The sequence below is a fragment of the Chrysemys picta genome, chromosome 16, assembly GCF_011386835.1.
Source record: "Chrysemys picta bellii isolate R12L10 chromosome 16, ASM1138683v2, whole genome shotgun sequence".
Lineage (NCBI taxonomy): Eukaryota > Metazoa > Chordata > Testudines > Emydidae > Chrysemys > Chrysemys picta.
In genome coordinates, this window is record NC_088806.1 from 28,824,517 (window position 1) to 29,099,950 (window position 275,434).

The window sequence follows — 275,434 nt, forward strand, 5'->3', positions numbered from 1 at the left end:
CCTGAAGCCAAGCTGAACCACTACGGCTGCGAGAACCTCCGCGAGTACGAGAGGGTGGCGGGCGCAAGGCCATTGCCGGCACCCCCGGCACAAGGAGACAGCTCCCCGGTGGTGGCCAGCATCCTGCAGGAGATCTCTGCCATCCGCCAGTTCCTGGAGAAGCGTGACGAGTTCCGCGACATCGCCCGCGAGTGGCTCCAGGTGGGCTACGTGCTGGACGTACTGCTCTTCCGGGTGTACCTGGTGGCTGTGTTGGCCTATAGCATCACGCTAGGCACCCTCTGGTCCGTCTGGCAGTACGCATGAGCCGTGCCGGCCTGTGCAGGCAGGGTGCTCCGCTGCCATGCTTTAAAGGGGTCATTCCCAGGTCCACAGACTCCCTTGTATATTCTAACCACAGAGATCCAGGGCCTAACAGTTCTTCAGCGGCACTGGTGTACCATAGGTTGGGCTCCAAACACCATGGCCGGGAGATGGTTAGAGAGGGATGAACAAGCTTTAATTAAATCTGAGTCAACACTAAGCTTAGCCTAACCCCCTTTCCGGCCTCCAATTAACTCCCTTCCCACTCGCGCGCCGCACACCTGCTCCCCCAGTCCCGTTCCAGCTCCTCTCTCATTTCCATCAGGACACAGAGAGCAACCTCCCACCATACAGGCTGGCCTCCCTGTGCATCCCGCCACAGCAGAAACGGGAGATGGTGGGAAAATATCAAGGGAGCCTGAATATGCACAGTTCCCAGGCTCACACACCGCCGAGCTGACCAGAGCCCTTGGAGGGTGTCTCAATCCCAGTCCAGACCCAAACGGGGGTGAGGGGGAAGGTTCACATCCATCCATTTGTTTATGGGGGGAAGCTGTCAGCCACCAAACCCCAGCCTCTCCATGCCACTTCAGTGCCTTGCTGGCTCTGAGGAGTGCTTTCCTGACATCTATGGCAATCCACGTGCTTTTTCAGCCCCTTACATCTCTTATCCTCGCTCTTACCATACACTTTACCCAGCAGGATTTTCTTGTTCGAGTATTTCTTTCAGGTTACTGTGCAGTCTCTGTGAAGGTTCAATAGCCACATGCTGCCAGGAACAGCTGGTAATTTGATGGCATGGCTCTTTTGTGAATAGCATCCCACGTCGTCTACGTGCTGTGTAGGGGGTGTTGTTACCAGTTTCGATGGTCTTACCCAAGAGATCTCGGAAAACTAAATAATAAACTGGATGTTTCATTCGCTAAACTGAAGAGGACAGCGTGTGACTTCATGTGCTGGCACGTGGGCGTTGGATAAATCCACTCGGCAAGGCGACCCCAGGAAAGCATGGTAGGGTATTTGGAAAATGTCTCCAGCAAGGGCACGCAGTACTGGTCTAACCCTGCCCCCCTGGGAGCAGAGAAAGTCCAACGCTGAACACGTTCGCACATCCCGCCCTACGTGACCGGCACTGGAGTAAAGATTGCGCCAGGGACACAGCCTACAGGAGAAGAGCACGGATTGAAGGCTGTGTGTGGCGGGGAGGAAGGAAGGGCTGTTTAAATGCTTCTCAACTTTGCTGAGGACTCTCTTGCTCCTTCCCTTTAAGCCAAATGAAGGCAGAGGCCCATTCCCGTGGTGCTTACTGTGTCAGGCTCACACACTGCTGGGCACAGGGGCGAAGAGCAGGGACCAATTTTTCATGCACCTAGTACAGTGGCCTCCTGGTCCAGGACTGGGGTGCCTCAGTGTGACCACAATCTGAATAAGCCCTTGGGGTGGCTGTGGAGGTGCTGGCCATGGGGAGACCACTTTAACGTCACTACTTCCATCTGCTCTGTGCTCCTTATCCCATCAGCTCTCTTTGCCCGTGGATTCTGTTGTAGGGCATGAAATCCGCATAGCGATGTTCACATGTGGACTCTGAAAGCCAGGAGCTCAAAGCCACATGGACTGGGGTCAATACTGTAGTGTCACTTCCACCATTCCTGCCCCTCTGCCACCTGGCACGTTGCCCCAGTGCTGCCTAATAGCATTGGCACAGCAGAGCCCCAAGTGCACACTTCACACACGTAACCCATGCCACCACAGTGTCTCCCCCTCTCCCATTCTGACTAGGAGGATCCTTGGGCTTTATACTAAAGCCTGCATGCCACATGGCCCTGGCGCTCCTACCCCACAAGCATAGACAGTGAAATGACCTGCTTTGGCCATCCAGGAGAAAAGAGCGGAGGTTGGGTGAAATCAGGACCAAGCTGGAGGACACAATACTTAATTCTCACGGATCCAGAAACACTGAGCCCTCCTGCAGCCACAGGTCACTTCCGTAATCCCTGGAGGCAGGGCTCTCTATCTATGTGTTGTCTCACAAGGCTGGTTCAGAGAGAGCTGCCTTTTGCCGCCGTAAGGGGTGAGGCTGTGTGGTGGGATGGGGAGTGAGGTGGAGGGGACTAGAAATTCCAGAGGTGACCAAATGGAGGCAAAGCTGGGGACAATGCAGGAAGAAACGGAGCAAGGTGGGAACGGGGAGCATAGGATCTGCCTCCCATTGTCACATCCTAGTGCTCTTCATTGTTCACCGACTCCACCTAGTATCTGTTATTGCCTGCACAGCTAGCCCAGTTCCTTCCTGAACGTCCCTTCCTTCCCCTCACTCCATTCGCTTCCGCTGCAGCCCTGATACTGTCTCCATCGCACGCAGTGGTTGCTCTCACTAACTCCATCAGCACAGAATAAAGCACCCGGGCCTGTTTCTGACCCTCTCTTGCCCGCCATTTCATCAGAACCAGCTGCTCACCAGGCTTTGCATGTTTCTTTCCCCTGCCTGCCTGTATTGCATGCTTGGCTGACAAACCCCCCTTCAGATTCCCACTCTGCTGTACGGTAACTGGAAAGCACTAATAGAGTGATGACAGGCTCAGCTTAACAAATTGGTGGGCTGACAGGGTCACTCTCCATCTCCTCCAGGGCCAAGGTGCGATGCTGCCCTGGGTTGAGGAGGTAAAAAGCACCAAGGGAGGGAGCTGTGCCAAGACTCCAAAGGGCATGAGTCACTAGGGTCCACTCAGATCCATGCACACACTTCTGGGCGGTAGAAGGAACAAGAATGAATGAGATCGGGGCCTTTCAGGATCTGTCAAACTTCCCAGAGTTTCAGGAAGATTATTGCCATCTGCCCTCGACACAGGGATGTATCAGCTAGACCCTGTGAAACCTCATACATGGCTCACTCCGCTGGCCACATACCTGGGCCCCCAGAACCATGGCTATCCCCAAAAAGGCTGGAGATGAAAGGAAATGCCTCCTCTTGTTTCCAGAAGCACACTCTAGTTTGTCCTAGTGTTCTAGGCTGAGGAGAATGTAACAAGCATGGCAATTTCCTGCAATATCCTTGGGAGACCTTATTGAAATCCATGTAAGTATCTTTGGGGTCCATTGTATTAGATGAATGGTTTACATATTCATGTGGGCCGGGATCCTATGTAACCTCTTAAAGGGGCAGATGTGATAGATGCAAGACCTGGCAGCTCAAAAGGACTATACTGAACAATGGTCCAGACAAGAACAGAACAGTGTGAAGCAGTTTTCCTGGGGCATCTCTAGGGGGAGGTGAATGCAAATTCCCTACCTCGGGTTATGCCAAAACCCCAGCCTTTTGAAGCTATGCCTTGAGGAGTGGACCATTGTCTGCTGATCACCTGGTACATGAGTAGCCCCATATGCCTCCGACATTCCTCACCTTGGGCGCAAAGCAGAAATCAGAAAGGCAAAAAGAGTCCTCAAGCAATTGAGCGCCCAGGGCTGCCCCCCAGGGGCCTGATGCGGTCAGTGCTTCAGGGTCATAGCCACCGAACACTGCTTGTGGAGAAAGCGCAGTGCTCCTGAAGACACACACAGCACAACTCTGAGCCATTGTCCACCACCCCAGGGGGACCCCTTGTCTAACTAAGACAAGGCCATGTGCAAGATCCTCCCGCTCCCAATCTGTTCCCTTTCTTCCTCACCACAGCCTGACACCTGATCCCCGATCCAGTCCCCAGGTCCTCCTGGGTCTCCCCCACGTGCTCATGTAGTTCACTCTCAAGCATCGTGGTCCGTAGGAAGCAGCTGTTCCAGGGGAGCCATGAGAAGCGGCACTGAGCTGGTCTCAGCTGGGTGTCATCTCCGTTTGTGGGATGGCTGCCGGCCTGGCTCCAGCGTAGGTCACTGAGCACATGGCCTCCTGAAGCCTTCACCTGCAAGAAAACTCAGCCCTGAGTGACAGCTGGGGACCGGGGCAGAGTGGGTTCTTGGCAGCACGACCTGTGTTAATGTGCTGATGGTCGGTAAGTGGCTGGCTATTGATGAGGTGTCCAGCTAAAGAGTTAGTAAGACACTAAATCAGCCCATTGATCCTGGTGAGATCGATGGTGCTACAGACCTGATCACTGCAATGGGCAATTAACATCCTCTGGAATGAGCTGCCTTCATGTAACATCAAACGCTTCAATGGACAAATCCAATCAGCCCACTGAACTGGGCCCTCCCACCGCGGGGACTACATATCTGCACGGTCCACGCGGATACCTGGAGAGGGCATGCAGACCCTGCTCTAGCTCCTTGATGTACAAGGAGGCCCCAATCTCCCCCCATGGACTCCCATGGCACTGGGTTGAGTTGGGGCTCCAGGGGCCGCATTTGCTTCCCTGGGAGAGGAATTCTTATAGATGAACTAGAACAATAGAAATTTTAATCCCCTTTCCCAGCCCCCATTAATTCCTGTTTACTTGGGCACTCACCTCTCCCACTAGCCTCCCCCAAACCATGTAAAATGGGAACAGGGACAGGTTCCACCCTTCTGGCTCCAACCTCCTCCCCCTGCGCAGCAGAGAATTGCCCTCTGAGTGAGTGCTTTGGGACTGGGCAGGAGTCGCCTGGGACTCACCTCACTGGAACAGGCCCAGGTGCTGCCTGTCCAGCAGGCCCAGGGCTGTGGGGGATCCTGGAAAGAACCATCCCTCTAGCCAGTCCCACAATGCTCAGGCCAGATCTTGGGGGGCAGGAATGGTTGGGAGGAGGAGGGAAAGCATGTTTCCCCTGCTGCCTTCAAATGCTAAGGCCAGCTCTGTGCCAAGCCCCTTGATTGCTCTACGAGAGTAACCCCAAATAATCTTTACTGCGCTTATGCAGCGAGCACGTATCCCACATCGGGGCATCTGGGGCAAGGGATGGAGGGAGTCCGAACCGCCCCTTATAGGTGCATGTCCATGCAACCAGACAATATAGCTGCAGCACAGAAAGCCAACGACCCCGCTGAAGTCAGATGGTGGATGAGCAGATGTCTCCTGGACAGGCTTTAGGCCCCATCCCCACCGCCATCCGAGGCAGCTTACAAGTCTTGGAGGAGCTGCCCCTGTCATGTGGGCTTGGGCTGGGAGGAGAACGCTCACCCACCTTTTAGTAGACACTGGGGTTAAAAAAAAAAGAAAATGGTGGGAATCATGGCAGTTCTGCTTGGCCTCAGGGCCCCTGGAAGGTGCTAATCCCACCGCAGAGGGCTGACAATTCAGATCCACGCCATGCACCTCTCACCCACACTAAGGCCTCTGCTGCTGTCCATGCTCAGCTCAAAGCTCTCAAAGAACCAAGGCTCAGCCAGAATCCATCCCTGCCCCTCGTGCATCACACGGGAGGGCCAAGCCACGAGTCCGTAGCCATGTGCTCTACCACCACTCCTGCGTGGGACAAGAGGGCCGAACAAACAGAGGGGCAGGAATCCACCCTTCTTTAGGCTGGAGCCAAGGAGCAATGATATCACTAGCAGGATTACAGCTGCAAAATGTAATCCACCTTGGTAATCGCTTACTTAGGGAAGGATCCGCTTAGCAGTATGGTGTGGCCAGGTTCACAATCCAAGTGTCTCCGTGCTGGCCTGTGCTCGGAGCGCCTCATCTCCAGACCCAGCAGGCAGGTGTCCATCGTCCCGACTGGCACCAGCTGCCCCCTCGCTGGTAGCCTCAGCAGACAGGGCAATGGCTGAGTGAGCCACGGCGACTGGACTCCCCTCTGAAGCTAGCACAGGCAGGTGCCCTTGTTCCAGAGGGGCTCAACCTAGCAGTTCGTTGCTACACCTGGTCTGAGCTTGGTGCCTGGTACGAGTCTCCACTGGAGCAGCAACGGCCACGCTGCTATCTTGAGTCTGCGTCGACCCGGCCGGGTGCCTCGTTCCCAGCTGCAGTGTAGACAAACCCACTGAGGCCAGGGAACAAGGACAGGCAGCACCTCTAGTTTGGGCTGGACCCCGCTGCCCAACTGCCTCATTCTCACGCTGGTCTCTGAGCCGAGCAGCCTGCCTCCCCTGCTCGTGGACACCCACGCCAAACCCCAGCCTGTGCTCTCCACCCCCGGGGGATTCCCGCTCATCCCAACCACCGGGCTGGGAACCGGCAGGGGGCAGAGGAAGGAGGCAGGCAGAGCAAGTGAGGGCACTTGGCAGGGCAAAGGGTGCTGCAAGAGGAGGGGTAAGGAGTTGGGATGGGGCCCAAGAGAGATTCGGTGGGCTCCTGGGGCCCACAGCCCATGCTAGGAGTCCCAGGCTTTCAAGATGGGTCAACAGTGGTGATAGTACCAAGGTGTTTGGAGCTGATCCCAACCATGGCAATCCCTGAGCACAGCTGCTCGGGGCCCGGGGAAGTGATATTAGCCTGTGCCTTGCTGCTTAAGGCAGCAAATCCTGTGTGTTTGTTCCCAAGTAGCACTCATTCAGGCCTGTGTTCTGTAATGGTCCAATAAATGCTGGCCCAGGGACACTCACCAACGAGCCCCGTGTGGCCAAGGGAGCCCACTCCTCACCCCAGAATCCCCAGCAGCGCTAGGGATGTCAAGTCAGACTGGCCCAGTGACCCCAGCCCGTGGTCCCATGACCACTAGAGTCCCCATCAGTGGGGATGGGAGCTGGTTCCTCCAGTGCAAGGAGCTACGTACACACTACAGCTATGAGTCAAGGCCCTGGCCCTCTCCACGCAAGATCTCAGGGACTTCCTCAAAGGAAAGGTCAACAAGATCCGACATGAGCTCTGTCCTCCCTCCCAATGCCAAGCTCAATCTACTTGATTTCTAACCTGCCCCTTGGTGCTCACCCCTCCCAGCTACTCACCTTCCTTCCCCACAACCTCACCCCCTCCTGTTCCTTCACTTGGGGCTCTTGTTCTGTATGGGTCTGTCCCGTACATGCTATGAGCATGCCCTGATCTTCTCCATCCGCTTCTCAAACTACCGTCCCTTCCCCCATAAACTCATGCAACACCCCCTCCCCCAGCTACAACCATTGCCTCCAGTTCCCTGCTGTCACTGGAAACATGCTGTTTTACTAAGGGCATCAGCATGGGCTGGTGGATCGTCTCTGCTATTGACCACCAGGTGACGTTAAACAAGTCACCTCTCCACTCTTGTTTCTCCATCTGTATAGGGAGACCACTAATGAACTTTCTTCATTAGGTTACTCATTTTTATGACAACCACCACATTAGTGGCAGTGCGGACATTAGACCTAACTCTCCTGAGTTCCACTTCAGTGCCTGAGCCATTAGACCATGGTGTCTCCCTCAATACAAGAGTTAAATATTATTGAAACACTGCCAGACGGTTCCGGTATTAACACATATCTGCTCCAAGGCCAGGCCCCACATGGAAAATCGGGCATCAAGGTTGCACAAGGGGCTCTAGTGTCTTTCTTCAAGGTTAAGCTTTTCCCTTCTAGACAATTTGGAAAAGTTCAGAGTGCAGGGAAAGTTGGAGACGTCTCCTTGAAATCGCGAGCCTGGATTTTCCTCTTAAAAAAAAAATCAATAAATCTGAATCTAATCTACTAATAAAGGTTTAATGAGGACATAATGTTGATGGAACAGAACATTGTCGCAGAATAATCGCTCCCAGCTGCTCCGTGAATGCGCAGACAAAGCCTTGATCCTACGACAATGTCCCTATTATAATAACTTCCTTTCTGTTAGGCCAAATGCTTGGAAGGATTTCATCTCCACTCTCCGAGGGGGGTTGGTGCAGCAGAGAGCCAGTCGCTCGTTGAGCCTAATTTAATTTAGCCACTGCCCCATTCCAGGGAACAATTTTCTAACTTTCTAACCAAAACGGCTATAGGAAAACGCTTCATGGTAAAGCAGCTCCCAGAGGCTGTTGATCAAGGTCTGATCTTAGACCATCCTCACATAACCTGCCATGGCAAGATCTTAGCCTCGAGTTTGCTGACATTGCGTGTTCCAGTTGGCACACCTGCTTTTGCTTCAGCCAATCCGAGACAGCCATCAAAGAGCCTTTGGGAAAGTTAAACTGGTTTCTGAATGGCTGGGATTTGAATGGTCCCTGATTAAGGCTCATTCACCCAGAAGTCTGACTGGCTGTTCCAGCTTCCACTGGGGCTAAAGCAATGCGCTATCTAGGTCACCCCTTCTGTCCAGGTCTGCTTCACTCTCACCAGAATGCAAAGTCAGTGTCAGGTCTGGCCCTCGAGTGGGACATCATCTTGTGGACAACTTCAGCACCCGATGGCTCTAGCGTATTGATACGGTGGGACAAGCCCCAGCCCAAACGTGGGCTTGGCAAGGCGGGCTTTCAATGTCTCTGCTGCAAAGCAGAGAAGCGGAAAATCCACTGGCCTTTTAAAAGCCAGACTCTTCCCGCAGCCAAACTCACCAGCAAAAGTCTAGCGTGGTTCACTGCAGCCAAGGCCCAGTGGAAAAGGGAGTGCGTCCTAATTCTCCTCTTCCGCTCCACAGTAATCCTGCCGCCCTGATGCTCACTGCCAGACTCAACCCCCTACAGCACCCTTCCTTAGGGGCAGTGAGGGGCGATTAATTAATTGCCCACAGCTGGCCCAGCCCTGCTACCCAGCAAAGCTCTGTATTCAAGGCAAGCAGCTGTCCTCCTTCCTCTAGCTAGGAGAGCGTTAACCCCTTGTTTACCAGCCTCTGCTTGGGTCTGTGCTCCTCAGCCGTGCTTGGGGGTCTCATGGCTTCCACGTCAACAGTGGGATTATCTGCAGCAATGCTAATGTTGTCCGATTATCATTTACTGGGGGTAGGAGGGGGGTTTCCATCATACCTGTCCCCCATACCTGTCCCCCACCTATCCCCCATCAATCATACCTGTCCCCCATCCATTTTTATCCAGAGACTGATAGGCCCAGAAAGATCCCAGGATGCTGAGTAATTGGGCACCCATCCAGATACATGGGGTTTCCTGGATCCCTCTCCATCTGGTTTCTGACCTGGGTGGGGACCTGAGGCCAGGTTAGTATCCATGACGGCTGCCCACCTCCTGGCTGTGGCCCAGAGTAAGGTGCAGATGCTGGTTTCGACCATCAACCTTTGCAGCTGTTGGACACAGGGAACCAGTTGACTTGTGTGTGGGATGGGGAGTGGTCCATGCAGCGAGCCTGTATATGCCCCTCAGACGTCCAATTCGCACGGATCCCTGTGTCACACCAGCCAGCAGCTCCTCCTCTAGGCAATGAGGCCGTGGCCCCCTGAATGCCAAAGTTGCCATTGAAACAAACACCTGTACCCGGAGCAGAGGCACCAGCCTCCCTAGCTCTCACCCACCCCACCCGCCCATAGCTTCCTTTCTGCTCCCACAGCCCTGCCAGCACAGACTTCGACCTCTACCCCAACGGAGCCCAGAGCATTTTACAGCCCTGCACTCTGCATCCTGGGTCGCAGGGCTGCCTCCGGCCCCCCCACGACTCTGCAATCTGCAGGAGCCCAGGGGAGGTGGGAAACAAATTCATTTCTCTGGATGCTGCAGTCAGAGCTTAACGGCTCAGCCTCCGGGGCAGCTGGCTCTAAACCGTACAGCAGAACAGCAGCCGACTGGGAATGTGAATGGAGCATTGGGTCAGTTAATGCTAATAAACACCAACAACCCCCGCCCCCCCGCCCGCCCGGGCCTGCTCCTCTCCCACCGGGCCTTCGCCAGCAGGCCAGAGCGTTTCCACACCATTGCTCCCCTTCCCCACACGGTGGCAGTGGAGCCCAGTGTTTCTCTGGAGCGGGACGGGAGAGTGGCAGGGAGAAGAATCTCAAAAGAGCAGCCGGGCCAGTGTGACTGACCAGAGGAAAGAAAACACTCTGGACTGTGGCAGTGCCTGTGGGCACTGGGGCCGGCCAGGGGCTCTGGCCAGAGCTGGGCGATATGACCCAGTGGCAAAACCCAGAACTAGCCTCTGCAGCTCGGGTAGCCCACAGGGCCACCCCACAATAAACAAACCAGCTCGCGTAGCCCACAGGGGCGCCCCTACAATAACAAAACAAACCAGCTCGCGTAGCCCACAGGGGTGCCCCTACAATAACAAAACAAACCAGCTCGCGGAGCCCACAGGGGCGCCCCTACAATAACCAGCCCCATAGAGGCCTCAGCAATACAATCTCCCCTCAAACGGGCTCAGCGTGGCAAGCGCCATGGAGCTGCTTGGAGGCCTGACCTGTCAGCCCAGCATGTGTTCACAAGGACCTGGGTGTTTAACCCAGCCCAAGCCCCCTCCCTCAGCGCCCCTGCCTGTGCGGAGAGCTGGGTGGTCTCCGGGAGGAATGTGGGTCACTCTGGCAGGAGTATAAATAGTCTGCATTCCTTCCAGCACAAGGCAGCCGCGCTTCTGTCCCAAGGACCTTTGCTAATAGGCAAACTAGCCCAAAGGAGTTTATAGCCATTGTGTGGGGGATCCTGGTGGATTATGGTGCTGCGGTGTGTGTATGGAATTAAGGGGACATGAGAGGGAAGGCTGCAGCCTGGATTTAATACAGCATAAACTGGGGGCCAAAGCCCAAGGAGTGAGGCCTGTTGGAAACAAGCCTGCCCAGCCATTTGCTTGGGCTGGAATCGTGCCACCCCGCGTGGGCTTTTGCCTGGCCCCGCGAGGAAGGTGGAAGCTTTCTCCGAGGAGCCACGGTGAAACTTGAGTCCAGTGGAAAGACTCCTTGGGATGCTGGGCTGCAGGGGCCAGGCTGGGGCTCCCCCTCACTGTCCAGCAAGATGGGGGGGGCGCTAAGAATGGCACTAACGTGCTAGATGACGGTTCTCCTTTGCAAGACCCAAAGCCAGAGTGCTGGGGGAGAGCTTGTCTCACTGGCCATTCCCAGCAAGGTACCGGTCTCTTTTCCTGGCTATCGGCACCTACAGGGAAGCTATGGACTGGTAGGTAGAGCACAGGCCTGAGAGACAGGACTCATGGGTTCTTTGCCACTGACTCTTGTGTGATTTGATATTTAGCAACCTCCAAAGCTTGGGCTCAAGCCCTGAGGCCAAGATTTTGCAAAAATGACTCATGATTCTGGGCACGCGACTTGGGGACCTGGTTTTGCAAGTGGGCTGAGCACCTGCCCTTTTCGGGTGTCCCATTGCTCAGCCCCCAAAAGCACTAGGCACTCTGGAAATTCTGGCCTTCCCTCCGAGGGCCTGCTTGTGAAAGGTGCTGAGCATAGACCTCCGACACAGAGACAAAGCGGTCACGCTTCACCCAGCGCCTTGCACGGGCGGTATCCCCACACGCTTCAGCCTGAAACACGGCAACAAGCAGAGGCAGGGAGATGTTAAGAGGGGAGACCAAGTCCCCAGAGGGCGCTTTGGGCGGTCTGGGCATTGAGTTTGGGGCAGGATGCGCCTTGCCTTGTTTACAGCAACGCAGGGCCCTGGAACGCAGTGTGCTTTGCTGGAGCGCAGGATAATGACTACGTATTTCATCAGTCATTTAAAATATAAATAGCACTTTACATTAAGTGACACTAATTGCCCTGGAGCTTCCCCGCAATTAACATTTAACCGTATTTTAATTTCCCATAACTCCCTGGATTGGCTCGGCAGCCCTGGCGAGGGTACCGCACGTGGGCTTGTGCGTCGCACCGGGCCATGCAAAGGCAGCGGCAGCCCGGCAGGTGCTCGGGCAGCTGCTCCCTCTGCTGGGAGAGCTTGGCGCTAATTACCCAAGAGGCAGCTTGCTCCTTCGCGACACTCTCGCCAGTGTTAAGCTGGGATTTCGCACTCCAGACCAGAGATGGGGCCGGGGGTGGGGGGAGTTATTTGCACATGGGGACACTGAGTCCCATAGGTGGAGCCTGTAGAGAGCAGTACAGAGGGGCTACAGGGGCATCACCTCCCCCCACAAACCCACATGAGCAGGGGGCTTTTTAACCAAGTGCCCCGAGGAGCCTTCCCACACTGCTCTTGCTTGTGCTGGAAGGGAGGGAGCGAGAGGGAAGAAAAAGCAGAGAGAAAATATATTAATTATAGCCCCTGCCTCACCCCATGATGGGATTGTATCGAGCAGCTAAATAAGAGCATGAGTGCAGCATGCCATGGAGTTTGCAACTAGATAAAAGGAGCGCAGGCTTTGCTGTTAATGTAGTCAGTAAATAAATAAAGGAGGGTTTAAGCTTAGTGTACAGCAATCAGTTTAGAACTACAGGATAATTAACACAGCAGGGGGCCGGAGTACTCTATAGTCAGGTTTAAATGAACGAGTTCACTTTCATTGAAGCAAACTTGCTCAGCTCCCTGGTGAGCCCAGAACACATTTAGACGAGCCAGCGAAGGCGGCTGAGATCCGAGGCGCGTGCAGGCCTCCAGGCACGCGCACACAGACTTCCACACACGAAGAACAGCCCGCAGGCGTGCAGGCACACACAGAGGAGAGGTACGGGTGCATGCTTCCCCCCCACCCCCAGGACGGACACTTAGAGGACAGGTGCAGGCGTGTGTACACACACACACACTCACGACAAAAACCACAGACCCTTCCTTCCCTTCACCCCGGTGCCTTCACCATGTTTCCTTCCTGTAACAGTCTCCCCAAGATTTTATTCCCTTTACCTCCAACTCGTTTCTCACTGCCATCTCCCTCAGGGCCTACCTGGGGGAGGTCCTGTTCCTCCTTGTGCTGGCCATTTCCTCGCTGCTCTATTCACTCATTTAGTGCCAGGAATCAGTTTATTCTGATACCGGATTAACCAGATCCTGATAATCCTGTTGGATGGGAACCAGGCGGGCGCTGTTTCCTCCCTCTTTGCGCAGAGGGGGCCAAACTGGGGGATTGAGACTTTCTAAAAAAAAAAAAAAAAAAAATGGACCTGGCCCAATTGTGATTCCCCATGGACTCCCCCTCTTCAGCCTCTTTTTGTGTTGGCTTAACTCGTCTGCCTAGTTGAGGGCAGACTGTTCCCTGCTCCTGGGGGAGGGGGGGGTCATGCTGATGGGAAGAGCGTGGTAAAGTGGTCTGAGCTTCTGAAGAAGCTAAGGGGTCTGTTCCCAGCTCTGCCAGGAAGCCTTGGGCAAGGCAACGAGATGGTGATGTTCCAGAGTCTGATTGCAGGAGGTTCCCAGTTCTGGAGCTTTGTCTCAGCTCCCTGAAATCAAGAGCTTCGGAGCACCCCCCAGGCCAATCAAAGCTGATGGCAGCTCTGGGTGCTTGACCAAGCTGAAAACTCAACCCTAAGGTGCATTGTGTTGGGCAGCCCAAAAACGGAAACACCTGAAATATTGGCCGCTTCTTGCCTCGGTTTCCCCGATGGCAGCAAACAGTTTTTATAAAGCACTTTAGATTGCTGGCTGAGATGCTGTCTAGAGGTGCAGAGCCCCAGTGTGTCTAATCTAAAAAGGGGAAAAAGTGTCCAAGCAGCAGAGTATTTGGGGCCTGATGTTCGTTCACTCCAAAGCCCCTTTATGGCACACTGGCAGTGTAAAGGGGTCTTCTGGGGGCAGTACTGTAATTTCCCACAGGTTAAGGCCCCTTTACTGGGCTGGGGTGCCGCAAAGGGATTTCAGAGTAAAGCAGCATCAGGCCCTTTCTGTTTATTTGTATCTTGCGCTGTTTATTGTTTTTCTTAAAGTCTCAACTCTTGGAGTCTCATGATTACGCAAGGAACAGCTTTCATTGGAAAACATACATTTCTAGCCTTCATGGTGCAGAGACAAGTGTGAAAATGTGACCACAGGAGACTCCAAAGAGTCAAACCCCAGAAGGAAAATAGTGCACAACTTTTGTTCCTTAGGTTAAAAAGGTCATGATTTTTAACCATCTCATGATTTCTGGGGCCCCAACTCATGATTTTTGAAGGCGTAGGGTTGCGAACACTGCGAGATAACTGGAGTACAGGAACCAAAATATTCAAGTGTTTATTCCCACCCTCAAGTGTTTATTCTTGGGTCCACAGACTCATCCTTTCCAATATAAAAGAAAGGATCTATTACAGCCCATGGGATGTGCAGCTTTCATTTGGCTCCTCGTCCACTCCTCATGCTAGAGAGCAGCGCCTTGCTCTTCCCCAGAGCTGTAGCATGGGAAGCTGGGTTAAAAAAAAAAATCTGCTGCCAACTTTCAGTGAAACAGGCCAGCTTTGCGGTGTACATGGGGGACTCTTGCACATTCTACAGCAAGCAAAAGTAAACTGAAAGAGAGTCTCGCTCACTCTTTTCTGCTAGGTCGTCCCATCGAACGTGGCATGAGCTGTTATTGCAAAGCAGAGGTCACTTGACTTAGTGTCCCCTGGCAAAGTGGACAGGAATCTCTCCTTGCGCACCCCGTGAAGCGTCACTCAGACATTTGGGGAGCAGATTCCTGAGGCTGGTCAAGCGCTCTTTGTATGTTCCAGTGCATTCCCTTCCCCAGCCCCCGAGCTGTGCACAGCCGCTGAGGCTGTATAAATATGGTTTGAGGGATTTAATGAAGGGCACAAAGCTTTTTCATGCTCGCGCTGTCAGGGCCCCTTTTTATCCATTAGATCATATCTGGGTCAAAGAGCACATAAGGATGGGAAGCCCTCACTGTCACACAAAGCCTATTCAGCAGGGTCGCTATTCACTCACCTCTTCTCACCCATATCCATGGGGCACATGACCCACCCGGAGCACCTAAGCCTCTGCTTTGATGTCATTTAGCAGAAAACTGCTATTAAATGTTGTTTTAAAGATGGAAATCGTGCTGCCCTCCCATCTGTCAAGAGAAGGCTTAGACGAGGCCTGCTCCGGCCGGGTGCGTGCATTGGAGATATGCACTCAGCATGTTGTGAGGGGCAGCAGAGAAAGCTGAGCAAGGACTGGGGGGTTTGCGAAAGAAACACATTCCCATCCCTCCCCCTATATAAGCAGGTGCTTGCCCTTTCAGAGAGACCAACGAGTTTACTTTGCCCAAACTTCCAGCACTAGAGAGACCACGAAGGGGCCACGATATCCGAGGCGACGAGGTGTCAGCAGTGACAGCTCCCAGGGATGCAACCACTCAAACAAGCAGCAGCAATTCCAGCGCGTGGAACCAGGACGCAAGCTGTGTTAGGAGGGGAGGAGCCTCGTTTGTGATGAAACTCGCTGGCTTCCCCCGCACGACCCTGGCCTACAAAGCTGAGCTCCCAGGAGCCACGTAAAGAAAGTATAGATATTTTGTAATGGTTCTTCACCTTCATTTGCAAGGGAGGAGGAGTGGTGAGTACTTCATGAGCTGCAAAAGTTTAGCAGGTTCTTTTTCTCCTCCTCACCAACATTTCCCGCAATGCAGCCGGGCTTCCGCCGAGGAGACAGGTTAGCACCCACCCCACCGCCCTTGAGCCCTGTGGAAGGCTGATATGGAGCCAAAGGAGAGGGAAATCGAGTCAGACTGTGAGCTGGTTGGGGCAGGAGGCATCAATTATCTGTTCCGGCAGTGCCTGGCCCAATGGAAGCTGGAGCTGGTTGAAGCCTCTAGCTGCACGATACGTAAGTGATGATCGAGAACATTAGAGCAGAAGGCCTCTATTGTTTCTGTGCATTGTCAAGGACCAGTGCACTGTGCAATAAGCACGGCAGTGCTCCAATTTTAATTGCCATTATAATGTAACCGTCTAGTTAGAGGGAAGGCATTTGATCAGAGAATAACCCGCCAACTCGGTTTTACTTTAAGTTAAAACCATAGTGATTTCAATCACAATTTGATTCTCGTTATCTGACCTGGCTGAATGGCCAAGGTATCCCAGTTCCCTATGGTTTGAACAGTATCCCCCTCTGTGGTAAGCAATCTTATCTCCAACTGCAGGGCCGGCTTCCATAGCAATGGGGACAAAACTTTCAACAGTGACCAGCGCTTTATGGTACCCATCTTGAAACACAACAGCGAGTGCTCAGAACATTGGGAAAAATCAGGCCCTTTTAAAAGGTGTCTCATATTGGGCAGTCAAAAAATAAAAAATAAAAAATGGAGCCTCCCAAAATCATTAGCAGCTCTGGAAAATCTATGGCCTTATGCTGTGTGAGAGACTCAGTTTCTCCACCCATGAAATGGGAGGAAGAAATATGAAGTGGCCATGCGCATGGCAGTGCAGAGAGCATATTGGTGATGAGATCTAAGTATTATTTCTCTAATTGAGCTGTCTTGAAATGATTCATGGTGATTATTATGTCGGAAACACTTGTGTCAGGGAAGAGCGGTTGAGGTCAGTCACATTATCTCACAGCTATTTCAAGGCAGTCCCTCACCCCCAAACCACCAGAGACAAGAAGGGGAACTGCAAACCATCCTTGTTTATTTTAGAAGCCACAGAGCCTGTTAAAATGGGAGCCAGCAGTAGTCCAGCTGCCAACTTCAGCTCTGTTTGAGGCTGACATCTGCTGGTATAAAAAAAAAAGCAAAAATCTCTCCAGTGCTCTCTGAAAGGTGAAGGCCATTAGTATGGAAATAGCATCAGCCTTCCAATCCAGTCCCCTTATTTCAGTCCTGTTCAACGGGGATCAGGTAAGGTTTTAGCTCACTCGATGGATTTCTCCTTTTCCTGGCGAGAGAAACATCTGAGCAAAGAATAGAAGGAGGAGGCGGCAGGCAGAGACGACTGAATTAACTTTATTATTTTTTTTCTAACTGCAGATTCAAGGTATACAACTGAACATTGCTATTTTTCTTATGAGACTTATAAATAAAAATACAAAAAATGTTCACTACAAAAAAATCTACTGTTAGTAGGATGTAAAAAATATTCTCTTTGCTATAGAAGGCACGAACTTCACTTAGTGACACATGGAGAGAAAAAAAACCTGCAGCAGTAAATTCTTTTTTTTTCTTTTTTTTCTTTTCCTCTGTCAGAAACACTGAAGTTTTACAAAGAAATGCATCTGAATCTACACAGAACGAAGGCAGATGCGGAGAGCTGCAACTAGGAGACATCACAATTTGGGAAATTTTTTTTTTCCTTTTTAAATTTTTAGCTAACTGCATCTGTGGCTAGAGAACGGACTCGCAAGCAGTGCTGCAAAAGAAATGAACAGAACGAGAAAACAAACAGAAGATTTGTACAAAAAATAGTAACCAATAATCTGAAAAAAACAAACAAACAAAAATTGGGCACCTTCTAAAATTAGGCTAACAGGAGGTGCTGAGGTAGACAGAACTATAACATCAATTAATTAAAAACACTATTTTTAATACAGAGCGATCAGACTGGCACTTGTGCTGTCACGACATAAAAGACAAGCAATGAAAACAAGCCTTCGTTTGCTTGGTCCAGCAGGGCAGTTGGTCCTCAGTGCTATAATATACATATATATAATTATATATATATATGGATAGATGTCATGGAGCTTTACCATGGCTTCTTAGCCTTAAAAGATCATGCATACATAACACTATGTGAAACAAATACTATGATGCACACCAAAAGGTTGGTACTCAGTGCGGAAGGATGTCATGGGACCAGAGACTTCTCATCAGCCACATTCATTGGAATGATATTTCAAAGCTGTGTGTTGGAGGTGAATTTGCTGCCTTTTTTTGGTCAACCCTCTTTTCTGTCCTATGGGTTAAAGCAGTCTTGGAATGACACCCACAGAAGCAGATGTCCCAATGAGGAGGATGGGGCGGGGACGGACAAGGGGAGACCAATGAGATGTAAGTGGAGTGAAAAGTAATCAAGTGTTCTCATTTTGTCTGATGAGTTTTTACTCAACAAAAGTTCTGGTCTTTAAATTTAAAACATCCCTGATTTTGAAATTTTGGGGTCTGGTAGGAAACAAACTTCAGTTTGCACAGTGCCAGGTGGTGCAGCCAAAATGTGCCAACACCTGGGGGGGGGGGGGGAGAGTGGGGGCGAGGAGGAAGAGAGGGTCTTCCAATGGAAAATAAATTGTGTTGGAAAATTAGTTGTTTGCTCCATTGTACCATGACATCCCCCCAGCCAGCAGTACCAATTTACTGCAAAAAGGTACCATATACTTGTGAGAAATCGCAGCAATTTTTTTTTCTTTTAAATGTGAAAAACTGTTTTCAGGCACAAAGATTAAACAAGCCATTCTCCAGAGTTACAACCTGGATTGTACTAAATCAGCATCTGTTCTGCTTCCCATTCCCAACACAAAACAGCAAAGATATTATCAATCCTATGTGTGTGTGTGTGTGTGCTCGCACGCACGCACCTACCTGCGTGTATGCTTTAATATATATGTATTGTATATGTAATGCATAAAAAGGATCTTCATGGTGTAAATTGAGAGACAACACTAATTTTATTCCCAAAACATCACCAGACACAGCCAGGTATAAGTTCAAAATGGATGATATGAACAGAGTAAGGTGTGCGCATATAGCCAGTTTTCTGCTTTGCATTTGGAGAAGTTTTGAAAGAACTGTTTAAGGCAGTTGCAATTCTAATTCACAAAGAGTACTATATACTGTGATAAGCGGTGTTCAAAATGGTAACTGACTATCTAAAACGGAAATTACTGACCTGGCCAACGGAGCAAAGAAGTGATGCTGCTCTGAAGATAAAACTCCACACAATATTTTCCCCTGTTCCCCCTGCCCGCCCCGTAAGATTGTGCTCTCTAATGGAAGGAGGGAGAACGTAGCTAGATTCACCCTAAATTCCAGACCTGTTCATGTTTGCCTGAGCTCCATGTGAAGTCTGTCACCCTGTCTACTTCTGTATGTGTTTGTGCTCTGCCCCTGACGCATCTGAACTGCCTTCACATATACTCTAACATTCAACAGCAAATAATATTTTTTAGATTGGCGGGTTGAGGAAGAATTTGCTTCTCTGCAGTTAACAGTAAATACAACTGATGATTGCCAAGGAGTAATGTAACTCCAAACTATAAACAGAAATTATTGTTAAATCATCAATACCTACAGTACTACCTGTTCCCCACTCTACCTCAAGCCTCTGTTAGCAGATGTAGGAAATCTGCATTTGACATGCATGTTTGCATACATTTCCTGCATGTGATTTTGAAGTTGCAATATTTTGATTTAGTACCATCCAAAGCTGCAACACTGGATTACAACAATACTGCATGATTTAATACACAACCACACGCACAAAAAGCATACACACACGCATACGCACGCACACACAATTCCTGTTCACATTACAAAAGGAAGGGCAAGGTCCTGTGGAAACTGACACAGGGACTAACAAATATTACAAAAATATTACACTTTGTAAATATCAGTTCAACCCTTTCAGCTTGGTGAATGGGGGACGGGGTGGATGTGAAGAATGGGTTCATTTTGTGGAATACCTTAAACATTTTTGACATCAGGTTTAGTTTTGAGACGGAGATTATCTCATGGCCATCGCTGGCTAACGCAAAATTGATGCGTTAGTGCATATTTATTTATCCAAGTTCTGCCCTAAGTGATTTTATACTCACATTTTTCACATTATAAACAAGACTCTACTGTTCTAGTCACATATTCAAGTTTAACTCTTTCCTTTTCAAAGCACTAAATCTTCACTAAACGGTAAGTTACCCTGCTCCACTGTCACATGAAGTTATTTCCCCCAGTTTTAAGGCCTTCAAATTTTTCCTGACAGTTGAGACAAGGTTGGGGGTAGGGTGGGCACAGCAGTATAACACCCCTCATTTTTTTCCCTTTACTTCCATCTACAAAACGCTTCCCTAACTTTTTTTTGTTTAATATAAATGCAGCTAAGTTACAAAATAATATACAATTGCAAGTAAAGCATGAGATGAAAATTGAAATGACATCACAAAGCGAACACAAATATTGCAAAATGTGCTTTCATAACTGCAAAATAAAAACAAAAACCAAACATAAGAGGTAGCTTTCAGAATCAACGACCCCAGCTCTGTCAAGGCAGGCCGTTAAAAAAATACCAATTTTGGTAATGATAATGCACAAAAACCACCGTAAAATTACTTTTGCGGCTGTTGTGGCACTTTTGCACTCACCGAGCATGCGATTCTTACACCGCATGTCACCGATCTGCGGCATGGCCTTTTAAACAACCCATCCATTTAACAAAACAAAAACCTCCAACCCAGCAATAAAAGCTCATGAGGTCACAAAAAACCGAGGTAATTTCAAGTAAAATGTGCTAAACAGAAATATTCAAAATTAAAACAAAAACGAAACCCCCCAAAGCCAAACACAAAGAAAAGCCGTCTTTTACCATTCACTCCTTCATAGCTTCCTGGACAGAGGGCTGAGCAAAAAAATTAATTGGTATGTTTCTGTTATGAAACATGGAAAACAAACCCAAAACCAAACGCATCTCCCCATTCAGAGCAAAGCTCTTGCAGCCAGATGGGATGGTTTCTAAAGGACTCTTACTTTAAAAAAGAAGAGCACTGTTGAATTGCAAGGCGTAGCATAAGCGGAGACACAAAAGTGAGCTACTGAGCAGCAGGATACATACAAAATCCGTCACCTGAACTTGTGAATTACTCCCCAATCCTCAAATCTCTGACAAATTTAGGCCAAACGGACAGGTTAGCATTTAACCAGCCTGAGTCACTGTAACGCATTGCAAGCCAGGGGGATATATTGCATGTGTCTGCAGGAGGAGGGAATACGAGCTCACCCATCATTCCTTCAGACCCCTGGCAATACCCAGGCACCAGGGGGCAGTTTAAGAGCATCTTGAACTGTGACTCCCTCATCTGAAGACACACTTGTCCAACCACTGGGATTTGACAAACAGGCTGGAAGTTTTTGCCCTTTTGATCTGGTTCTAATTCCCTCCCCTCAAAAAAAAAAATGCATAGAAAGGTCTTTGGTCAGGAGAGAGGGTTACAGCCTAGAGGCAATTTTTGCAGCCAAGTTCTAAGCTCTTGAACAGACTGGCTTTGGCCCAAAATACCCAAGTAGCTTTTATTATAGCGGGACAACCACCAGCACCAACGGACTTGGCCATAAGAGGAGCAGTGACATTGATCAAAACATCCAGGGCAACTTTCTGTGCACGAACGAGAGGTTCAACAGCGGTCAGTTTCTGATCGTTCCAAGTGGTAACGTAACAAGAACTTTGCTAACTGAGGAGTCTGATTGAGGGGGGCACTCGGAAGGCATGCTCCATACTAGGTTGAGAAGTCACCCTACCTGTCCTGTGCAGCAGGAGAATTACTATCCTAGTCTAAGTCGCCAGCATGCTCCTGACACCCTGCACTAAGAGGCATGCAAGCAATCTGAAGCTCACTTAGTTTCCATCGTCAAATTTATTTTAATCGTTTCCTTCAAATTGAATTTTTATTCAAATTCATTTTCTCCAAAACCGTTTGTTTTCACATTTTATTAATAAAATCTGAAAACGTTTTCAGGAAACTATCTGCCATCTGAAACACAGCAGCCCAGGGGCAGTGGGGCGGGGGGGAAACTGAAGCAAAGTTCAGGTTAATTTTACTTATGCCCAAGCAGGTGCAACATGGGCCGGGGGACAGCCTTCCCTTGGTCAGATCTGAGGAGAGACCCAGCTACGGCCACCCATGCTCCAGACAGCAGTTCAGGGTGGCCCAGCGGCCAGGGACTTGCCACGCACCCAGGAGGTAATGGGTGGGGTGCCCAACGGGAGAACCCCGGCCAGAGTCCTGGTGCTGCTGGCTGGGAGGGGAGGCCCCGGCATTTCCCGAGCAGGGAGGGAAGAAGGGGGCTGCAGCCTTGATGCCAGGGCTTTTCACGGGGAATGGGGGCACTGGATGCCCACGGGGCTGCATGGTACCTTCCCGCCCTGTGCTGCCTGTGATGTGCCCTGCCCTGGCATTGGTGCCCAGGCGTGGCACATCCCACAACTTCCTCCCCTGGCTGCAGCCCCACAAACTTGCCTGTTGCTGGCTCTGTTCTCTGAGAGCCACACACCAAGCTGAGCCATGCTGCGCCCACGGGCACCTACAGCCCACCGTCTTCTCCACCTGGGGCCGATGCCGGCTCCGAAGGGGTCGTCTCCCTGGGCCCCCTCCTGAGGAAAATTCCGGTTGTGCCTTTACTTACGCCAAGCTCTGCCAGACTGACTAGTGATTCCGGCTGCCCGGTTGGAGTCACCGACGAGGGTGATCAGCATGTTCTGAAATTCAGGGCGTCTCAAGTCGGGCAGGCAAAAAAATGCCAGGCTCCCCAACTCACTAGTTACTTGGGGAAATCTTGACTGCAATGTGACCTGCCACATTATTAGCACGACCAACAAACCTCCAGAGCATACAGCCTGTCATGCTGCGCATCATCTGCCCTGGTATTTCTGGGTACCCCAAAAACAGGGATGTTCGATCTAATTTTGGGGGAAAACCTCTGAAGGGGATTTTAACAATAGGCGTTACACTGCCACCTACTGGTGAGGTTGCACGAGAGGGCAGCTGAATAAAGCGGATGACTGAGGGTAGGTAGGCTGCCCTCATTTTTAAATGTAGATGAGGCCTGAGTAAATTAAGCAAATGTGGCAAAAACGGGACAAAAAAATTCAAACCCAAAAATCTCAGACCCCAAAGCTTGCGCTGGGACTGCCCCTTCCCCTCCCACCCAGCGACATTTCACCTGCTCTTTCCAAAGCCCTTGACGTGCGTCGTCACAAAACATGAGCAGATATTTGGCTATGGCTCGATTCGGATGAGTTTTCTCATCGACTGCACAGAGAACCCGCCAAATTAAAAAGGGAATTATTCCCCCTCCCCCACACAAACACCTCACGAGCCAGAAACAAAAACCGAGAATCCCTTTAGTAAACAATAACAGAATAAAAGGCCATGGATGATGCATTTTTTTGCCCAGTCCTTCATGACTTAAAATCTTCCCCCTCCATGTCCCTTAAACATAGCAAAGGTAGAGATAGGTCTTCTCTATCCTCCAGTCAGTGGGGATCTCCTCTGGCTTGTGGCCCTTCATGTGTTTCTGCATGGCAGACAGGCTGGGGCAGTATTCCAGGCAGATAGTGCACTGGTAGGGGGAAGCGCCGTTGTGGGTCCTGAGATGTTTGATCATGGCAGAGTAATCTCGGGACCTCTGGTGACACAGCTTGCATTCAAAAGGCTTTTCACCTGCAGGGGCAACAGGGGGAGAGAGACAAAAGAAGGGTGAGGCGGCAACCACGCTGACATGTCTGTGGCACTTACGCAGCTGTCCAGCCCTGCAGTATCTGGGTGCCTCGCGGTCTTCAAGGGGTTTATCCTCACCGTGCCCCTGTGAGGTGGCGACCCATTGTGCAGCCAGAGAGCTGAAGCACAAAGAGGTTAAATAACTTGCCCCAGGTCACATAGGGAGTCTGCTGTAAAGCAGAGAATCAAACCTGGGTCTCCCACATTTCAGGCCAGTGCCCTAAATGCTGGGCCATCCTTCCTCATTATGGCCTAGGGATGTGGGGAAGGAAGGAAAGGTAAGATGATTTTCAGGCATAACAGGGCATTAGAGGCTGTTGCCTAGAGGACAGGACACTGGATTCGAGACTCAAGAGAGCAGGGTTTTAGTCCCAGCTCTTCCACTGGTTTGCTACATGACTTTCCCTTCTCCATGCCTCAGTCCCCCTTCTGTGTAGTGGGGATAATGATGCCCATCTCCTTTGCGAAGCACTTTGAGATCTATGGGTGAAAAATTCTATATAACCTCAAGTTGTTATATATTTTGTAGCGGTCTCCACTGAATATTTTTAAACCAACCTGAGTGTGGTGGGCATTATGACCCAGGGCACTATTAGCCTGGGGAATCCATTGCCACAAGATATCATGTTTAGCAGGATCAAAAAAAGATTGGGCCTTTACATGAAAAAAAATTGAGACTATGCAGAGTTACAACAGTGAAAGGTTAAAAAAAAAAAAAAACGACAGCAAAAGTTTTGGGAGAGCTAAACCCCCCTGCCTGCTTCAGGGCATGAGCCCAACTCTGACTAACAGGGGTCAGGCGAAAACTTCCCCCAGGGGCACGTTATCCCATCACTGCAGTATTTCTTGCACCTTCCTCTCAAGTAGCTGGAGCCGGACACTGTTGGGGACAGGATGCTGGTTAGATGGACTTGGGTCTGATTGAGTCTGGTAACTGCTATGTTTCCCATACTACCCAGAAGCTGGGTCCCTGATCTCTGCTCCAGTTGAGTTGCCCATAGTTTTGGGTTATCGAATCTCAGCAGAAGCCTTTGAATCATTTTGATAACATATGAGGCTGGAGCTGAGATTTCAGGGACTTGTTTCAATGCAGTAATTAACTGCCTGGCCTTTCTGATATTGATACTTGCTCTGTGCACAGACACAGCGAATAACGAAGTAATGAACAGCAAAAGTGATCTAAATATTGATCCACTATTTACAATAGTTACATGCTGACGCATGCAGTGATTCATTATCCCCAGCAACAAGCCTGGATTCCTAAGGAATTGCAGCACTAGCCTTTCTACAGCAAGCGCCCAGGACTCAGGCAGCTTTGGATGTGGGAAATAGCGAAGTATTTAACGGACGAATATGACCATAATGCGGGATGAAAACACAAAGGAGAAAACTCTCTAGTGCCTCCCAGACTTGCAGCTGCCCCGAAACGACAAGGTAGCAATGAGTTACACAGGGAACCTGAACACTGGGATTAGGTGTGACATGCATCAAAGAATGGCTGGGTACTTCGGCCCCACTTGCAGCTATCATTAGATCTCGTAATAGGGACCTTGGTTTAGCCACTCCTAACACCTATCACTGCCCTATGTGGCAGGAGAGCCACATCCCCGTGTAGGAATGGAAGTGAGGCTGGGCTCTGCTGAAGATGGGGGTCTCTCCTTTATTGCGATAAACGACCCCAAACGTCCTGCCAGGATCCTTCAGGCAAGAGCTGGCGAAAGCAGGAAGAGTTGTGAGTGGAGTAGCTGTCCAGCCACAGTCACCACACACTGCAATGATGGAGGAAAGGTCCGCGCTCCCTCTTCAACTCTTTCTGAGCCTGCCGCGCAGAAGGCAGATGGTAGGTGGGCACCATTTGACGGCACCATTTGACCAGGTCAGCTCCTGCATCTAGTAAAAGCAGGAAGAGGGAGCAGCACTGCTTAGCTCTCTTTATTATCTCTCCAGAGAGAGAGGAGGGTAATTGTTACTAATCGGCCCTAATCGTTTCAGTATGACAAGGACTCTGGCCTATTCCTTCCCAGCCTGCCCATGACGCCTGCAGGCGCCTTGCAGAGCTTTCGTTTGGCTGGCAAAGGGGCAGGATTCATTTTGAAAAGGGGCAGTGGCTCAGGGCGCGGGGGGATGGAGATGGGAGAGGCAGCCATGAAGTAAAAGTAAAGTGGAAAGTCTCAAGCGTATTTTCATTTTTCCCAACTTTATACTGCTGTCACACCCCGCAGCTGTCAAATGCCCAAGCAAGATGTAGTTCTTTCCACATCACCTTTTATCTCAAAGGATCCTGAATTGATACTTAAAACTAGATCCAGGCATCACATCATCCTGTCCTGGGCTGGGGCCCAGCAGCTGTTTAACAACGCACATGGCACGGCAGGAAGTAAAGATACTGTATTCGACAGAAACTGCAGGAGGAGCTTAGGGAAACAGTGCAATTACCAGCATAGAACTTGCTGAGGACACAGGAATTAATGCCCCGAATCTTGGGCAGAAAACCGTGGTTAAATAACTGGTTTGAAAGCTGGGTGCTTTCAGCAGCGTGACATCCCATCCCACCACATGTGGGCAGCAGTTCGATACCAGCTCAAGGGAAGAATGCTCCCTTGCGAACCCCTCACTCTGACACTGAACCAGCCCAGCCCTGTTTAGCTTGTGAAGTCTAAGGGGATCACAGTCCACGGTGGCGCGGCTGCAGGAGCGGCTCACTCACGTGCTGCTAAGGCAGCTGCAGACGCGGGGCAGCGGGACGGTACCTGTGTGCACCCTGTAGTGGGTCTCCAGCTGGTGCTTGAGGCTGAATTTCTTGCCGCAGCCGTTGCACTCGTACGGTTTCTCTCCAGTGTGGATACGCTTGTGGCCCTTCAATGTGCTCTCATCCCGGAAGCAGCTGCCACAGAATTCACACTCGTAGGGGTGGTCACCTGGAACGACACGAGCACGGGATTAGATGCAGTGGGGAACATGGTACAGCACTACGCAGACCCCGCAGCCTGTACCAGCACAACCCTCTCTGTGCTGCCCCCACCTCTCGAAAAGCCATCTGCGAGGTCTTAATTCCCCCCCGCCATCACCAAAGAAGGTCAAGGGGGAGGAATAGACAGTGGTCACTTCACACCCCCATGACATGCAGCTGGCTCTGGGGTGCAACGCAATAGATGCCTAGCAATGTACAGCAATGCTGCACAGCACCTTCGGACTAGAAGTGAAGAAGAATCCTCCATCCAGCTGGAAATGCAGGGAGAGTAAGCATCCAAGCTGCAATTTATCCGGAGCAGTGGGGTTACACACATTCTTTTCTAAGCTCAACACCCAGATGGAGATACTCAGGATAAGAGGCCACCTAATGAAACTTCAACGCCATCTCCTGCTGTACGTTATTGTTATTTGGCATTCATTTAGACTCTCTTTTTGTTCTGTTTGTCTAGCGCCTAGCTCCTGGAGTCCTGGTCCATGACGATGGCTCCTAAACCCTACAATAATAGAAATAATACCACCACCACCACCCTAAGGTCCCAGGACCCCACAGTGCCGGGCGCTGCACAAACACAGCAGGGAGAGACCGTTCTTGCCAAGGGGGGGGAGGGGAGGAGGAGAGTAATGATAAGATCTGGCTGTTACTTAGGCTAACAATGGGAAGGATATGACGACTCCCACTTGTTTGTAATGATTTACTAGTTATTTACTGCCCCTGCTCTGGCTGACTGATTCTTTACAGGTACTGTGGATTTAGGGGGCAGAGGAGGACCAGTTCAGGGAGCAGACCAAAGGACTGTCCAGTACAGCAGTCTTCCTCTAATCAAACCATGCCCTAACTCTTCCCCTCCCGTCCCCATGTCGGTTCCTCTCATCCCTGGCCCCCCAGAAATGGCCTGTCAAACGGGAATGACAGAATGACGGCCATCCTTCCCGCAGTTCAGCAGGGTGGGAAGGACCTGCTGCCCCGCTGCACACAGGAGACCCTCGACCTCGCTGATTGGGTTGGAGAGGTGCTAACGAGGCAACCTGCTTCACCATCTCAGTGCAGCAGGGGGGGAAAAGCTTCACAGAGCGAGCGGCTTCTGACTGGCTGCGGGGAATAGCGCCATGGCAGAGAAGGTAAAGGCTCTCAGTCACACGGCTGCTTCCTCAGGCATTGTGCCCCATTAGCAGAGAGGGGAAGCAAATTGGGGAGACAGCCCGCCTCACCTCAACAAGCCTCACTGAGGCATGAGAATTCCAGCAACGGAGAGGTGTGACTGAAGTCCCACCGCTCCCCTGCAGCGGAGGGGTTTGTGGGCTCATTTGTCTGCCAAAGAGAGGATCATACCCATACTTACATTGGGGAGCAATCACAAGCCATTTCCGTCTCGCTCGCCAGACAAATGCGATGCCACCCCGGGCCAAAAACTTTGGGAGCCAGAGAGGTGTTTAAATATTCCAGATTGGGTGGCTGATAAATGTACTTCAGTGTAGCACCAAACTCGGAATTATTTGAATGAAAGGTGAGGGCTCTAGCTACTTATTTATTACAGAAGTGAAGGCAAGGACAATAAAGATAGATTGATTGCCCAAGACTTTGTTCATGAATATTTAAATATCACTGATTTGTCTTGTCACTGTAATTACAATTTCTCTGTGCTGCATATCCTACAACCACAGTTTATGGTAAAGAATGGCCAACTGTATTTCACTTGTCCTACTGCAGATGTGCAGAGCTGCCAAGCGTGTAATGTTCCTCGCATTTCATACATTTTCTTCAGCTGCTGAAGGCTTAAGTCATCCACAATGACCTACGTTTTTTCATTATCCCCATGTCAAACTGCACTCGTGCTTGGGCATAAATTGTCCTTCTAGTTATATACTCAGATGCCTGTGCTTTCACTTCCTCTTTAAAATGATATTTCACTCTCTTTTCTCTTTAGACCCTCCAACAAAATCCACCCCTCCCAAATGAAGACCTTCCTCACATAAATTCTGATTTTACATTAGCGTTTCCAAATCTTTCAGGCAGCACTAAATGGTTTTTTAAAGCATTGTGTATAATAACTCTGATATTTCACATTATTTTCCCATTGCAGGAGACGAGCAGAGAGCTCACAAGGTTTAAATGCATTTGATCCTTAAAAACCACTACGTACACACAGCTCACGAGAGTGGTTTGAGGCGTGAATGGCGGTTTGAAAGAAGGGAGAGGGTTTCCCTCTTTGGATGCTTTTTAAACGTTCATTTGTACACAAAAGCTGAGCCCAATCTGGTATAAATCGGGGTAGCTCCACTGACGTCAAGCTGCATTTATTCTTTGTTCTATGCAGGGCCAGAGCCCTCACTGGTGTCAATGAACCTGGTTCTATCAAAGTCAGTCCATCAACTGAAGCTCTGACAATTCCTGAATTTCGAACACAGAATCAATATGTTTAACTATGATCACCATCTCTAGATGTGCTGGTACTATGGCGATAGGTTCCATGTATGAATCTATCTAGTAATATAGATTCTTTTTGAAGGGGGGAGAATGGTGAAACAATGGTGAATTTTGAGGTTTAAAAAAATCCATGTATAAAGATGGGGCTCAGCTCTGAAAACATGCAGCCAGAACCTCAGTTGGTGGAAAACAGACATCATTTGCAGATTTACACCAGCTGAGCATCTGACCCACAAGTTTTCTGTGACGGAAGTGGGCAGTATGGGGGCTATTTACATTTCAGAATTACTGTTTCAGTATTCCATTCAGCACCTTGCTCAAAAACAAAAGATGCCGGCGTGCTGGCCAGGCCCCTGTAGGAGGACTTCCAGAATGTGCATTTGTTAAATTAATTTTTTAGAAAAATGTATGAATGGAAACCAGGTGAATAATTCACATTAAGACCCAGCCACTGGCCTGAGTAGAGTTTTTCCCCTCCCCCAGCTGTTTCTTTAGAGCGCCCTGGTACTTTAAATGAAGTGTTAAACTCAGGAGCGAGTTTGACAGGATCTTAGTGAATTTCATTATCAACTCGATCACATGTTAAAGGAGTTTAAATATGGAATCTTGAGAATCAGACCAAATAAAAGGAAAAGGGAAATGCACAGCACCTGGCCTGTAATCCTGACACAGGGAGTTGATCAGACCCACGGCCTTGCAGCGTGCGCAGAACTGGCAGCAGAACTCAAAAAATCCAATTTGTGGCATGTTGATTAACTTTGTAGGGCCCCTTAATGAGCTTGACATTAAGTGCAGGACAAACGGGACTAATTAGAGCCCCCACTGGCCAGCCTTCTGCACCTGTGACCCTGGTTTTATATCGTTACCTGGTGTATTTGTTAGTCTACTGAACAACCAATCGCAGGGCCATAAAATGCCTTTTCTACACAGCTGAGAGTTTATTATATGATCAGCCGTGTAAATCAGGGATCCATCAATGCCAAGGACTCTGCTGGCCTGCACTACCAAACACAGCTGCTGATACTAAACATGCAGCAATGGTGGCAAACGGGCTAGGAACAACGGAATATTAATGAGGCGAGGCACTGTGTGTGTGTGTGTGTGTGTGTGTGTATGTGTGTGTGTGTGTATATATACATACGAGAGAGAGAGAGAGAGAGAGAGAGAGAAAAAGAGAACACATACACAAGAGTGTGCACCAGGCTTATGGCAATTCAAGCATTAAATAATTTATTTTTTGCTCATCTTTAGTAAATAAGAGGTCTGATTCAAAGACAAAAAACCTCCGGGCCAGACACTCAGCTGGCGAAATTGGCATTGTGCTGTTGAAGTTGATGGAATTATGCTGATCGGCACCAGCTAAGGATCTTGCCTTCACCTTTTCTAGCTGGAGTGATGAAGGGAGATTATAGGGACATTTTTAAAAGGGAAAGAAGTTGGGCTTCCTGATGTTCAAAAGAGATGAGGAAAAGGAAGGAAAACAGCAAAAGACACCAATGGCAAAAGACACTGACATAATTCACACTGTATCTGGAAAATATTGTAAAAAGAGTTCCTAATAAGAGATGTAACAGAGGCTACAGGTAAAAGACCTCCTGCATCATTATTACACAAGCATTCAACACCAAGATTGCAACCCATTGAGTAGGTGCTGTACATACGCATTGTAAGAGTTCCTGCGCCCAAAGAATTGACATTCTAAGTACCTTAGACAAAGGATAGGAGAGAGAGTGTGTTAATTATCTCCATTTTACAGGTAGGGAACTGAGGCACCCAGGGATTAGATCACTTGCATATAATCACATGGGGAGCCTGCAGAGGAACTGGTAACAGAATGCAGATCTCCCAAGTCCCAATCCTGAGTGTTAACCAAAAAACCCACCACTCCTCCTCCATCATCTAGCCCTATTTTCCCATCTCAATACAGGATTATGCACTGAAAAAGTAGGTCTCCCTGAATGGGACACCGCAGAGATGCTGCTAGATATAGTAAGGGTTGTCTCTATTTGGTTTTCTTTAATTTAGAGTCGGAACCCCACATTCCTAATATTCACTGTGGCACAGCCGTCTATGCATCTCATGGAGGTTCCAAACCAATGCATGGATTTTCCCCAGCACTCAATGTTTTGGGTGCTAGGGATAAAGTAAGATTGGAATGCTGTTGCTTGATCTTTTTTAACCTTTAAAAACGTGCGTGAACACACTCATATTTAGAAAAAGTGGCCACATTTTACATTAGAAGTACAATTTAAGCATATAAGAGGTTAACGCATGATTAATAGATGTTTTAATCAATGGATAATCAATTATAGATAGTGAAAGTCCAGCAAGTCAGCAGATTGTTTGCTATACCCACGTCTTATAACCATCTAAACCCATTCTACTAATATGCTTATAACATCTCTAGGCTATACTAATGTCTAACATGCTTATATCATCGATTCACCATCCTTTATTAACATACTCAATTTAAAATGTGACCAAAAACCTTATGCCAAGCTTTCCTACTGGTAAAAGAGATCATCTTCAGAGAGGTCTTTACAGCTAGTGTCTCTTTCCCAAAGTGAATGTGCATCCCTGGGCACTATAAAAATCAGGAAGAACCAAATGAGATTTCCTTGCATCCTTAATTTGTCCTAAACAAAAGCCAAAAGGTCACCAAGGAGACTCTGCGAGGGCGGGGGAGGGTCTGGCTGGAGCCCGAACACCTATACTGCAATTTTATAGCCCCACAGCCCAAGTCAGCGGACACAGGCCAGCCGCGGTGTTTTATTGTAGCATAGGCATATCCAGAGGATCGATGGAGTAGTCAGGGAGCCGTTGCTGCCGCACAGCGTTTCTCCTCCTCCTCGGGCCCATAACGGTGTTGACTTTGCTATGAGCAAGGCCTGGAATTTTGCAGGGGCCAACAGTTTTCAGGCTGACTGTGGGGCTGGGTTCTGCTAGACTTGCCATGGGGAGAGCTCTTTCCTTCCACCTGGTGGAGAGTGGGTTGTGACAAGGATTTGGGGTACAGGTAGTTCTTGTTTTTCTCATATTCACATCATCAAGCCTGACGGGCCAACCCAGGGTTCGGCCAGGCTCATCTGTGGGTCTGGGAATCAGCTATGAGCAAAGTGAAGGTGGAGAATTTGGATAGGATATTGTCCATGTGGATATTTGAGTCTCCCCAAGGCAATGGGTCTCATGAACTTTATCCCCAACTCAGGTAGGGTCTCTGTCTGCTGCTCTGGGAAGCTCTGGTGCCAGGAGGGTTACACATTAACAGGATGCCCAAGTTAATGGCCCAGATTAAATGAACAGGCTCAAAGGACTGTGATTTGAGTAAGCTTTTCCCGAATGAGAGCCCAAAGGGAACAGACTAGCTACTCCACCTTCGGGTCAGCCTCTCTGGGCTGTGGGAAACGGTATATTCTGAGGCGAGCCCTCATCACCCCATACACCAGCAGCACCCGTCTGCCAGGATTTGGTGTCACAGCCTAGTTCAGATGACGGACCCATTGCACTGGCGGCAGGAGGCGGAGGTCCTGAGACGTGCTTGCAAGGTAGCTGCCTGCACTGGATTGGACATAGCTGCCTAGAGACGCTTTCCTAGGCACTGACTGGCATTTCCTCTGTTAGTTTCTTCCTGTCAGGAGGGTGACAATTAAAATAGGTGGAAATGGAAACTTCCCTGTTTGTGGGCAGCCTCATTGTGAACGGCGTATCACGCACCACTCCCACCAACCTGCTCGCTCTTGTGGCTCCAAACCCCACAGGCATCTCACTGCTGGAAGGGAAACATGAGCCCTTCAGGGAACTATCCTGAGCAGGGGACCATCGTGCAATTACCCTGGTTAAATTAATCCCAAGAGGGGCTGACCAGCCACATCTCCCACTGATCTCAAGGGAGTGGTCGGTGCCCAGCACCTCGCAGGATTCGTCCCTGCATTTGCACACCCAGATTTTGTATTTTCTGATTTCTGAACATACTTTGCTGACCTTCCCCAACTCTAAAACTTAGCTAAGCAGAAGGGTTGTGTCCGGAGCCTCTCCATCCTGAGCTGCCCCGAGTGCTCTCCACTCCCAATGGCACAGTTTCCACTGTGAAAACACACCCGGCTGGGCACATTAAGGAGACCATCCTCTCTCTCAACAGTGCCTGAATGAAAACGCTGAACCACAATTCGCACTGGCCTGAGGCTGGCCACCCTGGGGAGAGGTGTGTGAAATCCCACTAAAACTCACCCCCTGCTGGCACCAGGAAATTTCATTTTCCAGTGGAGAGAGGAACACCCCCTGGCTAAAGCAACAAATGCATCTGACCCTAGATCAGTAGCGAGGAGGGAAAGGGAAATCTAGACGCCAAACTCACCTGCCACCACACCCAGAAATTAAACTGCAAACAGATCAAGCAAGGAAGAAAATTATTTTACCTGGAAAATGATGGGAAGAAAACATTTCCCCCACATATCTGCAAACAATGCCCCTGTTCCCAGACAATGTCATTTCAATCCCTATGATTCGTAACAAGCCTGCAAACTACACATCAGCCACTATACCATATAGAGCAGTAAAGTCCAGATAATTAGTGAGCCCAAACATAAGTCACTGTTCTCCTGTGATTCATGACCGTATTTTTTACACATTCATAGGGCGGGTGAGGGTTAGTACTTTGATCCTCACTGGGGCACGAGTGACAGGAAAGATCATAGCTTAGAGAAAACCCTCTTCCCTTTTACACCATGTAGTTAATCTCTTGCAAGAGAACAAGCCAAGCCATGAGCAATAATCAACCACCACCTGTTCCATATTTGCACACAAATGGTTTATGGTACAGCAAACTACTCCAATAAATTGGAGGCAGTGTTGTCCATGAGGGACTGGGAGTCAGGACGCTTTGGATTTATACCAGACTATGTTAATAACTTGCTCTGTGGCCTGGGGTAAAGTGAATTCATTTCTCTGTGCCCCAGTTTCCCTAGATGTAAAATGGGTGTAGTAACACTTGACCCAGATCTGGGAAGTGCTTCGAGGTGTTCCGAGGAAAGGTCTTACGCAAGCGCTAAGAACTTATTTGAAAAGGAGCTTTTGATGTACACCTTGGGGAATGCTGCGCTGTTTAAAGAGACATCTATGACATTGTGTTCAGTTTTTCCACAAGGGGACAACAACCGCCACAGTGGGCAGGTGTCATCTTTAAATGTGTTCTTGTCAAAAGTCTGGTGCAAACTACCTGGTGTATATATGCTGCTTGCTTGGAAGGGGTGAGGCGCTTCTGCAGCAGACTTTTACTGTTGGGAAAAGTCGCAGTAATCAAATCTCAAGTGAACTCTTAACCACAGCGATGGCTACTAATGGGAACGGAGGGGCAGTTTAGAGGCACCTATGCTAAATTAAGATGAGAAGGATAAAAGAATTACAACAGCAGCTTTCCATCACCTTAGCCCGTCTCATCCACGGGTCTCGAAAAAATGTATGAGAGTTAATTCTCACACTCCGCCTCCCTTAAATTAAGGTTGATAAACAGGGCTGGATTAAGGCACAGGCCCGATAGGCCCATGCGATTCCAGTTGAGCACAGCAGGCCCAGCCCACCCAACCAAGCAGATGGCCCTGTATTTGCCCAACAGCCAGAGTGTGTCATCCTGGAAAAGGCTAAGGACTAAAGAGGAAACTGAACAATATCCTCAAATTGCCCATACGCAGAAGAACTTCCATGGAAGACCCTATATGTTTGGGCCAAAGGTTTTCCAGAGTGATTAGTGATTTTGGATGCTTGATTGGACACACCATAAAGAGGCCTGATTTTCAGAGGCTGGGTGGCTCAACACGGTCTGAAAAACAGCCCCCTTTACAGTGTCTCAAGCTGGGATTTGAGAATCTCAGCCTTTTCACTCTACTTTGAAGGCTATGGATAAGTATGTATCCCCTCCTTAAAGAAAGGTCACTTTTCATTTGTAGAATTGTAGGCTTTAAAAATTACTTTCCTCGACATTACAAGTCTCGCATCCAAGCAGCGAGTTTTCAAATTTAGGGTGCACATGTTGGGATTCAGGGGCCCAAACACCTGTTCTAGGTGCTCAAGGGCCTTTAGGTAGGCTTAGCGGGAACAGTGGATGCTCGGATGTGAGCACTCTGATTTGAAACCTGGAAGTATCTATAGAGGGTTCAAAGACAGGGGCTGCTGCTCACCTGTTTTATATCCCATTTTTACTAGCTGTAGGTAGAAGGATTTGCCTAGTGGAGTTCAGCAAGCTGCTTCAAGTGCCTTATAAAAGGTAGAAACAGAAGCAATGGCATTATCTTCTAGAGTTCGAACAGGCATCCGTTTCCCACGTTTGGGTCTCAAAGACTCTGTCTGAATCCACCACACAGCCCACCCATGTCAGTGGTTTGACTGCCCCACTGCTCTTCTAAGCAAACAGAACTTGACTGGAACATTTCCCGGTGCAGTTTAAATACCACGTACACATAGCAGAGGTCACTATAATCCCATTAAGGCAGGGTACCAGGCCGATTATGTGCATCTAGTGCTTTAAGCCGATGAGGTACATTCACACCCCCACTAATAAGGTCACATGCCATGTTACACAGGATAACAAACTTACTGCACACCACTTAAAAAGCCCAGATGAGTTCTACTGAGGAATGACATTGCCTTTAATTTATATTTAAAGAAGATCAAAAAGAAAACCCAACCCCAGAACCCTCCCCCACTTCTCTTTATCACTAAATCTCCACTAGGAATCCTTCATTAGAGTTTCCTTTTCCCAGTCATGAGCCGAACCCATCAAGTCTTGGAAGGGTCGTATCCACTACTAGGAGACTGTACTTAGGGTGAGAGCCATGCCCCACGCATGGTGTATGCAGTTAGGATTGTTTTGCTGGTGTCTCGCCCTACCACTCCTTCCTCCTCCCCCAATTTGTTTCTTGCATCCTCTCCAGCAGTGCAGGTAGGCCGGTAGGCTCCGGTACGTCATACCAGCAAGCTATAGCCGGTACAGTGTACTGGAATGACACAGCAGCAGCCCCACCGGAGAAGAGGGCTGTGGGGCAGGGCTGGGAGTTTTGTTCCTTTCCCCACTGGGAGGGGCAGCAGCGGGGAAAAGAAGCAGAACACTGGCTGCTCCTCCGGCGGCTGTACCCCCGCCCCTAGCCTCGGCCCCCCAGTCCTGACCCTGGCATAGCCCTCCTGCCCCAGGTAACATGGGATGGATGTGGGGAGGGGAAAGGGAGAGCATGGGGGCCCTGGGCTGGGGCGGTGAGGAGTCACATGTGCCCCTTTAGCTGGTGCCCGCCTGCCTCTGGTAAGACATGGATTTTATTTGCACCACTGACTGTAACTTTCAGTATGTCCAGGCTACAGTGGTTCAGCGACAGTGCTGTGGTTGTGCCGCTGTAGCCTAGACGCATCCTACGCTGACAGGAGGAGGTTTCCCATCGGTGTAGTTAATCCATCGCTCAGAGGCGGTAGCTAGGTTGACAGAAGAATTATTCCATTGCCCTAGCTGCATCTAACTAGGTCAAACGAGGACGCAACATTTTTCACAGCCCTGAGCAACGTAGCTTGATCAATCTAATCTTTAAGTGTAGACCCGGTCCACAGATCTTTGGGGCAGGGATTGTCATTTAATAAATATTTGCACAGGGTCTAGCATGACAGGATCCTAATTCCTAACTGAGATCCTCAGGCACCATCCTAGAATAATGACTGCCCAGCCATTACACTAATTTACCTCAGGGAGGAAACTGGGAAAGTTGATGCTAAAGAGAGTTATTAGGCCCACCAAGGGAAGTGACAGAAGCCTCCCCGCTGGACACACGTAGGTCTACACTAGACAACGAACTGGGGATGCAGTGTAGGGAACAATCCTGTAGTGTCCGAGGTGATGCACTAGATGGGTCCTACTGGGGCTGTTCCACAGATCCCTATGCAATGGCTCATGAACGCAGGGCTCCCTGTCTTGAGGCCCAGGGCTTGCATTAAGCCCCGCTCCCTATTCCCTCGCAAGGGCAGGCAGCCAGCTCATGGAGCGTCCCAGTGGCAGCTAATCATGGTCAGAGTTTACCTGTATGTGAGCGCAGGTGCCGCTTGAGGGCGGTATGGCTGGGGAAGGTGCGGTTGCACTCGCTGCAGATGTAGCTACGCACTCCCGCATGCACTTCCATGTGCTGCTGCAGGGCAGTCTGCGTCTGGAACCGCTTCCCGCACAGCAGGCAGAAGACAGCCATGTCAGTACCTGGGGAGAAAGGGAGACATTCTCGTCAGCAACCTTTGCAGCAGATCCTCTGACACGTTGCCATTTCTGCGGACAGGATGCCGGGCTAGATGGCCCACTGCTCTGAAGAATCTGGGCCACTCTTTCTTACTTGCGATTGTCCTGTCAAGGCAACATGCTCTCGAACGCAGCACCATTCAACCCAAGGAAACGGTCAAAGGAACGGACAGACCTGAGCGAGCTACTGAAACAGACTAGCGAGAGCATCAACTCACAAGCACTTCGGCACAACCAAAGAGGAGTCACTGGCACTGATCGCGTCAGGTCAATGCTTCCTGAAGTGCTTGCCAGTCATATTGCACGTTGGCGCGTAACCCCTCGACAGCCAAAGCCGTCTCCGTTTATTTCCCTATAACAACTCTCCGATTCAGGAGGAGCAGATGAAACGGCTCGAGTGGATTAACAGAAAACTGGGGTGTCGGTTTAGTACTCTCAAATGGAAACCCCATCGCTACCAATCCCCAATAAAAATGTAGAACAAATAAAAGGTCGATTTGAAACTCACTCTATTTTTATTTCCCCGACACATACTCAGTGGAAACTTGACATCTACAGTTGTACTGGGTACGGGAAACTTGTAACACATAGTAAAGCAAATGGCAAGAATTTTCCTTTGCTGGGTTGCAGAACAATACATGGCAACATTTCCATTCTATTCCTAGAGCAGTATGGCCAAAAACAAAGGGCGACGCCAACCCCTTCATATCTAAGCAGATACCAACCTGCACAGCGTAGCAACTATAAGATAGCTATCAAATGCAGTATCAAGAATGTATTATCACAGTACCCCCGACCTGATTAAACTGGCTGAGAAGCAAATTAAAAAATAAAGGTTATGAATGTATATATGATGGCTTTCAAATTGAATCAGTTTAAATTGGAAGAAAATAACTTTGTAATGTGCATATAGAATATAGAGCACAAAAAGTAATTTTGGGGGAAAAAAATAAAAAGCACTTAACTATTCTGAAAGTACCTCATTGGTGATCATGGACCAAGACAGAAAAGTGCTTTTGGTTCATCTTTATCTGACACTAATAACAATAAAATCTTTACATGATGACAAAATCCTTCATCCTAAAGAATTCGACAAGAGCTTCATGTGCTACGGAGGAATAGTGGCCTGATGAAACGCAGCTACCTATAAGGCAGTTGGGGCAGTACAGTTAAGTGGAGGGGAAATTTTGACCAAATCAGGACACCACGGCAAGCTCGGATTCTTTCCTCCTAAGCCGATGTAACAAGTCTTGGAAAGTTCACCAGAAACCTTTTATGGAAACATATCCTCAGGATGATAAATGAAAACAGTGTTGTATATAGCACTTTTTACATTGCAAAGTGATTTTCACAGGGTGGGCCAGTGTAATTGTCCACATTTTATAGATGGAGGAGAGCAGGCAAGTGACATGCCCATGGTCACATGTCAGCAGGAGAGTCAGAAGTAGAACCGAGGACTCCTGTTCCATCCACTGGGCCACACATCATGTAGAACAAATGCAGGCTTGCGGAATGGTGCAACTAGTTCAAGTGTTTTATGGTGCACCGGATACAGCTAGAAAGAGTTCCATCTAAAGCCCAGTCCTGTAACTACAGGCTCTGCAATCTGCCATGTCAGACGCCTCCTTTCCCCCTAACTACAAAGTCGCTGTTTTTAATAGTTTTCTGCATTCCCTCTCAAACGACGATCATGCTTTAAACACTAGACCTATACATCTATGTGAGATTTAAGCAGAAAGTTCTCCCAATACACTATCTCTGCCCCCTTAAACCCTGATGTAAGTGGGACCTAGAGACATTGCTAATGGGAGTAGCTCGGAACTCTGCCCTAGACACTAGAGGGTTGAATGTAATAGAATAACATCCCCGTTATTGCTTGGGATGCTTAAGAGAAATACAAACAGAAACTTAATCCTATGAACCACACACAATTATAAAGTTGGCTGCAACAACAGAAGAAAAAACCCCCAGATATTTACACACCGCCAATAAAAATAAGACTTTTGTGTTATTAAACATTTTTTTTAGTTTATGCATAGCTGATTGTTCAGAACCCATGAGTCAGTGCAAATTGTATTATGCTGGGAGATTAAGCCAATAAATGCTACCTTTTTGGAGACACATTAAAATGTGGGGACTATGGAGATAATTTTATCTAGAAAATTGTATTAGCAATTCATTAGCAGCAGCAAGATGTGCAAGGTAACCACTGAATGTGCATTGCCCTTAAAAAATAAAAAAGCCCATTTTGCTTATTGTACGTGCCAGAAATTAACTCTGCAGGAATATTGTGGCAAGGCAAGAAATGCCAGGCAAGCCTTCTCGGGCAAAAAAGCCACCACGGCTGCCTGTTAAAAAGTTAACCTGCGGGGTGGGTCAATATACTAGAGCATGCCTAGGCCAAAGCAGCAAATCTGTTCCGATTGCTGGTACAGATGGCTGGGTAGAGGCAATCGAGACGGTAACAAAGCAGCAGGTTTCCGTGCCAGGCATCAGACAGGGCTGGCTCTGCATGCTGAGGGAGGCTGCTGGCAGGGGAGGTCCGAGAAAGCAGGGTGTCTGAAAAGACTAAGCAGGATGCGCCATTACGAGGACAGGAGCGGTTGTCCTTGACAGACTGTTCAGAGAGCAGCCTGCCCGAGTGCTAAGGGTTGTCTGTGGGTGTCAGAGTCAGGTCCCCAATCTCTCTTAGGAAACCAGGGTAGGTAGTAACTCTAACTGCTGGCCAAGGAATGAGGGCAGCAGTGATTAACGCATTGTGAAACAGATACCAGACAGCTGTCCTGGTTTGTAACACTGGGATAATATTAACGATAAATCAGACTGCGCCATGCATATTTCTAGCACCTTTCAATCGCAAAGTACTTTGCTAACATTAAATAGGCCACACCTCTGTGAGGGTGGCAGGAACACTTCTTTTGCAAATGGGGAAACCTGAGGCCCAGATGTTCCCGTATGACCACAGTTAAGATATGAGTAACTGGCCATGCTGGAAACAAATAGCGAGTTCTGAATCCCAATCCTTTGCTCCAATCACTAGGGAACACTCCCCCTCCCACAGCCAGGAACAGAATCCAGGAACCCTATCTCCTGTTCCTTGCTCTAACCAGACACTGCGTTCAGTTAGTTATTTAAAAAAAATATATCTGAAGTAAGTGAAAACTTACAAGTTCTATCACTAACAACAATATACACGTTTATCAATGGCCCTGGCAACAGGAGAAGGAGCGCACTGTACAGGTCTCTAAGCTCCACTTGAATGGCAGTGAAGGCAACAGAAATGCTAATTACTGGTGGAAAGTTGTGATTTCATTAAAGTGAAGTCATCCTGTGCTCACTTAAGGAAATTATGCTTAAATCAAATGGATTTTAAAAAAATCAAACTACAGGATGACAGGTGGAAGGAACGGTAGGGACACAAATCTAGCTGTTAACATTTTGGTGCTTGTTTATCCTCAGTTTCCCCCTTGAGCACCCAGCAAATACATGGAATTAAAGGATGCCCAGGTTAAAGCTGTACTTTTTACCTTGCACTGTACTATCAACTCCCTTGGTTGTACTCAGAAATTTCAGGGGTCTCCCACTAGTGGTTGTTTTTCAGCACCCTGGGAGAAATCCTGGCTGCACTGAAGTCAATGGCAAAGTTTCTATTGAAAATAATAGGGTCAGGATTTCACCCCTTATATTTAAATCCTAAGTATTTTTCGGTCTATAATTTTTGTTACGTCATCTGGCGTCCCCCTTGGTTGCAAAAGCATTGTTCCCTAGAGTACGTGTGATAACTTTCTTAATGCTTTTCCTATTGCATTATACAAGGAAACCTTAACTCAGAAATCCTTTACTGTTGTGGGTTAAATTTAGGCAATTACTCCCCAACATGAAACGTAATTTTGCACAGGGGAAGGGGAATGTGTGCACACTGAATTGCCAGGCCTCAGGACATGGGGACCTCTCTTTCTGGAACATGCCTCCCGCCTCTGATCTCCAGGGGGAGAAATTTGAAGGGTTTCCTACTTGTTATCCATTGAGCTTGTCACAATGCCCACCCCCCCGTATCCCACTGCCCCAAGAGAGACCTGGGACTCTAACAGTGCCTGCCTGTGCTCTGTGTGATGCTAGCCTCAGATTCTCAGAGGAAGGCACTAAATTCACCCTCAGAAAATACTTAACATCAAAAAAGAAAGATGTTTAGTTTGAGGTGAAGCCAGGGGGCCGTCAAAAAGGCAGAGGAGATTTCAGTGCACCCAGGTGACTTTCTGGATCATGAATCACAACAAAATCACTATGTTTATACCTGTGCTGTTTCCATACCAATTCGATCTTTAAGGGAAATAACAGAGAGCACGAGAGAGCTGAACACAGCTGGAGAAGATTTCAGGTGCAGCACCTTTCCCAACAGAAGGCTCTTATTATCTTGAGCTATAAGCGTTTCCCTAATCAAAGGAGCAGAGCCTCTAAATATACAGTGTCTTTTTTGGTAACAGTACAGCAGTTAGCACGGGCATTAGAGAGCCACAGAAGGTGTCGGCAGACCACTAAATAATCGTAAGATCGTGGTTACATGACTCTGACCTTCCGATCATAGCTGGTGTCCTATCCAAACTCTCTACCGTAGGGCTGGTTCCCCTATTAGTCAGCGAAATGGTCCCCTCTGAGAGCCTGCATTCATGCTCATAGGATACAGTCCTCATAAATAACAGGTCATCACCACATTCATCAATAACAGTCACCACTTTCATTCAAGGATGGGCTGGATATGATATACAGGTGCACGCTGACGCGCAGGGAGACAGGTTTCTGTCTGCATCTTAAGAGGATGTAAAAGCAGTCGAGGGAGGATTGTGGACATGCAGTTCCCCTTCCTACCATCTGTATGTGGCAATATTGCCCTTAACTTCTGATTTAGAACCTTGATGAATTCTGCCCTTTCCCCCTTTTCAGCCATTCCGAAAGAATTGCAGCAGGACCCTAACAGATTCCAGTAATTTTCTGCCATGCATTAATACCAAATAGTCTCTCTCTAACACACACTATGTTAATGTGGAGAGCTTACCAAATGTGTATAAAGTTCCTTTCTTAATGCAGGGTTGTTAGAGATGGCCTTTTCTTTCTAAGATTAAAAGTTTTCAAAGAACCTTATAGCTGTATAATCTTTAATGTAAGCTTGGGCAAGGAGAAGGTATGATATGCTCTCATATTCATCAGTCAGGAGACCAGTGAATCCTCAAGAAAAAGGCTCCCTGTATTATGGATTAAACGAAGTGCAAACAGAATGATTACATTTTAAAACTCTAAATGCAAATGAATATGCCAAACTTCCGTCAGCACGTTCCAAGGAAGACAAGCTCACCACTGCTGCCTCCTGTATTTGTTCTGCAGTGAGCAGACACAAGTGCATTTCATTATATAGCACCTCCAGCTACAGTAAACAAATTTGTCAGCTCACTAGCTCATTAAGGTGTGTGCCCCAGTACATGTGGGATTTATTGGTACTCGTACAATAAAAGTAACATGAATAGATTTACTAATTTTGTCAATCACTTCAAGGGAGGAGGGGGGGAAAAACGTTCCAGAGAAAGGACTTTGGAAGCAGAGACAAAAACAAACAAAAGCATGAATGAAACGTTCTTGGAACATTTGGACATTGTAAGTATTTTCAGCACAAAGGACTGATATGACAGTGTGCCTTTTTGGATCTCTGCCACAAGCTCAAGTTACAAGGTGGCTCGTGTGTTTGTGTGTATTAAAGTCTCAGTTATTCTGCCTTTGATGGAGTGTAGGCAAGGCAGGCAAAGGCTACGTTTTGAATCCGATGAGGGAAGAATTTACGAAGCGAAGAATTAACACGCACAAAGCGACGCAACCGTTCTACCACCCAACAGTAAGCAAAGCCCGTTTCACCCTCTCCGTTGCTTTTTTCCCCGGGGGGGCTGGAGGGGATGCCAATCGGGCTGCTGACAAAACTCTCCGAAGTGTCCAAAAAAACCCCAAAACAAAATGGGTCGCACAAAGTAAATCCCGAGAGGTATGCAGCCTTCTGGTCTGTAACTTTCAAAATGACAGCAGGATTGGGTCAGAGGTCACTGGGTCTGAGGCCTTAAGTACCACAGCCAGCTGTGGAGTGGAGGCCCTGAGCCGGCAGGACGCCTGCCCATATAAATCTGCAATAAGCAGCACCCGCTGAGGGAGAGAACAATGGTATCCAGCAGGGGTGGAAGGGAGGACAAAGCAGCCAGGCCAGTGCGCAGGCCCGTAACAAATCCTCGATGGCACCACAGGACCCTCATTTGTGAAACTAATTGGCCCCCGATTGAAAAATTGGACTAACTTCAACAGCAAGAGTGTTAGAGATGAGCTGCCTTTTGGAAGCAGGGGGAAAAAAAACCCACTCAGAACTGCGTACGCTCAAGGACGCACCCACAAAATCAGGGAGGTTGTTTACCCGTAAAGGGTACATTGGCTCACAACATATGGCTTGTTAAAGGGGAAACGCACCCACATTCCAAGTGTACCTAATGTCCGTAATTAAGCCTGTGAATTAAAATTAATTTATATCTGGGGGAAAAGGAGACCCACACACACACACACACACACACACACACACACACACGGCACAGCACTCCCAGTGAGTGGGACTGTGTGGACATGATGATCAAAGGAGGTTCCTTACATGCTGGTGGAGGGGTGACTTTCTGCAAAGAGATAGCGCCTGCAAAATATAGTTTGAAATTACACCCCCTTCCACCTCTAAACTCCTCCACCTCTGTGTTGCGATGCTTAAAAGTTAACAGTAACTTCCCAGCTGCCTTTTAAGAATACTGAAGTTGGGGGAGGCATTAATGAAAACCGTGAAAGGAGACTATAAATTAGAAGCAGAGCAGCCTGAAAACAGAAGTAGGGAGAATTTTAAGTTAAGCATTAGGAAAGAAGAAATGTTTCTAACTAGGAGGTCACTTAGGCAATGGAATAGTTTGCAGAGAGAGGTCAAGGAGGCTCCTCATCGCTTGAGGTCTTCAAAGAGGCGGCTAGATATGACACATCCAAAGCGTTTAAGTTCAGAAGACAATCCAGCACTAAAGCAGAGGGACACAAGAGAAGACCCAGGAGGTCCTGTCCAGACCCTACTGAATTTAATGCTAACAGGCAGGATGCAGTCCATGTGTGGAGCAGGGGGAAAAAAACAACTTGTTTTCAGTCCTGAGGCAGAATTGAAACACATTTTCAAATGGCTAAGGACAGTGCAATACACAAGAGGGCTCACATGGCTCTGTGGGGCACTTTCCGCTGTCCTCGGCAAAAGTTTTTAAAATGAAGGGGGTTTAAATATGAAAGAAAGTTTGTTGAACGATCAGTAGACCAGGAGGATGCTTACGCAGGATTGGTGAACGAGGAGCTGGCAAAAATACAGTCTCCTGTAAATACATTGCTGCATTGTCTCAAACTCACCTGACTTTTGGATCAGTGTCTGAGCTTCAATGCTTGGGCCATCTGATTTGATCATTTACTTATGATGCAAAAGCCTTCACTTTAGGGGTGATTAGCATTATACTTTTGTATTACAGCAGGGCTGGAAGCCTCAGCAGAGAAGAGGGCCCCACTGTGCTTGGAGCTGTACATACACATATTGAGAGAGAGTCCTTGCCCCGAGTAGTTTACAGCATACTAAACACATAAGACAAAGGGTGGGAGAAAGGAAGTATTGTTATTCCCATTGTACAGGTGAAGCATGGAGAGGCAACCTGACTGGGCCAAGGTGTCTCTCAGTCTGTGGCAGAGCAGAAATTGCACCCAGATCTCCTGAGTTCCATTCTTCCTCCCTGGTTCACCTTAACGAGCCTAGATACACCAAGCTCCACATGTCTTCCTCGGTATTATTTCCATAGCATCAGCAGTGCGCGAAGGGTTTTAGACAAGGCTGATGAGGCCTCTGATGCAAGGAATTTACAATCCACAAAAGACGAGGGATGGGATAGAACAAAAGCAAGTGACAATGCAGTAATCGTTTGCCCATCTCCCAACCCAGGGTTCTTCCCCCACTTGGAATGATTTTTACACTCATTCAATCCTCTGACCTCCCCACTCCCCTGCCCGCCATTCTCCCTGTGGCCTGTTGGGTTGACTATTATTTGAAGGGAGAGAACCACATTTTACAGGCCTCATGAAGTAAGTGTGTTTTCAGGAGAAGTGGGTGGAGGCCTGGTAGATTGGAGAAAGGGCTTCAGCCGAAGGGGTTAGGTGGTGGAAGGAGCAGAGATCATAGTGACACAAAAGATAGAAATAAATAGCTTCCTCTCCCTCCATCCCTGCCCAACAGTGGCAGATGCTCGGGGGCGGGGGGGGGGGGGGGGAAGAGAGAGAGAGAGAGAGTGTTTGTGTGTGTGGGGGGGGCAGGCTAGCTGGCATCTCTCCAAGGGATAACAAGCTTTCTGTAAGTAAAGCTGTGCAGAGGTGACACAGGGACTCGACCCAACTGATGGCAATTGCCAAGGGGATATGTCTAGACTCCCAAGCCACCCGAGACTGCCAGCTCTAGTCCCTTCACCAGGCATCCAGCAAGGTTGGCGTAATTTTATCCATGAGGCCGAGACCAATCTTAGCAATAAGCCGCCGTCCCCTTGTGAACAAGGCGTGAAGATGGCACAGAGCGCTGGAACCCTGCCAGCACTCTGACAGGTCACACCAAAACAGCTCAGATACCTAAATAAGGGCCAGATTTTCAGGAGTGCTGATCACTCAGTAGCTCCCACCTTGGCGCTTATGACCAGATTTCGGGAAGAGCACAGGATGCAACGTGCTGTGCTCTTTGGAAAAATCAGGCCACTTGCTTTGCTGCTTACCTGAGAGCTGAGTTCATTTGAAAATTTGGTCCCAATGACTGGAACATCTGGCAACAGACAGTGAACTTGCTGAAGAAGGAGGAAAGGCTGAAGGAGGAAAACAAACCACCCACAAACAGAGCCAAGTTATTTGAAAAGCACCTATGCCCATAAAGTACTCTGAAGTCTCTGCCTGTCACTGTTAGGAAGCTAGAGGACAACAGGAGTTAGGAACCAAAATGCAACTGATGCACGTAAGTTGCCAGTGCTAATACGCAGAGGATAAAGACTGGCTCAGCAGTACTCCCTGAACTGTAAAACAAGAACCATTGGGGACTGAGCCAGTGCACCAGGACAGAGAATGTTGGAATTCCAAATTGAATTTTATACTTGCTTTTCAGACCCCAAACGTATTGCTGGTGGTGTTCTCCCCGAGCCCCTCGTCCGGGACGACTTCAAACACACATAAAACCAAAATCTCAAACAAAATGCAGCGCTATTGTTTCCAAGCCACATTTGAACGCTCCAGCGTTGAAAGAAAAATCACCCCCAGATAAATAAACCACCACCACACAGACACATACAAAAAAAAGAGGGAGACGAATTTATTCATTTCACTGACATTAATGGTGTTTCTCTCCTTTTTTTCCAGGAAGATGATTACAAATTAAGCAGCATTTAAATGCTTTTTACTGTCAACAATTAAAAAGAGAGAATATGGAACAGAAAGTATAGTGGCCATTCATTTCCACGGTAACCGTGCTATCAGAGAACACCAAGGGGCCTTTCCTGTACTGTACACTGCACAATGGCAAAAAGTATACCATTAATTTTGTAGAACATTCAAAAGCAAATTAAAATATAAAAAGCTCTAGGCACAAAGATAGATACCAAGAGAGAGGGCAGAATAGGTCAAGCTTGTGGAATTAAAGTCTTAGCAACAGTAGAGATTTAAGCATAGCCCTATTACACTACATTCAATAGCCATCTTCTCTTTTTTTTGAGAGAGAGAGAGACTATGTGCTGTTTTCTCAAAGCTTGCCGTAGTAAACAATTAATACAGTGTGTGTAAGTGATGAAGACTTCAAAGACAAGCTATATCTGCCATTTAGATTAGATTTTGGCTGCAACAAACTGTTTGGAAGAGAGAGGTATCCGATACGTGCAAGACGCTTAAACAACAGATTATTTGAAAGCTGATTTTTACTGGATTGATACATACTCAAGGGAGGAAAAAACTCTAAACTAGTGGCTGTAAGTGGAGAGATTTGTGGGGTGTAGGGTTAAACTATTGTTTACTCTCCCAAAAGCAGCATTTTTCCACTTACCTATCACCAGAGATTTAACGACAAACTAGGTATTTTTCAAATACACTTACGAATATTTCTCCCTTTCCAGACTCCTGGTGAAGAATGTTCAATTTTTTACAAGGTTAGTGAAAACTAGTAATCCTCCCCCTCTCCCTCGGAGTCTGCAGAGAATGGAATAAAAATAAGATTTGTTTGGATACAAGCATATGGGAGGATGCAGGATTAAAGAACAACAACAACAACAACAAAACAAAAAAACAGGAGCTGTGCACATTTCTGTACCGTAAAGTTTAATATGCAGGAGGTACGTCAAAGAAATAAGAGAGACACGTCCCCTTTAAAAGGAAATATAATTTACAGTGTGCAGCCAGGCGGTCCATAGTTTCAATCTCGTTTACTATAGAGAAAACTCTGCTAGCTGTTCTCTATCCCACAAATCCGATTTAATCAGACAAGCCAGCCAGCGTGGCATGAAGTAAAAACGGATAATTAGTAAACAGAGAGCTACTTCAGTGCTTCATTGGCATTCGAGCCGGGCTAGTGTGTCGCATTTAAAATGCAGTCTGATGAAGTTTACAAAATCAAACCATTTGTTACTCCTATTGAAGAGGCTTCAGGCCACTTGCAATTAAATTGGAATTAGTGCTCAGAATGAGATACAGCAAATTCATACTAAAAAGGGATCTGACTTTGAGACATTTGACTTCAAGTCCCCTCCACCCCGTACGTGTGTTTTACAGAAGCACTTCTTCCTCACCCCTATCTATCGTAGCTCCCTTACCCCAATTCTCACCCTCCTTCTCCATTCACCTGATGTGGGGTTTTAAATTGATACGGGGAACACAGCTGATACCAAACGCACGGCCAGATGAAGCATGTATCATTACCATGGCGGAATGGCTGGATCGACCACAGTACTTTGGACCCTCATTGGGTTTTCTTAACTGCATAGTTTAAAGTGATCCAAACAGCCAACTACAGCTATTCCAATTGCGAAAGGAATTGAATGTGAGAGGAGGGGTGGGAATAAGCAATGGTTCTGAGCGGGTTATGGTTTTGGGAAGCGATGATCCCTCTTTAGGATCTCTACCAAGCTCCCATCAACACCACAGTTGCGTTGCCATTCTCTTCTGCAATCCGGTTGTCTCAGGACAACCAGTGACTATGCCTCGTGCTTCACCCAGCAGACCATGCAAGAAATGGGCACACGAGAGGGAAGGGTGTGAAATTTACACACCTGCCTAAGAGCAGAGAAGTGAAATGGTGGCATGAACCCTACTGGGAAAAATGAGCATTTTATGGGCGGGGAGGCATATTGGATTTTGAGGCCACATGGAGTCTCCTTGATGATCAGGCACCAATCTTTAGGGGAGGGATGTAGGAAGAAAACATTACTATGAATACAGCAAAGAATGTTGTCTCCCAGGCTCAGCCGAAGTCAGGAATAAACAAGAAGGTGCTCCCTACATTAGACCACTCTGAGATCAAGTATACCCTATAGCAAGAGAAAACCTGATGCATGCTGAGCCGGCCCCTTGAAGAGCAGGGTAAACGTCTGTAGCTATACAACGCGTGGGGCTTTAATCATTGAGCGGCTTTTATCTCCTTATCAAATATTCATTCTTACATTTTTAAGCAGGTTTCACTCCACAGCCCTGGCACTACTGTAGGGGCCAGAGGACAGCACACGTATTCTCTCCCTCTTCTCCTCCGTTCCCCAGAAAAAACAGGCTCAGGCTCTCTTTGAAGGGGCCTCCTTGCTTTCAGGTTCACAAATCGCCTTAACTCCCCGGGTCTCCCAAGCAGCAGGAAGCTCCCAAGCGTGTGGAGTGAAGGGTGCGAACAACCCAGGGATATCGTGCTGTGCTTTGGATATCCTGACGCAAGTTTCCTAGGGCAAATTACAGGCCATTTAACTCTGAATTGTCCTCTGCATGCAAGTCTAAATTAATATTAGCAGTTTTTGTCTACACTAGTTGCCAATGTTTCCTTTTATTTTTTTTAAAAAAACACTCTGTTCATCTTTTTAATAACCCTGCCTGTCCCAAACTCCAGCAAATCACTACATAGCATCAGAGATCCTCAAATCAGCAATTTACTAGGATGAAAAACCAGAAAGATTCTACGGTATCAACATTTAAAAACAAAGGACACTAATCCCAATAATACACAGTAAGCACGAGTGGCACTGAAATCCATACAAAGCCCTGGGTGGGAATGCTACTCAGCTACTAGACTGTACACCTTTAAACACTTCTTTGGCTGTAAAACACGTTCTAAGGGTTCTACACAAAGAAAAGGAGATTCTGGCCTACACTAGGGGCATGCTGTTTGAAGAGTGACATTTTAAAAAAGCTCAAAGCAGTTTGAGACACTGTTATCAATATGCTACGTACACGGCACGCACCAAAAAAACCTCAAAGCATTTTACCCATCTTCTGTAATTATCATTTGCCCCATTTTACAGATGGGGAAATTGAGGCACAAAGAGGCCAGGTGACTTGTCCAAGGTCACACAGCAACTCTGTTGGTAGAATTTGGAATAGACACCACAACTCCTGGGTCCTAGTCCTGTTTTCTACCACCACATTATGCCACCTCTTGTACACAGAGATTAACTTTTTCCTGCCACGCTAATAACCTGAACATAGTGAAACTGATTAAACTATAACTACATACACACACACACACACCCCTCTCTGGGTCAGGAGCCTTGTACAACAAGTTTCAGTGTTCGTTCAATTTGTATGTCTAAACAAATTTCACAAAACACGTGATTTCATAACAGAAATGCCAAATATGTACTCACTATAGTAGGCACAGAAGAAAATAGACAAGATGCCTGGTTCTTGCAATGCTAGATTTCAGAGCGGTTTAATTAATTTATTTTCATGTGGACTACTACTTTATAGAAAGCATCTCATGGACAACTCTGCTACTATTTGCAATTGCACGACATCCCAGTGGTTGCTTACCCAGAAAAGAGATATTAGGAAAGTAAATGTATTTTTAGCAGTCTTAATGCAATGCAACAGCTGGAAACAAGTAGCAAGAGGCAGCACCATGCGTTCAGCCAGATGTCCATGGACTACCAGTGGTCCACGGACCACAGTCTGGGAACCACTGAGCTACAAAATAGCCCTTGTTTCACACTGAACCCGCAGCAGCTTATAGATGGTGAGAATGCTTATTGAGGGACAGATGTTTTGCTTGAGGAGTCTACATAACAGGTTTTCTTAGGTCTTAAATGACCTAAGTTTAGGTTTCTCCTGGTCTTATGCTACCTCCAAGCTTATCCACTGACTTTGGTTCTTGCCCCCATCCACATTTTTATGATCACTTTTCAATGTTGTAATAGTTGTGGTGCTTAGGCGGCTACTGGTAGTGGGCTTTTTATTTCTAGGTTGTCCATCTGATGCTGGCCTACAATGGCCTGATCCAAAGCCTGCTGAAGCCAGGAGAAGTTATTCCTGTTGACTTCAATGGACCCTGGACCGGGCCTAAGTCATTACCATTTGACTGCAATCCAGTGTCCTAGATGAAATGATTTGCTGTGTCACAGCCCAGTTACTAAGGGGCAGATGTCTGTAGCCCATATTTAGCAAAGCACTTACACACGTCTTAAATCCCATCAAAATAAAGGGGACCTCAGCACTTGCTGAAGTGCATTGCTGAATCAGGGCCTTGATCAGTAAAATCTATATGCATTGGATGTCCCACTTGTTGGCAGTTTCAGAGGAAGGTGCCAAGGACTATCTGAGCACTGGAGACAACTCCCACTCTTAGAGGTTACCCTCCAAGAGACGCCTGAAGCAGCAGGGAGAGAGGTGAACTTCCACCGCCTATGCGCCAATTGTTCCATGGAAAAAATGTCTGTACTCAGACCCTCAATCTGCATCTTTCCCCAGCATGGAGTTAAAGCACTAAAAAAAAAGGGCCTTGGTGCATTTTCTACCATGTTGCTATTACAGGAGAAATACGCATATATCCAACAAAGAGTAGCAATATAGCAAAAGATGGCAAAACCAGTAGTAGCCATGTAGTGTATGTTTTTTGAAACAGTACCTGGGCTGTCTAATGGGATGTTCGTTCCCTGTCAGTGGCCCTTTAAAGCTGCTCCCAGGCATCATATGAAAGATTGTACTTTGCCCCAGAACTTCGCTAGATGTGCATTGCTAAGGCGAAGAAGATTAACCTGATTTCAGTGTCTGTTTCTGCGATTCTGTGAGCTCCGATGAAGACAAGAATAACATCTATTAGTTGGCAACATCAAAGCGAGCCCGTATGGAATGTGTGAAAGAGACCTATGCTAATTGCAGTTTTTCTGAACCCCCCCCCCCCTTTTTTTTTTTAATAAAAGTGTCATCCCAGCACTCAGCAAACCCATCCTTTTACAATTCTCCCCTCTCATGTCACTCCCGTGCAACACTTCTGCCTGAAACAATGACCCTATTGAGAGATGATTGCTGTTTTCGGTTAATACTATAGCAGTGCTGGAATGCTAAAAACACATTTTTAAAAAAAGGATACTGTATTTGAAGAATCTTTCAAAGGCAACACAACAGCACGGTTTTGGAGCAGCTGAAAAACACAGGATTGTGCTGCTCACGGAGTAAGAGAACGACGCAGGGCACCCAGACACAAGAGGACTGATAAATACTATTTTAGCTGAGCACAGGATTGAGAGTCAGGAAGTCCTGAGTTCTAATCCTGACTCAGCCACTGACTTGCGGGGGGATCATGGACACACCACTTAGCCTTTCTGTCTCAGCTTCCCACCCGTAAAAGGAGGATAAATAATACGTATCTATGATGTTGCGAGGATGTCTGTACAATGCTTTGAACATTACAAAGCATGACCTAAATGCTAAGTAGTAGTACATGTTAACATTTGGACAAACCATCCAAATGCATTTCTTGTCATGTCTTACTTTACTGCAATCTAACAGACGCAGAATCGAACTACGGACTTCTAAAAGTAATTGTAATGCAATGTTGCCGGTCTCAGTCACCTAGACCCCAAGGATTGCAAAATGCTTTACAAACGGTGAGTCCAGTCTTCCAACGCAATTGACTCAGTTGGGCACTATCGCCATTCGCAGAATAGGAAACTGAAGCAGAGAGCTCAAAGTTACTGGATGAAGGCCAGAGTACGAGCCACCCGCAGCGCCAGAGCTGGAATCCACATTTCAGTGGAGTGTGCCTGGACTAGAAAAACCATCCTTCAGTTTTCTCTTTGCAGACATAGTTTGGTCTTGGTCATCAGTGAAAATGGAATTTTGCCCAGAGAAATGTATGTAATATGTGACTAAGCAGGGACACATTAATTTCCCCAGAGGGGGAAACCCAACCAAACAAAAAAACATGCTCAAAAGAGATGGGAAACGAATACACAATAAACCACCAAAGATACAATTCCTTATATGCTAGAATCACCATTCATCCAAAACCAGTTTCAAAGCCTGCCTCTGGATACAAGGACTGAGCTTTCGTACTAATTAACATCTTTATATAAGGGAAATTCTCTCAAGGGGGCATTTGCTCTATTATTTACTCAGAGATACCACAACTTTCTTCTTAAGTTTAACGGACTACAGAAAATTAATTCTTAAAAAGCAGCACAAGCCACCTCCTATTCGGCTGCTGATTTTCCTTCCTTTTGTGCCGGTTTAATGCTGTAGCTACTGGGGGAAGAGAGACCTTCACTGTAATGGAAACTTCCAGAGTGGAAACCTCTCTCTCTTTAAAGCAGTAGGTGCCTCGATGTCTTTTTTCACCCAAATTATGTGCAACTTCCCACACAAATATTATGAGCAGAGCTGGCTGGAAAAGAGTCAAAATTTTGATAATGAAAAATGGGGAAGGGAGAATTCCTAATGATTTCTTTTTAGGGTGAAATTCTTTCCCCCCCCCCCCACCCATGTTTTGACTAGTTCTTGTTAGAAGCAACCTCCACTAGAAACCAGTGAAGATGCTATTTGGGAGACTTGTATTCAAGAACAATATCAGGGTTCTTGTGTCTTTGGCTGGCCAGCACTGTGAATACCGCAGCCATGGTGCATGCGCGTAACAGAGTCTCCAATTTATTTTTAATCTCGATTGTCTCTTTCTACAGCACTGACTGAAGGAGAGAGCAGGATAAGGAGACATCCAAGTCTTCCTCCTTCCCCTCCCCATGGTTGCACAGCTGTGAAGCTATACCAGATGCCCTAGCTGCAGGCAGGGTACGGCCCCCATTCGAAGGCTGAAATGGGTGGGTCAGACAGAGATACAGCCAGGATAAAACAGGACAGTTGGTAAACATGAGCACCTTAGAATCCAAGTGGGGGACAAAATCCATTCTCAAATCTCAAGACTCCCAGCACAGAAAGTGTGTGTGTGGGGGAAATGATGTCTTTGTTAGAAGACTTTACAGCATATATTTTGGAATCTGAATGGCTATTATTCAAGGGTGGGTACTTGGTTATGTCATTATGTTATACTAGGCAAGCAGTTGAACAAACATTCTTGTACTGGAAGTTTGCTTATGCCTGAGCTGATTAATTCCAAGGACCATCTGGACATTGGGAACAATGTGGTCCCATATCTGAATGACCGGGCACATTAGTCACACCCTCTTCACTCGACCTCTCAGTCCCTAATCTTCACACTTTCTCTCATTCTCTTTTAGTGAGGCAAAATGACCGGATCCGTTTCTCACCTCTCCTTTGGCTGGCGAAGTTCACAGGAGACAAAAGGCCCTGAGCCTCAGTGCATGTTGGTGCAGTAGTCAAAAACGACAGGCTGCATAAAAATGACATATGTGGCTTCCCTCCCACCTCCCATCCTCCACCTCAAAGTCTGGCTTCAAGATTCCCAGCAAAATATTCCTTCTCACACAACCTGTGTATGGAGCCCAAGCAGCTGCTGTCCGTCCTTCCGCCTTCTTATACTGTAGGGAAGAGAAACCCTCCCCAGAGAAGACATTTTCCCCCCTACTCGCAGTTGCATCATACTGCTGAACTTGGGTGTTAAAAAATGCCTTGCTTCCTTTATTACTGGGGAGGGGGGGTGTCTTGTGTTGGTAATCGCTGCTCTGCTTGCTTTTAAACAGGACAAATGGAGTCACAAGTGCTTGCAAAAATAGCCAGATCCACATAGGAGGCTGCATATAGTTTTATGGTTTCAGAAAACTTGATTGGCCCTTCCGGACAGAGAGTCTCCAATTTTAAATCCTTTGTTCGTCTGACACGCATTAGAAAGTCACTATTCCAAGTAGCTCTGTGCCCCTCTGCTGCCCTTCATCATCATCATCATCATCAGTTTACTTCTACTTTATTACACTTTTCGGTAATTGCTCAGGGAAGAATTATTACGAGGGAGCGGGAGAAAAATCAAGTGACTATTAGCAGCGGTAGCTTTATTGCAACAGGCACAGAACTCATTCATTTCATGTTTTGCAGAATATAAAAGCACTGAAACATTTTAATTTTAAATTCTTATCATTGAATTTACTGCTTTTCTCTCACAATGATTTGTGTTGCTTTTTAATTTTTACAGTCTCTACAGAAGCCAGATGCTACCGCCTAGGGCCAAAATAATAAAAACCCACTGCAGTCATGAGTTACAGAACAAAAAAGAAACACGCAGTTGACAGAAGTTAATATCTCAATTTAACAGTGCTGCTTTGCTAATGATCCTTTGATATGTGTTTATTTAGAAAGGTCTGATCTTGACCTTGAAGGCAAACTAAACCACAAAGTCTTTATGAGAAAAGAAAAAGACTTTATTTATAGAATGGCTTTGTGTCAATCACTGAAGCAGCTGGATTTGAGGTGAAAAAACATCACTAAGGAGGGTGCGGGTTCATACACAAAGTGTTAATTTACGGATATGATTTTTGGAGAAAAATTAAATTCTAAATAAGGATAGGATGCGTGTGTTTAGCAGCCTTATGAGCTAGGCTAGGACACAAGACCTTAGGTTAGAAATGAGCTGCAATTTCTATTTGCAAACGAAAATAGAGATTTGGTTCAAAAACATTATTCCAGACAAGCATTAAACCGCTTCTGTTGTTACCGCACATAGTGCTGCCTGCTTTTGAAGACAATAGCCTGTAAAAGATGGCCCAAGGGATACAAATGTTACAGTGACTGATTTCGATGCCCAAAGCTGAAGGCTGCAAAGGATGGTCACTCTTCAAGCCCAAAGGGGTTGTTTGTAAGAACTCCTTCCACTCAATAGAATAGCCGCTGCAGGCCAGACTTTGCCCTCAGAAATGCTAGTAGCGCTAAAGCCAACCACATTTGGGAGCTGTACACATGTCCAACAGCACAAAAGCCTGCAAATCTTCTGTGCATGCATGCACCTGCAGTATCGGCCATCTTGGCATTTTCTGAAAGCACGGTACATCTAGGCAGAAGATAACCCACTGCTCTACCATCTATGTAAGAACAAGAGTCTACCCTCCAATCAACCTATTTGTTCTCCGTGGTAATTGTACAATCTCTCAGGTTTTTGAACTGGTGCCCATCTCTGTATCTGAGCACCAGATTGCAAGAGGTCTTCATTAATGGGAAGTCATTTATATAGTGCCCAAAACACCCACCCAAAATATGCTAGGCATGTTTATTGGTGATAATATCAAAGGATGCCTTTTGGAAGAGGATGCAGAGCTAAGAGAACTATGCTGGACTGAAAAACCACGGAGCTTCCTAGCATTGCAATAAAGGCTGGGAAACTGTTCTACAGTGTGGTTTTCCCTGATCAGATACTCAGAGAAACACGTGTGCCCAGTATACGAAAGGGGACTGGGGAAGGAGTTCACCCACTTGTATCATACTGCGCTCTTCCACCACCAAAGTGAGTACTCAACCCCCCCTTGCGGAAATCCTCTCTTTAGATTATATTGTGCACACGCGAACAGGCCCAATCCTCAGCGTGAGTGGAACCCAAGCATCAGAGGACAGAACTGGACCCACTGGGATAAAATGGGGACAGGGAGATGTACGCTGTCCTCTCTTGAGCCACCTAAGACCTTTGTGCCAGATGCGAGGTTCAGCCCTGCAGAAGGCTGGCAGCGTTTTCACTGCTGCCTTTGCTTCCGTCACAGCTCCACCGGTAGGAGCTGCTCAAGGGTAGGTGCTGGATAAAAGCCCTCCTAGCACACCTCTATCTCTGCTAGTGACCCCTGCTTTCCTTGCTAAGCTGCCCCTCACTGCTACACCGAACAAAATAAGAGGGACTGCTCTCCACTACCTCAACCCCAGCAGATCAGCTGATAGGGTTTAATCCTAGGTAAATCTAGGTCTGTAATTTGGAGACAAGGAATGTATTTAATATGTATTTTCAATAGTATGCACATCTACACAAACCGTAAGAACAAGTTTCTCTTTCCAAGGAAACCAACAATCACACAAACCTTATGATTTGAAATGAAAATAAGATTAACTCTTATGGACCAGTTACATTTTACTGCGTCTTCACCATTCGGTCGGGAAATCAGAGTTTCCCAAATTCCAAGTCTAAAAACCACACATTGCACCAAAGAGATTTACACATTTAAGGAGGTTTGAGTGTTCAAATTCCATTTATAGGTTAGGTCAATGCACTTATTTCAATAAATAACATTATAAAAAAATTCAACTGGAGCCAGTCCCTCTCCCCCTCCCTTTGATATTTTGTTTTAGGAAGCTAGCAAAGGCTCATACCTACTCACGTTTTTACCAAGCAAAGGTCAAACAGTGAAAATGCTCAGAAGCCCAGCAATGCAGAAGCAGGGTTAAGGGAAAAAAACCTTCACATTTTAGCATTGGTCCCAATTAAAAAAAAAAATCTTGTCCCATTTAGTTTAGAAGCACCAAAAGAATTGTAGCAACAGAAATACAATCTGCCTGCAGAGATTGGATTATTCTTTTCTGGGCAATGATAAATGTCAGAAAGAGGTTTGCTCCCTGGCACTGCTAACCAATGCAAACTCTAAACTGAGTCAGTTACAAAAGACCTCTTTATAAGTTGACTAGAGAGTTTTCAATGGAAATAAATGTGACTGAAGAGTCCCATCTGGTCAAGCAACCTAATAGGAAAAGCTTAGTGATATTACACAATACACTCAAACTCATCTAAATGTAGATACATGTAAGACAGCAATGATATTTCAACTTAAAACAGGTATGAAAGATTGATTGATCGATCATAGGTTTAAGATGAAAGTTTTTATCTCAGATGAAGGACAATTCTATGTACATAGTTCACTGAAACACACAATGGTGGTGCAGAATTATTCCTGTTATTCAAGCACGGCAATTCTTTGTCCAATATTAATGCAGGAGCAATGGTCACATTATGCCTATCAGGGTCTGTGTGTCCACAACTTAACAGGATAGTGATGAATCTGCCCTCTAAAATCCTGTTCCCAGTCTAGATAAAACAAAATGTGAGGTGGGAACTAATGTAAACCAAAGCCATTATCACCTCTTATCAGATTCCAGGTCTAGACTCTGGCTCAGTAAAGTGTGACTTGGTGCATACCCCACAGTTTAGTTACAGGCCCATTCATAAATTCAGCCTTCGCACTGTCAGGATGTGAAACTTCGCTAGTGATCCATACTGGTCTGGAATTACAAGTTGTTTATTCAATAATCAGCAATCTCCTCAATGGAATTTCTAGTTTTAAAACAAAATGTGCTCATATTTAAAGCATTAATATAAACACAAACTCTGCATGAAACTACTCGGGAAATAATTTTTACTACTGACAAGTGGAAGAGAGAATAATTTGTTTGTTTTATTTCTCAGGATCACCTACCCATAATTTCAGTTAAGGCAAGGAAGCAGGTTGTGGGAAAGCAATGTTGGCCTCACTTGGAATTTGCAGGTTTCTTAAACTCCTTTCGATGTGGTGTTTCTCCTAGGCAATGTGTGGACATGGCTCCAGTTTCGTTGTTTTTAATTTCCTGGCGGCGGAGATTGGACAGGTGACCATCTGTTAGCACCCTTTGGTACTATTGCCCTCTCAGAATGGGGAGAATGGTGCAGCATTTTAACAGCTATGCAACTTCTGGTGAGGTTCCCAAAGATGCTGATGGGCAATTGCTCATCAGAATATAGTGTCTCCGCTTCACATATGGTCTCACAGAGTTCTATTCTCTCATTCCTCCTACTCAAAGCATTTGAGACATGAGTGTTGAGAGCAGGTTGGCTTGGGCTGCAGTGCCATCAATATGATGGAGATCTAGGCCCCTTTTTTTTTTAATTAACAAGTGACTGGAGAATTTGGGTTCACAAGTTTTTGGATTCTCCGCTAAGGACATATCGATGGGGTTTGGTTTACAGGAGGGGTGTGTGTGTGTGTGTGTGTGTGTGTGTGTGTGTGTGTGGGGTGGGGAATAGGGGATGCACAAAATCACTTTTGATAATCAAGGCTGTAGTCTCTAATGGAAAAATATGAAGATGGACAAGTGCTTTTATCGAAGTGGCTTGAGAGTGGGTAAAATGGAAGGAAAAGTCCATCCTGGGTCATCTAGGGCACCAGATCCACTCATTTTTAATTTAAAGCAAGAGTCCTTTGATTTAAAACAAAATATCACAGCTGAAGGCTTGGAATTTATTTGGGTCTTGTGCATGACAATGCTGGCAATCAGGTGCAGTCAAAGTATTATTCATAAAATTAAAATTACCACTTGTTTTTATAGCACTCAAACAGCATAAAAGGTTATACTTTCAAGAATGTCTGTGCTGAAATATAAGTGATGGATCAGCATTCACATTGCATTCCCCGTCAGTACCTGGCTCAAGCCGGAGAAAAGTCAATGATCCAACCAGTGGATCAAATTCGGCAATGAATCCTGGTCACGTATCACCTGAGCCACGTTGCACATATGCTAAACAGTAGTAGTGATGCTAACTGGACTGCACTTCCAAATTCTCCAAAAAATCCCATATGTTTTATAATTTTAAGGCCTACAGAGCAACAAGAAATGGTTCAAGAAATGTAATGCATGCCAACTGTATTATTAAAAAACAACAACAAAACCCAACTAATTATTGTAGGCAAGAACAGGATTTGATTCCCTAGACTACTTTGAGTTGACTAAGAGGAGAACCAGAAAAAAGTACACACAGGAAAAGGACTATCAAGACATCTAATCCATCCCTCTGCCAATGCACCATTATTCCAGATGGTATCGTTTTCAAAGATTACCTTAGTCTGCTTCTGAATGACTCAAACAATGGAGTTCCATACCTTCCCTCGGGAGATTATTCTTTGATAGAATGGGCATTTCTGCCAGGAAGTTTTCCTGGTACTGAGCTACGGAAGCTTGGTTACATATAGTCAAACTTGAAGGAGAGAGCAAGTATATAGAGACAATAACCATGAATGTCTCGACTAGCCTCTACCTCCTGGCAAAAGTTATTTGGTCAAGTTACATATGTTTACATCTTTCAATATCTCACCACAAATTGGTTCTTCCAGCTTCCATTTCTGTTACGCTTCTCAGAGCTCCACCCGGTAGGTCATCTTTCTGGTATAGAGATGCCCTGAACTGAACATCACTAGTATGTTAGGTTATATCAGAGTTTCATAAAGAGGAAACATCACTTCCCCTTCCACGGAACATGTATTCTTCCCTGCTCAACCAAAAGCAAACTGCTGTGTCATTTTGGGCCACCATGTCACACTGGATGCACCCATCTAGTTAATTGCACACATTATGGCTTCTCAGATATCTTCTTCCAGTTCAGTATTTCAAGTAGAACAGGCTGGGGGGAAAACATTTTCTGTGAAAAATTTCAAAGAACAACTTTTTAAAAACATTTTATTGGACTGAAATTTTCAGATTTTTGATGATTGAAAGTTTTTTCAGTTTTCAGGTTGTCAATTTTTTCAAAAAAATGGGTTTTCAATATTTCAATGAAAAAAACCATCAACAAAATACAGTCTCAACGATTTCTGTTTAGTCAGAAATTATCAACCAGCTCTAATGTCTAGTTATACTTTCCTCAGAGAACTTTGAAAAAAATCAGTCTGTTCTTCCTTGCCCATTTCTAAGTTGTCTAGATTTCCTTGTATTCACTCCCTTTTAATGGGGTTTGGAACATCACCTTGATTTAATACTTTCAGCCAATTGCACGTGGTGTTAACCCTCCTATTTGAAGTTACATAAAATTAGGGTCAATTTCCAGGCCTTCGGTGCCTCACCGCACACTCAGCACAGTTTAATTCATTGCCATTTGTTTGCAGTTCAGCAGCAGTCAGCGTTCAGCACACATGACAATAGTCATATCAGCGCTAGCTTGAATTTTTCCTTTCAAGAATGATTTTCTGAGACACCGTATTAAAGGCTTTACTCTCGTCAAGCTGCATTACATCGGCTGCATTCCTGACACATCGAGGGAAGAGAGGAAGAGCCCTCACAGGGATGGTTTTGAAGCTGTGCCAAAACAATCCATTTCACTTATTAGCACCTACTTTTAGCTTGTATGTTTGAGTTTCCCATTGAAAGTCCATGCTAATGAAACACCGAAGTTTAACTAAGGTTGGTAATGCACGTTAAGGTCTTCAAATGAAAGGCGTTTATAATTGCAAAGCCTCACACAGTGCCTCTCTCACTGTGCCTCCACGTTAGTCCCATTCCAGTTTGAGATGCCACCAACAGTCTCATTTTCCCCCTTGTTCGCATGTCCCTATTGCAGCCACTTGAGCTGACCAAGTGGGTAGACAAGTCATGTAGCCAGGTGCATTCAATGCAACAACTTCCCTGTTCCCACCAGACAGAGGAGCTGCCAGCACAAGACATCCACCATTACTGATTGGCAGAATCACAATATTTTCCTCATGTTCCAGTTGGGGGGGGGTGTGTGTCTTAATTTTCCTTCTAAGTAGTCCAGTGTACTAGGTTTAAGCAGGGCTGGCGCAACGCATTAGGCTACCTAGGCAGTCGCCTAGGGCGCTAACATTTGGGGGGCGGCGACCGGATCTTCGGCCACCCCGGTTGTCGGTATTTCGGGGGCGGGACCTTCCGCCGCCTCTGTTGGGGGCGGGATCTTCCGCCGCCTAGGGCCACAAGAAAGCTGGTGGCGCTCCTGGGTTTAGGACACCATGAGAGCAAATTACACATGGTCAGCCACATTAAATGAGATATTCTGACACATTTTCTTCCACAACTTGCACATAATGAAACTGACAGCAAGAAATGAAAATTAAAAAAACAACAACCCCCAAACCCAATATTGCCACACTTTTTTGTGGTTTCAAAAACCCAACAACCCCTGCCCTCAACATCCATTCAACAGAAATTGATTAACATAGACAACAGGTATAGTTGGTTTTCCTTTTGTGCTGTTGGAAAATAACTGAAGACATCAGGACAGACAAGAGGAATACTGACAACGTGGCAAAGCTGATTTTTTAAAAACAGGTTATTCAAAACCTTTCACCCTCAATTGCTAAATCTTCTCCACTGTACCAAGCCACAAAGCTACTATCAAGTGAAGTGAAGTTACTAGAGAGTTACCTGCAGTCCCATCACCGTATGCAAGGACCTTTTCAGCACTCAAGTTAAGAAGAAACTGGTACAGTATGTTCAGGGTTTGGCTGAGAGACCTCCAAAGGGCTGGTGATTTGTTAGGTGGTACTCTTCTCTCTGTGTCTGTAGGGAGTGAGTGCCCAAACATGGGTTTAGGAAAGCTGCGTGGTTGACATTTGGCTAAGCTCCTGACCTCCAATGGGCATTCGTATTCCAAGCTCTGTCTCTTTGTATGCATGTACAGTGCCTAGCACAGGGGTCGGCAATGTTTGGCACGCGGCTCGCCAGGGTAAGCACCTTAGCGGGCCGGGCCAGTTTATTTACCTGCCGACGCGGCAGGTTCAGCCGATCGTGGCCCCCACTGGCCGCGGTTCGCCGTTCCGGTACAATGGGGGCGGTGGGAAGTGGCACGGGCGAGGGATGTGCTGGCTGCGGCTTCCTGCCGCACCCATTGGCTTGGGACGGCGAACCGCGGCCAGTGGGGGCCGCGATCAGCCGAACCTGCCACGTCAGCAGGTAAATAAACTGGCCCGGCCCGCTAGGGTACTTACCCTGGCGAGCCGTGTGCATTAGTGCCCACAATGTGCCGACCCCTGGCCTAGCACATTGTGGGCACTAATGCAATACAAATGAAACAAAACAAAACAAAAAAAACATGGATGGGGGGGGGGGGGGAAGAGAAGAGTAGTGTGTAAACCTGGTAATCTGAACAAACTCCAATCTGTGTAATCTCGTTCACCCCATCTTAAATTTCGTCTTGGTTTTCATAGGGTATAGAAGTTATTTCCTGCCCTAAACTTTGTCAGTATGTGCTGTTAAACAACTGCTGCATTCTACCCTAGAGATGACAGCATATCAACATTGAGTGAAGCAATCCTTGTATATAGTTCATCAACTTAATAAAGCACTTTGGGAGCCTTTGGGGAGAGAGAGTCATAATAACTTTTGTTTAAATCTATTGTCATCTAGCTGCAATGAAGAAACACTGGGGGTGTCTACTTTACACATCAGTAAATAAGATTCTGCTTTGAAAATGTAAAGCACATTAAATTTGTTAGTGCGAAAGTACTGAGCAGACTAATAGTATCAGAATTACCAATAACTTTTAGACAAATTATTAATTCTTTCTTCCACTCCAACCCCTGTATTTTTTAAAGGGATTAAAAAAGACCTTTCAGAAAAATCATAAAGACATTAATTAGTAATGGAGGGGAAAATCTCTCTCTCTGTTTTTTTTTATTTAAAGTAGAGAGGCAAGAATCCGAGGACACAAAAGTAACTGTTAAGGTAAGTTAAACCTTGTCAAGATGAACTTTCCTGCTACTTTTAATTAAAAGTTCTTTAGAATTAAAAAGGACACTATTCAGAAAAAGCTGAAAAAAAATTTCATTGACACCAACCCGTCCCCCTCCCCTTTTTCCCAAGGAAAAGAAAAAAGCTGGTTTTGTGTGTCTGCTCACCCAGCCCTCACTGTACAAAAGGAAGCGGATTTGCAGCAAGACACATGAGATGACCCTTTGACCCTAAACTGCTGAAAAGTCCTCAATGGCATAAATACCAGATAATCAATCACATACCAGGAGGGCTGGTCTCACTGCCCTTACCCCAGTGGCCGAGTTTATGAGAGATGCACTGTAAATGGACACCAGCTTCTTAAGGGAGGCCCCTTTCGGCATTCCAAGATCAAGCTGGAATATTTTACTGTGGACTGAGAGACCCTTGACCATCTAGTTTTACACATTTCATCGCTAATTTATAAAGGGCTTGCTTGGAACAGCTGTGTTTCAGGCACACTAGACAGTGTCTACCACCTAGTGACCACTGTGGCTTGCAGGGGAAATGTAAAGATGTAGTGAACAGCCAACGGAGATTGTTAAAAATGAGTTGTTAAAGTCATTGAGGGCTTGGTTATCTGAAGGTGGATGGCGTAACAATCATGCACCCAAAATAAAATGCATACTTAGATGCTCACTAATATTTCAGGCTGCTAGTGCTCTGACTCCATGCCTTGGAAAGCTGAAATCAAGAGATCAATGAGCACTTTTTATCATCAGAGTAAAATGCAGTGTAATTACCGCTGGCAAACAAAATCAAGACATGGGCACTTGTTCTCTTTGCTAGAGCAAATGCTATGGAATTATAACAAACTATTTAAATCCTCCAAGCAGACTGGTACATGAAGAAAAATATAATAAAAAGGAGGGTAAAAAAACCAACTAGTCTAATCTTTCCAGACCACCAAAAGTTTTGTTTGTTTGGAGTGTTTTTGTTTGTTTTTTGAACCCTAGGCAAGTTCCAACACCAACTGTACAGAAGTTGGTTCTCTTATCTGTGCTCTGACAGCCATCTCAAATCTAAATAGAAGAGAGTACTGCTAAATCTCTGAATGTTTCTAAGGTAACAATAGATTTTAAAGCTTTGCTTTGCAAAAAAAAAGTTTGCTGAGATACTAAACTAGTTCAGCTAAATGGGGAACCACTTGGCAACTAAATTTGATAATGCTTTTGTTTGAAGGTCAGAGGTTAAATATGTTCACACTAATCCCCTTCATCTAGAATTAAAGGACAAGAAAGATTTTTCTGTAGCTTAGCAAGAGGGGTTTTCTCATCAGAGTTTAAATAGTATTTGCACAGGAAAATTAAATGTAGACCGTTGGCCATTTAAGTACTGGTTCATAGATCTTGTACATTTTTATTTATTTGCTTATTTTTAGGTAAGCATGTCTGATCAGGTGAGCCTCATTCTTGTTACAGTTCCTGACAACTTGATCTTTACAAACAAACTTGCTTTGAAGTTTATTAGCTTTTTTTAATTAAAATGTTTTTTTAAAAATGGTTTAAAAGCCAGAGAGATTCCCAGTTTTAGGAATGTGTGTTCAGACTCAAATTTCAAGCACAGCCACAGAACATTACTGTCAGACAAAGAGGCTCTGTGTTAGATACTGAAGAACCAAAAAACTCGCAAAACCCAAGAAATTCTGAGTTAAAGGAAGAATAAAACTGTAACCTTACCTCACCCTGATGTGAGTGCAGCATGTGATACTCAATAAAAGTGTGCTGCGCACTCAGACACCTGCAATACCTAAGACTAATGACAAATGGCTGAAATTCCCAGTTCTCCCCTGCTGTTCAACAGGAGACCCAAAGATTTCCACCCCACAGCACCCTGCTAACATTGCCACAGTCACCGCTGGGTGGAGAAGATCAAGTCAAACAGCCAGGTGAAGTGGAGGAGTAAATATTTCAAGTGTGGGGATATTATAGCCCTGTGACTCCTGATGATCTTAATAGGATATGACAGAGTGCAATTCTTTGAAAGTTTAACCCTTCATTCCTGGTTTGGGCAGTCTCTATGTACCATAAGTTTTAGTATAGTTACATATTACAGGCAACTTCAGCAACCATCTGAGTGGATGTAATCCGCCTGCCTAATGGGGAAACACTGAAGGCCATTACAAAAGGTAATTTACCATATTTAATATGTTAAGTTACATACTTTTCCCAAATTGGGTCCATTGCATTCAGCACAAGAGTCAGGTTTCAGAAGTTAGGGGAATGACAAAGTGCGACTCTAATACAGGCAAGTTGTTAACATTATATCATCAGCTGTTGGTGTGTAGCTTAAACCCCACTAGAAACCCAAGTTCAGGTGAGATAATCACTGCCTGTAAAATCACATGTTGCGAAAGAGATATACTTTGGATTACAGAAAATATGTTCCAAACCAATTCGAGGTGGGTTGTTGGGAGGGTTTTTTAAAAACACACTTTTTTGGCGTCTTTCCCAAAGTTAAAAATGCCTGAAGCATCTTTCAGAAATGTGTATTAAACAGCAAAAATGCATCTGAATCAAGAACATGCACTCATTCTCAGCCCGTTGAAAGCTTTAAGGGCTGAATTTCATAGAGAGCGAAGGGGAGAAAGAGAGAGAGGCTAACAACAGAAATGCTGATAGCATTTGCTATGACACTGTTGGCCAGTGCCGGGCATCACTCGAACATTTCTCTTTTACTTATTCATTTTGATCACTTAAAGGCATGGGGGTGCGATAGGGCAGAAATGCTGGCCCCTCACAATTACAAGCTTCAAATTCTCTCCTTGGGAGTGTCATATCACTAGCTAGATTGGGTCTTTGTTTTGCTTTTTTGGGTGTGTGTGGAGCGGATTAAAGGCTGACCGAGCTTTAATTTAGGATTTTTTGGTAGCTCAGTTTGTATGACTGATTAACAGGTGAATCTACACAAAACATATACGGTAACCGAGCCTGGGAAATTGGCTTTTCCCGTCAGATGCATCACATGATAGGCCTATGTTTGGTAGGAAGACATGTAGCATACAGCAGTCACAGAAAGCATGGCGGAGCTGAGACAACATGATGTTACTCCACAGTAAACCTGTTTAAATTGTAAGCTTTGCAGGGAAGGGACTCAGTATATGTTTGCACAGAGCCTACCACAACTGGGCCCCACTCTCAGATGGAGCTTTTAAGTACTACTGTAATTAATATAATTCAGGACAGAATTAAATTGAATGCATCCCTATGGAAACAAGTCATTAAAATTAATAATTAGTGCTTCTACTCCTGCAAGTCCTTCACAAGCATCCTTCACTATAAACACATATGAATCCTTCAGCGCTACAGCATTAAGACAACACATACTATATTTAAAGCTAAGATTTTGCTTGGTGGGACAGCTTCAGGAGGTGTAGATCTTGTTTTAGGCATTTCATTTTTAAAACAAAGCCAAAATACACACCAAAACATTTCGGTTGTACATCACAAGGCTCTGATTATGTACTGATCCTTTCAAGAGACACTAGCTTGGGTACTTTCTGTTCTTCTGTCAACACATGAATGGCATAGTTCCAAGTACATTATGAAGATTCTGTTACATTAAGCAACACTTAGACCTCACTTGTTTAAACGTAACGCTGAATACAGCAAGTCTATGATTTAAAGGTAGCTCCTGCGTCCGTACTTAGGCACTTAAGTAGGTGGCATGATTTTCATAAGTGCTGAACACTCACTGTCCTCAATATGAGATGCTGGGTGCTCAGCCTTCAACAACAACACCACCACCGAGGCCACATATTTAGGTGCCTAAATATGGATTTAGGCTCCTGCTTTTTAAAACCTCAGGCCAGTTGCTTACGAAACAGGCTGGGTTTCTGAAACAAAATGTTCTAACAAAAAAAGGGTCCCTTTAGTTCTGTTGCAGCCCCTCTCCCTGTAAATGTTCACATAAAGTGAACCAAGATCACAGGCTCACAAAGATACATTTCAGTCAGGGAGTTGGAAAATGTCATGAAAAGAACTGCCACCCCGTGCTCATTTTTATCTTTAAAGGCTGCCCATTTGTTAAACTGTCATCGTGAATTATGCTCCCAAATTAAGAAGGCTTCCGATGGGAAGTTTAGCTGTCACAGGCATTGTTTTTATAGAAATAAATGTTTACCCCCAAAAAAGCATCCCTTTGAAGAAGTCAGCTTACATATAAAGAGTGCTCGGGTGAAGGGAGGGGCAAAGGAGAAGAAATTCTCTAGTAAAATAAGTATGCTGTTATTTCTCTCATTTGTGCTCCTTTCAGTCCCTTCGACTGATAAACTTTGTTCAAAAGTCTTTTGCTACCTCCTTCTGCAACTTTATGTTGCTAGTGACCAGATCAGTGCATAACTGTTGGAAACTGAGATTGCAGTGTGCAGGTCAGACCTGTGCAAAGCATTTTCACATGGAAAGTAATACCGGTGAACTTAGAGGGTGTGTGCAAACAGACCATACATTTTCACAAGAACAACTCTGCAAAACTCAAAAGAGGAATGGAAAGTTGGGGAAGGGGGGAAAATCACCCTGTAGGGGACAAGTCTGCACAGCCAAGGGGTTGCCAAAGTGCGATCTGTGTGTCACCAATGGTTTGCAGAACACTGCTTGATCACATTGTTTGGTCTCCTCTTTGCTCTCAGCTGTAGAATCCACTTATTGAATGCAAGATTTGTGGTTAATAAAATATCACCCAGCCATGATCAGGTTGAGGCCTCTTGCTTTCTGCATGTACATAGAGCTGGCTTTTGTCTGGAAGGTTTTTTTGGAGGAAGAATTACCTGTTAAAAACTTAATGGAAATTATTTTATTTTTTTGAAAATCTTCAATTTTTTAAAAATGAAAAATATCAGTTTTAAATCTCCGGTTTTTCTTTCCTTCTCCTTTCCTCCTCTCTTTTCCATTGGGTTCCCAATAAACGTTCGGTTTTAGGATATTTTTTCCACCCTTCTGAAAATTTCAGAAAAAAAAAATCAACCTTTTGTAAATTTTTTTTTTAACATGCTTACTATGATTCAACCAGCTCTGTCCACAAGAGACTGGCTGTAGGGCATAGTGGGACCAGTACAATTGGCTCCAGATGGCTGCTTGAGGCAGAGGGTAAATTTTGGGTCATATTGTTTGCCATTTGAACTGAAGTGCTGGTGGAGGTCTCCTGCACAAACTCAGTTTGAAAGAGTCTCTCTATTCGGTGAGCAAGAAGAAACTTGGGTAGAGATCACGTCTGCTGTGCTATGAAATCCCTGCATGAGCTGATAAAGCTCCTCTGCTGCGGTGATGGAGGCATTGAAGCAGATAGACATGAAAGTTACTGAGCACTATATCCCCAGTGGTTCTTCTGAGATGGCTCAGGATTTGATGGCCACCATAAGATCCAAGGTAACCCAGGCCACACTGTGGATCTGGCATTTACATTTGATATTACAGTCATGTCACAGTCATTGCAGTTGGGCTGCCTTCGGATGGTCTGACTTCCGATGTTGGTGGAACTGAATTGCGGATCTGTCCAGTATTGTTCACAGAACAGACCATTCTATCATGGCTAGGTTTGCAAACTAACGGTCTTATCCTGTGAGATAGCATCTGACTTTTGATGCTACATAATATATTTTAATGCACTTCAGGGGAAATTAGGATAGCAAATTTTATTTTTAAGTCAATAAAGTCACACTAAAGAAAGCTAAAATGCATTAATATTGCTTCCCTAAAAGGACTTTTCTGTGTGAGAAACTGTGGGCATTGCCAGAGGGATATTATCTGATTGCTAATAGTAGATGGCCCAATACACATAAGCAAGCTGGGAAGTAGTGGAGAACTCCTAGACTAGCTGATTTAGGAAGGTCCTTCCCACCTCTAATTTCTAGGATTCTGTACGTTTTTGCCATGAGCAAATGGCAGTTTTCACCAGTAAAAAAATACTGTAAGCAACATTTCACCAAAGTAACTAAGTTATTTCACAATAGAGACTGGCCAGTTTAAGATAAATTAAGTGAAAGACTGATGACTTCTGCACTGTAATACTTTACAAACATTCAGAAATCCAACCGTCAGTTTGGCAGCAAAAATTTCAGACACTGGATGTTCTGTTGATTCTGCTCAGCTCATCAGAAGTTATTTTCTGCCGTTTTCTAGTATATGTTTTGTAGGAGGGAGTGTGGAAGTAGAAATCAAGATTACACACACACACACACACACACACACACACACACACACACACAGAGCCACCTATTTATTCCCTCCCCCCCTCAAGAAACCGCAAAAGCAACTTCACAATTGCCTGTTCTTATTTTTAGTGATCCCTGTTTTACTGAAATAGAACAAACCCCAGTAGGAATCTTCTGTGCCAAATTCAAAATGTTTCTCTTTTCTTTTCTCTAACCTGATAAACAACTCCTGGGCAATATGAATGATTCAAGGCATCAGGAAAGACGTCCTTTGAACCTTCACAAGAGGTGCTTAAAATTTCCTTATCGATGGTGGCATCCCACCGGATACCAGATGTGTGGTTCATCTGCTAGAGATTACCAATTCTTTCTAACCCCAGGCTCCCACAATGGGAAGTCAGTTTTTTCCTCACTCTAATTCATTGTAATCCACACACAACTTCTACTTAGAAACCAACACCAGGATCAAATCATTTAGGCCCTGGATGTGGCAAAACTAGGCTGGGATGATTTAGTGGGTGTTGGTCCTGCTTTGAGCAGGGGGTTGGACTAGATGACCTCCTGAGGTCTCTTCCAACCCTGATCTTCTATGATTCTACGAAACTCTTCACTCTCGTGTGGAAGGGCTGGAGGGATCAGGATCTTGGTGTATTAAACTAGGATAGCAGCAATATTTTCAGTATTGTCAACCCCCAAGTGTTTAAAAATGATGAGTCAGGCCCCAAATCATCATGAGATTGGCTTACAAATCATTAGACTTCAAAAATAACAACATTGGGGTTTTTATTTGACTGATTGCTTTTTCATGGTTAGTCTTCATGCTTTCCAGATTTTCTTTTGCAGCCCCATGGGCTGAACATATACTTTGTTGCTTTCCCCCCTTCTTTTTAATGATAACTGGGATTCTGGTGTATCCACAGGACTCCAGTTTTTTGGGCTTTTAGAAAAATTCCCAGATTTTCAAGAGTTGCAGTAGAATTGCGAGAGTTGGCAACACTATTTTAAACTTTCTTCATTGGCATACAAAAACCAGAAGAACAAGTTTGTTACCTTTGTACAAAAACCTGCAACTTTTTTTTTTAATTATCCAATTGATCTAGTCAGGCCACAATGTCATCTTTCTCATTATTAATTATTATTATTATTTCAATTGTCAAGTCCCAACAATGATACTTACAAAATCAGTAATAATAATAAATTAGAGCTAGTTAAAACAGTAGAGGATTTTCACGAAAAATTTAATGGGAAAAATTGGCATTTTGTCAACATTTCTATCAGCTCCAGTAGTTATTATTTAACAGGTGCACATAAGACAAAATATCAACTCTTTCATTCCGGCTTTGCAGGGCTTCCCTACTGCCTGCAGCTGGCTCAGAACGCAGCAGCACTTTCATAGAATCATGGAAGTGTAGGACTGGAGGGGACCTCGAGAGGCCTTCTAGTCCAGTCCCCTGCACTCATGGCAGGACTAAGTATTATCTAGACCATCCCTCACAGGTGTTTGTCTAACCTGCTCTTAAAAATCTCCAATGATGAAGATTCCACAATCTCCCTGGGCAATTTATTCCAGTGCTTAACCACCCTGACAGTTAGGAAGTTTTCTTAATGTCCAACCTAAACCTCCTTTGCTGCAATTTAAGCCCATTGCTTCTTGTCCCATCCTCAGAGGTTAAGAAGAACAATTCTTCTCCCGCCTCCTTGTAACAACCTTTTATGTACTTGAAAACTGTTATGTCCCCTTTCAGACTTCTCTTCTCCAGACTAAACAAACCCAATTTTTTCCAATCTTCCCTCATAGGTCATGTTTTCTAGACCTTTAATTATTTTTGTTGCACTTCTCTGGACTTTCTGCAATTTGTCCACATCTTTCCCGAAATGTGTTGCCCAGAACAGGACGCAATACTCCAATTGAGGCCTAATCAGCACGGAATTACTTCTTGTGTCTTGCTTAAACACTCCTACTAATACAATCCAGAATGTTTGCTTTTTTTTGCAACAGTGTTACACTGTTGACTCATATTTAGCTTGTGGTCCACTATGACCCCCAGATCCGTTTCCGCAGTACTCCTTCCTAGGCAGTCATTTCCTAGTTTGTATGCATGCAACTGATTGTTCCTTCCTAAGTGCAGTATTTTGCATTTGTCCTTATTGAATTTAATCCTATTTACTTTGGACCATTTCTCCAGTTTGTCCAGATCATTTCGAATTTTAATCCTATCCTCCAAAGCACGTGCGACCCCCCCCCTCCCTGCTTGGTATCGTCCGCAAACTTTATAAGTGTACTCTTTATACCATTATCTAAATCATTGATGAAGATATCGAACAGAACCAGACCCAGAGCTATTCCCTGTGGGACCCCACTCGATATGTCCTTACACCTTGACTGTGAACCACTGGTAACTGGTTGGAAAGCTATTCCCAGATTAGTTAAGCACCCACCTTATAGTAGCTCCATGTAGGTTATATTTCTCTAGTCTGTTTATGAGAAGGTCATGTGAGACAGTATCAAAAGCCTCACTAAAAAGTCAAGATATACCACATCTACTGCTTCCCCATATCCACAAGGCTTGCTCTTTCTGGGTACAGAAGTTAAGCTGACTGGTCTGTAATTCCCCAGGTTGTCCTTATTCCCCTTTTTATAGATGGGCACTATATTTGCCCTTTTCCAGTCCTCTGGAATCTATCCCATCTTCCATGACTTTTTGAAGATAATCCCTAATGGCTCAGATATCTCCTCAGTCAGTGCCTTGAGTATTCCAGGACGTATTTCATCAGGCCCTGGTGACTGGAAGACATCTAACTTGTTTAAAGTAACTTTTAACTTGTTCTTACCTCATATTAGCCTCTGACCTTACCTCATTTTCACTGACATTCATTAAGTTAGATGTCCAATTGCTAGTAAACTTTTTGGTGAAAACCAAAACACAAAAAAGTTACTTAACTCTTCTGCCATTTCCACTTTGCTCACCAGCACGAGCAACTTGGAAAAATCAAATAAGTAAAGAATGCCCTGTCTGGAAAAGCCAAAAAGAAATGGAGTAAGGCTTTTCTCAACCAAAGCCAAAAGAAAATCTAGAGTGTGGCTCATTGCAGCCTCGGGGAAGAGGGAGGCGCTTCCCCGATTCTCCTCTTAGCTCTTTGGAAATCCTGTTTTCATTGCAGAACCCAGGTTCTATCTTCCCCAAGCATCACTATCCCTCTTCTGAGGAGTGAGGTGAATTAATTGATTCTCCATAGCTGGCTCAATTCTGCTACCAGCATTCACTCAAGATCGGCATCAGTGCTCCTTCCTCCAGCCACAAAAAGATGGCTAACCCTTTTGTCTGTTGACCTCTGGGCTGGTCCTATACATCATCACACCCCTATGCCTGATGGAAGAACGATTCAGGAACATTGGTGTTTAACTCCGGGGTTCACATGGAATAGAACAGATGTCTGATCGAGGAAAGAATTCTGTCCAGTGGTTTGAATTGCTCCTACATTCATGGAAATTTTTCTGTTCTTACTGAAAAGCAAAAAAGTGTTTATTGTTCCCTTGACCATATTTCCATCTGAAATTGGAGCGACTACAGGGCAGACACGCCAATTCCTCACGCAGCCAGGCAATGTGCACCAAAGCCTTCAAGTATAATCTCAAATTTAACTGTTTCTGCCGTAACTAGCACAGTTCTAATGATGATTGAAACAGTGAAACAGGAAAGTCCAATCCTAATTCGATCAGCCTGTGGTTAACAGGGGAGAAACTGACATGCAACATATTTAAATATCAGAAAAGTTGCTACCAGAACAACCTGGTGACAAAAGAGTTTGGTCTATAGACTCGAAGGGCTGGATATTTGCCTCCCATACCAACATAAATCAAAAGGAACTCCACTTAAGTCTATGAAGTTCACACCACTGTTAGGGAGCCAGAATGAGGCCCCAAAAGCCTACCTCTGTTACTGCTCAAAGTCAACTAATATATGCCTGTCTACCATATCCACCCACCTTCTATTCTGCACCTGCTGAGCCTTCCCTCCTTCTCTTTTTGTTCATGTAACTAAAATGACTACAGGAAAGATAATTACCCTGAAACATACTTAATACTACAGTACATTATCTCTATCTGTGGAGAAGAATGGTTTCTGATAGTATTTTTCCTCATACGCTTAATCAAGCTATTATCTTAAAACTCTCCAGAGTACTGTGAAACAGTAATAGGAAGTCATAGGCAGTCTGGGAAGATTTTATATTTGTTTTGTTGAGGAAAACATGCTGACTGTTTGCAGGCACTTTGAGAGGCTTTACATGTGTAATGGTGCCATTTTAGAGAGTTTTACTACCAGTGGGCCAACTGATGCTCAGAACATATGGATCAGCCCAAACCATAAAGTGATCTTTGAAGTTCCGGATATAGTTTATAATATGAAGTCTCTCTTTTCATTTTTGCACACACTTGCATTTTCAGGGGGACTGATCCAAAACCTACTGAAGTCAATGGGGAGATGGAATGACTCCCACTGGGTTCAGTAGGCTTTGGATCAAGCCTTGAAAGAGGAAAAACCAAGATGAGTCAAGAAAGGTAATTCATGCTTCCAACTGGTGTGGACTAAAGCTAGGAAATGGAAGGTGGCTTTTGGTAATATCACAAGACCCACCCCAGAAACTTAGGAAAAGTAGACATAAAGAAAATGTATCATGAGCTTTCCAGCCGCACATTGCAGATCTCACAGAGCTTCAGATAAGCATTCAAAGTGTTGGGTGCTTAATTGAATATCTCAAGGTTTCTCACTTCCCTTCCACTCCATCCCCATGCCTTCTTCCATAGGTGCCAGAGACGGGGGGTTAAGGGCCTTTCATTGCCCCTCTACTTTTTAGATGAGGGACCATGCATCCAACTTTTAAGAACCTGAACTCATAGGGGGCCCAAAAATGATGGGCAGAGGACCCCCTTTGGCCCCTGACCAGAGCTGGGTGGCGTAAGGGAGAGCCCTTTCCCTGCTGCCATGATTGGGCCAAATGTGAGTGAGCGTTGTGATCTGGCACAGAGGGTCACAATGTCGGTTGCCTCCCCACACAATGTAGCTGTCCTTCCATGCTTACTTTACGTCTTCCTTTAAAATAACCAGACAAATCTGCCACTGAACAGCCCTTGAGAGGGGTCAGCTGTCAAACAGGTTTTAAACAGAAGCTACCATAGTCTTGCTCCTGTATAAGAATGGAATGAATAACTTCAGAGAAAAACTGCCCAACAGAACCAGTTCATCTCATTGACAGAAGATATCTGATAATGTGCCATGCAACAACAAGCATAAATATCTCTGCACAAAATACACTGATAGTATAGTTGATTTGGACAGGTGTTAAGATGAAGACCCGCAGGAAGGACCGTAACATCCCATTCACCCCCAATAGCTTGTCTGTTTGGGTTTTTTTTTTTAAGTTTTTTAAAAATTGAGATGCTTAGCTTTATGATTTGTAATCCTAACTCATTTAGACAGCTTCCATCTATCAAGATGTCGACTGAATAGACCATGAATGGGTATACTTGAAGGAAGGTGAAAGGGGTTTCTCTTATGTCACAGGAGAACTCAGCTTTATATTACCTTGCAGTAATTACCCTCCTAACCCCTCAATAGCTAGATGTAGAGGTGGTTGGGAATTTTCTGGCAAAATGGGGGTTTTTTTGGGTCAGAAAGTGGAGATTTGATTAAACTGAACTTGCTTGCGGAAAAGCATCAGTTTTGATGAATCTCCTAATTTGAACTTAAAAAAAAAAAAATTGTTAAACTGTCAGAAGGTCCTGTTTAGATATTTCTAAACCAAAAAGGATTTGGTTCGAAATAACTTTGTTTTTAAATTTTATGTAAAAAAAAATTATCTAAATCAAAATGCACCGCCTCGGATTTTTGGTTCTTGCAAATTTGAGATCTCAATTTTTTGTCCTGATTCAGGATAGGAAAAATTGCATAATCTCAGAAGCTCCTGTTGGACCAAACAAGCAAACCATTTCCGGCCCAGCTCTTGTTTGAGGTCAGTTTATGGCATCAGCACAAATTGTTCATGCAAACGCATACACGCTTCCTCCCTAGAATTCTGCCAGCGCTTTTCAGGGCTGATGTGCAGCTCCCGCTCATATTCCAAACAGAGACCGGGCTTTGTCCTGGCACTGATGGGTATAGGAAATTTCAAGCAACACAGCAATTTTTTAAAAGACTAATTTTCTCTTAAGATTTTTAAAATAATGTATCATTAGGTCTAAAAAACTTGTATGTTAGGTTTCAATTGTTCTCACCCAACCGATTTATTTTGATTTCTGCAAAATAGCTTAACAAATGTTTAAAACAAACCAACCAACCAACAACCCCGATTTTCAGACTAACCTTTTAGGGAAAAAAGAAAAACTCCACAAATATCAAGATTAAGTTCAAATTTCCTGGGCTCATGGATCAAAACGGTACGTGACACCGAGAAAACAAGGGTTTTAAATAAATAAGGGTTAAATAAATGGGAGCCTATTTACCATTTGACCCCCAAATCCATATTTAGACCCCTAAATAGCATCCTGATTTGTCAGGAACATCGAGCACCCAGCAGCTTCTATTGACTTCAGGGGGAACTGGCTGGTGCTCGTCACTTTTGGAGGGGGGGAAAAAACAGGCCACTTACATAGGCACCTAAAAACGGACTTAGAAGCCTAGCTTTAGGACCCCATCTCCAAACAGGCTTGGGCAAAATCCACATGCATACCAAGAAGATGGGCGGCCATTCCCACACCTTGTGCTATTCCATCCTGTATAAAATGGACACTGTGAAACACCGGAGTCTTCTGCAGCTTATCAGCAACTAGCTACAACACATATACCTTTCCCGAATACATTGTAAGGATCTCCAGAGTGAAAGCCATATGCATTGTCAACTTCTCCTTTCCCCATTTGTGCACATGTAGAATCTACCCCCCCTCTACCTCCACTTACCTCACTACTGTTTTGAATTTCTAAAATAATGTGACAAGTTAATGATGGCACAATTATCTAAATGTTTAACAGACATGTTATCTAAGTGAATCAGATTGAGATTCCATCCCGCTGACAATAAACATCAATGGCAGAGCAGAAAGTGATAGGCAAATTATCGCAAACCCTGCAATTTCAATGCTATTAAATTTGGAGGAATAACAGCCCTGAGGCCTGTAAACTCTGAATAAAATAGACCCTTGTGTTTGTCCAACTATTAAATCAAAATGCTACCAACATCCCCTGGACAACACCAAAGTGATTTATAGCTTTTCTAGTTTCACTTACACATTGGTTTTATTAAATCCATTCTATTATGTGTGCACCGATGTTTGGATGTCATAAAGGAGTTTTTTTCTGGCTAAAGGATGCAATGGGGCAGCAATCAACGATCAGTAGTCAGGTTTATATAAAGAGAGGGCAGGTTTAAAGCAGACAACAACTTCCTCTTAGAAGGGATGGAATAAGTGCATTCACTGTTAGGACCAGTGACATTTAATGTATTTATCAGTGATCTGGCTTGGGCCGGGTGAACAGCGAGGTTGCAAAATTTATAGGTAAAATCATTTTGGTAAAATTACAAAGGTAAAATATCAAAAGAACCTAAGTGATTTTGACGCTTCAGAGTCATTTTCAAGCGTGATTTTAGCACCCACAAGGCTATCTCCCATTGATTTTCAATGGGACTTAAGCTCTTGAGTGTCTCTTTCACTTTTCACAATGAGACTTGGGCTTTAAGGCTGGGTGTTGTTGAAAATTTCACCCTTCACCTAAAGCACAGAAGACTGTGGGTCCATCTACATCTGAACTGCGAGGTATGATTCCCAGCTTGCATGCACATACTTGTGCTAGTTCCGCTCAAGGTAGCACCTAAAAATAGCTCTGTTGGGCTAGCTGCCTGAGCACATACCCAGGGGGTCAGGTGGGATTGTATGTGGGGTGGCCACCATGGACACAGTGCTATCTTTAGCCACTAGCTCCAAGCGCCCAGCTCAGAGATAGATATATTCTGTGAGGAAGTTCAGAGAGTCCTAACCAGTCTAGGGCCATGAGAAGCATAATAGCCGATGAAACTCAGTGTTGACAAATGCAAGGTAATGCATTCTGGAAAGAATCATTTGAATTACTCATACACATTACCAGGTTTTAAATTAAATGCAACTACTCTGGGAAAAGAGATCTGGTTGTCATTGTGGACAGCTCCATGAAAATCACGCCTCCTTTCAAGCGGCAGTCAAGAAAGCATGCAAAATCTTAGGATGCATGAGGAATACATGAAAAGTATTATAACACCATTGTAGAAATCAAGTGGCTGTCCTCACCTGGAATGCTGTGTTCAGGTCTCTGCATCCTATCTGAAAAAGGATATAGCAAAAATAGAAGGGGTACAGAGGATGAAAGTGATTAGAGTCATGGAAAGACTTCTGTATGAGTAATTGAAAAGACTGGGATTTAGTTTAGAGGAAATGAATGACCGGGGACATGGCAGAACTATACACAATAAAGAAAGCAGATCAGATCAGGTGCAGTCATTCAACTGTTCTGTTCATCTCCCACCTGCAAGCAACCATTCCACTGAATGGAACTGAGCTGAAGTATGAAGTTGTGCCTGGGAACGGTGGGGGGGTGAAGGGACCCTTGCCATGCAGGAAGAGGACAGATAGAACTCCCACACATTGTGCCTGTTTTCTTGGCAGTTCTTCACTGAACCGACATTTGTTGCAGCATTGTTGCAGCCATGTAGAAAGACAAGGTGGTTGAGATAATACTTGAAGAGCTCTGTGTAGCTCAAAAGTTTGTCTTTCACCCACAAAGTTGGTCCAATAAAAGATATTACCTCATCCACCTTGTGTCTCAAACTGTTCATTTCATTTTTCTAAGTGAATTTCTCCCATCCCATCCTCCCCCTTTCACTGGAACAATACGATAGTTCATCATTGTGAAAGGGTTCTCATTAGAAGTCCAAATGCAGGTTTCCTCTTAGTTCAGTTCTTGCCACTATGGGCAGAATACACTCCGGGCGGCCAGTAACCAGGAGCAGCCCTGGCCCATACCAAATATGCCACAAGAATGAAGTGCTTTGCTGAGGCTTCTTACACCTGACAGGGAACAGTAGCATTGACCCCACAAATCAAAAAGTGGGCTGCTTGCCATGATGGAGGCGAGGGCATATGCTACGAAAATAAATTCTATATTAGGCATAAAACATGCCTCTGTAATATCAGTGTGAAATTAGGTCAAAAGTAAATCTATGCTAGCATACTGACAGTCCAAACATATGCACATGACGCTGGTTACGCAGCACTTCTGTATCTGTAGCTTTCTCATGTTAAACATCTTGGCACATTCATGGAAATACTATACAATTCACCTCTGATATTTATAAAAGTCAACAGCTATTATATTTTAGAGTCAGCAGCTCACATGAACCCAGAGAATGAGTTCCCATACCCCTATGCATGGGAATATGGGTGCAGTTTTTAAAGTTATTTTATTTTTGTTTTAAATTTTAGAAAAAAGAATGCCTAATTTTCCACACTTTCCCAGAGGCATGGCAGTATGCTTCCATTGCTCTGAAGATAAGCCAAAACAGTTGCTGCTTTTTCTGTTACTGTAGGATTCAGGCCAAGTAAAGTGAACACCCAGGAAGAACTTTTCAGTCCTGAACCAACGGAGCTACGCTACACTTATAGGGGGGAAAAAACATTAAAGAAAGAAAAAATTTTCACCCTGTATCCAAAACTGAAGCTTCATTTTTCTATCATAAAATTGAGAGGGTCAGTTTGATAGTAGTCAACATAGTCTTAAATTTAAGACAAGTTAGGATGGAGCCTGATAACCTTTCTCTAGGAAGCAGTGAACAATGTGAATGTGCTTCCCATATTTTTAAATTATTCCATCCCAGAGCTGTCTACACACTTAAGTGGGAATTTATGAGCTTCCTTTATCTTATCCATACCCTTTGTAAAATCATCATCTTCTGATCTAGGAAAAAAGCTATGCATCATCATCAACATTTTGTACACTTCCTTAAAAGATTTTTACTAACTGATGTATAGTTGGCTCAGAGTCTGTGGCCCTTCTGAAAAAATTGCATTCGGGAACAAGTCAGGTCAGCCCACCCTGGACACTGCCTCTCTCTCATTTCTCTCTAGAAAGAATCATAGTAGCATGCTTGCGATGATCTGCCAGAGCAGGTTCAAGTAGTAATACAAACTTGCTGCACCTCTGCAAAAGGAAGGTCTTTCACCACGCTTGTCAAACAACCAGCCGACGAGGACAAAGGAGGGACATAAGAAATCTTTTCTGCAAGAGAGAGTTATTTGCAAATCAAGTTTATTTAATACAGCCTCTATAACTAATGTTTTTGTACCAGAGGCAGCACTATTTGAGAGCTCCTCAACAACAGGAAGCTATCAATTTCTTGGTGAGTGTGGGTTCCTTTTGCCATAAAGCCCATTTCTGATGTGTAACTGAGAAGCACATGTTTACATCTTGAGGAGGTGATGATAAACCTGTTTAATTTGGGTCCCTGTGACCCAGGAGTCCTATTTTTGTTCCGCCAAGCTAAGTTTTCATGTCACCATTTGATGCTTTGGCATGAGCGTAGCTCTCTTTGGCAGTCTCGAACATTCCAGTCCCAAGGCTTAAATCAAATACACTTAATCGGCTCACATTTTTCAAGGTTATTAGTGAAACCTAGCAGCTGCCCTGTTTTAACTTTATTTTCGTGGGACATGTTGAGCTTCAGTCATCATTGAATGCCTTCTTAAGAACACACATTCCTAATGCTGCACCTTCTCGTCAGATGTCATAAATGACCTGATTTTCAAAAGGTGCTGACCAGCCATAAAGTCCCATTTATTTCACTGGGAGTGCAGAGAGCTCAACAGTTCTAAAAACAAAACAAAAAATATTAAGCCATGAACTGGTTGCTTCAAGACATTTAATCAAGTACTAGCGTAAGTTTATTTCTTTGACTCCATAATCTCCTTTCTATCTGAGAAAGTCTTTGGATCCATCCAAGCTATCCTAGGCAGAGTGAGAGGAGACACTCTCATATTTCAGCCCAACAGAACTGTCGTTGCAAGCCACAACTCTGTCCCCATCAGTTAGCTGAGCAGGTTAAGGACACAGACAAAAATGTGACATGTTCGGCAAGGATTCCAGTACATCTCCTTATACATGGCACAATTCTAGCACAGAAACACAGGAATCATCAGATCAGATCAAAGGCATGGTCTGTCTAGTCCAGCATCCTGTCTGACAGTGGTCAGTATCAGCTGCTTCAAAGGAAGGTGCAAGAAATCTCGCAAACCACACTAAATTTCCTTCCATTCCCCATCTGTTAGAACCTAGCTTATGCCCGGATCCCATGGAACTGGCAAACTATGTTTGTATGTGAAAACTGGTTAAATCAAATTCTACCTACAATTACAATATGATGTCTGGGGTTTGGGGATTGCGTCAGGTGCTGTACAAACATGTAGTAATAGCATTGAATATAAAAGTACTGTCAGTATTTAATCCCTTCTGTTTTGGTAGCCTGTACATTCCAAATCCTTTCCCCCCCCCCCTTTCTCTCTCTTACTAATCCGGTATAGACAGTTGTTTAAACAACATTATTATTTGTAAAAACCAATCCTAATTAGTTTGACTTTGAATAAGGAGGGTAATTATTTGAAAATTTATTAACTGCTACTTGGCCAGTGAAGTTTCCAGATCAAATGACATGGTGAACCTACTCCTGTTCAGTGATGCAGCAATTTATATTACTGATCGGTCATTAAAACCTCTGGCACAAAACCGGTTGTGTTTTCCAAGCCAACATAGTGTCCGGGTGTCAAATTTCAACCTCTGAGTATAAATTAAGACATTAATGGTATTTATCAGTTTATCAGTAATAAAAGACTCACTTGTACTATATTAGGAACAGCTTAATTTAGTACAAAAAGAAGTGGGCTCCTTCCCCACACACTGCTTTTTATTGGACCAACTTCTCTTGCTTTTAGTTTTACTAAACTGGGTAAAGACTCTGAAATGAAATACTTGCTCCCATTGGAGCTGCCTAGCTGTTAACTCTTCAATGCTCTTTAACAGAAGCATTCTAGAAACTACAGTGTTTGCACTATGTATTTGTCTCAATATACAACGCACAAGGAGTTCCCTGCATTTACCTAGGACTGTACCGAAATAAAACAACCAACCTGCAAAAGCACAACAACAAAAGGAAACATGATAAAAACTGTTTGCTTTTTGGTAGAGCTACCATCATTTCACTCACCACTAAATTATTTAAATAGGAAATTAATGGTCAAGTTAACTTATGTATGAATTGGAAATACCATTCTCTACATCCCCATCCTTCGTGCTGAGCAATGCCTGCAACAAAACCTTAACCACACATGGCATGCATCATTGCATGCCACCACTATTTATTTTGATAGATCCGTTTGGTGTATTGTGCGTTTACAAACCAAACTGAGCTGGAAGGGAATTAAGACAACACTGCCATATAAACATTACTGTTTGTTAATCTACCGCACCCTTCAATGGTTCAAAAATGACTCAATATGCATAAATGGTTCTTTCCTTGCCTTTGCTTGAATGTCGTGTGCTAGTTAGAATCACTACGTACTCAGCTTGTGCTTTGAGATAGCAGATGGATTCGGTTTTTGAATATACAGATTTGCCAGAGCCATCAAAGCTTCATATTAAAACAGGCAATTTATTAACAATAAAACTAAAGCACTCTGACCCCCCCCCCAAAAAAGGGAGAGTTCAGAGTTATTAGCACAGTTTCACTGAGAGGCAGGCTCAGTATACCCTGCAATAAAGGTACCAAGTATCTATTGGTAGCAACAAACGTTCAGGGCATATAGCTAAACAAGTCAACGGCCAGATCACTAAGCAACCACCACCACCTACAGCCACGCACAACTCCCATAAACCCCTGCATCTCGCCATGCTCCCCTTCTCCACTAGGTGTCATCACTCAACGGCAGGCCGTAATTCTGTCTTGGAGCCATTCTGTTTCCAAGTGTTTCAGAACAAAGAGCAAAAGAAACAACTCCAAGGGATTCATCCCCCGCGTCAGCCACCTATCAAGCCTGTGGTCAGTCTGGCAGGAAAAGGAAGTATAGACGTAAGAGGGAGATACAATGGCTGGCCACTGCGGGGAAAGGAAAGGGAAGAGAAAAGCCATTAGCTTTTGGACTCGCTCTGGGTTTATAAGCCTATATGTGGGGAACAGCACCTCAGCGAAGAGTCCCACAAGACTCACTCACACGGGGGAAAGAATTAGGAGCTCCCATCTAGAAGCCACTCACAGGAGCTTCCATCTCAGGGACCACTGCACTCAAAGCTTTGCTCTTTAGATCTTCAACCACAGACCAAGCCCTCTAAGAACCTGGTTCTCTCTCTTTTGGATATATTCTTAAGTCAGACATCAAAGAGTCTCTTCTGCAATGCGGGACTAGGCACTCAGTGGTGACGATCCAGTCAACATCTTGACATCAACTACACGTGTCCTATGCCAATGAAACATCACCTCTATAGCATCAAGATAAAGAACAATTAATTATTCACATAAATAGGATGAAAAAGGGCACTGATCTGTCAATTCAGAGTGAGAATCTTCTGAAGTACCTAAATGATTTAGGAGTACTAGTCCCATTGACTGAGTCAAACTCCTAAAACACTTTTGAAAATAGCACGTAAGTATTTTTGAAAAAAAACTTTACTCATCTTAAAAGCTGATGATTTATTATGGAGATGGTCAGATTTCCTCCAAATCTTCTTGCTGAATATTTCATCTGATTTTGGATTCATACCGTAATCATGATAAAAAACAGTGAACCAACCATTGAAAAACAAAAACAAAAAACAAAAACGAACTGGTGAATGTCCGATTTCAACAAAACAGAAATAAATTGTTTGTTAAAGACAGAGAGCAATCAGTGACTAAGAAATGTAACTGAGCAACAGCATTTATTTCAACCCCTGTATTCAAAGCCCTGAAATGATAAGGGCATTACTAGCCATCACCCAACAGGAAAAAATAATGGTGTCCTTTCTCGTGAGTTATTGCAACACCCTCAACACCTCTTGGTTTGTTTTTTGCTAGCAGATGAGAAAGTTCCGCAAGACAAATGTTGACGCAGTTAATAAGTGCTTCCTGTCAGTTTCCACTTCTCTGGTGGTGGTAACGCTTCTGAGCAGCACACGCTCAGACAAGCCCTAAATGAGAATGTCTCCATCCTTTGTTAGAGACAACGTGGGTGAGGTAATAACTTTTATTGGACCAACTTTGGTTGTTGAAAGAGACAAGCTTCACATAGCTCTTCTTCAGCTACTGTGACACTTTGAGTACCTTTCCCAGACCTGGAGAAGAGCTCTGTGTAATCACAAAGCATGCCTCCTTCTCCAAGAGAAGTTGGTCCAATAAAAAATTATTACCTCACTCACCCTCTCTCTCTCTCTAATATCCTGGCACCAACATGGTGATACCACCACTCTATCCTTTGTTTTCTTTTTAAAGGAGAGCGATATTCCAAGCAGATACAGAACTTGCAAGAATAAACATCTACCAAGGACACCATTATTCCCATTTCTCTAGTTCTTCTCAACCATCTTTGATCTGGGGGAGGAGGGTAAGTGTGCAGTTAAATCATTTTAGGGGAAACCAACAAGCATGTAAAACCCAGCTCGGCAAGATGCAGCCACTACAGGTCACTATTTATGTGAATGAGCCTTTCCATAGCTGGTATACATGACCCTATAATGGATTTATCAACATGTTCTTCATGGAATAGGACAACAGCTCTGGGGCAGGATGTGCTATCATGTAAAAGACTGAAAGCTCCCCAACTCAACTTCTGTAATACAAGAGGTTTTAACTCCCTGGCAACGGCATCCTGAGACTCCTTCTCTTAGATTCCAATCAAACCATCTTAGATTTTTGATAACCGAGCACCGAGTAACATTTTGACAGATCATTTCACATCCAGCGTGTGTAGCCGCCAACCCTTTTCTACACTAAGGTTTCAGGTCACAGCTGATAATACGATCTGATCTTTCAGAACACATTTAGCTTAGCGGAGAGACAGGAAATATTAGTCCTTCACCAGATTTTTCTGTTTCATCCAGAAAGACCTCTGAGCTTTCTGCTTTCAACTGCTGTACGTGAAATTTAGTACAAGGAGAAAGAGCTTTCAAAGTAAGGAATGGGGGAAAAACATTGGTTTAGCCTTGGAAAATTCATTTTTGTAGATTTTGTAATGAAATAGGAGATCTCACTGCAAGTCTCAGCCAAATCCCACAAGTCAGACAGCTGGTTCTTCTCCTAAATGTTTCCCAGAATGGCCATGGTGGTGAAAATGCAGGTGCAATGTCATACTACACAAATATTCAGAAATATCCAGCAGAACCATACTGTCCCCCCACCATCAGAGGGCACTGAGAAAAGAAACGTTGGGTAAGAACTCCTAAAGAACTGTCAGTGGCTTATATAAACTAGAGATGCTAGAAAGCCCCATATAGTCAATTCATTTTCCTGCCTTAGCCAATGTTTGATTGTTCCCTGCAGCATGATATCTAGGGTTTCATTCGGCTTAGTTTTAAGTCTTCTCAGGCAACGAGACTTCAACTAAATGCCTTGTTGTCAAACTGACTTTAGACTGGAGTTAAAGGAAGCCAAAATAGTTAAGAGCAATCGTTTAGTTAAAACCTTGTCCTTTCAACGTCTCACCTCTTTAGAGCCAAACAGGGTCCTAGGCGCTGAAACGAAATCCAAAGCAGAGAGGGCTGTGCCTAGAAAGCAAAGCCCTGCATGCAAGAGGAAGACAACACTCAGATCTGGGAGTTATCAGACGGGAGTGAAACCTCTAGCTGGTAATAGAGGCAATCTCACCCACCCCCACTGCCCTGCTCTGACCTGGGTAACTAAAAAAGAGAAGCAGCCTGCATTGTTCTGGAAAAACATTTCTCAGTGTTCCAGAACAGTATTTGAATGATACACAAGACACATGGGCAATATTTCCCAATAGGGACCAAGAGTAAACTTGTAGTCCCCCTGCTGAGCCATTTCATAGAAGGTAGTCAGGTCACTTCAGCTCCACCTCATGACTAGCGTAACCAGGGCAGGCCTGTTTATTTTTTGGCTTGGCAGAATTCAGGTTTTTTTTCCATAATATTGATGGATAATATCAATGTTTATTTTAAATATTTTGTCTATTTAAATTTCAACAGTTGTGGGAAATTATGGGGGATCAGACCATAATTATTTAATGACAGTAGACATTGAGATTCAAACAATTAAAGCTTTATAAGCCGGCTGTTTTAGCCGAAGTGTAAATACCTGCTTTAGGCAGCATTCATTACGACGTGTTTTGTACACATTCAAGTGGGACTCGAGTAAGTTCTCAGCAAGATTTCTTACTTTGCCTATTTCTAAATTTTGATTACCACCAAGGGATTTTTTATTTTTTTTTGCTGGTTTGTGCATGTGCACGTGCAGTGAAATCAACATTTACCGAAAAAAAGTGAATCCTTCCAATCCTATGTATTCTGCACAGTCTTCTACAGAAGAAATTTGGGCATTCTTAAGAAATGGGGCTCCTGTCCCTCCCCTTTACAAGGATCACCTGTTAGAAACTGAATGGGAAAAGAAAAGGGAGGGCGGGAGAAATGTTCACCCTCTCCCCCCAAGAAAGCACTCTCTTTTCTCTTGGTAGAAAGAACTGTGATTTTGGCTTTTGATAGAAGAGGGCTTTTGGGAACAGTTCTGAGAGTTAAGAAAAATTGTTTGACAAGGAAAAATCTTGCTGTATCAAGCTGTGTGTGAACCTGGGGAGGGAGGGTATGACCTGCTCTCTCCAGTTGGAGCTAACAGACAGGTGAACACCACACAAATTGTATCATTTATTCCTCTGTCTTGCTCTCTCCAGGATTCCTGGAAAGTTTTGCTTGCTCAACCAGGTGTCGTTGTGCAGATCAACAATGTTTTTTTGAGGATGTATTTAAAAAAAAGTCAACATACCGGTGTGTGTCTGTCTGTGCGCCTCCAGGGCATCTTCTTTAGAGAACTGTGCACCACACTGATCACAGACAAACGCTTTGGCACCCGCTAGAGAGGGGGGGAAAAAATAAAGAAAGAGCATATTATGAAGACACCCAGGCACAATATATGGCTTCAATCTATAAACATCTTTGTCAGAGAAGATATTGCAACAGGGACCATTTAATGTACAGCAGGAAGGAAAGACAGACACAGACAACTTTAAGGGAAGAGTCTCTGTGCCAAATAAAACCGTGTCAGACTCTTCAGAACACTGCAATTCATGTGGATTTTGTTTGTAATAAGCCAAACCAGAACAAGTTAAACAAGTCTATATCCAACATTGCTAACTAAAGCAGTATTCCAATCAGTATTTGATAATGCAATACCAATTATCCATGCTCAAGGATAGGATAGAGCAATTCTCTATGGCACCACTTTGTGCTATCATTGTGAAAGTGATACAAACTAGGATAATTTCCAAAAAGGGAGGAAGTGTTCGCTTTGTAGAACAGGAAATCCATTCAGTAGAAGGATCAAATATTTTGCACCTAATAAGATAACCCATAGATCCCAATTTATCCAGGAGCAGTGGGTCTTCTGCAGCACCAAAAGAATAAACACAACAAAAAGAAAACATACAGTCGTAGTAGCTCAGAAAAACAGCCTAATAATAAAATACACTATTAATATTACATTGCTCTTTAAAATCAAAGAGCTGCTTTCCAACAAATTAGATATTTGTTTAAAAAAATCATTAGACATCAGTGACTTTCACCAGAGTTGTAACTGATCTAATTTTAATTGGTTTTCCTGCACTCTCTGCCAATTGTAGCAGTTATTACCAGTATCTAAAGAAGAGAGGAAGGAAAGAACGCAGCAGCATCTGATAAGAAATGTGGCAGAAACAACACAATTTAGTGAAAGGCACAGATATTTCTCTGACTATTAGAGAGATGTGGTATTTGTGGGAATTCTTAGAAAATTGCTATCAACATGCACTGCATATAGTGGGTCAGAGGCTCTAGTTATAATGAGAAAAAAACAGGATGTCTAACAGCAGATAAGTAACTTACAGATAAAAATAGATTAACAATATACACAATCTTCTAAGCATATGCTGCCAGGACAAAGCTGTGAACGCATGTGTTAGATTTTGAAGTTTGATTCATCTGCTGTAAGAAAACTAAACAATGATTAGAGTATGACAAGGTAACCTTCAAGCTGGTATGATGCAGGGGAAAAAAGCCAGCTACCTCACTTGTTGTTTGTACCTTAGCTACATAGCTTCCCCGGCTACATTTAAAAGCGTTCCCATCATGAGACACCAAAATGCTATGTGGCTTATTTCCAGGAATTCAGAAGGCATTTCTCATCCTCATCCCGTCCCTCCAAATTTAATACAAAGAAAAGTACTTCACTGCCCCCCCTCAAAAATACAGGGCTTTAGAGAAAGGTACAGACAGAACAGGTTCAGAAAGACAGAGGTGCCGTGAGATCCATTAAACAGAGAATTCCTTTGCCTTTAAATTGTCTTAGTAACGGCTGGCTCATGGGCAGAAATATTTGGCAGCAGTGAAATTAAAAGTGATAAATTTTCTCGCCAAGCTTTGATCGATAATAGAGGTCTCATCTGTTAATCAATAAGACAGTCTGCCTGTTTACTGTGCATATGTTGTTCTCTGCTGCCTTCGGTATGATGTCAAGTTTGCATTCAAAACAACTCAACTGTGCATAAACCACATGGCTGTTCCCTAAAAAAAAAGGCACTCCAGTGACATCATATAGCCGGTTACACATTTAGAAAGCCATTAATAGGCACTTGCTTCTTTCAGCTACATGCAATTTTTTGTAAGTGTATATATTTTTATTCAGGCGGATTATTTCTTAAGAGCTTCTTTATGGGATAGGACCTGAATACAACATAGATGTGACCAACTTGACTTCCAGCCAAGCTTACGCTACCCTAGTTCAAAGAGGAAGGAGATAAAGGGAACAAGCAAGGATAGGATGCCAGCTGCCCCTTTCCTCCACTAACAAAGTACTGCTTTAATAACAAACACAGCTCTATTACCAACATAATTAGAAAGGTCAGTTCTATTACAGTCTGTCATGCCAGAGATTACCCAGAGAATGTTTTGTTCCTGGATCATTGACCCAAAAGGCCAGTACAGTTCCTATTGGTACGGCACATGCACCGAATAGCCAAAGGCTGACATCTCTGAGACTTAGGGTAGACCAGTCTGATTGCAGACAAATGCCAGCTCGTTCTCAAGCCATTTACTTTTTCCTAAAACAGCACACACACACAAAAAAGTGTGTAGTTCACATTTAACCCCAAGCATATGCTAATTTGTGGCAGGTTTTTTTGTTTTTGTTTTTTAAAGAAGATACACTTTTGGGTTCCTGCACATCAAATACAGCATGTCTGAAATGACTCACTTCTGTACTTGCTCTGCTCTTCTGGCTGGCCGCACTGCATTAGAAGCAGCAATATACGACAGGAGGAAGAATGCTAACAAGTTTGGGGCAGTCTGGGACAACTTCCTGCCATACCTAGAAAATGGATAAAATGATGCATGCAGTAGGCAGAAAGTCAGTTTGAGCGGATGGCGAGCCAAAAATGAAAACATGCATGCAGATGTATAGTAGGGCTTTAACAGCCCGATTCTCGGAGGGGCTCAAAACCCCAGACAGCCACGCAACTCAATGGTAGTTTAGGAATGCTCAGCAACTCTGAAAAATCAGGCCATTAATTTGATCAGATATAATAGTTTGCCCTAGCTTACGAATACAGACATGCATTGTTAGCAATGCAGCCCTGCCTTCCAGTGTCAATCAAGTGGTGTATCAGTTTAGTATTGGCTACCTCCATTGGAGGATTATATCCTGTACTCGAAGGGAAGGACATACTCTTTGGTCTAATAAACCCTTTCAGTCTCTAACTTCCCTGGAGCCTATGATACACAGAACACCTTATTGTTAGGTTTCTGTGCTGTTCTTTATTAAAATAAAAAGCTTTGATAAGCAATTACACTGCACTGTCCAGGTTTAAATTAATACAGCCCAGTTCTATAAACTCTTGGGAAAGCAATCGGTGAACAACGGATAGGCCAAGGTATCCTGAAGTATGAAGCCACTGAACAACGTGCAATGAAAGGAAAGTTTGGCCAAAGCCTTCAGAAACATCTGTAGTAAGAAGCATGTATTAACTTGCACTTAGAATACAGATTTGTTTGGTTAATAATGGGCAAAAAAATTTCCAAACCACTTTACATAACTCGTGTCAATGGGAGTTAAGCCCCCGAGTTACATAGGCACTTCTGGAAATTTTACCCGCTGCACATAATGTACAGTAAACAGTCACTGGGGCAACAAAACTACTCAGATGTGTCAAACTCCTTCAAACCCCCAATGGGAGGCACTACCCCGGAAGTTACATCAACCCGATACAGCAGCAAGTTTCACCAACATACCACATCAGCTAGGACAGCACAGTAAATAGGTCATCACTTAAACACCTTCAAGTCATTTTCCGCTTGTCCTGGACACCATTAAAACCTTGATGTTCACTGCTCATGGCTGTATTTGCAGCATTCCCTGACCCAAGTGTAGCAGTGTTGTCTCTTTTACCCATGTGGAAGATGAAGTTTCCTGATTGGTTAGGTCCTTCTTTAGTCTCAAGATGTTTATCAAGGGTCAGGAGCAGGTGAGTCAGGACACTGTATGTGCCAAAGAGATCTGACCGGGACCACTACAATGCTGTGTGACCAGGACACAAACCAACCCACAAGGCTGTGATGCTACCCAAGCCTGACTGCGATGCTACCCAAGCCTGACCGCAGAGTCTTGTTGGGCTGGAGAAGTAAACAAGCCAACCACCACCACCCCATCTTCAAAGGAGACGAGAACCATCAAGACAAGATGGGAGACAGGCAACACTAGAAAAATCTTATTCATTTTTCCAAGCTCAGTAGGCAGTTTTTGCAAAGCAACAGAAAAATGCTCCCCATCTGGGAGAAGTTGGCTCATGTCCTTGGACATGCCTGGGGTATGGCTACTGCTAACCCCCATATGCCACCCAAAAACCCACCAACAAAAATTGTGAGATGTAACTGGAATGAAAAAAGGGGGGGGGAGAATCTCAAAGACTAATATTACAAATGCAAAACAAGAAAATAAAGAGCTTGCCAGCATCTAATGGAGGGTTTGAAAAATTCCTTGAGATTTTAAAATAAACATCTTGAATGTTCTGATGAGATATGCATGCTTGGTTACATAAGGAAGTACAGAGTGTACCAAAACAGCATACCCAAAAAAAGCATAAGCTGTCAGAACAATAAGTACAGACATAGGGCATTTTACAACAGGCTATGCCGTACAGTTTTATTTACAGTACCTCTTATCAGTCAGGGAACAGTACACTGCCTGCCAATTTCAAAAGGCCAGTACTGTGTGTTCTTTCACTCAAGTAGATGTGTACTCCAGGCAGGGAATTTTTTTTTTAAATCAACAAAACAAAAATTGATACAGAGCCAGAATTCCTGTAACGTACACATGCTCGGGCGGGAGAAGGGGGCAGAGAGGAGAAGAGAATGCAGTGATTGAGCATGTAAATAGTTCAAGGTTAATTTTAATATGTGAGTCACCAGGAAAAATGTCATCCAACATCTGCGCTTATTATAACAGGGTTTAGAAAAAAATTGAGATATTTATTAAAGAGAGCTCTGGAGATGCCATGCTTAAGAGCAATACATCAAAAAGGTTCTGGTGTTACTTAAGAAAACACCTATAGAAACTATTAGTCCATTAAAATGTAAATATTGTTTGGGGTATTTTTAGTAAGGGATTTGCATTGCCTACAGTATATATCATCAGATGATCTATCCAACGGGATGGAACTTAGCGTGCTGCCAAGGGTCAGCTGTGATGGAGAACATGCCTTGTAACTGGCACAGAAGTCTCAGAGGCTTACATTTATATTTGTGCAAGTAAATTTATAGCCTGGCCTAATAAAGGTCCATGCTGCAAAGGACTGGCATAAACATACAACGGAGCGGCTGCTTTTTCCATTCAGCAGGATTCTGCATAGTCACTGCTGTCCTCTAGACTGGCTGCAAAGCCCCATACTCCTCATCCCTCTCATTCAGCATTACTCTGTTACCCTGAATGTAGGAAACAACTATAGCCCCTTCTCCACAGCCCCAGAGACACTAATTGTACCTCCCCAAAAGTAACCTCCTGTGGTCACCAGCACCCACAAAGAACAAGCAAGAGATACGAGACAGCTTCTGCTGGCTTTTGGAGAGGGAGTGGTGGCAGTGGAAATAAATAATCCAAGCATAAATGTGGATGAAAATTAAGAACTGCTTTTTTTGAGTGATGTATCCAAACTCAACAGTAAAGCGAAGCCTGCTTCAGCACTTGAACTCCATTATCTCATAAAACCTGAACACGAAAAACCTTTGTGCCTTAGGACCACCAGCATTAGGGGTAGGGAGTCTGGTGGCCAAGAAAGAGGCTGAGCACCAAGTACCACCTATCAAGGTTTCAGCACATAAGCCTCCTTGTAACTGGCCAGCATCACTTTTTGGCCTTGGAAGAATGAGACACAGTAGCCAATAGAGGAAACATCGGCATCCATATACTGCACCTACCTATTATTCTCTTGGTCAAAATTAAGGAAGATTGTCACTTGGGACAAGGGGTTACTTTAAACGTTGAGAAAGTGAAGACTAAGCGTGAATCCTTGACTGAACCAACTAGCGTCTGTATTGCATTAGCATCTAGACATCCAAGTGAAGCATCTCGGCCCACTGTGCAAGGTACGTACAGAGGGAAAAGATGGTAGAAGGGAAAGATGCCTCACAGAACGTTGAATATTTTTGTTTATTAGTAGCGCTTTATTCATAGATTCTAGGACTGGAAGCGACCTCGAGAGGTCATCGAGTCCAGTCCCCTGCCCTCATGGCAGGACCAAATACTGTATAGACCATCCCTGATAGACATTTATCTATTCTACTCTTAAATATCTCCAGAGATGGAGATTCCACAACCTCCCTAGGCAATTTATTCCAGTGTTTAACCACCCTAACAGTTAGGAACTTTTTCCTAATGTCCAACCTAAACCTCCCTTGCTGCAGTTTAAGCCCATTGCTTCTTGTTCTATCCTTAGAGGCTAAGGTGAACAAGTTTTCTCCCTCCTCCTTATGACACCCTTTTAGATACCTGAAAACTGCTATTGTGTCCCCTCTCCGTCTTCTCTTTTCCAAACTAAACAAACCCAATTCTTTCAGCCTTCCTTCGTAGGTCATGTTCTCAAGACCTTTAATCATTCTTGTTGCTCTTCTCTGGACCCTCTCCAATTTCTCCACATCTTTCTTGAAATGCGGTGCCCAGAACTGGACACAATACTCCAGTTGAGGCCTAACCAGCGCAGAGTAGAGCGGAAGAATGACTTCTCATGTCTTGCTCACAACACACCTGTTAATACATCCTAGAATCACGTTTGCTTTTTTTTTTTTGCAACAGCATCACACTGTTGACTCCTATTTACCTTGTGGTCCACTATAACCCCTAGATCCCTTTCTGTCGTACTCCTTCCTAGACAGTCTCTTCCCATTCTGTATGTGTGAAACTGATTTTTCCTTACTAAGAATGACAGTCCATAGTTTCCTTCAAATGTGCCTTGGTTGGTTGGTTGGTTGGTTCGTGTTTTTCTCTCTCTCTCTCTCTCTCACACACACACACACACACATTTTTTCAGGCAAAACATTCCAACACTTTTCAGGGCCTGTCAGTCTTACTTTGGGTTTGTACAATGCCTGTCCAATGGACCCCCTGCATCTCATTGGGCGCTACCAGAACAACAGACAGAACAACCGAGTTCAGAAGTTATACAGGACGGAACAGCTCCCCAAAACTAGGTCTCTGATAAAGCGGTGACTCTTCTGACAAGGCTGCAAAAGGCAATTATAAAAGGAACCACTACAATTATTGTGGATGAGAGAGAAAAGAGTTCATTCTCACGTGGCGAATAAGATCAAACGGGAATTGCTGAACATGCTTGAAATGGAGCATATTAAAAATACTTGGCCAAGGAGTGCCAAGTTTTAAACTTCATTCGAGCACATCTGGACAAACTCCGACAGGAACCTGGCAGCCAGGGATTTTCTAGCACTAGTTGAATCTGCTCAAACCCAGACAGTTCCTGCAGCTTATTAAGACCACATTAAAGCCATTCTAGTAGAACCAGGCAACCCATCATGTTTCTGCCCAGTTCTGAACCGGTTAAACCTGAGCCACAACAATCAAATGGAAGCTAGACTGGCAGCTTTTGACATTCTTAGAGTGACCAAGAAGGGGCACATAGGAAAAGCACAGGCTTAAGACAAAGTGGACATGGACTCACAGGTGACATGCTTATTACAAACTGGTTTCTTCCAAGACCTAGAATTCGAAGAGAAATAAAGAGGGTGGATTATCAAAAAACAACCAAACTGTGTCCCAAACACAGTCATTTCTAATGTTCATGTAGAGAATCTCACTCTTCTTTGGGAACCAGGTCTAATGATTTGTCGTCTAGCTACCAAATTACTGGGGAAATGTGATAAACTCTCTCCATCCAAGTGAGAGAGCGTTAGTCTACACTTAATTTTACTGGTATATCTATACAAAAGAAAAAAAACATGGTCCCCAGATCTTTTGCTCTCCTCTGGATGTTACCAAGGTGACACAAGAATAATGTATCCAAGCTCCTTATCTCATCTGGGGTACTGATCTGTAGAACGGTGGTGAGTTTGTGGCAGCTTCTCTTTCCGCCTCCTGGAATTGAGACCAAAAATCCAAAGGCCTCAAACCACTGTAACATGGCTTCAAGCCTTGAGGCGGTTTCCTTCTTCTACTTGCAAGACTGTTTTATGCTCTGCTAGGCTTTTCTGGTTCTAGTTGGACAGGTTTACCTCCCAAGGGAGCTGGGCTCATGGGGACAGGCCCACTCTTGTAATTACACAGCACGAGTGACTTTTTCAGTCTTAGGGGGCCCCATAGGAAACCAGATCCCCAAACTAGTACCTAGGGTTTTCTGTTTGCTAAACTCACTGCTGGTGCACGATGCTCCTGCAGATAGGAGAAAAGCTACAGAGGCACACAACTTGCCCCTCTCCAATTACTGATTACCAGGCAGTCTGACCCTTTGCATTCCTCCTACAATATGAGCATATTGATATCATCCTCCTCCTTCTACTGCTCTCCCTGCCCACACAACCACCAGGATTGCAGGCAAAAAGGCATATCAGTTTGGACTGGAATATTCACCAAATTCACAAAACTTCTGGGCAGAGCCAGGGATAACACACCAATCTCATTGACTGTTCAGTTAAGCTGTGCTAGAATTCTTCAAATAGGCTTTATTCAATTTGATTTTGGACTCTCCATCTTGAACTGAGATCTGGAAATTGCATGCATCAATGTGAAGGAATGATTATGAAAGATAAAATGCAAAAACCACCAACAAAACTGGTCTCCCGTAGACCTTCTGGAAGATCTTGTGGGTTCTTGTGCAATACAACCGGATGCTACCCAGGCCTTCAACTCCTTCTTGCCTCTACAGCCAATATCAATGGGATATGAGCCTATATAATCCACTTGCCTTCACAACGTAAATGGGCATTTGACAGTTTCCCAGCCTGTCTGCCCGACCCCAATCCTTGCTCCTTTCCTTCCACAGGAGAGGTGGTTACCTTAGGGTATGTCTATACTACCCGCAGGATCGGCGGGCAGCGATCGATCCAGTGGGGGTTGATTTATCGCATCTACTCTAGATGCGATAAATCGACCCCCGAGCGCTCTCCCGTCGACTCCTGTACTCCACCAGGCCGAGAGACACAGGCGGAGTTGACAGGGGAGCATCAGCAGTCAACTCACCACAGTGAGTAGATCTAAGTACATCGACTTCAGCTACGTTAGTCTCATAGCTGAAGTTGAGTAACTTAGATTGATCTCCAGTGTAGACCAGGCCTTAGAGAGACTCACTAAATGAGTTGGTTACATATACAAGGCCAGGCCCTTCGCTTGTGTGGCTTCACTGAATTCAATGGAGCTTTGCCAAGAGAGCTAAGATCTGGCCATCGTACCTGCCAGAAGCCGCAGATAAAGATGAAAATGCCCTTTGTGATTTTTGCTTAATAAACCAAAGGCACCCAAGAATTTCACTCACTAAGCCCTCACTATTTTTAATCCATTTAAAAGAAAGAACAGAATCCTTCAGACTCCCCTGGGCATTTACACTGCAAAATGCAGAGACAATTGATCAACTGCCAGCTGTCTGGTTCAACTCTGACTTTAGAATAAAGCAAGCAGCAAGTCTTATCATTTGACTACATCTTCTGTAAAATATCCTGAGTCTCAAAGACGCAGCTTAAAGGTCCTGGTTAAGTGATACCACTAGGATAGCCCTACGTCTTCAGAAAACCTCAGCTGATCTGAAAACAGAGCTTTCTATTTTTAGTCACTATCAACCTAATAATACTTCCCAACACTCATTCAGTTTAATTACTTTATTGAGGACAAGAAATAGGCTCTCCAGTTTTAACACTTCTGATGTTAGGAAGTAGTAAAATGTTCTAACTGGTTAAAAATGACACTCGTTGGCTTGCCTTTGGTGTTTCTGAAACCTTAATTGTGGCTCAGGCAGGGGATCTAAAGATCCTTGGCTGTTTCATAGCTTTGATTTCTACCCCCCTTTCACCATAATTGAGGTGTTGCATTACAAATATGGCAGTGGCATTTTCAGAGTAAAAATATATGTTCTGGGAAGCTTGACTTACAAGACCGAATTTTTCCCCATCTTGCTTAATGGCTGTGCTTAGCTTTTTTTATTGTTTTGTTTTGTTTAGCCAGGAGAATGGTCCGGGTGTGTAACTGTTTATTGTATTATGTCCTGAACATTAAAATGTACCTGACATCTAGAATGACATTCAAATTGGGGCTTGAAAACAGAAGTGTTTGAGATGTAATAGAGGACCTGAAAATTGTGGGTATGGAAATGCACTGTTGGTAACTGACTCTCACGCCCCTTTGCTACTTGGCAGCACAAAGCATCCAGAGGTGTGTTTCCAACATACAACGTGAAGATGAAACAGACTGTTCCTACCTCAAACACCGTGTTTTAAGCGATCTTCCACCCCCTCCCTGCTTCTACTAGATTTCATTTAGAACCATAAATGTTATCAAGACGACAGACTGAGCACATCTGTTCAAATAGGGTTTTATAAAAGGACCTTTTTGCCTTTAAATGCTGCAAGTCCACTCCTTTGCTTAGGTGTTCAGCTACCTTCATAAACCTGCCTTTCCTACAAAGGCAGACAAGTAATGCCTCATTAACCTTCCCAACTAATTTTACAGTTTACTAAAACACTGTTTTCCTGCACCCATTTAACCATCCCTGACTGTGATAAACTTTTATGGGGATGGCAGAGAGGAGAAAGGCAGAAGACAGGCTATGACTGGGGAAGAGATTAACAGACAACGACATGCTTCCGCATTAAAGGGTTGCAATTTTTATTCACAGGAATTGGATGACAGGCACAGCCTTAGAGAACAGTAGTGGCAGGAGCAGTGTCTTTGTGTCAAAGGGCTACCAGAGGTCTTCCTGTCTACAGGAATCTCTCTGCAAGAGGATTCCTTGATGCTCTGACAATTACAAGGCATATTCCACCCTGACTCGCAGGTGCGTGAAGGGCGTAAGCCACAGATGAATCTGACCAGGACTTTCCCTGCTAGCCTTGTGTTAAAGGAATGGAAGTCTCTTCAGATTTCTCACCTTCGTGGTGTTACTTTAATTCAGCCCAGCCCCACAGCTCATCTCAGAGCCCAGGAAAAGCCCCTCTAATTCACCAAAAACCTCCGCCTCGTAGAGAGAGATTTTCCAACAGGATTGCATGAAGTCTTGCTTATGGTACTCATTTAAGACCTTTGAACAGAAAACTGCAACTGCATATAGGTATCATCCTCACCCTATTCCACCAGGACAACATCCAACTCAGGGCTCGCATGCAGCCATTAAGTGCTTTACTACTGTCATATAAACAGGAAAAAATAAATAAAGCTACCATACATGTTAAGGTCGCCTAACAAGTTCACCAAAGCAGTCCAGAATTCTTGGACTTCTGTTCTCTCTCTCTCTCTCTCTCTCTCTCAACGCATCGCATCGCAATTGCATGAATTGCACAGGGTGTTTTCTAAGTCTTCTGACTCCCATTAAAAGTCAATAGAAGAAGGATAGCTAAAAACCTACACAGCTATAGAAATAGGCTCCTGTGGTTTCTTAAGTAACAGCCACCAATGACCATCTGTAAGCAGAATGAGGAACCTCTTCTCTCTGACAGGGGAAAGCTGCAGTCTTGGCTGGGCTGTTTGGGAAATGACAGCTGTTAGACCCACTTCCTTTCATCATGCCCTGAAGGCCCAGAAAACCCTCTACCCACTGTTTTGAACACTAAACTTGACTGCCACGTAGGTGTTCCATTTTAATCCTAAAGTGTGGCATATTATGTACCCAAGTTTGAGCAAGCATTTGGAAAGTGCATTCCTTCAAAACATTTAGCCAATTTACTTTAAAATAAAAGGAGGGGATAACACTTACTTCTCTGGCATTGTGTCTAGTGCAAGGAGGCTGAAAGGAATCTGAATGACTAAGTGAATACCGGATTCCCTTCCAGCTGTATTTCCACAACTCACCAGTGAGCGTTTCATGGATAATAAATATAGTCCCACCCCCTTCTAAAACACAAGAGATTAATATATAACCTCCATTTTTTTGAAATGCTGTACATGACAAGAATGTGGAGGGGAAATATAGATTTTTTTTTTTTAAATTGCCAAGTAAATTTATGCATTGTCGTCGCTTTACTACCTAATTAATTCAGTAATTTCAAAAACAATTGTATTTATGTTCCATTTACCACATCAAAAGTACAAAGAAAAAAAAACACTGATGCTAAAATAATACCTTAAGGCATCTATTTTTAATCAGTTAAAAAAACTGCTTTCTATACAATCTCTCTTGGGCAGAACACCAACTCTAGGAGAGAGAAAACAGCCAAGCCCTCTATGAGGACCTTCCTGGCTGCCGAAAACAGAGCTTGTCAAAAAAAAAAAAAAAAAAAAAAAAAAAAACCACACACACACACACACACAAATCCATAATGGCCTGAGGCTCCTCTCCAATCTATTTTCTGCTCAGCTGGTTTTAAATGAAGTTATTATGAGTCATTAAAACACCCGCAAGCCTGTGGAAGTCAGCCAATTACAATTTTAAATTTAGCCTGTTCTCTATCCCATTCTCTTGTTTTCTTCTTTTGCCCACATAAAGCCGCTGTGGGTTTTTTTTTATTATTATTATTATTTTTTCCCTTTTCCCCTATTTCACCCAAAGTGGAAGAGACAGTTATAAAAATGTCTTGTATTTTATGTCAAAAATACATCAACGAGCCAAAAGAAGGAAACCAAGAATAGATTCTGTGATCAGGAAATGCAAAAGGTTTTTTTGGGGGTGTGTGGGGGTTAGTATTTAAAAAAAAGTAATCAGTGAATATAAAAAAAATAAAAAGCATAGGTTTTAAAAGGTAAAGACAGACTTCTAAATTGAGCATGAATGTCAGGGTAAGTCACCAAATATGATGAGCTCATTTCGTTTTTAAATCTGGAAGGTAATGGTCTGTGCTGTGCTATTAGAGTAAAGGAACAATTTTCAGCTTTCATGTAAACCTCATTGTACAATTGCCTGGGATATAAAAGCAGCCCCCACCCAACCCAAGTCGAGCTTGTTGAATACTGTTTCCTGCATAATCATAATGGTTTATGCTGCTTAAAGCAGGTTTATAAACATCTACTGTTATCTTTGGGACAATCTGGCTGACTAGCGCATGCATTTCAAATCAGCCTGAATGTTCTTATTTGCTCTCAGAAGGTGGAAAAAGATCATCAGGGAAGAAAAATAGCATCCAGGTTCAATGGGAGAGCACCACATCCATAAGGACACCTTGGCCATGTAGATTAAAAAAATCTCTGTGGCTTCTGACTCACACCCAGCCCACCCTCTATTCAAAACCTACACAGCCCTCTTTCTGCAACAGATAGATTCCAAGCCGCCCTACAAATAGCCTTGTACAGTGGTGGTGCTTTTGGTTCCGCACAATTAGATCTGTAGCAAGTTGTTATAGATGTTTAGACAATTGTTAAAGCCTCTTGAATGGTTCGCATAAAGGGTATCTGGATAACCACCTTCACATGCTGTGAGGTTGATGCGGTGACCAGAGCACGTTTTCCGGACACTGCCAGTGCTCCCACATTACCCCAGCAATGGCACAGTGCACAACCTAAATTTCTGACAGCATCTCAAATTTAGGGGTACACTTGACATTTTTATTCCACAATCCATTTCATAATGTCCTAGCATGGACCAACTCCCTTGGCCAAAAGCCCAGTAATTTCCCCTACATGAAGCGAAGTAGGGTGACCAGATGTCCCGATTTTATAGGGACAGTCCTGATATTTGGGGCTTTTTCTTATACAGGTTATTACTACCCCGCACCCTCTGTCCCAATTTTTCACACTTGGTCTCTAGTCACCCTAAAGCGAAGGTCCCTTTGCAATTGAAAACTCTTTGCACTTATCTGTCTCCCCAATTCCCATCCATCGATTGATTTTACAAGATATTTCAATCCACAGACAACCAGGAACGCCTTTGAAAACCCAGTGTGGTCTAGGACTATGGGTAGAGAGCCACCACCCAGGTTTTGTAGTTGTATAAAGGACAAATGCTCAGAATCAGAAACTTTGGCATTCCCCAAGAGGGACCCTCTCAAGATGGTCTTAATGGTTCCTCCATTCTCAGCTTCCAGTATAGGGTTAAATATATCAACCCAGCGAAAATTGTGTCATTGGCTGCCATCCCCTTCCATGCTACTGAGATGCAACACGTTGACTTGATTCTGATCTCTGCACTGATGAAGTAACTCCTGATTCACACCAGCATGAGAGCAGAATCACTTATGTTCACTCAATAAGGCTTTGGGTGTTGTGGACTAGAGCTGGGACTCCCTGAAGAAACATTCCTTTGGGAATTCCTGATTTTTGAGGGGCTGCCAACTCCCCTTTCCTATTTCTCCTCACAAAGCTGAAAATTGTTGGCTGGGTGGCCGAGGGATGGCTCTTTTGGGGGAGACATGGCTAAAAATCTTTTTCCAAATGGTTCCCACCTAGTCAGTAAATGGCAGCAAAACGTATATAGTATAATCTCACATACCCAGTGCATCTGAATAGACCCTGAACAATTTCAGAAGCTTCTTACACTTGCTGATTTTAGAAGAATTCTGGCAAAACGTTCATCCACAAACTTCATCTGATTGAAGGGAGTTCTTCCCAAAACAGGAAAACGGGTTTTGTTTTTAATGCAACGTGTAAGTGGCGCTTTAAAGAGGTGACCCCTTTTGCCACCAACGATGTCAACCGAGAAGCATCAGAAGCGCTAGGTCAAAGGAAGAACTATCAGCATTCCAAATCACATTCTAATAGGTCAAATTGGGATGAGGAAGAGGGAAGAAGAGCATCTAAATGTTTGGGCTTGTTCCTTAAAACGTTCAGGTCCTATGAAGGATTCAGCTTTCAGAGGCAGGCTGTGCATGTGTGATGCAAGAATCATGCCATCATCTAGGGTGCAACTGAAACTGAGAAAGGCATGGAGGTCAGGCTGCAAATTCTGTCCGTCCAACTTTGCCCTTGTGCCTAGGTACTGAAGCATTTCTGTGCCACGTCGCAGCAGACTCTGAGTCACCTACCTGCAAGCAGGGCAAAGGTCAGCACTGAGTGAGGGATTGGCTGCTCCCAAGTTCCTGGGTTTTGGTTGGCTTGTGTTCTGCCCCGAATGCCGTTTAGCATGTCTGGGTGTCACCCACAACATGGCTTCTGCCTCCCAACATCCCTACCCGTCATGGTCAGACAGCAATAAAAAAAAAAACGTTAAGAGCTTTTGTAAAATCTGGAGCATTCCACCATTTTGGCCCTTTGGTGTCCTGCCTCTAAAAAAGTGCTCCCACCAGCCCTTTAGAAGAAGGAAGCCCCACATGAAGGGGAAAGCTTAGAATTCAGAGAAAAGGAATACATGAGACGGAAAGGCATTTGACTAAGCACTAACCACGTCATATCATCAACTTCATTAGCCTGTTCCTCCCCACATAACAGCTTATGAATTTGTGGGACTATTTTGGGACTAAAAAATAATTTCGGTTTAGCGAAAAATAGAGGTGGTTACACAATTTCCACTTTTCTCTCCACCCTTCAAGTAATGTTCTATCTGACAGCCTCCTCTCAGAGGGGAAAAATGACAAATCCAATCCAAAATTCAACAGCCTGTGTTCTGTTCAGAAAGCACACCGTGTACTGTACAGCCGATAAAACTCCAAACAGCCTCCAGACACTTCTGCAATCGTCCTCCATCAAAACACTTTGTCTTGCATACAAAAATAAGATACAGTGCTGAACAGAATACAAAATCAGCCCATTACAGTACAGGGAGGCTGCTACTTAGCAACAAGGGGGCTTTAAAGCTGCGATACTCTACAGGAAACAAAATCTGTCAAGCCTGTTGGGCAAATGATAAACATTAGCAGTATTAAAAAACACAAAAGCCATGTAAATGGGATTGCACACAACATGGGGAGGAATTTCAAGAACACATCTTGGGGTGAGGGGGAGGATGGTTTGATTATCAGCATCACCCCCAAATCTGGATGCCGAGTCCGAGCATGTTTATGTTCTCCTGTTCAGGAGGGAGGGGAGGTTACGGAATGTTTTCTAATACCGCAGCCTACAGTGAACTTTCAGAACTTTCCCATCTCGCATGCATGATGAGAAACCGGAGCGAAAATGGGTTATGGTGTGATGATCACATATATTTAGCAGTATTAATGTAGACAGATGTGCATAAGATTTATTTGCTACAGAGCACACTATGGTGTAATGGGTCCTGGCATTATGCACAATGCTTAGCAGAACACCTTGAATAACAAAAAGCATCCAGAAGAGGGGGAGGAGTAGTGAAGGCTGCAAAATAAATGTATTTCATCAGGTAAAGGGGAAAAATACCCTGGCTCTGGAACGGCAGCAGGGGCTAGGACTCCAGCCAAAACGGGAGCTAAAAAGCAAACCATATTCTTCCAGTCTCAGCTTAGACTCTTGAGGCAGAAAAGGAAGGCAGGGAGGGGCTGGGGGAAAAGAAATGTATTTTTCATCAGCCAGTGTATAATTTATAAACAGCATTAAACAGTTTGTTTTCTTTTTTTCCCTCTCTCCTGTGTATGAGGGTTGGACAGCAGTCAAGCCTGCATTAATTTCTGCTTTGGGTACAGTGTGTTCTTGGATGCACATCTGCGAATGATCATAAACTCTCTGGAATGCTGGCAGAACATCCAGACCTGCCGGCAAGCCGATGACATCACTCTGGGAATAAATTTGGGATGCCAGCCAAACTTCAAAAAGGGAGGGGGGGGAAAAGGGTAGAGGGAGGGTGAACAATCTCCAAAGAATCTCAGCGCTTCCCTTTCTTCTGAACTTTGCATTGATGCGCACCCCGACTTCAGCAAACAATAACCTTTTTAAAAGGCAGCGGAGAGGGAGGCAGCTTAATTCCAAGATGAACTATCTGCTCCATCTCAAATACTTCATGAGAAAACATCTTCCGTAGCTCAACGCTTAATAAGGAGATAAGCGCGGAACATGAAGAGGAAGAAAAGTTTACATTTATTAGAGACAGGTAGCAAGTGAATTAACCACAGCTTTAGATCTTGGCTAGATAAAACCAGCCCACTAGGACACACAACGATCGTGGGACATGCCAGCAGAGATGGGGAGGGCACGGGGTTGGTGATTGCACAACACAGCCGATGAAAGGAGGTGCTAGTGAACCTTGGGCTTCTTTGCTCCATGCATTTTGCCACTGCTTTTGTTGCAGCCTTTCTGCTCCTTCATGCCAGGCCCCAGATTTCAGCTCCTTTACTCTTGTCACATCAGCAGCTGAAGTCAGAAAGCCTGCATCACCTCGCCTTCCTGTCATGCAGATTATACATCAGGCGGAAGGAAGGAAGAGGCAGCTTCTCTGCTTTGCAGAATCCTACGAGTGCTCAAGCAGTAGCAACCTGGGAGAAGGGGACCCCAAAATCTCATCCCAACTCCACACCACCCAGTCGCACGTGCCAGGGATGGACTTCTCCTCATCCCCAGGAGCTCTCTAACCCCCTGCACGTCCCTAATGCCAATTCAACCCTTCCCCACACCATAGCCAGGTCAACTTTTCTTAGTGGCTAAAAAGCTGGACTCAGATTTTGTCTGCCCTTAAAAACAGGGTGCAAGATAAAAATTATCCCCCCCACCCCGGGCAGAATCCCTGTGCTCCTTAAAGATGAGAGGCCATGGAATTTTAGTTCTGGCTGTGACACTACGGGCCACAAATGGGATTTAGTTCAGTAGGGCCAGGCTGTGGGCAGACTTGTCTTCCCCTCACTGAAATCAACAAGCAGTTTGAGGCCTGCTCAGATGTGAACGTCAGTTGTAGCTTAGCAGTTACTTCTAGCCACATAGCCCCAGACTGGCCATCTTTGTCTCCTTGCCACAACTGTGTCATTAGCAGCAACCTGGCCGGAAATGCGACTCTCCACTGCCCTGGGCCACGTCACAGACACTGACCTGCTAAGCAGCACAATGGAATTAAGTCAACAAACAACACGGCCACGCTTAGGGCATTATTTTAAGATTGAGAATCTGCCAGTGAGGGGTTACAAAAACTTGAATGAACACCTGAGCATTCAAAACAATAATTAAAACAAGGAATCACACCTTTGTGAGTGTTCCTTGGCGTTGCCTGTTTGGGATTGCATAGTGGATTAGAAAGTGTGTAGTTTTTTGTCTCTCACACAACACACACTTTACAATGGGTGCCTCCTGAAGCAATCCCTCATTTTAATACATTGATAACTTTTTGAAACATTCCCCTTCCGAGCTCACTAAGTCCATAACTGGTCTTTACATGGAGAAGAGTTTTGTTTGCCAGGGTGGGAGGGGGGGAGAGGAAATAGGGGTTCTGTTTGTACTCTCCTCATCTCCGATTTTGGACTGGGGAGGGGAACCATCCTCATACATACAAAAGTTACAAGCACCAATAGCTGAAGCTGGAAGCATGGAATTTGCCCTGGCCATCCTCCGCTGTAACAACTAGGCCTTGGTGTGGTTTGAAGAAAAAACTAAAAGTCTACAATGAAGCCCAACGCTGGCGACTTGCTAACTACAATCTGAGCATGCAGAGGTGTTTTGGATCAAGGCTATACAGATGCACTTAAAAAGAGATGCATATATGTGTAGCTAGCATTTGTTGGTTCAGAGAACTCAAAACTCTACTCATTAAGTCAATGGAGCATGTAAACTGTATGTTCTAAATACCTTGAGATTTTTCCTTTCCCACCTCCCGCCCTCCTTTTCTTTTCCTGGGAGGAAAAAGATTTAAAAACTTTAACATTTCTTAAGACCCACCTTAACTCAACCCCATGGAACACATGTATGGCTTTTCACTACTTTGTCCCTCATTAAATGTAAACCTAAATAAACTACGTTTCTACCAGAACACCCTTAACACAGTATTAACAATAAGGTTTGCCTTGCAGTTTTGTAATGATCATAATCATGCAATACTCATGCACACACTATTCCATGAGAAACACACTCCTAAATGGAGGGTGGCACTTCTCCAGACCATGTCCCCACTCTCTCTCTCTCTCTCTCTGCTTTTCACAATGTCACAACAGCCCCCATACATGTAAGCATTTTAGCTCTATTTGCCTGTATTGCCATGTTCTGCAATACGCCAGCAGCGTGCTATGGCCTACCCACTCATATAGGAATATATGAGCCAAGTCCCAAAGAGCTCTCAGGTCAGAGGAAAACCATATGCAAAGGGAGGAGGGACAGGGACAAAACTAGCATTAAAAAAAAACCCAGGACAGTATCAAGCCATCCCCTGCACCCGTTCTTAGCCATTAGTAGTCACAGCAGAGGTGGGCTTTGATATGGCGAAGACAATGGCTTTATATACCAGTTCTGGGATCCTCTAGACTTAGCTGCATAGCACAGGGCCTAGAATTCCCCCCAGTGTTTCATGGACTGAGCCTATACACCTCATAACTAAGCCCAAGCACTTTTTAAAATTTATTTTTAGGAAGGCATTCCATGAGCCGATTAATAAGAGCAGGAAAATGGAATATGTGACCAGACCTCAGAGACACGACTGTTTTAAAAGACTAAAGAAAATGGATAGCTGGATTGAAAAGAAAGAAGAGGTGATGATGTTAGACACAGCAGCCTTCGTTTCTAATTCAAGTGTTTTCTTCTCCTTATATACAAGTGACGACATGGGTCAAACACGTTCAAAACTGCCAACTCCAAGTGTTCAAAAATCACATGATTTGCTTAAAAATCATGAGATTAAAACAACAACAACAACAGTTGGGTTCTGTTTGCCTTCTGGCGTTGGAATATTTAGGGATCACAGTTTCCAGCTTTGCTCCACAACTATGAGGGCTAGAAAAAACTTAAAAATACACAAAGCCGAGCTTGTCAAGCAATCTAATTTCGGCAGCTAGAGCTTTAAGAAAGACCACTAAATATTATGGGACTTGCGAAAACATCAGGAGAAGTGGCAACAATGCAGATTCACCCCCTTGCTCTTTTCCTCGCTAAATAAAACGGATAGAAACTGAATTGAGCACCAGAGAGTGAGGGCCAGATACTGGAGCTATGTCTATTTATACCAGCTGAGGATCTGGCCCTACAGTCTCTCAGCTTCCCAGAGAAATCTAAAAGTGGGAGAAAGAGAGGAAAAACTTTCTAACTAATCTCCCAAAGCTGCCTCAGAGCATTTCTCCTTTCCCATTGACAGGAAACCCCCCAAAAAGATTTCCCCCACCACATCACCGAAACTGACAGCAGGTTATGTGAAAGGAGATGCATTGAATTGTATGTTATAAGCACCGATTTAGTGCTCATCCCTCCCCAAGCCCCTCAACCCCCATTACAGTGCAATATGACCTCAATAGGAGTCACAGAACCAGGACGGGCCAAAACAATCTCGTTAGTTAATTCATTAAGTTTATTGTTCGTTAATTAAACTTCTCTTGATCATCAGGTATCCCTCAAACATTTGATTAGTTGAACACATTACAACTGAAATGAAAAAACTTCAATTAAACTGAACATTTACTACTGCCATCATCTAAGGCCTTTTGAGGAGCTGGGGGGACCCCAAGTCGTAAGGGTCTCCTACAGGGCAAATTTCTAATTAAACAAATTGTCAATTTGGGCAATGAAAACTGATTTAGGAGATTAATTTTAGTATGCTAGTCACTGAAAATATGAACTCACGTTGTGGCTCCAATATGACCTCATTTCATGGGGGGGCAGGGTGGGGGGAAAGAAGGGGAAAGAAGAGGCGCAAAGGTCTCGTGTTTTAATAAACAACAGTGCTGGAATTTAATGCGGCTGTTTTCGAGCGTTCAAACCGCTCCTTCTGCCTCCTCTCCCTCCGATTTCACCCAACCCCAGACAGATTAGAAAAAAAATTAATCTTGTATGATGACAAACTTGGCTCAACGTTCACTGTACATACTGTACCCACAAGGCTGGCAGCCAGCCAGCGACTGGCACGGGGCCAAAATGACAACAACAAACACAGGCAGCGCAAGCCAAAAAAGGGGGAGGAGGAGGAGGAGGGGGAAGGGAAAACACAGCTGAGATGCTAAGTGCAGTACACGCGGCCTGCCACAATGCCAGGCATTAACCAGGGCCTCAGAGGCGGCAAGCGATGCACCCTCCCCAGACAGCGTATATTCATCACCAGACAGCTGGCACCATTGCCTAGAGCACTGCAAGTGCGACCTGGATTCACTCCGTTGGCTTCAGGGGAGCGACTCCGGGAACCTACACCTGACCGTAACGCCGGTCAGAATCCGGCCCAATTAAAATGGCATCAAATCAGAGGATCCAATCCTGCAAATACTTACTGCTGGGAGTCGTGCGTGTCACTGTGAGGACAAAGGGGGGCAAGTTGCCTACGCCTGAGAATTAGGATCATGCGGAGTTAAGTGCGTGCAGGATCAGGCCTTAAAGGCAGAAATAAAACGGGGCCATTTTCTTTTCATTGATTTATAACTAGTATTTTTTAGAATAAAATTTATAACGGGACTCTCTTTATAAAGCCAGTCACAGCTGACTCTCAGATATGCATGAAGGAACACTAGCCTGGGTACAGGACACAGAAGAAAGCAGCAGCACTAGAGTTATTGCTCTTGGTTTTTTTAAGAGGTGGGGTGTCAAGGAAATACAGCTCAACAGCGGCTGGATTCATTTCCATTTGGAATGCCAAACTCACGCATGTGGGAGGATCCAGGTGTGGCAGATAGCCTAATACATTGACTACTATCACCATCATGCACCAGGAGTTCAGAGTCAGCCTTGGGCGACAAGAGAGGAGGAACAGTGAACAGATCTTCACTCGGTCTGTACAGCGCCTAGCACACAAGCATTCTAGGTATTACTGCAATACCATTCAGTATTTGTGCCAGGTTACTGTGCAGTGGGGTTCTGTGGTGCATTGGTATTCCAGAGACCATTCACGCACCTGACACGAAGTGTTGAGGAGAGGCCCATAAGTAAAGGGGTAGAGATGCCAGAGGAAGGGAGCAAGGTGAATTGCCAGAGGTCTGGGAAGAAACCTGTATAGCAGCTGCAAGATTCCTGGCTCCAGTTTCTGTCATCCATCTCCCAACAGCGCCATGCCCCCAGTCCACGCCCTTCTCGGGGGAGGTACTAAATTGCACCTAACACCTCCCCACAGGACAGCTGGAAATTCAGCTCATTTAGGGCCAGGCTCTCAAAGCTGGGACTCAGAGGTGCGAGCTCTTACTGGGTCAGGAGCATTTCTTTTAGAGACTAGAACAATCCCCAACAACCCTCCAGACTCGGGTGGCTTGGATACAATGGAACGGAATCATCCCTTATTCTCACAACGGGAAAATCTAGCCCTCCTCAACCACTCTCACCATGTGCACGGTGAGTCCTCTTGTGGAGTCTAGCTGCCCATCCTCCATCAACACAGAGCAATAGGGAAAACCAGGCGCAATACGGCTTAGCTCTGCGCAAGCCCCTACATGACCAGACCTGCTGGGGTACCTCACACATGACCTGCTTCCCGTTTTCCAGCCACACGCCTCCCCCTTAAGCAATGGCTGCCAATTATGCCATGTTGCTGGGTAATTCTGTGCTATGGAGAAGAGATCCTTGGAGACTATTCTGAGATCCTCTCAAACTCAGTTCACTGGTGACTTATGCCAGCTTTGAAATGATACCCGAGAGCTTGCTGTCTTACTCCCCGTGTGCCATGCAGCCCTCTTCCCCCTCCAAGTTTAATTTCTCATAAATCAAGATTAAAAGAAATATAGCGTCAATACCCAGGACCAAGCACACACTGCAGAAAAAAAAAACGGAGGAATAAGAGAGAGACACTGCGTGCTCATCCTCCACAGAAAACAATTTGTGAAGCATTTGAAAAAAAACATTGTATTTACTGTGCACCATCTCTTTATTGGTGGTTTATCCCACATTTGTTTGCATGTCTATGGTCAAATGATTGTGTTTATTCTAGCCCTGTCAGGACCTCTAGAGTCCATGTGCTGCTGGTGTATGTCAGAGGAGATTCAGTGATCTGTGATCAACCATCCAGGGATCATCTACTAGGAGATATCCCACTCTGACCCAAGCAGAATGGCAGAAGCAGCTCTCAGTGCTTAAAGAACAAGGACAGCAGCAGCACTTCCATGAGATGCAGGAACAGGAGTTAGAGAATTATCCTGTATCTAATCTCTCATACTTGTTACCAGTCACTATTTAAAGCCCTGGCAGGGATCAGAACCCTTAGCATTTTATGGAGGTAGGTGAGTAAGTGTTAATTATCGCCATTTGACAGGTGGGGAAACGGACTGTTTGTTCTGTGTTTGTACAGCGCCTAGCACAATGAGGGCCTGGTCAATGACTAGGGCTCCTAGGCACGAAGATAAAACAAACGAACAGAAGGTGCAGTGACTTGCCCAAGGCCACATAGGGAGGGAATAGCAGAGGAAGGATTACAACTCACTGCCTTCTGACTCCCCACCCTGTGCTTATTCCTACAGACCATATGGCAGAAAGTTCTACAGTGATGCTAGCATCCTTCCAAAATTACTCCAAATGTGCAGCCTTGTAAACTCATGTGGACCCTAAGGGTGTGTCCACACTGCAAGAAAAAAAAAAAACACCCCAAAGCAGCGTCTCAGAGCCCAGGTCAACTGACTGAGGCATGCAGTGCACAGCTAAAAATAGCAATATAGGTGTTCCCCCTCACTGGGTTTCAGAGCCCAGGCTCCAGCCCGAGCAGGGATGTCTACACTGCTATTTTAAGCTCCCTATCACAAGTCCTCCGAGCTGGAGTCAGTTGACATAGGCTCAGCCTCACTGCTGCCTGGATGGGTTTTTTTGTAGTGTTGCAGTTATGTCTATCCTGCACACTAAGCCTAAGTCTGCGGGACCTGGGCTTGTGGACTCGGCGTTTCCAAGCCTGCATTTGTGTGTCTGTAAACTTGGCTTTACGATGGCTGGAGCCAGGTCTCAGAGCTGTACTAATGTATCCATACTGCGCTACAGAGACCTTCTGACTCAGGACTGACCTGTGTCCAGACCTGCAAATTAACAGGGCTTGCACCCGAGTCACAGTGGGACGTGGGCTCTGACCCACCTCCCCAGCAGTATTGCAGGACCTCAGTCCTGAGTGTTTGCTGACCCGACGCAGACGGATTTGTGCGTGTGGACGGAAGCGTGGGGCGTGAGCTCAAATCTGAGTAAGCGCCCAGGCTTAGTGAGCAGTGTGAACATACCCTAAGTGATTTAACCTTGAATGAATGAGACATGGATTTGTACGTACACTTCACCTTTGAGCAAATGGATCCAGTGGCTGCCTGCGTTTTTTTTTTTTAAATACAAAAACTAATTGCATATGGGGCTGTGCGCCCAATAGGAATTTCAGACTAAATTAACTTGCAAAACACAACAACATCTTCTCACTAGTTTAGCATTCCAACCTTTCTATATCTATTTAATTAAAGGGCCTGCATAATTTGAACCCAATAGTTAGATTCATTAGACGGAGTGCCTAATTCTGCAACAGTTTTGCTAATGAAACTGCAGTGGGTGCCTGTACGTGGCAAATACAGCATTCACACGCACACACGGAGGAAAACCACTCCAATATCATGGCCCAAGTGGATGGAGGCAATCGAATAGCACTCAGCCATGCAGTAGTCCAAGTTTGTTATTCCAAACTCCTGAGGACCTGCAAACATTTCCCCAGTTAAAGAGCTGAAAACAAAACTCTGAAAATTGAAGTAACTAGGTCTGGAATAAAGAGGGAATATATTCAGAATTTACCATTCTAAATTGGTTAAAATAACCACCCCACCCTACACACATGTGCACTCTTAAAGTTTGTCTGGGAGTTTCAATAGATTTGGGTCAGTATGACAGAGGCAGCATTCGCTTCACGCAGCATCAATGTCTCTACACCTACCTGAGTGAGCCAGTAAGTGCATTCGGAGCCGCAAGCTATCCAAGAATCGTTTCCCACACAACTCACATCCATAAGTCTTCATACCACTGTGCAGCTTCCTAAGGAAAAACAGAGACGGATTAGTCCTCTTGCTTGTTTGGGGGGAGGGGGAAAAGTTTTTATTTAAAATGTTAACACGGAGACCTTTTGAATATTTCATGAAATCTACACATTATCTGTGAATTTTCTCATTAGCTCAGCAGGAACACAAATCACAGACATACTTGTTTCATACAAAGCTAGACAGCCGTAGGGACAGAGGGAAAAATGGAACTTCTGCTGGACAACAGCAACAAGGAAGCTCACCCAGAATATTCAAACATCAAGGCCTACTCAGCTACAGAGGCTGCTAAAAGCGAAGTCATTTCTTGGGTGTCCTTTAAGCAAAGGGCTTTAACTGAGGAGCACCTGGGACGCCTGCTTGAAGCTTCTCCCCAAAGCTTGATTTGGCGAAGTCCAGAAAGTTTCAGTCCTGTAGGATCCTTCCCCTAACTGGTTTGTTTACAAAGCCCCTATCCTACCTGCCTTTGTCCAGAAACAGAAACCCTACAAGCAAACCCCAGTGACACCATGAAGTAATTAAAGCTTAATGAGAAAGATTACGCTTGTGAAATTTCTAGAGGGACTAAAAGTCCCTTTGGTAATAAAGGGATCAGAACTCTTACTAGGACTGCCAACTTTCCAATTGCACAAAGCCAAACACCCTTGCCTCATCCCCTACCCCGCCCCTACCCCGCCCCTTCCCCAAGGCTAGGTCTATACTACCCGCCTGAATCGGCGGGTAGAAATCGACCTCTCGGGGATCGATTTATCGCGTCCCGTCGGGACGCGACAATCGATCCCCGAATCGGCGCTCTTACTCCACCAGCAGAGGTGGTAGTAAGCGCCGCCGACAGAAAGCCGCAGAAGTCGATTTTGCCGCCGTCCTCACAACGGGGTAAGTCGGCTGCGATACGTCGAATTCAGCTACGCTATTCACGTAGCTGAATTTGCGTATCTTAAATCGACTCCCCCCTGTAGTGTAGATGTACCCCAAGACTCCGCTCACTCCATCCCTCCTCCCTCTGTTGCCCACTCTCCCCCACCCTCAGTCACTTGCTCATTTTTACCAGGCTAGGGCAGGGGTTGGGGTGTGGGAGAGAGTGAGGGCTCCAGCTGGGAGTGCGGGCTTTGGGGTGGGACCAGAAACGAGGGGTTCATGATGTATGGGGGCGGGAAGGCTTCCGGGCTGGGGCAGGAGATTTGGGTGTGGGGGGAAGGGTCCGTCTTGGGGTGCGGGCTCTGGGGTAGGGCAGGGATGACAGGCCTGGGGTGCAGGAGGGGGCTCAGGGCTGAGGCAGGGGGTTGGGGCACGGGAGGGGGTGCGGGGAGCAGGCACCGTACTGCACTTACTTTGGGGAGCTCCTTGGAAGTAGCAACATGTCCCTCAGCTCCTAGGCGTAGGGGCGGCCAGGCAGCTCTGTGGCGTGCGCGCTGCCCTTACCCACAGGCACCACCCCCACAGCTCCCATTGACCATGGTTCTTGGCCAATGGGAGCTGCGGAGCCGGTGCTCAGGGAAGCACTGGGGCATTGCACAGAGGCCCCGTGGTTGCCCTTATGCCTAGGGGCTGCAGGACATGTCGCGGCTTCCCGGGAGCTATGTGGAGCCAAGTAGGGAGCCTGCCAACCCCATGCCAAGTGGACTTTTAATGCCAGGGTCCCTTTTCGACCGGGTGTTCTGGTCAAAAACTGGACACCTGGCAACCCTGAAGAGATTGAGATCTAGAAATGCACCCATCCCTACAAATACTTCATGAAGAACTTCAACGCTATCCTTTCCGCTGAGGGGAAAACGTTACGATACGTACATCGATTATGTATGTTCATGCATTTCACACCAACTGGAGCAAGGGCAGCAACAGACTAGCACTAGCTGAAGCAGCAGAGCTCAGAAGCAGATTAGAGCAGTGGCCAGTCTGGAAAGCGAACAGCAGGAACTCCATTGCCCTAATACTGCTCGCTACGGCAGTAGCAGAGTCTATGTTGGGGGGCAAGGTCCCTGCTGAGAAGTGCCACCCAGATGTTGCTGGGTGTTTGGAGTGCTGATGAAGCATAACCACAGCTCACTCTTCTGGCTAAATACTGCACGTGAGAGACACTCCACAAATCTCCAGGCTAAGTACCAAAGGAAAGGAGGAGGATGGAAAGAATAAAAAAAAAAAAAACCTCACTAATGCTTCTCCCAAGAGCAGTACAGATAGGACAGAATCCTTGCAGGATTGCAATGGAAGAGTTTTACTACGACTGGTCCTGAGATGAGCATCCTTAACTCCTATTATCTCAGTAGGAGCAAAGGGAGGGGGCTATGTCTCTTGCAAGTTCACCCCCAGACAGAGGACAAAGCTATGTCTGTTCCCAGAATAAAGCAGCAGATGCACAATGCAGAGTTTCTATTTAGTATTTTACAGTTCAAATTTGCTTATATGTAGTCAACAGGTTTAATGACAAGTGGCACTAAACAAGGCTCTCCTTCACTCCTTGCTCAGAATCTGAATAGAAAGGTGGGCATTACAGGGGGAAAAGTAGGGAATATTTAGGGCACTAAAATCCTTACATATATTTCACTTAAATGGATCCCCCCTGTTGAGCCCAGATTGGAGAGTCTGGGGAGATGGGTAGTGCATCAAGGCAGTGAAGAAAGCACAATCTAGCTCAGAACCCAAACCATCCTTGCTGGAAGGATGTTCCTCCTTCTTCATAAAGCAACGAGACCACTCAAGAGCAATTCAATAGGTCCCAGTGCACTCTACTAGATTAAGTAATATTTAGCAGACACTGCTTGTGCAGATCTGGACAGCAGCGTTGCCCAAGCCAGAAAAATATTAAGTTATCATTAAAATGCAAGTGATGTGTCAAAGGCACATGCTCCCTGGCAGCACAAAGCACACGAATGCGCTAAACTCAGAAGTCTATGGACAGTCATGACCCTGACAAGAGAATATAGTATCCTAGCAAACAGGAGCCTTCTTTCCACTCCTCATCTCACACTGCTATAGCCACAGAATTCTTTCAAGCAGTTTTCTGTTATTCACTCACCCCCCCCACCCCCACTCCATCTTACCCTCCACCCCCTTTTAAAGCCAATTATTGCTCAATCACAAGTCTCACGCACATTGACATTGCAAGGCAAAGTTCCAAAGTTAACTCACGATCATCTACTGTTGAGCCAACTAAACTCAGAAACTTTAAACAGAAAACATGGTAAATGAACTCTCTTTTCTTTGACTACTTCACAGTGTCAGAGGTTGATAAATGTATTGTTTAGAAGCAACCCATGCTTTGTAGTTGACACAAGCATTGAAAAGCTACCAAGCCAAGTTTGCTACATTTTCCTAAGAGAGATGCACACCCATTTATTGTGATCTTTTCATACAGATGGAAGTGGAAGAGTCTAACAACAAAAAACACATGCAAGTTTCAAAATAGGAGTTTTTTGCTGATGTTTTCATCAGGTGGTCCAGTCAAATGACCTACTCAACCTTTTAATCACATCCACTATTTATCATCACTTTGTTACAAGACAAACATGTTTTATTGCATTGGTGCCAAATATAAACTACAAACTCTAGATAATATTTAGTCCTGCCAGGAGTGCAGGGAACTGGACTAGATCTCTCGAGGTTCCTTGGAGTCCTTTGATTCTATGAAACAGGTCTGTGCAGAACTGGGCAGGGTATACGTATCCCTGAAAGCAGGGATCCATTGACACTTTTGTTGGCCATCCAGCATCAGAAGACCTTGAAACTCAATGGCTGGGCCCTAGTACGAAGCCACAAATTATGGACAATTAGGAGTCTGGTGGCACCTTAAAGACTAACAGATTTATTTGGGCATAAACTTTCGTGGGTAAAACACTTCTTCAGCTTATGCCCCAATAAATCTGTTAGTCTTTAAGGTGCCACCAGACTCCTCGTTGTTTTTGTGGATACAGACTAACATGGCTACCCCGGATACTTGATTATGGACAATTGTTATCTTTACTGAGGATGAAGTTCAGCTTTCCCCCAGTCATCCTTCGGCTAAATCCTCCAGCAGACTTTAAACAAAAAGTGACCTGCAGTGAATTTTGTGCTGGTGAAAGAGTGACTGATTGCCATTGCTAGAGACTAGAATCCCATGTCTACCAACAGAACGGACATGCCAGAGGCCCTGCTGTGCAAGCTACCCTCTCCAATGTGCAGCTTAACCTGGACCGACTGGAAGATGATATTTTAGGTTCAGTGCCCCAATTCAACCCTCAGCCTTTCTGTTAAAAGCTACCAGGGACAGGAAAGAAAGCCATCAACTCATTATGTTAAATGTTATAGGAATGGCTTTTTGGTGTTTGCCATAGTCACCAATCTGAATTCAGAAGCCCTAATGGAGGAAGGTTCCATACCCTATTACCGGTTTCCTTGGCAACTGGCAACCATTAAAACAGCTTGTGCCATTAAAATTAAGTTGAACAGCAAGTGAAAATAAAGCTGTGACCAGTTAGCCCCTCTTGATTCTGACAAGAGGCTGATAGTGGAGCAAACCCATTACAATTATCTTTGTGATGGGGACAATGTAATGTGTAAAAAAATATGGCTTTGTTGAGAGGTGTTAATTCTGGATCAAATAATGTTCGGCTTTGCTGGTATTTGAGCCTGGATACTAAATGACTCTTCAGAGAAGTTTTCTTTAGAACAGGAGCAACAGGAAACTAAACTAAACTAAATTAACCAATTTACTTTTGAGTGAAAAATATTTAAAATAGGTCCCCTTTAAGAAATTTAGCACCCTGTATCAGTACATTTTTTTGTCCAGAACGATTTGAGAATAAAACACAAACTCTTCAAACTTCTCAACATTAAAAACACACTAAAATCATGTGCATTGGCTGTATTTGAAGATCTTTATTTTCGAATAGTCTTTTTTTTTGGGAGGCTGTTCTAGTTGACAGGTTTTTTTAAACTAGGCTCACAAATGAAGAACAGCCCTTTTCCCAAATATCTACCATCTTTTATTCTAGTTGGGACGGAGTTCACAGGAGCCTCTTAGTTAAGTGGCCCTCTTTCAAAATGGCCATTGTTTCCAAAGAGCATAAAGCCAAGCTGCCCTCAGGGAAGATGGTGGCCCCAGACAGCATCACGTTTTAAAGGTTGAGACTCCGCATCTTCAAACATTAGCAATATCACAAAGTAACCTTCTTCTTTAGTGTTCATTTATGCAATTTCAATAATTTAAACAAAATTTGCCAGATCAAAGTTAAATCCTCATCTTCACTCCAGTTTATCACTAATTTACAGGTAAAAAACACATTTTACAGGGACATGGTGATTATCAACCATGTTTTTAATGTCTGGAAAAGCACAAGTAAGGAAGGCACCAAAACAACTCTAATTCTATTCTGTAGTGGTAAGAGGAGAAATAAAATAATGGGGGGGGGGGGGGAAATCTAGTGTGTGTCTTTAAAAATCAGTAATCTAATCTGGGACCGTAAAACACTGTTAGGCACTAATCTTTGCTGTAGGATTACTGCATGGTGTTACTACCAAGCAATTTTAAGGACAACTACTAACCTTGGCTGCTGGGGAAGGAAGGCACATGAATCCCAGCCTTCCCAACAGCCCATACACGGATGGCAACAAACCACGAAACCTGGAAGTATGGGCAATTCCACATGGCAAACAAACCATTGCTGCCAATTGCCACCCCTCCTCCAGACCCTCCCCTTATCTAGATCTCAAAAGTATCTCCCAGACACACATGCACCAATTGCATCCTGCCATTTCTCATGCCCCACTGCTGTATGAGATTCTACCCAATCCCCTCACACAGCGGGTGGTACGAGAGCACAGTAGGCATACCCAGTGCAAATGCTACTTTCAGGAGGAATGCCTAAAGATAACCTGTGCTCAGACTGTCAGGAGCTTGAAACAAAAACATTGTGTCTAATTTAGATCTCTCCCAAGGAAGAGACAAACCCTGAAAATACAAACGCTTGCACTCATCTTAAGTCATCACTCAAACAGCACTCCAATGTTATAACGTCCACTTGAACCCCAGGGTCCTTACTGCCGTTCACTTAAACCCACCTCCTCCATTATTATTATTTTTAAGAGTCACAATGGTTAACTCATCTTGGAGTAATGGCAAAACTCCCATTGACTTCAGTCCCAAGAAGGCTGCTGCTGTCTTTCCTAACAGAGCTCTGGACTGGGATACAGAGAGTTGGGTTCAACTCCCAGCTCTGCCATAGGATTGTTGGGTGACGTTGAGAAAAATCACTTCCTCTGTACCTCTGTTTCCCCATCTGTAAAATGGGGATAATGGTACTGACCTCCTTTGTACATGCTTTGAGATCTACAGGTGAAAAGCACTATGTAAGAGCTAGGTATTATACCATAGTGGATACACAAGTCACTAACACACAAGCTAGGGCATCTTTACTGCAGAAGGAAGGGGAATATTTGTCAAGTTGCCAACAATCCGCTTATCTTAAACACACACCACCTGTGTGTTTTGGCCAACAAAAACTTTTCCTCTCTGATTTCTAGACTAGAATGTCAAGATAGAATGGAGCTGAACACATGGTACCTTGACAGAAAACAAATGTATTAACCTGACCAGAGATACCAAGATTTAAGCCAGGCCCACTGGGAGCAAGGTTGGTTGGGCCAATGTGCGGGACAAGGTGATGTGTGTGTATGGGGAACGAGGGTATATCGGGAGAGAGAACAGCAGTGGATACACGTCATCAGCATCTGGAGCCTGCAAGCCAGCCATACCCCCTTCCTGCCCAGTAAAAGATGTGAAACACACCATCAGGTTTTTCTTTTTTTGGTACAAATTTGTATTATGGAGAGCTATTTGACAAGATGTTAATGCTCCGCTGGTATTGCCACATATTATGCTTGCTAGCAATAGAGCTTTTTGCTCCATGATTAGTCAATATTAATAAACATTACCAAAGGCGTTTACAGCACAATTTACTTGTTTAATATAGATAGCACTTGATGCTCTCCATAAAGTAAATATATCAATAAAAGGCAAGAAATTTCAATCAGATTTAAAATAAAAGCACAAAACGTTAACTAGACAAGTTAAAGAGAGGAAATACAGGCGTTCATTGGATAACTTCTCTTTTAACCCTTTCACTGCCACAGAACCAGGTACTTGGCTTAAATCCATTTGTGTCGATGCACTGTAAGGATGTGGTGAATAAGGCATGTCAGGAGGGTATATTTACTACACTGAACAGTACCCTACCCTCAAGTGATAAATGATGTGTTTGATTGCAATTTCTGTACGGGGACCAGAACACAGTGTTCCTGAGGTTTTTAAGACAGTTTGGACAACACCAAATGAAAAATACTTGAATGCGAGGGATCCTGGGATTGCCAGAAAAGCAGATGCATGCAGCCACGTTGCCTTGTGCTGGAGCCCTGTCAAACCTCCAACTAACATGGACGGGCCAAGTCAAGATCTCTCAGTAAACATCAAGGTGATGCAGGGAATGTGCTGGGGCAGAGGGCCCTCCTCTTAGAGTCAGCACTGAACCAATGCCACAGCACGGTACTAGGGGACACTTGCTGGTGGAGGGGACGTCTTTTTCATGAGACACAATAAATTAACTCCTGACCACTTATTAGATGTTTAAAGGCCCCTCTTCAGATATGATGTTACCCCAAGCTGGCTTCCAACCAGAATATTGGGGTTACCACCTTCTACCTACTTTAAAGCCCACCCACAGTTTCCAATGGCGGCAGTCTTCTTCTCTTCCTGACTTAACCAACCGCTGTTGCCTTCCCCCTCTGAGGGGGCTGCACTTCACCCACTATGGAAGTGTCCCTTTCACAAAGAGCATGTATCCCCTCGCTCCCAGTGCAATCAGTGGGAAATGAAAGAGCTCAGGGCTTTACACAAGTGGACCTCACTACTGGACTGGAGCCAAGTTTATACTATCTTGGGATCTATCCCAGAATCTATCACATTCTTTGGGTGGAATGGTGCTATATAAAGTTACACTTTGAGAAATAGGGGGGGAAACTAAAAACACAAACAACAAACGTTGTTTCCTGCATTACACAATCATATTAAGAAACACGCCAGTTCCATTGTATGTACACAGTCTGTAAGTCAGGCTGGATGTTAGTCGGGCTCTGGAGTAGAGCAATTTGTTCTGGTTCTTGTAACCGTAAGGACAGACAATAGCATTTGAAGCTAACCACAATCCCAGTAAAGTGCTTGCAGATAAGACTTTTCCTTCTCTCCCCCCCCCCCCCGGATCCTCCCCGACCAGAAAGAGTGTTAGAACAGGGTGTCAGAAACGACAAAAGAACACATTAATCTTAGGAGTGCAGCAGCTCACGTAGAAATCTACATGGCAATCAAACTTCAGCTTTGATATTTCCTGCCGTTACGTAACCTGCTCATTGTTTTAAAATGCTCGAGTTCAAATAAATTACTTAGTGAGAAATATCTTTATCGACAAATTTCACCTGAGCACAAAAGTTTTCTCATTTGGTGTCTACTTATAGGACGATCTTATCGTGCACAATCTTATACAGTCTCTTTCAACAAGGTCTTAAAAGCGCTTTATCTTCTAGGTTCCTGGTAGCAAAATATGATTGAAATGTTCTATTTATGCTCACTGGATTAAGGAGATGTTGCAAAACTGCACAAAAACCTGGCAGATGTAAGCAAGGTATTACAGCCGCTCAGGCTGTTAAGATCTGAGAGAGGAGATCAATACATGTTTCTGCACTTTTACTGAAGTTGTACCTTTAAAATTGAGGGGGGGGGAGGGTGTTAAGAACATTAAAATAGATCTCTCTTCACTGATATTGTCCAAATTCAGGTACACAAAGATAGACTGAACTTTATGATGACAGCTTGATGCTGAAATTAAAGTCCAACTATTCGGTTTGTCCCGAGATGTCCTTATAAGCAAACTAAACTAAACAAAAGGATATTCGGGGATTAAAAGGAACAGCAATCTGGAAAGGTCTTTCTTTCCATACAATCATGCCACGCTTTTCGATATAGTTATTACTAGTCAATACTTACAGCAGGCAAAATTACTTTACTGTGCAACATTAAATGAGCACGTCTCAAAGTATACAATTTTCTGCTGCAACTGCTGGAGAAACAAAGGCCTCATGATAAATTCCTGCTAAAACCCTAGATTTAGGACACTATAATGGCTCAAAATCCAGCTCTTTTGATTTGGAGGAGACACTGCTACAATGCAAGAGTATGCGTCAGCCTTGGAATATGTCCAGAGGAATGGCAAGTCGTGTTGTACAATTGAATTTCCTCTTGGAAACGGGGTTTGCTGCAAAGGAGTGAAGAATAGAGGGACATGGATAAGGATTCCCTCCCCACCCCCCCAACACCTTTATATGCTCTACTTCAGGATTAAAGCTTCCATTTCCCTCCCTCTTTACCAGCAGGAAGAGGGAGCTAAAGATCTGACCTCAATTCTGTCACATGGATGTAATACCTACAAAAGGGTTAAGTTGGTCGAAAGAGGCTTTGAGAAGTAGCTGGAAAAAATATCACGTGCTCAGGGTATGGCCAGCCAATGAGAGTTTGTCCTGGTGACATAATAGTTCTAACCTGGCTTTTCATTAGTGGGACATGCTGTGCCTTCCCTGGTCTCCTGATAGAGAATTCTGGGAATGACGTTTCTATGAAAGCTTAAAGAAGCTTCTTTCTTCCAGTTCTTTGTAAATGTTTGTTTTCCTGCCTCACCACTGGATTCAATTATTAGTGCTTGAAATATTATAGCCCTCAGAGTTCATCTAAGTCCCAGAGGAACTGCATTTCTGAGAACCTCTAAGACAAGAGAACGTCATGGCCTTTCCAGTCTTCCAACATTCCCCACCCTCTGTCTGTGGCCTGCTGGGGACAATCTCTTTTTCTGTGTCCAGGAGTAACCGTTTTATTAGTTCAATACCTTCCAAAGCCGTCTAATGCATTTCAACTGTGTCAGTGCCATGGTCTGGGTTTTTAACTCCCAACAGCAAGACACCCTGCTGAAGATGGGTAGACCAGCAATATCGTGCTACTCCAGCCAATACAATCCATTTACAGGGGCTGCAATGTAGCATTTCCTTTAGCACAGATAGAAGGGGAAATGTACCAATTCTGTCCCAAATACAAGAGGGTCCACTTGCTGACCATGACAACTGCATACACCCCACCACAGAGCATCTATGTAACCTCAGTCACACTAAATACTATGCACCAGGCTGCTGGGGGGAGGGGGGGGGAAAAAGAGAATCGGACCAAATAAATAAAGTGAAGTTGTTGAGAAGACCTCACCATCAGAAAACACCTGCCCTCGTGGGAGGACATTCCAAGAGGGTTTTTTTTAAATGTGGTTTTTCCTTTAATTATGGGTTATTAAAAATTGCACATTTAAATATTAAACCAGCTTGGAGCTAAACTTTTCAGGTCATCAGATATTACTCAAGAATGTTTTGGCTTTGGAAATAAACTGTATTGCTATTCCAACCTTCCTCAAAGTAAGGAAATGAAAAATCAACACATGACCTTGTTTGTGGAGAGGTAGACACAGAGCTTGATTATGCAACTATCTTTGTTCGAAGGCCTAAAAGCCAGGAAGCGTACACTACCTTGAGGAGTAGCTATAGACCATTCAAAGCAAACTTGCTGAAGGAAGAGCCCTTCCCTAAGTAAGAACCACAAAGACAGGTTTGCCGACAAGTTCCCTATACTTTAAAAAATAAATAAATAAATAAAAATAATGCAGCAATATTCCTTTCCAACAGGCATTGGAAAGAACAAACAAACAAAAGCTGGAATGGAAGTAGGCCCCTTACAAGCTGTAAGTAATTAAAAAGGCCTGTAAATGCCCTGCAAAAAGCACTTCAAAGAGACAGTAATTCCAGCAATGGCTAGTCAAGAGCGTGTGGTGTAAAAATTATGAGTTTTCCCAACAGGGTGCTTTGTGTGAAAAGGACAGGATTGGTGGCAAGCGATTCTGCACCACTCAGGAGATTTTTATGTTCGGTTGCGTACAATGGGCATGTGCAGGCATTTATCAATATGTACTTTATCCACGTGTACACAGGAACAGTGTGTGGAAAGGGGAAATAAACTACCAAAGGCTTTCCTCATTACGAGCTTTGTTCCAACTCTGTGGCAGTGAATTCACGGTACCTAGGCTCCAGACTAATCCACAAGCTAGCCCATAGAGTCAGTACTAGTTACACACTGACTACTGCGGTAGCTAGGAGGGAGATTTCCAAAAGCTCCTGGGATTTAGGAAGCACAAATCTTACTGCAAACTTACATAAGTGACACAAGCCATGTGATGAACTGCCATGCACATTTTTGCAATGGTTATTTCATACCATCTGTTTGCATTATGACCTTACTGGTTTTTTATTTTCCTAAAGTTCCTACAGGAGTCTTTTTTTTATTACTCAGCCTTAACTCTGTTATTTCCCAGTCACACAATAGCTAATCTTTTATCCTTCCAATAATTTATTTCTCTCTCCCTCTAAGAGGGGAGATGGGATGTGTGTACAGTCCTAATATGTAAAAATCACAAATAGCAAGCAGCTCGATTCTGCCATAAACAAACCCCTATTCTGCTCAGTTTACAGCCTCACTTTAACTCTGCCTGCTTAAAAACATACATAAAAATGTCTTTTACTATATTTCATTTAATGAGTTTTCATTCCCTGTCCCCACCCACTTCCCCTTCTTTAAATGAGGAAGACAACAGCCTGCCTCCTAACAGAAGTGATAAACTAAACCTGGGGTAAGCTTTCCAAATGGATTGCAACTTTGTGGGAAGCCCTCTCCACTCCCCACCCCTAACCTGCCTCTCCCGCCCCCTCCCTCCCGCCCCCAATAACCCCTACCATTCCAAACAAGATGTATGGATTTTGGACATTTGATTACTTTTAAGTATATATTTTTCCCCTCAAATAGACTGAATACAATGGTTAGGAAATTTGACAGAAAGCTATTCTGAGCCATTTATTGCCTTAATACGCACCTTTGTCCAACAGGCAGTTTTGACAAGAGCGATAAATTCCAAATTTATGTCAACAGAGCATATGTTGAACACCTCATTTCTGAGCTAAAGCGGCGTGCTGCCCCATAAATCACAGTTCTGTTTGAAATGAAAGTAGATTACAGGCCTGTGTTATTGAGCAGTTAGAGCTATAGTCATATAAATCAGAACTTTTAACTCTAGGCGATCCGTTGTGCAATTAACTAAAGGGTACTTTGTCATTTCAAGTCTTGTGCACAGACTTGGCAGGGCGCACAGCTACTCGGGAAAGGCAAAAAAGTTATTGGCCACTAACAGCTTTAACACTGCAGAGTTTTGCTAAATACCAGTTGAACCAGTTAATTCTATGAACAACCATGCCAATAGAAAACCCAAACATTTGCTTCACAAATGTGATGTTGTAGATACCCAACCATGCAAGTCCTTTGCTCTAAAAAAAGTCTCTCACACACACACACACACACACTAGAAGTGCAAACTATCATTTTTCTTTGAGTATAGAACCCTTGGTGCATGTCTCATTTTGTGTTCTATACAGTGCCAAGAAACATTATTTGAGCTCAAATAATAAATAAGAATAATTTGCCATTCACAACAAAGTTAGCCACTCACTTCCACTATTGGAGAACAGAAAAAAAAGTGCATTGTAAGGATCTCACTACAGCATCTCTCATCAAATTGAGGTATTTAGGGCTAATGGAGAAGTATCTTCTCTGCTATTTAGATATCAGTTGGTGTAGCAATGGCAGCCGACATTCTGAAAAGAAGTGTTTTATTGTGTTCAGCACTAGCCTTTCCACCATGCCAACTGCCAATGCAGTCACATCATCGGCCAGATAAGTAGCAGAAATTCTTTTCCTACCTGCCTGCTTCATAGTGTTAGTAAAACACCTGTTTCAACACTGCCAGCATCCAATGGGTACCAGTCAAGAACTTTGAAGGGCAATGCCAAGACTGCTGGCCAAACCTGACCTTTGAAGAATGATCCTGTAAGTTTTTGCCTCCATTTCCCCCTCCCCCCCCACTTCCAAACTGGACATGCCTAACAAAAAAGTATTGAAAACTGTCCAGTTAGGGCAGGTGAATTTATTGATCTGGAAACCTTGACAACATCCCTGGCATTCAAAGATGCTGACTTCTCAAGATGCAATGTTGGTCTAGCATGGTAGTAGAGTTGCATTAATCTAGTTGGCTTTCATCGTGATAGAGGACAAACTTGCACAGAAACTCAGTGTAAATAAACAATCCCAACATGCACCACACAGGAATGCTACTTCCTACAGCTATAAAAAGGGATTTCCAGATACACCAAAAAAATTGGTACACTCCAAAAATTACGACAGAAGGGGAGATATTCAAATTTCCAGCTCCCAGTGAACGTCAATGGAAGCTGGGCACCAATCTGCCTTTAAGAGTTACTCAACACCCAGCAGATTTAATTTGTGATGCAAGTCAAAGAAGTATCCAGTACCATCTATTCCTTTGTTTCTCTCCCAAGAAGCCACAAACACTGGAATCCAGCATTTGACTTTGGTCAAAACCAAAGTAAGCTGGGTCAAGACAACTTTTTCCAGAGACAACTACATCCGGGGTAGTTCCATGAATGGGGAGAGGTAAAAGAGAGCACCGGGGAAGGGTGGTGTCTGACATGTCTGGCATAAACCAAAAGAAACCTGACACGTTCATGAAAGTGACAAGGCACGTGAATCATCATCTCCTTGCTCATCCCGGAGATTTCCTTTCTGGGAGATTGTCAACTGGTGACAGCAGCAGGTCTTTATCACCCTTTCCTCATTGCACATGAACAATGAAGTGATTTCCATTAATTTAGAGCCCATGGTTTTCCTTTATAGGCTGGACCCATCAGTAGAGATCTTACTGTTTAGAATGCTGGAAAATTCATTTCTCACTGAATAAATTACTCATCCAGAGCCAGACGAGTGACTTTTACTAAAACAAAAAATATATAGTTAAGGAACAGCAAAAAGCACCCCTAGGATGGCTGATATCCAGATCCATCATTCCTGACATTGCACGCTCAACCAGGCCAAAGGGAAGGGATAGAGTTGGCCAGAACGCCACACCCAAGTGCTGCATTTTCTGAGGAAAGGGCACAAACGTTAATCCCGATCATTCAAGTGTCAAATTTCTCGTGTAGTGCCTTCCACATACATCACCTCAATAGACACCACTCTTGCTCTCTTCGCTCAGAGAGCAGAGACTACCCTTTGACAGAAAAGAACTTCATTTGCCTTCCATAAGGCACAACTGAATTCATACACAAATTGTCACTTTGCAAGCCTTTAGGCCCTTCACACATGAGTTGCAAATATTTGGAAGTATCACTGGTTAAGAAATTCTCAGATCTAGTCATAATTTAGTAGCCCCCTGAACATTCAAATTATAATACTTTACAGAAAGCGAACACTTCTTTGCTGGCATAGGCAGACAGAGATGGAATGCAGAAGACACCGGAAGAAACCATTTTTTCCACATTCTCCAAAAGTCACCTAATTGAATGAAATTCAGTAAACTGCAGCTTGTTAGTGGATGTATCCATGCCCAAAATTAATGACTAATATGAGGCCCGTTCAGGTAAGCGTGGGAATTTGTGGGCGTCTTATGACTCAAACCAACATTCTGATATTTGTTATCATTTGAAGAAGCATGGAGGAGATGGCTTCTCACAGAAGTTCTACATTTCTTTAGCAGGCACTGATTACTTAATGATAAAACATTGACCAGTACTGCGTGAAACCTAAAATCGTTCCACTAAAGGAAATAGGGAGACATCAGTAAGTTACAGACTTCCACAGAAACCAGGATGCCTTGCTGAAGCATAGATCTTTAGGTTTTTCCACCTTATGGGTGGGTGTGCCTCACAGGACTACAGGTACTTTCCCTTAGCAGCCAAAGGATCACAGAGAGACTTGAGGTTCTCAATTTAAACTGGCCACAGGCTTGAAAGAGAACTGCGGAGCTCAGTTTGTTTAGCTTATTAAAAAGAAGATTGAGAGGTGACTTGATTATAATCTCTTCATGGGGAGAAAATACCCGGTACTAAAAGGCTCTTCAGCCTAGCACAGAAAGACAGAACAAGAAGCAATGGCTGGAAGCTTAAGCCAGAAAAATTCATATCAGAAATACGGCACTTTTTGGGGGTGGTTCTCCCCTCCCTCCCCCAACAGCAAGGGTGATTAACCATTGGAACAACCAACCAAGGGAACTGGTGGATTCTCCATCTCTTGAATTCTTCAAAGCAAGATTGGATGCACCCTTCTGGAAAATATGTGGTAGAGAAATACAAGCTACTTTGGATGCAATGCAGGTGTAACTGGGTAAAATCTTGTAGCCTGTGTCATACAGGCCAGTCGATAATCTAATGATCCCTTCATAAGCTATGAATCTAGGTAGCTTCACTGAAACAGTCAAGGAGAGATTGATGCACCTTAAAGTCTTGCATCAAAATATCCTCCACTTACTTTAAGGTTATCTACTCACAGCGTCCAATTTTCCTCTTAACCAATTTCAAATATAACTATCTAAACCCCCAGTCAGTTGTTGTCGTCACTTCCTTTTTCTTTATTAACAGCCTTGCAAACTCAACCTAGAATCTGAGCCAAGCTAGGTTCTACTTGACTCCCGAATCAACAAGTTTCTGCAATCGGATCATAGTGAAGTTTGTTGGGCCAAAAGAAAAGAATTTCACAATCCTAGAGCTGTACTGGCTCTGGAGTTCCAGGAGGAGTAAAACATTTATTTCAGTTACTAATCCGGAATCAGGAGGCTCATCTCTGAATTTACACAGGAAGCAGATCTATAGATTAACAAGCTGCTAATTTTACCAAGTCACTTTTCAGAGTAAAACTGTATTTGAAGACATTATAAGCAATAATCCCACAATGCCGGCTTGCCAAACAGCTCTGTATTTCAACTTTACCTTTGCTCCATCCTCTCCTTTGATGAACAAGGTGGGTATAAACTCTGGGAGGTGGGACAGAGTTGGCTGGTGCCCAAAGTTCATAAAAGATATTTGGGAAATAGCTATAAACTTTTACAAAGTTATTTAATACATAAAAAGAGCAGTAGTAAACCCCTTAGCGTCTTCTGTGTGAGGAAATGGTGAGAAACAAGTGCTAATCAGGTGTGCTTCCTTACTACTAGGGTGCCAATGTGAAACAAAAAGTTGTTTGAGAGAAAAATATCTATAAAGTGAGTCAAGAGCTTTATAGCTCAAAAGAACTCTTCATTAATCACACAATATGTCCATTTAGTTATCATTAAAGGAAAACAGAAGTCAACAATAAACAAAATATATACCTCCATGGTGGGCAACAGAATGCAAGGAGAGTAAGAGATGGCTTTTCTTTCCCATGTTATGGCAGTTCTATTTCTATGCTGTTTGGTATATTTCAATATCATGGGTTCCTCAAGTCTCAAAGCAAATATCAGTGTCTATTTTCTGCAGCAGGGCAACTCGAATTCACAGCCCACAATTACTGCTATTACAATCTCATGCCAACTACAAAAGCAATGATGTTAGTTCCAGATTTATGTAGCACATCCAACAAACAAGCCAAGTCCTTTCTCTGATGATGCAAAAAAGAGCCGTTGGGAATACTACCCAAAAGCTAGGGACTAACTGGAATGGGTCATTTCCCCTCCACACACCCTCTGTTCAGGAGCTGAATTCATTCAGTAAAAGCAAAGATACATTTTTTTCTGACTACCCCTGTATTGAAACAAACAAACATGCATCTATTTCTCAGGTATTTCTAAGGCGCCTAAGCTCCCAGTGCCATATGCAGCCATGTGCATTAAAAAAACAAAACAAAACCAAAACATGTTCCTTTCACATGGCATTTTCAGCCTCTGTTTCCATGAGCAGAGCCAGCAGATCACAACATTGGTGATCCTGGTTCACACAACCTGAATGTGAAAACAAGACAAGATGGTAAAAAACACAAATAGATGGGTTCTCACTAGTGCATTCTTGGAGGAGAAGGGAGGTTGGTTAATATTAGGTGGGATTTTCTAAACTCTTAGGGAGTGAATTTCTATATCCAGGTCCCATTCATTTTAAATTAGGTAGCTATGAAAAATCTTACCCCAATCCTCTGATAAAGACCTCCAGGGACTTAACACACAACTCAACCTTGAGTAAAAAAGTCATCCTGAGAAGACCAGCGGAGTCCCATGATTTATAAGAACAAAAAGGACATTAAATGAAACTGAAAGACCACAACATCAAAAACTCACAAAACGGAATCCTTTTGTTTCATTTTCATAAAGACGGCGAGTTAAATTTTCCAAAAGTGCTTACGAGACTTAGAAATCTGAACCCAGTTTTTGAAAACTGATTTGGGCACTTAGGCCCAAATTTTAGCCACTTTCGAAAAGGTGACGTAGGCACTTCTGACTATTTTACCCAGTCTATAAACAGCCTGTGGAACTCATTACCAAAAGACATCACTGTCACTGAGGCGAAAAGCCCAGGAGGATTCAAACAAGGATTAGGTACTTCTATGGATAATGAGAACTCCACAGGCACATTAGATAGAAAAATATATATTTTTAAAAAGCAACACAGAATTTTAAGATTCAGGTCACCAGCTATGGCAGAGGTTAGAAGGAAACTGCCCTTTGAGTAGGTTATACAATAGCTGTCTACTAAAGGATTTTCTTTCATCTTCTTCTTCTAACGTAGCAAGTTCTGACTTCAGTCAGAGACAAGGTACTAGACAGGTGGTCCACCAGTCTAAATTCAGCATGGCAATTACAGTTTTCCTACCAGCTAAGAAAAATACCCAAAGGAGTTCGGTATCAATCCCATGGTATTAGTGTCAGATACTAGATCAAGAGAATCATCAGAACACTTCCTCTTCCCCCTGAACTGTATGGGGAAAGACACTGATAGGGTTCGATTCTGCAATTCTGTGTGTTTTGTTTCTTGTTTTTAAACACATGAACAAAAACATAAAAAAACATTCCTGAGCTGCATCAGTCATTCCTTGAGCCAGAAAGACAATTCTTATTCAATTTCTAACACACTAGCAATTTTTTTTCATTTTTCCCTGCTGTTGACTTTGAAGACTGGGAGGTGGGGGGAGGGGGAGAGACAAGGAAAGCTGACCCAGAACATGCCTCCAGAGTGAAAAATATATGGCTCTGTTCTGCTGTAATGCAATTGAGAGTTGGAAACCAAAAGCTTTCCAAGGTTTACAAATCATTCTTTTCCCTGTACCTATTTTGGCAGCCAACAAAAACACAAGGGGGAAATCATAAGGCAGACAAAACTAAGATCTCAGAGTCCTCACAAGTTAAATTCAAAGGGAAAAAACATGCCTTAACATGCATAGACCCAAAAAAGCCACAAAATGAAATCTGATGTCCCACAAATTCCACAATGTACTTATCTGTGTCCCCTTGCCTGAGCAGCACAGCAGTTATGGATCCAAGTCCCACACACCATGCAGTACTAAGTGTTACTCGTAAAATATTTACTTTATCTAAATACTGTAGGTTAAGTGAAAAATATTTTGCCAGGGTTATAGGGCCCTCCAAGGACCATGTGTGATGCAAGAGCTGGTATAACTTGAGCGAAAGTGGTTATAATGGAATCTTAATAGATTTGCAAGGAAATCTTTCCTGGGAGGAAGGAATGCGAGTATCCAAAACCCACAGACGTTACTACCGTGGGTTCTAGGTTCTTCTCACTGACTAATTCCCTAGTTTCTCTAACTGCTGAGCACAACTGCTTAGTGACTCTCATGCGAGACGATTTTGTAGTTACTGAACCCCTAGATTTACAGATCATTGTGGAAGCAAGTTAGGATACTGAGAGGTTCATGATAGAACAACTACAGCTGCCCCTTGTGCAAACTCACAATGCCCTTGGAGCAGGCTTGTTCCTGAAGGAAAGTTCCTGCCATTATCTAGAACCAGATATTTTAGAGTCAGTGGACCCACAAATCATAGAATAGAATATCAGAGTATCAGGGTTGGAAGGGAAGTCAAGACTCCCAAAGTGGTTTCTGAATCTCTCACACCCAGTACAATGGGCTATAGGTAAAATACCTTCCTACCACCACCGCCCCCAACACACCCTTCAATAAGAGGTACTCTGCTCAGCCTACTGACCTGGAAAGACGGGTGCGGCGCGGCTGTCACCACTGGAAGATATTTAGGATGAGATTTTTTCAAAGCTGCCTAAGGAATTTGGAAGCAATTCCCAGTAAAAATTAGCACCTTAATCCTGAAGGTGCTGACTCCAACATCCGGTAGCAGCAGAACAGGAGTTCATATCTAGAAGCCAGTTACTATTCTAAGTGCAACTACGTCGATGCCAGAATGCTTGGACAGTGACCCCATCTTGCAAAGGAGACAGACAGATGCAAACCAACATTCTCCTGTGTTTAAAGAGACGAGGATCAGACTGAACCCTCAGGTCGCCAAGTCCATTCCCCTGCATCCCAGTATTTGTACTTCAACTGAACTGCAGCAAGCATACTTTAAACAAGCCAAGTGCAGCCATAAGCAGCAACACGCTTCCAGGTCTTGATGTATAATTGAGGGAGGTCAGTTAGTCTGAAGTGATGTCCACGTCTCTCCCAGAGCCACTACTCTAAGCACCAACTGAATTGTGATGCCCCCAGATCACGTGCAATAAGAAAGGTAGCAAGATATTGGGGTTGTATGCTAATGAGAACCATTTTCCAACACAACAGGCAGCTGATAGGACATAAAAAGCCCGAGCATTTGCAGTGGAAGTTTTTGTGCAGATGTAAAAGTAAAAAATAAATAAGGGGGAGGGGGTGTATTGTGATTTTTGAGAGAGATCTGGAAGGTTACCAGCCTTACGAGTAGCAGCACTATAAAAAGATTCAGACACTAAGTATTTCCTTTCCTATAAAATATTCATTGCAGTATGTGAGAGCCAAGTAGCCGAAACCTCAAGCATTTCTAACTTTGTACTGCAGTAATAACAGTTTTATAGGAACCTTCTGATTTTATTTATATCGGGCTATAAATATGTTGTTCCATCCGATACAGAACTGTGGGCATGTACGTCCCCTTCTCAGGCTATACAGCACACAGACAAAATATAAGTGAAGCAAGTGGAATTGGTTTGCTTTAGCATTTTGAACAGAAGCGGACAAAATAATCGGCAAAAGAAAATCATGGCTTTTGGAAAAAGCTCATTTGGAAAAGGCCTCATTATCCCTTATAATGTTTTGTGTGAGCTCAACAGATAAACAATAGCTCCCTTAGGTTAAGCTCACTTATCCCAATAAAACAAATCAACTGTCAGTTTAGATCTTGGATTGAGAGAATATTTGAGAACACCTATTCTGCTTATAAGACCTGGGGAGCAGCACCAGCTGCTTAAGGAGAGATGCCAGAGTGAAGAGATACTTTTGTATCTTTTTGCTGAATAGTGCTATTTCGCTTTCCAGTTTTTTATTCAGTATTGCTTATAAAACAGATTTAAAGAGGAGAGAGATTACACGCAGGACATATTACACACAGCTTTACACGGTTATAGCCATTTTCTGCTTATGTCCCCTTTAAATTTCTAAAGAATCTACTTAGCTACCATTTTGTGAGGCAGCTGTGATGCAGCATTTTAAAAAGGAGCCACACACACTGTGCTCTCCCCACCCATGAAAGTTTGACTCTTGATCTCACTGGTTCTCTTACTACTCTTAACCTAAATTAAAAATAGCTCAGACTGAAAGGCTCTGGATGCTTCTCGTGGATAGAATCATGTTTCTATGGAAAGTTTACCTCTGGGCTTTTGCAGCCATTAGAACTGGTGATGCCTTAACAGTTCTCTCAGTAGGAAGGCAAATAACCAGGTGCTCAGGTGAGCAGCACATGTGTATACATGGGGACACAAACAACATCTCTATCTTCATGGCAGGATTTGTCTGATTCACACTCATGCATTTCAATTTCAGACAAAGCAAATTGGTGGATTTTTGAGGTATGTACAGTAGGTGAACGTTTTGGTTTTGACACTGACCAGCCTGCTTTGGTTAATTTGCCTGAATTTTACATGCTCCGAGCAATGGTTTATTCCACTTAGCTTGCCAAGAGCCACGATCTGAATGAATTATATGCAAAGGCAGGCAGACATGTCACAGTTTCTTACAGTAGATGCTCTCTAACTTTCCAAGCCAGCTGCAGTTCCAAGCCATCTTTGGGCGAGGTCATTAAGAGATACTTGATTTTCACACGCACCTTTCTTGCCTGAGTAAATCAATATGAAAATCAATTCATCCACTGATATACTTTATCAAGATACATGTGGCGATGCCACATCTCATTTACAGTGTAGATCTTGTGGAAACCCAAGGTCACTAGATAGAAAACAGTCTACAAAAAGCATTATATATTGGCTGCAAATAGAAAAGTGAATGGAACAGGGAGGAGAGATAGAAAAGGAGCCTGGGGATGCAACAATTATTGCACTGGGAAGGCCGAGTATCGGCTTGGCTTGCCAAGCTTGTTTAAATGTGAAACCGTTAGATTTGGAATTAGAGAGTATTTTCCTCCGACCACTCCAAAAACAAGGGGAGGGGGGAAGAGGGGAAAATGGTTTCATTGGTGTACAACCTGCAGAATGCAAAGCATTTCAGAGAGAGAATGAATCAAGAGCACACACAAAAAAAAAAAAAAAAAGAAGAAGAAGGAAGGCAGGATAAAAAGGAGGTTTCCATTTGGTGAAAATGAGAATAGGAGTGCACAGACCTCAGATTAAAAAAAAAAATTATCTTTGTATCTGAGAAGGGGCATTTATTTTCTTACGCGATTTACTTAAAACACATAGTGACAAACTCTGAGCCTTCTTGAACAGATCAAACTATGTATCAAATATACCTGGTAATTGCACAGTCACTTCTGCCCTCTCACCTCTAAACATAGTCAATTAAAATAGCACGAAGAGCGATAACAACTGGGTTGGGACTCGGCTGTTAAAAAAAAAACAAAAAACAAAAAACAAAAACACCACAACAACTAGCAAATACTTATGGCAGTAAGGATTTTGCTGCTGATTTCTAAACTTTATATTTTAAAGGGGTAAAAACCAAACAGCCATCAGACCACAGCACTAACATTTTGTGACTAATGGTTGTGCAGTATTTATATTTGCAACTTAAAATAAATGCTATGATTTCTCCTCTCCACTTATGACACATTGACATTTGCCAAACAATACCTTCCCTTTACAAATCTTCAAAAAGATCAGTTGTTCTGTCCCACCCACACCAATCGCCCTAAAGCTCCTAGGTTCCACTCTCAGAAAATAGTACTGACCGCTATCACGCCCGTACAGCACAGGCAGATGCTCCAATTGATGGACATCTGCAGGTAGTACATACAGGCCACAATTTCCACCCCGATTCACTAAATCCACTTCCTGAGAAATTGCAGGTGTTTAGCCCTATTGACTGTAATATCAACCAAAGAAAAAGGACAAAATTGGCAAAAGCAGATAGGGCTGCATAGTTTTTTTTTTTAATTTATTCAAATGCCTCGGATTCAGATCAGCTTTCTTTGTTCAATATTCATTATTGTTCACATGCCTTGAAATGAGAATTTTGAGCACTTTGAGGAATGTATTAAAGGGAACCAGCCACTTTTTCTGTAGTTTCTTGCAAAGCTGAAATAAAATTGTTTTGTAGTGTTGTGCAGCCAGCAACACCGCTGAGTAAACCACAAGACATTCACCCACACACACAACTTTGCAGTAGTGGAATACAACAAAAGCTCTGCAAAAATCAGGACCCTGGCTCTATTCTACATCAGTCCCAATAGGCCCAGCACTTAAACCGCTCGGCATATGAACTTTGAGCTAAGGAGACAATTTTCAGAGTTTGGATGGCGTAGTCAAAAACTGAGCAAGCTGGAGATACCAGAAGAAAGAGACCCCTTTTCCAGAAAGCGCTTTACACTTGAAATATCTGGAAACTCACAAGTGGCTGCACAATGCAAGCTGTGAGTTAATATAAACATACCAGATACCCATTTGGGAGGAGACGGGACAGTCAATTAAACTGGACTTGGCCTCAAGATATTTTGGGGTTTTGGCAAGTCTGGACTAGGGGCTGCTCATACTGTCACCTAAAGATTAGGTTGCCTGCTTCCTTTTTCCTGTACCCAAATTTCAAAACATTTCTTGAAAGCAGCACCAGCTGCTGGCATTGTGGCCAGAAATGCCACCTCTAACCTGCTTAAAATCAGAAGGTTGAAACCAGGGCCGCCCAGGCGGGGTGGGGCGGAGGGGGGGGAAGGGCGCGGTGGCAAGTGCCGCCCCCCCCCCCCCCCGAGAATATAGTATTCTATAGTATTGCAAATTTTTTTTAATGGAAGGGGCCCCCGAAATTGCTTTGCCCCAGGCCCCCTGAATCCTCTGGGCAGCCCTGGTTGAAAACACCATCCTGCAGCAGCACCATTACTATCACACCAACATTTATTTTGCGGAGAGAATGATTCCTGCTTTGAGGGTTCGTTTGCATAAAACCTTTGCTAAAAATCTGACACGGGATCCCTAGCCTAGATTTCATTTCACTCAACTGTAGCAGAGAGCGTTAGGCACAGAAAGCCACGTTGCTTGATCACGACAGGATTGTTCTTCCTCTTCCTACCAAGAGAGCATACGTTTTGTTGTGATCAAGCAACGTGGCTTTCTGTGCCTAACGTGCTCTGCTACAGTTGAGTGAACTGAAATCTAGGCTAGGGATCCACCTTGCCCTTGCCCACAGCCTCCAGCAGAATGTAGCCAGGCAAAACAGAGGGACTGTTTTATGGTCTGCAAATAAAAACGTGCCAGTTATTTCCTTAGCGTATGGGCACGTTTAAACGGTAGCTTTCTTCTCCTTGCAGTTATGAGTTCCCTATAACCATTAACATCTTATTTCATTTCAATTGGTCTGTGGAATTACCTAGTGAAATAAGTCCTCAGACACCCACCGAAAAGTCTGATCTGCATGGATCGATAAAGAACCCGCCCCCTCCCCCTTAAGGATTTTCCATTACAAAGTTTGTGTTTTAGTCAGTGTTGTTTTTCTTTTCTTGTTTCAGCCCAAGAACCCTTCAATCTACTCCACACCCACACAGGATCAGAAGCCTGGGGGGCTCTTTGTGGTACAATATCCTGCCAGTGTGGCTGAAAGACTCTCTCTATAGGCTTGATTTGTATTACAAATACAAATCGTGGAACAGCATCATTAGGTGCCACATACACGCACAGTAAGGGACAGTTCATGCCCTACAGACTTTATCTCCACAGGCCAGAACGGCAGAAGGTCTGCAGAGAAAAGTAGACAGGGGAAGCCACTTGCCCAAGATGTCACAGCAAATCAGTGGCAGAACCTGGGTCTCCAGAGGTTCAGTCCAGCCCTCTACCCACTCAACAATACTGTGCTCTATGTGCTGCGGAAAATCCCCTACACGGTATATTTCAGGTAAGATTGTACCTTACTGTTACCTTATCAGGTTATAGAAAAAGCCTCCCCAACCTTCCTAGCTTGGGGTTTGTTCCTCAAGGTACGTTAGTCAAAAATACAAAAACAAATAAGCCACCCTGAAGTCTGAATGCTAGGGAACGCACAGGCCCCAAAACAGCACCAATTTGGCTTTAAAGGCTTTTCTACTCCACTACTGGATTTTCCGGGCTATTTGCAATATTCATTTTGAAAACTTAGTTTGCCAATATCAATTATTTGTTTCGCCACTTATCTGCTGAATGGACCCATGACATCCTGAAGTTCCAGCTGCTAGAAATCAGGCACTAAAAGAGTTAATGTAGAGGTATCACAACTTGCCAAGATGTTTTCTTCACTGAAACCCCTGGGCTATGGAAGTGGGGATTTCAGCAATGCTTAAGTGCTAATGCATTTTATCAGCAGCTCGAGGTGCAAGCAGCAATGGGTTAATGTATTCTGATTCATACAGCTCTACTTAGAATAACCAGCACTAATTCAGGAGTCCAGAATCATCATCTATATTCTTTGGGCATCTAAGGACACTAATGTATTAAAAACTAAAAGAATAGTGTTTGCTTTCATGGGTTACATTGACCCTGCAGGGCTGAGCTTATCATAACACTTGTTTTGACTATTAAATTGAGCAAACATGACATGGATGTCATAGGTGTCAAAGAGGGAACCGGAGGAACTTATTTTAAAAAATAAAATTGAAAAAAAAAAAAAAAAAAAAAAAAACCAAAGTGACCTGAAAAGCAGAATACATCTGCTGAGGCCATGAAGCGATTATTCATATGTTTTGATTCCTAATTCAGAAATAATAAGTGGTTCATGGATTCCAAGTTTAAAAATATATTCATCATCTGGTTTCCTTAGCAGCATGTATTCCATTGGTGCATTAACACATTCCACAAATTGCGAGCTGAGTGCTGGGTCTGTCTATTTATTAGTTCAGCCATAAGTGATGGGAGTGCAGGAACTGGTACAGTTCCTTAAAAGTGTTAAACAAAGCAAAGCAGAGAAGTACCTATTTACTAATTCTACCAGCCTGGAAACAGATTAGGTTTTCACAAGACTCAAGCCCTGAGTTTTGCACCAAGCACAGACCAACTAGCAAAGGTATTTTTCTACTAGACACCACGGCATCAGCATACAAACAAAATCATTCACAAGGATGTTGGAAGAGCTGTTGGGAGTAATTGAGGATATTAAAAATATTCCAATTCAACCTCAATACCTGAGCTTCAAGGTTATATTTGCCTTTTTTTTTAAGTTTGAAAAAATCCTCGAAATGAAGTCTTAAAGTTTGAAAATGTTCAATCTTTTCACTGATAAGATCTTCTTGCAAATCAAAAAGCTATCTTTCAGCCATCAATTTCATCGCAGAGAACTCTGAGAGGGCCAAGCAGGCGGTGGCAGCTTGTTTAAAGGGCTCAAAATTTAAAGAACAAAAAGGGAGGCCTTTGGGGGCATGCGAGAAAAATTGATGAAAAATATGGTGCTAACTTTTGCAGAAGCCCCAGTTATTTTTCCTTAAATCAACTTCAACCAACTGTATTCAGACCCAGCACCTCTTACCTGCAAGAAGATTCCAGTTAAACAGGCAGACAGCAATACATCTACCACCACCTCAAAATCAAAAAAGTTTGCCAATCTCCCTGGGTGAAGCACATTGGGCCAGATCCTCAAGTGAGTAAGCTGGCAAAATCCTGAAGCAACAACTTCAATAGAGCTATTGACACCAGCCAATTTGGCTCATACGTCTTCCAATAGGCATTGCAAGACATCTTCTCATGCTCCGACCATGGAAATGGGGAGGGCAGGCTGCAGAAGAAAGGGCCAGGGGGTACTTGAGAAAGCCATGGGAGCAACATGACACGTATTAAATGAAGATAGAAGTGGCAAAACAAGTTAAGAAAATAAAGAATCCACAAAAATAGGATGCAGAAAGAGGAGAAAGGAAGCGGACAATAATATACTGGAATATGGTCTCGCATTTAAGTCACTGGCTTTCTGGCTGGTTCAGACAAGCACAGTACCTGAAATGCAGCATAAAAGTCTTGTATTCTCCGACAGTCTCTCTTCCCCTTCTGCTCTTCTCCAGTCATCATTATTTGTATTTTAGTAGTGCCTAGTGTTTCGAACCCTAGGTCTCTCGAGTCTGAGTGCTAAGCACAAGACCTTTCTTCCTCCCTTAGTAGAGCTTGGCAGAAATAAGGACAGACGAGACCACCTGGGTCAGCCCATTACCCATCTCTCTGCCCTGAGCTCCCCTGCTCTCCTCCTTTATCAGGGGCTCTTCAGTAAGAGATAAACGTCCTCCACAGAACAGCAAGGCAAGGTGAGGTTGTTAATGGACGCCAATAACCGGGCTCTACTGTGACCTTGCCACAGAGACTACGCACAGCTGCATTCTCGCAATGGGCTTTGTACCCTCCCTTTCTTAACCCAGGAGCAGGGCCGGATCTAGGTTTTTTGCCGCCCCAAGCAAAAAACACACCAAACAAAAAACCCCCCAAACCTCCAAAAGCGCAACTGCCGGAAAAAAAAACCAAAAAACCCACAACCTCCCGGAATGCCACCCCCTGGAATTGTGCTGCCCCAAGACTCCCGGAATGCCGCCCCTGAAACTGTGTCGCCCCAAGCATGTGCTTGGTTTGCTGGTGCCTAGAGCCAGCCCTGCCCAGGAGGAAAAAAGTTAGGGCACAGCCATAGGTAAAGGCCATCTGCATCTTCCTCCCACCACAGTCTCCTTACACTGTACAACCTGAGCAGCTGTAAATCTATTGGATACTAATACATACAAACACACGCCCCCCCATCCAGGTCTCCCTGGATTCCTGGCTGTGCGTTGCCAGGACCCTGATCTTGCATTTTATTATGGACCTCAATTTACTGCCGAAATGATTCATATTGCCACATGGTTAACCTGCTATGGCACTTTGTCCCTTTCCTCCAAGCTCATTTTTGGCCACTTGTACAGCATGAAATAAATCCATCAAAAGCTCAGAAGCTCTGTCATGTTGGAGGGACACGTGTTTTCCCAGCCACACTCATCTCGTTATAAAGATTTCTGTTCCTCCTCCCCCCCCCCACTCCTTACCCATTGTTTATAATTATTTTCTATCCCCTGGTTCCATCCCCCAGTCGCAGTCAGGTGCATAACTGTAAAACGATATCCAAATGCATTCAGAAATTAGGAGCAAATGGGTTTCTTCAAATGCATGGCCCAGATCCTGAGGATTTTATAAGGTAATCAAATATGCAATAGATTCAACAAACTAATTTCAAGAACACACCTGGGGTCCTCTGATAATGTCAGTTGTGTCTATACAGCGCAAGGATTAAAATTTCATCGAGTCATGATTTCATCAGTCACTAAACTACAAAGGATTAATTAACAGCAAGGGAAGAGCTCATGGGTTGAAAATACAGTCTTAAGGAAAATATCTATCTCAGCTCTCCAGATGTCAGCACATATATGAATAAAGTACTTTGATGAAAACATTTCTTTATTATTAGGGACTCCAAAATATTGTTTCTGTAGCTAGAATTAAAATGTGTCTAGTTCCAAATTCTTTTAAATAATCTCTAGTAATCTAAAAATGCATTTGAATTTGCATGTCGTCCCCCCTTCCAATTATACAGAGATAGAAAAACCTCCCTACCTGCCACCCCCAAATAGCTTTTGGAAAGCTCTTGTGAGCACAACATTAAGCGCTTCCCCCAAAGGGCAGCTTCCGAACAAATATAGTTAGAGAATCATATACAGAACTTCAGGTCAGCTTGATAAAGAATATTTGAAATAAGGACAGAAGAAGCTCATGCCGATACAGAGAATGGGTGGGGGGAAAAAACTATCCAAAATAAGCAAGACCATTTGGAAACCAAGAGTCACTACTGTGGTATTAGGTAGAGCAATTTCGATTCATTGCTTCAGGGGTACATCATCTTCCATAGGCTTGGAACCCAAACTCATACAGTCTTAGGACCCAAGTTGGTCTAGTGCACTTGGACTCCCCACAACAGCTAGACAGGCAATGCAAAGCAGGTGGCAGAGCCAGGGCCGGCTCTGGCTTTCTCGCCGCCCCAAGCAAAAAAAAAAAAAAAAAATAAGCGCGGGGGGGAGGGAGCGGGGGAGAGAGAGAAGGGGGGCGGCCAGGGCTTCAGCGGGGCGCTACTACACGGCCCTGACCTCCATGCCCCCTGCCGGGAGGGCTCCACTCCGGTCGGCTGGGAGGGAAGGACGCGGGCTGCCCTGCCGGGCTTGCTGCAGGGCGCTCCCGTCCTCCACGCCGCCGCCCCCTACATGGCGGCTGGAGCGGAACAACAACAACAGCGGCCGTGCTGCCCTAGGATTGAGCGGAATGCCGCCTCCTACAAGCTGCCGCCCCAAGCACCAGCTTGCTCGGCTGGTGCCTGGAGCCGGCCCTGGGCAGAGCCCACAGATTTGGATGCAGGCTAAAAGTGACTCTCTCTCTCTCTCTCTCACACACACACACACACACACACACAAAATAGCCCCTAGGATAGCATTTGAAACATGGCCTGGACTGGTCTGGGATTCAACCTACAACCCAGGTCTCAGAGTAGCTTGGCGATTGGTGCCATTGTATGTGGAAGGGGGGGAGAGAAAGGAGTCTCCAGATTTTTATTAGAGACATGGAATATGCCAAGCTGAAGAATGAGAGGGGGAGGAGGTGACAGACTAGGGTGGGGAGAGGAAGGGAGAATTGTTTGGCTACAGACAGGTACAGAGAAGCATGGCCCAAGTCTCACAACATATCCATCAAACCTTCCGCACAGCGTATTGGTACACTAAAGATTTCCATATCGTAAAAAGAACAGACGCTCTAAAGCACTGTCAGCGGTGTCACCCTGAGTCCTGCCTACAATTATTTAAGGTCAGACATGTCTGGTTATATCCCAGTGGACAGAGTTTTATCTTTCTCTTGCGCGCACACACCTGAAACATCACTGCTTTCAGCGAACCAGAATGATCAAACTTCTTAAAAAATGCATTAGCGCGTCCCCCTCCTCCCCCCTGCCCTTGCTCTGCTGGACCCAGAGGCATTCACAGGCCTCAAGAAGGTTCCTGCTGCACACTTCATATGGCCCAGTTTCACTTGATAGGTCAATTTAGTTCACAGGTACTAAATTACTAACCAGTGCCCAAGGACTATTAATAGTACATCACAGATTATACTGAAGAGGATGACAAGCCACATGATTAAAGTATCAACAAGTTCTTCCATGCCAGTGCTACTCCAAATTTCTTAATCTAGGACTTGGGCTGGGGGGAGCGAAGGGGGTGGGGAGGCTCCAATTTAGTTGCCTTCCTCCTCTGAATAAAAGAGAAGGCGTCTCTTCCCATTAGTGCCGCCAACATCCTTACCATACCAAAACGAGTTAAGAAAGAGGATTTCCTGGGTTTATGACACACCAAGCTCAGGATTTAGATTTAAATAGTAGAGTCTTCAAAATTCCAGAAGCCACGTATATATGATGATTAAAAACAAATTTGAGACCATAATTATAAATACATTGCTAAGTGCCAAAAGTGCTGACACACGGCACCTTTAACTACCAGCTCCATATTTATTACACAACAAGTTAGTCAAGTGCTCTCCTTGAGAAGGATTATTTTAGGCCAAGCTCTGTTCTGCACATTGCAAGAATCTGATCATCTGGTGCACCGTGCACAGGGGTATCGTACCCACAGGCTGACGGGAGCACAAATTCAGGCCAGGTTTTCTTCACTTATTTTTAAAATCGCTGGGGAAAGTGAATACTCCTCTCAACCCAGAGGTTGGGAGAAAAAGGCTTTACTTTGTCAAACATTATGAACTCTTCCCAGCATGCACGGAGAGGCCGAGAAGCCCAGCTTCCACGTTGCCAAGCCTCAGGCTAACACAGCAAGTGTCTTTTGGCCGAGTCTTCCAGCTCTAAAATAAGATGCATCTAACCAGTGAACAAAGCAATAGGGCTCTAAAGTAACGCTATCTGAAGGACATTCTAGTCAACCCCATAGCTTCTCTCTGTGCCACCCCGGGAAACAAGAACAAACTCAGGTACTTCATTAAGCAGTAAAGAAATTAGTAGAAACTAGTAAGGAAGGAGTTGAGTTGGGCAAAGACAACTAACAATCAGAATACTCTGGTGTAAGGCCCCAGTTCAGCAAAGCACTTAAACACATGCTTAAGTCCCACTGACTATTACTAAGCGCCCTCAAACGTTTTGCTGCATCAGTACCACAAAGGAGCATCTTAGATGCTAGGCCAAAATTTATCCTTGGCATACGGTGCCATCGATGCTAGACGGGATGAAATTACCTCACCAGTGATTATCCTGTTCACCTGGCCTGAAGGGTTCTTGAAAAGTATATGCGAGGTTTGCATCTTTGGAAAGCAGTTCATTGCAGGAGGCTGAAGAGAACATGAAAGGAAATACTATCCCCTCTCCTTGAATCGCTGGTGAGTGATTTACTCTGAAGCCTTATTGTGCCAGGCTTCCCATGAAAATATGTATTTCTCCTTCCCCAAACTCGGGACTGAGAGCAGGAAGAGAGAAAATTACCTCTTTGAATAAAAATAGATAACCATATACTTTTGGTTATTGAACAGTTTGGTCATCATGCCGGGCAGAGAGGCAACGCACAATACTTCACTTTGTGCAAAATAAACCAAGCATAGGGTTTAAACCTCCACAGTAAACATGTACACACCAGCACTGGAAACAAGCAATCGCTTACATTTCTGTACAGCAAGTGGGCATCAGCACCCCCTCCCCCCGTTTCTTCCCTGGGAAGATAAATTAGCAAGCTGTCAGCAAAGGACAGCCAAAGCAGTTGTGTTTCTGTAAAGGGGCAGTGGAAGTGTCTTTGATTAATGAAACCTTAATACTTGGCTGTTAGACAGCCTTTCTTCAGACAGCCCCAGGAAGATAGATCCCTTCAGACGGACTTAAAATATCACGATTTCCAAGGATCCCAGAGAAAGATTTCTCACAAGTGCAGTTTGTTTTCACTCTTGGAGGAATTAATTTCTCTCTCTCTCTCTCCTACTTTTCACATTACACTTCAGGCTTCTTTACAGAAAAGAGAAGGAATGCAACATAGTTCCTTCCTAAGGGCAAGAATGCTGTTGTCATCTCACTAAAAGCCATGCCTGCTGATGTGCTGAGAGTTTGCTTCAAGTCTTGACAATGCATCAAAGAAATAGTTTTGGAGGTTAAGAAAACAGGCAGAAAAAAAACCCTAAAGAAAAACTCACCTTTAGGAGTCTGGCTCAGAGACTGACCAACACACTTAATGCATTTCATGAGGCTTTCCTTGTGCTATCATACACAATGACTCATTCATTCAGAAACTGGATGAAGAAAGACACTGAAAATTGTACTCTTCAGGTAACAGTCTGGTGTTTGGGAAGAAACAAAGTTTGATGTGTTGGTTAGGTCATCTCTGGTGCTCAAAAAAGCACAGAACGGTGTTAATAGGACTTTCATTTATACCATGGGACATGCTTATAAAGAACTCTCACCTAGTGCAACTTTGTCCCCAGGGTCTAGCAGAAGCAGAGACCCAAATTTTCAATGCACTGCAAAGCGCAATTCCTGTTCTACTGAACCCTCCAATCAGAGGTACATTGTTCCAAGTAATTTCATTTTGTAGGAGATCCCAGCGTTTACACTTCATATAAAATAAAAGCATTCGGACCTCGCTTAGACAGAACACTTCAAATAGATAGAGAATCTCATTGAATTTATAAGCAACAAAACCCCATTTTCCCCCTTCATGATACCATCAACAGTTTGAAAATAAAGCATCAGCAGGCTTCATCTTTGCTAAGAAACATGGGCACTTTACCTTGGGCTAATTTTGACTTGAAAAAAGTTGACCCTACAAATGAAAAATAAAGAAGGGATGGTGTCAAACTATCATCTTACAGGATGTTCTGTTGCCAGTAATCAAGAAAACCTGTACCCCTCTTCCCCAGCCCTTGTGACTACACCTGGACCAACACCATTCCCTCAGAAATTCCAAGGGCCAACAAAACTAATTATTTCCAATTAGAAGCTGGGAGAGGAAGGTTGTATACTTTGTCCACCTAGTAAATTAATGGTTCTGAACTACACTGGTGACAGCCCACGATACCCAAAGCAAGGAGGTGGCAGCAAGTGGTGCTTAAATGCATAAAGCCAGAGTCTGCAGCCATCAGGCAACAGAGCTAAATTCAAGTGTTGGGTTGCAGATGGCAACTGGGTTCTTGACAGCATGCTTCAAAAGGACATCAAGAGTTTGACTGAAGGTCAAACACCGGGCAGCTGAAGTAAGGGCAATAATGTTATCCTGGCATTGTGTGGCATGTACATTAGCTAGTAACAGCAAGGGTAGTATACGTAGGAGGTTGTGGATCTCCGCATTAATATTAAAGACACTATTTTAGCACAGGGCTCATCACTACAGAATCTGCTTGTTTTTATAAGTATAGGTCATTTTAAAATAAAATAATAATTTGAGGACCTAGAAGAAGCGTCACCAACACGGCATGAAACAACCCCGTGGGTGTCACTGTAATGCTTGTTATTTAAAAACAAAAAAGAATGATTCAATTTGACAAACTCATGTGTTTCCATGGTCATGCCCTGGCTGACATTATTGCATTAGGGGTCTGACCCAAAGTCCACTGAAGTCAGCGGGAACATTCCTATTAATGCCGATGAGCTTTGACTCAAGCTCAGGGAAAGGAAAACCCAAACATGGATTTTCACCAACAAGATGACCACTAGGATCCACTTTTACTTACAAGGGAGGGGGCAGAAGGCAGCCATCCAACCAACTCCAATTTCCTCAGCTATCTCCTCCAAATAATCTGAAAATGAGGACTACAGGCCAAGATTTTCAGCAATAGGAATTTCAAGTTATGTAGGAATCTAACTGGCCTGACTTTAAATAGTGATGAGTACCCACAGAGGTCATCGGGAGCTGCCGGGCACTGAGCACTCTTCAAATATCAGCAACTATTTAGGAGCTTAATTTTAGGTATTTATTTCTGAAAACCTGGGCCACGCATGTTAAGGCACTGGGCGCTAGCAGATTCCATTCCACGAAGTTCCCCTTTCTCCAAACAAGTCATTGGAATACAAAGAAACAAAAAAATGCTTGTTACCAACGTTGGCAAAAGTTGCTCTGAAAAATATTTTATTTTAAAAAAAAAAAAATACATACATAAGGTGGGGAGGAGAAAAAGTAGATGTGATTTATGTAAGTGACTGGCATTGGTAATGTGGGGGAAAGATAGGACTTCAGGCTAAGTCCATTAGAAAGTCATCTGATAAAGTGAAGCTTTTCTAAGTAACACATAGTTTTAGGGAAAGACTGTCAAGGCAGGAGGTGTCAAAATCGCTTGTGTAAACTAACTCCCGGAGGAGTTTTCAATATTACATGGTACACGGTGGTCTCTGTATCTCATTCATAATGTTTGATTTGGCTTCAGTTCTAAAACCACAAAAACATCTGTACAGAAGGAAGCAACAGATTCAGTGAAGTCATTCTGCAAACTTAACATATTTAGAGGAATCGCATGAAAGAACAATACAGTTAATGTTACTGCTGGAAGAACGCTGTGGTTAGTGGCTGGAGCCAGTTCCTTTCACTTGCACACCAACGGGTAGAGGGGGTGGGCAGCAGAGACGACCATTTAAGGAATATGCCCTATTATAAGGCCTGGCTTTAATTTTAAACCTGGTGCTTAAATACCAGCAGCCTTGCCTTCAACTCACTGAAAACTGCAGTGCAATTAGTTTCACTCAACTTAAAATGTATCCAGTTTAAAAAAAGGAAGTATATATAAACACAAGCGTGCACAAAAGAAAAAAAAAGCTATTTCCACAACTTCTCCCCCCATGAAAGGCTTCAACCAAAAGTACATCCATACCTAACAGAAAAAACAATGATTCCTAACAAGTCCTTCCATTTTGCGACCTTCTTTAAAGCAGTTTCCTCACGATTAATTAATTTATGAATAGTTTCACCCACCCCCACCTCCCCCCTCAACAGGCACAACAGGTTCCATGCAAATTCTGGAGCTTTTAAATTATACTGTTAATGAAAGCAAATAAAGGCAGTTAAAAGGCAATTTGCTCAATTGGTGTTAATATTTAAGCACAGCATGTGTAAAAACAAGATCACAGAATTCAGTTTTTCCTAAAGAAAACTTTTAGCTCTAACTTTTCTGCAGAAAAGATAAAGCGCATTAAGCATTTTTTTTTGCGTGTTTTTCCTCCTCCTTTTAAATCCCTCTCAGCATTAGGTAATGAGGCTTTTTATTAAGTAAATTTTTCACATTAGCCTCATCGGTTTCTATTGCATAGAAATTCCAGTCTATAAAATGAAATCAGCTTAATCATGGTTAGATTAGATCCTGCATCCTGGAGGCAAACAAAATTGTTTACGTCTTCTTACCCTGGACTCAGTCAGTTACACTCAGGGTTAGAAGACTTTGGTTATTAAAAAGGTTCTGTTTTACCACTTTGGCACTGCGTTGCATTTTACCACCCCATTTTCCCTATTTCAGACTTTACCAGGGAAGCCTGTAAATTAGCATTTCAGTGCTAGAAATTCATTTACCTTTCTGCCCCTCCCACCCGCCTGGCACATCCCACCGTAATCTAGGAAGGCTCCAGAATTTCCCTTTCTGATCAGCACTGCACATCTCCATTGCATATTCTGCTCTTATTCAGAGTATGGTACTTCCATTTCTTCCACTTCCCCAGGCACCTAAGGGTGGGCAGCCCCACTGTGCCTTCATTGTTTTTTACCCCATGCATTTCCCTTCCTAAAGGAGTTTCCCACCCCATACAAAAACTAAAAAACCTTCCTTCCAGCTCCACCCCTGAAAAAAAAAATGCACCACTGATGCCGCATTTTTCAATGTATTGATTTTAACCTTCCACTCCCAAGGCGTGCAAAGACCGCTTTGCAATTTGCCTCCCACCCATTACAACAACATTGGTTGAAAACTCTGAAGTCCATCATTTTTACACCTCACCTTCCCAAGCCACGCAAGGGCCAACAAGTTATGGTTGCAAAGAAACCTTTCCAGCAAGAACAGATCCTGTGCTGCCTTACCGAGCAATCGCTCTGCTGGAGAGATGAAACACCAGCATCACCTCAACAGGGTGCTGGCCCTGAAGCCTAAGGTTATGAGTTACAAGAGTTATCTGTTTTGCTACCCATTCAAGCAGAAAGCCATCCAGCCTTTCTGGAACTGGAGACGGAGTCTGGACACCAGCCCGTATCCAGCCCACAATTCTTCCTTGAACAAATGAGAGATTTTCTCTGTTCTGAAATATACACCAAAATCTGAAAGACAAATTAGTTTTTAAGCCTTGTCCACTGAAAGTACCATCAACTAAGAAGACATTGGACTATGTGAACTAAAAGAATTCTTGCAAACCCATACACAGGGCTGCCAATCTACTGGTTGTATTTTATCCTGTGCTTTTTGCCATATTGGGTTGTAATGAACTAGAGAGTCTTACTTAAACTCAAGGGATCCAAAACCTATATAAAAAGGAAAATCAGCAAGTTCCTCAGAGCTATGATGCACTCCCCATGTATCTATCTAGGTACTTATATGACCCTCCAACATGCCAGTTTCAGAGCTCCTCATGAACAATGAACCGGCTACTGTCAGCATCCCTCTGAGGTAGGGCAGCATTGTGATATCCATCTGTAAAACAGGGAAACTAAGGCACAAAAAAGTGCTAGGACCTGCACAAGCTTACAAGGCAAGTCAGCGGTAGAGTCATGAACAGAACCCAAGAGCTTTGACTTCCTGCTGTAACTTACTAGACAACATTTCTTCTCCAGTTTTGCTTGCTGCTTTATTTAGTAGTGAAGAATAATATTTATAAAATGAACCAGACTGGTTTCTTTTGCTGCCATCAACAGTCAACCTTAACCCCACCCAAAGCTCTGGAAGGCACTTCGTTAAGCAAAGGAAGCAAGAGCAGTTGGCCAAATTGTTTTACATTAGCATAATGCTGCTCCTGAAGACTCAAGCTGTAATGTGGGAGTCAGCCAACACAAAAACAGGCTAAGAAGCATGCAGCCAAGAAAGTAACGAACACCCTCTTCAGACATGCTGCTCTTCATGTATGAGAAGTTATCATCAGGATCCAAAAGAAATTAAATTAAGAATGCTAACTCATGTTAATAGCATGAAGATCAGAATGTAATTTCCCACCCAAAGCCATTTGGGGACTAGTCCCAGTTTTGTCATTTTAACTGAAGACGCATAGCTGCCCCTCTTCCCCTGACATTCACCTTCCCTCCTCCCCCCCCAAAAAACACACACAGTGGACAATGCTATTCATGTTTGTCCTGTATGTCAAGAACACCAAAGAAAATCCATTTGGGGAGGTCGTTTTCCCCCCTTGAACCGTTTCCACTCGATTAACGGGAACTACGGAAGAAAGGATGTTTATGTTAGCCTCATTTCCAGGCCTTCGCCCATCCTGAGGGAATACATTCCTGACCAAAGCAATGGCACAAGGTATGCAAACCATCTGGGCACAAGGAGCACACAAGACTAGCGTGTGTGGAGGAACAGAGCCCCTTTGGACAAGGAGTCGCCTGTAGGGCACATTAAGTTGTACAAAAGCAGAGATTCCAAAAATGCCAACATCATAAACCTCCTTGGAGAAGTGCCGAGAGGAAGTGGCATGAAGTGAGGGAAACATTTATAAAGCAATGTACCTTCAGAAGGAAAAAGATGAGTAAGTCATGTAGACAAAGGGATACGAATCTCTTCATGAGGCACATCAATTTGCATGCGTACACACTCCAGAACAGAGAGCACCCGGAAGTGTGGGATCAGTTATTTTACCCCTGTAAAGGAGGTGTCTATATCTATTTATACCCCCCTTTATTTATATAGCGAGAGACACAAATAGTTACATTTACACAACGTTGCTATAGTTACTCAAATGACTTAGCATTCCACCTACAAAACATCCCAGTCACAGCACGTCATTAGAGCCACATGTAAAATGAATACATAAACATGCAAGGAATGCTGCAGATGCCTGGGTAAGCAAGCTTTTATACAAATGAATTGAAGCTACGGAAAGACCATATAAAACTTAACCTACAGAGTATTTAATGTTATTACTATTTTCTACACATGCATATCCACTCCTGCAAGATTTACTTCTGTTTGGATATATTGTCTGTCCTTTCTAGTCAGAATAATTTGACCACTAACTACACAAATCCCCTCCCCCTCTCCTCCTCAAGTCTAACCCCATGAGGTCATTTACTCAGACACTGGGATTCAGGATTTTACAACAAGACATCTCTGAACCAATGCTCTGCAAGGCATCTCTCATAGGCATTAGGTAGGAGCAGGTTTTGTTCTCAACTGTCTACTTTGTGAAAGACTCAGGTCAGGGACTGAGACTCCAGTGACTAGATATTGCAACTTCATTTCCAAACACAGACTCTCAGAAGCTGAACAAGAATTCCTGTTCTCCCATCATGCACACTTAAAAAGAAATAAGCCACTGTACAACAGTCTCCTGAAGCTCCAAAAAACAGAAACACACACACACACACACACACACACACACACAAAACCCATGACACAAACAAAAAACTCCAGCGTGTTTGTAGTAAAATTTTCTGTTTTAGTTGGGGAGGGGGGGGGGGGCGGGAAAAGGCAGCAAAATGTTTTGATCAGTTTTTGTGAAAAAATTCTAGGCTAGTCACAAAGGAGTGATCTGATGCAAAGATTATATATTTAAAGTGAACAAATTATTAGGAATCTCAAACTTCTTGATTTCCTTGTGCAAAATATAAACTTGTATTTGGCAGTGAAGAAAATATAAGCAATCAGATCTTAATATTTAAAAAGGCAACTATATAAAACCTATAAAGTGCTAGTTCTCAGGTTCCTAAAATGCAATTACAAGGCAATAAAACATGCCAATAGTTGCCTATTAATTATGGGTCTTTTTAAATTTCAAGTTTTAAAAGTAAAAAAAAAAAATAATAATAATAAAGGGGTGGTTCTCATGACAGAAGCTGCCACTGAATAAGAACTTGATTTCTAATGGTTGGAAATATTTTGAACACTCTGCTGCTCCCTCTGTACCCCTTTGTCAGGTCCAAGGTCTTCAAGCTAAAGCGTGCACCAAAAGACCATCTGTAGCTACCGTCTTTACAGAGAAGTTTAAATAGAAGGATGAATGAACACAGGAATTAATGAATGATAAAGCCGTATGGCCTCAAGCAGCCTCCCACACTTGCATGTGGTATTCAAACCCTCCCAGCCTTCTGCTACAATGAGAGGTTTCTAAGCTACAAAAAAGGCAGATTTTTAAAACAAAACCAGCAACTTGTCACAAAGTTCCCACAAGATTACCCTGCTCAAGTTATTTGGAAAAAGGCACATTTTGATCTAGAATGAGAAGAATTAAAAACAAAACAAAAATCAAGACAGTGTTTTTTCCCAGAGACAGCTGCAAATACGAAGCAGCATCAATAATAATGAATTAGTTTTATTTAAGATCAAGTATTTCCAAAGAAAAAATGTAGGGCAGAACTTGCACACCCCCAAAAAACTGACTTTATTAATAGGGGTGTGTCTGCAAGAAATGTGTCTACACAAGGCAGGCCCTGAAAGGAGAAATTTGAATAACTTCAGAATGCAAAAATCATAACTACAACACATTACATATTAGCTGTATACACATACCTAGCAGAAGTCTTTCCTAGAAAGGGTTTTAAAGAATATCCCTCTCCCCATCCCCTTTACTTCAAGACTAGAGCATGAGGACTTCAGGGAAAAGTGCTAACTTACGTACCAAAAAAAAGAACAGGAGTACTTGTGGCACCTTAGAGACTAACAAAATTATTTACCAAAGGCACCACTTTAATCATCATGGAAGAAAAATGTGGAATGAATTAAGCAGTGGATTCAGTTCTTTGGAGCACAAGATGCTGTAAAGTGTCAGTTGGCAAGTCACTTGGGTTTCACTTCAGGGTCCGGCACTGAATGACTCTAAGTCACAAAGGTTTTAACTTTTCCTCAAATAAATAGTCTATTTACCAAGAGCAAGAAGAGCCTCCTTGAGGGAACATCAATAAAGTGAATTAATAGAGGGATTTATTTAAAATATGGGTTTTGTTTGGATACGTATAAATGCTGAGCTACAGTAAGGGTCTAAGATACCTCCTGTCTCACACTATCTGCATTAGCAGGGCTGGGTGGGTTATGGTTATGGTTAAGCAGACATCACCCTCCCCCCCACTTTTTCAACGTCCATTTGGTGCAGATTAAACATGTCCATTAAAAGCTAACAAACCTTAAAAGGCCCTAATGGGTATTTTAAGCAAGAGGTCGTATGGAGGGTGTGCACCATGCTCAGAAGTGCATTCATTATAAAAGCAGCACCATAAAGAGTGTGGAGCTTGGCGTATAGGCTCAGACTTTATCCAGGAACACAGCAGTGACGGGTGATTCACAGTTGGAGGTTGCGTTTGCTCTGCTCTGTGAATGTTAACAGCACAAAGATGCTGCTTCCCTTCCTTGCCACAAGCGCTTTGAAGAATAGTTAAAAGAAAGAGTTACAACTGTTTCTCGGTGTTACAAAATAAATAAATAAATAACCGAGAGCCCAATTGTATTCTCACGTGAAGTAGTGTAACCCCAATGGGTTCATGGAGGTTACTCCGGATTTCGGTGCGAGAGGAGAAGCAGGGTCTAAAGTGTCTGAGTTTCCACTCACATACATCAGTATAACGACTGACCTCACATAGTGCTACACTGGTGTAAAAAGTGATATAAAGGACTAGAGAGTCAGGCAAAAAAACTCGTGCTTTTCAGACCTTTACCCCCGATCCCCATCCAGATATCCATCATGAATGATGCAGAACTACTTACTCTGGCACATGAGTCTTGTAAGAAAAGATAATGCCCTCGGCACGGACTCTGTGGGTGCTCTGGGGCTCAAGCACCCACTGAAAAAAAAAATAGGGGGTGTTCAGCATCCACCTGGCCGCTCCAGCCAATATTCGCACAGGGGAGGAGAGGTGGAAAGGAGCACCCCCCGGCAAAAACGAAAGTCAGCGCCTGCGGATGCTACAACACTGTGGGCTGGGTGGGAAAGCTTAGAAAGTGAGAGAGACAGAAGGAATCCTGCGCCATTTGCCAAGCACAAAAAATACAAGCCTGAAAGTGTCACGCTAAATTGAGGATCAAAATCTTAAAAATCTTTTAGATTATTCATTGACTTTACTCTTCAAGGAGCTAGTGACGGATTCATTCTCTCTCTAAAATGATCTTTTGCAGCTAAAGGTTAATATGTACATGAAAAAGCATTATGCAATATTAGAATGCTACTTTTATTTTAAAAGTCATCATGTGTAAAGCATTAGTGTTTTTGAAATTGCATTCTTGAGTTAATTAAATAGACAATCTTTTACACATAAAAAGTGAAAGGAAGCAATTAAAAGCTAAACGAAGAAAAGCTGCCTTTTCAGAGCTGTGCACTACCCCATCACTTTATATTAACTTCTCATGAACACAAGCATCTCAATAGTGCCACTGTCCAAATGTGGCATTTTCAGCACCATTGGTGTCTGTATGAGCAGTATTTGTTTTCCTTCTGTTTGCCTACGTTACTTAGTAGAACATGAATATCCCCACTTGGGCAGCGTATCAGTAACAAACAAGGAAGACACGGAGGTTTGCAGCTTTAGAATTACTAACCAGCAACAAAACCCCATGAAGGGAGTCCCACAGGAGTCAAGCATGGCAAGGCAAGTGGAACTTCGGTCTCCACTCCCAGCTCGGCCCCTGGTATGGAGGTACGCCCTCAGGATCAGTACAGGAGGTCACCCACACATCTGAAGCCAGAACAATGCCTGGGCAGAGCGTGAGCGTTCCAGGCGGGGGTGGCAATCTGCATTAGAGTCTGAATCCCTTTTCCTTTTTGCTCAGGAGTTTGGGCCTACGTTGACTCCAAAATGGCTCTGACCCAGACAAGTACAAAAGGCATTCCCACAAAAGCGAAGAGGTGGAAGGGTGCATGCATATGTTTGTTTTGGGACAAGAGGTAAAAGTAAGCTTCCACGTGACATGGGAACGTGGTCTTTCTGGCCCAGCTATGTTATCTAGGTTCCCCAGCCCAGAAGGCTGCCATCCATGCTCTTTCGTGTCCATTCCCTTGAAGGCATTGTCCCTGTTCAGGCATCAGCTTAGCAAGAACTGCTGTTAGGATCCAATCCTCTTCCCCCTACCCATAAGGACAGCAGTAGGGCTGCAGGAGGATCCAGGAATGGAGCCATGCCTGAGATCCGAGGTCCCGTCATGACACAGATGTACCCAGTAGCAACAGGTGTAACAAAACAAGGCAGATCTATTGGCCTACAAAAAAAAAAATACAGCCAGTAGTTCCAGTTTCTGACTCCACTCGAGCCAGGTGAAAGCTGACAGCCCACGTGCTTGACGTCTGTCCCCAGCCAAGTGGGACCTGCTGGGTACTGTAGCCTAAGGCCTGGTCTAAACAGTAGAAGAGCAACCTGCTGACAAATCAGAAACCCAAACTGAAGGGCTTAGGAAAGCCAGAGTGCAACCAGTTCAGACCCCTCCAGTTCCGACTCCTCCTTCTCTGCCCTGGAAAACTGGAAGATGCACTTTCCCATTTCAAGAAAGGATGGGTCTCGACTATCTCAGATGCCTCTGTCCTTTTGGTAGTTTGGAAAGACTTCCATAAATGGTTCCTCCCAGCCCCTGCAACATGCACACGTGTGTCCGTCCCCTACCAAGGCACCACCATCCCTGTCATGGGTGCAGGGTGGGCTATCTGCCCCTCCATCCCCTTTGCTGTCTGAGTTCACCGCTTCAGGCCTCCTGCCTATAGCTCTCCCAGTGTTGAATTCCTGGAATTGGTACCTGGATTAGGCTGTATTTCACTGGTAAAGGACCATGGCCTCACAACAGCCCCATTTGCTAGACAACCCCAGTTCGTTCCCAGAGCTGATCCATTCCTGGCACTGAAAAAGGAAAGGTGGGGAGTGATAAAAATAGCATGTGATCACATGATTAATTCACACATAGTAGAGGGATGAATTCAGGTTTCAAGGGGAACTTTCATTCTGGCATTTCCTAACAAGAGTGCTTGACTTTACAATCTTAACATTCTTATACATTGCATCCAAAAATGAAAGTTAAATTTTGCTATTCATGAATCTAAAGAGAAGAACATGTGTCTTAAAAAAAAAACCCAACAACACCTTCTGCAATAATGAGCTAGAATGACGACTATTTTAAAAGGACTTTCTCATTCCTTAGCCATGTTTTAAAAAATAGATAAAGTGTAATTTCCCCATGACAAAGGACAGTTGAGAGTTTTTCGTACATGGAAATTGTTTGCCTAGAAGTCTCACACTTTGCCTGAATTCTTCTAGGCTTAAACACTGGCGCTGCTCCAGTTTTAATTATTAGAGGGAGGGGCAGAGAAAGGAGAGAGAGAGAAAATACTAATATTCCAGACTCATGCATTTCATAAAGGAGGGGCTGACAAATCAGATGGCTAGAAAGTAACAGAGGGTGACTGTTGTGTACCTCAATAGTAAGGCTAGAAACAAAACCTTAAAGGAAATAAAGTGACGTTTCCAACTTTTATTTTTTTTTTTTTGCCAAATGTTCTATCCAGTGAGGAATGGCCAGCAGCCAGGAATTCTGCTTTTCAGGATTTCGGATTGCTATTATAGTGATGAATTTACTGAGGAATCTAACTCCAACTACAGAAGCACGAGCAGTTGTTCACTTAGAGGGGAAAACAACTATATGTAAGAGAAACAAAGACAGCAATTTTCTCTTTTATTGTTTAAATAATTGCTCACTGCCACACTACCAAAGACTCAAGTTTTTCCCAGTGTAAATACACGGTCATCCAATTGCATAGTTCTCACTTCATCCTTTGTGTTACAAAAGTTCTGTAGTATCACAAACTAAGTGTGTGTGTGTGTGTGTGTGTGTGTGTGTGTGTGTGTGAGAGAGAGAGTGAGAGAGTGTGAGAGAGAGAGACAATAGGTAGTGCTGAAATGATGAGGGGTGTGTACACACACACACACACACCCCTCATCATTTCAGCACTACTTATTGTCTTACCAATACAAAAAAGTACTTTTCATCAGAACACATTGTGTATAAGCTCATTATATATGAGACACAGTGCAAGCAGCTGACAACACCTCTGCTTTCTGACCATAAGCAAGTTTGGTTCCACACTCAAGGAGGAACCCCTCTCCCGGGATCTGACCAAAGCCTACTGAAATCAGCATAAAGACTCCCAGTGACCTTACTTGGCTTTGGATCGGGCCCTCAATAAGCTTTCCATCTTGTCTCACTTTTTTTTTTTAAGGTTACTTGTTGAGAGCTACTTCAGAATATGAAGACAGATTTCACCATCCCATTATAGCCGCATCTGTAACCGCACGTTTTCTGCTGAGGCCTCAGGAACGCGAAGGATTTAGGATGGGTTAAACGTTACCTTTATTTTTCACCAGCTCTCCAAAGAATCTGATAAGCACTGAAAAAAACATCCTGTGGGTAGTAGACACAGACTGAGGCTAACATCAACAGGTACTGTAGAGACAATCACAAATGAGTTCTACTTCCCTCATAGCATTCACAAAATGGGTTCAGCTCTAATTTACATTACATGAAGTTACCAAACAAACAGAAACTCCCAAACTCAAAGATGCCTTAAAAAAAAAAAAAATAACCCCACAGCCATCACAAGAAGTTTTGCTCTTTTGGAACGTAAGTTCTGTCATCTACAATATCACCAGCCGACAGTGTTTCCCGAACAGGTTATACCAGCTGACTCTTTAAAGACTCTTGCCCCATCAACACTTCTCCGATGAGGATACAAAGAGTACGAATTCCAAGTTCCCACCATTGTGTCAATGTCTCATATCCCAACCTCATAGCAAAAACTGATGAGAGGAAGACCGCTCCCTTGAATCACAACACACCATTGCATTCACATTAGGTCTTATGTATGATGCTCATTCAGTGGCCGTTACATTAGTGGACTGGGCGGGATTCTGCTGTCATACAGAGTTTCTGGAGCAGTAACTATTCCATCTTACAAAAGGTGCTTTTTTAATGTCTTAATCAGGAAACAGGATTTTGAGGATTACATCATATTTTTAAACAAGAGGCCACCAATACAGTCTTCACGAAATGGATTTGTAAACCAATGTTAGGGGAAATTATGTACTGGGAATCATAATGGTCCCTTCTGACCTTAAAGTCTATGAGTCTATGAGGTTGAGCTACTCTTTTCTAATGATTCCAACAACACAACACAGCCTGGATTTTAAAATTCCAGAATATTCTACTCCCATGACAAAAAAATCCAAACTTCACTAGTACATGATGGGAATCTATCTAGCAGCTCCCTCTTCCCTGGATATTAATGCAATTAAAAAGTCACACACACAAATCAATATTATACATACACACACAAATCTGCTTTATACAAAGGCATTCACTTGCTAACAAGGGTGTGAAAACTAGCATCAGTTATCTTAATGCAATAAAAACCTGACCTTCAGTTTAGGAAAGAGGTAAAGTTCACTATTGATTGGACCCACCATAATCTGTTTATAATTACTATTATCTCTGACTTAATCTTGTAAGAGGTCAACGGTTTTAGAAAAAAATCTTGCAAGTCGTGTTATTTGCCTCCTAACTTCATATCTGGGTCAAACAGTCAATTACTTTCAATTGCTAATTTTAGATTTCAAAAATAAAATGAGTAATTCAATTTGATTTCACCTTCTGATCCTGAGATTAAATTGCAGACAAGAAAGTAGCTGCCAAATTTCATTGACTTAATTTCAGTACATTGTAGAACGCTACACGGTGCCCACTCAAACATTTCATCATGTGACATAAACCAATTGCTTTCTAGCCCCCAATACACTAGTGAACAGTCATCTCTCTATGTCCAACCCTATCATTCTGAGGCACTCTTATCATGCCACAAATATCATCCCACACTGTACAGGAATCAAAAGAACTAAATAGGCACCAGCCTTCTACAAACAGAACAGCACGACCAAGATTTTTAAACATGATTGCAGAAAGTTGACCTCCTCTGGGCAGACATAGGCAACTGAGTAAGTGTTGAGCCTCGCTAAAGTCATGGAGTGTTGCTGGGCACTCAGCACTTCTGGAAATTGGCCCATCTATTCAATTGCCTAAATATGCTCTTAACAGCCTAATCTTAGGCATCCCTGGTTGAAATCTTGACCTAAGAGAGTGAAATGCGCCATCCACAAAATTAATTTTTAAGCGGCATTTGCCAGACAAAAATGAAATAGAAAAATGGAAAGGAAAGAGACATATATTGGCACATGCTTTGGGGGGCTCATGGAAACAGGAAAGATGGTCTCATTGCACTACTAGTGGGCACTTCCCAGGCTGTGATACATGGACTGCTTCCCCAGGAAGGGCACCTCTCGCTGGCCACACAGTGGGGATATAAATACATACCCACTCATCTACAACACCCCCTTCTCTCTCCTGCATGTATTTTCTCCTATACAACCTCATGTTCCTATAGCCTTCACCCTCATCTTCCCTCCTATTCTCCTGGACTGTTGATGCTCTCTGGCATTATCTTAAACAATACCCAATCTTGCAGGTACTTCAGTATCTACATAACTATACTCACATGAGAAACGTTACACAAGTTGCTTAATGTTTTCAGGATTGGGGCACCTTTGTTAGGCCTGACCCAAAGCCCTCTGAAGTCAATGGGAGTCTTTCCGCTGATTTTGATGACCATTGGATAAGGTCCTGAGATCAGTTCCTGGAAAAGCGACTATGTTTAGTTGTATGCATGGAGTAGTTCGGTTACTGTGACTTGTTCTGTCAAAGTACATCAAGTAAAGCACAGGCCTAAACGCTATTTGAGGCAGGAAATCTGCCTTTGTTTTGTAAGGAGGAAGACAAATCTTTGGCACTGTGCTAGGAATAACAGATCTCCTCCTACACCTAGACATGAGTTAATGCTTACATTATTCTAGTAATTGACAGGTTACAAGATATCCATTTTATCAAATAAAATGTAATGCAATTCTCAGGTATTTATGCAACCTCTCTCCCCCACCCCCCAAAACACACACACATTCAATGAATATTTAAAAATAAGGGATAGGCTCCCAGACTTATTTTTAAAAGATGACAAGGGAGAAACCATGAAGATGCAGCTCGGTCTCTCATTCGACTAGCCTATCCTTCATCCTGCTTGACTGTACAGTATAATCAAATATAATCACTCACAATATTTTACCATTTACATTTTTTTGGACAAAGGGAGACTGCCACTGCCGTTAAGACAGCAGTGTTCAAAGAGCGCAATACCATACTTGGAAAACAAAAATCAATAGCTGTTGTTGCACCCTTTCCTGTAAGATCATGACTTGGGTTTAGGAGAATACAAGCTTCTGAAATGTAGCCTTAACAAACAGAACATTGCTCAACTGTTCTAGAGGCAGGTGTCATAAACAAGCAGGCACATGGCAAACATATTGATTTCCTGAACCTTATCGCACAGCAACCAGTGCTCAGTTACCAGGCTACTTTAATATGTAATTTACTGCAAGAAGAGGGAACTAGACGAAGGATGTCTGAAATATTTACTGTAGAATCAACGGGAAGAGTGACTGCATACAGGCGGCTTGTTGTTGTATATTGTAAGCAAATATGAAGGCAGATACTGCAGTTGTTGCTTCTAGCAGTCATTAGTATTTTCAAACTGTTAAAAAAAATCTTCTCTGCAATGAACTGTTTACACAGATGCTATTAATCTTCTGCAACTGTTTACGCTATGAAAATATAGTCTCAGCTGCCTGAGTTCTCCATCTCCTTAATTTAAATTCAGATGCTTAATTTCTGTCAAAACAGAGCCCATGGAAATTACCTCCATCTATTTCTTGTGCTAAACTGGCCTTCAGTCATTCAAAAGCCCACCTGGATTTGAAATTAAATAAAAACAACAATAACAACAACTGGAAGAGTGAGGAACGATGCTGCATTTGAAACCCTTGTCTGGCCTGTCCCAGGCCCTGTCTCTACTGAACAGTTGTGAAAAAGAAGATTTAAGAATTTTTGGATGTATGTACCCTCATAGCAGCAAATCAAAGTCACTGCTATCCTAGATTAGCGTGTGTTATGTATATGGCAAGTTAAGTAACATCAGCAGAACACATCAATATTAGAGGTGGTGGATGCCAAAATTTTGTGCTCAACCTATAGATTTCACAACCCTGAAAGCTTCCCCCACCCCCACAAACATACAAACGAGAATCTGGATTATTAAGGACTCGGGTACTTGTTAGAATTGTTTACTAGACTAACACATCACAAAAGCAGTTCAAGTTTTAAGAAGTCGGAGTCATTTCACCACGGTGTAAAAGTCATCACCATCCACACCATATTTCCCCAGAATTAAAAAGGAAATATGGAGCAATTTGTCAAGTTATCAAAATAAAGCCCATGAATGCTGCCGCAGCAAAAAAGCCAGCCAGAGATAACATTACAGAAGTACTTGTGTAATGCTGCTGCTGTTGAAACCTTCACTTTAGGAGGAGATCACTAGAGTTCAGTATCAGAAGTGTGCAGGCAAGGATCTGTAGGGTATGATAAATCTAAGTTTAATGGAAGAATTAACATGTTTCAACAGAGCAAGGCCTTTTATGGGACAACAGTGCTAAAACGCTAAACTATATTTGGCAATAAGTAACAGTCAACATGGATTTGTCAAGGACAAATCATGTCAGACCAACCTGATAGCTTTCTTTGACAGGGTAACAAACCTTGTGGATGGGGGGGCCGGGGGGTGAAAGTGGTAGATGTGGTATATCTGGACTTTAGTAAAGCTTTTGATACGGTCTCCCATGACTTTCTCATCAACAAACTAGGGAAATACAACCTAGATGGAGTTACTATACGCTGGGTGCATAACTGGTTGGAAAACCGTTCCCAAAGAGTGGTTATCAGTGGTTCACAGTCAAGCTGAAGAGCATATGAGAGGGGTCCCGCAGGGATCGGTTCTGGGTCCTGTTCAATATCTTCATCAATGATTTAGATAATAGCATAGAGAGTACACTTATAAAGTTTGTGGACAATACCAAGCTGGGAGGGGTTGCAAGTGCTTTGGAGGATAGGATTATAATTCGAAATGGTCTGAAGTAAATAGGATGAAATTCAATAAGGACAAATACAAAACTGTCCACTTAGGAAGGAACAATCAGTAGCACATACACTAAATGGGAAATGACTGCCTAGGAAGGAGTACTGCGGAAAGGGATCTGGGGATCGTAGTGGACCACAAGCTAAATATGACTCAACAGCTCAACACTGTTGCAAAAAAAGCAAACATCATTCTGGGATATATTAGTAGGCGTGTTGTAAGCAAGACAAGAAGTAATTCTTCCGCTCTACTCTGCATTGATTAGGCCTCAACTGGAGTACTGTGTCCAGTTCTGGGCAACACATTTCAGGAAAGATGTGGACAAACTGGAGAAAGTCCAGAAAAGAGCAACAAAAATGATTAAAGGTTTAGAAAACATAACCTATGAGGGAAGACTGAAAAAATTGGGTTTTTTTAAGACTGGAGAAGAGAAGACTGGGGGAGTGGGGAGGGACATGATAACAGTTTTAGAGTTCATAAAAGGTTGTTACAAGGAGGAGGCAGAAAAATTCTTCTTAACTTCGGAGGATAGGACAAGAAGCAATGGGCTTGAATTGCAGCAAGGGAGGTTTAGGTTGGACGTTAGGAAAAAACTTCCTAACTGTCAGAGAGGATAAGCACTGGAATAAATTGCCTAGGGAGGTTGTGGAATCTCCATCACTGGAAATTTTTAAGACCAGGTTAGACAAACACCTTGTCGGGGATAGTCTAGAGAATACTTAGTCCTGCCATGAGCGCAGGGGACTGGAATAGAAGACCTCTTGAGGTCCCTTCCAGTCCTATGATTTTACACCTACTGGGAAATTAATTATAGAAATGTAGGGCTAGAAGGGACCTCAAGAAATCATTAAGTCCAGCCCCCTGCATCGAGGCAGCACCAACTAAACTTAGACCACCCCTGACAGGAATTTGTCCAACCTGTTCTTAAAAACCTCCAGTGATGGGGATTCTACAACCTCCCTTGGAAAGCTGTTCCAGAGCTTAGCTACCCCTAGAGTTAGACAGTTCTCCTAATATCTAATCTAAATCCCCGTTGCTTCAGATTAAGCCCATTGCTTCTATTTAGTTCTAACAGAAGCTCTAGTGCATTAGAACCAACATTTTGCAATGCAAGAAACAGCCTGTAGACTCTCCTGGCTTTTCCATCAATCCCCACAAAGTCAATATTTTAAAACTGAGATTGTACTTTAATTCGAAAAATAGATACTGTGTTATCTTTTATTTATTAAAAATAAAATGGTCTGCAATGTTTAAGCATAAAGCCCAGTAAATTTTAATCAGCAATCTGCCTCTGAAATCTGGAAATAGTTAAAAGTGTTCAGAGAGATGCACATAAGACATAAGTAAAATGGAGGCAATTTTACATTCCTTTGAGAATATTTTAGCGTATAACATTACAGCATTCTTTAGTTGTTCAAGCCATTAAGAGTTTACATTTTCATCATGTAAAGTTTTTAAAAAATCCTTTTTATACAGTGTCTAAGTAGATCTTTTGGAATTTACAAGATAAATACTTGTAATTTGATTCTTATCTTCTCCAAATCCAATTCTAAGCCAATTCTGTGTAAAGGACACTAATTATAGCCTACAGGGAAAGAAAAGGTAACCTATCAGTGAGAATACACTGGAAGCATTTAAAAGGGTATGGGACAGTGAAAAGTTAAATAGATTTCAAATCTGCTCTTGCAAGACCAATAATTTGTTAAGTGAAAATTATTCTCTGTGCCCACTAACGCGCATTTTGTAATCTTATCAATGCTGCACTGAACATACTCCAGTCAATTGTACGTACCATTTGCGGTTGTTTTGTTTAAGCCTGCTGATCTTTTTAAGACTGCCCAATCTTTCTGAGAGCAAGGCTAAGAAAAGAAGAAAATCTGGGTAATCAGATCTTTATGCTAAAGAAAGATTGTTTTCTTCCTATGCACACCCTACACCCACACCCTTCTTAAATAAAAAAAGGAGTAGTTAGTTAGTTATTTCAAGTGAGAAACATTTCAATTTTAAAAGAAAACAGCATTCAGACCAATTTTTCTAGCAATATTTATAACATGGGGCAAATATAGCATAAAGGTCAGGAGAGACTCTACCATCCAATTGCTCAGGTGATGTCAGCGTTGCTGCATGCTTCTCTGATGGCGAGTAATACCGTACCATGCAAACGGTGCAAACACTTATCGTTAGGCTTGGCAGGATTAGGTTTCTATTGGTAAAAGTGCTAAACTTTGATTTCCTCAGACACAAACCAAGGACCAATTGTTTCCACTGATAATCAAAATTTACAGTAGGCAAAGACAGACAAATACTGCTTGATAACTTACTAGAGTTTAAGGATATTTATTTTGTCTATTTTACAATGTGACGTTGGCAATGTGTTTTAACGATTATAAAGTGAACTTTCTGGAATCTGAACGTCTACTGTCAATGTCTACTGAATTAAATAACTTCTCTGACACTATAATTTCCCATAACTGTGAAAATTTAAAATAAATAAAAAATGGGGGGGGGGGAAATGCTTAACTCATTATTTTGCATAACTGAAAAGAAAAAACATGAAAAAAATGCTTGAAGACTAACGTCAATATTATCTGTCAATTATAAAAAATAAAAATTTAATTCTGCCAAGTCTACCTTCACTAAACCAGGGCGAAAGGGCAGTTTTATGGTTAAGCCACTGGACAAGGACTCTAGAGAGCAAGATTCAGTTCCTGGCTCTGCCAGAGATTCCTTCTGCAACCTTGGGCAAGACACGTAAAGTAACTCTTCAAAAGCTATGCATGCCTTCAGAGCCCAAGTCTTAATTTCAAAAGCATCCAACTCCCATGGAAAGTAAATAGGGCCAAAGGGAAAAATTTCCCTTAATCTCTCTGCTTCAGTTCCCCCAACAGTAAGATAGGATTAAATATCCTTCCAGTCTCTGAAACCTTTGTCCTGGATAGATGATCGGCTCTTCGAAGTAGGGATGATTTCTCAGATGTATTTACAACATTTGGGACAATGAGGCTCTGATCTCAAATGAAGCATCTATGTGCAATTAAAATACAGATAATCAGCAGCCCAAATTGGTAGCTTATTTTGGGGAAAGTGGCATTCTGTGTCCTTCGCATGAGCATCTCTGAGCGCTGTGTGACATCCAAATTGGTCACTGCAGGTCCACCTATTTTCAAGGCTAAGACTAAACTGCATTTCCAAAGCCATGGGCATCTTTGGTTTGAGGGTGTGCCCATCTCAGCATTCACACTCCATCTGTAATGATTGTTCTGCATGAAAGGCCAGCAAAAGCAAAATGAGAACTCAAAGCATCCTGCAAGGTATCGGAATCAAGGCTGAGCAATCCAGAATGAGCTGTTCCCATGAGCGACCACAGCCACGGCAACCGAGAGAGGCTAAAGATCACAGGAAGTATATGCGTAGTAATCAGCAAAATAGGCATTTTAATAGCGTGCGTACTGAATGTTTCCTTTTGCTGTAATTTGCTCCTGAATGGCCTAAGAACTTGTCCTCTTGAACGCAGGGCCCTGAACGAATTACCTAGAACAGAACCTGCGTTCAAGAGGACAAGTTTTTAGGACATTCAGGAGCAAGCCTTCTATCAAAAGAACCCAAAAATTTAATAAAAGTTAGACAGACCTCGTTTAACTAGTGCCTGTTAAGAAAACTGAGACAACATGGCAGGGCAGGGCAATGGGTTCTGCTCACTCGCTGACAGTTTTAAAAATTTAAAGTGTTGAGTTTTTTTTTTAAATGGGGTTACACAAACAGTCATAGGTCCAGGCTAACAACTTCTGTCATAAGAAAATTTTCTATGGCCAAGATACTACGGTCTGGAAAGGGAGTGGAGACTATATGGCCAATTCAGTGAAATGCTGGTGTGAGAGTCCTTGAGATAATAAATAAGTAACATACTGACTGGTTGGATGGATGGCAGTATAGCTTCTCTGTCTAGGTTAATCATCATGTGTTAAGTTCTGTTATGGCAGAACTCAGGAACCCCAGTCGAGGATCAGAACCGTTGTACAGACATATGAAGGGGATGGAGTCTGCCCCTGAGAATTTACAATAAAAAAAAAAACCCACAGACATTTCAGTATATGTATGGCTTTAAGCACACGAAGAAACCGATTGTTGAAGTCAACCAGATACATTCCATGCTTCACTTTAAACCTGTGTGTTTACAGGATGAGAGTCTACTTGAAAAATATGTGCAGAACACCTGAACTCCAATTTGTACTCCATCCTTTCTCCCCAGACACTCGAAACACAACACTGGAAGGAATTTCCAAAAGCACAAGTGATTTAGGAACACAAGCCCCACTGATGTTCAGTTGCACCTGCACTCCTAAGTCATGTTGGCACATTGAAAGTGTCCACACTGGAGTCTGTGGGTAAGTACACTTGCCATTAACCTGCCAACTGACCACAGCTAAAGCCAGCATAGGAATGGGAATACAATGTCAATGTGGGTAATTTGACACAGAAGAGATACGATTTGAAATAGACCAACATTTTTTGAAGGAAGAAAATATTTTGCTGAGGTGGACTCACCCGGTGTCCAAAGAATTAAGCAACTGTCATTTGATATCAGACTGAAATATGTCTATTTCCCATGCAATATTGGTCATTTTCTATTGGAAGAAACATTCTCTCTCTCTCACACACACACACACACACACACACGCTTCAAATCAATAGGCAGAGATCTCATGAGAAAGAGACAAGAGCACCAGTAAAATACCACTACCAGCACATTTACCAGAGGCCATAGGAAGAAACTAATTAAAATGCAATACTGGATTAAGACATCTGCAAACAAACTTTCCCCCTTTCAAATGGAATGATAGATAAATAAGAGATCTCTCTTGGTTTCAGTTGATTGTAGCATTTGTAGGTCAGTCACGAGCTTATCGTTAATTTGTTAAAAGGCAAACTAAATTGGATATCTTGCACTTAACCTATTAGATAATTTACCAACAAAGTGAAAAGTTCATAAATAGGAATATTTAAATTAGATCAACTCTACAACCATAATACCAAAAAAACAGAACTATTGTTCCTCAAAAAATATTTGAGGTTTTTCTGCAGCTTAAAAATACAATTCCTACCCTTTCTCAAAGAAAATACCATAATTTTGCTCACTACATTTAACAAATGGACCATTTTTAATTTGGGCCAATAAAGCAAGTCAGTTTGAGAAGAGTCTGAGCAGTGACCATTGCACAGCATTATTTGAACATTATGGCACCTATAAAATAATAAAAATCCTGCCCCACCACGCTGCTGAGCCAGGATGCGGAACAAGATCCAGGAAGAATCAAAGGGATTTGACAATCCAAACAGTGTTTTGTTTAACAAGTGCTGAGGGTTGTAACTTTACGCACCTCAGTATCGCCCAGCCCCACGCAATTCTTTACAGAAGGGCCGTCAGGACTAAAAGCAAACAGAAGGCTTTTAAAGCAAGTATGAACAACAACAACATTGTGAGGCGGCACTAACTGGAATCAATAAAAGGTGAAAAATTCACTCCTCCCACATAGAGCCCAAGCAATCACATGGCATGTATAGAACTCCATGGAGTAGGATGGAAGTTATCCTTAAGAACATAAGCATGGCCATACTGGATCATACGAATGGTTCATCTAGCCAAGTATCCTGTCTCTGACAGTGGCCAGTATTAGAGCTTCAGGGGAGTGTACAAAACAGGGCAGCTGGAGCGATCCACTCAATCTTCCCCTTCTAGCTTCCGGCAGTCAGAGGTTTAAGGACACCCAGACCACGGGGTGCATCCCTGACGATCTCAGCTAATAGCTGTTGATGGACCGATTCTCCATGAACTTATCTAGTTCTTTTTTTGAGCCCAGTTATACTTTTGGCCATCACAACATCCCACGGCAACGAGTTGCACAGGTTCCTTTTGTTTGTATTAAAACCTGCTGCCTATTAATTTCATTGGGTAACTCCTGTTTTTTGTTTGGGGGGGGAAAAAGGGCAAACAACAACACTTCTCTACTCCCTTTTTCTATATCATTCATGATTTTATAGACCTATCATATCCTGCCTTATTCTTCTGGCCAGCATGCAGCACAGTCTCACTGTAGTTGCTAGTCCCTTAACCCTACTACCCCCTGCGAAAGGAAAATGCAAGAGAGTCTGGGACAGTGGGACCTAGCAGATAGGACACTGGACAGGGACTCAGGCAATCTGGGTTCTACTCCTGGTTATGCCAACCTAACCCCTGGTGTAGACACGGCGAGGTCAATGGAAGAATGCTTCTGTCGACCTAGCTACTACCACTCAAGGGGTGGATTACCTATAGCAGCAGAAAAACCCCTTCCATCACTGTAGGAAGCACCTACGCTCCAGCAGCACAGCTATGGCACCATAGCTGTGTCATTTTAGTGCCTGTTGTGTAGACATGGCCTAAATGAAGTTAAGGCAGAGAGGGAATCGGGGTAGGGTGACCAGACAGCAAGTGTGAAAAATCAGGACAGGGTGTGAGGTGAGGTAATAGGAACCTATATAAGAAAAAGACCCAAAAATCTGTACTGTCTCTATAAAATCGGGACATCTGGTCAACCTAGATGGGGGAGAAGGAAGAAACCCACAAGAAAACGACAAATAACTATTTTAACATTTACAGGGGGAGGGTTCTGTTTTGTTTTAAACAGACAGTCTAGCCTTAATCCTCCAGGTCTGATACTCAGCTGGTGAAATTCAGCATAGCATTGATGAACTCAATGGAGATATGCCAATTTATCCCCAGGGCCGGTGCAAGGAAGTTTTGCGCCCTAGGCGAAACTTCCACCTTGCACACACACACCCCCAGTCCTGCGGCAGCTCCCCGCCCTCCCCCTGCCCTGAGGCACCCCCTCCCCCCCCAGCCCTGAGGCACCCCCTTCCACTCCCCCCACAGCAACTCCCTCCCCCGGTGAGCTGTGCGGCAGCTCCCCACCCCAGGTCACCTTTGCTCTGCCTCCTCCCTGAGGATGCCGTCCCCGCTCTAATTCTCCTCCCTTCCCAGGCTTGCGGCGCCAACCAGCTGTTTGGCGCCGCAAGCCTGGGAGGGGAGGAGAATTAGAGCGGGGGCGGCGTGCTCGGGGAGGAGGCAGAGCAGAGGTGAGCTGGAGTGGGGAGCTGCCACACGGCTCCCCGGGCCAGGGGGGTGGGGAGTGTCGCAGGGGAGAAATTTGGAGTACCGCTTTTTTGCACCCCCAAATCTTGGCGCCTTAGGCAACTGCCTAGTTTGCCTAAATGGTAGCACCGGCCCTGTTTATACCAAGCAAGGATCTGGCCCTCTCTCGCTCTCAATCTCGGAGACCCAAACCTGGGGAACAACAACAAAAAAAAAAGTTTTATATTAATACCAAATCTCAGAGAATATCATCCAGCAGTAGTACCAGGGTTTAAAAAAAAAAAAAAAAAAAAAAAAAAAGGAATGCATGCAAACATTCTTGATTACTCCAGTTCCATGATTCAGCAATTCCACCCGGAGTAATTCCCCACCAATAAAAGTGTGATAAACCTCACATATTTATGAATGAAAATGGTAAATTCAGGCCTTGATTGACTTTTGAAAACTATGGTGTTACGTTTTTTCTTTTTTGTTTTTTAAATAGCTATATATATTTTTCCTGTATAAAAAAAGAAAAGAGAAAAAAAAAAATCAACTTAATGAAAATCTCTCACAGCAAAATATAGAAAGCAGTTTGAGAATGAGGGAAGAATTAACCCAATGTATTTAAAGAAAAAACAAACCCTATATACAATATACACCCAGCCATGAACCATAAATTAGCTTAAAGAGACGGCAGAAGATGTCTAAACAAACATAAAACCTTTCGAAGGCCTCACACTATTGCCCTTCTCCCCCACCCCCGTCAAGCCTGGCTGCAATTTACAATAAGTCCCTTTAGTCCACTGTAATGCCCCCAACCTTTGTACACTGTGCTCTCAAGCCCCATGAAGGCCTGACTGAGCAAACACAGTACCCTTTCAATATGGCCTCTTGGGGCTCCGGCTTCACTTGGCCAATGAAAGGGACTACTGTAAATAAAAGAGGCCTGCTTGACCTGCCCATTGTCATCTCCCCAGACCCCTGCATCCACCCTACTGTAACAGAGCCGGCTCTGCACAAAGACCCCACTGATGTCTTCTCTGCCTCAGAGGGGTACACCCACTGGGACTGAGTTTCAGATGAAGAGGGGGTGGGAGAAAAAGAGAGAAGAGTCAAGGTTTTAAAACTTGCTGAGCAGGAGGTGGTATCTTTAAAATAGAGAGACGCCGTTTATAGGCCAGCTACGTGAGCTCTAAAAGCACTCCAGTTCACGGCCAAGCACCCACGGCTCTCGTTTGAACTCTGCTACCCATCATCCAGATATAGTTCTGATTGGTCTCCAATTTTGGTATATTTTGCCACCCAGTTATTTGTATGTAACATGCTTTCAGCACAACCCATCAGACATGGAAATTGTCTCTCTTAAAGAGACTGGTCTGCCACGTATACTGTCCAAACAGAGAAAACAAACAAAACCAACAGAGGTGCACAGTGCATCCACAGGCGCGGCTAAAGCAGCTAAGGAAGTTCAGGCAATTTAAAATAAAGTGGTTGCAGAGGCAAATGCGGCACAGCAATCTCAGAAACAACAAGACGGCTGATTTTTTTTGCATAAAAACACATGCACACATGTGTGCGCACACACACACACACACACACACACACATTATTTTCACTCATACATCCAATCCTGGAAAGATTCAGTTCCCTGTTGTCTGCGGGATGCTGCTCGCAGGGAAGTCAGCCAAGACACTGAACCAAAACTCTGAGCTACTAAGATCCTTAACATTTACAAGACGGACAGGATAAGGTTTTATTGTTCCACATGAAGACCAGGAGAGTGAACCTTTCAAACGGAAGGTAATTAGCAGGGAGACACACACTTGGTTCAAAATAAACACTCCTCTACTGCCACTTTCAAAGGAAAAAAAGAGTCCAATTCTAAGAAACAGAATGCTATCCTGGTATGAACTGCCACAGCCAAATGCACCTTTTGAAAGAAGGTTCTGCAGAAGAAGCTGTGGGTAACAGTTTCCACAGCTTGAAACCCTGGACAAAAAAACTAAATACAGAACCCACACAGAAGCCACCACTACTTACATTACAGCTGCTGAGTTTATGCCAATCAAGCACAGGGCTGATGAGCTCTTTCCATCGTCAGCCCCTGCTTGGAGGGGCTTCGAACCTTTGGATGTAGTAACTAGTTCTCAGTTGAAATTTGTCCTACAGGGTCTTCATTTAACACCGTTTCCCTTCTATTCTTAGAGAAAGATCTTTATTTAAAAAAGATGATATTTCTTGGGTTTTGGTTGAATTGTGTTCCAAGGGCAAATTTATTTTCAAGGTGAGGGGTTGCTAGTCACAATCTTGATGTATCTCAGAGCAGGAAGGCAGGGACAGGGAGCAGCCTAAAAAACGATGAGCCAATTATCCATAGAAAAATAAAGTACTAGACGCTTGTTCCCAGCCCACCCAGACTTGTGAAACACACCAATCCTTAACTGTGCAATGAAGAGCTCAGGAGTGTCTGAGAACAAGAGAGGGTTCCAGGTACAGTAATATCGGGGATTTAAAACTACTTTTTAAAAAACGCAACTTTTTCAAACATTATACGAGATTTTCTAACTCTTTGTATAGATGAATACTTGTGGGTTTACAACATTTTGTGCCAGTTGCAATGTTTACTTCACACGCAATCAGTTGCCCATGAAGAGGTTCTTAGCATTTTAATTAGGTGGACTCCACGCACCAAAAAGCTAAATACACTGAGAATTGGAAAGAATTTGTATCTTATTTGGTAGTTGATGTGGCAGATTAAACATGGCCCTTCCCAATACAGTCTAACTGGTACATTGGGATTTACAATAACAGCTAGTATTTCCTGCACTGTTCCTGGCCCCCACATCCCCAGGGTACGTCTACTCTGGAATTGAAGACGTAAAGAAGATATTTGCACACAGCACACTAAAAATAGAGATATAGCCACGGCCAGAATATGCATCTATGGTCTTGGAAGAGATTGTTCTCAGGACAACTAGCTCCTCCTTCCGCCATGGCCACCCCTCTCTCGTTAGCGTTCTAGCTTGATCACAGCTCTCACAGGTAGGTCTCCTCAATCTGGAAATTACACCGTCCCGCTCCAGTGTAGACACACCCTCCATTTTAAACCAATGTTAGGAAGAGCCAAAACAAAGGATGGGACACTCTCCCCTACTGTTTGGGCTAAGGGCAGAACTCTCTCTTGCACCTAAGTCTGCATGAGGCCTTCTGAGCCAGTTCCTGGGGGGTTCCAGTCAACAGAGCAAGGGGACCAGGTGGCTGCACTGAAGAGGGTGTTCTCAACTTTACTAGGAGGAGGAAAGATCTCCATTGCTGCACATGACAGGGCACTGTTGCCGACATACTAAGGAATAGATACTGGAGCCACATTTACATCAATCTAGTGCCTCAAAATCCCCCTCACTGGACACTCAGAGAGGAGCAAGCACCGTGCCAGCCGGCTGGCATGGGAGCCACTGAGCGGCTGCAGTGGAGAAAGCGTGCCGAGGATAGAATTGCAGCCTGCACTCAGAACTTCACAGAGACTATGTGCTTTGGGGCAGGGCATGTCTTGTTTGGTGTTTGTACAGCGCCTAGCACCGCAGGAGTTGGTCCATGACAACATAAACTAAACAACATTTACAGCCAGGCAGGCGAGACTCATATTCTGGCTCTTGTGTTACATTTTAGCATCTCAATCCTCTCCCCGGTGGCCTCACCTTGTTACTGACAAAATGGCACCAGCCCAGAGTCCACAATTACCTCTTCACACTCACTCACGCTGCCTTGGTTTGACCTTATGTGATGTCAGCGTTTCGTGCTACAGTTTCCCACTGTGGCAGCTCTGCTGGGTGTTCCCAAAAGGCTCGACATCAAGGCCCACGGCCTCACTGTTGGGCCCGCCATCTGCGGTGTGAATCATCTCTGCGGTGAGCAGCAGCATACTTCTTTCAAGGCTCTCTGGCCACAGGAAGTGAGGTACAGGTCTGCTACAATTGCTACTGGAGGGAAGCGTCTACCCAGCTGAATTCAGGCTCTTAATGTTAGTACATTGCTGTCATGCCTTCCACCTGGAAAGAGCTTCATGCACTTTGCAATGCAGATCAACACATGCTCAGGAACTGCTTCACCTGCTTTGGAGTGTAGCCACCTCTGTGGTGGAATGTGGCAGCTGTTTAAACAGCCCCCAGCTTAAGACACAGAATGAACAACACTGGATCCAGTTGAAACTGCAGGTGGATTCTAGGGAAGCAAAATAAACCTGACACCTGAATCAACTCCTTTATTGTCGAGAGCATTGCTATGGGGGTCCTTAAATGGCCAGGAGCAGACAGACCTCAAGCTTTACATATACTAGGCCAGACCCTCCGCTCGTGTAAAACAGCATCACTCCATTGGCTACGGTGGCTTACAGCAGTTGAGGATCTGCCCCACTTTCCTTAAGCATCTGTAACCCAAATCTTTACAAAAAAAGGAGTCAATTTTTTTGTGATTTCCACCACTAACTGGGCAGATGGCTTTGCAACAAGGGGGCGGTGGGCGAACCATCACCGCACAAGATTTGCACGTACACAATCTTGCATGGAGGTCACAAATAGCTGTTACAACACCCACAACCAGAAGCCCGAAAAGCCAGTGCCAAGCTCAGGACACTCAGACCCCCCACAGCCCCCACGTGGATAGTCTGCTTATAAATGTTTGGTGGGGGAGGTGCGGGGGAAGGGCAAATTCCTCTACTAGTTCTGGCTCCGGGATGCTTAGTGGAGTTCATCAGTTCCATTTACAGGCTATCCAATCAAATGGAATGAGAGTGGGAGGGTGGAGGGACACAATTTGCTTCTCGTCCTTGGCCTGCTTTACCTGATGGTTGTGACAAAGCAAGTAAACAAGGGGTCTGATACATGAATACCTGTGACTGCACAATAAGCAATTGTGTGTGCTGTTTTATGACCCCTCTGCACACACATATCACTATCAGGAAGCTAGTCACTCGGCAACCAAGGTGCGCGGCTTTCCACCCAAAGTTGGAAGAAGATTCTGCTCAGCGACTCTGGGATGCAGGTCCCTTCGCCTAGATGGCTTTTGTTCACCAATGCCTACAGGCCAGGAGATAATTTTTTGGTGCATCCAAAAGAAAGTGCCATGGCAGCATAAAAGAAAGGAGGAGGGTCCAATTCTGGGCATTTGTATTCTAGCGTACCGTGGCCACCTGCAAGCTCCTTTTGCGCCCATGAGCCTGCTAGGCAGCTTTAAGCCCACAGCAATTAAAATGAGGTGCAAAAGGTGAGCTTGTCAACTGCGTCTGGTATTCCTGGCCAGAGTCCAAACTCTCACTGAAGCCAACAGGAGTTTTGGGAGGCAGTCCCGGAGATAAGATGCCTACATACAAAGACACAAACCTGCGTTAGCACACAACACCCTTTCTCTCACCCCCTGGCTCCCATTCACCTCCGAACCCTCTCATCTAACGGTCCCCTTTGCCATCTTCCCCCATTCCTGGTGTCATACTTTTACTTGACTGGGACAGCCCCTCAGTAGACATCCCCCAAATTCCACCCCCTCTCCCTTCACCTTTACAAGTCACTTCTCTGAGGAAGCTTTCAACACCACAGGTCTCAGCAACGACCCACATCTCAACCACTGGCTTCTGAGTCAGACCTGTCTGCATTAGACTGTAAGCCCTTCAGAGCCAAAGACTTTCCATAGCGTTCTCTACAGCAATGTATGGGACCACGTCAATGATAAGAGCTCCTTTCCCTCCCCACCTATGTTTAGTGGCTTTTCAGGCCATATGTCTATCACTTTACTTGACTAGTTCTCAGTTCCTCATACTCCACCCCCCACCCCATGCCTGCCCCACAATACCTGTGAACCGTGATGCATACACCAACCCATCCCTACATTAGTTTCCGAGGAGGCGGCAGCGGCTTTTACCTCTCTAAATAATGCATTTACCAGCCCTAATTAATGCAAGAAACGGATGATACACATTTCTCGGTTGCTTTAAGTTACATCTGGTTAGACACAGAGGGGAGCAGCCTCTAGCTAAAGGGTCAGATAAGCTAAAAATCAATATAAGCAACTGCCTCTGAATGCTTTAAATCAGAAACCCCCATTCCAAACTCTCCCGAGAGCGAGAGTAAATAGAGGAGCCCCTGCAGCAAGACCTGACTATGTCTCAACACCATTACGATGGGAATCCCAGTCTGACCACACAGACCCAGGACTCCTCTCAGCTAACATGCACCCAAACCAGAAAGGGGTGGGAGACAGAGTGGGTGCAGCGAGATCACCCTGTGCTTTACGCTGGGCTTTGTATACGAAGCACTTCAAGCAACGGCACCCAAATTTTGTCCAGCTAATAGCTGCGCTGGCAATCAAGAGTGCAAGCCACACACAAATTGTAGCCAGACTGCAGCCTCCCGCATCTTTAAATAGAGAGTTGTTGTGAGTTCAACTCAGGCTTATGGGTCCTGGCATGCTAGGGTGACCAGACAGCAAGGGTGAAAAATCGGGACAGGGGATGAGGGGGGAATAGGAGCCTATAAAATCGGGACTGTCCCTATAAAATCGGGACATCTGGTTACCCTATGGCATGCCAAGATGTGAATGGCCCTATTCTCCCCTTCATTACACCAGTTTAAGACTAGAGTTATTGAAAGACACACAGTTTTGTGCAAAACACAAACAAAACCCCCACCACTTTAGAAGAGTTTTTTGACAATACAAAAACAAATATTTCCTTTTACTTTCATTTTCGCCATCCTCTCCCCTGCTCCACCTTGGGTTTGGGGGGGGGGCGGGTTGGAGGGGGAGGGAAGGGCAGGGGAAAAAAAGAGAAAGGTGGGAAACCCCAAATTAAAAATTGTTTTTATTTTCAACTGTGAAAATACTTGGACTTTTTTTTTTCTTTTAAATGAAAATGGGAGATTTTCACCAAGATGAAAACGTTCATTTTGGTGGAAAAAAAAGTCATTTTCCATGGGGGGGGGGAATTAAAGTTTTGATGAAAACTATTCAATCCATTTTATTGCATGCCGATGATTTCAATGGAATTACACCACTGCAATGGAGAAGACAATCAAATTCCCCATGGACCAGCATTCCCAGCGAAGTAGTGCCTGACTACATTTAGACCCGTTGCCCATGCTTTGGTCAACCCTCATTTCAAAGCAAAGTTGTTGTTTTTTAAAACACTGGGTAGAGCTGATTGAATTTTTCTGAGCTGCAAGTTCCACCCAGCACCCCAAAACGGGCCTTTTTTCAAAGCATTTTTCCACAGAGTTGTCAGCACCATTGAAATTTTTTTTTTTTGAATGAGGGGGGAAAAATGGAAATCAAAACTGTTTCAATAAAAATATGGGGGAAAAAATGGGCAAAGATTTTAAAAAACGGTTCAAGTTCTAAACCCTTCAAAACAAACTACTTCAAACCTTTGTGACATTTCCCCCCCCCCCCCCTTTGCCTAGAATCCACAGAGCCAGTAACGTCCCTCCTCATCTCTGGACTCAGCAATGCGGCTTCAGTCTGACTGAAGCCAAAAAAGAGTTTTATGCAACTGTCAAGCATCATTGGTCAGCACTGACAAAAAAACCATACAGCCGGGGTTTTAAATGATTTCTTTAAAAAAAAGAAAGGATCCACGCTAATGCCCATGATGTGTGGTGTTATCATTGTTTCCTACAGCCAGCCGCAAGTGTGTAGACGCAGAGCGAAGGAGGGCCATGGAAATGCATTTCAAAAATATAGTGTTCTAGGCAAGTGCAGAGGGGCTGGCTCCTTTGTTGAGGTTAGCAGTTACAAGAGAGCTGGGGAAGGAGGACTGGCAAATAGACAATGAACCGATATTACACAATGCCTCTGCCTTATCTCTCCTACGCAAAGTCAGTTTGTATGTGTTGCGTAGCACACTACAACCACAGCCCCTACCCAGCAATAGATAAGATATCCGTCACTGGTGTTAGCTACCTAACTCCTGCATCTCAAGCAAGTCCCCGGCAGCTAACCCGAATTTGAACAATTCAGGAACTCTTAAAAAAAAAAAAAAAAAAAAAGATAAAAATCACACTAGCCCGTTTGAGTTTCTTCCTTTGCTACTGATAGCAGATATTTCTACTGATCCAGTACAGAGAGCTGAAACGGAGTTGGATCTTGTCCAAGGGAGGGGAATATGGACAGCGGTTTGCAGCATGAGATCAGGTCTCACTCCCCTGTCCCTTTCACACACTGCCATTCAGGCGTGAGCCCGAGCAGCTGCTGCTTTAGCAGTTATTAAAAATAAAAGTGATGGGAGCACAAGGAGTCCTGCAGAGATCAGGAGGCCATTGTGCTAGGTGCTGTCCCCTGCCCAGCGACCTTCCAGGCTAAATAGACAAGGTGGAGAAAGGAAGTATATTATTCCCATTCAACAGGTGGGAAATGGAGGCACAGAGCAATCAAGTGACATGCCCAAGGTCACACAAGGAACTGATTGCACAGCTGGGAACTGAACACAGCTCTCAGGAGCCCTAATTCAGTATCTTAATCGCAAAACCATCTTTCTACTCCAGGATGACAGCGAAGGCACTGACAGTAACCCCCTCTGCCAAGCAGCGTTACTGCTCAGGAGTTTTGTGGCAACAACGGGCATCAGTTCGCCAGCAACCTAAGTGAGCACTCTGGTCTGCATTTTGCAACCCAGATGGCTCTCTGAGGTAGCTGGGGTGTCTAATTTAGGGTGGCACTCAACATGCACAAACATTTTCATGCCTGACCAGAGGAAATTCTAGCACTCATAACACTTGTTTATATTGGTTTGGTTGACTAGAAACGAGATCTCTTCTAGATACGAGGGTTAGCGCCCAGCAGCAATAAAAACCCGATGCTCAGCACCTTTGCTTTCACTCTGCAGTTTTCAGGAAGAGGATGGTTATGGGTAACAATTCTGGATTCCCATGGGCCACACTTCCCAGCACTCGGGACTTAATCTAGAAGGGGGTGCCCAAAGAAACCACCCAGAAGCCTTAGCCCTGTAAAATGAGGAGTCCAACACATGTAGTAAGAGATCTGCAAACTGAGTTGCCAGCCTGAAAAACTGGTGCATGCATTTCCAAAAAGAGTGACTTACAAAAAAATGCATAATTTGTGCTGTGGTTAAATCTAATTTCTCTGATACTTATAGTTCACAGGCTTGGCTCGGCTGCTCCCAAATTAGCAAAACCTGGCCTTAAATACCATATATATAAAAAAAAAAACACATAGTAAGCACTTTGCTTTTATTTATATCAATGATTTCAATGAGAATGACTCATGCTTGCTCCTTAACACTCCTCACCATGCAGTATTTATAGTAAACCGTATTAGAAAAGAGAGGGGGAAAGAGGGAACAGTGTGCAGAATATGGGCCATTGCAAATACAGGTGCCCAAAAGCTCTGGTGATACTTGTTGACATAAACATAGGAAATAAACGGTTTCCAACAGTAGGAGTGGTTTTGGGGACAAAGTACACAACTTGGAATTAAAATTCAAAGGATACTAATCCAGTTACACAATGTACATTTGAGAGCGTGACGTCTGTGTGTACAAGTTCTCATATACCTAGAGCGTTAAATCCTGCCCCTACTGAAGTCAATGGCAAAATTCCCATGGACTTCAGTTGGGCCAGAACTGCATATTTTCATTCTGTGCCTAGCAAATTTTTAAGCTAACTATGCCTAACAGTACCCTAGAACCTGGATGCAAGAGACATATCGTTCATATAGATCTCTCTGCAGCGGAGTTTAGCATAAAAGAAAAAAGTTGTGCAAGTTGCCCTACAGGGACTAGGACTCGGAGCACAGAAGTCTTTTAACCCACATTACACAGGTTGCCAGGCCTAATGCAGTGTGTATAATGTCACACACACACACACACACACACACACACACACACACACTCACTCACCTGTGCTGCTATTTGCTGTCTCCAGCTTGTCTCAAGGAGTGGACTTTGTGGCATTTCACATTTAGTTCATAGTAAAATAAATGCTCAGGGAGATACCACTGTTCTTTAAATAGCACTCTCAAAGGTCTGCAAACATGACGGCACAGCTATCAAGGGCCAATTCCTATACGAACTCTGGTACCTAACTTTAGTAGTTTATTTGTTCTCTTTCAGACCTTACTGGGCAAGTAATGGAAACAGTTTTGTGCTTTTCCCCCTGCCCCACACTCATTCAATTTCTGACTCCCTTATAGATCAAACAAGCAGGAGGTCTGCTGATCACCCTTGTGTGTTTTATGAAGTCATATAGATAGATATATTTACAGGTGCAAATTTAATTTTTTTTTAATTGAAGACAATTATATGCAAGCCACCCCCAAAAATACACAAGAAACAAACAAACCTTTCTAACTCACCACTCCTTTCTTATCAATACCGGCAAAAAGGCCAACATAAAACTTTGGCAACTCTGGAAGTTAATACAAGGCTTGGCAGGAAAAAAAATACTTTAACTGTTTTTTTTATTACAACCATTGTTTAAACAAGGTACCCACTGTCTGCCGTCAGGTGCTTTGTAAATCTTTGTATCAATCTTAAATAGCTTATCCTCCCCGCCTGCCTCCGCCTCTTCCCCAACAGTTTATCTTTGTATATTGGAGAAACTGGTGTTTAGCTATATACGAGGAACAGATTACTTGATAAACAGACCACAGGGTTATCAGTTGAACTGATATATACAGATAAACAGCAAATCTCCTATGCTAACATAGGTATGAATGCAATGCATCTTATATTTACCCTCAATAGATAAAATGCAAGTTTGGCCTAAATATATCACTTGTTTTAAACAGAAATATTTTTCAGAAGTATAGATTTCACGCACATTGGTTAAACAAATGTGCCAAAACCCAACTACATTAAAAGGGGCAATAAAAACTAAACTAAAATAGTGGGATGAATTATGGTTGAATAACTAAAAAAAAAAAAAAAGTCAGTTAACACTACAGCGAAAAATTACATAGATTACACTACACTCCATCCACGATACAAAGGCTGCACCCAAAAGACAAGACAGCGAGCTTGAGTCTACAACCCTGCTCACAAAAATAGCCTATACCATTTGATTCCTAGCCACTCCTCAAATACCATGATAATGGGTACCTTAAAAATGCCTTAAGAGAGATAACTACTGTCCAGGCTGGATAAAGATTTTGAATGTTCCATAATTATTCTTAGCATAAAAGAACAGACTCCACTATTGAACTGAAACTGCTTCATATATGAAGGTAAATGTAGAAGTTAAAAAGCACTGAACATTTGTATAGAAGTATCCTATCCCTGTGGTGATCATCTGTATTTTTACCCATACTAACATACTCTGTCTCCTCCTGCTTGTGTGCATATACATAGACACACACCCCTCTTTATATTTGTTTTTTCAGTTAGTTGTAAAACTATTTTACTTGTTGTCTGAGTTTATTATTTTACAACTGTTAACCTTTCCATAAATAAATACAAATACATTTCTGACAAGAAAACAAGTCTTTGTTTTATATTTAATCATCTAACTAAATTCAGACAGTTAAAAAGGAATCACTGGACCCTAAAGGATTGCCTTCGTTGAAAGGCCTAGGTTGGATTTTTGTTTTTCTCTAAAACAAACTTTTTAGTCAACTATGAAAAAAAACCGTGCAGTGTCAACAATTTTGTCTGTATTTATTAAAAGTCAGTAACAAAAATAGTAGTTCTTTGCTAAAATAAAATTGCAATGTTTGTCAGCACTCTTGTGTGCAAGTTCCCTATGACTCGGCTGTGTGGTTTATTCGAACTATGCTATACCTACCTGGAAAGCGTTTTAAAGCGTTTTTTAAAATTAAAAGGTGCCCACAAGGCCCTGGAGAACAGGTTAGTGAGGGAAAGTTTCAGATAATATACGCTAGCTTTCCCTAGTATTCGAATTTCTAGCTTTATTTCTCCTGCACAGCAGCCACATTTGCATGGTTTTAAAAATGTAAGTTTGTCTGATTATAAGGATTTTTTTTTAAAAGACCTTACACAGCTTCAAACTATTCTGGTGACAACTGCAAAACAAGCTGTTCAGGCTTATAATCAATGTGCATACACACTAGTAGGGCCTTTTGTGCTTTATTAGAAGAGAAAGACAAATGTTGGAAGAGTTGGGACAGGCATTCAAAGCCAACCTTAGATCTTTTGACGGTGACTTGCACGCTAAGGTGAGGGAGTGACCAATGCCAAACGAAGAATTAAACCTACCATAAAGCACTTAGCTGCCTCACACCAGACCAGGGGGAAAAAATTGTAAGAAGAATGACACAATCCAGGACTACCCAGAATGAAAGAATGAATGGAATAGGCTAATTTACACAGGAAGTGAGCACTTACCAGACCCTTCATCCTAACACACAAAACCCTCTGCCATATCTGGAAGCAATTACATCCAGTTAACATGATCTGCCTGCCACTAAAATTAACTGCAAAACAGAAATATTTTTCACTTTTGCAACAGGAGATGCCATGGCCCCGTGTTTGGCTGCCGGAAAATATTTAGTAATTACTCATTTAAAGTCTCTCTTGAAGCTGTCAAGGGGGGAGGGGAGAAGAGGAGGAGTAAGATTGTGGCTAATTATGAACTAAAAGGAAAATGCAGATCACTTTACTATATACAAGAAACACGTTCTACACACACAGTGAACAGTGTAACGAATGGAGTCTGTATCAAAACACACACAGATAAGGTTGCTCATATACTTGGTCAAAAGTTTAAGGTTTCCAAAGTTATTATAGGGCATTCTGCCACATTTCCAAGCAAGGAGGGAAAACACATTTTATGATAATATCACCCATGAAATACCACACAATTTCTGCAGCCCATTTTTCCATACAATCAATGAGTTGTCTTTCACCAAATATTAGTTTACTGTTCAAGTTAAGAGCTATAAATATGCAGTAAATCTTACTGACCTTTTCCTAAAGGCAATGAAACAAGAGCACTTTGGAAAACAAAATGCCTTCCTAACTGGATGATATTTGGTTTAAAACTCAAGGCCCCGACTCTGAAATCAGCAGAGCTCTGCACAGACACAGGAATTGCCCAGATGGAGCAGCTGACAGGGACCATGAGCAAGCAAGCAAACAATTTTGGAAAGGTGAAAGTGCTGTCTAGGCACTTAGAACATCCTCATCCATTAATGTGGAGTCATCTTTGTTGTACCTTCAGACTTTGGCTTAAACAAGGTTAAAAAAAAATAGAGCATAGCAAAAAAAACACAACACACCAAAAATTATTTTTCCAATCAAAATATTCGTATTTACTCTACTGAGACACTTTATTCTAACAGTGCCATTTAGAGACTAATTAGTGTCTAAGTACCTTTTTGTTGAGAAAAAATTGACTACTTTGCTGTAGCATTACATAGGTTATATTCTGCCCTCCCCCCCCCCTTTCCTCCCCCCAGCATATCTGTATCAAACTACAAGGGGATTTGAAAATTTCGCAAGGAAAGAACAATGGTATTTCTCTGGGAAAACTACAAAAACCTCCTACCAGGAATTGGGGAAAAATTGCTGTTCCCGGCAAGATGAATTTTAGATTTCTGCTTTCAAGAGGCATCCATCCCCCACACCACTAAAGAAAGCGGAGAGCGATGCCTGATTGATTGAACAAAATAGTACACTTAAAAAGAACTCTTCCCTCTTCATGCTATGGTCTCTGTATGGAAATGGTTAAGTACCACCCCCCCCACTGAATAAATCAAAAGTTCAAGGCTGCAACATACCACAATGTATTCCCTCTTTACATATGACAAGAGCCAGAGAAAGCCTGAAATCCCAAGCATCCTGAGCGGGGTCTCCGCTGGCGCTCACAGGTTACATGATCAGGGTCAGAGCTGTGGACCTTAACTGCAACATTCATTTCCTGAACAGGGCAAGTTCTCTTACCCATAAAGCTAATAAGAACTTCCTCGCATGGCAAGCTCAAACTGACAGAGCTACTTGTCAGTGACCACGCAGTAGGAGAATGCTGGTTTCTATTAACATGTTATGATGCCAGGTGCCACTAATAAGGTCCATCAGCAAGGAACAAGAGCCTGCTAAGTTGTCTTTCAAACTCTGGAAATAATCAGTGTCCAAGTTGGGGGGGGGGGGGGGGGAAAGAAGGGGAATTGTTTTGATTCAGATTGCAGCAGAGTTTACCAACACCTATTGCTGACTGCTTAAAATAAAAAAAAATTACACAAACAAAAGAAAAAACCACCACCACTACTGTATCAGGCTACCAAAATTAACACTAATAACATCTCACAAAGCACTTGGGATCTGATTTATCACATTTATTACTTTAATGGTATACTGCATCTGTTTCTCACTGTGACATGTTGCACGGTGCCAGTGGGTCTAATGGCATTAATATTAGAATAGTCAGCTAATCCACTCAAAAGATAAATGGAGGTGAGCCCGGCAAAGAAAGAGCCAAAAAGCAGCTATACTTCCTTATCCAGCTGCTTAAGATACACTACACTCTTATTGTCACAGCTCCATAGTCAGAAAAAAAAAAAAAGCAACAAGTTTAGTGGCATTAAAATTACCAGGCATTAGAAATTGCATGTACATTCTTAGCCAGCATTGTCGTTTTCCCCCTTACAAAAAGCATTTTAGAGTATTATTAATTATTGTACTGTGGTGGCACCCAGGAACCCCTGTCATGGACCAGCATCCCATGGTGCTGGGTGTTGTACAAACACAGAACTGACAGTCCCTGCCCCAATGAGCTTCCAATCTAACTATTTCATCATTAAACACATTGGGGTGAGTCTATCCCCGCTATGACGGCAAAAATCAATGAGTTCTACAAAAGATAAGTTGGGCTACTGCATATCGTTAGAAATACAGATTCACCGACTATTTATATATGCAATATCCCAAAGCTTCTGTAAAATTTACATTAAGGTCGCTTCACTCCAAAATTCACAGTATCTGTAGAAAACTGCCCCCCAAAATGTGCTTTGGCAAAGGGAACATGCGTATAAAAAGAAATAGGTTGTGCACTGTAGCTACATCTCCTGCACCATATTCTGGGATGCCAGAATGGATTTGGGATTCCACGCTACAACTGGACACAGATCACAGATGAGGATGAGGTGACCGGTCAATTTCCCTGGCACATTCCCAACTTTTACTCATAGTACTACTGGCATTAAACAGCAGTTGCTATTCAGCAAATGGTTTGAAGGGGCATCAGGCCTTAAGTATCTCAAGTCAGGTATCCAAAACCAGTGAACAATTTTGAAAATTTAGACTTAAGCATTTTACGTGGGGAATAGAACTCATGAATCCAGACTCTGCAGTGGTTTGTTCCAACCACTAAGCAACTCTGCCTCAGTCATGGAACCATTCATTTATATAGTTGGTGTAAAATATGGCATGGATTGCCATTCTCGCCTTGCTTGTTAAAGAGAACTGCCTTTCATCCAAGGAACTCCACGTTACACAACGCTGTGCATAAAATACAGCCAAATTGTATATTAAAGTAGCTCTCAAGATCCCAATCAGGATCAAGGAGCTGTTCCTTTGGGCAACGAATAAATAAGCCCTGACCCTCTAAAATACTTACACCAGAGTAGTCCCATTGAACCCAATGCAACTACTGATGGGTATAAGGGTTAAGAACATGCTTAAGTGTTTGCAAAACTGGGAACACAGAGAGAGAGAAACAGTCCCTGAACTGAAAAGCATACAATTCAACAACATATGATGGGTGGAAGAGAGTACCTTACAAGTAATTAAGTTTATGGATCTTATCTTCAATCTGTAGTTTGTTCCACTGTTTAAAGAAATCCAATTTTAAATCAAATTAAAAACCACCATAAGTATCAGCAAGTTTAAATATTTTGACTTCATGATAGAAACAAACTGAAGTTCAATTTAGTATAATAGCAATTTTCAAAGTTCATGAGTGATTTTTCAAATGCAAAAGGGTTGTTGAAATATAGCTTTTTTTCCCTCCAATTAGAAGCTGCAATCAATACCAACATTAGATTAAGTTTGAACTTCACTGGACCTAGATGGAAATCTTTTATTTAAAAAAAGAATAAAGTTGCAAACTCAATACACAATTAATCAGAAACATAAGCTCAGTAAAAGAAAATATGGATTTTAAAACAGCCTAGATGTTCTAGACAGAAATTCAGCTGGGACTCCAAACCGTGAACAGATAATTGTGATGATTCTGCTTCCAAAAGGTCATAATTAACTGTTCTTTATTAATAAATTGTATTATAAAAAGGCATCATCAGATGACAACTCTGTCAAGAAAGAGAAAGATGGTTGTGTCACTACACCACTAGACAGGAATTAAATCCAGATCTCCTGGGTCCCAAATTATGTCTGACTCTCTGCATGACCTCAGGACAAGTCACAACGTCAGTGCCTCGGTTTTCTCTTAGGAAATATTGTTGCGTAAAAAATGGAACTTTCTCCCACCCGCTCTCTGATGTGTTTAGATGGTGAGCTCTTCCGCATGGGAACCATCCCTTATTAGATGTTTGGATCTAGGCTGGGGCCTCAAGACACTATCACAGTACAAATACATAGTGACTAGCCAAAAGGACTTATATTTATTGCCCACATTATCCACTTGCACATCCTTATGCTAATGAAAAATGGTAGGAAATACACAATTGAGAGGAAAAAAAATAATCTATTTCAGCTGAACTCTACAGATTGCGGGGACCTATTGTTCCTTAATATGCTCGTTAATACTATAGTAAACCAGTGGCACTTCTACTGTGGTTTTGACACAAACTATGGTCTATTGTAGGCATCTGCAGCCTTAAAAAAGAAGAAAAAATAGTTCTACGCACACAGAAGTTACTGTTTCCAAATGTAATTGTCCCAGCCTTGCATATTCAATTGCTTCCTTGACCACCTTAAAGACCATCAGTCTTGGTTCACAAACACCGCATGGACAAATGGAAATATTCACTAACCAAGTCAGTGCAGAAGAACTCTCTATGTTTAAGCTGAGGTTCTGTATACCAGATCTGCAGAAAGGGTGGGAAGAAACAAAAGAAGCCATTGGCATTTAGTTGTAGCTTACATCTGGGCTAAAAATGAACCTGCCGGCACCTCACAGAGTTCACTTCAAGTTTAAAACATAAAAAATGTACAACTGCTGCAAAGCAGCTTGGTGACTAAACAACCATCCTGCAGCAACTTCAGCATGGCCGAGACATTCTAAACACTCTTATAAAGGCTCAGACTGGTCACCCTAGAAAAGAGAGGACTGAAGGGGATACGATGGAGGTCTATGAAATCATTAATGGTCTGGAGAAAGTGAAGAGGGAAGTGATACTGCCCCTTCACATAACACAAGAAGTAGGCATCACCCAATGAAATGAATAGGCTGCAGGTTTAAAAACAAACAAAGCGAAGTCCTTCTTTATACAACTGCAGTCAACCTGTGGAACTTGTTGCCAGGGATGATGTGAAGGTTGAAAGCGTAACTGGGTTCAAAAAACAATTAGATAAATTCATGGAGCACGGGCCCATCAATGGCTATTAGCCAAGATGGTCAGGGATGCAACCCCAAGCTCTGGGTGTCCTTAGACTCCAATTGCCAGAAGCTAAAAGACTGGAAGACAGGGGATGGATCCCTCAATTGCCTGGTTCTGTTCATTCCCTCTGAACCATCTGACACACTGGCCACTGTTGGAAGACAAGACACTAGGCTAGATAGACCATAGGTCTGACCCAGTGTGGCCATTGTTATCAGTTTAAAAATTGGCTTACATGGATTTAGCTTGCATTGGTAAATTTACTGTACTGACGAGCTAAACACACACAAACCAAGTTTGAATCAAGTTAAAAGTGTCCACGCAGGGTTTGGTATTGGTTAAACTCAATCTGTTTAAAAAAATACACTTAGTTAAACTAGTGCAAAATTTGTGAATGTCAGAACTACAACCTTATTACAGTACAAAAGAGATCAAAGTGCATTATAAGTGTCAGATCCTTTAAACTTCCAACTCCAATTGCAGCTACAGAAACAAGTACATCTCATTATGCAGCAACCTGGCTTAAAACGTTTGTCCTCTCATTCAAAACACTGAGTCATTCACAAGGAGTCTCCTCATCCTGGGTGTGAATTAGGGAGGTTCTAAGCTTACAATGAGACGCGGCAACGATGGAAGATTATTGATCAGCAATGGGAACTCTAGAGCAGACTCAGCATTGAAGTGCTCAATTTAATCTCTGCCGAGCTGACCTCTCAGAGAGTTTCTAAAATAGTTTCTGTGGTACGTGCAGGAGCATCAATTGTTATTCTTTGTACTTTAGAAAGGAGAAAGGAAGACATTTAAGAACATGGCAGATAGCCATGTTCAAATTCTCTCCAGCCATGCACTGCAGCTGCTTTTCAATGACATTGAGCCCGCATCGCTTTAGAGTAAGCGCATCAGCCCAGATCCTCACCTGGTGTAAGTCAGTAGAGCTCTAGCTCCAATTTACACCAGCTCAGGCCCTGGCCCAACGTGTCTATTAAAAAAAAAATGTACACAAACTCCAATGGAGGATATCCATGTTCTAGAATGACAATGCAGAAGTTGCTGTTTACATACCATCCGAGTAAACAAAAAAGAAATCTGTTTTGCCAGTGGGGATTGCTGGCATACTGCTATCACCTATTTGTTTAAATAGAACTGGCATCACAATGTGCACACAGTGTCATAAACTACACTGAGAGGCCATCTGAAGAGTCGGACAAACCCATGTGAGGGTGGAAACCCCAGAGTTAAGGCTGCCAGGCTGTACTTAAAATGAAACAAGTTGAACAGGCAATTGATGTTCTGAGGCCCTTTGCGAGCCACAGATAATCCTCGATCATTTATGGATGGCACAACCAGAGTACAGATCAGAGTGGTTTTCCTACAACACACACAGGCGAGGAAACAAACAGCAGAGCCTCGTGTGTAGATTATGTACATTAAAACTAATTAAACTTGTTGGTTCGTTCAAATACTGGAAGATGCTCAGTCTGAATACTTCAGAGAGGCTCCTAGGAATTCTAGCGTCATCCATGATTTGAATTCTACTAACAGGAAATCAGATTGTCGTGTACTTTTGTCACCCCCTCGGAACAGAGGGGCTGCAACATGGCACACACACACACACACACACACACACACACACACACACACACACACACACACACACACACACACTATGAAATGCTGACATGTCAGTAGAATCCAGCAGAAATGTCCGCACGAGGATCGAGCAGCCCTTCGCAAGGCTGTTCAGTCAGTTCCTATCCCTGTGATATTAACACATCCAAATGCAGGAACAAGTTAGGGGTTCCTACTCTTACAGCTTAGGACAGGAAAAATCAGAGCCCTGATCCCACAAGCTGATGCTCACCCTCAGACCCTTACACTCACAACGAGCCCTACCAGCAAACAGGGCCCTGTGCAAGCACAGTGGTCCGTCTGTGCAGATCAGCTGGCAAGATCCGCTCCAACAGACCCACTAAATGCTAGATTCTGTTCTCCTTTATGGTAGGTGTGAACCTAGAGAAATGCTACTGACAGTGTAAAAAAAAAAAAAAAAAAAAACACCCACCAAACAACAACAACAACAAGGAGTCCGGTGGCACCTTAAAGACTAACAGATTTATTTAGGCATAAGCTTTCGTGGGTAAAAACCTCACTTCTTCAAATACCCACGAAAGCTTATGCCTAAATAAATCTGTTCGTCTTTAAGGTGCCACCGGACTCCTCATTGTTTTTGTGGATACAGACTAACACAGCCATCCCTCTGATACTTGGCACTGACCGCGTAGTTACTCTGGACGTTCTCTTGGTTCAAACTCTGATCACTATGACACCAAAGTCATCATCTGACACTTGTTTGAGAAGCAAGAAGGTAAGTATTTCATACGCAGTTACTCAATGGGGAGCGGCATCATGAGATTGTTAATTTTACACTCTATATCAATCCAGAAGGCAGAGAGAAAAATCCCAGAGTCTCTGGAGCAGGATGTGAGAATCTAACATGCCTCCTCCCAATGTTAAAAAAAAAAAAAATTACAGCACATACCTAGCCCTGGCATCTGAATGCATGTTAGGACATGGAGCAAGAAAAGGACACACTATTGCCTGAGCTGAGTGCCATCCTCTTTTCAACCCAAAGAAGGAAGTGCACATCTTTTTGGAACTGGTAATAAGATAGAGTCTTTCATATCTGGGTTGTGAGCTCAAATCTGGGCGGGTAGTGACTGTAACTCATTGTCTTGGCTAAGTAAGTTGGTGCGGCTCAGAGTAGTTCTCCACAGACAAGGGTCCCCATCATAAACCTCTCCCTGGGCCCTCCCCTATTTAGTTTGCAGCTTGTTAATGCTTTACCCAGTTGAGAATGCAGTAAATTCAGACATGTGCAAAGGGCCAGCAAGAGGCCTATGCACCACTAAGGTCCCACTTCTTGAGGTCTTAAGCTGGAACTGAAGAGTGATGCACAGGCTTCATGAGAGGCCTATGCAAGGGGTGAATTACCCCTAGATGGAATTCATTTTCCTCTACTGGGGTCAAACCTGCCAGCACTAAATTCAACTGAACAAAAATACAAAACAAGCGGATTGTGACATGAACCATCAAATGTCAGGAGAGACGTGCTGCCACATCAAGACTAAACGAGCGTAGAGGACTTACCTGTGTTGTTCCACCGTCTCGTTGTCCGGCAGTTCTGCGCCACAAACACTGCACTGTTCACCAATGGCTCGGTTTTCTGTTTTCATGCCAGCTGCCAATTCACCCAGCTTACTGAACAGCTCCCTTTGAATAAAGCCTTGAGGCAGAAGCCCCCGTAAGCGCTGAAGTCCATGGACACGGCAAGAGCTGGCTGCATGTGAAGAGCCGATGTCATGGAGGATGGCATGCTGAGCATCGAGTCAGTTTTGTGATTTGGTAGCACTGAATATATACTCAGGTGTTTCTCGCTTTGAGAAATCGAGTGCTCCGGTCCGACTGGCACTCCTTGGCCCAACTCGAGGGGTTGCTCTGCATTCTCATCCCGGGCATAATGAAGTTCACGGGCACTTGTGATAACACTGCTACGCGTGGGAGTACCAGGGCCTTCCTTGCTTTTGTCATCCGACTTGTCCCCTCCAGAAGTGCTGGACTCTGCTGTCCTTGGGCTTTCGTGGCTAGACGCCTCCTCCACTTGCATCACTTCTGTTTTTACTTCGGAGAGACTGGGGTGGCGGCTGCTCGTGGAATGCAAGTCCTCGGAGGCGTTCTGCTGTAGAGCCCCTTGCAATAATGACTGCCCAATGGTCATCAAACTATCCACTGCCGCCTTCGTGGGGCTCATCGCGGAGAGTCCAAATGAAGTCGAGACAGATGGGCTCTGCTCCACCATTGCCCCCGTTAAACTCTGACTGGCCATGCTGGCATAACTACTCTCTTCGCTGGAATGCTTGGAGATGAATAGGTTTTTGATGTACCTAGATTTCCTATCCTCCTCCTCTTCAGTGCCACCATCCGTCATGTTGACTTCTGTATCATTCTCATCAGATGCCTGAATGGTCTCCAGGATCTTCAGACACTGTTCTTCCAGATATTCTATTTCTAGGATCTCGGCTGCGTAAAGAAGATCATCCAAGTCTTCAACTTTAGCCTGGAGGGTGGCCGTATAAGCGTATTCCAGTATCTGCTGAAAAGTCTTTGGTGAAAGAAAGTCCAGGGTATAATGCTGACTGTTGCGGTGGAAGAGGATTTCAAACATTTTACTAGTGCAAGCCAACACTGTCCTGTGAGCATGGAATTCCTGATTGTCCACCATGATGACCACATCACACAGAGTCCCTGCAAGGCGCATTTGGTTGGCTTTCTGCAGGAGCCCCGTGGGGTGGCTGGGGTTCTGGAGCTGTATCAGACCCATTTTAGTCAAATCCATAGTGCGCCTGAGATTTAGTCATTAGGGTGTCTGTCTTTGCTCAGTCCGGGACTAGCTTTAGGTGCCCGTTGTCTGTGAAAACAAAATAGAGGAGGGGGAGGGGAAATAAAAGGGGAAAAGAACTTTTAGTTTAGGATTTGGGCAGCAAGTTGCATACAAAGTTTCTACAAGTAAGTTTTGGAGCCTGGAAACTGTGGAAGCTCCAAAAACATCATAAACCAACTTCCCTTTACAAGGGCTGAAAGGCACAGAGGGGACATGGAGAGGGTTGCTGGTTCCAAGCTGCAGTACTCATTGGCCTTGCACAGTCCAGCTCACCTGGCTGATAAACCGGGTCACCTCCAGGCACCTTTGTGACATGGAGACAATGAAACCTGAGGGAATGGAGGGGGACCTCTTGTTGTTGGAAGCTGAAGGGGGGTGTCCAGGCTTCTCCCCTGCCCCCCAAAGAAATCACAGCCACCCTCCTTAAACCAGCAAACCTTGTTGTGTCTGCTACCACCCACTGCCTGTCAGATACACCATGGGAACACCCCCCCCCCCCAAACACAAACACAGAGAGTCCTACCCACACCTGGCACCCCAGAGGCCTCTCCCCTAAATACACGCACATGCCCTCCACACAAGGGGCCACCCCGCTGCCCCCTCGTGCCCCCGGGGAAGGGGGGGGTCTGTGCTCCTCTGGGCCCCACCCCGCTGCCCCCTCGTGCCCCCGGGGAAGGGGGGGGGAAATCTGTGCCCTGGGGACTCGCTTCCTCTCCCATCCTACCGGCTCGCCCCTTCGCCACGCACGCTTGGTGCCCGGCCCCCCAGAGGGCGTGAAGCAAGAGGGGTCCCGCCGGGCGGACACCCCACCCCACCCCGCCCCAGGACCCCGGGCCAGGGCAGCCCGGCCCCGCTGCCCCAGTCCCAGCCCGCCGCGGGGCCGCTCCTACCCTCTTTGTCCCCGGGCAAACACCGCGGGCAGCGAGCGGGGACGGGGGAGCGGCTCCAGGGGGACCCCGAGGCACCCCTCAGATCGGCCCCCTCCTGGAGACACCCCCCCCCCACTCGGCTCCCCTCCTCCGGGCCTGCCCCCCCCAACCCAGCTCCAGAGACACCCCCAGGCTCAGCCTTCGGGCAAGACCCCCAAACCCTCCAAAGGGGGCTCCAAGCCCCGGCTCCCGCCCCCAAACCCAGCCTCGGGGGCTCCGACGCGGGGGCCCCAGCTGCCCCCCGCATTTTGCCGCGGCCCCCGCCCCCAAACCCAGCCTCGGGGGCTCCGACCCGGGGGCCCCAGCTGCCCCCCGCACCTTGCCGCGGGCAGTATCATGCTGGATCGGGTCAGGGATGGGAAAGCCCCGGGGAAAGCAGCGAAGCTTCGCCCCCAACCCGGCGCTAAAGCTGGGGCTTCTGCATCAGAGCCGCCGCTGTCCGCCTTCCCTTAGCCCCGGGGAGAGGCACCTCGCCCGAGAACAAAGCTGCCAGGGGCGAGCTGGAAGGGTTAATGAGTGAACTATTAAAACCCTTTATCAGCTCCGGATTGGGGCTTGTTCGACCAAGTTTCAGCAGCGTGTGTCCGTCCTTCCCCCTCCCCCGCCGCAAGCAGCCCCCCAAGATAACACCTACCCCCTCCGGGACCCACACATCCACCAACACAAATCACGGGGAAACCAGCAGCATCTGTTTTAGTTATTGGGCAGAGCAGGGAGCCCAGCTCCGCACTTTGGAGCCAATGAAAATCACAGCTTCTATCGCACAAGATAATCACCAGTCCCCCCGCCCTACTCGGGTCGCTTTCAACAAACTTCAAACCACCACAATCAAAGAAATAAATAAAATAACCCAACAGCGTTTGAAACCCAGCCTCGCCCCGAACCCACCGCCTGCGCTGACTGGTTAAACCGGGGGACAAGCGCCAACTTCCTCGCGCAGAGGAAGCAAGGGGAACATTGGAAGATGGGATGCAAAATATTGCAATTCTCGCAAAAGCCCCTTGCACACTCACACGACTCTCTGGGGGGTGGGAGGGGAGGGTATTTGTCTCAACTAAACGGCACTTGGCCAGAGATAATCAAGATCAAATGCAGACCAGCCTGAACTCCATGTAGCGACCCCACCATGGACGGAGCCCTGTCCGTGGATCTGTCACGTAGGGCCGGGGAGGAAAGCGAGCTCTATTGTGGGATGGAACAGGGAGCTGAGGGGTAAAAACAATATTCCGGCTTGGCTGTTTATCCTGCTCGCTCCCAACTTGGCCAGCGACCGCCAGGGATAGAGATTTGCACCCGGCGAAGGAAGTTTTGAGCTGGACAATTAAAAGACAGACCCCGCTGTATTTACAAGGCATCAAATAGTCATCAGGTGCAAAGGCTGGAATGAACCCAGCCGGGGGGATTTTTATTTTTAGACCGCACAAAGGCGTTTGCATTACAACACCGGGCACCCAACATTTTTTTTTAATTGCATCTTTCCAAGCAAAGAAGGCTGAAGGGACAGAAAACCGAAGGGGCCCGGCTCGATCCCAACCTTCCCCAGACGCTAATTGCAAAACTAAAATGAAAAAAAGAAGAAGAAGAAAAAGAGGAAAATCGTTTCCCCCAACCCTCCCGTTAACCCTCCCCAGCCCAGAAACGAGCTTTTTCGCTCTGAAACCATCACAGGGCTCCACCTCCCCACGCACCAAATAAATAAGGAGGGGAAGTCACATTTCTCTCCTGCGAGCCCTTCAGAATACATATTAGCCTGTACATCACAACAATTGCTTCTCATCTTCCTGCCAGCTCCCTCCCCCCGAACCCAAAGCGTCCCCAGTCCTCCCTCTCCCATTGCAAGCACCCCCCTCCCTCAATGTCCAGTTGCCCGTCACCCCCCAGTTTCCCCAAGGGAGAGCCGGCGAGGTGCAGAAATGACAGGCAAGACAATTTATCTCCTTGCATCTCTCTCCCCGTGCATCCATTCACGAGCAAACCCGAACAGCCCTCCCCGCGCCCCCTCCTCTCCAGAGCCCCCAGCAAGTTGTTGCAAGCCGCCCCTGGGCACTCACTGTCTGGGGCATGTCAGGAAGCTCCCAGCAGCCGGGCGGGCTTGGCGGTGGAACTGTTGCTTGTTATTAAAGCAACAGCATAATCCGGCAGTTCGCAGTACCCGCTCTCATCCTCTCCAACTCCTCTCTGCTTTAAGGTTAGCAAATCAACACCGCGCTGACTGACGTGCCGGTTTGCGCCCCGCGTCAGGGCCGCTCCCACCCCAGCGAAGCCCGGCCCGGGCACCATCTTTACTGCTGGCACGGGGCTCGTGCCCACACCGCTGCCCCACACCCTGCTCCCGCCGCCCACCCATAGGCGCAGCGCCTTGCAGCCAGAGCTGCCCCCCGCACGCACCTCGGAGCCAAACTGAGCTGCCTGGCCCCCGAGCTGCTGAGGTCTCTGCTAGGAGCCTCCACCCGGCCTGGAGGGGGAAACTTTCCGGACACCCACCCTGGGGGAGCTCCGCATGGCTGGGACGTGTTCAGGGGCCCAGGTTTGAGGCTGGGCCTCTATCAGGGAAGCTGCCGCAAGGAGTGAAACTTTCCCCTGCCTGGGCTTCCTCTCGGGCAGCTGGAGTTGGAACAGAAGCGGGTGCCTGCCATCTTCCCATTTCTGCAACACGGCGGGGTTGGGGTGTTTCCCCCCCTAACCTGTTCATACTTGAGGGACTACTTCGGAAAGGAAGAGATGAAATAGTGACTAGCCCTTGCCCCCCAAATCCCACACGCCCTCCCTTCAAACTTGATCAGCAGTGCTGATTGGGGGGGGGGGGGGTGAGGGTTGATTTTCGGGTCTCTCTGCAACCCTGTGTTAGGATTTAGTCCGCGACTCGTGCAATGCAGCTGTTGGTTTCCAAGGAGGGAGCGGACTGTTCTCAGGCGGATTGCGGAGACAGGACACCCCGGGTTTATACTATCCTGTGCGTTAACTACGCCTTGCAGGGTGAATGAGAAGCATTTTGTTAGTCTGGGCTGCGCACCCGTTCCCCACACTGATGCGAAAGGCGAAGGAAACCGGGCTCAGAGTGGGACGCCACAAAACGCTCCGGGTCCTTTCCCTCGGGAATCGCACCAGGGCGATCCGTGTGGAAGGACCAAGCCAGAACTCTGTGCCAGCCGGTCCTTTCTGGGAATTGGTGCTGAGCCGGATTAGGCTCCGGATTAGGAGAACGCAGATGGGAACCGCTCCCCCTGAGCATCCCTCCTTCGCCAGTCCCTTGAACCGCCCCTCCCAAGCCAGCCGCGTCTCCTGACAGCTTGCCCTGCCCGGAGCTGGGGAGATGCAAGAGGGACGGGGGGTGTCTATCGTAGCGCTGCTGGGGAGGTCGCTTCTCGGTTTGCTCCGCCAGAAGGATCGGTCCCCAAGTCCTGGGCAGAGGCGTGCCAGCCCGCGGGAGATGCTGGCAGCGATGGGGGGGGGGGGGAGCCCTGGGCTCGGCTCCTGCCCCATCCCGAAGGAAGTCACCGAAAAGTTGCATGGGGGGGGGGGGGGGGGAAGGAAGGGAGCGCGGGTTTGCTCCGGCTGCTTGGCTTGGGAGATCGGCAGGAGGGGATGGGGAGGGAAGGGGGACGCTGATCCCGAGGGCTGCTGGACAGCGCTTGGCTCCGCTGGCCTCTGCCAACAACAAACATGGAGGAGCAGGCGGCTGCCTTTGGGAATCAATGAACCGGAGCCAATGCCTCCAATCCGGCTTTAGAGCGGCTCCGAGGGCGCACCTGCTGCACCCCCCCGACAGCGGGGGGTGTCACGGAGCAGCGTGTGGACAGGTGCCCTGCGGAGCGGGGCGCTCCCAGAACAAGTGTCTCCCGGGCGGTGGCTGGGGGCAGGCTGGATGGCTTCAGGACAAGGTGCACAGAGGCGAGAGAGACCCGTCCACACACACCGCCCCCCCCCCCAGCGCATGGCACGAAACGTGGCTCGGAGGCCGGGCTCTGGCGGGGTTGTTTGACACACCAGAGCCCCGCACTCGCTCACTTTTAATCCTGCCACTGGGTAGGTCACCCGACGGCTGCTGAATTTTGTTCCCTGGCCGCAAACGCAGCTCCTAGGTTGGACACCTGCCGCACGGTCTCCTCTCCCCCCCGCACGCCTGACAGCCAACTCCTCCCTGCTCCTCGCATCCTGCTCCACCTCGCCGCCGCCCTGCAGCGGAAATCAAACTACAGGTCTTTGCAGATCAACTCCCGATGCCTCGCGAAGTGCGTGAGCCAAGAAGCCATAACACAGTCATCAGGAGCCGGGTTTAAATTAATCCGCGCCTTAATTAATGCGCGCGCAGCGCTCACCCAATGCAAGGCACTGAGTAGTATCCACTTTAGTGCACAGGAGTCGAGGTTGCGTTTTCTCTTTCACACCCTCACGCACCCCTACCTCCGCACCTAGTAACACACCCGAAAGCTGGGGATGCGGTGGGAGCAGCAGCGACAGGGTTAAAACCCCAGCGTGTTAATCATGAAATCATTAAATCGAAAAGCTGCCTAACAAGCAGGCGGATATAATTGACTGCGCTACAGACAAGTTAAAAAAGATACATTTTAAACTCGTTGAACTTCTAATGTGACAACTGCATCGAGGCGAACGATAAGGCTGTCTGTCATTCAGTCCTCTGTAGCTTGCCTTGCCTCACAATGACTTTAACTCGCTGCAGACTCACCCTAGGAGGGAGTCTATCTTCCCAAACGGAGAAATACACAATTAACCCCCGATCCTAATCTTCAATTAATCCTCCAGTCAGAGAAGGCCACTTGAAACAATAGAAAGCCAGAACACTCCCCAAGATTCCTTATACAAGAAATCCCCCTTGCTTAATAAACTCTGCGCTTTGAAAGCCCAGCCCCTTGCTAGTAAGTGGTGAAGGGAGACTGAAGCCTGAATTTGAGAGAAGGCGAAGGTAACAAAGACAAACCCATGGGCTTGGTGCCAAATTTTGTCTGGAAACTGTTTCTGTTAGAGTTTAATGTCGGCTTGATAAGGGTTATTTTGCCCGGATAAAGACACTACCCCCAAACAAGCACCGTTTAGAGGAAGGGCAGGTTCTTGTGACATAAGAATAGCAGTGAAGTAGTTCTGTGGCACCTTCTAGACTAACAGAAGTAATGGAGCATGAGCTTTCGTGGGTGAAGTCTGGAGCAAAGATTTACTACCGCAGCCTCTAAAAAAGAACAACAAGGAGTCTGGTGGCACCTTAAAGACTAACAGATTTATTTGGGCATAAGCTTTCGTGAGTAAAAACCTCACTTCTTGGGATGCAACCGAAGAAGGTGCATCCGAAGAAGTGAGGTTTTTACTCACGAAAGCTTATGCCCAAATAAATCTGTTAGTCTTTAAGGTGCCACCAGACTTCTTGTTGTTTTTGTAGATACAGACTAACACAGCTACCCCCTGGTTCTAAAAAAGAAGGGATTTAAAAAAAGCGAGAGAGATGGACAGACTCTGGGTTACTCCAAACTTCCTGTTTACAAAGCTACTCTTGGAGTGGAGATACTGGAATGGTGCAATTCATAAAGTCTCCAAACTACTTCGGTGCCAAAGTTCAACACATTTTAAAAGCCAGGTCTCCTTATATAACAGAAGTATTCAAAGAATATAACACTTATAACAGGGGAGAGTGAATGAAATAAACGAGATAAGTTAGGTTTCCAGGGGACATCAAAATATTAATCTGTAATGGGAATGCTATAAAGACTTTTCCTTCTCCCTTTGTATGGTGCAAATAGTGTAGGACCCAATATTGTCAGCTAAAATAGCAAATAAGAATGGTATTAGTACAAAGATAGCCTGAGGGGTAAAGCAGTGTGAATGTAATCTAAAGAGAATGTTATAGGGAAGTGTGTTTATAATTATAATGGGATTTAATGTACTTTGGGACCAGATGATAGCAGTCATTTAACAAGAACAGCCTAATAACAGAGGCCCCATAATGAAGGAGACAGCGCGGAGGGTTATTAGATAAGTATTACAGTGTGGCATTCACAGTAGCATAGTTAAAGATAAGGCATCAACTAAACCCCTGGAAAAAAATGGGGTTATAACTCTGCCACTTTAATTGGCAGCAAGCTGAAATTTGGCATGCAGGCTGTCAGCCCAGATACATATTTCCCCCTTTTAAATTGCTTAAATCCATAGAGCTGTTGTGTGTTTTTGTCTTGCTTTGTTTTTTTAATAAAAAGTGAACTAGAAGAAAATACTGTGGAGGGAGGGGGAGTGTTTCAGGTGTTTGTTTATCCTGCTCTAACTTTTAAGAGGCTTGATTTCAGAACTGAAATTTTGCAGACAGCTAGGGGTACATTTTTAGTGTAGCTTGCATGAAATTAAGCTGCATGAGTCCCATTAGCAATAATGGAACTCCCAAGGCTAAATTCTCAGGCAGCACGCTGAAGATTAACCCCCCCCCCCAGTCCTTTCTGGGAATTGGTGCATTTCACTTTTCTTTAAAAAAAAATAAAATAAAGTAAAAGCTATTGAGCTGTTTAACTTTAAGAGACTTAATTCCTATTGCTATTTTTCAAAAAGATATTGGATTGATGACCCTAAAACTGAAGTCCTCATTCATCCACAGAATTAGTATAGCTTAGGCAACAGTGCACTTAAATACTTCCGCAGTTTCAAACTGTGCCTTAATAGTTATATTATAGTGGCTCTCAGAGTCCCCAGTCAGAATCAAGCCCCTATTGCGCTATGTGCTGTACAAATACAAATTAAAACACAGTCCTTGCTCCAAAGCTCTGATCCTGCAAACACATATGCACATGCATAAACTTCACTCACCTGACTAGTTCCCCTTAACTGCAATAGGACGAGTTATATAACAAAAACGAGGAGTCTGGTAGCACCTTAAAGACTAACCGATTTATTTGGGCATAAGCTTTTGTGAGTAAAAAACCCACTTCTTCAGACTAACACGGCTACCCCCTGATACTTGAGTTGTGTAATGTTACTCATCGCATTCTTATTTTCATCATTTGAATTGCACAGTAGAGCCTAGGAACCCCAGTCAGACTAGGACCCCATGGTGCTAGGCACTGTATAAACACACAACAAGATGGTACCTGACCAAGAACATACAATCAAATAAGTAATTGTTAGATATTTCCCTAAGAAATTAGCCTGCATATTCCCTGGGAGGGGCCTTCTCACCTAGGGGAGAGAAGGGAGTTCTGACTACATGGTCTATTCAGTCCCAACTTTCTCTGCTGAGGCTGTTAATAAAGGTACCAAATATGTGGATGATTTCTATGGTGGGGAATACCTTTCCCGTAGGAACCTGACTGAGACCCTCTTTCCACATGGCCTCCAAACAAGCTCAAAGTCTAAAATCACCTCCCATGGCACACACTTCTTCCCCTTGTTATATTGTGGACACCGTACATGGATGCACTTCAAGACACTTTCTTTTCTCAGAGAAGTTTTCAGTTTTGTCTGTCTTTTGCAGATAAAAGGCATCAACAGATAGAGCAGGATAGAAAATTCGAGTGAAACTTATTTTCCCATCAGAATGTGTCAAAATGAAAGCATTTCATGGAGACAATTTGATTCTGACAAAGTTCCATTGGAACCCTTCCTGGTTTCATGCCAGGCTGCTGAGAAGCCATGTGGATGAACTATCTGGTGGACTGCCTTGGAGCTGGGAATCCCAGGACTTTCAGGGTCCAGGATGCCATCCCCTCACAGAGAATCTCACATTTTTGCTTTCATTCCAAATTGGAAAAAAAAGAAACAATTTTCAAAATGTCTCCCCCACTCCCCCAAAACTAGAACAATCTTTCTCTTCACAGCTCTGGTTAGGAGACCTTGGTTGTGCCACTGGCATTAGGAAAGTCGCTTCACTTTCCTTTCCCCTCATTTTGTCTTGTGTACCTAAACTGCAAACTCTTTGGGGCACTGTTTGTCTCTTACCATATCTGTGTCAGCAGCTAGCACAATGGGGCCCTGATCTTTAGTGGGGCCTCTAGGCCCCACTGGAATACAGACAACATGTCAGGTCTGTGTATTACATTCTTTTGCAGGCTCCATTCAACTGAAATTCGATTTCCACAGTTGCCACATCTGAAGAGGTCTTTGGAATTGGCGAGCTCAGCGGCAGAGTCCGATCCTGTTCCAAACCTTGCACTCTCTCAGATCCACATCTGTCATCTCTGCCTGTCTCTCCACACTCCCTCTTCTAAGGTCCATCCACCCACAACCCTCACCCTAGCTGTTCCCCCCTTCCGCCGCCGCCCTGAACCATTGCAGTAAGGGTTACTGTATTTCACTGCACATATTTTGGTCACTGGGTGTATACATATGATGTAAAGAAGTCACTTATTGCTTGAAGCCATGGACCGTAGTAAAAATTTGAACCAATATTTACCATTACATTAGCTTTGTTGTAACAGCCTGGTCAAGAACGTCTGTTGCTTGACAATAGCAGGAACAAGGGAGTCCTCCTCAGAAAACACTCACGCCACTAGGAAGTCTGCCTCTCTACTTCCTTCAAGTATATCCTCCTCCACACACATACACTGAGTTCAGACACTATCAGTGACCATAAAGGAAGTGAAAGGCAGAGCAATTATGAGAGGTATGAAATAGGAAGATGAAAAAAAAAAAAACACCGTGCTTGTGACCTTCTAAATGTCAGTCCCTTGTCTTTCAGTGAGACCATATATACAGTATGCACAGGAAATGTTAAAAGCAGCTTCAGCTATGAGCAACCCTCCCCCTGCCTCCCACCTCCTGTCTTCTTGATTTAGAGAAAATAAAACTTTGTTTTCTCCTCCAAATCAAGTCAAATACAAGACTTGGAAGTTCTGACACCATAAGCAAAAGAGACCATCTACCTGGTAGTTGGGTGCCTCGAGACCAACAGAAAAATGGAGTGTAAGTGAGATTCCAATAGGTTCATCTTTTTACTTGTGTAGTGTCATATAGAAGCAAATAGAGACACACACCAGTATGCTCTGAGTGCTTTTGTAACAGCAGAGCTCCCACAACCTGCTCCGTGCAAAGTTTTCCTGCACTAAACTAAACTCCAGCAGTCCTGGAGTTCTCTTGTTACAATACAGAAGTCTTAAAGGGAGAGTTCATTACAGCTTGCTACAGTAAGACCTAGCCAGGTAGGATTGGAGAAACTGAAGATCTACTTAAAACTCTCGTCCATCACTCACATCAGCTCAGTCAGAGGTATGGGGAAAAGGAGACGATCCCAAACATCTCAGCTGGATTGAATCCAGCAACAGTAATCTGTGCCTGCACCTGACAATAATGTGTTTCCACCTGTTGCAAATATCATCTCAATCCCCCAGTCTTTAATTATCAGTCACAGAGATGCTAGATGAAGAACAGGAGTACTTGTGGCACCTTAGAGACTAACAAATTTATTAGAGCATAAGCTTTCGTGGACTACAGCCCACTTCTTCGGATGCATTCTTCGGAGAGATGCTAGATGTTATAGCAACGGGTACCAATTTAAGAGCTTAGTCATCAGGCTTTGGGGCTACCTACCCACAAAGCAAGGGCTATCCTTGGGTTTTGGGACTCTCTCTGCAAAGGAGTTATCCCCTACATTCCACAAGTTGCCTTTTTTCCCTTCTACTGTGCCCCACCCCTGAAAAATCCATTGCACGCTGACCCCTCTCCCCCATCTCCAATTTACTTATTTTTTAAAACATAATCCTCACCTTATCGAGTAACATGTTTATTAGAAAAGAACCAGCACATGAAATGAAGCCGGGCTGGGTTTGTCATGTTAAATAGCAGTCATGCCCAAGTGGCTCTCCATGTGCCATTACTCCAAGTGATTGAAGCAATTTCTTCCTCTGCCAGGAGCTTACGTTGTAAATCTCTCAACCAGACACAAAGGCAATGATGTGCTGCCTGTTGTGATTATTATTAACCTTTACTATTAAACTTGCAAGACTTCCAGGATTTCACCAGAAGATCTTCACAGCAATGTAGCATTAAGAAAAAATTTCCACTTGCGGAAACCCAGGGAACATTTCAACACTACCCCTTGTGTTACCAGTGCAATGGAAAGAGTTATTTTCCGAGCTACATGATGACTGAAGTTGGAGGGGACATCATCAATTTGTTTAGGGGCAGCAGTGCAGTAAGTATTTTATAGACACATAAAGGGAAGGGCTCTGAACTAACTGCCAACCATAGCAGTCCATATATACCTGAAGGATAGAAATATCATTAGCAAGGCAAAGGGATTGTTTAGGTTGCTCCAAAAGGGGTCTAACCAGGTGTAGCAGGATGGAATGAGGAAAAGGTAAAAGAGTCCCCCCAAGAGGAGATTAAATTGTGAAATAGTCTCCCAGTTAAGGAGTGGAAAAGCCACCACGCAAGATACTTGAGACTAAACTGTAAAAAGCAGGAGAGAATGTATTTCCAGAAGCAGGCAGCATAGTCCTGCACTTGCTGGTGAATTAACTAGATGACCCAGAAGATCTTTTCCACCCCCAACTTCCCTCATTTAGCGGATAACCTTTAGACATTGCAAAGGCCTAGCACTGAGTGTCTGACCAGTGATGTTCAACACTCATGACCAGACACAGTGGGGGGTTATGGAAATGCTGGTCTTTAAGGGTTGGAAACTCTATAGTACAACAAACCAGAAACTACAAAGGAGTAGGTCACCTGCTTCTTAAGGGGCAAATGACAGGACTCCGCTCTGCTAAAGGGCAAAGCAAAAATCTAGAACATAGCTCACTTTAGCCAAGGTCCCCAAAGGGGCAAGCCAACCTCCAGCTTGACATTTCTACCTCCTCCTAGGTATCTTGACCTCGTTTGTTGGACTCAGCCCACAGCACCATCCTTCTCCTATGAGTAGGTGGAAATAATTAATTCCGTCCCACTGGCCCAGCCCGGTTACCCTGCAAATCCGTGCACTCAGGGCAGGCAGCTATGTTCCTTCCACTAGCCAGAATTAACCACTTCTTTGCTAGCCTCCAAAAAGATTCTATGCACTGTCACATACAGTATCTTTTCTTCCAGCCCTTTGTCAGTATTATACAGACTTGCTCTACTCTGTTAAACGGCTAGTGCTTTCCACCCCAGAGGTGGCTGCATCTTAGTGGTGAGTGAAAAGATGCCTGTATATCAGTTTGTTAGACTTAAAATTGGGATGAAAGATGCTATATTAATGGAAGTTAGTAACTCTGCCTTTTTTTAAATATAGGGATAAGTGACCCTGATAGGAAAAAGTTGAATCAGTTTCACTGTAAAACCTAGGCTAGATAGGGGGCTGGGCGAGAGCAGGAATTCTATAAATGAGAGCCAACAGTTTGTCCCATAGAATCATGGAGGCTTTCATCTAGCACGGAGAGCTGTCCATTTGTTGCTGCCGAGGGACTATTGGGATAGTGGTTTAAAATGTTATCAGCTTTAGGGAAGGAAGAGAGGCTATTTTGAGTTAAATACTAAAATCTAAGACTTTCAGCATCATTTTAAAATGATGGTCTAAAAATCACAAAACTATGACCAGACCTTTTTTATAATTTGCCTTTATAGTTCTAGGCCCTGATTCTGCAAACTTGTCACCAAGGGCTTAGGACTCTTACCATCACAGATGTCATATTGTTGGTATTTGCGCCAAGTTCTTACTGCACATGTGCAAGGTTTGCGCTGAGATTTGAGCATAATTCACCGCTCCAAGTTCACATATAAACCAAGCTGACAGTTTATGAAAAGATGATTCAACGTGTTAGACTTCGTTTTAAAAAAACAACAACAACCCCAAAGCTGTTTTTGGAAGAAAATAAAAATTTTACAGGGACCCCGGAAGGCTGCTAAATGTGGATCTACAGAAAGACTAATCCATGGATTTCACATGAAGTTTAACAGAGTTTCCATCTGAGCTGTTCAGATACCGGACCCAGGCAGATCATAGCTGCACGCTGGAGTTGGGGAATCATGAAGAATCCCTTTAGTGTGACATTGGCTCATAATACCAGAGAGTAACAGGGAGAGAAGAGCTGCTTTTGGAGAATTGCAGGCTAGGATAAGAAGTGGTTGGTTCCCACACATTTCTGTTGGTTTCCTGCATTTCTGCAGATTATCTGTAATTACAATCCGTATTAAAATACGTAGCACCCATTGTTACAGCAATACAATTTTAATTGAGCTAATATAATCATGGAGGAGTTCTCCACTATTGCTCCAGGGAAAGGTGCATATGTAAGTTGAATGGATGTGTACATACCTTTGTCCTTCCTTCCTGCATCCCCCTTTGGCTTTTTACTTTAACTCACTGCATCACTTTTAAAGTTAGGACCCCGTTCTGAAAAAAAAAATTAATCACACAAAAGGAACAGGGCAACACCTGTGAGGAAAGTTATATGCATGCTTAAGTGTTTGCAGAATCAAGCTCTCACACTCCAATACTAAGGGGGGAAGAGGGGGACACACACTCATGTACATAAGGAGTAACTTCACACGCCTCGAGTCCAGCCGGACTCCATGCGATTATCCAGATGCAAGAACATTTGTAGGATCAAGGCCTGTGACTCTTCGGAGTTAGGAACACAAGGACCAAGATGTTCAAAAGTGACTCATGATTTTGGGGGCTCAGTCGGGCTCAGCTGGAAGCGTCTGGATTCTCAGAAGGGAGGAGGGTCAATGCTTTCTGAAAAGTCAAGCCCCCTAAGGGGTCTCAAATCAGACCCCCAAACACTAGACATCCAAATGCACTAAGCCCCAGATCTTCAAAAGGTATTTAGGTGCCTAACTCCCATTGATTTCAATAGGAATTGGGTGTCTAAATACCTTTGGGGATCTAAGTCTAGGTCACTTTTGTAAATCTCAGCTCCTTGCATCGGTGTTGCAGAAGGAGGGGAGGGGCTGCACGCACAACAGTATTAATAAGGCAATAAAAACACAAGGAAATCGTATACATTCAAAGAAGAGGTTAGGACTATCCTGGCCCTTGGAATGTCAGCTTTCAGTGATCAAATGGATCAAAAAAGCTACAAGCATGTGATAAACTAGTATTTGCATAATCATTTCTTGGGCTTGCAGATTTTGATGCCTTCTCTCCATTCCTTCCTCCTTTGTCCAGGTTATATATACCGGGAGGACTGGAAGACAATAAGGCTAATTAGCAGCTTATGGCCCTAAGCCTGCAAACACTATGAGGATCATTGTGAGTTGTGACTCAGGACCATGACAGCGGAGGCCAGCCTGCCCACATTCCATGACTAAATCCCCCAGCACAAAAGGGAATGTATCTACAGTGACTCAGCTAAGGAGAGCAAACTTTATAATGCTGCAGAGCGGCAGCCGGGCTTTGAACTGTCGTATTTATATTTTTCCACCAACAATCCAGGGTCTAGTTTGTAATTAAATAAAAAAAAAGTCTCTGCCAAGCAGTGTATGACCTAATCATTTGTAAAGTACCTATTTTTAGAATTACCCTTTGTACGCGTTCAAGATAGCTGAAGACAGAAGCAGCAATGTGTAACTCTTGAAGTCTTAATAAGCAGGGGGGTTGCCCTGGTTTAATTTACTGTGTAATTATTTTTCCTCTTTTTCCCTTTTCTTAACCTAAAATATTTGACATCTTGCATGGGATGGGAAGGAATACACGATTAGATTTTAAATGCCAGACCTAACTGCATGGTACAGAGGGGCTGTGCATATACTCAGTACAGCTCATCCTAAAATAACTTTTAAGTAGAATAGAATCAATTAGGGACTCAACAAAAGAAGATCATAGACAGCCCAGGTTTTCCCGCAAGTGTAACTGCCCTCCAGTCATTGCACTCATCATGTTGTAGATTGGTTTTAGGGTTTCCCCCCTTTGGTTTTAAATGTCTCTTTACAATGAATTTAGGGCTGGGGAAAAGTAGTGGTCTGACAGCTCCAGGAGACCAATGGTGACTCTTTATCCCAAACAGGTCAAGCCCAGGATTCTGACCTACCCCTCCAAGTACCAGTTCCTCATTCCCCTCCAGAATAATGAAGCCCGTCCTGAAGAGACCAACTCTGGAGGCAAAGGGGGTGTGTTCTCCCTCCTTTCAGTCTGTGGCCGCAAAAGGAGACCAATAAGCAGGGAACACCTGTCCACAAGGAACCGAACTAAGGTTAACTCCTTTCACTGGTGACCAACCAGCTAACTATCACTGAGTTAAATGGGAGTTTAGAAGTCTCAATACTTTTGAAGATTTGAACCTTAGGCACATTTGAAAATTTTACCCCACATGTCTTGCCCAAGGTCCCAAAGGAAATCGGTGGAAAAGAATTGAATTCAGGGCTCTAGGCTAGCAGTCTAACCACTAAACCATCCTCCCTCCCCAAGGAAGCCAAAGTTTCTTATCTTATTTCCAACTCCCTGAGTCATCCAACCCCCTTTCCAAATATCAGCCATTCTTTTCCTTGTCACGGCCAAGAATAGTCCACGTTTGTGGAACACTTGTGTTTGTTTACTGCAGCTTCACATGCGATACACACACAGCTGGGGAAATTTGTTCTATCAGAATAGGCTCCTATTTGCTTGATTTCTTGCAGAAGAGAACATCTAGGTGACTGAGTCACACATAACAAAAACCTGGGCAGCATATAAAGTGTTTCGATCAGCACATGCAGCTGTGTTTTAATCAAAGAATTTTCTCCCCCCAAGATTATTCTGAAAACCTACCCACAGGACACAGAACTCCAAAGCTCCAAACAGAGGCTGAATAAGAGTTTACATCCTAACATTACAGTTTGGATTCAGGGTTAGATATTAACTGATTTTATTTTCTTAATAATTGCCAGGAGATACAACAAACCCTTGGTATCTTATCTATTTAGAAATTCCTAAGTGACTGAAACCTTAGATAACATTTGTAAATCAAGACAATTTGCAAACTACCCTATTTTTTAAAGAGCTATTTATGAATCCCTTTTGAAGGCTGGAAGAAATTGGGGCATTCCAAATCAGTCACAACATATTTGTCTGCGCACTTAGCAGCAGAATTTTGCAAGTGGGTCAGCATTTGAGGTGGAGGGAACATGTTGAAGAATTTACTCCTAAAAATGCCCTTGGAAATTTGACTTTCATGCAGGAGGGAAAGTTAGTGAGTTGCATGTTTGGCATCCAAGTCAATTCAATGGTGGAATAGCTGGACTAGAGTAGGGAACGGATGGAGGGAAAACATTCTTGCAGAGCTTTCCTGGATAAGAACTAGTTTCTGAGAGCCACATTTTCAAAGACATTTAGACATCTAGTAAGTGGGGGGTGGGCACACAGGGAAAGCACACGAGGCATCTCGCTAAATTTTTAGGCCCTAAATACCTTTGAAAATCTGGGCCTCAGAAATGAGTTCTTATCCAGGAAAACTCTATGCAAGAATGTTTCCTTCCATCTATTCCCCAATCTAGTCATCCCAATATAAATTTTACCTTTGATAATCTGACCTTGAGTAGCTTGCCTGGCTCTCTGTAGCCAACCATCTTTAGTGCTGTAGATGCCCTATATGCTAATTTTGTCAGACGCTGACCAAAACTCCACTCTCCTTCACTCTTTGACAGGGCTTCTTCAATCACAGGCTCCTTGTTACAAGGGCTTTGTGACATCAAAGCCTAACCATGTAAAAGAATAGGATATAACCAGTTTAACATTAGTTCTACCCTGTGGCATGAAGGAAATGGCCCAGATGGGAAGGGATCAACCTCTTCTTTAAAATAAAAATGGCCTCACTTGTCCCATGTGACTAGTGATTGAGTGGGGACTCAATTTTAGGAAGCCAAACTTGAGAAACTACTAGAGACATAATGTTCAGAGGATGAGTGCCAAAAAAAAAAAAAAATTGCTAGTCACTTTTGAAAATTTAGACCAATATCTCTGATAATCATGAAACAGAGCCAGGGCAAATTATGAAGAGACTAAAAGCAGACTGGGATTTAGTGAAAGGGGTACATAGTCTCTGGAAGATTTTCCCAGCTTTAAAGCCCCACTTTAAATTAACCACCTCTCATTGGTGTGGAAAGGCTACTGCATACCATGTCATCCCGGCACATATCTGAACGTATCGAAAGAACCATAGAATTCCAGGCGCTGGTTTGGTAAACTCTGTCCATCTACCTCTGAGGCGGAGTACAATCCAAAAGCCAAAGCTCTTTGTTAGCAGCTCCTTTAGGAACCCTGCTCATTATGAGAGCTTAGAGCAGGAGGGACAGAGCCATGCGCGGAGAATAATTGGTTGCAGACAGGCTGCCTGTGTTGATGTGGGCAACGGAACACACAATCAGAATGAGCCTGGAGATGTGGAGAATGAGAGAGGCAGATCCAGCAAAGATCAGATGGAATCTAGCTGGGATGAATTGAGATGAGGTGGGGAGGGAAAAGCAGCTCTCACATTCACAGGCCGCGAAGGAGGAAGCCAGGCAGAAGGCCTTTTATGAAGGCAGAATTGCAACCGGTATCATGAGGGACAGACTGAGCCGAGCATAAAAGGAGTTTAAAAATGACCAGCTGGGGCTGGGCTTAGAAAGCGTAACCCTGACTCCAAATCAGGTGGCAATGGAGAGCCACATGGCTCAAGGGCTTGCCAACGAGCTATGTGGTAAGAGGCCAGGATCCCCGTGAATAAAAGTTTTCCACATCTGACTGGTTTTCAGTGGCCGGCGTGAAACAAGTTGGTGATTAGATTGTAAACTCTTTGGAGCAGAAGCTGTCTTTTCATGACATGTTCCAGGGCCAAGCATGATAGGGGCCCCATCCCTGATTAAGCGCTGTCTAATTTCAGCCCAGTTCTTAATGGATAGGTATCAGCATCACAGCTGGACCCCTCAGGATAACTCGGTAGAGATGCCAAGGGATGAATAAGGCATGCATAGTGGCCCATTGGCGGGTACTGGGGGAAGTTCTCATTACTGCTCACTATGCTGTATTTGTTTGGTAGATAAACAGAGGACTTCAGTCTCAAGGGCTGTCCAGCCAGCATCTTTCACCCCATTCAGCACATTAAAGAGTTTTAACTTTGGGGAGGGGGTGGGGATGAGGGATAAAGAAGGCCTGACAACAGCCCTAGGGGCCTCCAAAGTCGCATGCTGAAGAATCAGCTTATAGCAAAGCTCGAGTTCAGCTCCAGGTAAGAAACACTGGGGCTGATGTCCATTCAGCCCAGCTCAATGGGCACAAATAGGGCCAGATCATCAACTAGCATAAATTGACATGGCTGTATTGACCTCAGCAGCCATCAGCACTAGCTCAGGCTCTGGTCTTCCGTTTCCGTCGTCTTTAAAGTGACTAAATACAAAGTCCAAGAACAAATACCTGCTTCTCCTTAGAGGGGAAGCTCACTTTATTTACTTCTTACTTAAAAAGTCACATTAAAAAGGGTTCACTTTTCTCCCCCTTCTTTGGATTCCCAAGTCCTGCCCTCTTCCTCCTCAAAGCCAATAGCCTGGCTTGTGCTAGAAGCCAAATCAAGCTCAGAACAAAGAATCATGAGAAATATTAGATGCTCTCCTTGCATTCTGCAGTGAAAACTCACTCCAGACAAGCTAGGGCGCTTATCTCAGCAACTCCTGCTGACCTCTAGCGGTTGCTGACAACAACTGAGCCAGCTCATGCACTGGTAGCAAGACCCCAGCGTGTATTTTTTGCTCTTCAGTGCATTTGTGTTCATTCCTTGGGCACCTGCAGCTTCCATCTGGATGGAGTGCAGGGGTGTGCTCACACCGAGAGGTCAGGAAATGAAAACGCACCAAACCAGCTTTAAGCCACAGCCCAGAATAATGATAATTAGTAGTGCAAGAATACACCAGTGGTTTAGTTGTTAAACATTGAACTGGGAAGGGGAAGCCACAGAAAAGTTTCAAAGTTAACCAGAGTAAATACTAGGTCATAATATATTCAGCAAATGATAACAAAAGCCCCAGAAAGAATATACACGTAAGCAGAGGAAATCCATCTAGGATAATATTCTGAAGAGCACCTAATGGGAGGTAATGCTAAATCCCACAAAAACAATGAGGAGTCCGGTGGCACCTGAAAGATTTGCTTATGCCCAAATAAATCCGTTAGTCTTTAAGGTGCCACTGGACTCCTTGTTGTTTTTGTGGATACAGACTAACACGGCTACCCCTCTGACTCTCAAGGAGATGTGGCTCTGAAGTGCCTGAATCACTTTGGAAAACAGGGCTTAGATTCCTAAGGCTCAGCTACTCCAATGGATTTAGGTGCCCAACCCCCTTAGGTGAGTTGATTTCAATGTGAGTCAGGTACCTAAATATCTTGGAGGATCTGAGCCTTGGTGCTTTTGAAAGTTGTACCCCTACTGTTGGTTTACATGGTTACAAGAGGCCTGCCAGAAATGCTTTGTGGGGGCTGACTAATCCCCACCAATAAATACAGGACAGTTGTAGTTGGTTATACCTCTCTGGTGTCCCCTTGGAGAGAGGGTGGGTGTCACTCTTGTCTCAAAGTCCAGAGCACAGGCCTCCAGCATGGGCCGTTCAGGTCATCTGGCTCCCTCACAGGGCAGGTAAAGTAGCCCCACAGGGGCAGACTCCAGGGCCTTCAGGGAAGACAAGCCAGAAAGAGAAGAGAACTGGCCCCTCTCCCTTCCAAGAGTGCCTACCTGGTCCAGGCTCCCAGGCGGCTTCCCCTGGCTGGGGAGTATCAGCCTTACTTCCCTCAAAGTGCCACCTGCCCCCCAGTTGAACTGGGAGGCTCCCTTGTAAGGACCCTCTCCAGGCTTGATGGGATTCACCAGGTGTGCCAGGTTGGAGCTCTTTAACCTCTTCCTGTCTGGGGTGGTGGATCTGCCCAGCCCAATAATAAATGAATTGAATAAACTCCCCTGCAGTACGGAGGTGAATCGATTGCCTGGGGTCAGCTAGCCCATGAGTGGAAGAGCCCCTGGATTAAGACTCCATTGCCCTGACTCCCAGTAAATTGTTCTGATTGGTAGACTACAGCCTTTCCCAGCACCCAGCTGTCCTGTTGCTTAAGCGCATTCCTTAAAATACAGTTTTCCAGCAGGGGGCAGGAGAAGATCATTTCAGGCTTCCCTTCCTCAAGGGACCCCTATTGGGCCGACCAGCCCTTCCCTCCAAAACACTGCCTTTGATTGGATCTAAGGGGGGCTGGGTTTGCAATCTGACCATCCATTCCTCTAGCCCTGGGCCTGTGCACTTTAACACAGGGCCATATGCTACTATCAGGCATACGTGGAATGCCCTCGTGAAGTTCCCTGCACAGAGCCGGGTTGGGAAATAACCCCACAATTTCTACCTTGTGCATCACTTTCAAACACTTGGTTCTTAGTCTGAGAAGTTCTAAAAGCTCCACACACTACTGACTAACAGCATTGTTTCCGTCCAGACTGGAGTCATCCTCAATGCTGCTATCTAGGAGGATTTTGGTTACAGGGCTAAATATAGATAAAGTGCCAGGCCCAGTGGAGTGACATTAATTTCTAGCCTCTAAGCCCAGTTACAAAAATCCTCTTCAGCTCATCTTGAGCCTATGTGTAATGTTCCTGAAAGGTAGCTCCTGTGTGTGTATGTATTTTGTTCTTGCTTAATGGGCAGCAGGTTTAAAACAAATACAAGGAAGTTCTTCTTCACACAGCACACAGTCAACCTGTGGAACTCCTTGCCTGAGGAGGTTGTGAAGGCTAGGACTATAAGAGGGGTTAAAAGAGAACTAGATAAATTCATGGTGGTTAAGTCCATTCATGGCTATTAGCCAGGATGGGTAAGGAATGGTGTCCCTAGCCTCTGTTTGTCAGAGGGTGGAGATGGATGGCAGGAGAGAGATCACTTGATCATTACCTGTTCACTCCCTCTGGGACACCTGGCATTGGTCACTGTTGGAAGACAGGATACTGGGCTGGATGGACCTTTGGTCTGACACAGTACAGCCGTTCTTATGTTCTTATCACCGCCATCTTTTCAGTTGGTTGCTGCACCACCACGTCCTCAAGCTGCATGTGAGGTCACAAAACTGTTAATTGCTTTAGGATGCAGAAGCGGTTTCATTGCATAAAAATAGAAATTGGGAAGTCTGTCCCTCTCTGAGGTCAATGCTATAGAAAACGGAAGTTCAGCAAGGAAATAAGGCTCAGAGTTTCAACAGTGAGGGTAGTTAGCCATTGGAACAGAGTACCAAGGAATGTGGTGAATTCATCATTGCTTGGCATCTTTAAATCAAGATGGGATGTTTTTCCAAAAGATACATTCTAGTCCACCCACAAGCTGTGGGGCTGGATGCAGGAGTCGCTGTGTGAGGTTCTATGTTTGTGTTATGCAGGAGGTCACACTGGTCCCCTCTGACCTTAAAAATCAATGAATCTAAGAATAAACACTTGCCCATCACACCCCTTGCTCCTGTCTTTTAGTGTTTTGTGGGCTGCTTATTCTCACTCCCAGAGATACCTGATCACCCAGAATGTCCCACCTTGTGGGCGGTGGGTAACCTTTGGTAAAGAACCAAAAAGGGAAATAAAAAGTTTCAGAAATAAGAAGTAAAGAGATCAGCAAGAAAAAGCAAAATATCCATAGGAGAGCACTGGCCTCTTCACATCTATGGCCTGAAATATCATTTTAACAACAGGACCCACTGCTTACACACACTTACTTATATAAGAATTAAATGGAAACATGATTGTTCCTGTTCACTGGAATAAGAGGTGAGCATGCTCTGTATATCTAAGGCTTGCCTAGAATGCTCATCACCATATTTATTATCTAATTGCAGCATGCCTTATCTCCTTGGGCGGTGATCTAATCCGATGCAATAGCTAAACATGATTGGGGCTGGTTGCAACTTGTACAAGAGACCTCCAAATAAAACCCAGGTGTCACAAGTTGGGTTGGTGAATTCAATAGAAGATCATTCTTTCTTTGAGTCACTGCTGAAACCAATGCCCCAGGCTGGTAAGGGTAGTGGGGTCCTCGGCTGCTAGATATGCCATTTTTCAGATGAAATAGGAAACTGAAGCTCTGAGTGGCTGTGGTCACGTAAAGATGCCTTCTGCAGGAATAGAGCTGTTAGCTGTAATATTCCAGCTCAGGTCATGTATCTCAGAAGAAGTTTATTAGCCCCATAGTGTTCAGTCCTCTTGGATGAACAGTACTATATCCGCATAAGGAGTTATTGTTAAACATTGCTGTTGGGTGCCACAATTGCTCTGTCCATGCCAGATGGCATCAGCCCTGTTCCACTCACTCACAGTAGTGCCTCCCTTCCTGGGGATCTGTGATGGGAACATATTTAATTACTGACATCTGTGTGATCCATGTCCTTCCACTGACATCAGTGGGAACTGGGTCAGGTTCTGTCATAGAGGGGGAGTTACAGCAACTGCAGGTTAAATGTAGTCTAAGCAGGAGGAGAGAAGTCCCCAGCCCCCAAATGAGTTGAACTCTTAGCAAGAGAAGACAAGTCTCTGCATGGAATTTCAATAAGTGTCTCTGGGATCTTGGATGGTGCCCCAACTCCTAACAAAGTGGGGCATTTACATTAGGAACATCCTGAGAAGTATGGAAACGAACCCAGTTCAAAAACAAAGTGTGTATCTCCCAACGCAAGGCTCTTGCTGGGGTTACCTGGGATTGCAAACCACCGTATTTTTCTCACCAGTCCTGGAAGGCCCATCACTGAAACTGGCATATCTGATTGAGTCAGTGTCCCTGCTGCTCATGGTACCATGTCACTCTCAGTCTGTGATGATGTCCTTTCCTGGATCAGTATCTTCTGAATACCTAGGAGAGAGGAGACTACAGCATGAGGGATCAACGAGACAATCATAGATGCTGACAGGTAATGGTTACTGAGGTGGTCACCATTTCCAGTAAATCTGGGAAGACTGAAGACAGAGAAACATCCAATTTAATCTTGAATTATTATCATAACTTAAATTACACTTTATCAGCATCCTCCTTCACGTGTTTTTCCTTCTAAGAGTGCATCAAATCCCCAGACTGACAGTCCTGGAGAATATCCACAGAATAGGTGTATCAGGGCACCTCACCTCACCCCCTGTGGGTGTGTTACACCCCAGGCCAGGAAGGAGCACCTATAATGGCAAGAGAGAATGTTAATCTCCAAGAGCCTTTTAATCCCTAGCCTTTCTGATGAGACTGCCAACAAGAGGATCAACCGTGATGGCAGTTTTTGTGACATTGACACTAGGAACTGAACTGAGATGCCGAGCTTTTTCCCCAAAGGCCACTGAATAGCTGTCAGATTGCAAGTCTTTTATTCTCTACTGCCTGGGTCACAGCTGAGCCAGTGACCTAGAGGTGAAAAGCTCTCTGTTCCATTAACAAGGCCCTGAGCCAGCTGTTGCCTGTTGGATGTTTAAGTGAAGAAGGCTCAGAACTTTACAGACCCTATCATTACAGAGGGTGAATAGCATCATCCAAAGTGCTTCGATACCAGGGCCACAATTCCTTTGGCTGGGACAAAGGTTGGATTGTTACAAGTCGGAACTGCATATTATGAACATTCTCACCCATAGCAAAGTCCCATTCAAAGGTAATTTTGCACATGCACTCGCCCATCGAAGTGTGTTGTGGGCCACAAAACCAGGGTCATCTGAAATTGAGATTTAAAGCAATAGATGTATATATTTAAACCAGACTGTGAGAAATAAATTCTGCCTCCAGAGCCCTGAACATGTATGAAGCAAGAGATGCAAAAACCTCCAAGGAGTTAAAAAAATACATGATGGGAAGGGGAGGAAGGAAGAGACATTGATTACAAAATCAAACACTTCTCTTTCAAGATAATATCTCTCTCTCTCCCTCCCTCTCCTACCCCCCCCCCCACTTGATTTCTGCCAATGAGCTGACCAAATCCATTTCCTCGTCAAAATAGGAAGCGCTTTCACAAGAAGAAGAACGGGGGTGGTGGGGAGAAGTCATTCCCAAGCCAGTTGCAAAGAAGCATTTGAACTTTAGTAAATCTCCAGCTTTGCCTTCCAGTCTTCTGCATCTTGGGACCTGGATCCTCCTGGTTTGTTTCTCTTAAACAGCTTCCTAGGAAGAGGGAGGAGAAATAAATGGGGGAGAGGAAAGGTGATGAGTGAGAGCATTGCCTACTGCAAATATTGACATAGCTATTATAGGCATGTATAAAACTCCCATTTGTGTTATGCAAGTGTTATATTCTTTGAATACTTCTGTCTGGAGGAATTCTTTATTTCGCTATAGAAGAAAAATGTTTTCATATTCTCTCCTGCCATTCAGACCTGCAACCCAGCGAGCCCTTTTGCCCTTGAGAGCCATAACATTATTTGTTAACATTTTTATGATGCCAAATGGTCTGTGCTAGAACGGGTGCCATTCTTTAGCTGGGAAACCATATGGCATGCCGAGTAATAAATAAGGTATTGTGATAGTTAATGAACCTAATTGCTAGCAAAGACTTTAATACAAAGAATGTGCTGCTGAGAATTTAGCACCACATTAGAGATGCAGCAGAGCTCCTCTGACTTCTGAGGCTTAATTTAAGTTCTATATTGCAAACTCCAGAAAATAATTCCAAACCCTCCTGCTGGAAAAGCAACCTGCTGGTAGACTGTGATTATACTGAATTACTAAAATCGCAATCAATTTTATACCCACAGTTAACCCTTGCTAGGGAGTTCGCTCAATGATTTCATATTAAGCCACTTAAAGATCCATTGGGTCCAAATGGGTGTAAGCATCATTGTCGTCAGCATAAACATTTATTTTCCTTAGACATCTCCCTATGCCGGGAGCATTCTCTTTAAAGATCTCTCCAGGCCTGAGCCAACCTGACTAGAGGCAGAACAATGAGAGGTCTTCAAGTAAAAGCACCAATTCTGAACTGTTGCTGCTATTTTTTTCCATAACTCAATGTTATTAACTAGCAGCGATCAAAGTGCGGCACCCAAATAACCCCCCCATGGCATAAAAATCAAGCACTGAGCAGCTGACCAAGTTTTTACACCACTTTAAAAGAGTAGTGCAAGCAATATTACAAGTGGAGAATGTTTCGGCCTCTTGCAGCCCCAAAGAGTGGAAGAGCTCCTCCTCTCACAAGTGCTGCTGAAATTCATAGCGTCATGACGGGCTACAATTTTTAAACACAGGCAGTTAAGTTGCAGCCACAGCCACTTACATGTGACTCTGTCATGCCTGCAAATGGGCATCTGTGCACCTGGGCACAGTGCACGCGCATGCGATTACCTACTCTGCCTTTCAGAAGCGGGATTTTATAGAGCTATGTGCAGATGCTGTGAGTGACAACGCTGAGCCACAGCCTACTGAAGTCAATTAAAGACCAGAATATCCAGAGTTATAATAGTTAAGATTTAAAAAGATAAACAAACAAGACTTTTGGAATGGGTATAAAACCCTCCAGCTTCAGGGCATTACCCAGTTGCTACCCGATGGGGGTTAGGAAGAGACTTTTCCCTGGAGACCGGTTCTCCCATAACTGCAGGGTTTCTTGTGCCTTCTTCAGAAGCAGCTGTTGGTCAGAGGACGGATGAATCCTGATCTCATCCAGTTAGAAAACTGCCACGTTCTCACTGACTCATGCATCCAATCAAATCACTTATTTTACACACAACAAGCTGCTCTCGAATTTTTTTTTTAGACTCTCCTCCCATCCGCTTATGCCCTACCCTTAATGGGCCATCCGCAGAACACCCAAGCAGCAAACCCTTATGAGACAAGACAAAGGAGATTTTTCCCCCTTTCAGTGACGTGATCTGTTTGGGCTGCGTGATGCCAGTGTTTAAATGGGTCATGTCCTTGCTTTAAGCCACAGGTGAGGGTTAAGATGGCTGGCCATGAGCTTTGGTGTGGCTGCCATCTCTCTGGCTCTGAGTATGGCCTCACTGTTCCTGGCTGCTGTAATTTCAGAGGAACCTGTACCACATACCTGGGTGCTGGGACCCAGGTGGCCAGACCAAGTCATTAGAAGCTCAGGCACATGGTGCCAGGAACCCTGCTTTAAATCCCCATATCTTGGGAAAAGATGGACAGTCCCTGAGTCTACGTTCAGAGTGGAATTGGATCTCACCTTGGAATAAGGACATCAGACAGCATTTGCCTTACCAGCTTTTTCTTGCTTCTCACGGTCCGCTCCCCCTTTTACTGCTGCAAACCGCTGGATTGCCAGCTCCTAATGGGCAAGCTTCTCTGCCTCTGTTTCTCCAGACGAGGCGATGAAGGCTGGCTTTCCCTTCTATCTCCCTTCATGTGCAGGTGATGGAGTCAAGGCCAGTAGCTGGCATACCCCTTGGTTTCCATCCAGGGAGCCAGAAAGCGGAGAGTCACCCCCAGCACTCCCATGGTTCTGGCTCCCTGAGTGCTCCCGTTGTAGACTCTGAGCCATGTCCCTGCTTCTGTCCCGTGTGCACTCCCCCCAGGGCGAGGATGCACCCAGCTGGCCTGAAGCAAGGTGAGCACTAGTTTCCCCCAGCCCTGCTCTGTTTAAACAGTCAGGTAGTTAACTGTGGCAGACCCCTCCCTGGACCATTTGCAGTCATGACTGTAGCCTACAAAGCCCATCTGTGTTACCTAACCTGTGCACCAGGATTGTGCACCAGCTCCCCGGGCTCTGTGTTCAGGAGTGCCCACATCAGACAGAACACACTAGACCAGGGAGAAAGCAACAGAGAGCCCTGTGGCACCTTTAAGACTAACAGATGTATTGGAGCATAAGCTTTTGTGGGTGAATGCCTACTTCGTCGGATGCATGTAGACCAGAGATGTTACTCCATCATTGGCCATACAATATGATGCACACTTGCCTGGGGGAGGAAGTTGGCACCTGTGTGTGTGTGTGTGTGTGTGTGTGTGTGTGTGTGTGTGTGTGTGTGTGAGAGACAGCAGAGGACAGAGGGGTGCTTGCTCTTATGGTTGGCCAGAGCAGACTGGAGGTTTTGTATGTATTTGTTCTCTCAAGGGAAACTCCCAGGGATGGACACGGCCCTGATAGGTGTCATTGTCTGCTGCTTGCTAGGGATACTTCTCAGGCCCTGCCCTGTTAAGCATAGCACTAGCAGCTTCATGGTGAAGAGCTGAGAGTTTCCCTGGATGGGCAACTGACCGGCAAGGCTTCATTCCACTTCCAGGAGCATCCCATGTCTGTTGGCCTCACCATAAGCAGTCTGGGTCGAGTCTGTGGGATGTTATCATTAAAGGCCATCTTCCACCGACATGCCTGCAGCTGAGGCATGACGTTATTTGATTCCTTTGGGATGCATTCCCAAAACCCATCATCGGCGTCACCTGGGAACCTCTGGCACAATCTGCTTGAGTTTGGGATCCATCTTTAGCCTGCACGCTATGGCCAGAGTTCCTTGTGAACACATCTGTTTCTGCAAGACCGGAGCTGCGATTAAATTGTCCGGCGTGCGCCACTGTAATCCCAATAGCTGTCTCATCTCTGAGGCACACTGCATACGAGGCGAGAAGGGGAAATCATAATTGATTATTCCTTTCAATCACTCCCAGAAGCAACAACATCTGTAAAAGCTGGAACTTCTGTGAGTGAATGAAAGAATTTAAGAAGGGAGAGCAATGAAAATATTTCCTTGGTGTATGTGGCACCCATGAAAATGAGTAAGAGCAGCTGCCATTGCCTCAAGGTATAATCAGACGAGAAGAGCTTGGGCTGATGACTTTTTATGTAGGGGGTTGTTATGGCTAACATCACCATAGTATTTAGTGTGCCACATACATTAGGGGATTTATCTATGAGGTAGGAAAGTATTATTACTAGAGATGGTTGAAATGTTTCTGATTGAAAAAAAAACTTTTTGCAGAACCATGGGGCTCCATCAAAATGTTTTGTGAAAAAAAAATCATTTTCAACCACAAAATCTGAAAATATTTTGATTTTTGGCAGCGGAAAATTTTTCAATGAAAAATATTTTTTTCCCTGTGAAAAATCTGATTTCCTGACCTGCTGTAATTATCCTCTAGTACACAGAGAGACTAAGGGCTAGACTGGAGCCTTTATTCATGTTATAGGGACACTCATCTGAGCAATCTCATGGATATCACTGGGATTATTTGTGTGTGTAACTGCTCACCAGCATGAATAATGGTTGCAAAATCTTGCTCTAAGTTACTTGCCCAAGTTCACATAGGAAGACTGTGGCAGAACAAGGCATTGACTGCAGAGAACAGGCCCAATACCCTAACCACATCTTAACCCCGCCCAATACAACCTAGCTCGCTCTGGAGTTCAAAGGTTTGGGTGTTTTACGGTATTGAGTGGGATATCTAGCTGCAGAATTTGGGCGGGAGGGAGCAACTGTGGAAGCTCAGAGAAGCTCCTCTGGCCTCTGGGCAGTTCAGCACTTATCAGTTTTGTTGTTCCTATTCAACGCTGGATTCTGAATAACTATAAAGAACTAAGAATTCAGAGGTGAGTTGGAGTCTCTGGGTTCAATTCTCAGGTGTACCACAGACTCCCTTTATGACCCAGGGCAAGTCATTGCCCCCTGCGGTGCCTCAGTTTCCCCTTCTGTAAAAGTAACACAACAACAGAGACCTACCTTACAAGGCAGGCTGCGAAGCTTATGGGGTGCGCAGACAGGTCAGACAGCGACGCATGCTGTTGAAATCCAAAACAACAGGCATGAGCCTAAACCAAGGATTCAAGACCTCCCAGAAGTTCCAACGTTTGCTACTCAGGCCTAAATCAGCTAAGTCTGGCCAAGCTGCCCCCCCTGTGTTTGGAAGTTTCTCAGCCGCGCTGACCTGCCACTGAACGCCATCCTGTGCTTCTTTCCTATTGCTGAGCAAATAGTGTCCTAGGAATAATACCCAGGTTTTGATGTTCTAGTCCATTAGTAAACAGCGAGCTGGAACATCTAGCTCATGCTGGTTCTTCACATTTTTAAACATTTCTGGGAAGAATTCACTCTGGTGACTGCCTCTGCGGCGTTCGTCACTTTGGAGCACTTCTTACATCGCTCTCTGCAGACCAAGCTACCCGCTGGCCATGTCGAGAGAAAGGGATGCTCCTTTGGGAAAGCCGACACGCGGTAACTCCTTGGCCACCAGGTACGTACAAGAGGAGCCCAAGTCTCCAAGACCTGCTTCTTGTGCTTCCTTTTAGCTCCCATTCACAGAAGCTGTGAAACGTGGCCATTCTGACTTGGTAGCATTATGCACCACTTTGTAGTGCTGGAAAGAATTATACAAGAGCCAGTGGAATCAAACTCTTTCATTTTTCCACGGACCATATAATCACAACATTAACACACAACGGGTACCAGGTAGTTGTGCTGGGGACCCCTGCTCTGAGTTTTGCATAAAAATCAGCATGGCTTATTCAAGTTTGGTTTTCCCCATGTCAAGGGGCAGGTTAGGAAGGGATTTTTTTTTAGTTTTCCATTAAACCCACCAGTGCTTATTCATGTGGTCAATAGCTCCCTGCACTTCTACCTAAACTTGATTACTCTTCAGTGGCATCACAGCTGGGACCTCTGCATTTTAAAGGATCTCAGAGAAGAGCACAAAACCTCAGGGATGGATGGCACAGGAGAGCTGATATCCAACACTGGGAACTTAGCAGCTTGGGATGGATTAGTCCTTAGCATGGAGCACAGGGACTCAGGAGACCTGGCCTCTATTCCTTAGTCTACCATTGGCATACTTTGTAGTTTTGGGCAAATGACTTCCCTTCTCTGTAAAAATAAACATAATCATGCTAACTTCCTCTTCCAGGGAGCTTCTTTAATGCATGTTTGCAAAGGACTTTGGGATCTGGGGGGAAAAGTGCAAACTCGTATATAATTTTTATTTATGCCACTACCTAAGTGTAACTGAAACAGATTTGGTGCATGTGCTAATTATACAGAGTATTATCGCCGAGATGGAAGGTGGCTGGGGCCAGCCCCGGCAGTGGCATCAAATGAGGAAAGTGCCAAGATATAGAGTCACATAGTGTGGATTTAATACTGTACATAAATACACTTTACAAGCGCAGGAAGGCTCTGTACTAAGAGGAAACCATTGGAATATTTTATAGTGATGCAGATCGAGTGAAAAGACTGTGAATAAATAAAAGGGAAGATAATTATTTGATGGAGTTCTCTTAGGATATGCCACAGCAGGGAATACTTACGGAGAATACATATTACTGGAGAGACACAGCTATTCAAGCATCAAACTAACCTATAAATTGTCACTGGAGAAAATTGGAGGAGAGGAATAGATGGGGTTTTGGGCACTGGTCTCATTATTAACATCGGGTTCCTCTTTCTACCTTGCTTGTTGCAGTTCCCTGCGCCCAAGGAGTTGCAGTTCCTGAGAAGAGGGAAGAGACTGAGTCTAATAAATGTCTTTTAGAAATTATGACTGAACCACTACAGTAAAAAGATGGCGTCGTTTATCTCTCAGCCATCTGCGCGGGATCGTTTGGCCTGGTAGCAGCAGCCTGCTCCCAGGAAGTTTTATATCTTGAGCACTTCATTCCCCCTCCCCCCCCCCTCCCCCAATTTCTAATGTGTGGTCTTGTTAACATCTCCCCCATACTCCATGATGCAGGCACTGAGCCCACAATTTGCTAGAATGGCCTCTGATTTTGGGTGCCTCCATTTTTTGGGTGCTATCTCTGAGACGTCGCTTGGGCCTCATTTCTGGAGGTGATGAGAACCCACTCCATCTTTCTCCTGGCCATTGGGTTGCGGTCTCCAACTGGAGAAAGAGGGAAGATGAAAAACGGTGGAAGTCCTATTGATCTGCTGGAGTGGCTTTTATTTCACAAGAACTGCAGTCTAGCAAAACATCGCAATCTGAAACAGATTTACTGAGCTTTTACAAATATATGACAGATCCTATGGACCAATACACAGTCACTGCCAGACCAGATGAGACCAAGGCCCTTATAGGTTGGTCTCATGTATGTGGCAGTGGCTAGTACCTCATGTTTCAGGGAAAGTCTATAATCCCATAATGAACAGAATCCTAGGGAAAATCCTTTCCTAACACAGAATCACATCTGGAAAAGGCTTGCAGGTGCCATCCTGTCTGTTCCTCGTTGGGGACAATGTAGGATCGTTCCCTGCTATGCATTTTCTATTGCTGTATCCATAGACTCAGACTTAACTAAGGAGTCACAAACGGGTCCTCCGTAATAAGAATCTATGGTACAAACTGATGCATCTATTAACAATAATTTACCGTCCCATAAAGCCTGTTAGCCAAGTATCTCAAAGCACTTCACAAGTCCTAATTATTTAAGCTTCATACTGACCTACATCACCAGGGGGGCGTATCATTCTCCCCATTTTACAAACAGGGAAACGAAGGTACACAGAGGCCAAGTGACTTGCCCAAAGTCACAGAGCTTCTCAGAGACAGGTCTGAAAATAGAACCCAGGAGTCCTGCCTTCCAGTTCCACTACTCTGTCCAGCCAACACCTCCCTGGGCCCGTAGATTTGAAACTATACAAGAAATTTTTTTAATGATTAATTAAATAATTCAAGTGACTTTAACTTATTAGCCAGCATGTTTAATAGCCAGTTGCAGCTTTAAACAAGACACAGTACCTTGCTCATAAAATCTAAAAGTTAGATGGAACTAGTTGCAATATTCATGACCAATCAGTTGTTATAAACATATTGATCCAGAAAGGTTTGAGCACTACACAATAGATCTCTCTATAAATGTTTGTCATAATTGGTAGGCATGTAATTAACAAAACACAACCATTCTCCTTTTTACTTTCTAAATTGAATCCTTATTTCAGCATACAACCCCCAAACTCTCATTTGGCTCATAATATATATATATTTTGCTGGGAGATCATATGATTTAAAGCCCCTATTCTTGTCAGGGGGAGACCTAATATACCCTGAAGAACTAATGTGGCCGAAAAGTTTCTAAACATGTTTAATGAATGTAACAGTAACACAGCAGGTGTTCATTAACCTTTCCCCTCCTGGTCTAGTCAAAAATTGAGAAAAATAATACCTACAGTATAACTAGGGAAGGAAAATGTTAGCCAAAGCTGGAAAACACAATATTACCATTCTGAAGGATCCTATAAAAACTGCGTACACAAAATCGAAACCATGCAGATACGGAGTCACTAGGTAACAATGATTTGTTTTACAGCTTTTTTAAATAAGTGCTGTTTCTATAGTTTCTCTTGTTCCATTATTTTTGGCAATTCTGCTGCTCCCCATCCCACCTCTTTCATGCACAACTTCACTTTTCACTCCCTATGATGCTGGAAGGCTCAGTAAGGGCTCCAGGATTGGGAGAGAGGAACATATACTGGTTCTGGAAAGCGATTCAATAGTTCTCTTTCAGGAGAGACAGGGAAGAATTTAGTGCACGGGTCTCTCTCCCCCTGCTTTGTGGTGAAACTCCCACTGGAAGTTCTGAGGTCTTGGTCAGAATTAAGACCACGATCCCACCAACACTTGGGCACATGTTTAACTTGTGAGCACATGCAGAAGCGTTTGCCGGACTGGTGCCTAGTTAAGTTTCCCCAGATACTATCTTCAATTCTGGGCACCGTGGGACCCAGCCAATGCCAGCCATACAGAGGGTAACCAGAGAACACCCTGCTTGGAGAGGAAGGCTAGTCCAGTGGTTAGGCGGCTGCGAGAGGTTCGTTTCTGTGGTACATCCTTGTGGCCCCTCACAATACAACTCACCCAGACATGGGTCTCCGCTGGTAGGTCGCTGTCCTGTGCGAGATCCAATGTAGCATTGGCCAAGGCATGATTTAGTCCTTCCTCTTCTGGGATGTTAAGGTCCAAAAGAAATCATGGGGAAAAAACCCAAACGCAGCTCAAAACAGGGTCATCCAATGAACCTTCAGCAGGGCCCTGATATTCAGGACTTGTCTTCAAATAACTAGTACTTTAGCTGGTCTCCCTGGGTCCAGTCATGACAGTGCATTTAAGCAGCAAGCTACCTCAGTCTCTGGGCTGCAACTAGGTTTCTCTCCCTTCAGAAGAAGCAGAACACTGCTTTCCTTTCTGGTCAGCCCTGACCTAGGCGAGGTCCAGTTAACTCCCCTCTCTGCACCTGACACCTGCCGTAGTCTAGCTGTCCAGTCCATGGGCTCTCATTAACCCTCTCCTTGCCAGTCTAGGGCCTGTCTGCCCCACTCCTGCCACTAGACCGGGGTTTGAGAGAGCTGAATTCAATTCCCCGCTCGGTCACAGACTTCCTTGGGCAAGCCAGTTAGTCTGCCTGTACCTCAGTTCTCCACTTGTAAAATGGGATGACTAGCACTGCCCTGCCTCACAGGGGGGTTATGAGGTTAAATCCACTAAAACCTGTGAGGTGCTCGGGTATTGTAGCAACGGGATCCAGATAAGGCCCAAAGGGACTGATTTGGGAGCAAAGATGAAAAGCTCTACATTCTGAATGCATCTTGCTTGTCCACATGAAGACTAAGTGGAGGAAGACATAGCTATTTGCTACTGCACAAAGGGTGTAAACCATCAAAGAAGTAGGGGACCTGCCAAGAGTGCAACAAAGGGGTAAACACCAGGGTGATAGGATGGAACTCAGCAGAGGTTTAATATCAAGGAAGTGTTTCCTAAGAGTTAGACTGTGGAATAGACCCCCCAAGGGTGGGGTAGGGCGCGGGGTGGGAGCCACATTACTTGAATTGTTTGAAAACTAGACTGGGCAAAGCCTGAAGAGAGAACAGCCTGTAGGGAACACACCTGGCCCAAGCTGGGAGTTCGAGTCAACAGGGTTTAATTGGCCTTCCCCATCTTTTGATGCGTTGATGCCAAGGAGGTGAGTTAAGGATGAAGTCTCAGTCTTGGCTCTGATGGGTTTAAGGCAGGCCTGGAAGCGATAATTTAACTGCGTGTCAGTGTTCACAGGAGCACGTGGATCTCTGCTGTTGCAGGGCTGGAAAGGAGTTACGCCAAAGGAAACAGAAGCATGAGCCCTGAAACCCCTGAAGAAAGGTCAGGTGGAGAGGTGTCTTCAACCCAGTCCGGCTTTAATTGGCTATTGACTTGTTCATAAACCAAATTCGCTTGTGAACTTCTTTAACCAGTGAGCGTGTGAGGTTTATCTGGTCAGTAGGGAGAAGGGCTGGGTGCTTTGCTGGGGTAAGTTTTCATTGCCCCACTGAAGCGAATGGAACCAGCCTGATTTACGCCACCTGAGTATTTCGCTCTGAGTCTTGCCCACAGGGTAGATGCCATTAGCTCTACATGTATAGGGGGTTAAGAAAATGTTGGTTCTTTTACCCAGGAAAGGCAGAGTGACTGTTTATATGGCAGATATGGAGCCTAAATGTCATTAGAGAAGACGCTCATTTTATTTTAAACATCTGCCACGGCTTCAGAAGTCCCGAGTGAAGGCAACACTGAAGGCGGGCTGTCGTTAAGGTTAGCTCCGACTGCAAAATCAAGGGCACAACGGGGCTCCTCCCTCCCCCTCTCTCAGTTACAGGCACCCATCGCAGGAGCTTGGATCCATTACTGTCGTTAACTGATTCCCCTCTAGTTCCTATGAATTAGTGGGACCCAGGAGGCTAGCGTAACCCACCTGTTCTCATCACCTGCATCCCCGCTCCTGACTGACTTTGACATTTGAAGACTTGGTAGCAGATAGAGGCACTGGCAAATGATATCATAAACCATTTGATACCGTGATATCTGCCGGTTTGCATCTCAGCCTTGATTCCCCTCCTCGAGTAAATCCAGGGCACCAAACTACATGCAACAGCAGGCCTTTCCGTCCATCTGTTCCTGCTCCCCTTAGCTCCCTTAGGGGGTGTGAGCGAGGGAAGGGGAGCATCACACCTGAGTGAAAGCGCAGAGATGGCCAAAACCAGCTAACACATTTTTAAACACAAGCTATTTCCCTCGTCTAGACATGCCCAGAGAGGCAGCTTTTAAAAGTACAATAGGGTGGAGATTTTCAAAGGCACAAAAAACACCAAACTCCCCTTGACTTTCAATAGGCCCTGGGGAGTTAACTGCCCTTTGTGCCTTTGAAGTCCGACCCATCGATATTCACAACCCACGGAACGTTCCCTGCCCGTTTTAACGTAGGGAAACTTTGAGCCTTAACAAGAACTTCTGCACAGCATTCACCATACACAGCACTGTGTTTTAATCCTGTTGCTGACATTTTGGGCCATGTGGCTGGTCTAAGCAAATGGGTCTTAAGTGCATTTTGTGAAATAAAAATACATTTGGCTGGATGAGGAGGAGGGGAGTGATTTTTAAAATCCACGGTGTCCTCCTAATGTGATGAAATTACTATGTAGTGAGTGAGTGACTGACTGAAAACGACGATCTGCTGCACCTTTCTTGCAATCCTTTGATTAAACAGGCTAGCATCTCAGCTGTTTTAAACACTGCTGCTCCGTTTTATTTCTCTGTTAGCCTCTGCCTCCTTTCTTCCTCTCTGAAACTCATAACCACAAACATGTGCATCCCCCTACACGCAAACAACGCCCCTTGTACATGTGCACACACATAAGTTGTATAAAAGTGAAGTCACTCCGCCACTCAACAAAACACAGTGGTCCTGATTTTCATCCCAGATCAATATTTTTTACACAAGTACAGCTCTATTGACTTCAGTGTGCTCGCTCCTGATTTATACAAGAGTAACCAAGAGCAAAGTCAGACCCATTTCCACACACCTTCTTCCCAGTGACTCAGAATTTAAAAAAGCAAACAAACAAAAGCCGTAAATAATTTCTGTTGTTAATAATAAAACCCACCACCACTGCCTTCGGGGAGTCCATCAGATTAGGTTAGCTAACCAGAGGCAACTGAACAATAGAAGCCAAATTCTCAGCCGACGTAAATTGATATTGCTCTCTTGGCTTCAATGAATCGATGCCAATTTCCACCAGCTGGGGAGCTGGCCCTTAAAACAGCTGTTTTACCAATGTTTCTAAATCCATGGATTGCTGTCAAGCTCCCCTGGCTTCCCCGGACATCTGACCAAAGGCTAACGTCGCTGCTGGTAATAGAAGCATTTCTCTGCTCTGCAGTGAGCAGAAAAGAAGCAAAATATGAATACACTTGAAAGCACTTGACAAGTCATGTTTCTGACCACTGCACCAATCTAACAGCTCTGTCTGGAGATCAGACCGCTGTGCCGATTGTACTGACTAATTGTGTTCTGAGAGAAGCAAGGACGAACCCTGGTAAACAAAGCAGCGGGCATGTTGAAACTTCTTAGCGAGGTTGTGTCATGTAATGTTATATAAAAGGCAACGTGACAACTAGTTCTGGCTCATCAAGAGGCTGGATAAATATTTGTGTATACCTCCATGTGCTGGAGCAGGGAGTGAATAATGCTCTCCCATTGCACCAGATAAGCCACAACCCCGAGACATTCCAATGCAAGGAGAAGGTCTACGATGCAACTTGTCTTTACGAAATATGCCCTTGGGAGAATGTCTACACAGAAATTTTTAGCCCCACATCCTGAACCCGAGTCAGCTGTGCTGGGCCAACTGCAGCCATGCCACCGGGCTTTTATCCCTGTGTAGACGTACCCTTTTGTGACCCTGCCACCAGAGGGGCGCAGAGAGTCCCACGGTGTAAGTGTGGGTTATAGTAGGAACAAAGATTTTGCCAGAGCAGAATATTGCTTCATCACAGCTGGTATCCTGACTTCAGCAGCAACCCATACCTGATGCTTCGTGGGAAGGGGAAATCCTTGGCCTGTTGAGTACTGCTGCAAACTCCTTCATGAGCTCTGCAGGGATGAGATTGAGAGAGAGAGAGATTTGATTATCCCCCCTTCCTCAAGCACAGCTACAACTGTTATTATCCGTCATAAAACCCGCGTATTGCTGACGCTAACCTTACATGTGCGCCTCTGTGCTGGCCTGACGACACCATTCCATGATCTCACCTTTTGGGTCAGATCATCAGGAGGTCTTGATATCTGAGACATCACTTATGGAGCGGATTTATTATTATTAGCTCTTTGTATCACAGTGATGCCTAGTGGCTGCAGATGACATCAGAGTCCCACTGTCCTGAGCGCTGCTCACCCAAATAATGAGAGAACTTACAGCCTAAGTAGGTTAGCCAAAGAGTAGCAGGGGAAACAGAAGCACAGAGAAATGAAGTGCCCTGCCCAAGGTTACACAGGTGGTCAGTGGCAGAGCTGGGAATAGACAGCAGCTCTCTTAGGGCTTGTCTACATGGGAGGGGTTAAACCAGTGTTCAGTATTGTAGCCACAAGACCACACTGCTTCTTGGTCTATCTAGCTATGTTTTTAATGTTATTTCCACCAGCTGGGACGGTGGAACAGTGATTGTATTAACACATCCAGCACAGCCAAGCTTTTTGGAGTTCCTCCTCCAACCCATAACCACATCAGTCCTAATGCGACTGTACGAATTCCCTGACAGGCACCTCAGTGCGCATCACCCAGGTGTATACAGATATATAGTCAATTTTGTATCTGATGTTATGAATAATGATACATGCACACAAATAAGATAATAGTATTCAGCAAATTATAACTTTTCCACTGACACTTCACATGACCCATCTTGTACAAAGCACATCATAATTATGCCATAATCATATCACAATAATATCCCCGTGAAGAATATGGAGTGCAGTATCCCAGTGGGGATTTTTGTTTCTTTATGGTGGAGAGAAAAGGCCTGAAATTATTATTTTTTAAAATTTGATTTTTCTGTTTCTGTCTTCATACTAGAAATTCAGATCTTGCTTACCCTGACTAAGGACAAATGGAGAATGAGCAGGTTTAGGACATTAGACACACCAAGGCAGAAGAAACTTGATTTGACGTGGTATAGATTTTTGTTCAGATTATATAAAATTTGTTGGGCCTGATTCTCAATTACTCTGTTCATTTCCTTGGTGTGGGAATGAAATAGGGAAGATGGGGGTGGGGGTGGGCAAAGGTGGCTTTAACCTACAGTGGTTTCTCGGTGGCTGGCCCAAGATTTTAGCATGAACTTCCCCAGGAGCTAAGGACCCTCTCAAACCTGACCACCTTCCACTTCTGGGTCATCAGGCTTTCCTTATCCTATTTAAAGCAGCATACGAGAGCACACACCAGAGCTGCTAGAAAATCTTCTTTTTCCAACAGAAAATAGCTTTTTGACTAAACGGGAATTTTTGAGAAAAAATTCTGGTTTTGTAGAAAAATTTGGGGCTTTCAGTTGCCAAAAACTGGGGGGGAATACAGCTTTTCCTAAAAACCTGAACATTTTCAACAGAAATGAAAAAAAAAGTTGTCTAAATTTTTTCACAAGAAAAAAAAAATCCTTTCCTATCCCGTTCTAGCACACACCCATAATTTCCATCTTTGCAAGTCATCTTTAACAAACATCTGATCTCTCCCCTCTAGACATGGTCTTGTATTGCCAATAGATCGACTGTTTTAACTCCCCACACGGCAATGCAGCTTTCCACCAATGCTTATTGAAGGGTGCCCTGGAGTTCTCGAGAAGCCCCTAAGGAGCTGTTTGAAAGTTTAATTTGTGAAATTAAATGCACTGTATCCTTTAAAAGCACAATCGTCTCAATATATATATATATATTGGGGGGGAGGGGACTCAAAGAACAGTCGGTCTCCTTTTCCAAAAAGACATTTATTAATGGAAATATTTGCTTTTAAGAAACATTATCTACACTTTTCGGTGCAAATAAAAGGGGAGGGCTCTTGAATCTTAATCCATTTAGGAAAATTTAAAATACAGAAAGGAGCTGTTTTCTACCACCAAACTTAGCAAATCACCTCATTTCTTTTTCCACTCAGTTTGCACCATTCAATTGCCTTCTACAGAGCCTTGCACCTCTGCACAGTTAATTGCATTTAGCAGGGGATAAAGTGGCATTTCATCTGTATTCGTCTTTCCTTCGAATTCCTATTATATGTTGGTAATAAGTGCTATCTAAATCAAAAGCATCATTGTTATTGTTGTAGATATTTCTTTGCACTTTAATATTTTACCTCCTGCCAATATATTTTTAAGGCCATGCTCTATATAAAACTCTACAAGATCAAGCTGGGTTTCACCTTTGACCTAAGGGAAATCCTTCCCTATGACCTCCAACATGAAAAGACCTGATGACACTGGGCTATAGGAAAGCCACTGCCTCACAATAGACAAAAGGGCTGGATTGCTCCACTACTGCTTCTTTCGGGTTTTTTAGCCAGCTTTTAATTTAAGCTGGGGGGAAAAAAATCAATTATTTGCCACATGGTGACTTCCCAGTGTCATCCTTCTCTCTGATCTCTCTCTCTATCCCACCCTCTCTATGTCAGCGGCAGAGCGAGAGTCATGAATGGCATGATAGTCACAGATGCTGAGTACTCACAGACCTCCTTGAAGTTAATGGGGGCTGTAGATACGTAGTGCTTCTGAAAATCAAGCTGCTTTAAGCTGCCCCTTCTGAATCCAGGGGGTGGGGTGATGGCGTTATGCATCAATTTGATGGGACTAAGATGAGATGCTGCACAGAGCTCAGATCCCTTAGCCTGTGGGGGGTTGTGTGGGGTCCCCTCCCTTAATGACAGATTTAATGCATTATCCTGTAATACTAACCAGAGAAATAAGTTCCATTCAACACAGTGTAAATATCAAAATGCTGTTTCTATCAAGCAGAGAAGCACTTAGGAGGAGAAGACAATGGAGCCCTAATCATACACTTTGGTTGAACTAAAAGTATTAGGGAAACTGGCAATCAGCAGCTATCTACAGCTGAGATCTGAATAGAGCTGGTGAAACGGAGAGATACAGGGAGAGTGTTCCAGGCAGCAGGAGCTGCAGAGGGGATGGTTCTGCATAGAGGTGGGAGAAGGCCAATTCCATACCACCACCAGGCTGGCACAGAGTCAGGTAATGGTGACACACTGTGCTGGGTTCAGAGCCAAGGTGGAGAGGTCCCCCATGGCCCACTGAGATTTTGCAGCCACAAATACCATTGGGCCCCTCTTGTCTTTTGCAAATTCATTTTTATCCCCGACCCGCTTTGCGCAATTTCATGCAAATGGACTATCCTGACAGAAACACTGGAGCTGCTCTGTGGGACAAGACCAAAAAATGAGCCCAAGCCTCAGAGTTTGGAGGTGGTTCCAATCTCTCCCAAAGTGAAGGGGTGTTTTCATCTGATATTTCAGTCCAGTCCATTAAGCATGACGCACTTTGGATCTGGGTACCTTCAAGGGTACTTGGACAGGAGGTTTTGGCTCAGGGTATCTCTACAACTTGATACAGACTCAGGGAGTTAGGACTCCGGGGGTCTATTCCTATTACACAGGCTCACTGTGTGACCTTGGTCAAGTCATTTTGCCACTCTCTAAAACGGGGACAGTATGTACTTACGGCACAGCTAAGGTTTAACGTTCAACTAATTCATGTTGTAAGGTACATTGAGATCCTGGATTGAAAGGGGCTAGGAACTGGACTCCAGGTGCGGCCTAGAAACTGGACATTTCAACTGCAGGTGGAATTCTTCCACAGTGCCCCCGGCCTGATGTGTGAGGCTTTTCTGCATTGAGCATCTCCTTCCAGACCCATGCAAGATGTTATCCTATGCTCCAGTGCAGGAGAGATTATGCCTCTTGGGCCATCTGACCTCATTTCCTAGTGAGTGTGGTTCAGTGATGGAAATCCCTCTTGGAATCCCACAAGAGGATTGCAACGAAAGAGGTCGCTCGGAAAACCTCACAGCTGGTCTGATCTATTGCTCCGTGTTCGTATCTCACCACACTGAAGACATTAATGAGAAGACTCTGGAAACCAAGGGCAGCCCATGCAGTATCATGGCGGGTTTGCATTGCACGCTCCGCCTATTGTAATGCCTCGTGCTAACACCGCAACTTTCCCCGGCCTCAAGCGAAGGTTCTATCTTGTGTGTAAACAGTAAGGCTCCACCACGTGGGAATGGCGTTGCATTTATACTCAAGGGAACTAGGTCTAACTCGGGGAAGACAAGGCTATTCATGCCCACCGCACTGTCTGCTTTGACAGCACGCACCTACGTCGCAATCCCAGCATAGCTCTTGCCTGAGGAGCGTCGCTGCTCAGTTGTGGGGCTCATGCCGCAATCATGTGACCTGCGTAGCCCTATGCCGAGAATATGGATGCCGGAGGCTTTTGCAGAATCTCTCTGCTTCCTGCTCTAATAGGGCAGAGAAGGGGAACTGTGATGGTGATGGGAAAATGAGCTTGGGACCTATGGATCACTGAGCCCATTAACTCCACCAACTGGAGCCGTGACCAGAGAGAAAAGGGCTTGTTGCACTCAGCGTCCTGGCACCAGTAGCTCTGTTTCCCGCTGCTGTGTGACCCAGGACTGACACAGCCAGTGCAGAATTAGCCAGTCTCTCACAGAAACCCATCCCCTAGCAGCATCGTGCTACCATTACCCTCCGGTGTTGGATCGGACGCAGTGTCCGGTCTCGCACGGGACTGGTTCAAGCAGGTCGGATTCTGGAATCCTGTTCCAGCAGTGTGCACAAGGGCAGGGGAAGGCAGTTTCCCCCAGTCCTTTACAGCAGCAGAGGGAGTGGCTGAACAGTTCATCAGTTCAGCATGCAAATGGAGGCTTCCTTTCCCCCCCAGGACATGAGCATCTGTCCATCCACAAGGAGAAACAGGTGCCCTTCAACCCTCAGTGTCTGAGCCAGGCCTGCTACCCAGGGCACACTGCCCTTTCAGGACTGTATGCGCCACAGTGCAGGGCTGGAATGGAAACAACCACTATTCAGTTCTTCAGCAGAAAGATTCTGTGTTTCTCCAGGTCACATTTACTTAAGGAGCCAGCATCAGCCTTGATCAGGGCCCAGACTGGCAGCAGTTGTTCAGATCTGGCTCCCTGTGTACAGAGCTGCGGTGATTTTCTTGGGAAAAGACCAATTTCTGGGGTTGGGATAGGGAAATGCCCCCTTCCTTCACTGTGTCACGTGGAATCCTGCCCTTCTATAGTTTCACAAGCACAGTACACTTTAGCCCTTGGAATGCTGGTGTTCTGCAGCGTTACCCAGCTGAATGTTTACAGGGAACCACAGAGAGAAAGACGTGATCGACTGGTCTGAGCACAGGACTGGGAGCCAGGAAGCACCCGAATGCCAGCCCGACTATTGACTGTCTCTGTGGCTCTGGACAGGTCACTCAGAGAGAGACAGAGAGAGAATAGTCAGGTGACTTGCCACAATACAGAGGAAATCAGCGGCAGAACTGGCATTAAATTCAGGTGCTCCTGGGTTCCCAGTTCTTTGCTCAGGCAACACCTGGCTCTCTCTCCCTGCCTACAGAGTCTCCCGGAAATTAAGCCGCACACTTCTAGCAGCTCCCCACCTCTTAGGAACATTTCCCCTACCTGCAGCAAAGTTGCAGCCTGTGACTGCCCCATTCTCAGTCCGTTCTCTGAGCGATGCTTTGGAGGAGTGCTCCCTGAAGCCAGGCCTAGAGCACTGCATGAGTGCTGAAGGGGGAGTTGGAAGAACTGATTCAGTATGTTTGAAATGGAGTTTGCCTAATGCCCCCCTCTGATGTAGTTACCCTTTCCCCCTGGAGCTGCCTTTGAAGCTGGTCCCCCCCTGTCGGGAGCAGCCCTGCAGAGCCTCAGCCTGTTCTCGTCCCTGGGGATGGGGAGGTGGGGGGAGTGAGCTTGCTAGCTGTAAGTCAGTTTCAAAGAGAATGTAATTGGAACCAGGAGAGGGGAGAAGAAGGGGTTTATTGGGGAACACCCAGTACACAGGCTCTAGCAGGACTAAGCTAGCGATCACCCCATCCAGTGGGCAGAGACCGACTGAAGCCCAAACCACAATTTAATTTTCAGTTTTAATATTTTAACTCTGCTGCTGGCATTTCTACTTCAATGAGAACGGACCCCGTGCAGCATCGGAGGTGTGGACAGAGGTTGCATCTTGACCTGCTACGCAGCGTTTCAATGGGAAGATCCATGAATCCAACAGGAGTTTGGAAATTCCCACTTTGGGGGGGCCTGTCGGGTGCAGCACATCATCATCATCACAGTGCTCATTCTGTCCAGCGCACGACGAAGGCCTCACTGTGGGGCCCTAGGGCATCCCCTTCCAGAGCAGGCGTGGCCTTGGAGAGCAGGCAGCTGGCTCCCCAAGTCTGCTGAAGGTGGTGCCTTGCTGGTCTCCTTGCTGAAGGTTGGAGTAGGTGCAAAGAGCAGTGCCCACAGCCGGAGGGGCATGTGGCCATGCAAAGTGCCTCCGTGCTTTATGCAGAGGATAAGCCGGAGCGGCCCCAAAATGGCGTAAGTGGGCGATTCCCCACCGTCATCTGCCAGAAAGCGGCACCTAATTCATGGAGAAAGGCCGTTGCCATTACCTAGCTGGCATGAATTCCAGCTCTCAGTATAGGGACATCTTCACCAGCCCCACCATGCCCAGTGCTCTAGCGCCACCTACTGAGACCATCATGGCAGCTCCTGAGTGGCCCAGAGGATTTGTGCAAGGCACGGAGGGGTGAGGGGACGGGATTCTGCTCTTCATCCAGGTGCAGGGAAAGCTGGAGATGCATGAACCTTTCCATTGTGAGGCAGATGCGAGGCCTCTTGCTGGGAGGGAAGTGCTTGGAGTCCCACAGAGCAGATACCCCACAGTATCAGGGCATGCCTCCCCCATCAGGGAATCCCCTCTCTGGCCTTGTCTGTGCTGGGGTTTCAGCCACTGGTGCCAAGCCCCCGGTGTGGACACAGTTTGGTTTCAGACCAGAGTAAGTTGCATCAGTGCAAATCTTGATCGCAATAATGATTTGTGTCAGTGCAGCTGTGCTAGTGGCTGAAATTCCAGTGTAGACGAGGGCTAAGGCTAAAAGAGGAGGTTCAAGTCTACAACTCAATCTATGGTTTCTCTTCTGAGAGACCAGTGCTGGTGAGTCCCATGGCAAGGTACCAGTCCTTCTGGGAATTGCATTGAGATGGCCAGCTCACCTCACTTCCATTTTGTTCCTTTTTCTCAGGGTGCATCTATTTCAGGGACTTCTGTAACTCAGAGCAGAGCTAGACAACAAGGAATAAAAATATACATGTACTGTGCCCAGGTTCTGCTGCACACTGTTGGGAGCATTATCTCGGCTGATCCAGTGCCGAAAAGTGAGTAGCAATTTTCCTAATGCAGAGGAGGTCTTCAGTGCCTGCTTTGGAGACTATCTGCTGCCAATATGGAAATAGACTGTGTGTGGGAGACTCTATTCCCCTTTTCACTGGTGGATCAGGGTGGGAAAAGCTCACACGGTTTTTATTTCTGCTTTATCAGACCGGGGAGCTATTCCCAGCCCTGCCACTGACCTGTTAAGAGACTTGAGGAAGTCACTTCCCCTCTTTGTGCCTTCATTTCCCCATCTCTAAGATAAAGATGCTGACAGTATTGGCCTCCAGACCCCCTGGGTGTTGTGGGGCTTATTTAATGACTGTTTATAAAGTGCTGTGAGTTCCACTGACAAATAATGTTTGGTATGAGAATGAGTTGCACTGAAATCATCTGAGTCCGCATGAATAGCAGCTCAGAGCGGCTGTGCTCGTCGCACTAAAAAGACGGCAACCTAATTAAAAGGTTCACCTTTCAGGTTCGCAAATTTTGTTTTTTTAGCTTCCCTTTTTTGGTAGCTGGTTTTTACCAGCAGGACTCACCACACATGCGGTCTGTAAAGTGGGGTTTATTAAGCAAAACTACCTTAAGATCTAACATAGCTCATCTAACCGTCATTGCCAAGGACAGCTCTTTAAAAAAAAAAAAGGCCAATGATCTATATTTCGAGTTTGTAATGAACCTAGAATTGTTGGATCATTTTGGCGCCTGCTGTAATTGCTCATAGGATGAGATATTTGAGACCAGTTCATCAGTTGCTATGATTCTCCTTAACATGATCCTTTACTTCCCCTTAGTGGTGAGAAAAGAGAAAGCAGGATGAAAGCTGGATAGGCTGTATCAACAAGCGGCTAATCTACTTCCCCATCCTCATCTAATTCGGTGTAATCAGCTGTCCATGTGCCTACAGGTGGCAAGAAAGTCACATGCAGTGCCAACGCCTGCAGTGGTCAGCACTAGGAAGGCCTGATCCCTGCGTAATGAGCCTTCTCAGCAGATCAAGATTTCCTTATGAAGCAGGACAAAGGGGTTATAAGGCCGAGCACTGGGCTAGGTGTTAGGATTCTGGGTGTCTAATCCCAGCTCTGCCCCTGCCTCATTGTGTGATCGTGGGACAAGCCACCTCCCTTCTGTGCTTCACTTTACTCATGTTGGGTGTTGTGATCAGGGCAGTGAAAACCCTGCAGATCCATTCATGGGGACTGGACACCAGTGCTTAATTTATCTGGGCTATGTCATTGGCTTGTCTATCCTGGTCTGTGACACAAACCCAGGTTTTGTCTGGCTCTTTGTTGGGGGAAACGATCACTATAATGTGCTTTGGTTATCTGGTGTCCACTCACAACTGGTCTGTAACAAAAAACAACCTATAGAACAAAAATACTGATGGAAAGAGCTGCACAGTGGAAGCAATTTGAAGTGCAGAACTACAACAACTTTTATAGGTCTTAGATAACCTATGTACAAAGCTACATATTCTTGAGCGTCAACTAATAGCACATGATCAGTGAACTATCTACACGTATACAGACATCTCTTTAGGAGAGCACTTTGCAGTAAAAAGTCTGGCTCATTGTGGCCGTGCTTCGGCCCTACTGCAAAGGGCTGCTTTGCGGATTCATTGGCTAGTTTTTGTTACAGTGCTTTGAAGAGGAGAAGCCCTTTATAAGTGCTATTAATCTGTGAGATCTGACCCTCCCTCCCCTTTCTGCATAGTATCCACTTGAAATGGAATACCGTACCACCAGTAAGCCTGGGATCCGCTCCTGTCTCTGCTACTGACTTGCTATGTGACCTTACCCAAGTCTCTTCCCTTTTGTAAGCATCAGCCCAACCCAGCCCAGCCGCTAATCAGGGATAGTGCATGGACCTCTCTTTGTAAAGCACCTTAAATTCTATGGAGAAGAACACAAGAGAAAAGTATTTTGATTATGATTTGCAAGAGATGGTCAAACAATTTTCCACTACAGTGTTTTCTTGGTGGAAAAATGGCTTTTCCATCAAAAAATGGAATTGTTTGAGAAAGCTGTCAGGTTTTGTTGAAAAGTTTTAGGTTTTCATGGGAAAAGTGAAAACTTTTTCAGTTTGAAACTAAAAAAAAAAAAAAAAAATGCAGTTGAGTTGCTACAAAAATCCCCAATGAAAACCTGAAAAATTTCAAAGAAAATTTTAATGAAAATTTGAGTTGAAATTTTCTCATGGGAATGATAATTTCCCAACCTGCTCTAATTGCATGGCAAATTCCCCTTCAGCCTTCTTGCAGGAAAAAGCATGGGAGTACTTTATTAATTGACTCAACTTCATTCAAATTCCCCCTTGCCATTAAATTATTGAATGTACTTGCTTGAATCTGTTTAATAAGTCAATAACGATGCACTTTTTAATACTGTTTAGAAAGCTGATGGATTGTAAATACCAGCTGTACAAAAAAAAATCATTGTTTTGTTTTATTACTATCAGTCACTGAGAAATCACAGGCATATAATTGTAATCCTAGGGATTGTCCTTAATTACCGTAACTTGGCCGGGGTGGGGGGGAGCTGCATGGCACAGGAGTCTGGTAATGGGATTAAAGCATTTTGCTTATGGAAAAACTAAAACTGAACAGAAAGAGACATGCAATAAAAAGCAGGAGCTGGGGCATCAATCATGGACAGAATGCAGAGAAACAGACAGGAGAAAAGGCACTTAACACCTTCTAACAGGAAACTGTCATGTTTGTCTTTGCTCTGGATCACTTACCCAGAGGAAGGGAGCCGGTGCAAGTGAAATATCACAAGAAACACGATGAGTCACGACTTCAGGAAGAGACTGTATTTTCTGTGCTTCTGCTGGAGGGAACGGAAAGGCGCCTGATAAATACGCATACAACCATAGCATAGAGACGTGGAAGAGATCTACTAGCTCTCATCTAGTCCAACCCCTGAGGGCCAGTGCAGGCTTATTCTGTATATGGTATAGAGGGGGTGGATATAGGAGAGATATTTACAGTTTGATTTTCACAATGGAGTTAAACTGCTCTGAAAAGCTCAACCTTACCTTGTAGGATATGGGGAAAATTTTGAGCAACTGTGTGAGCAATATCCTAACTGACCTGATTTACAGCTTATTCCAGATGACGGTAGCCGTAGAAGTGCACTAAGAAACCAGACAGTTCCTGTATCTAAACTCAGCTGCTTAATTTTTGAGAAGAGTTTGTTTCTCGCTCCCTAGAGTTGTTCCTCTACAATACTTCAGACTTGCTCATACTCTGCCCTTGTTTTGTTTATGCCTATTTATTGGCTCATAATCAATAGCCCTGTGATATTTTGGTAAGAAATCCATATTGAAGCAGCAGTAACTAAGCAGCAATAGGGTTCCTCCATGAACAAGAGGAATACTTCTCTCTTTTCATGCTGTGTCATCATCACCACCACCACCTTTACTGGTGCCCTGCGACAGGGTGCTTTACTCACCGTTAGGACAGCACCTCCTCCTGGTCATTCTGGGGAATAGCTTGCAAGGTCAATGTCCCTTCCCATGGTTGCACACTGTCTCTCCGCCTCTCTCTGGGTCTGCAGCGCCTTTCTTCCACCACGAGCTGATGCTGCCTCTTCATAACTTGGCCCTCAAGCCAGGTCACCAAATGGTTTCCCCTTCCGGCATTGGAAAGTCTCTTCCCACAAAACAGGCTCCAGCATTCTTCCTATTCACTTCCTCGTAGTGCCACTCCCTCAGTGACTGGCAGGGGAACCCAGGCCTGTGTGCTTGCCTGCCTGCCTGCCCACTACTCCAGGCCAGCAGTCAAGGTCTGTTCCCTCCTGGACCTTACTGCCTTTCCCTGAGCCCTGTCCTACCTTCCTGGTTTCTCCTCTTTGGGTCTACCAGCCCACACACACCTTCCTTCTCCCAGGGAGTAACTATAACCTTTCCCAGCTGTCCCTTTTTGCTGCCAATTTCCTGTCTTTAGAGTCACAGCCTAGCTCCTTCCTCCTCAGCTGGGCTCCCTCATTCAATCAGGGGATTGCGTAGCCACCTGATTGCTCTCCACTGTGGCCTGTTGCATTAATTAGCCCCATCCTCACACTGCATTGACCTTTCTGGGCCAGTGTGGGGTGATCACCCCATCACATAAACCCATTTAGTTTAGATGGGTAAAATTTTCAAAAGTGCCTAAGTGATCTAGAAGCCTGAGTCCCACTGAGCGTCAATCAAGTTTCATGAGTCACAGATTTGATGGCCAGAAGGGATGACTAGGAACATCTAGTTTGACCACCAGCATCACACAGCCCATAGAATTTCACCCAGTCGTTCCTACAGTGGAAGAATTATTCCACTCTCCTACGTAAGTGAAACATTACAGAGCCTAACAGCTTTGGCTGAACTAAAGAAGTTCAGGAGGTTATCAGTTATTGATTTAGGGTTCGAGAAGGAGTCAATTCTTCTGGCTGAAGTCTAAGAGAAGCGTGGTAGCAACCAGCTGATCATGCAGCATTTTAGCTCGACCGTTAGCCTGTCAAGGGATCTCTGGGACATGTGGATCAACTGATCCAATTGCACAATCCCCCAAAATGTGTGGCTACAAACATCCCGTCAAGAACCAGCACAGGGCAACATCTGACAGAACAAACTCAGCAACCAAAAGTTGCAAAGTAACAATTGATCTTTTCGATTTTCATTTTGGGGGGAGTAAAAATACAATATTTCTTAAAAAAAGGGAAATTTCAAAGAAAACGAACTGTTTTCACTCAATATATACATTGCAACCAAACAGCATTTCTGACAATATTTTTTTCATCAAGAAACACTTGGTAAACCTTAATTGTAACCCTTTGTAAAGTGGTGTGTGTTTGTTATTATCGCTATTATTATTAGGCAAATTCCCCCCAAGCTCTCCTGAAGGAATGGATACATGAGTCTATCGTTAAAAGACCCAGCTTCATTAGTACCCTCCACCCCATTCAGTTATTTGACTGTATTTACTGGTATCTATTTTTAATAAGTAAATGTAAAGCACTTTTTAATACTGTTTACAAAGCTGTTACATAACAAATGCCAGTAATACCAAATTACATTGTATTGGTCTATTACCACCGATCACTCTGTGCTCAGACATGCTGTAATCCTAGGTATTTTCCTTATTCACAGTCATTTGTAAATGGGATTGGATGGTTCAGAGGACTGGTAATGGGATTAATGTATTAGTGTATTTTGCTTATATACCCTGAATAAAACTATAAGAACAATAAAAAGCATGTTCCGGAGTACTGAGGAGTTGGTCACGAATAAGAATGGGCTTTATGCAGAAGAATTACACTTCCAAAAAACGTGCTAATTGAAAACACGGAATTATTTGTCATTGTTCTGTATTCGTTGCTGTATCAATTATATTAGATTGTAAGATCTTTGGGGCGGGGACTGGGTATTATGCTGCTTCTATACAGCACCTAACCCAATGGGATCCCATTCTCCATTGGCTCTTAGGCACTGCTATAATATCATCAGTCAATCATAAATAATGACAAAGCCATACATTTCCGAGGAAGAAAGTAAAGACAAGTAAAATAGAACAAGAAAAGGAAAAAAGTCCCAACTCCAGGCAGAGACTGTGGTTTTCTGTGCTTTTTGGAAGGAAGGGAAAGGTGCAATATAAAAATTCAGAGAGCCATGCAATATGGATGTGAGGAAGCCATGTCAAATCTCATCTAGTGAAACCCCAGGGGGCTGAGCGGGATGGTTTCCTGAGAGACATTGTCCGGGTCCCCTACCATGTTTCTGTACAACATATATTTAGCCTGATGTTTTCAAAGCCATGTCGGAGATCAAGACACACGTACAGGGCAACGGTAAATTGTAAATTGGGTCCAGATGTGCAGCTCAGCAATACCAAAGACAGCCCAGGCCTGAGATCCAATGGGATTCTTTTGTCCATGAACAGGATGCTCCTTTGCTAGATATCTTCCATGCAGTCTCACACTGTAGCAATCCCTACTGCTTCCAGCAGTTTAGTGAAGGCACCTTGCAGAGCCCCTGACATATGTCAATGAGGGGTCGATTCATATTAATGCTGCAGCATGGTGTATGAGAGTCTACGTGCTGCTGAAGTTGATCTTTACATGATTTTCCTTTCTCTCTTCACCCACTAGCGCACTGAAGGCTGTGACAGGACCCTGGCCAAATTCCCAAACCCTTCCACTGTGCAGGTATCAACTTGTGCCCTCTGGAAGGGGAGAGGCTGGCCTAATGCTATTAACTATTCATAGAACTTTATATCAGCTTCCTGCCTGGGATTCCTGTAGGGACCTGTAATCTGCCCTGGAGCTGTGAAAAGCAAACAGGATTTAAAAAAAAGGTTTTAAACAACAGCAAGTTGTACATCAAAAGTTGAAGACCGTAGGGGCTGAGTTCCACAGCTGCACTCTTCTTGCAGGCACATGAAAGTGTTAAATGGCAGAGTTCACCAGGGGCAGCTCTCTGTGGGCAGGGAACCCAGGGAAAACCAGCACAGTTTATGTGCAGACTCGGAGCGAGCACCATGGCTGAGTTCACTGGAGGAGACGATTACCAGGCAGAGTTTGATCCAAAGGCCTATCTCAAACATTATAAATTTGGGGAAGGCACCTGGGGAGAGGAATATCTTAACTTTGTCCTGAAACATTATTGTAAAACCTTCACTTCAGGTGTGGTCTCTTGGTGGGATTAGGGATTTATCCCTGGCTTGTCTATCCTTGTCTGTGACAAGCCACAGAGGACAGGACAAGAGGCAATGGGTTCAAACTACGGCACGGCAGATTTAGATGAAACCTCAGGAAAACTTCCGAACAGTAGGGCAATGGAATAGATGCCAAAAACATTAAAAATTCTGTACATTTTATTTTTCAAAATAATCACACCAGTTTCAATTACTTTGGTAATTTATTTAAACTACAATACATAAAAAAAAGTCACAATAACTATTCAGCATTTCGTAAACGCATGAAAGTTAATTTACAAATACTTGGTAAACAATCCCCTCTATTCCAGTTCTAATCCTGGCTGGCTACTTTGGGAAGTGCTTGGTTCTGACTGTCCTGACATTTTTTTGGACTGCTTGACAAACTTTTATTTGCCCTCAAAGTCTTTTTTTTTTTTCCAAATGGGTAAATAAAATAGCCCCTGAGCTGTAATCTAACCCCATTGTGACTCAGGAAAAAGGGAGAAAGCCCATAGATCTCCCTAGCTGACTATCATTTATAATACGGCTTCTTTACATCGCTCTTGCAATGTAAAGGAACCTTAAAACTTTTACACCTGCCTTATGCTCCTGGGAGGATTGACTAAGAATGAGAACAATTAACTAATAATAGGAACATTAACAACTACACAGGCAGGCTGCTGCATGAAAGCGTTAAAAAGCTGGATGATGCAACACTGTTAAACCCTGTTTACAAACCTGTTGGATTGCAAATGCCAGCTCTATTGCATCACCTTGCATTTTTTATTACTAACAATTACTTCAACCCAATAGACACACTGTGTAATCCTGGGGATTGTTTTTAAGGACAATAATTGGTAAGAGGAGATTGTAGGCTCTGGGGACTAGTAATGGAATTAGAGCGTCTTGCATTATGGAGACATTAAAAATGAATAGCAATATAAGTGCAATATAAAGTACCTGCTGAGGTATTAATCCTGAATGAAAGGACTGAATGCAGGAGACTAGACAGGAGAAAATCACTAACACCTGGTGACTGAATCATTAATATTTGTCTTTCCTCGGTATCAATTGCTTTACGCATTGCAGAAGAACAGTTTATATGAGGACATGTGGTGAAGGTCAATGGTGAATTTGGTCCATGATGTGAAGCCCTGTAAATAATCTTTATTGAGCACACCTCTGCCTGATGTACAACAGTATGGATACTGAGTACTCGGTCCGTATGCGCGTTCTTTGCCGTGTCTACACAGGTGCAGAGCAACTGTAAATCGGGTCCCAATGTGCAGCTCCCCAATACCCTTGTGAAGAGCCTTACCAGAAACAGCTCTGCCTGAGGTCCAATGGGATTCTTTTGTCAATGAATGGCATGCTCATTCAGTAGATATCTTCCGTTCAGTGTCTCAGTCCCTACTGCTAATGCCAGTTTAGTGAGGATACTTTGCAGAGTTTCTGACATGTCAATGAGAGGTTGATCCACACTAATGCTGCAGCACGGGGTATGATAGTCTACATGCTGCTGAAGATGATCTTTACGTGACCTTCCTTTTTCTCTTCACCCACACACTTACAGCACTGAAGGTTGACACAGGACCATGACCTAATCTCAGACCCCTCCCACTGTGCAGGTTCCCACTTGTGAGCTGTGGAAGGGTGGAGGCTGGCCTAGTGCTAACTATTCACTGAACTCTGTATCAGCTGCAACAGCTTGGGAGTCTTCAAGGGACCTGTAACCAGCCCTTTAGTTGTGAAAAGCAAACGGGAGTAAAAAGAAAGTTTAAGACATTAGCAAGCTGTACACCTGAAGGTAAACACCGTGGGGATGAGTTCCACAGCCGCTCTCAGGTTGCAGAGAGGTGAATCTGTTAAAAAGCAGAGTGATGCAATTTTACTACTGTTTACAAAGGTATTAGATTAGAAATGCCAGCTAGCTTGCATCAGACTGTATTTTTTTATTACTAACAGTTACTGCAACCCCTAAGGATTGTCCTTAAGAACTGTAACTTGTCATGGGGGATTGCAAGGTTCCAAGGACTGGGAATGGAATTAGAGCATCTTGCATTACAGAAAAACTAAAACTGAATAGAAATAAAAAGTACGTGCTGGGGGATGAATGCTGAATGAAAGGGGACTGAATGCAGGAAACGAGACAGGAAAAAATTACTAACACCTGCTAATTGGAAACATTAATATTTGTCTATACTCTGTATTAATTACTTTATATATTGCAGAGGAAGAGTATATGATGACTCAAGGTGAAGTCAGTGATGAATCAGGTCCATGCTGTGAAGCCCTAGTAACTAATCGATACTGAGGACACCTCTGCCTGATGTACAAGAGTATACTTACAAACTTAAGCAAAGAGAGTACTCATGCCGTGTATCTCTTCCATGCGGTGTCTACACAGGTTCAAGGAAACTGTAAATTGGGTCCAAATTCGCAGCTCAGCAATACTCTCGTGAAGATCCTTACCAGAGACATCTCTGCCTGAGATCCAACAGGATTCTTTAGTCCATGAACAGGATGCTCATTCGGTAGATATCTTACACACAGTGTCTGACACGGTCACAATCCCTACTGCTAACACGACTTAATGAAGACACCTTGGAGAGTTTCTGACATGTCAACAATGGGTTGAGTCACACTAATGCTGCAGCATGATCTGTATGTGACTTTCTCTCTTCACCCACATACTTAGAGCACCTAAGTCTGTAACAGGACTCGCAGAACCCTTCCCCTGTGCATGTGCTTGTCAGGTCTGGAAGGGCTGAGGTTGGCACAGTGCTATTATAACTGTTCACAGAACTCTGCATCAGCCGCAGCTTGGGATTCCTTTAGGGACCTGTAACCAGCCCTGTGGTTGGGAAAAGCAAACAGGATTAAAAAAAAGAAAGTTTTAAACAACAGCAAGATGCATATCTAAAGTTAAAGACCGTAGGGGCTGAGTTCCACAGCTACACTCATCTTGCAGGTATACAAACGCGTTAAAAGGCAGAGTGATGCAATTAATACTGTTTACAGAGGTTTTGGAGGGCAAATGCCAGCTATATTGCATCACTTTGTATTTTTTAGTACTAACATTGGCTGCAAGCCCATAAACACATAGTGTAAACCTAAGGATTGTTGTTAAATAACGTAACATGTTAAAGGGGATTGCATGGCTCAGCGGACTGGTCATGGAATTAGAGCATCGTGCATTATGGAAACTAAAACTGAATAGAAATATAAGGGCAATAAAAAGTACATGCTGAGGTATAAATCCTGAATGGAAAGGGACTGAATGTAGGAGTCTAGACAGGAGAAAGTCACTAATACTTGCTAATTGGAAACATTAATGTATGTCTGCTCTGTCTCAATTTATTGATACATTGCCGAGGAAGACTTTACATGGTGCCACAAGGTGAAGGTCAGGGTTTGTGTCTGGTCTGTGGTGTGAAGCTCTGTAACATCCTAGTAAATAATGGCTATTGAGGACACCTCTGTCTGCTGTACAGGAGTATCCATACTCCTTGTTCTGTATATATCTTCCATGCAGTGTCTGCACAGGTGCAGGGAAATTAAATCAGGTCCGAAGGCTGGCCTGGCACTAATAACTATTCACACAACTCTGTATCAGATGCAGCTTGGGATTCCTTTAGGGACCTGTAACCAGCCCTGTGGGCGTGATAAGGAAATGGGATTTAAAAGAAGGTTTTAAACACCAGCAAGCTGTACGTCTGAGGGTAAATACGGTAGGGCTGCATTCCGTAGCTGTTTGCAGCTTGCAGGGCTATACAAGTGTTAAAAAGCAGAGTGATGCAATTATTAACACTGGTTTACAAAGCTTTCGATTGCAAATACCATTTATGTTGCGTCACATGGTATTTTTTATTACTAATAATTACTGCAGCCCCATGGACACAAAGGGCATGTCTACACAGGGATAAAAGACCTATGTCACAGTTGTGGCTGGCCTACCTCAGTTGACTCAGGCTTGCAGGGTGTGGGCTGCAGGGCTAAAAATCACTGCGTAGACATTTGGGATTGAGCTGAACCCTGGGCTTTGGGACCCTCCTCCTTTGCATGGTCCCAGCTCTCAGGCTCCAAGCCAAGTCCGAGCATTTACACAGTGATTTTTCAAACCCAAAGCCCTAGTCCCACAAACCTGAGTCAGCTGCAGGTTTTTTATCCCTCTGTAGACACAGCCATTGTGTAATCCTATAAATAGCTCTTAAGTAAGTAACTTGTAACTGGGAATTGCAGGGCTCAGGGGACTGGTAATGGAATTAGAGCATCTTACAATTATGGAAAAACTAAAACTGAGTAGATATATAAATGCAATACAAAGTACATGCTGGGGGATGAATGCTGAATGAAACAGGACTGAATGCAGAAGACTAGAGAGGAGAAAATAACACCAGCTCATTGGAAACATTGTCTGTCTTTGCTCTATATTTATTATTTATATATTGCAGAGGAAGAGTTTATGCGATGACACAAGGTACAGGTCAGTGGTGAATCAGGTCCCTGATGTGAAGCCCTAGTAACTAATCGATATTGAGAACACCTCTACTTGATGTACAAGAGTATTCTTACTTCCTCAAAGAGAGTACTCATGCCGTATATATCTTCCATGCGGTGTCTACACATGTCCAGGGAAACTGTAAATTGGGTCCAAATGTGAAGATCCTTACCAGAGACATCTCTGCCTGAGATCCAGTGAGATTCTTTAGTCCATGAACAGGTTGCTCATTCTGTATATATTTTAAATGTAGTGTCTGACACTGTCACAATCCCTACTGCTCACACCAGTTTCGTGACGATACCTTGCAGACATATGTCAACAATGGGTTGCTCCACACTAATCCTGCAGGATGGTGTATGAGAGGTCACGTGCTACTGAAGTTGATTTGTATGTGACTTTCCTTTTTCCCCACACTAGACCCAAACCTAGACTAATCTCCGAACCCTCCCCCTGTGCATGTATCTGCTTGTGAGCTCTGCAAGGGGGAAGGCTGGTATAGTGCTGCTAACTGTTCACAGAACTCTGTATCAGCTGCAGCTTGGGATTTCTTTAGGGACCTGTAACCAGCCCTGGATTTGAACAAAGCAAATGGGATAAAAATAAGGTTTAAAACAATAACAAGCTGCACATCTATAATTAAAAACAGTAGGGCTGAATTCCCCAGCTGATCACAGCTTGCCGGGCTATGAAAGTGTTAAAAGGTAGAGTGATGCAATCTTTAATACTGTCTATTAAGCCATTGCAATACAAATGCCAGCTATATTGCATCACATGTTTTTATTATTTATTATTATTATTACCAATTACTGCAGCCCCGTAGACACAGAGCGTAATCCTAATTATTGTCTTTAAGTACAGTAATTTGTAATGTGGGATTGCATGGTTTAGAGGACTGGTTAGAACATCTCGCAATATGAAAAAAATTAAAAATGAATAGAAATATAGGTGCAATAAAAGGTACATGCTAGGGTATGAATCCTGAATGAAACAGGACTGAAATCAGGAGACCAGACAGGAGGAAACCACTGGAAACATAAGTCTTTGCTCTGTATTAATTATTTTATATATTGCAGAGGAAGAATGTATATGATGACACAAGATGGTCAGTGGTGAATCAGGTCCTAGTAAATAATCTTTATGGCGGACACCTCGGCCTGATGTATAAGAGTATTCTTACTTCCACAAAAAGAGAACTCATTCAACATATACCTTCTATGCAATATATACAGGTCCCAGGTAACTGTAAATCAGGGCCAAACGTGCAGTTCAGGAATACTCCTATGACGGTTCTTACCAGAGACTGCTCTGCCGGAGATCCAGCAGGATTTTTTAGTCTACAAACAGGTTGTTCATTCGGTAGATATCTCACGCTGTCACAATCCCTACTGCTTACACAATCCCTACTGAAGACACCTTGCAGAGTTTCTGACATCTGTCAATGAGGGGTTGATTCATATTAATCCTGCGGTATGAGGTATGATAGTCTATGTGCTGCTGAAGTTGATCTTTACATGACCTTCCTTTCTCTCTTCACCCACACACTAGAGCACTGAAGTTGGTGACAGACCCTCACCTAATCTCAGGACCCTCCCACTGTGCACGTACCCAACTTGGGAGATCTGGAAGGGGTGTACACAGAACTCTGGACCTGCCGTAGCTTGGCAATCCTTTAGGGCCCTGTAACCTGCTCAGTAGTTGTGAAAAGGAAATGGGATTAAAAAGGTATAAAAGAACAGAAAGTAGTACGTCTAAAGGTAAATACCATTGGGCTGCAGTCCATGGCTGCTCTCAGGTTTCAGGCCCAAGAAAGCGTTAAAAGGCAGAGTGATGCAATTTTTCAATACTGTTTACAAAGCTTCTGGAAAGAGTTAAAAGGCCGAGTTCAGATTCTGGGCTATCAGGAGCCACTGACTGTGCACAGGAATCCTAGGGAAAAGCAACGCATTGTATGTGCGGATTCGGAGTGAGCATCATGACTGAGTTCACCGGAGGCGACGTTTACCAGGCAGAATTTGACCCGAAGGCCTTCCTGGAATATTTTAAGTTTGGGGAAGACACCTGGAGAGATGACTTTCTTATCTTCATCCTGAAACAATACTGTAAAACCTTCACTTCAGGTATGGCCTGTAGGTGGGATTTGGGACTCATCCCTGGCTTGTCTATCCTTGTCTGTGACATCAGAAACCAGGTTATTATCATGGCTGCTTTTGGCCTGGGTTGTGGTGAAGTATCCTGTAATATGCATTAGTTATTTGGTTTCCATGGTCACTCCTATCTGATGTGCAACAAACATGCTATGGGAGTTCATTAAGTCTCACCTTGCGGCACAGGGGGGCTGAGGACCCTTCAGCTAGTGTGTCTAGATAAAAAGCCCATTAAATAGGCTAAATATTATTGTTCAGCCTTTGGAAGTACCACAGGTCCTCAGAAAGCTTTTCCCATCCTCCCCTTTCTGCAAGCATCCATGCACTACGGCCCTGGACTGAGACTCAGGACACCTGAGTTCTGTTCTCAAGCCTGACACTGACCTTCCCATTGACCCCGGGCAAGTCACATCATTGCTCTGTGCCTCATTTCTAAAACAGGGATAATGACATTAGTGTTCCGGTCCAAAGCGCTTGGAGCTGTACAAATGTAAAGCACTAGACAGAAAAGTTAGTTATTATTCATTATTATCTAGCAAATTTCCCCTTAGCCTTCTCCTGGGAGCGGAAATGAGGTCTTTTATGAAGAGCTCCAACTCTGTTCAAAAATCACCCCTGCAGTTAAATTTTTGAATATACTTGCATCCCTTACTACGAAGTAGATGTGATGCAAATTTTAATACCGTTTACAAAGCTGTTGGATTGCAAATGCCAGCTATAATGCATCACATTGTACATTTTCTATTTCTAAGAATTACTGCAACCCCATAGACACATGGTGTAAGCCTGGGGATTGTCCTTAAGTACAAAGCAACTTCTAAGTTTGGTATTGCATAGCTCAGGGGACTGGTAATCGAATTAGAGCATCTTGCATTACAGAAAAAATAAAACTGAATAGAAATGTCAGTGCAATAAAAAGCAATACTAAGTATAAAACCAGAATGAAATGGAACTGAATGCAGGAGACTAGACAGAAGACAATTACTAATACCTGCTAATTGGCAACATTAATATGTGTCTTTGCTCTGTATCAATTAATTTATACGTTGCAGAGGAAGAGTTTATGTGACAACACAAGGTGAAGGTCAGTGGTGGATCAGGTCCATGGTGTGAAGCCCTGTAACAGTTTAGTCAATAATTGTTATTGAGGACACCTAGTACAATAGTATTCTTACATCTACAAAAAAAGCACTCGTTCCGTATACATCTTCCATGCAGCGTCAACATTGTCATCTTCTATACTGCTACCAGGGTTAGTTTAGATTTGCAGGAGACTATGTGATGTTAATGTGCATGTCAAGAAGCATTGAGGACTTGCAGTCAAAGCTTGGTAACACTGAAGTCACTAGGGCGTTGGGCCATTGCCTTCATGGAAGCAAGATTTAGCTCTAGATGTATTAAAACTAAATCAGCTCTGTTTAATTGAGACCAAGTTGCATTTAGTCTGGTTAAGATGCAATGAGCGCCAGGAATTCTGTATTCTGAACCAGGTGGGGTGAAAGGCGACACCCTGATTGATATTGGCAGTGGGCCCAACATTCATCAGCTCCTCTCCGCCTGCGAGTCCTTTAAGGAGATCATCGCTTCAGACTATACAGATCGGAACCACCGGGAACTGGAGAAATGGCTGAAGAATGAGCCAGAAGCGTTTGACTGGACTCCAGTGGTGGAATACGTGTGTGAGCTAGAGGGAAACAGGTACAGGGACTAGAAAAAGCAGATTGTCTAAATCCCTTGTGTATTGCTTAGTCCATCTATGCAGCATCATCTATTTATACTGATCAGCAATATAATCAGTGGTGAATACAGGCAGCATTTTTGGGGAGAAAATAGAAAGCTGGAGGAATGTGTTTTTCAGTCATGATAGAGTCTGTATAGGGTCCCCTGTGGGTCTCAGTATCCGAGACCTTGGAGAGAGCTATCAACTGGTAAAGTGTTGCTGAAGTAAATTCACCTGTTTGCTGATTTTCTTACAAAACCACAATTCAATCAGGGGGTCCACTGAAAAAGTAGCCAGAGTTCATGACCCCGTTAGCAAATTGGGATGAGTTCTGAGCAAAATGTGGTGGCTTTCCGGCATATCTTAAAACTGACCCAGGGAAAAGGGAACTAAAGATAAAGTTAACACAAGATCCTACAAATAGACATCATTCTAGCAAACAATGTTTTCCTCCTAATACTCTGAGTTTCTGACATGTCAGACACGGAAATTGCAGATAACCCTTTGGAGTTCATCTTGTATTGTACATGTGTATGTCTCTGTAGGGAGAAGAAGGCCGAGAAAGAGGCAAAATTAAGGAAAACCATCAAACAGGTTCTAAAATGTGATGTCCACAAAAGCAACCCCATGGATCCAATTGTCCTGCCTCCAGCTGACTGCCTCATCTCATCACTGTGCTTGGAAGCTGCTTGCAAAGATCTGAACACTTACCGCAATGCTCTGAAGAACATCAACTCTCTGTTAAAGCCAGGAGGGCACTTGGTGCTGAGTGGAGATTTGGGCTGCAGTTTCTTCATGGTTGGCCCCAAAAGGTTCTCGTGTTTGGTCCTGAGAGAGGAATTTCTGAGGGAAGTCCTCAGTGAAACTGGCTTCATCATTCAGGAGTTTGAGGTTCTCTTCAGGGGTGATGATATCATCGACGACAGCTCTGATTTCTCTGGGATGTACTTCATTCTCGCTCGCAAAGAAGAAGCAATATAAATCCTTTGGGTAAAGCAAATCCTCCCCGAAGGAAGGGAGATTACTAATAAACATACCAATGAAATGAATGCAGTATTTTCTCCAGCAATGTTAAATACATTAACGCTTTGTTGTGAAATACATAATGCAGGAGAATATAAGCAGCTAAATTGCTGCTGTAGGATGAACTTAACTGAGGAAATGCTTCCCTGCAGGATGAGTTCCAACAGACAATTTTGGTTGCTATTTTTTTTTATTTTATTGCAATTTTTGAACAATTTTTACCCAAGTTCTGCTTTGGTTCTTGGTATTTGCCAAAGAAAAGCTCCAGTGAGCTACATAGTGAGAGGAATGGTTTTGTTTCTGTAAACATACTTAGCTCCTTAGATTAGTTTGATGGATGCTCTTCTTGTGTTAATGAAATGTCATGTTACTCCTTGAAATCTTCTGTTTGACGTTATGAAAAATGTGTATTTTTTGTGTGAAAAAACTGGCCTCATTAAATATTCCCAGTGAGGAGACTGAGGTGGATTTGCTCTATTCGAACCCTATCCAATGTGCATGGCTTTCCATTGCTTTAATGGACATGGGCTCGTGGTCTCTAATCTTAATTTTTTGTCCCCTAGTTCATGTTTCTCTGGAAAGCCAGTTTTAAATAGAATTAGACAACATGGCCTTGGTCTTCTGGTCCAGCCAGTCTGTGTTCGAGCAGCACCCAACTGAGGTGAGGAGATGAACGTGGTTTTGTGCCTCCTTCTCTTCCCCCAACCCTTTACCTCCTGATCCTTTAACTGACTGGTGGCCAGGTCAGCCCTTTGCAAAAATTAGAGCAGCTACTCTAAATTGCACAGGCTAGTAAGAGCCTGCAAAGGACTGTTCCAGTAGCCCGGGATACTGGAACCCAGAGATAGTCTGGTCATGACCCCCACCATGGGCCAGTCTCTGCCACATGTATGATCCATGCTATTTTATCAGCAAAGCACAATGCAGCTGTAGGATTATATATAATTCTGTAATGTTCTATGGGCCTGGGGCATACGTTGTTGGATATTACCAAGGTTTTATGCTCCCCAGTTTCTCGTGGCTGCTCTCACAAAGTGGGACGGCACTGGCTGGACTGGTCAGATAGGTCAGATTTCCAGATAAGAATCTGGACGGACTGCAGGTCTAGGGCTGGGAGGGGCATTCAGAACTTCAGGCCCAAGCACCTGGTCGTGTCAGATCTCCTCAGAGATGTGCCTGAGCTGCCAGGCTCGATTGCAGGTCTTAACCACGTGACTGAAAGTCAGTTCCCTTCTCTGTGCCTGAGCAGAGGTGTGCAAAGTGCTGATGGCGGGACTGTGCTCAGACCAAGAGTTCCTTTGGTGGGGGCTGGAGGCAAACCAACCTGCAGGTTTAAGGAGCGGTCTCATGAACTGAAACCTCCAATGGCAACCCCCACAGCTAGTTGCCTTTCAGCTCTCACCCTCTCCCCCCCAAAAAAGCCCCGAGAACTTGCTTCTTTTTTCCATAAGGCATGTCTGCACCTCAAGTGCTACAGACGCACAGCTGCAGCTCTAGCATTGTAGACACTTACTAGCGTGATGGAAGGGGTTTTCCCATTGCTATGGTGGCTCCATCCCCTCGAGAGGTGGTAGCTAGTTCGACAGAAGAATTCTTCCATTGACCTCCCTGCGTCTATGGTGGGGTTAGGTCAACATAACTATGGCGCACAACATGTCCAATTTTTCACCACCCTGAGCGGTGTAGCTAGGCCAACCTGGGGTTTCGGTGTAGACCAGGCCTTGGAAGCCACCAGCATGATTCTGAGGCTTGTTGAGGGAAGAAAGGAGCTGACGGGGTGGGGGGAGTTCACCAGCTCCCCCTTGGTGGGAAGCATTCAGCTTATGTCCACCAACCTTATGAGAGTCCGGGCTGAGGTTCTGCGAAGGCAGCTGCCCTCCCAGCCTCAACTCATCAAGAGGGAATGGGGGGCGGGGGGGTGAGAATATTTCACTTGGCTCCAGCTGTGAGGCTCTGTGTTTGTAAAGCCCCGTGCCCTCCTCTGACGAGAGAGGCTGAAGAGGACACAGCCGTACCCGTAGGACACACGGCGTGTCCTGGCCGCTCTAGCATAACAGAGAGTCGTGTCACTCTATGAGCTTAAAGGCCCACCGAATCCACTCCTCTGACCTCCTGCGTATCACAGGCCACCAACACCACCCAGCGCCCGCACATCGTCTGAAATGACACCAGAGACTGGGGGGACAGAGGTGCACAGCCTATGCATCCTGTGAAGTGACTGGGCTATTTCATTTCTGAGAAAGGGCTGATTGGGCCTGATGCCGCAGCTTGACACGAGACTACCAGTGTGCTGCTGAAGCTGACTTAGGCCTCTGCACCCACACACTAGCGCACTGGTGTCTGAGACAGGGACTTAGCTGTCTCTCACTGTGCATGTGTGATGGAAGGAGCACAGGGTAACCAGACAGCAAGTGTGAAAAATCGGGACGGGTGGGGGGTAATAGGTGCCTATATAAGACAAAGCCCCAAATATCAGGACTGTCCCTATAAAATCGGGACATCTGGTCACCCTAAAGGAGCATGGCATGCCCTAGCACAGCGGTTCTCAAACTGCATTGCTCTGCGACCCGCTTCTGACAACAAAAATTACTACGTGACCCCGGGAGGGGGGACAGAAGCCTGAGCCCTGGTTTCAGCCCTGGGTAGGGGGGCGTGGGCACCAGCTTCAGCCCCAGACTCCAGCAAGTCAAATGCTAGCCCTGGCCCCCCCATTAAAATTGGGTCATGGGGTCCCGGCCCACAGTTCGAGAACCGCTGCCCTAGCATGTTGCTAGGACTCATTGACAGAGCACGCAGGTGGTATCGAATCTGGTTTCAAGTCGTTTGACCTGTTACCTTGAAATCTAATGGGATTTAAAAAAAAAAAAAAAAAAGCAGAAAAAACAAAAAGAGCAAAGTGCCAATCTGAACAACCGAGATCAATAGCCTCTGTGCCTTCGCTACTGACAGGGCCAGGAACCGTTTCAGAGGCAGAGTTCTGATGCTGGGTTAGTTCAGACAGAGTTCAGATTCCTGGCTCTGACTGCGGGTGGGAGGTCACAGGGAGAACCTAAGCTGTCACCACTCACAACACCAACTGAGCTGAGATTGCGAAGAAGCTTTAAAGTCTTAGGGGCAAAGCTCTGGGCCACTGAAATCAGTGGAAGTTTGTCTATTGCCCTGAATGGAAGCCGGGCATGATTTTAACTGGAAAAAAAAATGTATCGGAAAAACAGCCCAGTGTAATTGAGCTGCAGCTGCATTTAGCCTGGTTAGGAAGTGATGAGCTTGAAGAATTCCCCAGTCTGAACCAGGAGGTGTAAAAAAACACCTTGATGAATGTCGGCGGTGGCCCCACTATTTACCAGCTCCTAGGTCCTTGCAAGATCTTTAAGGAGATCACTGCTTCAGACTACCGGGACCGGAATTGCCAGGAACGGCAGAACTGGCTGAAGAATGAGCGGGAGTCGGACTCTAGGGGTTGAACTGTGTGCATGAGCTGGACAGGACAGTTACTGGGCTGGAAGAAGCTTGTTATTTAAATCCCCTGAGTACTGCAAAGCTGTTTTTCCGTGGGGCCAGCAACTCTTAGTGATCAAATGCAAATTTATCAACGAAGAGATCCTCGGGGAAAAACTTTGTTGTGGACAGGCGAGATGAGTTTGCAGCAGTACGGAATGCAGGCAGAAATTTCAAGGGAAAAAAAGGGGAGTGGGATTGAGGGGAACTACATGCGGGGGAGGGGTTCAGAGTCTCTTTAAGGTCCCCAGTGGGGGTCAGCATCAAAGTCCTGTGGAGGGGGGAAGCTGTTGGCAGAGAACGGCAGCGTATCCAAACTGAAATATTGACAGGGAAAGCATTAAGCTGAGATGCTAAAGCAACCTTACCTAGTTCAAGATATTTTTACAAATCCCTGCTAAAAAGTTTGCTAGGGTTCAGGATGCATCAACAACCTTGGGGTGTGTTCTGAGCAAAATTTGGCATTAAAGTTTGGGCTTAGTTTCACTTGGAGATTTGGCATTTGTTAAAACCTGATCCACAAACCAAAAATAAAAAAGGTCCCTAAAAGACCCTGAAAATAGACATCACTCCAGTAAGCAATTTGTTCTCTGATATTTACACCTGTATCATGCTGCAAAGGAATAAAAAGACATTGAATTTTCAGTTAACCAAGTTGGTCCATATTTTGCTTTTTCCTTTAGGGAAAATTGGGCTGAGAAGGAGGCAAAATTAAGGAAAACCATCAAACAGGTTCTAAAATGTGATGTCCACAAAAGCAACCCCTTGGATCCAATTGTCCTGCCTCCAGCTGACGGCCTGGTCTCATCACTGTGCTTGGAAGCTGCTTGCAAAGATCTGACCACTTATCGCATTGCTCTGAAGAACATCAGCTCCCTGTTAAAGCCAGGAGGACACTTGGTGCTGAGTGGAGTTTTGGGCTGCAGTTTCTACATGGTTGGCCCCAAAAGGTTCTCGTGTTTGGTGCTGAGAGAGGAATTTCTGAGAGAAGTCCTCAGTGAAACTGGCTTCATCATTCAGGAGTTTGAGGTTCTCGTCAGGGATGATAATATCGATGACAGCTCTGATTTCTCTGGGAAGTTCTTCATTCTTGCTCTCAAAGAGGAAGCAATATAAATCCTTTGGGGAGTACGGGTAAAGGACCCCCCCCAAAGTAAGGGAGATAATATTACTAATAAACATACCAATGAAATGAATGCAGTATTTTCTCCATCAATGTTAACTACATTAACCCTTTGTTGTGAAATACACAATGCCCATGACCAATTGTTACTGGCTAAGTACCAATAAATCAGAGCTAGAAATCTTGTTAAGTATTTTATTTTTTGTTCTTCTCTTTCTTGGATGCCTTAAAAATAGAACTAACCCAGAGATGTCCTTGTTAGGCATGAGGCTAACACAATGCAAACTTTTTAAAACCCTCAGATGCCCACAGTGAACATGTTGTTTGCTTGTGAGCAGACTGCCAGCTGTTCCAGGGACTGGGGTCCACAAACTCTGCCAGGACATCTCAGTCTCCACCCACAGCTACGCTTGCTTCTCCAGTGCTCATCACCCAGAGCTCTGCTGCCCATACACCTCCCTCATACCAAGTGTGGCATTCATCACACAGTGCCTCAGCTTCACTAATTATATCCCCGTCACCGTTTTTCCTCAACATGGATTTTGAAGCCCATTGTGCATCAAGGAAAATCTTGACACATTTCCCTGGCTGTAATTCACTTCACAGGCATGTCTCAGGATGTGCCTTCTGCTTTCTGAACATTAGGAGGCATCAGTGTCTAGAGCTGATCTGAAAGCAGAGTCTATAGGCAGACAGACCTGGACAGTCTGTTTGTTTGTTTGTTTGTTTTTTAAGACTGAGCTCCTCAGAGCAAGGATTGTGCCTTTCTAGGTGTCTGTGCAATGCCTAGTCCACTTGGCTGCTACTGTAATACCAGTACAGATACTAACACTGCAAATGCTGGGTACCTATTAACCTAGCTAACCATGCATTCCCCTTAGGAGATGGTTGGGTTTTTTTGCTTTGGCTTTTGCTCAGTGCCTTTCAGCCTGTATATTACTACAGCAGATCAGGCAAACCTGACCCGGTGATCCAGCAGGTGATGGAGCTGCAGGTCTTTTTGTCTTTGACTTTTCCAAGGAAAGCACATTCCCGGCCCCACAGCCAGCGTTGACACCTTCCCTCTGGCTCCCAACATTCTACTACTAACAGTCTCTCAGGGCAGAGCAACCCGGGTGGGTCACAGATGATGAGGCAGTTCCTGAGTGAGCCTCTCAGATCCACCTTGGAAAAGAGCGTGTGTGTGTGTGTGTGTGTGGGGCGGTGATTGGGCACCACTCCCACCCCAGGCTGGGGACACTGCTGTGCCTCAGTTCCCCTCCTTCTTAGCCCCCTGAGGAACTCACACACCCACCACAGGTGTTTCAGTATAATCCCCCCCCCTTGATTCCTGCTTTATTAATCCAGAAACAAACAAACCACAACCAGTTCACTTGGCTCACCTAAGCATAATCTGTTTTGTTGTCATCTTTGCAATTTAAACATGAGTGTCACAATATTTGGTGTTTTCTTAAAGCCCCACCTGCTGAAGTGACCTGATGATGTGAGAATCTCAGCTTTCTTTTTTTGGAGGGGTGTGGGGAGGGGGTCAAGTAACTTTCTAGCCCTCATGGTTTTGGGGGGAAACCCTGAAAAACACAACCTGACTGTAACCAACAGGCTCAGCAAGCAAAGAAAAAGGACCCAGCATATATTATTATTATTTTCAAGTCCCTTGATTTTTAAGCCTATCATGATTTTTTGGGGCCTTGTGGTGCTTCCATGCTTGGGGATGGCCATACTGCTTTCCTTTGTCATTAGGGTTTCCCAAGAGAGTTCTGCTACCCTTCCCAGCAAGTCTCTCTTACGCCATTCACCTAGTTAGCTTTCCCACCTGGTTACCTTTCCCCAGAACTCTCAGAAACAGAGCGTGCGGGGCGGGCAGCCCCTTTTATAGCAGCCGTGCTTCCAGCCTGGACTCAGGTGATCCTAATCTCACGCTCTTAGGCAGTCCTGTGCTCCCCCTGCTCAGGTTTTCACCAGCATCGGCTCACCCCACCCTTCAGCGGAAAACCAGGACAGTTAGAGATATGCCCAAGCTGCCTTCAAGGGCGAGCTCACCTTATGATGGGGCCACAGGGAGGAGATGGAACACAGAAGCCAATGTACACAGGGCAGCCCTAGAACAAATGGTGCCCCAGGTGAGGAGTGTCCTCAGCGCCCCCTCCCTGCCCACATTTGTTAAACTTTTGAATACCTTACAGCACCATGAGCTCAGCACCCTCCCAATCCCGGCACCTGGGTCAACTGCCCCTAAATCTGGCTCTCAATGTATATACTCCTGTCAGATTGTCACTGCACCCCTGTCCCAGATTCCTGGCTTGTGAAGTGTCCTCAGAGCATCAGTCGAACCTGTTTATCCAAGAACGTAACACGAGGACGAGTCGGAGGTTAATCTAACTAACTGCAAATTACCCAAGAGAGTCAGGCAAGGGAACGTGGCTTAGTGGCACGTAGTCCTAGTCCACTTTCTCTGAGATAAGATGAGGGGTTAAGTATCAAGTGCAAGAGCAATAAAAGTGTTTAGATACAAGCGATGTCAGGGCAGTGCTTCGATAAACAACATATTTCAGTTGACCTCTTCCCTCCTGTGCAGCTGGGACACTGACCTGGTCGAGGCTGAAATGGAAGTGGTGCCTCTTCCGACATGAGACCAAAGTCCCTGAGGGCTCAGTTGACTTTGGTGGAGTTGCGCCACCAGCAGAGAATTTAGCACAATGCTCCTTCTACAGAGAGGCTCCTTTCCAGCCAAGCTGGACATACATGTATGTGGCTACCTGGGGCCTTTGTCTCAGTCATGGGGATTGCCGAAGGTCAGCGGTTCCCTTTGCCAGAATGGGTTGAGTGCCACAGATTTTGGGTCAGTTCTCGCAGGGGAATTAGCCAGAAGAGTTTTAGGCCCAGATCCACAAAGGGACTTGGGCGTTGCAGCATTCGGCATCATGGCGCCTGACTTTTAGATGCCTAGAAAGTCACAGGAACAGCACAGCGATCCATCAATGCAATGAATAGGGAGAGACAGGCGTCTTTGAACGGGAGCCACCAACGCCCGAATGCTAAGCACGGAGCTGCCCAAGCTAGCCCAGGGGAAATGCTGATGACAGGACAGAATGTATGTAAGTGTACAACCAGCTCACCACAATGTCCCCACCGCTCCCATGTACTGTTTGTTCCTGGTTTGACTGTGATACATTTGAGTATCTTGCAGCAGTGCCACCATCATGGGCTATGGTGGCATCAGAACCTACAAGCAGAGCCATGCTGGGATGAACGGTACCTGTCCAGTAGCTAGAGAGGGGCAGGAGAGGATGCAGTTCCCTCTCTGCTGATAGCCAGGGCTCAGAGAGGAGCCAGAGTCCACAAGAAAGGCCATGGAATCCCACTTTTACTCACTGGCATCCCCCAAGAGAAGTACAGAGAAAAATCAGCCCAGGGGAGAAAAGAGTTCAAGGGTCATGAATGGTTGGGGAGACACTGGAGTTTGGGGCGGTGATGCTGTATGGAATATGGGTTTTTAATAATTTATAAAATTAACAGCAATATTACAAATTGGAATGAATCATGCAAGATATCTTGTGTAAGGTATCAGTGAACATGTTCTGATTTGCCAAGTCTAATAATCTTGTTTATGTTTGTATTGCCTTTGTATTGTGAGTTAGAGATATGTAGGGTATACCTGTATTTCCAAACTTGTGCTGTGTTTCAGGGTGACACCACCCAGGCAGTTTGACATCAGCATTGCCTAGCCTGTTTGATGGTCCATCAAGGATCATCGGCTGTACAATTGACTCATTGAGAGAAGGCAAGGGATACATCTTAGGAGTCAGCAAGGCATTTAGTAACTGGAGTAACTTTTCTACAAACAAAGCTCTAAACAAAGTACTGAAAGACCCATCCAAGCTGTGGATGTGTTCCACAGGGACTTCCAAGCCAGCAAACTCACCATTACTCCTAAGAACATGATATATGGACTTGGAAGTTTATATGTGTTTGAGTGCTTTATCATTTAACAACTCTTTATAATAAACCTTTAGTTTTAGACACTAAAGGATTGGCTGGCAGCATGGTATTTTGGGTAGGATCTAAACTAATATTGACCTGGTAATATGGCTGACCCTATGGGGTCAGAAGAACATTTGGTATATGTGAGCAGAGTTTTTAAATGACTTCTCCCTGTACTGGACCTAGGTGCTGATTGGGAACCAGAAAACTGGAATGGAATTAGGAGACTGGGGGGGGGATTTCTTTTTTTTTTTTAACTTCTTGATAACCAGCGTGGGAGATCAGAAGTACGAACTGTGACTGGTTGGTGAGTTTAATTTCAGTGTTAACCACTAGTTTGGGAAGTATCTGCTCTCCCTTCTGCAGCCTGGCCTGACCTTGGCATTTTCAGTGAGGGCAGCCCCGGGCACCCCGGGTCACAGGGGTGTGTGAGGGAATTATGAAGAAAGCCTGTAATCTGATATTTGGACAAAAGAAGGTGGAGCCATGGCCGGGAAGAGCTGAGGAATCCCATATTAACCCAGATCGAGAACAGCCAGGCAGTTGAAGGTCTGCAAAATGGACCAGAGCCGCATTAAGAAAGAAGCTTTGGAGAAACTTTTTGATCCCAAAGAGTTTTTGAAAGCTTATTATTCCTTTGACTCCACAAGCAGTGAAAAAAATGATATTTTGATGTTTCTTCTGAGAAACTTCTTTAAGACCTTCATTTTGGGTGAGTCGGGTGTGTTTTGTGCCATTCTGTTTGCACAAAGGCTGTTTTATAGTGGGATGTGTGTTGCTGGAAACATGAGTGTGTAGATCTGGATTTCTTTTAGCAGAGGAGATTTTCCCTAATTATCTTCTACCCCTGCTTTATGGCGTGATGGGCCACAGCTGGTCATCCTCATTACAAAAGCCTGGCACAATAGGTGCGTTGAGAGTAGTATTGTCCTCTAGTGTGTGCAATGACAACACTGGGCTGTGCTAATGACCTAGATGGGTCTCCCAAAATCTAGCATGTGCACCTGGATTGTGACAGCATGGAAGAGGGGAGAGGAGAAAGAGAGAGAGGTGAAGAGCATGCATCAGTGCTTGTGCTCAGGGTCCTGTAGGGTGCAGTGGTTGGGGACATCACTGGTGACAGCGGTTATGGCACAGACCAGGACAGAGCAAATCCTCCTTTACTAGTCTGTGCCTTAAGTACAGTCCTCCTGCAAGATTGTTCAGCTCCTCATCCCGTGCAGTAGAGCTCTGTGCCATTCCCCAGCAAGACCTGGTCCCAGCATTGCGATGACGAACGGCTGGTGGTAGATCAGAAGTCGATACGTCCCACTGAGCCAGGAGTCGCCAGCCAAGGAGCTCCCCAGCTGCCCTTGAAAGAGGGACTTTCTCCCCAGCTGTTCGTGTGCTTGGCTTGTGGGCCTGGAGAATGTACTTTTAAAGCTACCTGGGCTGTGTGGGTATTGCTAACTGCAAGCCAAGTGAGCTTAAGTAACAGATGTTAAAAACAACACATCTTGGGTTTTGTTTCGGTGCCTTCTGGATCTTGAGCTTTTCGGGTTGTTATTTTTTTAAGCTTTCTCCACAACTCTTCACACTAGAAACTAGCTTTAATTGAATTCATTTATTCAAAGGGAAGATGAGATGAGATCTCCCGGTGCCAGCTTTAAGAAAGATATGGACAAATTGGAGAGGGCCCAGGGGAGAGCAACAAAAAAAGAGAGAAGGCTTAAAAATCTGACTTCCAGGCAGGATTGGCAGAATTCAATATTAATTTTTTTTATACGTTCACTGGATAAGATCAATGTTTATTTTTAAGCGTCTTTATTTTAATTGATTTAAATTTTCACACTTGTGGGAAATTGTATGACACTCGGGTGGGGAGGAAGTCAGACAACAATTATTTAATGACAGTAGACACTAAGATTTAAAAAGTTAAAGTTTTATAACCTTTAAAACACCAATTGTCAATATCACATGCCAAATATTTTACAGCTAAACATCCTTAAATCCAAGTCAAATAAGTTCTGGAGCAGGATTTCTCTTACTTTGGCTAGCTGTATATTTCAGTTATTATCAATGGAAATGCTTTTTAGTCAGTTTGTGTGTGTGTGGTGAAATCAACGTTAATTGACGTTTACCGATACAAATCTAATCCTTTTCAACCTGCTTATAAGGCAACCTCATCATACCGTACCCTCCATAAACTTATCAAGCTCAGTCTTGAAGCCAGTCAGGGGTCCTTCGCTGCATTTTACCTCTCCTGGAACTGGCCTTCTTAAAACCCTTTATAAACCCAGAGGGGAAATTGTCCAGCTTGTACCCTTAGCCCCCCAAACCTCCTCCTCTCCCATCCTCTGCTGCTGTATGTGCTGATACACAGGTATTTTGCATTCCAAACCAGATGGCGTTAAAGGCAACACCTTGATTCGAATTGGCGGTATGCCCAGCATTCTCGAACTCCTCTCTGCCTGTGAGTCCTTCACGGAGATCATCGTCACACAGAACACGGATCGGAACTGCCAGGAACTGCAGAAATGGCTAAAGAAAGAGCCGGGAGCGTTTAACTGGACTCCACTGGTGAAATACGCGTGTGAGCTGGAAGGGGACAGGTACGGGGAGGAGACCTAGTTCTGTTACAATTCACCTAAAGAAAATATGTAAAAATCCCTTTTAATTTGTGGATCTTCCTTCTCTGGGGTGCTTTTTTCCTAATAATTGTTATGTATTATGGTGGTGTTCAATACGTATAAAAAGAAAGAAGTGGATTGGATAGAAGTAAAGAGAAAAATTTAACTCCTGGAACCAGGACTCCCCTCCAGCTACCGCTAGCAAGGGATTCCTCTGAATTCAGCAGACTCAGAGTTTGAACTTGCAATGCTTACAAGAGGAAGGTTTACTCCTACAAGGGTAATTCCCTCCGCCCCTCAACCGGCAGAGTGGTGAACACTTCAGGATTAGACCCCCCTTCACTCCCATTTTAGCCTTCGAAATGGGCCATAAGCACTAGATGTTCCAAACAGCTGAGCACACGGGGGGCTGAGCTCCGTAGATTATTGACCACACTTTATATAATCTTCCATTTATATGAGTGGGCTATAAAGGGTGAATAAATGGTGAGTACATGTTTTAATAACGGGTTAGTCTATTGCTCAAAAGTGTTACAGGGCCCAACAGATCAATAACGATTTACACCATTTTCTACAGATTTGCTGATAACCAAACATTTACGACGCATAGTATTTGTGTCTGTAAGATACCTGTGTCATTTATTAACCCTTATAAAACTATTATAAATGGGAGCTTCATATAAAGTGTGACCATCTCTGGCTAAATGGGAGCTGAGCTCTTCTGAAAATCTGGCCTTAAGCAGGTGAATTGCACCCAACAGAGATTTCATGTGACTATGTAACTCTCATCCACTGAGCCGATTGCAGATATATTGACTGTGTGCACTGGTCCTGGATATGAAGGGCTCTTTGGCACAACAGTAGCACATTTCTCTTCAGTGTTATATTTATCTTTCCAGGAACAAGTGGGCTGAGAAGGAAGAGAAATTACGAAGAACAGTCAAGCAGGTTCTGGAATGTGATGTCACCAAATTCAACCCTGTGACCTTTGCTTCTCTGCCCCCTGCTGACTGGCTGCTCATCTGCCATTGTTTAGAAGGAATTTGCAATGACCTGAGTACCTACCGTGCTGCACTGAAGAATGTCAGCTCCCTGTTAAAGCCAGGGGGTCACTTGCTGTTGGTGACCGCAATGAGGTCTAATTACTATATGATTGGCCAACACAAAGTTCCCTGCCTCTTTCTGGAGAAGGAGGTTCTGGAGGAAGCAGTGAAGGAGGCTGGTTATGATATTTTGCAGTTTGAGGTGACTCCCATATGCTATCCAGCTAGTTTGGTAGAACATGAGGGGATCTCTTACCTAGTTGCTTCCAAAGGGAAGGGCAAAGAAGATTAAAGAGAAAATACATCAGCCCAAGGCAAGTAGAGAGGCAGAATAGAGTAGCTGTAGATGCTGGTAGACCTGAAGATCAATGTGCTCTGTGGAGCTTTGATGACCTCCAAGAACTTTGGAGAACCTGTTTGTTTAGGATGCACTAGCTTGAACCCCTTGTTGTGCCACTAAAACTGCCCTCATCCCCGTTCTTTCCCACTCAGAGCTGCCATAACGTCTCCCTGGCCTCCAATCACTCCACTTTGCTTCATCCAGTGTAGCTGCACCGCACTGGGCTTCATCCTCTCCCTGCTCTTGCCATGTTTTGCCTCGGCCATACTGCAGCTGTGCAGCTAATAATAATTACATAATGAATCATATAAATCTCTTCTCACTGCTAATGGACTGGAGCCTGCTCCCAGTAGTCAGGGGCAAAACTCCCATTGGCTTCAGTGGTGCAGGACTGGGCCCAATCAGTGCTGGGTTTGGAATCATTGGTGGATGGGGTTTAGAAAGAGGATCAAAACACATCTACAGGCCCAACCACCCCAGACATTTAGGAACAGAGGTTCTGCCACTGAGCTGCCTCTAGATACAAATTCTGCAAATAGCTCCATTTGATAATGGGTTGACCTACTCCTTTCTTACCTCAAATTTTGCAACTCGCTCCCATGTCACGTGTTTAGCTTTGTGCCTTTCTATGCATCTGCATTAGACTGTAAACTCCTTGGGGCAGCCATCCTGCCTATGTGGGAGTCTTGTCTCCCGGCATTGAGAGCATGGCTCACACTGTACACATCGTCCTCAATACTGGCTTTAACCTCGCTGTGATTTTAACATTGATCCGTTTGAACTGATTGGCTGGGGCCTGACAGCTGCATTGGGCCATGGTGTTGGTTGAATGATTTGTTTCGGTGAATAATTGTAATCTCCACCCAATCGGTGCTTACCTAATAAAGATCTGTTTCCCATATACAATAATCTGTGGTTCCTGGTCTTACTATTACCTTTGCAGAAGGAGATTTACAGGTTAATATATTTGGATTTAAACTATATCACTATGTCTACACAGGGATAAAAAACCTGAGGCTGGCCCAGGTCAGCTGACCAGGGCTCGTGGGGATTGGATTCTGGGGCTGAAAAATTGCTGCATAGACATTTGGGCTTGGACTGGAGCCCGAGCTCTGGAACCAGAGCAGCCATGGCCGTGCCGCAGGTCTTTTATCCCTGTGTAGACAGACCCTGAGTCAGTCCTCTCTTCTCTTAAGGGACACAAGTGAAAGGATCTAAATTCTCTCCTGAAAACCCTCTAAAGCAGAGTCTCAATGCTGAATGTAAAAGGAAAGTTGAGTGAAATACCACTACACTTTTTCGCTCCCCAAAAGGGGACAATCACAGCCAATGTACACCGCCCACCGCTGCAGAATACAGCTAAAACAGATGCAAAGATGTTGCAGATACCATTACTGCGCATTTGGCAGATGCATTCTTGGGGATCCATCACGCATCACCAAAAATGATAGCAGCGGCTCCGTGGGAGCCTGTAGTCTGTGACAGGACCTTGGCCTAATCTCAGAGCCCTCTCACTATGCAAGTATCTGCTTTTGAGCTCTAGAAGGGCAGAGGCTGGCCTAATGCTATGAACTATTTATAGAACTTGATATCAGCTTCCAGCCTGGGATTCCCTTCGGGACCTGTAATCTGCCCTGGAGTTGTGAAAAGCAAATGAGAGTAAGAAAAAAAGTTTTTAAGCAACACCAAGTTGTACATCTAACGTTAAAGGCCGTAGGGGCTGAGTTCCACAGCTGCACTCTTCTTGCAGACCCATGAAAGTGTTAAAAGGCAGCGTTCAGAGAGTGCGTCACTAGGGGCAGCTCACTGTGGGTAGGGGACCCTAGGAAAACCAGCACAGTTTATGTGCAGACTCAGAGCGAGCACCATGGCTGAGTTCACCGGAGGAGACGATTACCAGGCAGAGTTTGATCCAAAGGCCTATCTCGGATATTTTAAATTTGGAGAAGACACCTTGGGAGAGGAATATCTTAACTTTGCCCTGAAACATTATTGTAACACCTTCACTTCAGGTATGGCCTGTTGGTGGGATCTGGGACTCATCCCTGGCTTGTCTATCCTTCTCTGCCGTGGCGCTGGAACATTTTTAATAGTGGGGGAGCTGAAAGGAACCCCCTTCCCCAGTCCATGCCCCACCCAAGAGCTGGGGCTGGGAGCAGAGCCGTGTCTCCAGGAGGGGTGGACCCGAACAGGGTAAGGGGAACGAGGGTGGGCTGGCAGCTGGGAACCCAGGCGCGCGCCGGGAGCCTGCTGGGGGCCAGAAGCAGAGCCCCGGCTCGGGTCTGACGGCTGGGACACCATGTGTACGGCCGGGAGCAGAGCCCAGCGTAAAACCTGAGGGTGCTGCAACACCTCCCGCACCCCTGATTCCCGCGTCTATGCTTGTCTGGGACATTAGAAACCAGGTTATTGTCGTGGCATCTTTTGGCCTGGGTTGTGGTGAAGTATCCTGTAATATGCATTAGTTATTTGGTTTCCATGGTCACGCCTATCTGATGTGCAAGAAACATGCTACGGCAGTTCATCAACTCTCACCTTGCGGCACAGGGGGGCTGAGGACCCGTCAACTAGTGTGTCTAGATAAAAAGCCCCATTAAATAGGCTAAATATTATTGTTCAGCCTTTGGAAGTACCACAGGTCCTCAGAAAGCTTTTCCCATCCTCCCCTTTCTGCAAGCATCCATGCACTACGGCCATGGACTGAGACTCAGGACACCTGGGTTCTGTTCTCAAGCCTGACACTGACCTTCCCATTGACCCCGGGCAAGTCACATCACTGATCTGTGCTTCATTTGTAAAACAGGGATAATGACATTAGTGTTCCGGTTCAGAGCGCCTGGAGCTGTACAAATGTAAAGCATTAGACAGAAAATTTAGTTATTATTCATTATTATCTAGCAAATTTCCCATTAGCCTTCTCCTGGGAGCGGAAATGAGGTCTTTTATGAAGAGCTCCAACTCTGTTGAAAAATCACCCCTGCAGTTAAATTTTTAAATATACTTGCATCCCTTACTACGAAGTAGATGTGATGCAAATTTAAATTCTGTTTACAAAGCTGTTGGATTGCAAGGGCCAGAGATATTGCATCATACTGTATTTTTCTAGTATTAACTATTACTGTAACCATATAGATACATACGTAATCCTGGGGATTGTCCTTAAATTCAGTAACTTGTAAGGGGGAATTGCTTGGCTCATGGGGACTGGTAATAAGCTTAGAGGATCTTACATTACAGAAAAACTAAAACTGAATAGAAATGTAAGTGCAATAAAGAGGGTATCTGATGCTAATTTGCATCTCAAGAAGCATTGAGGACTTGCAGCCAACGCTTTGTAACACTGAAGTCACCAGGCGTTTGGCCATTGTCTTCAATGGAAGCAAGATTAACGCTAGACGTATTAAACTAAATCAACTAAGTTTAATTGAGATGAAGTTGCATTTTGTCTGGTTAAGATGCAATGAGCTCCAGGAATTCTGTACTCTGAACCAGGTGTGGTGAAAGGCGACACCCTGATTGATATTGGCAGTGGCCCCACCATCCACCAGCTCCTCTCCACCTGCGAATCCTTTAAGGAGATCATTGCTTCAGACTATACAGATTGGAACCTCCGGGAACTGGAGAAATGGCTGAAGAATGAGCCAGAAGCATTTGACTGGACTCCAGTGGTGAAATACGTCTGTGAGCTAGAGGGAAACAGGTACAGGGGCTGGAAAAAGCAGATTGTCTAAACTCCTTGTGTATTGCTTAGTTTGTCTGTGCAGCATCATCTACTTATCCTGATCTGCTGGAAGCTGCAACGTAATCAGTGGTGAATACAGGCAGAAATTTTGGGGAGAAAATAAAGAGCAGGGGGAACGTGGTTTTCAGTCATGGTAAGAGTCTGAATAGGGTCCCCAGGAGGTCTCAGCATCAGAGATCTTGGACAGAGCTATCAACTGATAATGGCATTTTCCCATCTGAAATGCAGAGGCCAGGGTAAATTCATCTGGTTTCAGATTTTTTGAAAATCCAAAATTCAGACAGAGGGTCCACTGAAAAAGTAGCCAGAGCTCATGTCCCGTGGAAAGGGAACTAAAGATAAAGTTAACGCAAGGTCCTACAAACACACCTCACTCTAAAGAATTATGTTTTCCTTCTAATACTCACACCTATATCGTAGGAAGACACAAATTGCAGGTAACCCTTTGGAGTCCATCTTGTATTGTACATGTGTATGTCTCTGCAGGGGAATGGAGGCTGAGAAAGAGGCAAAATTAAGGAAAACCATCAAACAGGTTCTAAAATGTGATGTCCACAAAAGCAACCCCTTGGATCCAATTGTCCTGCCTCCAGCTGACGGCCTGGTCTCATCACTGTGCTTGGAAGCTGCTTGCAAAGATCTGACCACTTATCGCATTGCTCTGAAGAACATCAGCTCCCTGTTAAAGCCAGGAGGACACTTGGTGCTGAGTGGAGTTTTGGGCTGCAGTTTCTACATGGTTGGCCCCAAAAGGTTCTCGTGTTTGGTGCTGAGAGAGGAATTTCTGAGAGAAGTCCTCAGTGAAACTGGCTTCATCATTCAGGAGTTTGAGGTTCTCGTCAGGGATGATAATATCGATGACAGCTCTGATTTCTCTGGGAAGTTCTTCATTCTTGCTCTCAAAGAGGAAGCAATATAAATCCTTTGGGGAGTACGGGTAAAGGACCCCCCCCAAAGTAAGGGAGATAATATTACTAATAAACATACCAATGAAATGAATGCAGTATTTTCTCCAGCAATGTTAACTACATTAACCCTTTGTTGTGAAATACACAATGCCCATGACCAATTGTTACTGGCTAAGTACCAATAAATCAGAGCTAGAAATCTTGTTAAGTATTTTATTTTTTGTTCTTCTCTTTCTTGGATGCCTTAAAAATAGAACTAACCCAGAGATGTCCTTGTTAGGCATGAGGCTAACACAATGCAAACTTTTTAAAACCCTCAGATGCCCACAGTGAACATGTTGTTTGCTTGTGAGCAGACTGCCAGCTGTTCCAGGGACTGGGGTCCACAAACTCTGCCAGGACATCTCAGTCTCCACCCACAGCTACGCTTGCTTCTCCAGTGCTCATCACCCAGAGCTCTGCTGCCCATACACCTCCCTCATACCAAGTGTGGCATTCATCACACAGTGCCTCAGCTTCACTAATTATATCCCCGTCACTGTTTTTCCTCAACATGGATTTTGAAGCCCATTGTGCATCAAGGAAAATCTTGACATTTCTCCCCCATCGCCTGTAATTCACTTCACAGGCATGTCTCAGGATGTGCCTTCTGCTTTCTGAACGTTAGGAGGCATCAGTGTCTAGAGCTGATCTGAAAGCAGAGTCTATAGGCAGACAGACCTGGACAGTCTGTTTGTTTGATTTTTTTTTTTTTTTTTTTTTTTTTAAGACTGAGCTCCTCAGAGCAAGGATTGTGCCTTTCTAGGTGTCTGTGCAATGCCTAGTCCACTTGGCTGCTACTGTAATACCAGTACAGATACTAACACTGCAAATGCTGGGTACCTATTAACCTAGCTAACCATGCATTCCCCTTAGGAGATGGTTGGGTTTTTTTGCTTTGGCTTTTGCTCAGTGCCTTTCAGCCTGTATATTACTACAGCAGATCAGGCAAACCTGACCCGGTGATCCAGCAGGTGATGGAGCTGCAGGTCTTTTTGTCTTTGACTTTTCCAAGGAAAGCACATTCCCGGCCCCACAGCCAGCGTTGACACCTTCCCTCTGGCTCCCAACATTCTACTACTAACAGTCTCTCAGGGCAGAGCAACCCGGGTGGGTCACAGATGATGAGGCAGTTCCTCAGCGAGCCTCTCAGATCCACCTTGGAAAAGAGTGTGTGTGTGTGTGTGTGTGTGTGTGTGTGTGTGTGTGTGTATATGTGTGTGTGGGGAGGGGAGTGGCAGGGGTGATTGGGCACCACTCCCACCCCAGTCTGGGAGCACTGCTGTGCCTCAGTTCCCCTCCTTCTTTGCCCCCTGAGGCACTCACACACCCACCACAGGTGATTCAATTTAATCCCCCCCCCTTGATTCCTGCTTTATTGAGCCAGAAATAAAAAAAACAAAACCAGTTCACTTGGCTCACCTAAGCATAATCTGTTTTGTTGTCATCTTTGCAATTTAAACATGAGTGTCACAATATTTGGTGTTTTCTTAAAGCTCCACCTGCTGGAGTCACCTGATGATGTGAGAATCTCAGCTTTCTTTCTTTGGAGGGGTGTGGGGAGGGGGGGCAAGTAACTTTCTAGCCCTCCTGGTTTTGGGGGGAAACATGACTTGACTGTACCCAACAGGCTCAGCAAGAAAAAAAAAGGACCCAGCATATATTATTATTATTTTCAATTCCCTAGATTTTTAAACCGATCATGATTTTTTGGGGCCTTGTGGTGCGTCCATGCTTGGGGTTGTCCATACTGCTTTCCCTTGCCATTAGGGTTTCCCAGGAGAGTCCTGCTACACTTCTTAGCAAGTCTCTCTTACACCATTCACCTAGTTAGTGTGTAAACTTTCCCACCTGGTTCTCTTTCCCCAGCGCTCTCAGAAACAGAGAGTGCAGGGCGGGCAGCCCCTTTTCTAGCAGACGTGCTTCCAGCCTGGACTCAGGTGATCCTAATCTCACGCTCTTAGCGAGTCCTGTGCTCCCCCTGCTCAGGTTTTCAGCAGCATTGGCTCACCCCACCCTTCAGCGGAAAACCAGGACAGTTAGAGATAAGCCCAAGCTGCCTTCAAGGGCGAGCTCACCTTATGATGGGGCCACAGGGAGGAGATGAAACACAGAAGCCAATGTACACAGGGCAGCCCTAGAACAAATGGTGCCCCAGGTGAGGAGTGTCCTCAGCGCCCCCTCCCACCCACATTAGTTAAACTTTTGAATACCTTACAGCACCCTGAGCTCGGCACCCTCCCAATCCCGGCACCTGGGTCAACTGCCCCTAAATCTGGCTCTGAATGTATGTACTCCTGTCAGATTGTCACCTGCACCTCTGACCAAGATCCCTGGCTGGTGAAGTGCCCTCAGAGCATCACTTGAACCTGTTTATCCAAGAATGTAACACGAGGACGAGTCGGAGGTTAAACTAACTAACTGCAAATTACCCAAGAGAGTCAGGCAAGGGAACGTGGCTTAGTGGCACGTAGTCCTAGTCCACTTTCTCTGAGGAAAAATGAGGGGGTTAAGTAACAAGTGCAAGAGCAATAAAACCATTTAGATACAAGCGATGTCAGGGCAGTGCTTCGATAAACAACTTATTTCAGTTGACCTCTTCCCTCCTGTGCAGCTGGGACGCTGACCTGGTCGAGGCTAAAATGGAAGCGGTGCCTCTTCGGACATGAGGCCAAAGTCCCTGAGAGCTCAGTTGACTGCGGTGGAGTTACGCCACCAGCAGAGAATTTAGCCCAATGCTCCTTCTACAGAGAGGCTCCTTTCAAGCCAAGCTGGACATACATGTATGTGGCTACCTGGGGCCTTTGTCTCAGTCATGGGGATTGCTGCAGGTCAGCAGTTCCCTTTGCCAGAATGGGTTGAGTGCAACAGATTTTGGGGCAGTTCTCGCAGGGGAATTAGCCAGAAGAGTTTTAGGCCCGGATCCACAAAGGGACTTGAGCGTTGCAGCATTCGGCATCATGGCGCCTAACCTTTAGATGCCTAGAAAGTCACAGGAACAACACGGCGATCCACCAATGCAATGAATAGGGAGAGACAGGCACCTTTGAATGGGAGCCACCAACTCCCGAATGTTAAGCACGGAGCTGCCAAGCTAGCCCAGTGGAGATGCTGATGACAAGGTGGTGTGCCGTGCCCCAACACCTCCCCCAGTGTTGATCACTGGACTCTGAGAGGCCCCAGTTTTATGCTTCCCCTCATACTCTCCCATTGACTTTGGATGGCCTGCCTGACTCGTGGGCACAGTCATGTTGTCACTGCAGAAACTGGAGTTGCTGGCCATTTTTCTGGAGGACAATGCTACACTCAGTGCAGCTGTGCTGACAGGCTCTGTTAACAAGAATGACTGACACATTCCATCCTTCCACCTGGGTGAAAGGTAACTAAGAAAATCTTCTCTGATAAAAGATAAATCCAGGTCTGCAATCATGTTTCAGTTAAAATATCTCCAGCTATAATGTAGCATTGGTGTAGACAACACAGAGCAAAACACAGCAGAGATTCACCATCTAAGAATAGCTAATAGCCTGGTGGTTTGGGCAATCAGCGGGGGTGTGGGAGAAGTTTATGTCAGTGCTTTAAATAAGGCAGAGCAGGACCTTGAACCTGGTTTTTCCAGGTGAATGCCTTACCCCTCAGGATACTGGCAAGTCTGGCTTGGTCCTTCATTACTGCTAGTTATTTGAGAAAAACTTGAAAAGTCTCAGGTCCCTCGCAATGAGGAACAGGAACATTTCTGAAATGTTGTAAGTTTGGCCATGACAGGAAAGCATTTCTCAGCCATCTCTATTCACTATCTCCTGCCTATGTCTGGTAGCTTAACGGGGAGATAAACTTATATAAACTAAATGGGGGAATAAACATTATATCTTACACAATGGATCTGTGTCCTGCCTTTTGATCCTGTTGGATACCAGTAGTCCTTCTGGTTGACACTTTAACCTCTTATTACACATGCAAATTGCATTCTTCATGTATCCATTGGGGAGTTTCATTCTTCACACCAAGATAGATTCTTGTAGAACCCACAGGAAGCAGAAAAGTATTTGTTGGTGGAAGAGAGGGGGAATGAAATATACCTGAGTTGGTGTTTAAGGGGAAGCTTCAGGGGCATTGGGGCAGAGTACGTGAGCAAGCTACAGGGTCTCACTGAGCCACTGTTATCATTTTTGGTGATACGTGATCCCCAAGAATGCATCTGCCAAATGCACAGTAATGGTATCTGTTACAGCTGTATTCTGCAGCGGTGGGAGGTGTACATTGGCTGTGATTTTCCCCTATTAGGAGGAGAAAAAGTGTAGTGGTATTTCACTCAACTTTCCTTTTACATTCAGCATTGAGACTCTGCTTTAGAGGGTTTTCAGGAGAGAATTTAGATCCTTTCACTTGTGTCCCCTTAAGAGAAGAGAGGACTGACTCAGGGTCTGTCTACACAGGGATAAAAGACCTGCAGCATGGCTGTGGCTGCTCTGGTTCCAGAGCTCGGGCTCCAGTCCAAGCCCAAATGTCTATGCAGCAATTTTTCAGCCCCGGAAACCAATCCCTACGAGACCTGGTCAACTGACCTGGGCCAGCCTCAGGATTTTTATCCCTGAGTAGACATAGAGCTATAGTTTAAATCCAGATGTATTAACCTGTAAATCTCCTTCTGCAAAGTTAATAATAAGACCTGGAACCACAGATAATTGCATATGGGAAACAGATCTTTATTAGGCAAGCACCGATTGGGTGGAGATTACAATTATTCACCAAGACAAATCATTCATTCAACACCATGGCCCAATGCAGCTGTCAGGCCCCAGCCAATCAGTTCAAACGGATCAATGTTGAAATCACAGCGAGGTTATAGCCAGTATTGAGGACGATGTGTAAAGTGTGAGCCATGTTCTCAATGTCGGGAGACGTTATGGCAGCTCTGAGTGGGAAAGGACCGGGATGAGGGCAGTTTTAGTGGCACAACAAGGGGTTCAAGCTAGTGCATCCTGAACAAACTGGTTCTCCAAGGTGCTTGGAGGTCATCAAAGATCCACAGCGCACATTGAGCTTCAGGCCTACCAGCATCTACAGCTAATCTATTCTGCCTCTCTACTTCCCTTGGGCTGATGTATTTTCTCTTTAATCTTCTTTGCCCTTCCCTTTGGAAGCAACTAGGTAAGAGATCTCCTCATGCTCTACCAAACTATCTGGATAGCATATGGGAGTCACCTCAAACTTCAAAATATCATAACCAGCCTCCTTCACTGCTTCCTCCAGAACCTCCTTCTCCAGAAAGAGGCAGGGAAACTTGTGTTGGCCAACTACAAAATGACTACACTTCATTCCGTTCACCATCAGCAAGTGACCCCCTGGCTTTAACAGGGAGCTGACATTCTTCAGTGCAGCACGGTAGGTACTCAGGTCATTGCAAATTCCTACTAAACAATGGCACATGAGCAGGCAGTCAGCAGGGGGCAGAGAGGCAAAAGTCAGAGGGTTGAATTTGGTGACATCACATTCCAGAACCTGCTTGACCGTTCTTCGTAACTTCTCTTCCTTCTCAGCCCACTTGTTCCTGGAAAGATAAATATAACACTGAAGAGAAATGTGCTACTGTTGTGCCAAAGAGCCCGTCATATCCAGGACCAATGCACAGTCAATATATCTGCAATCGGCTCAGTGGATGAGAGTTACATAATCACATGAAATCTCTGTTGGGTGCAATTCACCTGCTTAAGGCCAGATTTTCAGAAGAGCTCTGCTCTCATTTATCCAGAGTTGGTCACACTTTATATGAAGCTCCCATTTTTTTTTTTTTTTTTTAAGACTGAGCTCCTCAGAGCAAGGATTGTGCCTTTCTAGGTGTCTGTGCAATGCCTAGTCCACTTGGCTGCTACTGTAATACCAGTACAGATACTAACACTGCAAATGCTGGGTACCTATTAACCTAGCTAACCATGCATTCCCCTTAGGAGATGGTTGGGTTTTTTTGCTTTGGCTTTTGCTCAGTGCCTTTCAGCCTGTATATTACTACAGCAGATCAGGCAAACCTGACCCGGTGATCCAGCAGGTGATGGAGCTGCAGGTCTTTTTGTCTTTGACTTTTCCAAGGAAAGCACATTCCCGGCCCCACAGCCAGCGTTGACACCTTCCCTCTGGCTCCCAACATTCTACTACTAACAGTCTCTCAGGGCAGAGCAACCCGGGTGGGTCACAGATGATGAGGCAGTTCCTCAGCGAGCCTCTCAGATCCACCTTGGAAAAGAGTGTGTGTGTGTGTGTGTGTGTGTGTATATGTGTGTGTGGGGAGGGGAGTGGCAGGGGTGATTGGGCACCACTCCCACCCCAGTCTGGGAGCACTGCTGTGCCTCAGTTCCCCTCCTTCTTTGCCCCCTGAGGCACTCACACACCCACCACAGGTGATTCAATTTAATCCCCCCCCTTGATTCCTGCTTTATTGAGCCAGAAATAAAAAAAACAAAACCAGTTCACTTGGCTCACCTAAGCATAATCTGTTTTGTTGTCATCTTTGCAATTTAAACATGAGTGTCACAATATTTGGTGTTTTCTTAAAGCTCCACCTGCTGGAGTCACCTGATGATGTGAGAATCTCAGCTTTCTTTCTTTGGAGGGGTGTGGGGAGGGGGGGCAAGTAACTTTCTAGCCCTCCTGGTTTTGGGGGGAAACATGACTTGACTGTACCCAACAGGCTCAGCAAGAAAAAAAAAGGACCCAGCATATATTATTATTATTTTCAATTCCCTAGATTTTTAAACCGATCATGATTTTTTGGGGCCTTGTGGTGCGTCCATGCTTGGGGTTGTCCATACTGCTTTCCCTTGCCATTAGGGTTTCCCAGGAGAGTCCTGCTACACTTCTTAGCAAGTCTCTCTTACACCATTCACCTAGTTAGTGTGTAAACTTTCCCACCTGGTTCTCTTTCCCCAGCGCTCTCAGAAACAGAGAGTGCAGGGCGGGCAGCCCCTTTTCTAGCAGACGTGCTTCCAGCCTGGACTCAGGTGATCCTAATCTCACGCTCTTAGCGAGTCCTGTGCTCCCCCTGCTCAGGTTTTCAGCAGCATTGGCTCACCCCACCCTTCAGCGGAAAACCAGGACAGTTAGAGATAAGCCCAAGCTGCCTTCAAGGGCGAGCTCACCTTATGATGGGGCCACAGGGAGGAGATGAAACACAGAAGCCAATGTACACAGGGCAGCCCTAGAACAAATGGTGCCCCAGGTGAGGAGTGTCCTCAGCGCCCCCTCCCACCCACATTAGTTAAACTTTTGAATACCTTACAGCACCCTGAGCTCGGCACCCTCCCAATCCCGGCACCTGGGTCAACTGCCCCTAAATCTGGCTCTGAATGTATGTACTCCTGTCAGATTGTCACCTGCACCTCTGACCAAGATCCCTGGCTGGTGAAGTGCCCTCAGAGCATCACTTGAACCTGTTTATCCAAGAATGTAACACGAGGACGAGTCGGAGGTTAAACTAACTAACTGCAAATTACCCAAGAGAGTCAGGCAAGGGAACGTGGCTTAGTGGCACGTAGTCCTAGTCCACTTTCTCTGAGGAAAAATGAGGGGGTTAAGTAACAAGTGCAAGAGCAATAAAACCATTTAGATACAAGCGATGTCAGGGCAGTGCTTCGATAAACAACTTATTTCAGTTGACCTCTTCCCTCCTGTGCAGCTGGGACGCTGACCTGGTCGAGGCTAAAATGGAAGCGGTGCCTCTTCGGACATGAGGCCAAAGTCCCTGAGAGCTCAGTTGACTGCGGTGGAGTTACGCCACCAGCAGAGAATTTAGCCCAATGCTCCTTCTACAGAGAGGCTCCTTTCAAGCCAAGCTGGACATACATGTATGTGGCTACCTGGGGCCTTTGTCTCAGTCATGGGGATTGCTGCAGGTCAGCAGTTCCCTTTGCCAGAATGGGTTGAGTGCAACAGATTTTGGGGCAGTTCTCGCAGGGGAATTAGCCAGAAGAGTTTTAGGCCCGGATCCACAAAGGGACTTGAGCGTTGCAGCATTCGGCATCATGGCGCCTAACCTTTAGATGCCTAGAAAGTCACAGGAACAACACGGCGATCCACCAATGCAATGAATAGGGAGAGACAGGCACCTTTGAATGGGAGCCACCAACTCCCGAATGTTAAGCACGGAGCTGCCAAGCTAGCCCAGTGGAGATGCTGATGACAAGGTGGTGTGCCATGCCCCAACACCTCCCCCAGTGTTGATCACTGGACTCTGAGAGGCCCCAGTTTTATGCTTCCCCTCATACTCTCCCATTGACTTTGGATGGCCTGCCTGACTCGTGGGCACAGTCATGTTGTCACTGCAGAAACTGGAGTTGCTGGCCATTTTTCTGGAGGACAATGCTACACTCAGTGCAGCTGTGCTGACAGGCTCTGTTAACAAGAATGACTGACACATTCCATCCTTCCACCTGGGTGAAAGGTAACTAAGAAAATCTTCTCTGATAAAAGATAAATCCAGGTCTGCAATCATGTTTCAGTTAAAATATCTCCAGCTATAATGTAGCATTGGTGTAGACAACACAGAGCAAAACACAGCAGAGATTCACCATCTAAGAATAGCTAATAGCCTGGTGGTTTGGGCAATCAGCGGGGGTGTGGGAGAAGTTTATGTCAGTGCTTTAAATAAGGCAGAGCAGGACCTTGAACCTGGTTTTTCCAGGTGAATGCCTTACCCCTCAGGATACTGGCAAGTCTGGCTTGGTCCTTCATTACTGCTAGTTATTTGAGAAAAACTTGAAAAGTCTCAGGTCCCTCGCAATGAGGAACAGGAACATTTCTGAAATGTTGTAAGTTTGGCCATGACAGGAAAGCATTTCTCAGCCATCTCTATTCACTATCTCCTGCCTATGTCTGGTAGCTTAACGGGGAGATAAACTTATATAAACTAAATGGGGGAATAAACATTATATCTTACACAATGGATCTGTGTCCTGCCTTTTGATCCTGTTGGATACCAGTAGTCCTTCTGGTTGACACTTTAACCTCTTATTACACATGCAAATTGCATTCTTCATGTATCCATTGGGGAGTTTCATTCTTCACACCAAGATAGATTCTTGTAGAACCCACAGGAAGCAGAAAAGTATTTGTTGGTGGAAGAGAGGGGGAATGAAATATACCTGAGTTGGTGTTTAAGGGGAAGCTTCAGGGGCATTGGGGCAGAGTACGTGAGCAAGCTACAGGGTCTCACTGAGCCACTGTTATCATTTTTGGAGATACGTGATCCCCAAGAATGCATCTGCCAAATGCACAGTAATGGTATCTGTTACAGCTGTATTCTGCAGCGGTGGGAGGTGTACATTGGCTGTGATTTTCCCCTATTAGGAGGAGAAAAAGTGTAGTGGTATTTCACTCAACTTTCCTTTTACATTCAGCATTGAGACTCTGCT

At 44.7% G+C, this 275,434-nt stretch overlaps 5 protein-coding genes and 1 long non-coding RNA gene across 8 annotated transcripts in view; 5 read left to right on the top strand and 1 right to left on the bottom strand.

The window, feature by feature from the left end:
• Positions 1-1,230, top strand: part of HTR3A (5-hydroxytryptamine receptor 3A) — an 8,569-nt gene extending 7,339 nt beyond the window's left edge. Inside the window, exon 8 of the mRNA XM_042852001.2 lies at positions 8-1,230. Coding sequence (XP_042707935.2) covers positions 8-306 — 299 coding nt within the window. The 3' untranslated portion in view covers positions 307-1,230. The remainder of the gene's footprint in view (positions 1-7) is intronic.
• A 15,557-nt stretch (positions 1,231-16,787) lies between these two features.
• Positions 16,788-193,919, bottom strand: ZBTB16 (zinc finger and BTB domain containing 16). Its single transcript, XM_065570665.1, is given in 8 exon segments — positions 16,788-23,223; positions 26,031-26,198; positions 36,729-36,899; positions 86,083-86,169; positions 110,798-110,895; positions 187,442-187,589; positions 187,592-188,759; positions 193,670-193,919. Coding segments are annotated over 7 exon segments (1,998 nt in total). The 5' UTR covers positions 188,688-188,759; positions 193,670-193,919; the 3' UTR covers positions 16,788-22,993.
• LOC122173873 (uncharacterized) lies at positions 190,230-203,121 on the top strand. The gene is made up of 3 exons (XR_006174829.2): positions 190,230-191,849; positions 199,591-199,781; positions 202,734-203,121. It is a non-coding gene; the product is annotated as an uncharacterized LOC122173873 (long non-coding RNA).
• A 36,052-nt stretch (positions 203,122-239,173) lies between these two features.
• LOC122172863 (nicotinamide N-methyltransferase-like) lies at positions 239,174-253,553 on the top strand. Of its 3 annotated transcripts, none has more exons than XM_065569026.1 (3): positions 239,174-239,342; positions 247,495-247,702; positions 248,270-249,205. In XM_065569026.1, exons 1-3 carry the CDS (start codon positions 239,174-239,176, stop codon positions 248,703-248,705), a joined length of 813 nt encoding a protein of 270 aa, XP_065425098.1. In that variant the 3' UTR covers positions 248,706-249,205. The 3 variants fall into 3 exon arrangements, with proteins under 3 accessions (XP_065425098.1, XP_065425097.1, XP_065425099.1); XM_065569025.1 differs by lacking the exon at positions 239,174-239,342 and adding an exon at positions 245,738-245,977; XM_065569027.1 differs by lacking the exons at positions 239,174-239,342; positions 248,270-249,205 and adding exons at positions 245,748-245,977; positions 252,929-253,553.
• A 546-nt stretch (positions 253,554-254,099) lies between these two features.
• On the top strand, positions 254,100-262,250 carry LOC103307224 (nicotinamide N-methyltransferase-like). The gene is made up of 3 exons (XM_065569028.1): positions 254,100-258,061; positions 259,733-259,940; positions 260,858-262,250. Exons 1-3 carry the CDS (start codon positions 257,908-257,910, stop codon positions 261,291-261,293), a joined length of 798 nt encoding a protein of 265 aa, XP_065425100.1. The 5' UTR covers positions 254,100-257,907; the 3' UTR covers positions 261,294-262,250.
• A 710-nt stretch (positions 262,251-262,960) lies between these two features.
• LOC101936796 (nicotinamide N-methyltransferase-like) lies at positions 262,961-266,199 on the top strand. Its single transcript, XM_008177757.4, has 3 exons — positions 262,961-263,353; positions 264,834-265,041; positions 265,570-266,199. Exons 1-3 carry the CDS (start codon positions 263,185-263,187, stop codon positions 266,000-266,002), a joined length of 810 nt encoding a protein of 269 aa, XP_008175979.1. The 5' UTR covers positions 262,961-263,184; the 3' UTR covers positions 266,003-266,199.
• The last annotated feature ends 9,235 nt before the right edge of the window (positions 266,200-275,434 follow it).

What these genes read in the sequence shown, in the direction of transcription:
- LOC122172863 (XM_065569026.1), top strand. Translation starts at nt 239,174, where the DNA reads ATGTGCAGACTCGGAGCGAGCACCATGGCTGAGTTCACTGGAGGAGAC. An exon ending in TTGTAAAACCTTCACTTCAG is followed by an intron (nt 239,343 to 247,494) that starts GTGTGGTCTCTT and finishes ATTCTGAACCAG; the next exon opens with GTGGGGTGAAAGGCGACACC. An exon ending in TGTGAGCTAGAGGGAAACAG is followed by an intron (nt 247,703 to 248,269) that starts GTACAGGGACTA and finishes ATGTCTCTGTAG; the next exon opens with GGAGAAGAAGGCCGAGAAAG.
- LOC101936796 (XM_008177757.4), top strand. Translation starts at nt 263,185, where the DNA reads ATGTGCAGACTCAGAGCGAGCACCATGGCTGAGTTCACCGGAGGAGAC. An exon ending in TTGTAACACCTTCACTTCAG is followed by an intron (nt 263,354 to 264,833) that starts GTATGGCCTGTT and finishes ACTCTGAACCAG; the next exon opens with GTGTGGTGAAAGGCGACACC. An exon ending in TGTGAGCTAGAGGGAAACAG is followed by an intron (nt 265,042 to 265,569) that starts GTACAGGGGCTG and finishes ATGTCTCTGCAG; the next exon opens with GGGAATGGAGGCTGAGAAAG.
- LOC103307224 (XM_065569028.1), top strand. Translation starts at nt 257,908, where the DNA reads ATGGACCAGAGCCGCATTAAGAAAGAAGCTTTGGAGAAACTTTTTGAT. An exon ending in CTTTAAGACCTTCATTTTGG is followed by an intron (nt 258,062 to 259,732) that starts GTGAGTCGGGTG and finishes ATTCCAAACCAG; the next exon opens with ATGGCGTTAAAGGCAACACC. An exon ending in TGTGAGCTGGAAGGGGACAG is followed by an intron (nt 259,941 to 260,857) that starts GTACGGGGAGGA and finishes TTATCTTTCCAG; the next exon opens with GAACAAGTGGGCTGAGAAGG.